The 286,927-nt window shown below is 52.0% G+C and overlaps 1 protein-coding gene across 8 annotated transcripts; it reads right to left on the reverse strand.

Annotated features, from left to right (window-relative positions):
* Positions 1 to 33,342: 33,342 nt before the first annotated feature.
* On the reverse strand, positions 33,343 to 238,245 carry COBL (cordon-bleu WH2 repeat protein). 8 transcript variants are annotated; one of them, XM_047754247.1, is made up of 17 exons: positions 238,020 to 238,034; positions 174,084 to 174,196; positions 162,572 to 162,775; positions 154,835 to 155,045; positions 151,655 to 151,883; positions 149,750 to 149,794; positions 145,211 to 145,308; positions 142,904 to 142,978; positions 121,666 to 121,848; positions 89,253 to 89,391; positions 86,197 to 86,367; positions 62,220 to 62,529; positions 48,996 to 49,093; positions 45,828 to 47,647; positions 44,874 to 44,993; positions 43,975 to 44,223; positions 33,343 to 34,585 (listed from the first exon to the last, which is right to left on the reverse strand). In XM_047754247.1, exons 3-17 carry the CDS (start codon positions 162,766 to 162,768, stop codon positions 34,568 to 34,570), a joined length of 3,963 nt encoding a protein of 1,320 aa, XP_047610203.1. In that variant the 5' UTR covers positions 162,769 to 162,775; positions 174,084 to 174,196; positions 238,020 to 238,034; the 3' UTR covers positions 33,343 to 34,567. The 8 variants fall into 8 exon arrangements, with proteins under 8 accessions (XP_047610203.1, XP_047610198.1, XP_047610202.1 ...); XM_047754242.1 differs by lacking the exon at positions 174,084 to 174,196 and having other exon boundaries at positions 238,020 to 238,244; XM_047754246.1 differs by lacking the exon at positions 238,020 to 238,034 and having other exon boundaries at positions 174,084 to 174,387.
* Positions 238,246 to 286,927: the final 48,682 nt, after the last annotated feature.

Raw genomic sequence — 286,927 nt, forward strand, 5'->3', positions numbered from 1 at the left:
TGCCGCCCTGTGCCAGCCTGTCTGTGGAAACAGGAAACGCCCTGAGGGACACCCCTTTAAGGTCTGCTCCCCACCAGAACCCGCCTGCTTCTGATCCACCTCCAGGGCCTCCAGGCCGATTCTTTTGTGTCCTGTCCGGAGCCAACTGTGGTCCCCTAGGAAGACGTTGTCCCTGGGGTCTTCCTCGGCTCTACGTAGGAAGGGGGCTCTGTCTGTATCTCCTAGTTTCTTGCCCATTGGATGCTGGGGTCGGCTGCTCTTTCTCTTAACTGCTGGAGCATCACCCGCTTTTGCTCACAGTGTGCTCTTTATTAGACTGTTTACAAATTAAGCTTCTCTCGTGCGTGGGTTTTTTTTTTTTTTTGTACTACATTTCTTTATTTCGAGTAGGAGACATTGTTCTTCTTTTCTTCCTGCTTACTTGCTTTTCAAAGATTTTGCTGTTGCGTTTCTCAGACGTCACTCATTCTCCCTAGAAGAAACCAGGTCTCATGCAGGCTTGGAGCTGGGTGTCCACGAGACTGCGGGTAACACACAGCAGCCGGGCTGCTGCGGTTCTGACGTGGGTGGACATCCCACTGGCCTCCAGACCCCCAGTTTGCTGTCCCCGCAGCATTCCAGTACCGAGCCTGCCTCTGGGCTCTGTCTCCAGGGAGGGCTGTCTTCTTTAGTACTCGACAGGCACCAAACTCTGGTCTTCACGGCCTGTGTTTGGGCTGCGTGCTCTCTCCTGCGTCGCTGCGGCCTCGTTTCTACCCCGCAGCCATTCTGTTTCTTTCCTTTACTTCTTTTCATGGCATATGGAGGTTCCTAGGCTAGAGGCTGAATTGGAGCTGCCACTGCCAGCCTCCACCACAGCCACAGCAACTCCCCATCTGAGCCGCATCTGCGACCTACACCACAACGTGAAGCAACACTGGATCCTTAACCCATAGAGCAAAGCCAGGGATCGAACCTGCCGTGGTTTCCAGGAAGACAAAGTAATCCCCGTCTTCAAGGAGTTTCTAGTGTATTGAGCGTATAAATGATCCTTGTGATTAATGTTGTAATTTTGGAAAGATGCACTTGAGTGGCACCAAGCAATGTTCAGGACTTTGTGCTACCTTTGTGTGTGTGTGTGTGTGTGTGTGTGTGCATGTGGTTGAAAATTTGTGTTTCCAAGCTGTCCTTACATCCCTTAAGCCATGCCAACAGGCTCAAGGATCCTTTGGTCTTGCCCTGGCAGTGCTCTGGCCAGAAGCCTTGCCCACTGTCCCTGTATCATCTCCTTGGTTAATTTGGATTTCCTCCTGCCCATTTTAACCCTTCTCAGCTGGAATATCTGAGTCCTCGACGGAGAAGTCAGATGCAGGAGGGAGGTAGAACCATCTTTGCTGTCATTTATTAGCAGCTTTACCATCAGCCCATCACTTTGTCCATCCCTTTCCTTTTCCTAAACTTCCCCGAAAACACCCATGCCCACGTGTCCTAAGTATATGTCTGAGCATCAGCTCCCCTTTGGCTTTAGAATTTCTATTCACGTTTCTCCATGCCTTTGCCCTTTAGAGGAGAAAGCGTGCTGGAATAGAGATGTCGGTCCTATTTCTGGCCATGCCATGTGTGGGTTGTGTACATGTGAACAATTCCTCAATGTTTTTGACCCTCCAGTTCCTCCTCTGTAAGGGGAGGGTCATAAGAATGAGGCTGGCGACTGGTGATGACAGCTGGAGGGTCACAACTAATGTGAAAACGTCCTTGGAAAACCTCAACCAAGTTCAAAATGGTTGCATGTTGTTTTAGTCAAATATTTACCATTATTTAAGGTTTTGTAACTTAAAATTGGCATTCGCAGCAGCGTGTCTGGTAAATGGAGGAGTTTGAATCTAATTAAAAGGCAGTGTTCCGCTACTTGGATTCCTCTGCCTTTAAAATCAGGAAGGCAGATGCCTCCATCAGCATCCTTGGTTGGCTGTGAGAGCTGTTTTTGTGCCATGCTTTGCCGGGGACCGTCTCGAAGCTAATATCATGGGAATTGAAGTGAATCACTGGAAAATGCAATGTTAGGAAAATAGGCAAGGACGTGTTTCCAGTTTTATTTGCTTCGTTTTTGCTCTTTTGACAAATGAATCGGAGATTAGTGGATATGAAGTTCACTGTCAGCCCACGTGGTTTATTTCAAAGGAACGTGGTACCAAAGACCATCACAGGTCCCATCTCCATGACAGTTAAGAGCGTCTCTCTTTTCATCCTCAGGGATGGGGGCCGGGGAAGTGCCGCCTGCATCCCCTCTTCCATCAGGAGGAGGGCACTGCCAGATAAGCAAGGCCACATCCTCCGTCCCCCGACCTGAACCAAGACCTGAACAGTGATCTCCGCGTTTCTATGCTTGATTCTCTTGCAACTTAAATTCCCAGCTGGTTCAGAGAGTTCCTTTGGTAGATCATCTGCACTTTTCCTGCTGAAGGCATCCTTATTGAGATAATCCCCGGGTCTCCTGCTGGCTTCATCTGTTCAATAATTCAATAACTCCTCGATCGTATTTCTAAAGACATTTCTAAAGATGTGGCTTTTCTTTATTTTGCTTTTCTTCTCTGCACAATAATCTGCTCCCCAGCAGCAAAGGCAAGTTAGCAAAAACCCAAGGGGGAGAGAATTTGCAACTGACATTCTTAAAAAACAGAGAAAAAAAGAGAGTCCATAAACATTAACTATGTTCACTAAAAGGACAGAATTCGGAAAAGGCTACAATGCGAGTTTGCATCGGAAATGAGTAACAGGCAGTTCTGTAAAATCACTTTCTCGCCACGCCTTACTTTCCACCATTGCTGCGAAGCCTGTCCCAGGAATTTCAGCGAGACGTTCGTCCCTATGTTCGATGATGGTATACGTGATAGGAGACGGCCTATGTGCGTGGTCCTGCATCAAAACGTTCAATACTTTTCAGGTGTTGTGAGTCAGAGGGCCCCTCTGGAGGCCTGGTGCTTGGATATGGGATGTGGGAATGGCCTTGGATGTTGGATGTGGGATGGCCCTGCGTGCTTTCCAGGGCTCTCTGCCTCGCTTTGCGGGTGCTTCTCAATTTCCACCTCCTGGAGATGACAGCACACCATCCTGTCCTGGCCAGTCCACCTGCTGCTGTGCTTCCTTGGCCCAGGGCTCAGAAGCCTTAGTTCTCTCATCAGCAAAGTGGAGGAAGTGACTGGGCGGGGCCCCTACGGGGGTTGGGGGTTCGGGGTTTGTTTCGAAGATCAAAGGGGATGATCTTGATGTGTTCCAGGACCTGGTCAGACTGTGAGGGTTGTGAATTCTTGTTCTTTTTTTTTTTTTAATAGAGATTTTTATTTTTCCATTAAGCTTATTTGCAGTGCTTTTGTTTAGTTTAGTTTAGTTTTGTTTTGTTTTAGGACTGCACCCATGGCATATGGAGGTTCCCAGGCTAGGAGTCGAATTGGAGCTGTAGCTGCAGGCCTACACCATAGCCACAGCAACCCCAGATCCGAGCCATGTCTGTAACATACACCACAGCTCATGGCACCTCAGGATCCTTAACCCACTGAGCAAGAGTGGGGATCGAGGAGTTCCTGTCGTGGCGCAGTGGTTAATGAATCGGATTAGGAATCATGAGGTTGCGGGTTCGATCCCTGGCCTTGCTCAGTGGGTTAAGGATCCAGCGTTGCCGTGAGCTGTGGTGTAGGCCGCAGATGAGGCTCTGATCCTGCGTTCTGTGGCTCTGGTGTAGGCTGACGGCTACAGCTCTGATTCGACCCCTAGCCTGGGAACCTCCATATGCCGCGGGAGTGGCCCAAGAAATGGCAAAAAGACAAAAAAAAAAAAAAAGAGCAGGGATTGAACTTGAATCCTCATGGATACTAGTTGGGTCCTTTACCCGCTGAGCCACAAGGGGAACTCCCATGTGAATTCTTGTTCTTAAGGAGCAGCCTGGTGTGTAGCATCAGCTCTGGAAATCGTCTCCTGCCCTCACCTCAGCCAGTTTCCTTGGCTATAGGAAAAACGCAGAGTCCGAGAGCCCTGTCGCCTTGCCTGCGTTTTCACTGGCCTCTTCCGAGCTCCTCTCTGACTCCTCTTCCCTGGGGCTCTGTCACTTTTGGCTCCTAACTCCAGGTTTCTTCGTAACTGTTCTGGAAAGAGTAGATCACTCTGTGGATATTGGGGCTGAAATTCTTGCGCTTATGAAAAAGTTGTACAGAAGCAGGTCCCTGTGCGATGGCATTTCTTGGAGAATTTGAGGTTTATTTTTTTTTTTTTGTCCTAAATAGGGTAAGATGCTTCCACGTGTGTGTGAGAGGGCACCTCCACTGTGCTGGCTTAGACAAGAGGGGTTTATTATTGCATCTGACAGGAGATGAGGAAGCAGGAGGGCCTTAAGTTTGGCTAATTTGGGGGCTTGTTGACATCACCAAGGACCCTGGATACAGGAGTGGCGCAGTGAGTTAATGATCTGGCATTTTCTTTGTGGTGGCACAGATTCGATCCCTGGCATGGTGGACTGGGGATCCCTTGTTGCTGCAGCTGTGGTGTAGGTTGCCGTTGCATCTTGGATTTGATCCCTGGCCGGGAAACTTCTATGCTGCAGGTGCAACTGAAAAAGAAAAGAAACAAACAAACAAGAGAAGGCCCTGGCTACAGTGCCATTTTCCCCAGGGAAATGACGTCTTGGGCTTTTAGGACACTCTGATCCCACCCTCAGGGGAGCTTTTGCTCGGACCCCAGACTGCATCTGGAGCCACATAGATGGATTGTCCAGTTGTTTACCTTTCTGGTTCCGTGGTGATGCTTCCGAGGTTGGACGCCATGTCCTGCTCAGACGTGAAATCACAAGTCCCTGCAAAATGCAAAGCACAGACTGAGCGCCCAGTGTGCCCTTTGCTGTGGGAAGAAAGGGAGGGAGGCAGCCGCGAGGACCTATTTCTGAGAACTGCTTCATAGCTGGGGTTGAATGCACGGCCCCTTGGAGAAGGTGCCCGGATTGGGGTCCCTGTGCAAACAGAAATGGCTGCACCAGAGCCCCTCTGTCTCTGAGGCCTCCCCTCCCTGCTGCAGACTGCACGCCTGTGCTTCAGATTCATCAGGGGAAACCCGCCCCCACCCCACCCCCGTGGTCTTGGGAGGGGAGACTTCTGGGCGGTGCTTAGTGTCCTTAGGGTGCCCTCTGCCCATGGCCCCACGTGAGGCCACAGAGAGGAGGCCATCTGTGAACCAGGATGGGGGCCTTGCCAGACGCTGGGTCTGCTGGAGCCTTGGCCCTGCACCTCCAGCCTCCGGAGCTCTGGGGAGCTCACTCCTGTCGTGTACGAGCCTCACAGTGCAGGTTCCAGGGCCTGGACTGATGCGGAGACTCCCTAAGGCCCTCCGGGGGGACTCCTGGCTGTTACCTGGGTCCCCAAGGCCCGGCTGGGCGTCCTGAGGCAGCAGGAAGCACCATCTGCGCTGGGTGTGTCCTTGGAGGCGCTGTGTCCCTGGGGAGTCCTGTCCCTTCAGGACCAGAATCTCCCTCTGAAAAGTGATGGGTTAAAGGAGCCCGATCTCCTTAGTGCTCATTGAGTTGTCCATGAAAATCACACCCTTTCCTCTGTGGGGGGCGAGTGGAAGGCCCTGGGGGTAAAGGCGGGCGGGCGTGTGTGTGGCACGACGGGTCGTCTCTGCAGCTCCACGTCTCGCCCAGCCCACGCGCGCCCACTCGGAGGTCGGGGCCGCCGCCAGTGACCCGTGGCGCCGGCACCCCTTGTGCCGTCCGTGACGTCGGTCCCCCGTTCCTGATGGGGGGGGGGCTGCCTTTCATGTAGGCCAGACTTTTTCTCTCCAGCCCTGAAGCCTCGATCCCCCCTTTAGCCCCCAGAATTGGCAGATCTGGTACCCACCTGGGGATGTCACAGGGACGGGGAGAGGGAGGCAAAACCACTGAAAGCTCCGGGGAAGGCACATCTCCACTTTCATCGCCCTTCGTGTGGTGGGAGAACCGCTCTGGAGAAACAGGAGCAGCCGAAGGTCAGGACTGCTGGGCGATGGGGGAGAGCTTTGCAAACACAGGAGCACAAAGGACCCTCTTTCTCTGCTCCCTGGGGGGCCCAGGGAGCCCTTCCCCACGGAAGAGCCATCGGTGGAGCACTGTGGCAGAGTGTGTTCACAGAGCGGGTCCCCGAGGCCAAGTCACAAATCTAAGGCCGTTTGCAGCACGTGGGGTGGGAAGGGCGAGCCAGGGTGGGGGCAACAGGACGTGCGGGGCCTCTGAGTACTGTCTGCTCAGTGGGGCCCAGGCTGGCAGAGGCTGGCTGACCCGCCATCAACCTGGGAGGGCGACAGGTGGTTCTCTGGGGACACTTAGGACTCGGGTGACCCTCGAAGGGCCCTGGGCTGGAGCCAGGCCTGCCTGAAAGGTCAGCATTGGGGGGCGGGGGGAGCCTGTGTCCTTTGATCAGTGGTTATGTGTGGCCTGGCGCTTTCCCAGCTGTCTCTTCATCTTACTGTGTACGGAGTTGAAAGCAAACTGGGAGGTGTGGTGGAGGAGCCAGCCTGGTCCAGGCTCCCAGTGACATTGGGCTGGCTCTCCTGGGAATGTTGGGACCTGCAAAGAACCTGCACGTGGCTGAACAGGACCTTTTGGGGCCCTGCCCCGCTGACCCTACCTGCATGAGCCAGTGGCCCCTTCCAGCATCCTCCTTGGGTCACTAAGGAGATGCTGTCACGGCCTGGCCTGAGGCGTGGTGACCTTCCATCCTCCCCACCCCCACCAGGTCCCCTAAGCCAGGGCTGGTGTCAGCGGTAACAGCTGCAGGTAAGCCCCCCCCCCCCACAGTTCTCTGGGGTTTGTACTTGCTGGACACTGTCTTCAATCACCTAACACAATTGTGTCCCTTCATCGTTACTCTCCCAAGAGAGTTACGCTCCCATTTTGCAGCTGAGAACACAGAGGCTGCAGGTCAGTCAATGGCCTAGCTTCCCAGGGGTGATCAAACCGTAGAGCCAGTCTGTCCACGGTAGTAGCATGTGACCCTGGCTGCCCACTCAGCTTGTCTGAGAAGAGGGTTTTGGTACCTGTGTCTGGTCCCCCTCGGACTCCGCAGGCCTTGATCTAGGTGAGAGGTGACTGTGGTGACCCGGGGTGGCCCAGCCTGCCTGGTGCCTGCCTGGTGCCTGGGCCCCTTCTCCTCGAAGCTCCATGGGCTTCTGGTGGCTTGTCTTCTGCTCTCAGAGTGGTCAGTGCCAAGGCCACAGGGGGGGTCAGCATCTCTGGCTACGTTTCTCTTTGGCTAGAAGAGTCTTTTCTTGGCAACTGCAGACGTTGGATGGGAAGAAAGACTTTCCCTATTTTTCTAAAGCATTTTTCACACCCATTGCAAGACTGGGCATGAAGTTGTCCCACTTGTTCGAGGGACAGGGTCTGTCTGCAGTCTCTCTGTGCGTCGCCCTTCACTCACCTTCAGCGTTTATCTACTCAAGACTTGGCTGACTGGTTCATGAAACAAAACATGTCTCGTTTGCCATTAAATATTAATGTGAGTATAATAGACCTGAACCATAAGAGTTTTTAATCATCTCACTTTTGATCATTAAATCCCATTTCAGTTCATTTATGATGTCAATAATATGAATTATGAAAGGTTCACTGCTCAGGTTTTAGCATCGCAGGAAAATTACATTTTGCCGTGATTTCATCTCATGATTTCTGTATGTGTTTACTCAGAGCATAAATAAATAGATCGGAGCGTGGGTTTTTAGACAAAATGCTATTATTAGAATGGACGGCGAGGCACCCTTGCAGCCTAGGACTGATTGGGAAGTGGAAGATTGGGCCCACGTTGACTGTGGAAACTCGAGATCACCTGCTCTGTTAACCCAGGATAGTTTCCCTCCGTGGGAGAAAGGAGTTGAAACATCCTGAGGTTTGTATTTTACAGGGCGTGTAGGACAGAACAACACAAACCAAAAGAGAACACGAAGGCCATTTTTGAAAAGCCATGTGGACTGATCCAGGGGAAGCCTATCTGGAGATTTAAACAGTCATTTCAAGGCAGATTTGACCTGCTCGGTCCTCTTACATGCAGATGTTTTTCCGTAAATAAAGTGCCTGCATTTGTATTTTACAGATCTTTAAATTAACTAAGCGTGCTCAATTAAAGATCACAATGGGGGCTCTGGTTACGGTTGTGGCATGAGTTTGATTCCTGGCAGGGGAATTTTGGGTGCTGCAATCGCAGCCCCTTCCCCCCGAAAAAGGAACTAAGGGTGAATCCCAATTCCACCCAAACGATTTCAGCTTCCTGCCTTTGGGTGAGTCATTTATCAATTCCTCGGTTTTTGAGGCAGAGGTAGCAATACTCAGAGTTCTACTTGTGTGGGGGTGGGCTCCCCAACCCCTGCATTGTTTGAGGGACAGCTGTGTAATTCCTGGGTTGGCTGGATAGAGCATTCTAGACAAATAATTTCTCTCGGAAGCTTAAATGTGCTTTGAAGTAATTATACAGCGAGGTCTAGTGAATATTGATTGTAGTGCTTGAGGATTATTTACAAAACATTCTCACTCCTGTGACCCTTGTCCAAATCACCACCTAGACTGTGCCCAGGACTCTGAATCCATCCTACTGTCCCCCCAAGTCATGGCCTAGGACGCGGTCAGGGGGACCCCAGTGGGTCTGGAACCTCAGACCTCTGACTTTGATCTTGCCCTGATGCCCATCACTGGACTGGCACCAGCTGGGAGGGGTGGTCTTAGCCTTCAGGGACGGGGGTGACCAGGTGTGAGAGGGGTCCTTCCCCTCCATCAGTCCAGCGTCTGAACCGAGCAGGTGAACCTGTGTGGCCTCAAGAGGCCTGGGACATGCTCTGGTGGCGACTCCACTATAGCTTGGGCAGGGAGCCCTCTCAACAGTTTTTATTTAAAAATTTTTTAATTGTTTACATTTTTAAATTTTTTGGCGTGCCTATGGCATGTGGAAGTTCCCCGGCCAGGGATCAAACCTGCACCATTATAGCAACCCGAATCACTGCAGTGGCAGTGCCAGATCCTTAACCGACTGTGCCACAAGGGAACTCCTCAACCATTTTTAAAATATTAAAAATATTTGAATGTACAGCCTTTTCTAGTGTATTAAATAGCGAGAGTATAATTAGACATTCCCCAGCTCCGTGTAGCTTCTCTCGTTTTGACAGTGTGTTCACCCTTCCATACAGGCTCAGGAACCTGAAAGACTCCGGCTTTCTCATTTCCTTCCTAATTATTGTGGAGGAAAATCATAATTTGACGGGAATATCTGATTTTATGCATCTCGTCTCTGACTGCTGCCCACAGTTTCTCGTTCACATTCAGCCGCATGAAATATCGATTTTGATAATACAGTCATTGTATTCCAATCACCTTAGGATTCATGGCACGGCTTGGGCCATGATTGGGTAGTAATTGTTCATATAAATCCACTTTGGAGATAGATGCAAGTACAAATCGCAGGCTGTCAGGGTGCACTTTCCTTCTGCAGGATTTTTTCAGCTGATATAAATCACGAAGGCTGCTGACGGTGCTTCAGCACATTCGGTTGCGTGTAGTCCAAGTCCCCACGGCTGTGGGTTTTAAAAGCTGTGTCGCCGGCTGTCTGCGGAGATTCCGAGGTGGCCGCCAGGCTTCGGGGAAGAGCCTTGTTCTGTTCTCTCTCCTTCCTCCGCTCTCCTTTCCACCCTCCTCCTCCTGCCCACTTGGCGAGCGAGTCCTCCCTTCCTTACCCAGGGCGCCGGGTGCCGGAGGGGGGAATGTCCCCCAGAGAACTGACCAACGAGATGTCAGAGGCCGCCCCGGTGCTGCCGGAGGGCACCTCACCCTGCAGGGCGGTCCCGAAGGCTTCCTGGGGGATCTGCCTGAGCCACCGGGGAGGGTCAGGTCTGCCTTTGCAGCACCTGCAGCTCAGATGAGACATCCTTCCAGGACCTCAGCACATCTGCAGATTGACGGTAGCCATCCTGAGCCTCCTGGGATGTAAATAAAACCAAAGATAAGGGAAACCAAATATCATTCAGTCTCTCTCACTTGTCTTTTCCCTATCTCTCTCACTCTAACTTGCAAAGAAATGAAGTCTGCCCTGTGATTCCAGCAATGCCCCTCACTATTCTCCTTTCCCCCCTAATTGCCACTTGCATTTCTCTACACTGCAAATATCCACTTACTCTTCCCATGGTCCCCTATTCATAACCAAGTATTAGGAATAGCTCTAGCTAACTAATTCTTACTCATGTGTAAATGACTGATAAGAACCAGTCACTCTGAAGGTATTTTTAGTGTCCAGAATCCCGAAGGCAGATAAAACGTGTCTTCTTCTGTGAGCGGTGGACCACAGGTTTGCAGAGTCTTTCCGGATGAGGGGAGAGAGGCTCCAGGAGAACATAGCCATGCCGAGCCCCCAGGTCCCCTGCACAGGTGTCAGAGGACCCCAGACTGCTGTTGGCTGTGAAGTTGATTTGAAGATGAACAACTGGCATTAAAGCAAAAATGTTCAGGGGCTGGAGTGGCGAAGTTTATGGTCCGAGGTTGGGCTCTACTAGAAATAAGGGGAGAGCCTGCCTTGAGGGAGGGCACGAAGGGAAGCCAGCCCAAAGGGGGCCCAGACCAAGCCTGGGTTCCAGCTTGTTTTCCACGCCTTTGTCACCTTGATTCATGTTTATTGTTTGTTCTAGTAACGCTGTGCACATGATCGTTTGATTACAAACAGCATCAGCAATTTTACTGACATCTTTTTCTTTTTCTTTTTCTTTTTTTTATTGGGGGGCTAACTCGATTTAAAAAAGTGAAAAAGTAAACGCTACCTCTAGGAACACGACTGAGAAGTGGTTTTGTTCTACAGGTTGGGATTTCGTTCATCCCCTTCTGAGGCACCTGCCTCATTGCTGTTCTTCTCTCCTGCTCTTTTGTCTTTTTAGGGCCGCACCCACGGCATACACAGGGTCCCGGGCTAGGGATCAAATCAGAGCTGCAGCTGCCGGCTACACCACAGCCACAGCAAAGCTGGATCTGAGCCTCAACTGTGACCTACACCACAGCACACCGCAACGCCGGATCCTTAACCCATTGGATGAGGCCAGGGATGGAACCTGTGTCCTCATGGAAACCAGTCAGGTTCTTAACCTGGTGAGCCACATGGGTTCATTTTTAAAGAAGTAACTGGCTGCCCCATTTCAGAAGGTGAAAATGGGTGTGAAGGACTGAGAAGTGGGATTGTCTTCCCACGGGTGGGGTCTGGCCATGGGAACCAGAAGGAGAAAGTTCACCATCAAGTTCGTATCACGTGTTTTAAACCCAAACTAGTTGTTTTAGAGAACAGGCTAGGATTTAATTACAAAAAACTCCGGGTCCTTAGGACTTCCATGTTTACAAAATGAGCCCCTGCATAGGGAGGGCCCCACGATTTGAAACTCCCCTCTTCCTGGGTCCACCCGAGGCCAGTGACTTTGTAAGTGTCCCCACAGGTCCGGGGTTGGCTGGGTTCTTCCCAGGAATGGGCAGAGGTCGTGTCCCAGCACTTGGAACGCGCCTGCATTCACGCCATAGGCATCGGTGTTTTAAGGCACTGGGGCTCATGTGTAATTGAAAATAGTTTCCCCGGCTGCCCGCCCACCGCTGAGTCCTGCAGACCAGCTGTTCTCCAAGAGCGCAGATGTGAAACCCGATTCTGCGTGGGGACGCGCCAGTCGGTCCCAGCAGCTGTAGAGCATCCTGGGTGCGTCTTGATCCTGGAGGCGGTCAAGGCCAAGGCAGCCCTGTTTAGAAGCCCGGCCGGACCGAGAGGCTGCATGGGGATGTCTGTCCTAGAGGCCAGTGTCTGTGGGGCCCCGTCTACAGATGTCCACCCTTGAGAGTGAGGTCAGGTGACAGGGGGCTGATACCCGGACAGCTCCCAGGGACACTTAAAAACATGTCATAAAGACGCCCGTTTTATCCAAACTGTTTCTTGCATGTAAACCACACTGTAATAGAGGAAAGAAGCCTCTTTCTTTCTTGATGAATTTGCCATTTTTAAAGAAAATCTGGGTGTTACAAAACCACCCTGGTCTCGCCCTCCATGGATGTGGGCCTGCTGTAGGCCGGGGTCACAGAGCACTGGGCGGGCCGAGCGGGAGTGCGACGGGAGTGCGAGGGCAAAGTCTCCTGTTTGCCCACTGCTTCTGGGTGATTTCTTTCTGCAGGTGCGCTTTGCGTGGGGAGCGATCGCTTTCCTAGCTTCTCTGAGACCGTCCCCCCCAGCGTGTAAATTGGGTGGGAGCAGGGAACGCACTGGGGACCCCAAAGTGGTGTGGGGGTGAGCCGCTGGGCGGGAGGGAGGCCTTGCTTGGGCCCCACGTGATAAAGGGCCCTTTCCTGGGGGAGAAGGTGGAAGTATAGCGCCCTCTGCTTCCAGCGGCTTCTCTGGGCTGCGTGGTAAGGAATCCTGTGGGCAGAAACCCTGCTGCTCCCTAGCTCCCCCTCCCCCGCCCCATGCCACTTTCTTTTGGGTTCTGTGGCTCTTTCCCCTGTTATTCTCCCGCCAGCCCGCCTCCAGACTAGTAACTATTTCAGGGAGCTCAGGTCCTGCTCTTGACAGAGAGAAGCTTTCAAGGCATTTGCAGCCTTGGAAATAGCAAAGGCACAAAATGCTCGGCTGTTGTTGCTTTATCTTCAGACTCAAGAATGTGGCCACGTGTTCAGCAGCTGTGAACTCCGGCACAGAGCGCGGGGGAGGAGGCGTGGACCGCCCGGGTCCGAGCTCCATCAATAAGGGGCTTCGGGGAGGCAGGCACAGGGCCGAGCCTTCTGGCTCTGTTAGGCGTGGAGTCTTAGGTTTTAAAAATATCTACTGCAGTCTTGGGCCCTCCACGGCCCTCTTCCTGGACTCAACATGGGGACCAGGAAGAGGGCGGTTGGACCAGGGAGAGGTCCAACGAGGCTGGACCACCGGAAGTTGCACCTGGCACCTTGAGGGTGAATCTCCATCTCAGGGCCCTTCCCTTCTTTTCTCAGCCTCGGGGGCCAGATGGCAGCACCGGAACCTTCCTTCTCTGCCAGGGGAAGAGAGAGCAGAATTCTAGCCAAAGCCTTTGCTCACAGTGGCAGAGAGCAATGCCAGGTAGGGTGGTGCAGAGCCTGGTCCCAGCTTTGCAAGACGCCGTTTCCCCTTGAGCAGGGGTAGGAGAGTGTAAGGTTTCAATGAGATAACGTGGGAGCTCCCGGTGGCTCAGCAGATTAAGGACCTGGCATTGTCACTGCAGTTGCTCAGGTCACTGCTGTGGCGCAGGTTGGATCCCTGGCCTGGAAATTTCGGTATGCTACAGGTGCCGCCAAAAGAGAGAAAAGTAATTAAAAAAATATGAAATAAAGCAAATGCGGACTCTTGGCCAAGTCACAGTGGCAGGTGGAGGTGTTAGCTGGCTGAGGGCTCATATGCATTCATTTATTCCGCAAACATGGAGTGCTCGTTCTGTGTCAGGCACCAGGAAAACAGCCACGAGCCAGACAGACCCCTTGGGAGGGCAGACAGCTAGGCCGGTGAGACAGCTGGGATAGCGAACAGTACACGGGCAGGCTGGTAGCAAGCAGGGCTGGATGCTGAGCACTAAAGGCGGGGAAGGCCCTGGGCTGAGTCCCCATTTGCACCCGCCTCTGACCCACAGAGGAGGCAGGAAGAGCTCTCTGTGCAGCACCCCCCGCCCCAAGGTAGAGCACTGAGCACGGCCCCCCCAAAGCTGGGTCCAGCGGCCCTTCAGGCTTCTATTGGGGGTCTCAGGGACCTGCCCATGCCTGGCCCACCCTCTGCAGCACCCCACAGGCTTCTGTCCCTTTATCCCTCCCCCTGACCGTCTACACGGAGACGTCTGCACCCCACTCGGGGGTAATTACAGAGGGAGGGCAGCTAAGAAGGCAGCTAAGAGCTGGGCCCATTCTGACTGCTCGACGGGAGAAATTATCCAGGACAGAATCCAGACAAGATACAAAGGTTCTGGACCGCCAGCTGGGGAGGGTCATTTGGCCAGGGCTCAGGAACTCCTGGAGGGGATTTGATCTTGGAGGGGGTGTGAAGGCCCAGAAGCAGAGTCAGGAACTGGGGGGAACCCCAGCTGCCCCCCACCCCCGAACACCTCCGGAGCTGCCCCCCACCCCCTGGCTTTGGCTCAAATTAGCCAGAGTTGTTGCCGTTTCCTTATTTTGGCAACTCAGAACATTAACCGATACAAAATGACTTTTAAAAGAGTCTTAAGGATAAAAGGGTCTAATGTCGAAAAATGTGGACACTGACATTGTTAGACAGTTTCAACAGGACAGGGGAGCCCAGGGTGGAGGAAAAGGGGGAGCTGGCGATATTTCTGTGTTGCTTGGGGGCTGGAGGAAATGACCAACTCTGGCTGATTCTCAATGTCGAGCAAAAGCCTTGGTCCTAAATAGGCTTTTTTAAATGTTGGAAGTAAACCCAAAACAGGAGGCAAGACTAACAAATTTGGTTTGAAAACACTCTAATCATCTTCTCTTATAAAATAAACACCCAAAGTAAGTTATCCAGAAAGGCTGAAAGGGGGATGATGGGCAAGGGCGTGAGAGCGAAGTTCAAACGAACAACGCCGCCAGAGTCACGTGACTATGAAAAGCAGGACGTCATCAAAAACCTTCCGGGAGACGACTGATAAAATCAGCGGCCCGCCAAATGCACGCAATTTTAATCCACTAGTACAATGGCATTGAAGTCTGTACAAGTCCGAAACCATGAGCTAAAAAACAGATGTGCGATATAAAATATTTACATCACATATATTTCCACACAGTGCAACAGAGAATACACCTGTGGGCTATCTATAAAAACCGAAGTCACGAAGGAAAGCTCCGTAAACTACAAAAAGCAGATATCAAATAGTTACATTCATTATCTGATGACATCGCAAAAAAAAAAAAAACCCTAAAAATTAAGAAACAAAAGGAAAACAAACAAAACCTATCCACTTGGAATTTTTAACAGCATGTTCTGAAATTTCTTGGAATAAAGAGGGAATAAAGTAGTGTCAAGACTGCTTAGCGAATCCAACTAGCATCCGTGAGGATGTGGGTTCGATCCCTGGCCTTGCTCAGTGAGTTAAGGATTGGTGTTGCTGTGAGCTGTGGTGTAGGTCAAAGATGAGGCTTGGATCCCACGTTGCTGTGGCTGTGGTGTAGGCTGGCAGCTCTGATTTGACCCGTAGCCTGGGAATGTCCATATGCCGTGGGCGTGGCCCTAAAAAGAAAATGAGGGAGAAGCCAGGGGCGAAGCCTCGATCCGTGTGTCACCAGTTGCCTTCCTCTCTGGAGCCCTCCGCAGCTCCCTTGGCTGTTGGCAAAATTCGAATCCAGTTTCCTGCAGTTGCAGAGCTGAGTCTGTCTCCATGGCTGGTGGCCGGGAGCGGTTCTCAGCTCCAGGAGGCTGCTGGCAGTTCCTTGTGGGCTCAGTATTTGATGGCTTAGCAATCCAAGGCCTGCAGGAGACTCTCCATGACAAAAATCCCCTCTCTATTGGCTGTCACCCATGGAAGCCTGTGGCCTCTGAGACAGCCTACACGTGCAACTCAACACCTGGTGAGACGGGACCCGGATTCCGTGAAACCGTTCCTATGCTGTGCCCCATTGTCGATTCTGACGCTGCTCTTAGGAGAGTCCTGGCTCTTGGAGTGTCTCGTGATATTTCCTGACCTTGTCACTTTGGCTGTCTGAGTTGGTCTTGGCATGTTCTCAACACTACGATAAAAGCCATTACCTTTTTTTTTTTTTTTTTAAATCTATCCAACAAATGTGATCTGCTATTATTTATGTGCTCATTCATTTTTATTCTGTGTCCATCACAGCTGCATACTTTTTCAGGTGACATGGGTCTAGGGGGATTTAGTATGGAATAGTCTGATAAAAACTTTAATGAGTTGGAATTGCTTAGAGTTACACACGAAGCTGCGACAGCCATGAGAACCCAAACTGTAAGTAAAACAAATGTTTTTAAAAAATAGCGGATGCAATAAAAGAATTTCCTTGCTATCTTGTCCAAGAGAAAAATGTGGCCCTTGATCTGGTGTCCTCACTGTCTAGAAACCCATGTGCTGCAACGTTTTCTGAAGTCCCTGCGGCTCCTCTGCCTTCTCCCGAATTCCGCCTGGTGAAGGTAGACAGACTCGGAGGCAGAGGGAGAACAACCTTTTCCAAGGCTCTCCTGTCTCACTTTGCAGAACAGCTACTAAAAAGAAAGCCTGCACGGCGGCCTTCTCAGGAAGAACGCGTGTTCCTGCGGGGACGGCTTAGCATCGCTGCCGCTACCGCAGCAAGCGCCTGTCCCCAGTTAGGAAATCAGTTCTGAAGGCAGCCAGTCCTTTTCTAGGAGAAAACACTCAACCTGGTGGGCCCGGGTGAGACTGCGCGCCGTGTCCTCCTGATGGAAACACAGGCTTTGGGGCTGGGTGGACCCGCTCGCTTCCAGCTTGGCTCTTCCTCAGGGGCGGGTGCAGGTGGGATTTGTGCCCTCAGTGGTTCCTGTCTGTGAAATGGAAACAGGGTCCGCCGGAAGTGAGGGTGAGGGGACCGAGCTGGGGCTCCTGAGCATCCTCCCCGCTGGAGCCTTGTGTGTGGCAGGCATTGAAGCCAGCCTTGCTGCTTGTCTCTCGAGCTCCTCCCCAACCTGTCTGCCAAGGACTCCCTCCCCCTGTGCCCGCGGCCAAGGGCCTGAGAAGCTACCAGCTGAGTAAAGCCCACAGCGCCCCTTCGCTGTCTCCTATCGTTTGTACTTTGATCATTTCCAGGCCCGGTGTAGACTTTCACTGTTAGGAAGGGCTCTGGGCATTCTTGCTGTGGCTCAGGGGCTTAAGAACCAGACTAGTATTCATGAGGATGCGGGTTCGATCCCTGGCCTTGCTCAGTGGGTTAAGGCTCCAGCGTTGCCGTGAACTGTGGTGTAGCTCACACACGTGGCTCGGATCCCGCGCTGCTGCGGCTGTGGTATAGGCCCACAGCTGCAGCTCCGATTCGACCCCCAGCCTGGGAACCTCTATATGCGGCTGGTGCAGCCCTAAAAAGACAAAAAACAAAAACTGGCTGTGGGTACTGGTGTCCAGGGTGCTGGTGCAGTCCGGGGTGCCTGTCCGGTGGAGGCAGAGCTGCCACCAGCTCCTGGTTGGGAAACTTTGTGGGGCCCCTTCCCCCCTTGGGGACGTTGTTTCTAAGAGGCACTGCCCCACCTTAGCTACCCCTGAGCTCAGCTGGCAGTGTGTCCTTTCTGGCAACAGGTGAGAGAAGCTTCCCGCCAAGTGGAGAGCAGATTGGGGTTTAATTTTCTGTGGCAAGAGCAGCTCTGCGGTGCCAGAGGGAGCGGCCTGCGGTTCCTGGGATGTGCCGTGTGGCACAGACGGGCATCTCCCCACGTGGCCCAGGCTGCGTGGTGAGACCCCAGGGTTTCTTCAGGGGCAACCAGGAAACTTTTATGGGGGGAGGGGTCGTTGGGGGTTGGACCCTCAGAGGAAGCCCCCGAGAAAGACCCCGGATTCCTCTGAATCCTTCTCCCAGGCTCAGTGGCAGAAGAGACAGGGGCCCCTCGCGTCCCCCACCCACTGCCCAGCTGGCGTGGCCTCCAGGGCAGCCAGGACTCCCGGCGTGGGTGAGCGCCTCGCCGCTTGCCTTGCCCGGATAGTGGACATCAAACCCTGTCCCACGCAGGCAGGCGCTGCTGGGGGGGTTCTTCTGGAACATTCAGGCCTCGATGCTCCGGTACCTTGTGTACCGTTGGGAGGTGGGGGCAGGGCCGGGCAGCCCAAGGGCAGTCAGGTTCCATCCCGCTGAGCCACGGCGGGAGCCCCCCTCCAGGGGCTCCTGCACCTTCAGGCGGTACCTTAGGCCGCTTGGTAGGAAAGAGCTCATCTGATGTGGGCCCGCGTCTCTCGTGGCCAGTGGATCTTGGTGAAGGGCTTGGCTCTGCAGCTGAGGGATGTCCAAGCCACGCACGTGTTGATGGCAGGGCTTTCGGGTGAAGTGAGAGAGGAAGGAGACAGACCGGGAAGGAATCCGTCAGGCAGAGGGAACGTCAGGGATTCCCGAGCCCCCAGAAGCTGGAAGAGACGAGAAAGGACCCTCCCTCCAGCCTCTGGACACCTGATTTTGGGTCTCCAGCCTCCAGACTGTGAGCGAATACCTTTCTGTGAGTTTGCAGCTGCTGAATTTGCGGTAATCCGTGTGACTCTGCCACAGGAAGATGACACTGTGTCTCTTAGTAGTTCAGGGACGTTTTCAGGCATTGTCTCTTTCACTATTAATCCAGCCTCCCCGGCGCTCTAATTGCACCCTGTCCCCTCCCTCTCCCCCACCCCAGAGGCTCCTGGAGCCCTTGTTTATCTGGTCTCCTGTACACTCTGAAAAGTTGCTCCCGCCCAGGTCGTCAGCTCCGTCTTTAGCTGTGTCTAATCCACTCTTAAAACTACCCATTGGGTTTCCGATCTTGGTTATTCTTCTGTTTCTAGAGTTCTGGGTTTGTTTTGCCCAGCTCTGCCCCAACCCTTCGTGACAGCCTCCTTTCCCTGCTCTCACCTCTGTAAGTCTGTCTTGAAGCTGTCAGCACAGTCAGCAGAAGCTTGCAGGGTCTGAGTCAGTCTTTGCCCCTGTTTCTGTCACACCGGCTCTTGCTTTTGCTCCCTCATGGAGTCCCGTCTCCACATCTGCTGGGTGAGCTTTGAGTGTTGCTCGTTGTGTTTGCAAAATTCATTGCAGACAGAAGCCATCTAAATAGTGAAAACTTGATCAACTGAGTTTCATCGGAATTTAAAACTTGGCTCTTCGACAGAGACAAGAGAATGAAAAGACAAGGCATAGATTAAGAAAAATATTTTCAAATCATCTATATGATAAGGGATTTGTATCCAGAATATGTAAATATATACATAACTCTCAAACTCTCTAATAAGAAAATTCAGTTAAAATTGAGGAAAAAAAAAAAAGAAAAGCCCTCGATATGTCACCAAAGATTATGCACAGGTGGCACACGGGCACTTAAAATACTCAATGTTATTAGCTATTAAGAAAAGGCAAATTAAAACCACAATGAAATACTACCTCATACCTACTTAATGGCTAGAATGCCAAAGGCTGAGATGACTCATCTTACGTGTTGATGTGTCTGGGTTATCTCACTCAGATCTGTGGGCAAACGTTATTCTGGACATTTCTGGGAGTGTTTTCAGGTGACACTAACGTAATAATTGGTGGACTTTGATGAATCCATTTAGTTGAAGGTCTAACTAGAACAAGAGACGGATTTCCTGAGCAAGAGGGGCTTCTGAGCCGATGCTTTTGACCTCGAGCTGCAGTATCAGCTCTTCCTGGGTCTCCAGTCTGAGGGCCCACCCCCAGATTTGGGACCTGCCAGGGTCCTTGATCTCATGAGCCAATTCCTTCCAATGGGTCTCTTCTTTCTACACACATCCTATTGGATCTGTTTCTTTGGAGAACCCTGGCTAATACAATAAGCATCATGTGTTGGCAAGGATCTGGAGCGGCTGGACCAGGAAATGCAAAACAGTGCCAGCCGCACTTTGGGGAACGGTCAGCTTCTTAAGAAGCAACATCGACATCTACCTTAAGATTGAGTCTTTCTACTCCGAGTCCTTACCCAAGAGGAAAGCAAGCACACACGCATTCAAAAATCATAGGAAAGTATTCACAGCACATTATCTGTTTATTAAAAAAAATTTTTTTGGTCTTTTTAGGGTTGAACCTGTGGCATATGGAAGTTGCCAGGCTAGGGGTGGCATCAGAGCTGCAGGTGCCAGCCTGCCCCACAGCCACAGCTACACAGGATCCGAGCCACATCTGCGCCACAGTTCATGGCAACGCTGGAGCCTTAACCCACTGAGTGGGGCCAGAGATCGAACCTGCATCCTCATGGAAACTAGTCGTGTTTGTTACTGCTGAGCTGCAACAGAAACTCCTTAGTTGTTTTTTTAAATGTCAGAGTACTTATTTTTTAATATTTTTTAAAGAAAATTATAGTTTAGGGATTTCCGTTGTGGTGCAGCAGAAACAAATCTGACTAGTAACCATGACATTGTGGGTTCGATCCCTGGCCTCGCTCAGTGGGTTAAGGATCCACCGTTGTGGATTATAAAGGGTATTAGCTGCTGTTAAAGATTAAATTGGTATATTAAAAAGAGGAAAGCCAATAGTTTAAGGAAAACATGAGACGCAGAATATAAACGGCATCTGGACTGAGTGAGGATCAATGACTTCGGACCGGGACAGAGTTCTGGAGCCACGAGTGAGGCTGCCTGGGCCCTCCAGCGGCCGGCTCCACCTTCCACCTCTGAAGGCACCTGTCCTGGCAGCGTGGTCTCCGTGAGGCTTTCTCCATCCTGCCGGTCAGCAGGGCCTGTCCCCACGTCTGGGCTCCCCACACCTCTTTTCTGTGCTGCTATTTCTAAAACAAAAGCAAAGCCCAAACTGACTCTGCTTTGTATCAGTCCTTCCCGTGCTCCCTTCTTCACCTAGACTACAAACAGAAAGGGTGCAGTCCAGCCCAGCATTTGGCAGAGGGAGGGGGCCTAATACATGTTGGTAGAATCAGTGAATAAGTGAAAAATGTATTTACTCTGGAGTTTCTCCTTCTTTAAAAGTGTACGTCTTTTTTAAAAAAAATCTATTGGGGTGTGTTTGATTTCCGACGCTGTACTAGCTTCGGGTACAGCAAAGGGAATCAGTTACACACATACACACGGGCGGTCCTGTTTTCCCATCTAGGTTATTATAGGACATGGAAGAGACCTCCCCGTGCCCCACGGTAGGTCCTCCTTAGTTATTCATTCTGTATGTAGCGGTGTGTGTGTGTCTGTGTTTCTCTTGGTAAACCCTTTCCACACCTGCATTCTCTGTGGAGCGAAGGATCCATTTGGGGGGTGGACTCCGATGCCCAAATCAGCCCACCTTCGTCGTGCCCCTGTCGCTCACCACTTTGGAGCGCTCGGGGACACAGAAATGACAATCCTGCCCATACAGAGTTTGGGGTCAAAGACGGGAAGAGCCGCATCCTAAAATGCAGACCTCAGTCCTTGTCCCTCTGCTGCTGCCCCCATGGAGGCGCCCCGCTGCCTGGCCTCCTAAGACCACCTCCCTTTTGCCAGTGGACCCCTCGGCCAGCCTGCCTTCTGCTCCCTCCCTCCCTCCCTCCCTCCAGGGGGACACCGACCTGTCCTTCACAGCCTTTCCTGGAGCCCAGCTTCTCTCTTTATCAGTAGAGAACACTTTTTTCCCAGGCTCCCCTGGCATCATCTTGGTTACGGTTGTTTTTCCTGTAGCCGGTGTTTACCTGGGGTGGGAATGCGCCCATCCAGAAGGCAGGAAAGGAGGCCTCTGTCCTTTAGAAGCTCCCATCCCTGCCTCCAGGGCAACTTGCTCTCAGTGGGGGGGAGGGGGGGGCTTGTGTGTCGGAAGGGGGGCGGGGGTGGGGGGCAGTGGTGGGGGTAGGGGAGCTTCAGGTGCTGTCTGCCCTCCAGGGCTTGGACTGGCCTCTGTGCTTTGCTCCTGTGAAGCAAAGCAGGTGCTCAGTCTGTTTGCTCAGTAAATAGATGACATAAAAATGAGCTGGGGACAGTGCCTGTGGTTAGGTTTTGGCAGCCCTTTAGGATTTATCACTATATCATAGACTTGTGATGGGGCTGTTGGCACAAGATTATGGGATGTGTTATGTAATTTTATCATTAAAATAAAATGTTGGACTGAGAAAGAGCTTTGCTGCACCCACAGCTCAGCCAAGATGGCATGTTCATCTCAACCCTGAGCGCTGGTTCCTCTATTTTAAGTCTCTGCTTGGTTTCTAGCAGACATCTTACAGCTTTTACTTTAAAATGCTGCATGACAGAGGAAGAAAATTTGCCAGAAAAAGAGAAATCTCATCGTTTTCCTCTAAGGGCACAAAAGGAAAACGCTATGGCAATATTGGAAGCAGATCTTACTTCATAAACAATTATATTTCCATTTTAATCATCCTCTTGATGTGGTTTCTCAGGTTGAAAATATATGTCATCCACGAGTGAATCCTTGGTGGCAGTCAACTTAAATGACATTTTAAATACAGTCAACATTTAGGCAATAAATACAGCCTGCCAGGTGTGCCCAGAATAATAGCAACATAAAAACAAAATTAACCAGTTTATTCATTCCCACCAAGTATCAATTCCTTAATTTTCACATTCAGGAAAAACTGTTTCTTAGTGTCAGTCTTCTAGTTCAGTTATTTTTAGCTGACTCAAAGGCATCCGTTGCTCCACTAAAAAAGAGGAATTTTCCTCATTTTTAAATTTAGAATCCACAGATGTAATTAGAGGTTTCAGATGAGATATTTTATACACCATCACCGTTGTTGACATGAGATCCAGCAGGGAAGGTTCTGGGTGAAATTCACATTTCTGCCACGCACGCCAAGGCAGAAGCCGCCAAGGCAGAAGCCTCATCTCGGGGAAGAATATACGATGCTGAGCTCTCCTCCCTGAGAACTCAGACACACGCTCTCGTGTCATCTTCCTCTAATCAAGTTACAGAGTTTTGTAAATGCGGTGCCGTAATTTAAAATAAGAAATATGTGTTTGGTCTTCATCCACTATTCCTGGCGCAGGGCTTCTAAAACCCTTGTAATTTCCCCTATAAGAGCATAGGGGGATCTTTGGTTAGAATGTTTAGTTTTGTTCCCAGTTCCTGAGAGAGCTTCGGAGTGTTAAAGATGAAATGGGTGTCTTTTGTTATTGCTGTAACAAGCCCCTTTCAACCACACCTTAGTTTATGTTAATGAGGTAACTCTGGAAAAGCCCAAAAGGATGGGGGATTTGTTGCCAGGCAACAAACCCAGGGATTAGAGGGCGGGAACCTTCAACCCTCTCCCCACCTCCAGGGAGGGGAGGGGAGAAGAGATTAATTGAGTTCAATCCTCAATGGCTAATAATTTATCCATCATGCCTGTGTAATGAAGCCTTATAAAAACACGAAAAGGATGGAGGTCCGAGAGCTTCTGGGTTTGAGGAAGGTGCGGAGGAGTTAGGAGGGGCGCAGCTGGAGAGCTCCATGCCCTTCCCCACACTTTGCCCTGAGCATCTCTTCCATCTGGCTGTTCCTGAGCTGTATCCTTTTATGATAGACTGGCGATCTAGCAAATAAAATGTTTCTTTGAATTCTGTGAGTTACTCTAGCAGATTAATCAAAACTGAGGCGGGGGTTGTGGGAACCTCCAAATCATAGCCGGTTAGTCAGAAGCACAGGTGACAACCTGGACTTGTGATTGGCATGCAGTCTTACAGGACCTGACTCTGTAATATCATAATTGAGTTAAATTATAGGACACCTGGCGTTCCCCTTGTGGCTCAGTGGTGAACGAATTCAACTAGGAGCCATGAGGCTGTGGGTTCTATCCCTGGCCTCGTTCAGTGGGTTAAGGATCCAGCGTTGCCATGAGGTGTGCTGTAGGTCACAGATGGGGCTTGGATCCTGTGTTGCTGTGGCTGTGGCATAGGCCGGCGGCCGGCGACAGCTCCGATTCGACCCCTAGCCTGGGAACCTCCATATGCTGCAGGTGTGCCCTAAAAAAGACAAAAAAAAAATTATAGGACACCCAGTTGGTGTCACAAATTTTATTGAACCCAGGTTGGGCTGCTCACTGTTCTTAAGCTAGTAATTCGAGAGGCAATTGTCAGTAGGAAAGAAAGTTGCCTTATTCAGAAAAGTTGGCAATCTGGGGAGAAGGTAGACTCGTTTCCAAAGAGGCTGCTCTGCCCTGACAGTTTTTAAAGGGAAAAACGGGGAAGGGAAGAATGCCAGTGACTCATGAAGGCAGGAGGGTGGGCTCTGCATCCTTTTCATTCAGATGTTGTCTTGCCCCAGTGATCTACCTGCAGGATTCTTTCCAGTGGGCCACTGGGGGTAGAGAGCCAGTCTTACTTATTTTTGCCTAGGAAAAGAAGCAGCAGGTTAGACAAGGCATGGTGTGTATTCAGGAGAACAAAAGTCAGGAGTTAGTTTCAATTGCTTATTGTGAACTCCTTCCTCTGATTAGGTTCTTGAATGTTAGAGGGACAGAGATGGGCAAACAGGCAAGGGCAAAAGAGCTGCTTTCTACAAAATCCTGAGGAATAAATTTGTGAATGAGTTTGAGATGATCAAGAAATCATTGAAGCATAAAGTTCTGAGCGCAAGTATTTGTTTAACTATAGACTAAGATTATGTAATAGTGAAAAGATTACAGGATCGTATTTAAATATCAGGCTTTCTCATTCAATAAACTGTGTAACGGCTGACAAAGAGGGGTTGAATGAGCGAGAGAATTTATAGAAATTAAAACAAGATTGCTGATAGCTGCATAGTGATAAACTGGGGGAAAATGTCTGCAGGTTCGATTAGACCCTGAGAGGGAAGAAAAGTAGAAAGCAATGAACTATTTATACAAGCTGCGTCACAGATGGGTATTGTCAAAAAAGACAACAGGCTCAAAATGGAGTCACTTTTGCTAAACCCGATGTCATGAAACTCAGTTACAGTTTCAGCTTCTCCCAGGAGCGGAGTCTTAAGCCAGTGAATCTGGAATTACCTGGTCAGCCCCGAGGAGATGATCTGAGGGACCCCGTCACCCGCTACAGGAAGGCCACAAACTCTCCATTGTTTGTGGTGTGACATCCTGGTCCTGTCCCTTTCTGTCTTAGAAAAGTCCTTCATTTTGTGCAAGTCCTCGGAGCTCCTTTTTATTTGCTAGATGAGATACTGCCTGATTCATGCATCATTAAAGCCAACAGGATCTTTAATATGTGCTCAGTCGATTTTTTTTTCTTTTTTTTTGTCTTTTTGCTATTTCTTGGGCCGCCCCTGCGGCATATGGAGGTTCCCAGGCCAGGGGTCGAATCGGAGCTGCAGCCACCGGCCTACGCCAGAGCCACAGCAACGCGGGATCCGAGCCGCGTCTGCAACCTACACCACAGCTCACGGCAACGCCGGATTGTTAACCCACTGAGCAAGGGCAGGGACCGAACCCGCAACCTCATGGTTCCCAGTCGGACTTGTTAACCACTGCGCCACGCCGGGAACTCCCTTTTTTTTTTTTTTTTAACAGTATTGGTGGCAGCAGTGGGATCTGGAGGTGATTTCTGACTGCTTTGGGGACAAAGAGAAATACAGGTATGGCACCTGAGACCTCTTTGCGTTTTCTATCCTTCTCACCATTACAAGGGCAATTTCCTCTTAGTTCTGAGTCCACTCTCTTTGCACAGAGCTCCAGACTGATTGGCTTTCCAGTAGAGGCCAGGCCTGCTTGAGCCAGCAGACACGTCCACCTGGAACCCCAGTTCCTAGCCCTTGGTTATTCCATAGCTGCTGAAACTGACAGCACCTATGGCTTGACCCTAGCCAGAAAGCAGACTGGTACTCGAACTCAGCCTAAACTCCAGTTGGGGCTTGAAGCCACGGTTTTTCAGTCACCTGGTGTTTGGACTTACTGAGGTCAGGTTCTTTGTGCCTCAGCACAGAAGGAATTCAGTGAGAGACAAAGTGATAGACAAGAGATAGATTTATTAAGGCAGGACACTTGTAGGAGAGGCAAGCAAGCAGGCAAGGAGGCTCTGCCATGAGGATTTAGTTTTATAATCCAAGGGGAGTAGGGGTGGGAAAAGACTGCCTATTCCTTTTCCTTGGAGTAGTAGCTCCTCCTTGGTACCTGGTCAGAGAGTAGTAAGAGAGTATTTGACCCTATAAGGTCAAACTAGGACTGTCACGGCACTTATTCAAATCAGCAGAAGGGTGGTCCTTAAACTCCTGCCCTTGGTCTGAACAGGAATGCAGGACTCAGTCCATCCCCCATCCAGTGACTCAAGGCATATCTAGCACTTGCACTCGTCAGGCACGCCTGCCTCCTTCCGATGGTCCTCTTGAGCAACCCTGAACTTACAGTGGTCTCCCGAAGTTCCCTACGTTTCCCTCTCTATCTGTGGTCCCTTGCTGGGACTTCCGCAAGGACCTCTGTGGCCATCCTGCTCCGTCCCTGTCACTCCCATTCGTCGATGTCTGAGTGTTCCACGTCAGGAACGCCGGGTGTGCGCCAAAGGCCTCTCTTTTGGGGCCAGCCTGCACTGGCATCTCTGGTTACGCTGGTGTCCACAGTCCTGTTTCGGTGGTTACTGTTGGTTTCTGTTAATGTGCACATGAGGTAAGGGCAGTTGCTAATGGGACTCTTGGAAGCCCAAAAGCCACAAAGTTAGCAGGCATGGACTAAGCACTTAAATCTATTACCGTAATCTCCACCAAAGTCTAAGACGCCTGTGTTACATAATTTGGCCACAGAATGAGTTGGGTTGACATGAGGTCACTGGCCAATCTCATCAACATTTTGGTTCAATGAGGTACACTGTAAAACCCCACAGAATCCCCAACTCAGTGGCCAGTCCTTCTTAGATATTAGTTTGACTCCAAGAGACCTAAGTCTTAACTAATCAAATGGAATTCTTAAGTTCCAAAGAGCTGAGCACACTGGAGTTCCTGTTGTGGTTCAGGGGGTTAAGAACCTGATATAGTGTCCTTGAGGGTGCAGGTTTGATCCCTGGCCTCCATCATTGGGTTAGGGATCCAGCATTGTCACAAGCTGTGGCACAGGCTGCAGATGTGGCTTGGATCTGGTGTTGCTGTGGCTGTGGTATAGACCTCGGCTGCAGCTCCGATTTGATCCCTAGCCTGGCAACTTCCATATTCTGTAGGTGCAGCCAGAAGAAGAAGGAGAAGGAGAAGGGGAAGGGGAAGGGGAAGGGGAAGGAGAAGAAGAAGAAGAAGAAGAAGAAGAGTAACAGGCCATTTGAAACAGCAGACTCTAGGAGTTCTTGATGTGGCTGAGTGGTTTAAGAATCTGATGTTGCTGGAGTTCCCGTCGTGGCGCAGTGGTTAACGAATCCGACTAGGAACCATGAGGTTGCGGGTTCGGTCCCTGCCCTTGCTCAGTGGGTTAATGATCCGGCGTTGCCGTGAGCTGTGGTGTAGGTTGCAGACGCAGCTCGGATCCCGCGTTGCTGTGGGTCTGGCGTAGGCCGGTGGCTACAGCTCCGATTCAACCCCTAGCCTGGGAACCTCCATATGCCGCGGGAGCGGCCCAAGAAATAGCAACAACGTCAACAACAACAACAAAAGACAAAAGACAAAAAAAAAAAAGAATCTGATGTTGCCACAGCTGTGGTATAGGTTGAAGCTGTGGCTCGGATTCAGCCCCTGGCCAAGGAACTTCCAAATGCCAAGGGTGCAGCCATGAAAGAAAATAAAAGAAAAGAAAGAGTAGACCAGGCCCCCAAACGAACTAAGGCACAACAAATCCAATCATAAATAATGCAATGGCTAAAATTTGTAAAGAAGATGGAAGAGTCGTGGATGCCTACACATTCCATACCAGAGCAATAACTTTCATAAAGCAGAAACTCTAGGAGAGAAAGAGCACAATATGGGGAGTTCCCATTGTGGCTCAGCAGAAACGAACCTACGAGTATTCGCGAGGATGCCGATTTGCTCCCTGGCCTCGCTCAGTGGGTTAAGGATCTGGCATTGCTGTGAGCTGTGGTATAGGTTGCAGGTGAGGCTCAGATCCCACATTGCTGTGGCTCTGGTGTAGGCCAGCAGCTGTAGCTCTGTTTCAACTTCTAGCCCGGGAACTTCCATATGCTACATGTGTGGTCCTAAAAAGCAAAAATAATAAAATAAATTAAAATACTTAAGACAGAATGAATAGATGCTGCCTTAAATACAATTTGTATAACTCAGGTCAGAAGACAGCTTCCTGTTTCCTGAGGGAAACTTAGAAGCATTTCCACCAAAAAAAAGTGAAGATGGGAGTTACCACTGTGGATCAGTGGGCTAAGAATCTGACTAGCATCCTTGAGGATGCAGGTTCGATCCCTGGCCTCACTCAGTGGGTTAACACTCGGTGTTGCTGTGAGCTGTGGCGTAGGTTGCAGATGTGGCTTGGATCCTGCATGGCTGTGGTTGTGTTCTAGGCCGGCGCCTACAGCTCCGATTAGACCCCTAGCCTGGGAACCTCCATATGCCGCAGGTGTGGCAGTAAAAAGGAAAAAAAAAAGAGGCAAAGAGCTTACTACCACCATTGCTGTTTCATGTGGTATTGAAGGCACGAAAGCAATGCAGTTAGAAGCACAGGAGTTGGAAAGTGGTTTCCAAGTGATGTCCTATACGTCTGCAAAAGTGAAAGAAGTGATGGAAACAGACTAGAATCCAGGCTCTTGTCTTTTCAGACCAACACTCTCTTCGGACCTTGGCATGCGTCAGACAGGATACTACAAGAACAAGTCATCATAGGTCAACAGCCTGATGAACGTAGATGCAAAAGTCTCAACAAAACATTAGCAAGCTTAATTCAACAATGTACTTAAAGGATCACACACCAAGATCAAGCAGGATGGATTCCAGGGATGCAGGGATGGTTCATTAGCTGCAAGTTAGTCAATGTGAGACATCACGTGAACAAAAGGAAGGATACCAATATTATAATCATCTCAATAGATGCAGAAAAATCTTTTGGTAGAATTCAACATCCACTTATGATAAAAACTCTCCGCAAAGTGGGTGTAGAGGGAACATATCTCCCAATAATTAAGGCCATATATGACAAACCCATAGCTAATGTCATACTCAGTGAGGAAAAGCTGAAGGTCTTCCCTCTAAGATCAAGAACAAGACAAGGATGCCCGCGCTTGCCACTTTCATCCAACGTGATATTAGAAGCCTTAGCCACAGACATTAGGTAGGAAAAGAAATAAAGTTAATCCAAATTGGAAAGGAAGAAATACAACTGTCGCTGTCTGCAGATGAGTGACACCACAAATAGAAAATACTAAATGCCATCAAAAACTGTTAGAACTAATAAAGGAGCTTCCTTGTTAATAAGGAGTATCATCATTACCATATTCGTTAGCTTTTACTGAGGCCTTCCTACATGCCGGGCTCTGTGCACAGCTCGCGTATTTCTCATCTTTAGCTCCTCAAAACTGCTTTTGCTGATGGTGTAGATTAGGAAACCCAGAGGCTAAATCTCTCATCCCCATGATGCGGCCTGGGGGACTGTGTGACAGAGCCAAGATTCATATCTCGGCCTCTGTGACTCCAGAGTCGCATCCTAGCCACCCTGTGACATGCCTCTTACCAGACCCTGGGTTGGATCTGAAACCAGAGCAATATCTAAGAAGTCAGGCCAAATGCCAAGAGGCTTAATCCAGAGGGCTGCTGGGAGGGCATGACTCATGCACAGGCAGGTGTGCAATTCCTACTGCTCGCACCATTCAGTGGTTCCTCAAAGTTGAAACATTGCTTTAATGGGTTAGATCATTCCAGAGAGGTTCACCTTCTCTGGCGGGAGCCCCAGAAAACAGGGGCCGGGGACTGACAGCCACAGCTGCTGTTGGAAAGTCACTGGAAGATGCCTGGGAGTGGCCCCCAAGGGTGGGGAGCCAAGCTGGAGTCCAGAGTCAGGACTGGGGAACTTCAGGGTCATGGGAACTAGGGGCCTGGGAAAAGTGGGAGCACTTGGACATGACCCAGCCAGGAGCCGTGTCAGGCAGGCTCAGAGTCATACAGCCACTGTCCACGCCTAATTTGGAAATGATCAAATTAGTACTGGCTTAACAAAGAAAACCTGGTAAAAGTGAGCAAGTGGAAAGGAGAAAATAAACTCTCCCAGCTCAGGAATATGTGCCCCAGGCGCCCATGGTCTGGGAAGGCTGTGTGTGGGGAGGTCCCAGACGGAACCCACCTGGGGTCCCCCGCTGCATCCCCTGCTGCTGCTGCCTGTGGGGCCCTGGGGACCTCACTCTACAGCACACACACACTCGCAGCTCTCAGTTCAGACGCTCTCTGACTGGCTCATCTCCGAAAAGGATGTCTTTTCTCTGCTCCACTTACCCCCTGTGTGCGAGGGTCATGATAAATCTGCCCGGTGGGTCTACCCTTTTATGATGCCCAGTCTCCCTACAGCTGCATGTCGTCTGGGCACCAGCCAGGCACCTGGGCTGCCCTCTCTTCTCATCCTCACCCCACATCCTTTCCTCAGGGAGCGAGTGCTCTGGCAACAGATGTGACCCCAGGACTGTAGACGGACACCCCCCACCCCCACGGGACACCCCAGCTCAGACAGGACCAGTGGAGTGTGGAGCCCCCCGCTGGAGTCAGGGGCCTGCCCCACCTTTCTGGTGAGTTCCCGAAGCTCCCTTTCTGTGGGGGCCCTCAGGGCTAGTCCTTGGTGCCGGGAAATGTTTGGATGAGGTCGTGGGTTGCTCTCCAGGAAATCGCACCTGCCCTTTCCGGTCCTCTGAGTGCTGCTCACTGCTCACAGGCTGCCCGGCGAAGCAGGAATGAGGAGCTCACTGCCGACCCCGAGCCGTCCCCGGCGGGCGCTGCATGTGCAGACACTGTGTGGGATGCCTCTCCTTCCACGGGACCCTGCTCCCAGCCTGCGGTCCTGGGGGTGAGGGAGGGACGTTTCCCTTCTGCGGTGACATTAACCCCTTGTGCCTCAGTCCCCTGAAGCAGAACCACGTCCTCCTTGCCCGCATCATCTGTTGGGGGACGAGGAGGCGGGAGTCAGCCTGGAGGCTTCTGCAGCAAGGGGCGAACCCAGCTCTGCGCACACGGGCCACGAGACCACGGGAAGCTCGCCAGACGTCTCAGCCGTGAAGCGGGGGCTTTCTGAGCACTGAGTCAGGAGTCTGGCGTTTGAGAGGGACTCGGGCTGAACCCTCTGAACTTCTAGGAAGCCCAGGGGTCCCGGCCTGCTGAGGCTGACTGCCGGGTGGCTTTGGTCTGCGGGAGACCAGAGCACGTGTCGGAGGAGAAAGGAGGTGGCCAGTCCACCGCCCCTTTGCCCCGGGAAAGGCTGGGGGGGTCTCATCACTCCGCAGAAAGCCAGCGGCCACCGCACAGCCCTCTGCTCCTTCCTGCTTCGCTCTTGCTCTGACAGCCATGGGCTTACCAGCCACGGGGACACGGGATGGAAAGTGCCACTCCATCCGCATGGCAACACGGGCGCGGACGCTCTGAGGATGAGGATGCAGACCGTCTGGGCCGGGCGCCTCACTGAGTCCCGGCCCCCGCCCGCCCGACCGCATGTCTCCTGCGGCCCCAGGAGCCCATGGGGGTGATGGAGGTGAGTGCCCAGCGCAGGGCGGCCAGCGGCTCTCAGCTCGCACAGCCTCGCTTCTGGGCTGCCCTCCTCCCGGGTCCCTTCTCAGCCGACTCCTGACCCCGGTGCTCCCCGCTCCTTGTCTCCTGCCCTCAGGCCCAGCCTGGCCAGCGCAGCCTCCTGCAGACCTGCCCCAGGGATGATCCCCTCCCCTCCCCGCCCGGCCTCCCCTTTGCTGCAAATCGGGCGGCTTTCCAGCCGCATTGAGGTTCCTTCCGTCCCCATCAGCCATTGCCTAAGCAGGTCCTTCTGGAATTTTCATTCTAGGGTGACCTGTTCCAGTGTTTCAAGCCTGAGCAGGGCAGAGGGAGGGCCATGGGCAGCAGGCTAGATCCAGAAATGCAGGCTCCACCTGGAACTGGCCAGAAGGATGAAAAACCCCCTCACTGTCGGTCCTGGGGACCCCCCCGCGTGACGGCCCAGCCTCTGCACCGCTGCTGACACCCTTCAAAGGGCGACTTCTCAGTAAGCAGGACGCTGCTCTAACATCAGGGACAGAACTGCCACTCCGCTGCCCTGGGCCTGCAGCTGGGTCAACTCCAGGCCCCGCCTGTGACCGCAGGTCAGGACCAGGCAGCTATTTCACTGGAGGCCCTTCTCGTAGCTCCTTCCGAGCCCCCGCTCAGCCTCCCGGAAGCGGGACCTTCCACCAGCTCGTCTCTGCGGAGGCAGTGAATGGGGAGAATGCCAGGAACTGGATCCCTCAGTCTCCAGGGCGTCCCAGTCCCTCCGAGCAACTCCTGAATCCTTCGTCTGGACCCGGCAGCCAGGTGAGCCTGGACTTGATTGTCTAAACTGGGGCACTTGGGGAGAAAGAGGTAACCACTGGTAGTTACGCTGGGGTAAGAGGGCAAGCGTTCTGGGCCCAGAAAGATCACACAGACCTGCTCCTGCACTCAGGCCAAGTGCTGCGGCCGAAAGGCAGGTGGGAGGCTGGCTGGAGGAGTGATACGTGGGGAAAAGCAGAGTTCGAAGCCAGTGGGGGGCTTGCAGGGCCGTGAGGAGGTTTGGCCACGGCGAGCACACGTGGGGAGCAGAGCTGAGAGCACTGGGCTGGGTTTCCCAGTTGATGGGGTGGGTAGTGGGGGGCCCAGTGTGTTTCTGGTGGGAAAATGAACGGGGCACGGGGGGGCAAGGGGCATATGCCACGTGCCTGGGATGCATCAGTGACTTGGTGGATCCACGCAGGCGGAGGAGATGGAGGAGGGCTGAGGTTGAGCCCTCCGAGGTGGCAAGGGGTCTTACAGGCTTAGGAGTTCAGATTTAATTCTGTAGGAATAGGGAATACTTTAATTAAAAAAACAAAACGAAACTGAAGAAAGAACAAGGATCAAGCTGCTTCACCGGTGGCTTCAGCTTCCTGGACTCAGTTTCTGCATCTGTACAAAGGTGCCTCACCACTGCTTAGGTTAAGAACCACCCAGCAGGGCTGGGAAGCGCGCTGCAAAAATGCAAAAGCCCAGTGCAGCAGGCTCCTCACGCTCCGCCCGCAGTCCAAAGCCAAGTCTTCAGCAGGGCGTTGGCGCGGGGGCGGAGGCGGGGGGGCAGAAATGGAACAGTTCGACAGAGTACACTCCCTCCCCGTGGGGAGCAGGAGTGAGGGGCGGGTGTGCACTGTGGGCGCCCACTTCTGCATCCCCAGCGTCTCCCACCGCACTGGCCTAGCGGGGAGCAAGGCTGCTCTGGGAGATGGGGCACCGAGCTGCATGTGAGGACCAGGTGGCCAGCCCCCGTACACGTGCACTAGCTTCCCTGTTCCTACAACACTCCAGGCGGGGTCGTGCCTCAGGACCTTTGCACCTGCTCTTTCCCCACCAGTGAGGCGCCCACGTGGCTTGCCCTCTCCTTTCCCCAGGTTTTCTCCCACATGTCACTACGACAAGAGACCTTTCTTCATCACCCTATTTTATGCTTCATCCCTTCTCATGTTTTTCTCCTAATCACAGCGACATGGGCTCACTGTCTTATTCTGCCTCTTCCACTAAGACACAAAGCCCCCGGAGGCAGGGGTCCATGTCTGCTGTCTTATCCGCTGGAACCCGGTGCCCAGCGGAGGGCAGCAGGCCATCCTACGTACTGACCGGATAAACAGCTCTCCTTTCTGTTTTGAGGATGGGGTATCCGCACAGACCTCGGGGTAGAGCCATGAAATCCACACAAGGGCTGCAATTTCACGTTCTTTTATTTGTGGCACAAACAGACGAACGGTGGAGGGTTGAACAGGGGCTGGCTGGACGCCCTCGCCGCCCGGGACGGTGAGGGCGTTTATTAGACCGGGCAGGGTGGGCGCCACTCCACAGGACGCCAGGATCCGGCATCGCTGAGACACATTCTCACCATACCAGCTGCTTCATCGAGAAAGAAACTTTATTTGGTCACTTCCTCTTGACTTCTTTTAAAGCGCGTCTTCTACGGCTGTTCTTGACAGACGCTACGATAAACACAGAGGACTGAGGGCCGGGTGATACGGAAAGGCTGCTGTGTGACTCACAGGGGCCACCCACCTGCTGGGCAAAGAAAGAAGCCCCCACTGCCAATCAGCAGCACGATTCTGACCTCCAGGTGACTCGCCACATCCCCACTCGGCCCCGCGTAGGGTTTCCGAGGCTCCCAGGGCAGCCTTAGGGCTGGGAGCTCAGCCCCAGTCAGGGAGGCCTGCTCTGTGTCACAGTCCCCTGGGGAGCAGCTGTCCACGGGGACACCGGCTGTGGGCGCCAACACCCTTCTGAGCTCAGCCACCGCCCTGAACTCAGACCTGCCTGGCCATGTATCTCGGGCGACTGTCGCTCTGGGCGGTCGTGTTGCTTTTCGATAGCCCAGCTCCTGATCTGCCATCCTCCGTGAGGTTCCCCCCAGATGTCTGAAGAATCAGGAAACAGATTCGCCTCCCTCAGCAAAGTCGCCCTAGAAAAGGCCTCCCGACTCTTCTTATGGGAGCATCGAGAAGCTTCCGATTGTTTCCCGATTTGCACATTTTCCTAGAATGCAAATGATTTTACACAACTAAACTGTCTTCACCATCCACGTGTGGAAAAAGTCTCAGAAGGTCCAATATCAGTCGAAGGCATGATTCTTTCCACTCCGTCCATCGATGCAATTAAGCAGCGGGGCTCCAGCTTCTCTAGTCCCACCCACCGGCCAACAAGCATGGAGTATTGGCAACTTTATAAACATTCAGAGACAAAACACAATTCCTTGGCACAAGCCACACGGGACGGCTTCCTTGTCCTCTGAAGCATGACGTGGGGCTGAAAGTCCACGCGGTGAGTTTTGGCCTGGAGACGGGGAGCCCGCCAGGTCCCGATGCCCCTGCCGCAGGGCGCTAGGGAGGGGTGGCCGAGGGCGTTCTGGAGGGGGAGTTTCTGCCACCGTCGCAGCTTGTCGCTGATTCACACAAGCAAGGGCACCTGCAGTGAAGAAAGCACCAGTGACACAGGGCCTGTGGGGAGCCACGGGCACAGATCCCCGGCACTAAGGAGCTGGGTCCCAAGCCCCCCTTGAGATATTTCCTCTTCTGTCACCCCGGGGTTTGCGCTCCTACCTACAGCCCCGAGGAGAAGGCTCTCAGGGACACAAACATGCCTGCTCTCAGTGACCTGTAACTGCATTCAGGAAGGACGGGCTGGGACGTGTCTGCAGGTCCCTGTGCTTCTGCCAGAGCTGCCCTCCAGCCCTGCTGTCTCGGCGTCCGTGGGGCTCCTTCCCCTTCCGGGCTGGCCCCGCATGTGGGGTTTCCATGTCGGGAAGGCCCTCCTGCTGGAAAAGGAGGGCGCCTTCTTCGAGAAGAGGCACTCAGCCCACCTCTCCGGAAAGGCATTCCCGCTGCAAGTCCTGGCAGGAAGAGGAGCCCCGCGAGGGGACTGGCGCCCAGCAGCCCCCTCGTGCTGCAGGTCACCGTCCCGCAGGCTGCCTCTCTCGCTCCAGAAGCGGGGCTCCGAGGCAGGCCCCACAGCATCCATCATTGCCCCTCCCTGGGCGCAGGAGGTGCTGGGTGCCAGGCGACAGCTGGGGACACAAAGGAGTGACTGCAGACCCACACCCTCCTGTCCCATTGGATTCAAAAGCTCACACCCTGCACCCTCCTAGCACCGTCCAACTAACCGCAGTTCTGCGATTGAAAAGCTTAGAGGGGAGGAGTTCCCGTTGTGGCTCAGTGGTTAACGAATCCTACTAGGAACCATGAGGTTGCGGGTTCGGTCCCTGCCCGTGCTCAGTGGGTTAACAATCCGGCGTTGCCGTGAGCTGTGCTATAGGTTGCAGACGCGGCTCGGATCCCGTGTTGCTGTGGCTCTGGCGTAGGCCGGTGGCTACAGCTCCGATTCGACCCCTAGCCTGGGAACCTCCATATGCCGCAGGGGCGGCCCAAGAAATAGCAAAAAGACAAAAAAAAAAAGAAAAGCTTAAAGGAGATATTTCCATGCCTCTAATGGCCAAGGTTAACAGCATTTGTAAGAAAAGACAGATTGATGCGAGCCGTGCCAAGGCAACACGGGTTTTCACCGTCATTTACCGAGCTCAGCACGTTCTGAGAGGAGCAGTGCTGTGAGCCGGGCTCCTTGTCCCGCTTTCCACTCTGTCATCAAATCGAAAATCCAAGGACCCGAGCAGAATTCTTTTCTTTCTTTTTTTGTCTTTTTAGGGCCGCACCCGGGGCATATGGAGGTTCCCAGGCTAGGGGTCTAATTGGAGCTACAGCTGCCGGCCTCCACCACAGCCACAGCATCGCCAGATCCAAGCCACATCTGCGACCTACACCACAGCTCACAGCAATGATGGATCCTTAATCCACTGAGTTAGGCCAGGGATCAAACCCGCAACCTCATGGTTCCTAGTGGGATTCATTTCCGCTGCACCATGATGGGAACTCCCTGAGCGGATTTCTTATAACGCCAACCACTGCCACCGCCACCGCCACAAATACTTCCTATGCGCTTAGTATGAGGCAGGCGCCGTTTTGAGCCCTGCACAAGACGTGTCTCATTGAAACCGGAGCTCAACCAAATCACTGATGCATTATTGTCATTGTCGTCACTGTGGGTACCGTCTCCAAAGCACAGGTGGGGAAGCTGGGGTGTCAGAGGGTGACTCAGGCCAGACCAAACACCACTGAGCAGCAACCCCCGGGGGGCTGGCCCGAGCAGCGATCACAGCCCCAGACCAGAACCTCGACCCCCGCAGCTCAACCCGTCAGTTCTTCCAAGGGCATGGCCCTGGCCTCCCAGCTCCGTCAGGGGCCTCTTGGTGGCAGGGGACTCCACATCAGCTGAGAACTGAAGCAGGATGGGCAGCGGAGTTTGGGGCATAGAGGGAGGGGACTGAACCTGCCGAGTTGGAGCCTTGGCACCTGCCCCGTGGATGTTAAGGAGGGAGGCTGAAGATTCAAATCCGTGGCGCAGGACAGCTTGGGATGGAGACAGGATTGGGGGTGGCATCTGGAGGATGAAGGGTCTGCCTGGGAGAGTGAGTAGATTTGAAAGAAAAGAGCTCTGCCTCCTGCGGTGAGTGCAGCCTCGGGTAAAGAGGAGGCACTCGAAGGGGCCTGAGCATGCGTGGCTGGAGAGGCGGGAGGAACGCGTGCTGTGCCTGCAGAGACTCGGGCAGAGCGCGGGGACGAGGCTGCCCACGGGCTGCACACAGCGCCACAGGATCCAGGGAGCCCCAGTGGTGGAACAGATAAGCTTCTTTGTGTTTTTTTCTGGTGGCACCCACGGGCATGTAGAAGCTCCTGGGCCAGGGATAGAACCCTCACCACAGTTGCAGCTATGCAGGATCCTTAACCCATCATGCCACAAGGGAACTTCCAAGATAAGCTTATTTTTACAGAGCATGCTAGGTACATTTTAAATAATTGGTTCAACGGTTTTTTTCTTTGAACCCTAGACACCTTTAGAGATGCAGTACTCTAACTTCAAAACAAGAGTTTAATTGTTAATTGAGAAAAGCACAATAAGTTTGCTACAGGATATCCAAGAATCAGGGGAAAGAGCGTGTGTGTTGGGTGTGTGTTGGGTGAGGAAAAACAGATGGAGCCTATTAGCTGAAAAATGCAGCCCGCATTCTGGTTTTGCTTGTGTGTTTATTTTTGCAGGATCTCACTGCTTATCCACTCCACACAGGGAAGTTTGCATCTACTAACCCCAAACTCCCCGTCCATCCCCCTCCCCCCTGACAACCACAAGTGTGTTCTCCATGTCCATGAGTTTGTTTATTTTCTAATAGATAGGTTAATTTGTGCCATGTATTAGATTCCAGATATGCTATATAAGTGATATCATATGGTGTTTGTCTTTCTCTTTCTGACTTACTTCGCTCAGTATGAGAACCCCTCTATGTTGCTGCAAATGGCATTATTTTGTTCTTTTTTATGGCACAGTAGTATTCCATTGTGTATATGTACCACATCTTCTTAATCCGTTCATCTGTCAATGGACATTTAGGTGGTTTCCATGTCTTGCTATTGTAAATAGTGCTGCAATGAACATGCGGGTTCATGTATTTTATTGAATGAAAGTTTTCTCCAGGTATATGCCGAGGAGTGAGATTGCTGGGTCATATGTAGTTTTATATTTAGTTTTCTGAGGTACCTCTATACTGTGTTCCATAGTGGTGGTACCAATTTACACTCCCACAAACAGTGTAGGAGGGTTCCCTTTTCTCCACACCCCCTCTAGCATTTGTCATTTGTGGACGTGTTAATGAGGGCTCTTCTGACTGGTGTGAGGTGGTGCATCTAGTTTTGATCTGCATGTCTCTAATAATCAGTGATGTTGAGCATTTCTTTCACATGCTTGTTGGCCATCTGTATGTCTTCTTTGGAGAAATGTCTGTTCGGGTCTTCTGCCCATTTTTCCATTGGGTTTTTTGTTGCTTTGCTCTTGAGTTGTATGAGTTATTTGTATATTTTAGAGATTAAGCCTTTGTCAGTTGCATCATTTGAAACTATTTTCTCTTATTCTATAGGTTGTCTTTTTTTTTAAATGCTTTCTTTTGCTGTGCAAAAGCTCATAAGTTTGATTAGCATGTTTTTATGTTTTAAGTTCTACATACAAGTGATAACATAGAGTATTTCTCTTTCTTTGTCCGACTTATTTCGCTGAGTGTAATACCCTTCTGGTCCATCCATGCTGTTGGCAGTAACGGCAGAATTTCGCTCTTTTTTATGGCTGGGGTAGCAGTCCAAGGTGTACACACACCACATCTTCTTTGTCCACCGTCTGTTGATGGACACTTAATTTTGCTTTCATATCTTGGCAATTGTAAATAATGCTGCTATAAACACTGAGGTGCGTGCGTGTAACTTTTCAAATTAGTTTTAATTTTCTCCAAATATTTACCCAAGAGAGGAATGCTGAATCATACGGTAATTCCACTTTCAGTGTTTCGGAGCAAGCTGCATGCTGTTTCCTGCAGCCGATGCACCAGTTCACTTTCCCACCAACAGTGTATAGACCCTCCACCTCCTTTTAATCCCTCCTGTCGTTCATCCTCACACCACCGACACCGCATCACGTAGATTAGCTTGTGTTCTCTAAAACTTTATAGAAATGGAGCACTCTGTTGTGAATTTTATTTTCAGTCTGGCTTCCTTCCCTCAGCATAATGATTTGGAAATTCATGTACACTGTCGCGTGTCCATCCTTCTTCTTGCTGTATGGACATACTGACTTAGCATCTGGGCTGCGTGAGTTCCCGGGAGTGCCCCCTCCTTCACTGATAAATGGGCTCATGGGACCTGCATTACAGACGGGCCCAGTGCAGCTTGCGAGGCACGTCACGGCACTGTCACCGTCACCACTGCCACTTCACCGAGCATCCCAGCTCTCGGATGAGATGACAACGAAAATGGAGCTTTGGGAGCGGGGTGGTTGACGTCCCACAGACCTCGGTCACCTAACGCCCGGCACCCCAGGAGAAGCCTCTTTCAGAAGGCGCTTCCAAGTCGCAAAGTAAATCTCCCAGGACACGAAAGGGCAAGTGGGCGTGTGGCCGACTGAGGCGGTTACAGGGCAGGCAAGCGAAGGGAGGAGGGCTGGACAGCATGTGCCCTCCAGGAGCAAGCCTGCGCCAGACCCGCCTGGCAGCCTAACTGTCACTGGTGCAGAAGCCCCGGGCTGGTGCGTGTCACCATCCACGGCCGACTGAAGGCCTCGAAACCACGCTCATCGCCACTGACAGCAAGGCGACGGCTGAATCCAGATTTTGAAAGCTCTCAGCAAACGAAGGAAATATTTAGGAAGGAACCAGAAAACTCCAAAGCTCTGGCATCAAGAAGCATAGCATTAAAAAGCTCTGGCTTGGACAATTCCATATCCGAGAGTTTGGTGAGAGAACTGGCTACGAGGTAGCATAAACCACGCTGACGGCCGTTGTGTCAACCCAAGCTCAAGCCACGCTGGTAGTGATGGCTCTTTAGGTTGTGACAAGGGGCTGTGCTGCCGTCCAGTGCAGGCTTACATGGCCAGTGGGACCAAATCAAGGTGAGCAAGGAGGACAGCAGCACCCCCCAGGGAGGAGGGTGCGGCAGGCCGCAGCTTGGGAGGAAAGCTTGAAGGTTTCCAGCTTCCTGAAAGATTCCTTCTTATTTTGGTTGGACATGAAGAAAATCAAAGAAAGGACAAAGCTTGCAGTTTGAGGCCAAGCCAGAAAGCTGTACAAATATCCAAGTTTCATGTTGCTTCCTTGCCTGCCAAGGAAAATGATGTTTCTAGGGAGAAAGGTAAAATGAACAGCGGTGACAGAGAGCTGGTGTCCAGGGATTAGGTTCACTATTTCAGCTCCAGCCTGGACGGATCAGTTCCCAGGGCGCCAATCAGCTCCTAAGGGAGCCGGCCAACAGCTGCCGGCCAGCTGTGCACGGTGGGAGCTGGACCACTGGCTGAAGACGGAGGTGCCTGGAACGCATTTTCCAGAGGAAAAGAAGGGGGTTCCTTCCAGCTTAAAGTGATTCTTGGCAAGTTTATGACGATTTTGAAATAAGTGAGTCCTGAGCACGCAGACTCCAAGTTGCACTCGGCCGCAGTCTGGAGAGCCAGGCGGTCCAGTGGCAAAGGGTGCAGAACCTTCGCCTCCTCCCACAAGTTACTGGGCACCCACTCTGTGCCGGGAGCTGTCCAGGGTTCTGGGACCTCCTGGCGCTCACGGTGTGGTGGTGGGGGGTGAGCTCAACACGGAGGTTATATGGACGGTGACAGAACTGAGGCTGTGATGTGACCATGATGGGAAATGAAGTGACGCTGTGACAGGGCCCCTCCCGCAGCCTGGGGGACAGGGAGAGACCCCCTGGGGACGGGGAGAGACCCCCGGGGCTTGAGATTAAGAAGGCGCATGCACGATGACTGGGATTAGCTGGTAAGACATGGGGAACAGCCTTCTGGGAATAGGGAACAGCCTCCATGAAGTCCCCAAGGGGTCACCACAGCAAGTGACCTCTTGACAGTCATCCCTGGGTTGCCCTTCCAGGTCACCTGGAATTCCAGCAAAGGGCAGGATGGCCACAGGGCAGCAAAGTCAGAAGTGACCTGTTTGTCTCTCTAGATATTCCACTAAAGGTCTATACGAACACCGCTGAGCCCAGCATGAGCATGGGACAGGGCTGCTGCTGATGGCTTTCCTGTCTCAGTCCCTGGTCACAGACCTGGGCTTCTCTTGCCACCAGCAAAGAGGCTCAGGCTTAGGAGGACGGGCGTTCGCTGCAGCTGCTCTTCTGTCCTGGCTCGGGGCCTCCTGGGAGTCGATGGTGATAGTGTCACATGTCTAATCACGTCGCATGGGCTCTGCCACCAAGGCCAAGCGCCAGGACACGTGTGTGGTCTGAGTCAGTTCATTTCCGCGGTGGGAAAAAACGCATCTGGGAGGGCCCGGCAGCTCAGGGACCCTGGGGCTTAATGAGGCTTCTCCCAGGGCAGGCCGCCCGCCAGGCTGATCCCGAGTCTGGCTGGGCAGCGGAGGTGACCTAGTTACAGCCTGGGACAAGTCACGTCTGTGCCCCCCTTTCCCATCTGTGGCATGGAAGCTGCAGCCTTTAAGTCCAGGAGGGTGGCGGTGGAGGTGCCCACTCTGTGCCTTCCTTGGGGGAAACTGAGGTCACGCAGGGAAAGATCCTGGGTTTGCCAGGTCTCTAGCTCTGTGAGTCGCCCCCAGGCCAAGGACAAGCCTACACCCCCTCTTTCTCTCCTTCTGGCTCAGAGCCCCTGGGGACAGACAATGCCTCATTCATTTTTTCTTCATGAGCAGCTACTAACGTCCCTGCATCCTGGTTCTCAGCAAACACTTGAGGAATGAACGGCTGGGCAGTGGATGTTTTAACTATAAACTCGGACTAAAAGGGCACTTGCATTTAATCCATTCCAGGCCCTCTGAAATCACGCATGTAAAACAGACTGACTGTGGCTGTCAGCGGCACAGAGTTACCCCAGTACTGTGAGCACAGGTAGACTGGAAGGCAGAAGCCCCTGCGCGTCTAAGCCCCGCATTCAGGTGGGGCAGGTGATGCCCACTGCGGAAGGAGCAGCCGACGGAGCAGAGCCGCGGACGCCGTCACCTGGGCCTGGAGGGAAGACACGGCATGGGCAACGCCCTGCTGACCACAAACCCAGAGGCAGGAGACTGAATTCCCGCTGTGGAGGACGGCAAGTGGACTTGTGACCGCCTTGAAAAATGGCAAACTCACTTTTAAGGTGATTCCTCCTACATCCAATGAACCCCCCCTTTGTTTTTTTATCATAAGCAGCATCGTCGCCAAATGCAAAATGCATGTTAAAGGCAGGGGGAGTCACTGCGCTCATTTCAGCAGTGAGGGTCTGGCTTCCTGGAGAGCCCACCCAGGATGGCTGGGTGCCCTGCTTGTCCCGGAGGAAGGGACCAGGGGGACCCATGCACTTCAGCCCCACACAGCACCCAGGAATGCCCGGAACAGCCCTCAGATGCAGGACGTCCTCCTGGCCGCACACGTGGCAGACCCCCACTGAACGCCCAGTGTGGACAGGGGAGCCGCTGCTGGTCCTGAGTGATGATGGACCACGCAACCCGCGCCGGACTCTGGAGCCTACATTTACCGCAACTTTCAAAGCCCAAAAGGTGAGAGAAAGCTAAAGCGGCAAAGCTCAAGTGATTTGAGGTGTAAGTGCTGTCACACACACGGGGGCATTTGCTGCAAAGTCACCGAAGCCTCCACGGCCCATGCCCTGCAGACAAGTGCCACCTAACCCGGCTTTGCAGAAGAAGACACAGTGGGCCCTTGCTGCCTGAACCATACGTGTGTTCCCTGGTGCCACAGGTCTGCTCTGCACCCAGAGGGAGGGCAAGCTACCAGAAAACAGGGTCAGGTGCCTCCAGGAGGATAATCACTGGTTCCTGGGGAGGCCGGCTCCCCCTGCCACACCTGGGTGTCCTTGATGGAGGCTGACCTGGGGCTGCTGGGCGGGTGGACCGTCCAGGTCCTGGCTTCCTTTGTCACATGTCCTTCAGCAGCTTCTATGTGATCCTGAGACACAGAGGGCAAGCGGAGAGGGGTCTGGTCGGTGTGCAGAGCAGTGTCACTGTCCTGTCCAGCAGCCCTGAGGCCTCCGGCTAAGATGCAGTGCCCTGGGTAGGGGCATTGCCTCCTGTGTCACACTGGCCCTGCTCCCTGGGGCCCAGCTTTCAGCCCAAGGGCATCTCCTAGGCTGTTCCGGGCATCAAAACCTCGGCTAAATACTCACTGCCCCAACCTTTCTGGGTGGCATAAGGCAAGAACCGACACTTAGATTGATCCAAGAAACGATCAAAACACGGGCTTCTGACCGCCACGTGAAGCTGCTGCAGTGAACGCCGAGACGGAGGAACTCACAGACGGCTCCTGGTTGGTGACATCGCAGGGTCAGCCTGGGTCAGCGAGGGATGCCCTCAGGCCATGCTGCCTGAGGGAGCGTCCCCCCTCCACACACACCCCCGCCCCCCGCCTCTCTGGACCACCAGCTCCTGCATGGGACATCTTTGCAGCAGTGCCTGCAGATCTGGGTGGAGGCCGCCCACCTGTCTCGTGGGCCACCTGCTCTCCTACAAGGCAGTGCGGGGCGGTTATTCTGTGCCAGATGGACCCTGTCTGGGTCCTGCCCCACGTGGCCAAGGTCAAGTTCCCATTCACTCTCAATGAGGATAACTTTCATATTCACTGTTTCAGATACACGTGAAAACCTACACTTAGGATCTGAAATAACCGCTCAGAAAATCATACCTGTCACCGGCCTCCCTACTTTTAGCCTCAGCTCCCAACCCCCTAAAAATGGGCAGAGAACGAGGCCCAGTCCACTCAGAATCACTCTGGAGTCAAAGCAGATCTCACACCCCGTCTGGCCCGAAGCCCCTTGTGATTTGGGAAGCCCCCTTCGGAGGCCACACATGCTTTCAGGGACCTGGCGGCTAATAGCCGCGCAGCCCAGCCTAAGACCAGATAGAGCAGAAACTATGGCAAATCCAGAAATGTGTGCTCTGCCCAGGGGATCTCAAACTCAATACTTTTCAAACCTTGTCCTGGGGGAAAAAATAGAAATAAAGAAGGCAAGCAAGAAAGACGAACCAAGTATGAGCCCGGCGTGGCCCTGCGGGTACCGCACACACAGCCGTTCAGCCCGTCCTGCACCGGAGGAGCCCGGCGCGGCGGACATGCGCCCAAGGCTTAGGAGCGAGAAGGAGCCCTCGGCATCCCAGGAGCAGCTCTGGCCGCGACTCCCCACCCGGCTGAGGGCGGAGGGGCATCGTCGGCCTGGAGCCGCCCTCTCACCCACGGGAACGCGCATGCGCCCGCCGGCATCCTCACCTTTCTCAGCCGCGCGGCGCCTGAGCCTGAGCGAATGGCATCCATCAAAGCCTGCCGGGCATCCGCCGTGTTGCTGGGGGGGCCCGAGCTGGACCTGGACACCGGCCGGGACGCTGTGGGGGCGTGGGTGGCCAGAAGGGGCAGGGGCGGCGGGGCCGGCGGGCCTTCAAAGCCCGGGGGTTCCGACCCGTGCGCAGACAGTGCGGCCTGGCGAAGGCTCTGGAGCTCTTCAGAGGCAGAGGATGTCACCTAGCAACGAGACAGTCAGTGACAGTGTCCCAAAGGTCCTTTCCAAGAGGCAGTGCAGGTACCTGGCCCTGTAACGAGCCCAGGGGTGGTGTCTGCTCGCTGTCCCTGGGGCCCTGCTTTGGGCGAGTGACCCAAGGCTTGGGAGCAAGGCTGACATCCTGCCCTTCTGAAGACCCGGCCCTCCTGCCTCCTGGTGGCTGTTTGGACAGACCTGGGGTCGCGTGCATCAGTGACCTTACTCCAAACGTGACGGGGAGGCTCCTCCTGCTTTCCCTGGATGCTGACCGTGGAAGCTGGGGGCCCCTCCGTCCCTGAGCCCCAGCGGGGTTGGTCCTGGGCCTGGGCCAGGCCAGCTGGAGCAGGCAGCAGCTCCGCTCCCACATGATCTAAGCCTGAAGCCAGGCCAGTGTCCCTGGAACTCCGGGAAGTGCACAGAGCTGGGTGTGCACAGAGGCCCTACACGTCCAGGAAAGGGAGGGAGAGTTTCTGCGCTGGGGGAGGGGGGCTGCCCCCATCGCCTCTCCCGGGATTGGGTCAGCTGCTCCAACGATGACTTAGCATCGTTTAGAAAGTCAGAGGCTTGCCCTGGTTTTTGCAGCATCCCCGGGTGACTGGGTGATGGGGGGAGTGTGTGGGGAAGGCCCTCTTACCTTCCGCAGGCTGCAGGTGCCACTGTGCCCGCGGATGGCTGCCAGCAGGGCTGAGCGCTCGCTGTCCCCTTCCATGTAGGATGGTTTCCCGGGCCCTCCCTCTGAGCGGGGTTCTGGAGTCTAGAATATTCATCAACAATGTCAGCGCATTTCACTCAGGACATGGGGAAATGCTAACTGTGAGGCAGGGCCAAGGAGAACCCATGTTTATCCATTCACGCCTCCAGGATCAGCTTCGCGGGCTGTCACTCAGAAGGCAGAATTAGCAAATTCAGGTTTTGATTGGCCGTACACGATAGAACAATGGAAGGCGATGTATCTGGGGAAGCAGGGACGTCACCCCTTGATGTCACATCACTCCTGTTATCCCCCTCCTCTCCAGAGCTGCCGTGGGCTCCTGCGTCACCCTGGATGAGGGGCCTGGGGCCCCACTAGCAGGCAGTGTGGCCCTCGGTTTCCTCACCTGGGGAGTGGAGGACACGGCTCCTGATCCCACTGCTGCCGTAGCGCTTACTTAGCATCGGCAGGGTGACCAGTGCCCAGACGAGGCGGGAAGTGTCATGCGGTTGTCCCCAGCTTACTGCAGGGTGACCGTCCTCCACCACTGAAAACGGGGGGAGCGGGAGCAGTGGCCTGGCCTGAGTCTCCAGCTACCCACTGGTTCAGGGGCCAGGTATGGAGGGTCCACACCCCCGTCCAAGTAAAGGCTATTTGTTGGCAACGTCTTTCCCCAGGGCAGTCTGGGCCGAAAAGGCAGTGTGGACAAGCCCAAAGCCTTGACCAAGCTTGGGTCTCCTTAACGGCTCTAGTCGAACAATTCTGCAGGCAGTGAGACAGAAATCTAGGGTAAGGTGAAGCCTCTTCCTTTAGCCGCATTCCCAGCCTGGCCCTCCCCGCCTCTGGTGCCACCTAAGGTCTGGATCTGAGCGTGGGTGGGGGGCCCCATGACTTCACCTTGCGAAGCCTGTCCTTCCCTCCTGCCGAGTGGATGGCCTCCATCAGGGCACTGTGCAGGGATGTGTCTTTCGGGGCTGGCCTCTGGACCACAGGTCTGAATTTCTTCTTTGGCCCAAAGATGCTGGCTGGCAGTGTACCATCGGCTTCAAGGACCCCTGTGCTTAGCAGACTGGGCTTTTCCTCCGGTGTGCGGGGCTCCCGACCGGGGTGGCTATGTGTGACAGACACTCTTGGAGGGTGAGGAGGCTCACTGTGGAGGGGGACCCACCGGGAGCCATTCACCAGGGCCCGGCCGGAAGTCTGCTCAGCCCCTGAGCAAGGTGGCAGGGGCTTTGTCTCTCCCGGTGTGCACGTGGGGTCGGATGCAGAGCTGGATCTGTGGTTCCTGGTGCTTTGCTTTCCGCTGAGATCACAGCTCTGTGCTACAGAGACCTGCTCCCTCTGGGAAGCCGTGCCCAGAGGTGCGTGGGAACCTCGGTGGGTGCCGGCGGGACAGTCTCGAGTAGACGACTTTCCGTGAGGGCAGCTGCCTTGCCTTCCGGGAGGGGCTCCTGCTGCTGAATCCCCTTCGTCAGGCCCGTCCGGGCACAGGCTGTGGGAGGGACCATCTAGCCACGGGGAGAGCGGTCCAGTTCGCTCTGGGGCTCGGCCTTCCCACGTCTTCTGGGCATTATCACGCTTCCTCCCCACGTCGGGGTGGACTTTTGGGGTCCCTATCCGCTTGGCAATGGCAGAGGCCACGTACTGACTGGACGTTCTCCTCTGAGGCTTGAGAAAGGGGACGTCTGCAGTGTTAGCTGCTGGCACTTTCACGGGACAAGGGGCTGCCTGGGGTGGCCTGCTTCTCCCCTCGTCTGGAGGTCTCCCATCTTCCGGATGGGTGGCCTGGGGCCGGGGCACTGTCACTTTGGGGTCTGGGGAGGTGGGCTCTGATCTGAGTCTGCTTTCCTGAGGTTGCGGTTTCGTGGGCGTCGGGGGGGTGGGGGTCCCCGTGGCCGAGCGCTCTGTGGGCCAGCCAGAGTGTTTTTCTATAGAGCTGGACCTCCAGAATTCTTTGACTTTTCCAATGGGTGGGGTTTCTGCTTCCACGGTGGGCGAGGCGGGGACGATGGTCCTGCCCGTGCTTGCGTGGGGGTTCACCAGGTTCCCCAGCTCGTCGATCTTAATGGCACCGGTCGACAAGGAAGCTCCCCGGTCATAACATCTCATTTCTGATTTTGGGGGGACAATTTTATATGTTGTGAGGCCATATTTCAGCCCATAACTCCCCCTGGGGTGCTGGCCTCTTTGATACCAGGACAGTGGTGTCAAGGTCCCGTTTTTATCTTCGCCGTCCCTCTCCCTTTGGAGCTGCGAGTCCTCCCCCCGGGCAGCCGGCATCCTCCCACCGCAGGTAGCGCGGGGCCCGGTGTCTTTCTGCTTCCCGTTCAGGTTGTGTGTGGGAAGCGCCGACGCCGAAGCTGCTTCGGGCCCCATTTTTGGGGGATCCCCATCCTGCCGGCTGTTGGGTGAGGCTGCTCTGATTTCTCTCCCACGGTCCTGGGAAGGGGCAGAGGAGCCGGGCCCTGCTTCTCGGCTCAGGGGCAGCTGGGCCTTCCTGCCGGCCGCGCTCCCCATGTCAAAGGAGCCGGCGTTGTTGTTTCTGTTGGAAAATGACCCCGAGTCCACGGGATCTTCTAGAACCTCCCCAATGAACGTCACCGGGATTGCCTCAGCATCGCCGTTGGGGCTGGCGGCATCTTGTGGGCAGCGACTGGACACACCGGGTACAGAGCTGGTGAGGGAGCTCGAGTCGGTGTCATAACTCTCTTCCATTTCTGCAAGAAGCACAGCACAGGTCACAGGCGGGCACTGCTCCCGTCTCCCCCTCCAGTGAGACCACACCCTGGGACTTTGATTTCCCGGAGGTTCCTTTGGGGTAAGCTATTTAAGGTGTCTTTTGGGGTTGTCATCTCCACTCGTGGGACTCAACAGAGAAACTGTCTGCAGATCCAAGGTGCCTGGAGGTGAGGTTCTAAGTGCCAACATCTTTCACTTAACAAACTGACCTCTAGGTCCAGGCCCCCGGTAAATGCTGCCCCAGGACAGGGCAGGAAGGCGGACTGGGGGTTTTTACTGCAGCTTGCGCTTGTTCACCAGAAGCACCACACAATCTATGGGACAACTTGCTCTCGCTTTGCTTTTTTTTAAAGGCTGCAGCTGCAGCATATCGAAGTTCCCGGGCCAGCGACAGAATCTAAAATGCAGATGCAACCTATGCCACAGCTGCCACAATGCTGGATCCTTAACCTATGACACAGGGCCGGGGATAGAAACGGCACCTCGGCAGTGACTGGGGCTGCTGCGCTCAGATTCTTAACACACCGCACCACGGCGGGAGGTCCTTGCTTTGCTTCTTCAGAGGCAGAGGACCAAACCTCGAGCACATCAGAATTAGCCCTGAAGGATGCAGTGGGTCGTGTGCGGAGCCTGAGGGATGCAGTAAGGCTGATTAAGACGTCTCAGCTCCGTCAACTACATGTGAGGAGAGAAAACTGAAAAGCGAGTCAGACCAAACTGTGGGTCCGCTCAGAGCCTGTCTCCTTCTTCCTGCTTTGCTTTAAGGTGTGGCCACTGCCTACTTGCCAGTTTATTTTCACTGTGTGCCTTTGTTTGAAAGACTTGTACACGGATCTGATCTGTGTCTGCTTGGGTCTATAACCTCGTGTCCCCAAGACACGCATGGAACGGCCCGGCTGTGAGATGCTCTCCTCTAGGGGTCGCTGTCAAGATGCTCTGGGCCGCGCGTGTTTCCCTTTGAAAGATGTGCGGGGTATGAGCAAGTTGGGGGGTGCAGGAGGCTGAATAAAGAGCCCTCTGCGTGTCCCCATTGTCCCCCTTACTCCTTTGAGGACTGGAAAACGTTTCTTCATGTGCGTCGAGTACTTTTTAATGTATAAAATCAGTATTATCCCGAGCAGGTTTTAAGCAGCTGTGCAGACCTTTGGGCAGGGCTGCTTGGCAGCGCAGATGCAGAGGCCCCTGCAGGGAGCTGGCGCCCCAGGCCGGCTCTCCCCGCCCCAAGCCGCGCTCCCTCTGCGGCGCTCTCTTCACGCGGTTGCTCGGAGTCGGTCAGGGCCACAGCCTACGGTGCAGGCGGCCGCCGGGACAGCGGCCAGGGCTCACCTTCCAGCTCACCATCCGGTTCTGCGAGGGGTTCCTGGAACCGTGCAGCCGTAAACAGGTCTTCGCCCTCGTCTGAGGCTGGTGCAGCTTCTCCACTTCTAGGGAAGAGCGAGGAGGAAGGGAGAGTGTTCATTTAGCCTGCTATTTATTTAATGTACTCTTTTCTGAAATACCTGAGGAAGGACTCATCAGACTCATGCAGCTCCACAGGTACTGGACCACTGTTGTCCTTGGAACTAGGAGACGAGACATAGGTAGTGTGTGTGTGTGTGTGTTGTATGTGCTGTGGTGTGTGATATGTGTGTATGTGTGTGATGCATGTCTGTATACATGTAGGGTGTGTGTGTGTATGGGTGTGGTTTGAGTGTGTATATATGCGTGGTATGTGTTTGGTGTGCGTATCTACGTGGTGTGTGCGTGTGTTTGGTACGTGCATGTGTGTGTGTGGCATGTGTGTATGTGTGGTGTGTAGTGTGTGTGGCGAGTGTGTGGTGTGTGCGTGTGTGGTGTGTGTGTGTGTGTGTGTGTGGTGTGTGCGTGCAGTACACAGCGATGAGCGCCACGACAGCAAACCTCCCGGCAGCAGTGACAGTGGTGACCGCCCCCTGGCCCCGTGTGCTCCCCCAGGGTCCCTCTGGGCTGTGACTGGACAGGAGGATGCGCCCAGAGCGGGGTCCACGCAGCGCCCTCTGTGCCAGGCGCAGACTTACACGCCGGGCCCCACACGAGGCTCTTGCGCAGAGTCACCCTGTGTCAAACCCCGGGAGCGGTTCCTAAGTCAGGTAGCGTCCCTGTCGCTGCTCTCACAGAGGCTGCCGAGAGGCTGAGGGTGGAGCCCTGCCCCCCCCCCCCCGACCTTCCTTATCTGTGTCCCTGGGACCGCAGCACCCAGGAAACAGTCTGACAGCTGCCTTTGCAAGGCCTCCGGTCTCTCTCTGCTCGCTGTGCCGGGAACAGACACACGCAGGACGACTGGCTCTCCAGTCGTCCTCTCCTCTCTGCTGATCGTTGACACGGAGGACCAATTGCCATCGTTACGCGTCAGCCCAGACGATGCGGCGTGAACTAGGCTGTGTACTGCCCTCACTGACGCAGCAAAGTTTGCGTTCCAGTGAACGCGTCCTTCGTACTTGGCGACTGTGTCCCTTCGGAGTTAGGAAGTGGTTCCCAGATGCGTCTCGGCTAATGTCCTCCGACAAGTCAGGCCAAGAGGGTTGGTTGAGACCTATTTTAACAACGACCACAGGAGACGCGAGGCTGCCTTTCCTGTGGCAATGATTATAGTTGTGTTCTTCTTTTCCTTGGAATGTGATGGTTTAAATATATTTAGTTCAAATATTCAGAAAACTATATGGCAGAAAAAATGGAAAGTGCTTTATTTTATAGAGTATTGGAAATGGGAAATTGCACTTTTCAAATGCTGGCTCTTAGATTAAAACACAAAAAGCTCAGCGAAACAAAATTATGTATGCATACACTGTTCTGTCAAAGTATTTGCCTTTCTTTCAGAGTATGCTAAGTCACCTGTTCTGTGGGAACAGAATATTAATGAGAATTAAAAATAATTAAAAATCCCGCTGATACTATTGTTTTATAAATATTAAACTAGAGAAAGAAAATCTTCTCAAGCTCAACAGGTCTGAGACGCTCATGCTTGTTGCTGCTGGTTTTAACTGGAAAGCAATGTGTACGTGTGTATCGAGAAGCAAAAACATAGCTTGAACGTTGTAGGAACTCTGGTTCATTAGCCTCTCTTTTGATTATTTGCCTTAAGAAAATAATTCTGTGGAAGAAAAAATATAAACAGCACCACGTTCCATCCTCCTCCTGGGGAGGTCTCGACAGCTTCTGGCCGTCCGTCGCGGTATCAGTACGATGAGTATGACGTCTGGATGGAAACGGATCCGTGCCCGAGCCCGCATGTCACGTGGAGAAATCAAGACATACGGATACGGAGTTCCCATTGTGGCTCAGCAGGTTAAGAACCGGACATTGTGTCGGTGAGGACGCAGGCTCATTCCCTGCCTCGCTCAGTGGGTTAAGGATCTGGCGTTGCCACAAGCTGCAGTGTAGGTCACAGACGAGGCTCAGATCTGGCGTTGCTGTGGCTGTGGTGTAGGCTGGCAGCTGCAGCTCCTGTTCAGCCCCCAGCCTGGGAACTTCCATTTGCTGCAGGTGTCGGTGTAAAAAGAAAAAAACAGAAAAGAAACAGATTCCTCGAGGAACTCCTGGTGATCTAAACGGAGCTCGTGTTAAGGGACAAGGACAGGGCGGAGAGCAAGACACCACTGCCAACCAGGGCGACGTGTTGAAAGGGACGCATCACGGCAAATAACTCATCCTTTTTCTTTCAGAGGACGCTCATTTTGGTACAAAGCAGCTTGGGTGATTAGGTGATTTTTTTTTTTAATGGGCAACATTTAAAATGATGCTTTGGTTCTGTAATGAACACTAATTCTTTTTTGAAGAGTAGTTCACTTCAAAAAAAACCTTATGGTTACCAAAGGGGAAACGTGGTGGGGTGTATCTACACTTAGGAGTTTGGGATTAACCGAGAGACCTTCCGCATATGAAATAATCAACAAGGACCCGGAGCGAGGAGAGCACGGGGAGCGCTCTCCTCAGCGTTCTGTGATAACCTGTGTGGGAAGGACGGAACCTGGAAAGAGTGATGCATGTCCACGTGTAACTGGATCGCTTTGCTCTATACCGGAAGCTAATACAACGTTGCAAATCCACGATATGCCAACATAAAGTAAAGGTTAAATTTAAAAAAAGAAAAGTCGTTTACACGTTGGCGACACCACGCCCAATATGCAGGGCATACTGTGTTCACAGTTGTATTTTCTGACCTGGTTCCCAGCAACCCCTGGGATCTCCTAAGCCGGCCGTGACAACCTAAATGAGCACCAGCTCAGGGCCCGAGTCTGCCCTTCGCCTCCCGGCCCCTGCCCTCCGCTCCAGCCTTCGTCACCAGGTCCGAGCATCCGTGGCCCAGCCCCAGGCTCCGGGCTCTGGCTCAGCCTCCTCCTGCATCTCGCCTCCTGTCCAGGCCCTCGTGCCCAGGTCCGGGCTTCCCTTGCTGAGTCCTCTGCCCTGTAGCTCAGCTTTCCGACCCAGCCCTTTCCTCCGCCTGCCTCCTGTACGCATCATGGATTTGCCCCAGATGCTCAGCCCACCCTCTGTGGACACCCCCCCCCCCCCCCGCCTCCCGCCGACCTGGCCTTGCTCCTGATGCCCAACGTGGGCCTGGTTCTTGGGGCCTGGCCCAGGGGCAGGGGTGGGGCAGGAGTGGACATGACATGACAGAAGCTAGTGGCTTTGGGAGTGCGTGGAGGGAGGGCAGGCCTGCCCACCGCGGCCCTGGTCCTCTGCTGGTGCTTCTTCCAAAGCTGCCGAGCATCTCTGGGGAGGGGCAAGGCGAGGCCTGTGACCACTTGGCTTCTGCAGCGGCTCCTCTCCTGACACAGGGCAGGGCCGCCACGCTCTGGGTTCTGGGTTCTGCGCTAATGGCTTACCTGGCAAAAGCCAAAACTAGTGGTGATGTGTCTCTTTTGCTTTCCAATGTCCAGCTTCAGGAGGCGAGGATTTAGCAGAATTTGCCTTTCTTTCCTCACTGACCCCGTCGACTTCCCCTCAAAGGGCGGCTAACGGGTTACAACTATGCCTCTCTGCCTCTAACAGCCAGTTTGCAGCTCTTGGTCTCTGGGCTTGGAGGGCATAATCCTGGCTCAGCGGGAAAGGCCTCAGGGTGTGTCTCTGAAGAGCCTCAGTTGGCAAGAAGCACGACCTTCCAGCTTCTAGTAAACAGGTGCTGATGCTTCGCTCCCAGGCACCATTCCTCACGCCCAACACACGCCCCCCCGGTCGAAGATATGTTTCTTACTGACACTTTGCTTTGGCTGAAGACCAAGAAAATGAAGGGCAAACAGTGCAGACATCCTGATACAGCTGCGAGGAGGAATGGACACCACCAGCAGCTTCCCTTACCCCGAGGGGGGCTCCCACGGCCGCCTGGCCCAGGGATAAAGGAAGCCTCCGGGCGAGGGGGGGCAGGGCAGCAGGGCGGGTGCCCTCGGTGGGTGGGGGCCGGCGATGGCCTCGACACCACGACCGTGGGAGAACGACCGAAGTCACATCAAATTGGCCCCCGGGAAGATGGGTGCGCTTTTTTTTTTTTTTTTTTTTTCATTTTTTGAGAAGGAAAAAAGGCCATGGGCTGATTCTGTGCCGTTCCAGCACGTGAAGTCGTTTTCCCTTTTGATGTGGCTCGGGAAAATTTCTTTAAGTACTTTATCCCATGGCAGGAAAAAAAAAAGTCTCAGAGGAAAAAGATGGCCCTTTCAGGTAGCAATTCAATTGCTGAGGACAACCAAACCCACCCATGTGATTGTAAAACCATCACTTGATAAACTAAAGGCAAGAAGCATTGGAAATTACACAGTCGATGACATACATGCCCTAACACCCTCGTTCCATTTACAAACGGTCCTTTACGCACAAAGCGTCTGAGTTCTAGAACAATGGTGTCCAACCAAAAAGGTCATATGAGCTACGTATGTAATTTAAAATCTTCTTGTAGTCACAATAAAAAAGGCAAAAAGTAATAAGCAAGCTTACTTTTCATTAAATACTTTAATTTTACTTAATTTTAATTAGTATACTCTGGCCCCACATCTAACCCAAATTATTATCAGAATTTCTGCAAGTAGTTACTGTAAAAAGATGCATTTTTTTATACTAAATTAGGTGAATATATCACACAGCACACCTCGGTCTGGGCTAGCCGCTCAGGAGCCAAAGGTGGCTGGTGGCCACTATACCCAACGGCATAGTTCTCCAAGGTCTCAAGTGTTTTAAAATGCCCCTTTGTTAGCAAAACTGCAAAGTTTCAAGTCTTAAATGTTTCTAAATGCTCTTGTGAGCATAACATTCCTGAAGGTACAAAATTGCAGGGTTCTAGAAGGCATGAAATATTTCCAAATATTTCTGTGGTCACAAAGTTACAACGTTTTAGGTTCTAGAATATATTATAAAATGGTTCTACATGCTCCTAGGGTTATAAAGTTCCCATAATTAAAAGTTTCAGGCTCTAGAATATACAAAATGTTTCTAAAGGCTGCTGCAGTCAGGGAGTTCCTTCCCATGGCTACAAAGTTGCAGAGTTCTAGAAGGTCTAAAACAACTCTAAATAGGCCCAGGCCATAGACTTCTTCTAGGTCCAAAGTTCCGTGGCTGCCAAGCCAGAACCGAGCCTCTTTCCCGTTGCCCCCCTCCCCAGGCCCTGTGCTTTCTCTGTCCCGTCAGTGTCTGGAAAGCACCCGCCCTGCAGATAACAGCGCAGTTTCTCACTTGCACAGTCCGACAGCCCTCACCTCCGCCACGCATGGACCAGTGGGGCAGAGAAGGCGCTCGGGGATTGCCAGGTGAAGGCTGGACGCCAGTAGACAGTACAGGGAGACCCCCTTCCCCTGGAGAAGCTGCAGTTTCTGTCTTTTGAGGCTCTGCACATGATTTTAGTGCGATCCTACGTTAAAAAAACCCACTTATGCAATCTGATTTACTTTTTTTTTGTCTTTTTTTGTCTTTTTGTTCTTGTTGTTGTTGTTGCTATTTCTTGGGCCGCTCCCTCGGCATATGGAAGTTCCCAGGCTAGGGGTCTAATTGGAGCTGTAGCCACCGGCCTACGCCAGAGCCACAGCAACGCGGGATCCGAGCCGCGTCTGCGACCTACACCACAGCTCACGGCAACGCCGGATCGTCAACCCACTGAGCAAGGGCAGGGACCGAACCCGCAACCTCATGGTTCCTAGTCGGACTTGTTAACCACTGCGCCACGACGGGAACTCCTGATTTACTTCTAATCGCATTCCTGTGGAACAAATGGTCCCCAAAGGGACCGCAGGATGGAGACTTTCCCAGTATTGATGCACAGGTAGATAAGTTGCTCAATTAGAGGACCGGCGCCTTCAGGATTAAGAGTGCAGAAGTAACGCCAGGTCCACTGTGACACCCCCCTGAGGAGGCAGAGGCGGCGACAGCCCTCTGCCTCTTCTTCCATCTCCCTCTCTGCATGAAAACACGTGTCTGCGTGTGTGCGTGGTTTCTTCTCGAGTGAAGATGCTGTAAGGAGTTTAATGGGGCAGCTGATCGGAGCTTAGATGCAGCATATAAGGACCCCCCCCAAATCGAGTTTCCATCCTCAGGCAGCTGTCAGTAAACAATAGCAACAACAGTAACAGTACCAGCTCTCAGTTTTCGAAGGCTGGCAACATGTCAGGCCCTAGTCTAAGCTGTGCTGCTGCAGATCTCGGCTGCACTGGCAAGAAACTGGAAGGGAGAGGTCACATCACGGCCAAGGGCATCGTTACCAGTGATGGGCTGATATGATGCCCGGCCGTCTGACCATGGATTTTTTAGCCTTCACACTGAGTGGCTCTTTAAGTATTAGGAGTGTTGGCCTGGGCCCTCCATGAAGGAAAGAGGCATCTGGAAAGAGACCTCTCAGGAAAGGTAGGCAGGGGTGACCCCCTCCTGCCCAGGGCAGGGCTGTGCAGAGGCTGTGTGCCGGCGCCTAGGACGACAGGTCACCAGCGCACGGCCGAATTCTTCCCGAAAGGAGATTATTTACTTGTACTAAGTGCAGGTGAAGACTCTGGGCATTGCTGACCCACTTACAGGGTCCAGTGTGAATTGAGGGCGTAGACTTCCTTTGGGATGAAAAATTACAACTGCATCCAGTCCAATGACTTGATGGAAAGCATGTATCGTTTTGGGGTCACAGCACCCAAAGCATATACTCCAGTCATTCCCCCCATCTTTTTTTGTGTGGGGTACATATTTATGTTTTGCTTTTATTATTTTCTTAGGTTGTATTGAAGTACAGTGGATTTGCCAGGCTGTGATAAGGCCTGTACAACAAAGTGTTTCAGTTAGACATGTACACACATCCAGTCTTGTTCAGATTCTTTACCCACAAGGATTATCACAGAATATTGGGGAGAATGCCCTGTTTTCTAGAGCAGGTCCCCTCTGGCCAGTCATTCCACGCACGTCCGTGCGCGCATGCCGGTCCCCGACCCCAGCCCATCCCTCCCCAGCCTGTCCCTTTGGCAACCGTACGTTTGTTTGCAACGTCTGTGAGTCTGTTTCTCGTCTCCAGATGAGTCCATTTGTATCCTCTTTTAAGATTCCACATATAAATCCGTCCATATGATGTTTGTCTTTCACTGTCTAGCTTCACTTAGTATGGGAATTTCTAGGTCCCTCCATGTTGCTGCAAATGCTATTATTTCATTGCTATTATTTTTATGGCTGAGTCATATTCCACTACCCAGGCACTACTGACAGTCGCCTGAACAAGGAGAGAAACTTGATTTGTTGGGAATCCTCACGAGCTGTGGAATACACCACATTTTTATCCGCTCCTCGGTCGATGGACACTTAGGTGGCTTCCACGCCGTGGCTATTGTAAATAGTGCTGCAGTGAACACTGGGGTGCAAACATCGTTTTGAATCATGGTTTTCTGCTGACAGATGCCCAGGAGTGGGGTTGCTGGATCATGTGGTAGCTCTATTTTTGGTTTTCTGAGGCTCCTCCACACCGTTTTCCTTAGTGGTTTCACCAATTTCCCTTCCCACTAACAGCGTGGGAGTTCCCTTTCTCCCCACCCTCCCCAGCAGACCAGTGTTTATACTTGAGACTTTTCCATGCACGATCTTGGCTGCCAGGACGGTAGCTGGAGCCCAGCCAAGGCTGCCCCTGAGGAAATGGTAGCCATGGCAGCAGGGATCAGGGCCTTCTAATTCAGTGTGTGAACAGGAGCCGTGCCCTTTGCCGCTGGACATGACAGTTTAAGAAAAATGCTTTCAGCCGAGGCCAACCCGACAGGCTCTCCTTGGACGGGTGGCAGGAGCTCTGGAGCAAGCTGTGCTTGTCTCCAATTTGTCAAAGGGGTACCCCAGGCAATGCCAGCCAAAGAAGTCTGGAAGACTTGGCAATCCTTGAGATAGCAGGCGGCAGAGAAAGAGAAACAGCCAAGCAAGCTCGGACTTTACAGACCTTATAAACTAGGGTCTTCGCAGGTCACAAAAGGGGCCTGCACTGTCCCCTCCAGTCCTTAATGAACCCCGGAGGAGCAGAGGGGCGGCAACAAGATAGGGCATCCTGGCAAGGCTGAAAGCCACACACACACACACATACTCTCTCTCCTTCTATTCGCTGGGGACTGGCCCCCTGGTGGAGAGTCTGCAAGCTGAGGGCGTCTGAGACGGTCGGGACGGCTTCCTTATTCATCCGAACCCACATCCCACGTGGAGAGACGCCACCTCGCTGGTCACGGCAGAGGGTCAGCTCTGCTTCCTGAGCCTCTGAAGTAGGGCATTCTGAGAATGGAGAGGCCTCGCTGTCACAGCCAGGCCCCAATCATCCCAGGAAAAACACCCCTTGTAGGGACACAGATGTCACCTGAGAATCGGCTGCAGAAACCAGGGGTCAGAACTGCACTGGGCAGAGCCAGGAGGCTGGATGCAGGGCCCAGCGGCAGACACCGCGATCGGGGTTCTGTCCTCTTCAGGTGGCCTGCCCTCCTGAAGGTGGCAGGGCGAGCCCACCGCCCACCTCTGTCGGTCTCCCCTGGGAGTGGGGGTGGGGGTGGGGGGCAGAAACCTCATCTTGTGTGTTACTGTGTCAGTCGCCGCTGCTCTTCACCGAACTCCTGTGCTCCCAGGCGGGGCTCCCATCTCTGGGGCCCCTGCCCAGGGGGCCAAGGTCAAGGCCACACCTCTGCGAACAGCGGAAGCTCTGATCACGTACCATTTCAGCTCCATCCTGGGCTGCCAGTCCCCCAGCAAGGTCCTCATCTCCCCGAACGTGACCCCTGGCCACCCTAGACACCTGAAACGGTCTGCTCCATCTCGGATCACGCTGCGGTCTCTGTCCCAGGACCCTGCCCCCCGCAGCCTTCACTGCCTCTTTGCTGGCCAGGCTCTCAAGGCCCCGCTCTGCACAGAGCACATCAGTCAGATGGCCTTCATTCATCAAGCCCAGGATAGTCTCTCGGATCCGAGGTGTGTGTGTGTAGATGCCTCGGGGGGGATACTGCAGGGGGTGAGCCATAGGATAGCATCTCCCAGACGACCCCTCGGGGGAACACTCATTCTAAAGGACATTGAAAGAAGAAAGAAGGCATGGTACATATATACGATGGAATACGACTCAGCCGTACAAAGAACAAGATAATGCCATTTGCAGCAACATGGATGGACCTAGAGGTGATCATACGAAGTGAACTAAGTCCGAGAAAGACCAATACGGTATGATATCACTTACATGTGGAACCTAAAAATATGATACAAATGAACTTATTTCCAAAACAGAAAGAGACCCACATAGAAAACAAACTTACGGCTGCCAACGGGGAAGGAAGGAGGGTAAATTAGGAGGTTGTGATGAACAGAAACACACGGCTCTTATAGGAAACAGGTAACCGACAAAGATGTGCCACACAGCACAGGGGACCCTACTCGATATTTTGTAATAACCTATAACGGAAAAGAGTCTGAAAAATAATATACATATGTACAGACACACACACACACACATTGGAATTACTGTGCTATACACCTAAAACTAACATGATATTGCAGGTCAACTGCACTTGAATAGAATTTAAAAAAGCTGGCAATGCAGAGGAGAAAATTTAGACAGGCTGCTTTGCTGAGAATCCGTAAGAGACTCTGTATCCTCCTCTTACAAGAGAGGAGTACAGCCCTTCCCAAGTTTGTTGTGAAGAGATGTTTTTCAAGAAAGACATCGCAGTAAATCCCAGAGTAGCTGCAGCAACCCTCCCAGGTTGGCAGGCGAGTGCGAGTGTGCCAGAGGAAGGCCAAGGCCTCCAGCCTGCAGTAGAGTGCGCGTCTGGAGCAGGCTCGCCCAGCATGCAGGTGTGTTTCGTTTGGCCTCAATGTTTGACTTGGTTGCCAAGATTTACAGTTTGGGAGACCTCACATGAAATTCTAGATTTCTGGCTTCTCCTCAAAACCCGGCCGCACCAGGCCTGTAAGCCCCCGGGCAGCAGCTGGAAGGGGGCAGGAGGCGTGGGATGCTCTTTAAAGAAAACGTGTGCTCCCCACCGCTCTCTGTGGCCTCTGAGTTTGGAACCCCAGCTTTACACCGTAGGGAATGCTTTTAAATAATGTTGTGATTGATTAAAACTACGCATTTGGACACTAAGATGGGGTTCGCCATGCTCAAGTCTCTGAGTATGTCTAATTTGTCTCTGGGGATAAGCCTTGTTTTTTTTTTTTTTTTTAAATAAAACAACACAGGAGTTCCAGATGCAGCTTAATGGTTAAGAACCTTATGTTGTCTCTGTGAGGATGTGGGTTTGACTGCTGGTCCTGCACAGGGGGTTAAGGATCCCATGTTGCTGAGGCTGTGGTGCAGGCCTGAAGCTGCAACTCCAATTCGAACCCTGGCCCAGGACCTTCCAGATGCCACAGGTGCAGCTGTAGAAACAAAATAAAAACAACAAAAACCCCCCAAACAACTACAGTCATTCTATGCAAATAATGGGCTGAGGGTTGATCCCAACTCTGGGACAAACAACAGCACAGACAGGGCTGAGGCTCAGAAATCATCTTCGCCTTCATTTGACGCTGGACCCCAGAGGGGGCCAGTGAACGGCCGCAAAGTCGTGGCGCTCAGGCTCCTGCGTGAGCCGTGGTGACTCTGACGCTGGGTCCCACCCACCGCTACATAACAGGTACGGAGCGTGTGCAGGGCGCTGGGTAGCTCCCACACCTAAGACAGGTAGGGGGCACTACCTGCATGTGGGTAAGCTCGACTTGAGGCTCAGCAACATCAAAAGGACTCCTTCAGGCCCAGCAACTCGTCAGTGGCCGTGGGATCCCATGTGGGCCTGTCAGGGTCCAGAGCGCCCTCCCCGCACCGTCCGTGCTGCTCTCAGCTTCAGTGGCATCCCAGACACCAGGGCAGGAAAACACACCTGGCTCCCTGTTTGGATAAAGCATCAGCTTCCAAAGACCCCATGGTTATCCTGGTCGTGGCCATTGATGTATTTGAGCAGAAATCGGCAAGATTTTCCATCCAGGTCAGGACCAGCGAAGTCCACTAGGCACCTCATCTGAATGTCGGTGGGCACCGAGGTGACAGGTCCGATCGGTTTCAGACATCGAGCTCGGTGTGTGCCAGCCCGGAGCCCTAACCACCTGAACAGATCTGAGAATAAGCGTAAAGCCCTCTCCTTATTTCCAACGGGCGGTGCAGGAAAAGCTGTGGTTCCCTCTCAATCAGTCCAGGCCACCCCAGCTCAAGGCATTCCACGTGGGGCAGACACAAAGTGCGCCAACCACCAGCTTCGCAATTTCCTGTCTAATAAAATCCCAGCTTGGCCTTGGGACGGTCCTTGCGATGACGTTATCCTTCACCGTTACTAGAGGGTGGGTACAGCCACCTGGGAAATGCTCATGATGAGCCGTCAGGTAAAAATAAACCAAAGTAGAAGATCACTGACACATGGTGACATTAACCGGACAAAGACGACTAAGCGCGAGTGAACAAAGCTGAAACTAAACACGAGAAACACGAAGGCATTCATTCATTTTGGGGATTGACTTATGCTTTAAAAAATGATTCTATTTTACTTCTGTTATGGTTCTAAAACATGATGTGGCTGGTTCTTAAAATTATCTAAAAGATTAAAAAAAAAAAAAAAAAGGATGGACTGGGGAGAATTAGCCTGCCTTTCTGCACAAGGATAAAGAAAGGAGTGATGACAGCATAGAGATAAACAAAGACTGGGGAAAGACGTCAAGAGACAGACAGGTGTGTGTATAGGAACCTGATACATGACCAACGTGGAAGTAGGACTCTGTGGGAAAAAGAGATGCCTCCTTCACGCCACACCTGAAAATGAGCTCCAAGAGCCCAAATGTGAGAAAGCAACACAACGTTTTATAAGAAATTCAGGGAAACTTTGGTCCTCTGGAGTATGAGTAGGATCTCTTAAATATTCAAATATCATATACATTCAGGAGAAAAAGGACTGATTTGACAATATTCAAGTCAAAGAATTTTTTTTTTTTCTTTTTGGCCACCTTGCAGCATATGGAATTCCTGCGTCAGCCACAGCTGCAACAACACAGGATCCTTAACCCACTGTGCTGGGCCAGGAAGCGAACCTGCATCCCAAAGCTGTAGAGACACCACAGATGCCACTGTACCACAGTGGGAACTCCAATTTTTATAGAACAAAACAAAACAAATTTTTTCAACAAAAACTGAATTGAAAGTTATATTCAAGCCACAGTCTTAGGGACCTTGTATAAATAACCAACTGAGGAGAAAATAATCATTAAAAAGAGAAGTAATATTCCATTTAAGAAAAAACAAAGGAGTTCCCTGGTGGCTCAGGGGGTTAAGGATCAAGCATTGTCACTGTTGCAGCTCGGGTCGCTCTGTAGCAAGGGTTTGGCTCCTGTTCCGGGAACGTCCACAAACTGTGGGCATGGCCAAAAAAGCTCTGAAAAGACAATTCATGGAAGAGGAAATGGAATTGCTGATGCACATGTTCCAAGACGCTCAGCCTGACTAACCCGAGGGTTGCATTGTAAAGCCACACGAAATGCCATTTGGCGCCTCCCTACCTGACTACAGTCCTTAAGATGCCTGCCCATCCCATGTATTGGTGTGGCTGTGCAGTGGCCGGCTGGAGGGCACGCACACCAGATTTTGGAGAGCAATTTGCCAATATTCCAAAGAGTTGAAGATGAGTTTTTTTTTTTTTTTCTTCCTGAAGGTCTAATAATTTCTCTTTTAGGAAACTCCGTATAAATGGAGACATAGGTACAACTTGCTCATTGGTGCCAGCGGTGAAAAACCAGAACCACCAAGGTGTCTGTTAATTAAAAAATGGATACATAAGTGAACTAACAGCACGTCCATCCTCATGGATAAAGCTGAGACACGCGAGGTTGAGTGGAGAGGTACACTCAGCATGTGGAGCCATTTATAAAAGGCGTAAAAACAAACGAGCCAAGACTAGGTGTTATTTACAAATATCCGTGTACGTAGAAGCGGCTGGAAGCCTAGGATGACCAGACCCCGGTCAGGGTATGTGACCTTGCTGAGGGCGCCTGGCTCCCGGCTGGCCCGCCTGGCGCTGCTGGCACAGGCCCCCTCCCGGCCGCCCCGGGACTCACCTGGGAGGCCAGGTCTCAGAACTGCTTCTGTCCCACGAGGGGCTCCGAGGGGGGCCCAGGCCCGGGGTTCCCACCAGGTCCTGGTCGCTGCAGTCTTCCTGGTCCGGGGCCCACTTCTCTTTGGACTTGGCGCTGTCATGCTGGGAGTCCAGAGAGATGATGTCCGATGGGGAGCTGATGACGCCGGAGTCCTCCGTGGTGTCCTCGGACGCCAAGCAGCTGCCGACGGACACGGTCTCTTCCGCCTCCGGTGGCATGGGCGGGACCCCGCCCACACCTCGGGGGCTGTCGGGCGCCAGGGGCAGGCTCCCTGGACGAGACACGGCAAGAGCAGGTCAGCCAGCGCCCAGGGGCTCCCCGCCACCAGACTCGGGTGCAGTCCGGGCTTGGGGCGCCAGGGAGGGTCCGCTCAGACACAGCAGCTGCCAGGCAGCACTTTGACTGGGAAGAACCCCCAAGCGGACGTGACTGAGAGCAACAGACCCCCTCAAAAATCAGTGTATTTTGAATTGATCTTGTGAATTTTTATCCTGTATGTGACTACGGGCCAACATTAAAAAGTTCAGACAATGTCACGACAAAATGAGGAAAGACACACTTAATTTGTCTAGTCTGACCCTTGGTTTAAAAGAAGTTTTGTTTTGGGGGGTTTTTTGGGCCACATTTCATGGCGTGGGGAAGTTCCCGGACCAGCGATTGAACCCAAGCCACAGCGGTGACCCGATTCACTTCAGCGACAACATCAGATCCTTAACCCACTGTGTCACAGGGGAACTCCTAACAGAAGTTGTTCTCAAGTGAGTTGTTTGGGGGGAAAAAAGGAGTTTAAAAACTCTAAACAAACCTAGAAATGATTAATCTTGTTTGGGAACTTCTCGCAAATATTCCTCAGGAATGTTTGTAATTTTGCTGAAAACATTAACGACAGTCTCCATCAGCGTCCGGCTCTCCCTTTATTGTCGCCCGTGAGGCAGTTAGGTCTGGTTTAAATAAGCGATGATCGTAGGAGAGAACCCACAAGCAAAACTGAAAAGAGTCAGGACAGGGGCTTCCCTGGGGGTGCAGAGGGTTGAGAACCCAGCGTTGTTACCGCAGTGGTTTGGGTCCCTGTTGTGGCTCGGGTTTGATCGCTGGCCTGGGAAATTGCACATGTGGCAGGTGTGGCCAAAAAAAAAAATAATAATAATAAATAAAAGAATCAGGACAAAACATCCGTGGCGGAGGTTACGAGGCCCTGAGCACTAATGTGGTTTGCGGCAGAAGCAGTAAGGTGCAGAGCTGTCACTCACCGTGGAGGCCCACGTTCCACTGAAGTCTAGCAGTGGTGATGGGGGCTTTTAGGCACCTGGCTCGTCCATCCAGCTCTCCTAAGAAGGATCTGCCTACAGTATTGAGGTGTAAGGACAGGAGTCCAGAATGCTGGACCAATTGTGGACCAGAGGGTTTTTTTTAAGGTCTGCACCTGTGGCATATGGAAGCTCCCCTGCTAGGGACTGAATCTGAGTTGCAGCTGCAGGGCTATGCCACAGCCACAGCAAGGCCAGCTATGAGCTGTGTCTGCACCTTACACCACAGCTCTCAGCAGGGCTGGATCCTTAACTCACTGGGCAAGGCCAGGGATCGAACCCATATCCTCATGGATACTAGTTGGGTTCTTAACCCACTGAACCACAAGGAAACTCCCGCAGATTTTTTTTTTTTAATTGAACACAGAAGTAGATTTTAAACTTTAAGACACCTCAAGACGTGATCTAAGCGCTGTTTATAGTCATCCAGGACGGAGGGGTTGTGTTGTGCTGTGGTTTCAGTGTGTTTGGTTTTAAAACCGCTCCTTCAACGAGCACTCGCTAAAATGAATAAAGACCACACACACGCTGAGTGCCAAGTCCGCAGAACTGTGCCTGGACAGTCGAGTGACCTCATAATCACATTTGGCATCGCTCACATTTTAACTAGAGCAGAGCAGAGACACAGAATTAGCAAAGCCGAGAGAGCACCAAGGAGAAAACTCCTCCGGGTGTTGGCTTATCTGAGATCCCAAACAATGAAACAAACACAGAAACGAGCGAGATTTAAAAAAAAAAAAAAAAAAAGGCACTCGCGAGAGCTTCCGAGTAAAGATCAGAAACAAGGGAGGGACTGTTTAGCGAAGCAAAGGCACAAGGCGACGTATCCGACGCAGTGAATGCTCGTTAACAACAGGCCCTTTCTTCCAGCTCCCTTCCTGGCTTTTGTGGGGCAAGACTCTTAATTAGAGGGCAAACGCGCAGGAGGAACACTGCCGCTGCGTTAATACAACCAAAGCCTTTTCTGCCATGGGTGATGCTGTCACACCTCGGACGGGGTGTGCCGGCTGCTGTGTCCGCGGGGCCGGGGACTCCGCCAGGGACCCTCCTGCCCGCTCTGCTCAGAGAGGCCCCCCTGCACAGCCTCAGGGCGGCCCGACGACCGAGCAGACTCTTGTTTCCTGTCTCCCTTTTGTCGCCATCGCTGAACAAGTAGGTCAGTTAACCTAACATGACGTTTCCTTCCTCCTGGTGCAGAAACGGCCCGGCCAGGGGAGCGGCGCCCAGGTTTCAGGCCGCAGAGACCTGGGTTTAAGTCCCAGAGAGCACTTCACTGGCTGCCCGGGCAGGTCCCTGGACCCTCTGTCTCCATTTCCTCTGGGAGGTGGGGCCATACACTGTCGCAGGACTAGAAGCGATGCCAGCCCCCAGCGCGGTGCCCTGGCCTGACTCCACTGTGGAGGGTGTTCCTGGAGGGGACGGGCCTGTGACTGGACCTGGAGGCACAGGTCTCCAATCCGAGCGTCTCCGAAACCTGGGGACTCACGGTTTGTGAGAGGACAGACACAAAGACCGACAATGCCAGGGAGTAAAGCCAAGTCCGGGTGTGTTGGCACAGGTAGAGGGGGTGGGCTGGGCAGCGGGAGGTCTTAGCACAGGGCAGGTATGAATGAGTCTGGCCCTGCCCCCTCCCCACGCCAGCAGGCATCCCTCAAGTGTGAAGTGACCTCAAGAAACCTGCTCCCCAAAGGAGGACTCTCATCCGGCCCCTCCCAACGACTAGGACCACAGGTTTCCTGACACTCGTGTGCCCTGGGCACTCAGAAGGCATCCACCGGGGGGTGGGGTAGGGAGGACCCCGAGCTGCCCCTTTCTATCCAGTTGTAAGATGGAGATGGCTCATCTGGGCTTGTTTTATGTCCGTCAGAAGTTTTGAAGCAAACGGAGTTGTGAGCTACTGTTCTAAATTCAGCCAACGGCAAACGCTTCATCACCAAGAGGTGAGAAGGCTCTACCCACTGCGTGTGTGTTAAGCCACCCAAAAGTGCACAGCGGAGACTGAGTGCCAGGTGGGCCCTCTGTTTCTGGCAGATAACCTCTCCCGGGCCCAGGCTGCTCCGTCCTTGAACCTGATGAGGGACAGGTGCTCGGGAGGGCCCTGAGGCGGTGCTGGGCAGCGGGCGCGGGAGGCCCTGCTCTCAGGCAGCCTGCAGCCACACGGGATTGGGAGCGCCTGGGGGATGGGTGCCATGCCTTCTGCAACTGTACGCATGGGAAGGGCCAGGGAGGGTTGGGGCAGAGGGTGGAAGGGTGCTCAGGGCACAGGGTGGGTCTGCAAGCCAGGGCGCGACCTGCTGGGGCACAGGTACAGGTGGGCTCCGTGGACTCTGCTGGGTGAGCTGCCAAAGACGGCAGATTTGAAGAAGGAATCCGCGTCCCTGTGAGGTTCTGAACCTGGGTCGGGGTGTTCAGTTCTTTCTGCAGTCGGCTGTCAGCCTGAGAACCTCCCGCTTGGAACCAGACCCTCCCCTGCCCCCCATCTTTCTCCTTTTGGCTCATTCCTGTTACTATAACCTCATGAGCTGTAACATGTTTTGACAACTTCTGTCTGAGATGATGGAGCAGGAGGCTGTTCTGCCTTTGCTGATTCCAAACGGAAGCCTAAAACACAAGAGGAAGGCTTGGAGCTGCTGGGCCCAGGTCCTGCCCCCCAGATCCTTCCGCAAACCTCGCCTTCCACCCGCCCGTAGCCCCGAGGGTTTCCACCGAGCAGTGGTCCAGGGACCCAGCCCGAACCCCACGTTCTGGTCAGACTGCTGCTCAGAACTTTGAACAACCCTTTCTCCTCTGTGAAACACACAAGGGGATGCCGATGAGCATAAAATCCCTGCTAGATCTAGAATCCTACCCTTCTCTGGAATTCCAAATCACAAGAGAGCAGCTAAACATTCTTTCGGTGGGTGACTGGCCCCGAATTAGGACTCTTAACAGAACCGTGGCGTGGACTTGATCCTCTCACCAGTTTCTGTTGGCCCTGAGAGTTAAGCAGTTCTTTTTGAGTCGATGAATGGATTGGCGAGTTTGCTCTCCTCTTAAGGCGTGAATGACTTTCTTGAACTAAAAAGTTATTATTGCAGGATTTTTCTGCAAATGTGGAAAAACACGCTTAACTTGTCTTTAGCAGATGCCAAACACACATTCGTGATTAAATTCTCTTCCTCATAAGTGGCCACGGGGCCCAGGTCAGGCCTATTAATGCCCGCATCATCCTCCACCCGAATGAATAACCCCGTGAGTCGACTGCCGATACAGCTAAATGAAGAGCTTTGGGAAATCGTCTGGCTCGGGGGTAGAGCAGCAAATCCTAACTTAGGGCTCCCAAGTCCTCATTTGCAGTTTGGCACTAATTCTAGTGAGTTCTTCTTTTACAAACTCACCGAAGAAAATTTCAAACACCAAACGTAAATATCTCCTAAGCGCTTTTGTCATGGGTTCATTTTTATGATTTGATTAAATGCAAATGAAAGATCTTCTATCTTCTGATTTAGCTTCCGACGCGCTCCCTTGCTGGTCATTACAAAAGGAGATTTCTCGAGTCTGTTTCGCCAGGTCCACACGCCCGTATCAGTAGCAGACTAATCGCATCCCCATGTGGTGCTGATGTCTGCGGTTCCCCGTGCACCTTTCACAAGCCGACAGGCCTCCATCTCAACCTACCTGGGTGTAGTTCCTTTTGGTCTGTGCACTGGGGATAAAGCGGAAAAGAAGGGAGCTGCAGGTAAGGTGAGCCCATGGTGCCACCTGACATGATGCACATCCACGGCTTTTGGCAGACACACCCCTAAATAACGTGCACAGCCACGCACCCTGCTGACATTTTAACTCACATCTGCAAGGTTCCATCGCAATTGCAACTAATTACAACAGATGTACTTTCACTGCAACTGTTAATATTTAAAAAGCAAGCCTGTTTCAGGAGTTCCCGTCATGGCTCAGTGGTTAACGAGCCTGACTAGAAACCATGAGGTTGTGGGTTCGATCCCTGGTCTCGCTCAGTGGGTTAAGGATCCGGCGTTGCTGTGACCTGTGGTGTAGGTCGCAGATGTGGCTCGGATCCCGAGTGGCTGTGGCTCTGGTGTAGGCCGGCGGCGACAGCTCTGACTGGACCCCTAGCCTGGGAACCTCCATATGCCGCGGGTGCGGCCCTAGAAAAGGCAAAAAGACAAAAAAAGTAAACCTGTTTCATCATTTTACAGGATGGAGTAAAAGGAATCTGAACATGATAGTATAGTGACGCCCAGAACCCTGCCTATAAAAGTTCTCCTTTTTTGTTTTGTTTTGGCAGTGCCTGCAGCATACACAGAAGTTCCTGGGCCAGGGACCGAGGCCGAGCCACAGCAGCGACCATGCCAGATCCTTAACCCGCTGAGCCACCAGCGAACCCCTAGAAGCGCTCCGTTTAGAGGCTGTGTGCTGGGGCACTGCTTTCCTTTCCTGAACTTATTTCCCTGCCCCCACCTCAGAATCTCGTCTCGTCCCTCTCATGACTGAATGTCCTTTGTGCTTGAGAGCCTTTCTGATTGATTAAATCTCGTAATATAAAATATGTATATAAATTAAGACTTTATTTCCTCTCACAATAACAGGGTAGTACTATTTTTGTCTGTATTGAGTACTTATCATTATGATTAATGGGAAAGAGCCAATAAAATTGCACAGATATTTTAGAAGCGTTGGCATTTCCTAAGGAGGTACAATGTCCCTAGAAAGGCATCTCTCATGACTCAGATGAGGCTCCTTGCGGATCGTTCCTTAAAAATCCCTGGATTACGTATCGCTAGAAGGAGGCAGGGCTCGGCCTTCCCGCACTTCCCGGGTTTCCTTCTGACGCTACTAAGCAACCGGGAGGCTCTCCTCGCGTGAGGAAGTCGAGGTGAACTGCGGGTTTTGCCACGGGAACATCATTCTACTCCGTTTTTAAACCTTCTCCCTGTGACCCACCTCTCGACGGACCTGTCACCGAATTTATGCTTAAGGATGTTTCAGCTCCGTGAGAGCCTCTGTCAGTGCGGTTGCAAAGAAAACCTGGAAACCGCCTGGTGTGCAAAAGGACTTTTGTGTCTGCTCAGGTGTCTCCCAGGAGTTCCACGCGGGCTGTGCTTCGGCTCCAGGAGGCCTGCCCGCCTCGGGGCACTGCCTCCAAGGTCAGATTCCTGAGGGCTGAGAGCGCGCCTGTCTCCTCCTGCAGGAGGCAGACGGGCATTCATCAAGGTGGAGCTGGACGGCCCCCTGCCCTGAGGCTGCCCAGGCGAGCCCTCGGGTCCCTGGGTTTGAGGAAAGAATATGTGTGGACGCGTCACATCTGGAAATAGCTTCCCTTGGAACGTCCCGGTGGCCGCCGGGGGAGCACACGGCTGGGCTGAGCCCAGCAACACACACCGTCCCGGGCAGTGGCCTTACCAGCAGGCGGGGGCTGGGGACCCTGCCGCAGGGTGATGGACGTGGGGCCGTCCCTCCTACCCAAAGGAAACAGAAACCAACCTTGAAACGAGCACGGCTGGGACAGGTGGAGGACAGTCAGATCCAGCGAGAGGCAAGAGAACAGCCACACGGGCTGAACGGGAAACATCACCCACCGCCGAGGGGCCGAGACGTCCACGACCGCACCAGCGTGCGCACACGTGTGCCAGGGGCAGGAGGAGGAGGGCGGAGCGGCTGGGTTCAGACCTGCCCTTCGGGACACGCTCTGTCCCATGCATCGAAGGGTCCCGCCCTGATGGTGGCCCAGTCTCGGCGACCTTCTCCTTCGACCGCGTCCTCAGTCACCGTCTCCTCAAAGTGACGTTTACAACGTCATTGCTCTGCACAATGACAGTCCCTCTAGCTGATGGCCACTATTTAGCATTTTGTGTTCAGGTTTTTGTCCAAAAGCCCCATGGACTTGGGACCTTCCGAGTTGCTGCCCGGGGACGGTGACCCCGCCGCCAGGTCACTGCGCAGCGCTGCGCACACATACAGAGATTTTAATGTTTCAGGAAGGCAGGGTAGCAAGACTTTGAAAGCATGTGTGTGTCTAAAATAGCACTCAAGTCTTTGAGAAACCAAGTAACTCTTGGTCTCAGTCAAGCTGCGTTTCTCCAAAGCCTGAACCATCCCTCTAGCCCCAGAACCCGAACAGATGCCTGTTAGAAGAACCCCAGCCGTCCCCATTGTAAGGCAGGGCTACTCTCCAATTGCCGGCCTTCGAAAACTCTGGAGGACACAGCTGCTGCTCCAGTCTGTCTGCCCGGCTCCTCCCTGCTCGTGCCACAGGAACGCCTCCTTCCCGTCGCTGACTGATCTCCCAACACCTGGACCAGACTACCTGTCCCCTCCTGAGAACAGGATACATTTTGGTTCCATTTACTCAGAGACTTCAATATATTCTACAGCAGTTTTGAGAAAAACATTCAGTCCTTTCTGACTACATTTCTGGGGCCTCACCTCTGGGGACTGGGGTGCTGTCGAGAACAAAGCCGATGCTTTAATGTTCATCATTGAAACAGAAGCACCGTCTCCAGGTCGTCTGTGTAGGAAAACATGCGAATCGCGTGTGATCAATGCAGCTCAGAAAAGCTGACCTTCAGAGACGTGCCGAGCAGCGGAGCTGAACTGACTGCGATTGATTCGGGTCTGGCGTGACGCGAAGGGGAGTCGCCTGGCTCCTGAGACAGGAATCTAAGAGAAATGCTGTCTGCTTCCTCTGCTAGTTTCTTCCGGGTTCCATCCTGTTATCAGCAGAACTCTTGAGAACAAAAGAGGTGGCCTGCTTTGGCTTGGTTTTCCATGATGCACTGTTCAGTCAATGCTACTGATGCAAAGGGACATGAAAATGACCAAAGGAAGGACATCTGTGCACCTGTCACGGCACTTGGTTTCTTGTAGAAACACAACCCCTTGAACTTGTCCTGAAAGGTAGATCTTCCCTTTCCCGCCGTTTTAACCAATGTCCTCTCTCCTCCTTTTTGCTTAGGTGTCTGGGACGGTCTGAGTCAAAGTCGGTTTTTATGATGACTTTTGAATGGCTTCTCCCTTCCTCCCAATCGTTTTTTCTGGCTGTGCCCGTGGCATGAGGAGATTCCTGGGCCAGGGATTGAACCCATGCCACAGCAGTGACAATGCTGGATCCCTAACCCACTGAGCCACCAGGGAACTTCCTCATCCCACCCTTCCCATCGCGTCTCTCTCTAAGCTCTCTTAGTGTTTATTTCAACCACTTTAGGAAATAACAGTTTTTAAAATAGCGTGTGTGTATATATATAGAGACATACATACATACGATATGTACACATATCATCATATAGCATAAAATATACAACGTGTATTGTTTTCTTTTCACGGCCACACCCTCGGCACGTGGACGTGTCCGGGCTAGGGGTCGAGTTGGAGCTGCAGCTGCTGGCCTACACCGCAGCCACAGCAACGCAGGATCCGAGCCGCGTCTGTGACCCACACCGCAGCTCACTCTCACAATACAACACCGTTTGACATTGACAGAAGTCGTCGCTCAGATCTGCATTTATGACACTGACGTCATGAGCAACTTTTAGAAGGTGGCACCCATTCAGTCCTTCCTGGCAGGCAGCACACACACAGACAGCAAGAGGGATGTGCTGAGTTTACCAAGAATTATCTGCAAAGCCCTGAAGTTTCTGAGGTGGTCAAGAGACAAGACAGGTTTAGTGTGTGTGAGTGTGTGTGAGAGCAGGTGTGCACATTCACAAATGTGTGCAGGATCTGGGCAAGGGCAAGGATGGGGGGAGGAGGAGGAATAGCTGTCTGCCCCCCCCGGGGGGGGGGCGGCTGTGCAGAAACCTGCGGGCACAGCCCTTGCATGGTGGGTATTTCTCCCGGACCCCGGCCCAGCCGCTGTGCTCATGCTCAGGAGCAAGGGCGGGAGGCTGATCAGAGCTGCAGATACTCTGACCTGCGGGGCGTGGAATCCAGAGTCAGGGCAAAGCCAGGACACACATGCAAAGTGGCATCGGGACAGGGGACAGGAGCGGGCACAGCCAGCTCAGGGCAAATCCGCTCAGCTGGAGAGGGAGGCGGCAGGGCCCAGCCTGGAGTCAGAGCCTGGCACTTCCCCTGCGGGCCTCATACTGGCCCTGCAGTCCCTGTGGCCCCATCAGGAAACTGGGGTAAGAAACACCAGCTGTAGGAGTTCCTGTCATGGCTCAGTGGTTAATGAACCTGACGAGCATCCATGAGGAAATGGGTTCAATCTCTGGCTTTGCTCAGTGGGTCAAGGATCCAGCGTTGCTGTGAGCTGTGGTGCGACTGCAGCTCCGATCAGACCCTTAGCCTGAGAACCTCCATATGCCACAGGTGCGGCCCTAAAAAAGACCAAAAAAAAAAAAGAAAAAAAGAAAAAAAAGAAACACCAGCTATTATGGGGCTGAGTGGTAACCCTTGAAATTCACACGTTGGAGTCCTGACCCCTTCGCACCTTGGAGTGACTGTATTTGGAGAAAGTCTTTAAAGATTCGATTAAGTTACAGGGAGGCCATTGGACCTGTCTCAGCTCAACGTGACTGGTGTGCGTCTAGGAAGAGAAAGACACACCAGGATGGGCGAACAGAGGAAAGACCACGTGAGAAGACAGAGCAGGTGGCCGTGGGCAAAGCTGAGGAGGCCGCCTCGGAGAAGCCAGCCCTGCAGACACCCGGGTCTCAGGCTTGTTGCCCCAGGATGGGCAAGGGGGACATCTCACATTGCACTGGGGCCCCGCAGGCTGGGGGGTCTGGGGCCGCCTGAGCTGCCTGACGCAAGGGCGCCCTCCTGCTGGGAAGAAACGCAGGAGCGAGGCACGTCCAGGGCCGTCTCTGGACCACTGACGTGCGGCCACCGTCTGCTCTGGCCTCCCGTCTCCCTCTGGATCTTGTGCAGCGCCACCCATGCTCTCACCTGAGGTTTTAGCTCTGAACTGCGAGCCCTTTGGGCTGGGCTTCTATAAAGAGAGAAGACCACTCCCCGGGGCAAACAGCAGGTCCTGCGGCCTCTGTGGACACGCAGCCCTGACCATGAGGCTCGAGTTCTGCCCCAATATCAACTCGCTCTCGCCTTTGGCCTCCGACAAGTCTTCCCTCTGTGCCTGGGGTTTCTTACAGAAGATGAGGATGGCAGCGCAGCTCTGACCTCACAGAGGGCGGGGGGGCTGAGAGGGTTCCTCCACAGACCGTGCAGGGGCACTTCAGACTGTCCCCTCCTTCGGGGTGGGGGGAGGTCCGTGAAGGTGGAGCCCCTGTCGGGCAGCTCCTTCTGCAGCAGCGCCCTTGGCGGAGCCGGCCTGCTCTGCAGCCTGACGCTGCTGCTCCCTGGAGCCGTTCTGTGGGAATGGCTGCATTTCAACAACGAATTGCCCACGTTCCCCTTCACTGTGAGCCACGACGGGCCCCGAGCAAGGGGCCTGACGATCATTTCTGGGAGGGCTAGCGGTCCAGTTCACCGCCCTGGCGGAGCATGCCAGGGGCCCAGGCTCAGGGATCCACTGTGTGAGCGTGTGGACCCACCTGCAGGGTGGCCACTGTCACTGCAGACGGTTCCAACCTCAGACCTGCAGATGCCAGCCAGCAAGATGGACAGAGAGACAGACGGGTGTAGGTACCCAACTCTAGAGAGGTACTGATCTATAGCCACACACACACACACACACACACACACACACGCCTCCTGCATCCGTTCCCTCGTTTAGATCCAGGCCACACCAGCAACACTGGACGGAGACTCTGCCATCGTAGTGCAGGCCTCCTCAGCTGTGTGAGCGCAGGCCGGTCCCCGGGCTTTTCTGGCCTCACTGTCCCCTCTTGGTAAACAGAGGGGCTCGACCCCGCAGATGCAGGCACTCCAGCCAGCTGTTTGTGTGGCTGGATGCAACCTAACAGTGGTATGAACTCAAAGCCCTGGTGTCGAGTTTTGGTATCTGTTTCCAAACCCCTGGAGACGGTCCATCAGTGGGACAATCAGGGCTCCCTCCCTGGTGGCCAAAGGGAGCAGGGAGTGGGGGAGGCACTTCTTGTCCAGGAACCTTCCGCTGTCTTGAGCTGCTGCCAACGCAGCTTGGACGGGAGGCAAGCGGGCACTGCCCTGGTGCCCAGACCTACTTCCCCAGGTGGCACCCAGGCTCCTGGCTGGAGCTGCCCCGAGCTAGTGAGGGCTGAGGGTGCGGCTGACCTCCTTTCAGTGACTTTCTGCACACGCTCACGCACTTTGGCAGGAGAAAATGATGCAGGAGAGAACAATCTTCCTTTTTTCACGCAAAGCATAGAGGAGAGGCGGCCCAGTGGGTCGGGCGCGCAGAGGCACGTGTGTCATTGCATTTCACCCCTAACGTGTCAAAGCCACGGCTCTGGCTGCAGATGTTGGGACCGGATTTCCCTCCCTGCACACCAATGTTCAACTTTCCCATAAAGTCATCAATTTTAACACTTCCTTAATGAGTGGCAACTGCACTTTACTTCTCAATTCATTTGGAATTTTGGTTATTAAAAATTATGTTTTGGAGTTCCCGGGTGCTGCAGTGGGTTAAGGATCTGGATTTGTCACCGCTGTGGCTCCGGAAGCTGGTGGGTCCCTGGCCCCAGAATGTCTGCATGCTGTGGGTGTGGCCAAAAAGTTATGTTCTGCCAGGTGTCCCTGTTGGATGTGCAGTGGGGAGGGGCAGGGACACACTTCAGAGGATACGGTACGTCAAGGCCAATCCGACCTCACACTGGCAACCGTACCTGGTAAAGAGGACACACCCGGGGGCCAGGCGTGGCAATGTGCCATCTGCTTTACGATTTGTGCTCCTGGAACGTCTTTAGGTTTCTTAGCATCACCGCTTATTCAGACGAAATGTACGAGAATCTATTTCCTCTTTACCCCCAGTTCCTTCCACGCCAAAGAGAAAAATACAATACCCACTGGCTCCTGTGTTCTGGCTGAGGTCCTACGTTTCGTTCCTTTTCCCTCACTTTCCTCCCTGAAAACTGGAGGAGAGATTTATTACCCTGGAAACAACGAGAACAATAGTTCTCATCTCTTTGGTTTGTTATTTTTTTGTTATTTTAATGTTTTTCTTTCCCAGAGGACATTTTTTTTTTCTTTGCTAAAGGCAGATACAGCCTGCTGCTTTCACACGGCTTCAGTCAGGGTAGTAAAAATTTATTATTTTCTGAAGAAGAAGAGGAAGGGTTATATAAGGCATTTAAGGGCAGCATAAACACAGAAAGCGATAAGTTTAATCTCACGGTTTGCTGTGAGGGTTTCAACAGAGGGCTTCCCAGTTCTGTGTTGCTACCGGTGACTAATGAGTGTGGGAATTCAACCCCCAGGTAATTCCAAAGCCTCTGCACTTCCGACACGCACCTTCGCGTTCACCCACGTGTTTCAAGTTCACTAGTTGTTATTTTACTATGGCAACTAAGAAGAAATAAACTATTTTGAGTTTTCTTCCTGCACCATATTCCTTGGGTATGAATGATGAAACAGTTAAAACATACGCGTATGCACACACACACACACACACACTGCAGGGGGGAGAAGAAGTGTTTGCTGAGTGGATGAATTCCCAGACGATTTATCACTGGCTGTACCGGCCCGAGACACCTTCCGTCCTGCCTGGAGGTTTGGAGGGAAAGTGTGTTTTGCTGTGGAAAGTGTCCATCTGCACAGGAACGTGTTTCGGCTCAGACCGCACGGGTCGGGAGGGTTGTGAACAAACAGCATCACGCGGGGGGCCCCCATGCACGTGGCGACTGTGCACAGGAGCCGCGGCCGAGCATCGAGCACACCCGCGGATGTCACAAGGGAGAGGTCAGAAGTGGCGACGGCCCACATTCTCACTCAGACGGGGCTGCACTTCAGCCATCACAGCCCGTCCCATTGCCTCCTGCTGATGTGCCTCTGGGGTGGAAATGAGCGCGTCTAAGCCGATGACAGTAGAAGAATAACGTAAAGCGAAGCTTGGCTTTGCTCCCGCACTTGCTGTCGGGCCGGTCCTCGACCTCGCGTGGCGAGGCAGGGCTCGTTACCAGGGTGGCTTGATTCGTGTCTCTTGGGCTAGAAAATGCGAACCGCCACAGATTTCTCCCAGCGTGACTCTTGGTGGCACGGAGAGATGAGGCGAGGAGTTCTCCTGTCGGCTGGTGAGCAGAATCGGGGCCCACGAGGATGGATGGATTTGGGGGTGAGCTGGAAATACAGACCTCTCTGAGAAGCAAGTGCCTCGAGAAATTTTTTTTTTGTCTTTTGGCTTTTTCTAGGGCCGCTCCCGCGGCATATGGAGGTTCCCAGGCTAGGGGTCGAATCGGAGCTACAGCCGCCGGCCTACACCACAGCCACAGTGACTCGGGATCCGAGCCGTGTCTGTGACCTACACCATAGCTCATGGCAACGCCGGATCCTTAACCCACTGAGCAAGGTCAGGGATTGAACCCAAAACCTCATGGTTCCTAGTTGGCTTCATTAACCACTGTGCCACGACAGGAACTCCGAGAAAAAAATCCTTAAGCAGGTAATGTGTCTGGTTCCTAGACTACTCGGATGCTGGTTAAGCATGGCGTTGGGATGCACGTAGATTCCTAAAACCCGTTCATCGAATTGCCCTGAATTTCACCCACTGTGTGTGAGACCGCCTTGGTGACAGAGATGTGTCTTCGGCTACCCATGTGACCCAGGAATCGGGGTGCCGCGGTCAAACCCAATTCATGATGTAAACCAGTCTTTTTCCATTGACTGTGTGTGCTCCCATCCCCAAGCCTGTGTCTTTCCATTTTTCATAGATTTGACGCACTTTTCGCACTGTAGTTTCTGTTCCCCTAACCAATAACCCTGTGAGCAGATGGGCTTTCCCCCGTTCCTGTCGTAGCTTTTTGCCTTCAGATTTCCTACCATCTTTCTTCGGCGTGATAGCTACTTGTCATACAAGTGTTTACTGCTGTAATTATATACACTCTTCTGCAATCTTTCACGTCTGGCTCATAAATCCTGATGCTTTCTGCAACATTCAGGTAAACATTACCTTTTCTTGTTTCGACTTTCCCCCCTTAATGGTTTGAGGTCAAATGACTGCTACTTATCCGACAAAAGGTCTTTATTTCAATGCAAAAAAGAGAGAGCGCTTTCTAACTTGTTCTGTTTCCTGTGAGTACTTTCTGCAACTTTCTGTTGTTTTTTCACCAACGCATGGCACTAGATTGACTCTATATATAGCTGTGGCTATATATTTCTATAAACTCTAGCTTATATTTCTTTATTGTCAATATCAATATCAGCTGTGATAATTCCTCCCGCAGTTATTGCTGCCATTTTCATTGTGATCAAGCAGACAACAGTCGTACAAGTGAAAAACACTGACGTTTTTCTTACCCTGAACAACAGCATTGAAAATAGCTTTTGGAGAGAAACATGACTAGCCTCTCCAATTCGAATGCATCTTTTGGGCAAAGAATAAAAAAGGAGCAAAGCAGCAAGTCTCTTTTCCTAAAAATCCCGGAATCATCACGGGAGTATCTTCACCTGCTCTGTCTGCCTTGCGACGGCTCAGGTGACCCGTTCTCAGCAACCACATGGGTTTTCTCGTGATGGGAGAGGGACCTCAGTCTCTAGAAGGAGCAGGCAACACCCTTTCGTGGTGCAGTAACTACACCCTTGGGCATTTTTCCCACCGTGCAAACCTCCAGCCTAGCATTTATCACATGGAACCATCACTGCTGGTCTCACGGGAGCCATGCTAAGGCAGAATCGTGGGCAGAGGCTAAGAGCCCCCCAAGCTCTGTACTTCAAGCAAGTACCCCATGTTTGATGAACCAGTTGGGGGGGTGACTGAATCCCTGCTGCACAGACCAAGTGAGACAGAGGCCCGCTTCCTCTGCTTCCCTTTCAGAAGTCCCCTAAATGGCAGGAGACACAGTCAGAGGGAAACTCGGAGAACTTCTACACCAAAACGTTGGGTCTACGTATCCTGAATGGATATAGCAATAGGTCAGGAGCCCTGAGTTCCTACAGGTTGTATTTATAGTCCGCGGGCTTAGGCACTTAAGTTTTACCAGAAAGATAGACTACTGCAGGTCTACCCACACTGACCTCATTAGGCGATTTAAAGACATCGTCTAGTTCAGGAAAACGGAGAAGAAATTCTGCATCCGGATGTCAAACAAGAAAACTATCAATGGGTAAGGAATTAAATAAAGCAAGGTTCTTAATAAAAACATATCCATAGATCAAGGAAAGAGGCATTTCAGACAGATCCATGGTATCAACCTAGACTTTACGTATCAAATCTTTACCTCCTACAAGGAAATATGAACATCAGTCAAGCGCATCTCTGCTATTCATGCCTTTCTCTGCAAATTCTAAAGAAAGGTGCACTTCTCTGCAAATTCTAAAGGAAGGGAGCTGTGGATGTATGAAGGCACCCTGCTATGCTGACAGGGGGAAGATGGACAGGAGAAGCAGAGTCAGGACAGCGGGGTACAGGGACAGTCAGAGGCTTGGAGCTCCAGGGAGGACCATCCGTCAGAAGCGCTTGGCATGGGTAGGGAACGACGCGCAGCAATAAACTGTTGGAGGAAATAAATGGCAAAGTGTGAACACAGACCCTGGCAGACACACGCCACCCTCCACAGCATTGTCAAGGCCCTGGGGACGGAGCTCCGGCCAGAGAGCGAGGTGGCGGCCGCATCATCAGGTTCGGCCATTGCTTCGCCACTTCCCTCCTTTAAGAACATTAATTTCTCATTTCTTGCCTCTTTCCCTTATGAAAGTATAGGTGATTTAGAACGTGGCACCAATTTCTGCTGTATAGCATGGTGACCCAGTCACACACAGGTATACAGGCTTTTTCTCACACTGTCTTCCACCACAGTCTGTCCCAAGAGACTGGACAGAGTTCCCTGTGCCGTGTGGTAGGAGCTCACGGCTTATCCATTTAAATGCCAAGAGTTTGTGTCTACCAACCCCAGACTCCCCGCCCATCCCACTCCCTCCCCATCCTGGCAACCACACGTCTGTTCTCTATGTCTGCGTCTGCTTGTAGACAGGTTTATTTGTGCCATATAACAATGTCTCGAAGTGTAGCTGATTTATAATGTTGATTTATCATGTGTTAGTTTCAAGTGTTCAGCAAAGTGATTCACATATATCTATATCACATATATCACATATATACTTTTCCAAATTCTTTCTCTTACAGTTTATTACCAAATACTGAGCAGAGGACACATGTTGGCTTGTTCTTCGATCACATGAATTACCTTGCTGAATGGAATAATGGTTTTTGAAAAATGGAAGAAGCATCCTTCAGCTCTTTTGGGAGCCTCCTCACAACGCACTGGGTGCTGATGAGCTTTCATAATTGATGTAATTAATAATATTTCATTCTTAGCATTTTCAGTGTTACATCTTGTCTTTGGACAATTGACTGACTACATCCAGCCCGGATTTGCAGCCTTTGCCCATGTCCGGGGTGTGAATACAGCTTCTGCTTCCAGCTGTCATCGGCCACTGCACGTGGCATTGGGAAGCGGTGTGTGGGGTGGACTTCTCACTCTTCTATGTTGTTGAATCACACTGATTCCAAGTACATAGCCTCAAGGATATAGAAGCAGTGACATGTAGTTAAGTAATTGGAAAGTGGCCTTTTTAATATCTGTTATCTTTGTTTTTACGATCATTGAATGGTTAGTTTACCTGTTTTTCTTTTGAGGGATGGTCCTATTTAGTAATTGGCTTGCGGAATTCCTAAAGTTTAGGAATTCCTAAAGTTTCCAGTTCCTAAGGTTTCAATAATCTGCTCTCTCCAGCTACTGAGAGCCCCATCCGGGGCTCCCCTCCTCCCCTGAGCTGTTCCCAAGTTTTACAATTTTCCCTCAAGTCAGGGACATAATAGCTTATAAATAAAGGGCTAAAACATCCTAGCAAAAGGAAGGAGGCTCCTGGGGTTTTTAAAATACTGTATGTAGTGCCGTCATGATTCTCATTGCTTTGTTTCCAAGTAGTATTCCACCTTGAGTTCATTAGGGGTAGAATGAATGGTTTTCAAGGTGCAATAATAAAGGCTAAGCTTTCAGTTCCCTTTTTTAAACATGGACTTCTGAGCAGGGATGAGCTCTGCTCTCCCAGCGCCGCGTCTCCTTCCACTTTATGAGCGGGCCCTTTGCTCACTGTCCCTTTCATGGCCTCCTGGATGCCGCGCCCTTTCCCACGGCAGCAGGAGCAGCTGCTGGGCCGGTCCTCTTGCCACGGAAAGGAAATTGGCAAGGAAATCCAACACAGGGGCAAGGGTGAGTCCCTGGGCTTGCTCCGAAGTCCACACACCACACACATAGGGTTTCTAGGGTGTTTCCATGACAAATACGCCTCCCAGAGCTGTAGCTGTGTCACAGCTGTCGGATGAGCCGCTTTGTTTTAAACAGGCAGGGCTGGGTGTTGGTCTCTCCGTTTCAGAGTAAGACTTTGGTGACTGCAGGGAGGGACTGGTCCTGGTATGGGGGCCCCGGCACGTTCCTGTCCTGTCTCCTCCACCCTGAGCGTGCTGCTCAGGCCAGCGCACGGCTCCTCTCTGGGCCAGAGGCTTAAGTGAGGGGCCAGTCGAGGAAGCTGGGGTCTGATGAGAGTCACTTTGCTAGTAAGCCACGGAGCTGGGCCCCAAATATTTCTAGATACTCTGAGTCACCCGGCCTGACATGCCAATTGCTGTTGATATTATTATTACTAATTTTATCTTGCGCAAACTCAAATTTAATTTAACTAATTCTAACTGAAAATAGTTTACTTCTCTCTTTTGATTTCCCTAATTTAGAATTTCCATAAAGCTCTTTAGCAGGGACACTTGTCCACAAGCTGAAAGCCAATCAGCTAGAAACATCGCAGTGGTCACAGCACAGTGGTGCCAGAACCCGACGGACGACTGAGAACAGGAGACAGAGGCCCACTCCCCGCGCTGCCTCTGACACCCTTTGCCAGTTCCCTTCCAAAGTCATGTGCCCGAGGCAAGGCTGATTTCCTCGAGCCTGCTGTGGGGAAACATACAAGAAAATGAACGCCACTGGGCACTTTAGTTTAAAAAATATGAAACAAATAGACGACCTATAATTTGAGCTCTCCAGGCATTGATTTTTTTCAATCCCCAGGGTCTTGTCAATGAAATAAGTAGCTGGTAAGTTGTTAATAACAACCATAAACAGTGCTGCAAACTGTAAACAAACAATTCAGGGCCACGAACCGGACGGCGTCCAGTTCCATGATTCCCAGTGAGGTTCAACGAAAACTGAAATCCCAGCACGAGCTGACGAGCAAGTTACAGGGAATCCACTGCACAGTTAGGCTGGTTTAGACATGCATACGAAGCAGCTACCTATGTGATTAGACAGCCTACAGCTGACATAAAGGCGTATTAAAAACAAACCAAAAGGGTGAAGAGCACACACCAGGGAACTCCTGGGCACGGCTGTCACCATCACGCAAGAAAAGCTCAAACGCGTCACCAGAGGCCCGATCACGGTGACCTCTGTGCCGTGGGCGGCTGCGAGGCTGAATCAGTCTTCTCCCCCTTCCGCATCAAGTATCTGCCCCTCCGATTCCACAGGCTGGCCTGGTCGTGGGCCAGGGAGAGGGTGGCAGCCAGAGCGACCTCAGTTCCCTACCAGGTGGTGCAGAGGCCAAGTCCACACCGCTTCGTCCTTGCCCTGACCTGGAAGGGGCTGCCTTTTACCTATACCATAAGCGAAGCTCACCATGGAAGAGAGAAAATGATGCTTCTTAGGGCATTCTATTTAAAATTTTTTTTTTCTTTCTACAGCAGCACCCGCAGCACATGGAATTTCCTGGGCCGGGGTGGAATGGGGCTGCAATGTGGCCTACACCACAGCCACAGCAGCACCGGACTGAAGTCGCATCTGCAACCTACAATGCAGCTCGTGGCCACACCAGATCCTTAACCCACGAAGCGAGGTCACGAATCCAACCTGCATCCTCAAAGAGACAACGCTGTGTCCTTAACCTGCTGAGCCACGGAGGGAACTCCCCAAGAAGTCATTTTAAAAGAAAGACAGGATTCCATAGATCCGTGGCGTGAACACACAACTTCGCCAACCCTATTCAGTTCTCCTCTTGGCCCCCAGGATGATGGAGACAGGGGACCCTTTGGTCTCTGGTTCGAACGTGAGGAGCGTTTCTAGCAGTTCCTTTGGTGTTGCAAAAATCAATGAAAAATGCAGCTGGGGGCCAGGCCTGAAGCGGCCCATCCTGCACTGAGACGGCCCCGGGAGGAGGATGGCGCCCCGAGATGTCAGCTCTCAGGTCTGTGCCCCTCGGCTCTGAGTCACGCCCCTAGCCTTCGCCACCTGCCTAGAACGCTCCTTGGCACCTACGCAGACCACGTCTCATGTTCTCCGGGTGCAAGACGGATGCCGAAGGCAGCGCCCTGTGCATCGTGAGCCCGCTGGCCGTCGTCATCGTTGTCAGTGTGCACCCCACCCTTCCTGAGGGGCAGAGCTGGTTGCTGACCAGCCACACCCACACGCCCTGGGGAAGCCAACCTGGTTCCTGTCTGTCAGGATGGGCCTGACTCATCTCGGAGGGCTCCGTCCTCACCAGGGGCTGGTCCAGGAGGCTGCTGTCGGGCATATTTCTGGGAAGGGTTTCCTTTTCCTGCGAGGCTCCCGGGAAAGACAGTCTCTCTCCATCCTGCGAGAATTCCAGTGTCTGGATGGGGTGCAGGGAACAGCCTGCGTGCCCTGGACACCAGCCTGAGGAGGAAGCCAGCCCCGAAGGTGAACCAGGAAAGAGTCCTCGATGGTGACTCGAGGTCTCAGATTCGGCCGACACACCAGGTGTTCCCATGGGGTTCCTGTTCCCTGAGAGAAGAGGCCCCCTGTCTGCGGAGGTCTAAGATGGGGTTCTGCAGCTTGTACTTGTTACCTAGTGCCACAAATCAAATTATCTCAAAACTCAGAGGCTGGAAGCCTTAAGAATTTGTTCAACAGTGTGTGTGGGTCTGGAACCCAGGCACAGCCCAGCTGAGGGCCTCGGGTTCAAGGCCTCTCACGGGCTGTGACTGAGGTCTTGGCCAGGGCTGTGGTCTCAGCTGCAGGCTCGACTGGGGAGCCTCTGCTTCTAGGATCGGTCAGCAGCTGCGGCAGGACAGCTCTCATGGGCAGTGGACTCAGGGCCTCGGTTCCTCACTGGCCGCTGGCTGGAGGCCCTCTCTGTCCTTGCCGTGTGGCCTCTCCATAGGGCAGATGTCACCGTGGCAGCCGGCTTTCCTCGGGGCAAGTGGGTGAGAGGGGCCCCAGAGGGAAGCCACAGACCGTTTAAGCCCGATCTCAAGGGCGACAAGGAGCGCCCACTTCTGCTGCCCATCCCCCCGGGGGACATGAGTCCCTGCTCACGGGGAGGGGCTACCCAGGAGGTAGGGGGCGGAGGGCTACCATGAGCTCCGCATCTTTCTTCAGGGGTGACTGCTAAGGCTCCTGAGGCGGTGCTGCCTCTGCGGAGGGCATCCCGCAGACAGACCTCAGTGTAGGGTCAGGTGCTCCCCAGGACGGCTCCTGCCTCTGAGCAGCTTGAACAGTGAAGAAGCACATACAGGCCTGAGCACCCAGAGCCGGGAGAAGAGGATGAGCGCCCAGAGGATAACAGGAAGGAGGGGTAGGTACGCCACGGACGGGCTCCCCGAAATGGGGAGGCACAGAGAGCCTGCCCCCGCCCCCCTGATGGGATGCTGATTGTGCACACTGATCTGAGCTCCAAGCTGGGCCCCCCCAGGGGCTGGAGAAGCAGCCAGTTCCGGCTGTCCCCTAGAGCCAAGGAGATGCACCCGGAAACAGTTCTCTTGCTTCTTGTGACCGTAAACCGTACGTTGGTTAAAAAGCTGGGAGTCCCGGATGAACGTGGCTCTGACCTAGCAGCCCAGGCCTCCTCCGGTTTGCCTCCATTCCTGGTCAGTGTGGTCTAAGGACCATGATTCGAGTACTGCGAACACTTTCAGCATAAAACGGGGCAGGAGGGCTTGTCCTCGGGTCAGGGCCTGGGGCCCGGCTGGTTCTCAGGTCGGCTGGCAGAGGGCCCGTGGCTTGTCAGCCATGACAGGTGCACCAGCACGGCTATGAGGGTGGGACCTGCACCAAGACCCTCCAGAGGCGGGGGGTACGGAGACCGGGAGCCAGCGAGGGTGCAGATGGAGGACTTATTTCACGTCTTCTGTCCCACCTTCTCACATCTGCGCGCCAATCCACTGCTGCGACCAGCTGCTTAATGCTTTGTCTTTTACCTTTGGCTGTGCTGACTTTTTCTCAGAAAAAGGCATGTCACCTCCCTGTGACAGCCTGGGTGGAACACACCACCTACAGTACAAATCCCCGAAAATGCGCAGCGCCAACCGGGTGCAGTGGGACAGGAGCTGGGTGACAGGCGGGCGAAGGCTGAGGGTCAAAGACACCATGGTGGCACGTCCCGGTGCGCCCGCTCCATGGTGGCGCTGTGCCCAGCGATGTGGCTGCTTCTGGCTCTGTGTCCGTCCGGCAGGACCTCCCCCACTGCGGGTACTGGGTGGGGGGGGTGGCCTGCCCCCGAACATGCTGCTTCTTTTACGGGGAGCACAGGTCTAACATGGGACCCAGGAGGAGACACAGGGGTGCTGGTGGCTGGCATGCAGGTGACCCTGCTGAGCTCCAGTGGTGACAACAGGGACAGATTCCATCGGGGCAGGAATCACACCCAACACTTGAGGTGCTGACACCCTCCAGCCCCTGGAGGTACAGAGAGTGGTACGCAGGTTCCCACACGATGTCGATAAAAGTAAAACAAATGACCACAAAGGGTCCGTCTTCCCTAATTTTTTAAAGACCTGAATCAAAGCAGGCGGATTGGTGAGCCCGGTTTTTCATGCTGTAAACGGTGGCGTGGACAGTTTTGCTAATTAGATAAATACCAGCTCTGAGCTGGGTGCCTTAATCCCCGGGGACACGGACCCAGAGGTGGGGGAGGAGGGGGCCATGCAGCTGCAGGGGAGGGGGCACAAAGAGGGAGAAAGATCTGATGAGCCCCCGGGTCCTGGTGCAGACATAGTAACACTCACGGGCCCGCCCCTGTCCCCTGTGCCTCTGCGCCCTCCCCGAAGGGTCTCTGCCGGCACCAGTGAGGGACCAGAGGGGCGACAAAGATGGCAGGTGAGTCAGGACGTTCACAGGGGAGATGAGGGCGTGGAGAGGATGCGCTGGGGCAGGAGAAGCAGACGGGAGCCTGGAGGCAAAAGAAAGCGAGCCTCGTTTGCTGTCTGTGCGGAAAGTCTCCTGGGCAGGGCTGGGGCGGGGGGGGGGCAGGGGCTGGCTCCCCATCCTGCGCAGACACCGCAGCTCCCACTGCCAAGGGCCACCCTTCCCACTCAGCCCTTCCTCTCCCGCTGGTTCCCCAGGAAGGAGCATCTGTGCCGGGGACGCCAGCCTCAGGAGTGGCCGCTGAACGCTGACTGCCTTGGCGTGTGGGGCTTAAAACCCACTCTCTCTGGAGGTGAAATGGCTCCGGAGTTGTCTAGACCTCCGCTGTCATCTTTCCGCCTAATCTGTCTAATCCACAGTGTTTGAATCCCTGATAAAGTGCATTTGCATTTGGAAGCATGTCCAGCATCGGGGTGATCAACCATATTTTAAGGATGGAAAAGAAGTCTTTTTTTTTAAAAAAAAAGAAAGAAAATGATAAAATGCATCGGGATCATTCTGCCTAGAGAAAGCTGGCACGTAGTCCAACAGTTATCTTCTTGACCCAGAGCGAGTCGCCATTTCCCGAGAAGACAGAGAAAGGTCAGATGGCCAAAAGCGTGAGCTTCCTCACCAGAAGGCTGCATATCTCAGTGGGCACCAGCCGCTCCCTGGGCTGGACGGGGAGTGACATCCCGCTGCTGGGAAAGTGCCGCCCTGAGTGGTACCCACTTCACAAGGGAGCATCCTCGCCCGGCCCCAGCATCTGAAGGGGAGATGCAGGCATGCGTGACATACGGTGGTGTCCTCTGCATGTATATGCGCATACAGTTAAATATGTAAAACTGCCACCTGTCTGGAGACCAGGGTGCCGTACACGGTGTTAGTTAAAATCCAAAAGGAACCCCTAGAACCAATGAAGGGAGCCTGACCTCAGACGGGGTGTGACAAGAAATAGAAACAAATGAGCCTTGAGTTCTGGCTGTTGCTAGGTTCAGATCAAGCTGTTCCCCCTTCTGCAGAACTAATGGTTCAAAGATTCTAATCCCAAGTCCTGTATGTTTGGAGCCGGCCCACGATTTACCGGCACAGCCAGCACCACCTGTCATCGCTGCGCTGCACAGAGCCGGCTGTGACCACCACCAGGCGTTCTGAGGACAGTTCTCCTCGGGGGAGTGTTTGCTCCTGGCTGATGTCTCCACCCACTTGGTATGGTTTCAGCTGAAATGGAGGTGCGATACAAGTGGCTCATGGGTTAGACCACAGCAGGAATGGTTTGGGGGTTAAATTGGTTTTCACAGGCAGCTGCCTGGCACTCAGAGAGCATTCACTGTTAACCGGACACGCCGCATTGAGCCAGAGCGAGAGGCGCATGCATCCAAAGACAAGAGCGGAAAGTCTGGAAACCAGTCCTGCCACCAGAGACGGGAGAGAGGAGGGCTGGCGCAGAGCGCCGCCCAACAGAGCACGTACGTGTGGGTCTCGGGTCGGAGGCCTCGCAGGCAGCGCCATCCCCAGGGGAGTCCAGGGGCTCTGCTGCATCTGTGTCGGGAGGTGGGTAGGGCGGGGGCGGGGGGAGCACTAACTGGGGGGGGCCCCGAGCCACGCCCCTGGGAGGCTTTTGTGGTACCTGCCGTCCAACACCTGCACGGAATCAACAGGGATACTTCAGACGGTCGAGCCCAGAGAGTCTGCCTCCAACAGGAAGACACATCACCATCACTCACCAGAGGCAGGCAACCTGGTACCAAACCAAACCACACCTGGCACCAAATCCATCCTCACCCCACACCAAATCAACTGCACCCCACACCAAATCCAACCACACTCAGCACCAAATCCAACCTCACCAGGCACCAAATCCAGCCTCATTCAGGACCAAATCCAGCCTCATTCAGCACCAAATCCAAGCTCTCTAGTGCTTGACACCTTATGTGCATAGGTCCCATCCTTGGGCTGATTTGAAAACACCTGCGCAGTTGCCATTTGTTTCTGGGAGGCACAGCTATTTTTTTTAAATGCTGGGCCCGAAACTGTGGCTAAAGCCCCCGAACCTCTCTGTCAAGTTCAAGGAACCTTTTCTTCAGGTGAGTCTTTTCCAGGTGCACCGGCTTGACTCTTAGCTCATTCTTGTTGCTTCCACCTGTTACCTCTCACGGATCCAGTAACCACCAACTTTGTTTGCTTCTCTAAGCCCTAGATACCATCACCTCTTGTCCGTTGTTTGGGGCGATGTTTTCCAACTTTGTTTCGAAGAGGATCCTGAGCCGCAGAAAGCGTGAGGGTGGAACCCCCGCTCCTGTCTGCTTCTCAGACCATCCATCGGAGCTGCCCCCTCTGATCTGTTCACACCTTGGGGGCCCATTTTCAATGTGCTACGAAATGCTTTTCTTTTGCTAATAAAATTGTTGAAAGTCAATGACTTAATATAACAAATAGTAGGAGTTACAGATGTCATAAGGAGTTTCTTTTAGAAACACTTTCTTCGAGCTCTAACTAATGGTCTATGCTTCACGCCATCACCATCACTAAAAACACTGAGACTTCATTTCTCCATCCAGAGATACATCTATTTATTCCTTCTCTTGGTTATAGCTCTGTAGACGTGGAAAATGTGAATTTCCTCATATCTATATATCGTCTCCTCCTTAAAGCGAGGATAAACCAAGGCAGGTGTGAATGAGTGTGCAGTGGTGGCGTGGCTCAGGGAAGTGCCTGGCAGAGGAAGGCCATGCCAAGGCAGAACCACTAGAAAAGCAGGCCTTCTCCTTGAAGCCGCATTCTTTTTTACCAAGAAATCTGGGTCAAGACTCAAGCCCAGACAGCTACACTATTACTTTAGTGCAAGTTAAAAAATAAATAAATAATTTTTTTTTTATCTCTAAATGTCCGAATACGGAAAGAAGCTCCGTGTATTTTTTGGCGGCTAGGGGCTACTTTAAAACATTTCCAAGACTCCAGTTAAAAGTCGTGCTTGCGGTGACATGGTATTTTTAATTCCTGGGGATTTCTGATGGGGATGGAAGGCAGAAGTCTGCCTTGAAATGGCCACCCAGACCCCCGACCCCAAAAATATTCAGTTATTTTCGGGAGGAAGGGAACTCCTTGCCTCCTCTTCAAGCTTCACAAACAAAAATCTGTGGATGAGAAGGAGACTTGGAGGGGTTACCACCACCCAGGCCTCCTCTTTGAAGTGGGAGCTGTCCCTACGCTTTCACTTGAAAACATGCAGTGCCCTTCTCCTGCCACCCCTGTGGCCACCAAGTGCCCATCTGCAGGCCAGGGTCTCAAGCTCGTGGGACAGGCCCCGGCCCTTGAAGGCTGAGTCCAGAGGTCCCTCCTGGGCTGGGAAGGGACTGCTGGCCTCAAGCACATTCTCACTACCGCTTCGCATGGATGCTTCGTGGAGTTTCGGTGAGGAACTTGAACTCTGAGTGGGGGGAGCCTCAGAAGGCAGAATGGGGGCAGGGGCGGCTTTCATGGGACGAAAGAGAAAAGCAGGTTTTACTCGAATAAGCTACTGCTTCTGTTTCCTTTCTCCTTTGGGAAAGAAGATGCATTGACATGACATATAGGCTTTGGCTCCTTAGGAAGATCGATTCCCAGGCTGCGAGATGCTAAGACCGTCAGAGCGAGGTACTGGCCAGGGGAAACATGCCGACAAACAGCCAAGTCGCTCTTGTGACAGTTTTAGGTGCTGACGGTGTGATGTGACCACGTATCCTTGGGTGTCTTTTCCCTTTGGAGGCTGCAGGCCTGAGGTCAAAGGCAAAAGATGACGGTGCCAGGAGACTGGCTCAGGGCATGGCTTCTGACGCCCCGGTCATGAGGGCTGAAGCACTCGCCAAGGGCTTATCCCGGACAATCCCTGTTTGTCAAGGGCAACTCCTGTGCCTACGCAATTGAAGTAGCAAACACCGAAGGCTTTTAAGATAAAGTGGGGCCTCCCTGGCCGGTGGACCCGAGACCTCGCCTCTCCTGCCTGCTTCCTTGCTCAGCCCGAGGGGCTAGGATGTCGGGATCCAACAGCCGTCTGCTCACAGGTATCGCGACAGCATCTTCTCTACTGTGGTTCCCTTTTTCTCAATACAAAGGCCATGTAGGCGGAGATCCATCTCAAACAGGGTGCTCAAAAGGTGGCTGCGCTGGTGCCCCCTGACCTGGAAACCCTGGGGTCAACCCACCTTTCACACCAGCAGCAGTAGGTAGGCACCGTCCCAAAGCTGGCTTCTTCCATCAAGGAGACACATCCCCAGCCTCGCTCCCCGGCTCCCCGGCCTCGGTCGGTCGTGCTCTCCGGGCGCCTCCATCGCCCTCGCTCCCCCACCAGCCCCCCGTCTGAAAGCCCCCTCGCTCACGCCCAGAAAGCCTGCCTGAGGCTACGACGCACGACTGTTTATTTCCAGACTTTCCTTCTCTAGCCTGAGTGCTTTGGGGTTAATGCCGTCGTGGGGGCGGCCGCTGCAGGGGTGGCAGCCGTGGCAGTGCAGGCCAGACACCCAGGGCATGCAGGTGTCCCTGTCACTCACCCGTCCGGGACCTCCTGTTCTCCTCCTGGTCCTCCGTGCGGGCGGGCACCAGCGGGCTGGCCGGCGGGGGCTGGGGTGCCGGGGGGGCCGGCGCCCGCCTCTTCTTCTTCTGTAAGTCCGTCTGGGACCCCAGCGAGAGCTGCGGAGCGCAAAGGGGACAGGCAGTCAGTGTGCGGGCCACGCTGCGCGGGGAGAAGCTGGCTGGTGTGACCAGCAGTGGAGATGGCTGGCAGGTCGCCGGTCCCCTTGCTGGGGCCCCTGGGCAGGCAGCAGAGGCGGGGCTGTGTGGGCCGCTGTGCTACCTGCGAGGGCCCAGAGGGGGTCCAGGGACACTCAGAGATGCCCTCAAGACCCCTGGGTGGTGGGGTTCCTAGGGGCTCCGGGCGAAGCAGAAGACTTGGAAATCCCCCCTCAGATGACAAAGGGGATCCCTAGCTCTTACTTAACTGCGACAACCCACTATTCCTTCTGGAAGCTTCCCCATGACGTGCTCCTGCAGAGGAGGAACAGGGGTGGCTCCGGTCCCTTCCTGGCCTGGCTTCCCCTGGTCCTCCCGCCTCTGCAGGTTCCCAAGCAGCCGGCACCCACAGGGTCCGCAGGCCCAGACCCCACGCCCAGAACCGCAGGGAACTCGCCAGCGCGCGGGACGTGAGCAGGTGGGCCACCCAGGTCCCACCCAGCGTGGGGACCCAGCTCCTCTGGAAGTTTAACAAGGGCCAGTGTGAAGCTTCGAAGGGCCGCTTGGCGGGGTCGGCTGCTCCCAGTGTAGAGAGTGAAACCCGCTTCCCGTCCGGCTGTGCTCACTGATGAGATGCCGGCGAGGGGGCATTTGTGCACAGAGGACAGGCAAGGACGGCGACAAGGCGCCCACGCTAGGCTCCTGCCCTCCTGCCCCGGGGCCTGCAGCAGCCTGGGGCCCCCAAGCCCAAGGAGGCCCTCATTGTTCAAGGGCTCAGCCTGGGGGGGCGCACGGCTGGCACCACCCGCCAGGCCTCAGTCCTGCTCCTGGGGCTCCTGGGTTATGAACTCGGGCTCACAGCCGCTGGAGGCCAAGGTACCACCTCCTGGGGGGGCACGTCCTCTTCTGGGCCGGACCTGGTGTTTCATTGAGAGAGAGAGAGTGTGTGTGTGTGTGTGTGTAAAGACTCTCCCCTTACAATTTCATCAGTAAAACATATGTCTACTGCAAACTTTTTTTTTTTTTTTTTTTTGCTATTTCTAGGGCCGCTCCCACGGCATATGGATGTTCCCAGGCTAGGGGTCTAATTGGAGCTGTAGCCACCGGCCTACGCCAGAGCCACAGCAACGCGGGATCTGAGCCGCGTCTGCAACCCACACCACAGCTCACGGCAACAGCGGATCGTTAACCCACTGAGCAAGGGCAGGGACCGAACCCGCAACCTCATGGTTCCTAGTCGGATTCATTAACCACTGTGCCACGACGGGAACTCCTGCAAACTTTTTTTTCAGTGATAAAAGAAGAAGGTAACTTCTGGAGATCTTGGAAACCTAACGCTGCTTGTGAGCCCCAGAGCAGAGCAGTCAGCACTGTCCACCGGAAACCCGTCTCTCCGGACACTCAGCCTCGCCCCCACCCCCAGCCTGCAGTGGGGACGCCTTTGCCTTGACCTCAGCCCGGCTGTCCGGCTCCCACCTGCGGCTGCCTTCCTGCTTCATCACCCTCTCCCTCCCTGAGCCCCGGACCGTCCCGAGGCAGCGCAGGGTGGGGCTGCTGCCCCCTTCTGCTGGGGCTCCAGGGAGCCCAGCCTTCCATACATCCTGTGAGTCCAGGGACGGTCTCGTGCGGGTCCTTGAAGAGGTTTTGCTGTTGTTGTTAACCGTCTTATTGAGGCCGAGTTTACACACCACACAGTTCACCCATAAAGTGTACAACTCCGGGCTTTTGGGACCTTCGAAGAGTGTACAAACATCACCGTAACCCTAGGACATTTCTGTGACCTCCAAAAGAAACCCACACTCTTTTTAAAAAAAGCGTTTTCCATTAGACTTGATTTACAATGTCTGTCAATTTCTGCTGTACAGCAAAGTGACCCAGTTAGAAAAATACACACACATTCCTTTTGTCATATTATTCTCCACCACGCTCCATCACAAGTGACCAGATATAGTTCCCTGTGCTCTACAGCAGGATCTCATTGCTCATCCATTCCAAAGGCAATAATCTGCATCTATTATAACCCCGAACTCCCAGTCCATCCCACTCCTTCCTCCTCCCCCTTGGCAACCACAAGTCTCCTCTCCAAGTCCGTGAATTTCTTTCTGTGGAAGGTTCAACTGGACCCCATATCAGATTCCAGATATAAGTGACATCATATGGTATTTGTCTTTCTCTTTCCGACTTACTTCACTCAGTATGAGAGTCTCTAGTTCCATCCATGTGGCTGCAAATGCAAATTTCATTCTAAATTCTTATGGCTGAGCAGAATTCCATTGTGTACATGTACCACAGCTTCTTAATCCATTCATCTGTCGATGGACATTTAGGTGGTTTCATGTCTTGGCTATTGCGGATAGTGCTGCAGTGAACATGGGTGTGCATGTATCTTTTTGAATGAAAGTTTTGTCTGGCGATATACCCAAGATTGGGACTCCTGGGTCATATGGCAGTTCTATATTGAGTTTTCTGAGGTACCTCCATACTGTTTTCCACAGTGGTTGTACCAATTTACATTCCCACCAACAGTGTAGGAGGGTTCCCTTTTCTCCACACCCTCTCCAGCATTTGTTATTTGGCCTTTTTGACTGGTGTGAGGTGTTACCTTGCAGCAGTTTTGATTTGCATGTCTCTAATTAATCATCAGTGATGTGGAGCCTTTTTTCCTGTGCCTGTTGGCCATCTGTATATCTTCTTTGGAGAAATGTCAGGTGTGTTCAGGTCCTTTGCCCATTTTTCAGTTGGGTTGTCTGCTTTTTTGCTGTTGAGCTCAAAAGAGTTTTTCTTCCCTCTCTTTTTTCTTTCTGGGCTCCAATTTGAACATTGAGTGTTCTAAGTCCCTGTTCCTTCTAAATCCCATTTTCCTTGAATATGCTTTTTTGACTACTTAAAAATTTCCCCCGTTTCTTAGAAGTTTCCTTTATTTCATTGTTCAACTCTTCTGGCTTTTAAATTTTCTGTTACCATATTTTTAATTCCCAAGAGCTCTTTCTTCTTATGTCTTTTCAAGACAGCTTCACATCTGGTTTCCTGGATACAGTATCTTCTCTTTTCTCTCTGAGGTTATTAATCGCTATCTTTAAAAACATGTCTTTAGGAGTTCCCGTCGTGGCGCAGTGGTTAACGAATCCGACTAGGAACCATGAGGTTGCGGGTCCGGTCCCTGCCCTTGCTCAGCGGGTTAACGATCCGGCGTTGCCGTGAGCTGTGGTGTAGGTTGCAGATGCGGCTCGGATCCTGCGTTGCTGTGGCTCTGGCGTAGGCCGGTGGCTACAGCTCTGATTGGACCCCTAGCCTGGGAACCTCCATGTGCAGCAGGAGCAGCCCAAGAGATAGCAAAAAGACAAAAAAAACACAAAAAACAAAAAACCAAAAACCAAAAAAAAAACCATGTCTTTATGGGAGTTCCCGTCATGGCTCAGTGGTGAACAAATCTGACTAGGAACCATGAGGTTGCGGGTTCGATCCCTGGCCTTGCTCAGTGGGTTAAGGATCTGGCGTTGCAGTGAGCTGTGGTGTGGACGGCAGACACGGCTTGGATCCCTTGTTGCTGTGGCTCTGGTGTAGGCCGGTGGCTACAGCTCTGATTGGACCCCTAGCCTGGGAACCTCCATGTGCCGCAGGGAGGCCCCAAAAAGACAAAAGACAAAAAAACAAACAAACAAAAAAAACCCCCCAAAAAACCCAAATCCAAAAAACCCCCCAAACCATGACTTTATTTTCATTTTCTTCTGTTTTTACACACGGTCTTTTTCTCCAAGTTCCTCTTTTTTCCATTTGTCATGGCCTCTCGTCTGTCACATCTTGGTCTTGCCTCAATTTCTGATGATCCTTGGCTGACTACTCCTAATTAAGTGCGTTTCTGTGGACACTCAGAGGATTGCCTGTGGGCGCCTGGCAGAAGTCTGGTGGGCTCACAGGGAGATCGCCAGTGTCCACATGCTGCAGGTTCTCTCTTGAAGCCTCCGAGCTGGCCTTGCTGAGGGGGTCCAGCAGGAAGGCCCAGTAAGCTGAATGTCCTGGACTCGGAGTGTGAGGGCAGACCTGGGGCTGGGCCTGGAGGACTTGCCCAAGCATCACAGCCAGCCTGTCCTTGGTCAGCAGCTCCTCTGCCCGCAGCCGTGCAGAGTGAGCCCACCATCCTGAGTCTTGCGGAGGCCCGGCCTCCCCAACCCAGCCTCTCCACCTGGCCTGTAGCTCTCAGCTCCTCCTGCTTGGCTGGATATTTAGCCCATCAACACACCGCAGTTCTAAGAGTCTCCTGACAACCGCCCCTGCTCCTTCTCCCCACATCTCTCGGCCCTCCTGGACCAGGGCCTTGTCTGCATTTCAGTGGGGTTTCAGGAGAGAGGCAGGCCAGGTCCTCTCACCAGCACGTTTTCCTCTATTTTTTTTCAGGCTGCCCAGGACTCCATGGACCCCCCAGTCACAGTTAACCCAGGTCATCCCCTTTGTCTTTGGCGGAATGCTGTGACCGTGGCTTTGGCGTTGACGAGTGAAACTTGCCGGAACTCCTTTATCTTTCCCGTGTGTCATCTTCTGTCTTTCCTTTTCCTTTTATTTTTTTTAGTTTTCAACACCTTCCTTCACTGTAACCTGCGAGGTAAGTGGTAAGTATGACTGGAGGGAAATTAGATTCAAAAACTGTTTCCCAGTTTTGAAGAATCCTTGTCATGCGGCAGCTTGGGATAAAGTCACCAAGACTCAAATAAATGGCATTGGTGGAGCGCCTAGTGTGGCTCAGAGGGTGAAGGACCTGAGGTTGACTCTGTGGGGACGTGGGTTTAATCCCTGGCCTCGCTCAGTGGGTTAAGGATCTGGAGTTGCTGTGGCTGTGGTGTAGGCTGCAGCTGCAGCTCCGATGAGACCCCAGGCCGGGGAACTTCCATAAGCCACAGGGGCAGCCGTGAAAAGAAAAAAACAGGGATTGGTGTGTTCACACTGCGGTATATGGAATGACTGGCCAATGGGAGCCTGCTGGGTAACAGAGAACTCTGCCCAATGTTCTGCGGGAAAAGCGTCTGAAAAAGAATGGGTGTGTGTACAGGTGTAACTGAATCACTTTGTTGTACAGCAGAAACACTGTAAATCAACTCGGCTTCAATAAAACTTTAAAAAAATGAAAAAAACAAATGAATAAAAAATAATCAGAAAGAAAAAAAGAGAAGAAAAAACTGGCTATCGAAGCATTCCACTTTTCTGTTCGCGTGGTGCATGGTTCTCTGCGCGGGCTCAGACGGCAGGGTGCGTGAGCTGGCAGGTGCAGCCTGGTCCGGGTGCGATGCCTGCTCCCAGCACCTGCACTGTCAGACTCCTGCCTCTCCCTCCCCCCCGGCTGGGGATGGATGCTGCTGAAAGGCATAAAGCCTCGCCTCTGGTACCTGGGTTTCTTCCTTCATGGTTGACATCTGCACATTAATTAATCACCATGATTCAAGCACTATGGATTTGCCTGTGTGTATTGCTTTCTAGACCGCATTTCTCAATCTCTTCTTAAAGGTGTCACGAGACTTTGTTCGGGGTCATTGGTTCGTTTCTCTTCCCGTTAATCAACAAGCCATGGCCCTTTCCTCATCCTGTGATGGGAACGGTGGGTTCAAAGATACATAAAGCTGCAGACCTCACACTGATGCCCACCATCCAATGAAGGAGAGGTGATTCTATGACCTCGCGGGAGCCTCTAAGCTGGGCACATTGCCAAGAGCGGTCCTTTGGGGCTGACGTGGGGACATGGTTTCTTCTGTGAAGTCACGCCGGTTAATCCGAGCCCTCTAAGCTCCGCCTGACATCTGTGCCATAATGCCAAGTTCCAGATTCTGCTGAGTGCCAACATCAAGTGGGAGATCATTAGAAGAGAGGCTCAGGGAAGCAGTTCTGGCTCACCAGCCTGGAAAAGCAATTTTAACCGTTGAAAGAAAGTTCTGGCTCCCTCCTTATTACCGGATTTGGAGAAGCATCAACCTCCCCAAGCCTCTGCCAGGACGGCCCCGCTTTGCCTCCGGCTGCCTTTCTCCGAGAGACAATCACAGCACTTCATAAACAACAGCTAAAGACCGTGTATTTTCCGGGCGCACTGATAAATTAAAGTAATGGGTTTGAAGAGTGTTTGGCAAAGTCTGAAACTCCAATCAAGACAAGATCTAATGGGCAGAAGCATTTTTTTTCCCCTGGGGTTTTTGTTAGCTTAAAGTGTTTAAACGAGAGCGTTCTAGTAGGAGTTCCCATTGTGGCTCTGCAGGTTAAGGACCTGATATTGTCTCTGCGTGGATTTGGGGATCCAGCCCTGGCCTTGCTCAGTGGGTTAAGGATCCGGCGTTGCCATAGGCCGTGGTGTAGGTCACAGACGAGGCTCAGATCCAGAGTTGCTGTGGCTGTGGTGGAGGCCAGCTGCTGCAGCTCCGATTCGACCCCTAGCCTGGGAACCTTCTTATGCCACAGGTGTGGCCCTAAAAAGGAAAATAAAACCCTCTGTCAGGGAGTTCCCATGTGGCCCAGCCGGTTAAGGATGGGGCATTGTCATTGCAGTGGCTCAGGTTTGTGCTGAGGTGGGGGTTCTGTCCCTGGTCGGGGAACTCCACACACCATGGACATGGCCAAAAAACAACATCAACAAAACCCAACCCTGGCAGACGTAGCTGGAAAAGAGTGGACAGGAAGTTCTGGTGAAAAAGAATTTCTGCTGTAAATCCTGCTGTAGAGCCAACCTGCTGGTTCACGTGGACCAGGCAGCACCCGGGGATGCCAACCTGGCAGCCAGGTGGTGGACAGTAGAGCTTTCCAATGGCTGTGATGGCCCAGCTTTGTCCTTCTGGGCACCTGCAGAGATCGTGCAGGAAGACGGACAGGCAGTGACACCCTGGCCATGGTACAGTGCCTTCCAGGGAGGAAGGAGAGGTGGCAGCCAAGGAGAAGGCAGAGTCCCAAGTGTGGGGCTTTGGGCCACAGAGAATGGGAGGGCTCACTTCAAGGGCATGCTCCCCTTGGGGTTTGCTTGTTTCTGTTTATTTACTTCTTTATTTAGCTCTGCTTTTCTCAAGGATACTTCCCTTCCACTGCACTCTGAGGACAGAGCCCTCAGATCTAGCCTGCTTGCTGATCGGCCCTCCGGGGTGGGGGTGGGGCTGAAACACCTGCTCACTAGACCCCCACCCCCAGGTATGAGAGGTCTCGGGAAGCAGCACTCAGGTATTTGTACTAACGTGTGACTCTCCTTCTGCGGATTTGGGGAGGGGCCATGTCAAGGCCAGGGTGAACATCACATCTGATCTTACAGGAAGATTCTGGGAGCACCTATGCCTTGCAGGGGTCCCTGAAAGCCACCGTAAAGAATACATCCACCCCTGTCACCAGTGACATAAAATGTGGGGTCTCTGAATCTCAGTCTTAATTTCAAAAGTCAAATCTTTGGGAGTTTGGGGTCAGTGGATGCAAACTACTACATTTAGATATGCAATGAGGTCCTGCTGTGCAGCACAGGGAACTCTATCCAATCACTTGTGATGGAACATGATAGAAGATAATAGGAGAAAAAGAATGTAGATACATATGCATGACTGGGTCACTTTGCTGTACAGCAGAAATTGACAGAACATGGTAAATCAACTATACTTTAATTAAAAAACTAAAAAAAGACTTTAATGTGATGTTGATACTTCCTCGGGAGCAACTGGATAAGGAGATAGAATATTACACGGTCCTGAAAAAGAACCCAGGCAAGCAGGCTGCCAGATGGCTGGTTCTGGCAACACATTCTTTTATTAATTTGAAACATTCAGGAGTTCCTGTTCTGGTTCAGTGGTTCCGAATCTGAACTAGCATCCATGAGGATGCAGGTTTGATCCCTGGCCTTGCTCAGTGGGTTAAGGATCCGGCATTGCTGTGAGCTGTGGTGTAGGTCACAGACGAGGCTTGCATCCCATGTTACTGTGGCTGTGATGCAGGCCGGCAGCTGTAGCTCCAGTTAGACCCCTAGCCTGGGAGCCTCCATATGCCACAGGTGAGGCCCTAAAAAGACCAAAAAAAAAAAAAAAAAAAAAAAAAACGCAGTGCAAACATCTTAGTTTGCAGCTGGACAGATTTCACAGTAGAATCTTTGTTCCCCTTCTCCATCTTTATTGAGGTCTAACTGACCAAACGGTAATATACATCCTTTTTAAATCCTGCTGTCAGAGGATATGCTGGCCTCTTTGGCGTCACTGTAAATAAAGCAGCACTGATCCTGCTGAGCCAACATCAAACCTGATGAAAGCGGCATCCTGGCCGGCTGTGATCCAGGCAGATGGCTGGAGGAGATTCTAAACTGAACTGAGGAAGTTTCCACGCACCGCAGCAGGTCAGGGATCTGTGGCGCAGATCACCACAGCGGCGCAGGTTCAATCCCTGCCGGGGGACTTCCATATGCCAAAAAAATAAATAAATAAACGTAACCATCTCACTCCTAAAATGAAAAAAAAAAAAGAGAGAGAGAGTTCTTCCAGGAACTGCAAACCACACATTGCAGACCTGCACCCAAGGTGCTGAGATTTTTATCAGTTCTTTGCTGCTGTCAGGTGGCAGTGCAATTCCAGTGTCATCAGCTGCTCAGGGCTCTGCTTCATTCTTAGGCTCCTGAGAAATGCTGACAAGACTCCCGTCAAACTCTGATGCCTCAGATCAACGAAATGACCCCCTTTGGTTGTTTATATGCCATCTGCAAATTAAAGCCCTCTTTGCAAGTGGGAGCAGCCTCTGTCACGGACGTCTTTGGTAATTCCAGAAAGAAAAGCACTGGCCATGCGGCATGGAAGTTATGGAAAGAAACAAGAGGTGCAAAGTCAGAGCTTTCTCGCTCCTTCACTTGGAACAAGATGCCCTAAAACAGGATACTGATTATGTGCGTTTGGTTCTTAAATAGAGATTTTAACACGGAATCCTCAAGTCCAATCTCCCTTCAACCCTCACACCCCCTCAATGGATATTTTTGAACGGTTATTTTTTTTTCTGCTAAAATTGCATTAGCTAGGAATCTGGACATAGAAAGTTATCTATAGGTTTAAATCTCTATGTTTAAAGTAACGGCAAAAAATTCCTTCTTTTAAAATGTCACCCCCAGGGCATGTAGGCAGGCTGCCAGCCATTGGCATCCACACACCAGAGGCAACCTCCTCCCCTGCAAATGCTTCCTGTGTCCACAGCAGAGTTCAGGGCTCTGGCAGAGGGACAGGAGAGGGGGACACCCTGCCCCCCCATGGGACAGGAGAGGGACTTAGGATGGAGAGTGGAGCACAGGCAGGTGATACAGGATGCAGACCCAGCAGGGGCAGAGCCGCCCATTCCCCTTGAGCAGCTTCAGTGGGCATCCATTTCCCTTCTCCCCAAGTACTTCCCCTCTGACGCATACTTGCATAGGTCTGGACACGGTTTAAGTAGACTGCGAAAGCATTAGGGAGAAAGGGATGATAGAATATGCCATAGGGTCGGTTTAAACGGTGTGTTCTGGAAAAAATGCCACAAATATAATCAGTTCATCTGTAACAGAGGAGCAAAAGCAACAGAATGGAGAAAATCAGGTCTTTTTAACAAACGGGGCTGCAAAAAAGTGGATCTACACACAACCTCACATCCTTCACCAAAAGTAACTCAAAGTGCATCGCAGACCAAAAACATAAGCTGAAAAACTCCTAGAAGACAACACTGGAGAAAATCTAAATGACCTTGGGTTTGACAATGACTTCGGACGACACAGACATGCTCCATGAAACAAATAACTCATCAGTCAAACTTCATTAAAATTAAAAATTTCTGTTCTGCAAGTGACACTATCGAAAAACGACAAGATCTGGCACAGACTGGGAGAAAATATCTCCAAAAGACACATCTGATAAAGGACTTTATCCAAAACAGAAAAAGAACGCGTAAAACTCAACAACGAGAAAAGCACCCTGGAGGTCCTGCTGTGGTGCAGAGTTCACAATCCCACTGCACTGGCTTGGGTCAATGGGAGATGCGGATTCGAAGCCTAGCCCAGGAACTTCCACATGCTGTGGGTGGGGCCCTTAAAAAAGAAAGAAAGAAAAAGAAAAGAAAAGAACCTGATTGAAAATGGCCAAAACTTTAACAGACGCCTCACCGAAGACAATGTACAGAGACACTTAAGCACATGGGAAGATGCCCGCATACATCACTAGGGAAATACAAATTACAGTAACAATGGCACACCCAGGCTCATCTATCAGAGCAGCTCGAGTCTGGAACAGCGACACCACCAAACGCTGGTGAGCACGTGGAGGAACAGGAACCACTCTCATCACGGCTGGAGGGGATGCAGAATGGAGCAGCCGCTTCGGAAGACAGCTTGGCAGTGTCTCACAAAGCTCATTCTCACCACAGGATGCAGCAATGCACTCGTTGGAATTTACCCAAAGGAGCTGAGGAACCTGCACAGAGGTGTGTACCGACGCTTTATTCATAATCGCCCAAACTTGGAGGCAACCACAATGTCCTTCGGGAGGTGAGAGAAGGAACTGGGCTACATCCAGACAATGGTTTTATTCAGCACAGTAAACAACTAAGTTATCCAGCTGTGAAAAGGAAACTTAAGTGCCCACTCCTAAGGGAAACACCAGTCTGAAAAGGCTAGGTCCAAGTATATGCCGTTCTGGAAAAGGCCAAACTAAGGAGTCAGGAAAAGGACCAGAGGCTTTTGCCGGAGGGAGAGGGAGGAGGGATCAGCAGGCAGCGGAGGTTTTCCGGGCAGGACACTGTGATGACAGGCAGGTGTCATCAAACATATAAATATATAAAGCCAAGAGTGAATCATACTTTAACCTATAGACTTTGGATGACAATTACCCGTCAGCGTAGGGTTATCAGCTGTAAGAAATATACCGCTTGTGGGGACGCTGGTCTGCTGATAGCAGTGGGGGCTGTGCAGGGGGGGGGCAGTGGGTATAAAGGGAACTCTCAGTAGCTTCCACTCAATTTTGCTATGAAATGAAAACTGCTCAAAAAAAAAGTAAAAATAAATAATTTTTTATGTATTAATATGTATTTTTAAAATATATAAAACATGAAGTATATATATGTACACAATTCTGTATGCAGAGTAATTGTTATGTATAAGAATTTCTATTCCAAGTTGTCATTGATGGAATTTGAATTGCTTTCCTGAAAGTTCTGTGGATTTTGTTTTTGCCCCTCAAGTTGGAAGTTCCTAACATGCAAGCCACTAAAATGATGTAGTTTTTTATTAACGTATAACATAAGAATTACTTATAAATATGAAATCACCTCCCGAGGCAGGGGACAAGCAGGCAGCTCTTGGAGCTCACAGGACGCCCCGTCAACATCGGGGTCTCCCTGGAGAGGCATCCGTTACAAGTGTCAGATCTATCCTGCCAACGTCCACACACCAGGTCTTTCGGGGCATCTCCTTAGGCTGCTTGTCTGAGCATCAGGATGTGAGCAGGGCCTGTGACCCTCCCTCACCTGGGTCGTGGGCAGGGACCACTTTCCATGCATTTTTCTGAGGCGCCCTTGCGGGTGGACACGTGCACCCGGGCCCAGTACCCACCGCAGGCACTGAGGCACCATCAGCCTGGTCCTGAACAAGCCCCCACGGGCTCCAGTTGCCCTCCGCCAATTCCTCTCCGTGCCAAGAGCTGCAGACACCCCTGGACACACCCTCCCAGCATCACGGCCCTCCCACTGCATGGCCCGTGATCAAAACCTAAAGCAAGGTTCTTATTTTTCTTTCTTCTTTTTTGGCTGCCCACGACATATGGAATTCCCAGGCCAGGGGTCAGATCTGAGCTGTTTAGTTGTGACCTACGCTGAAGCTGCAGCAATGCTGGATCCTTAACCCACTGTGCCAGGATGGGGACGGAACCTGCATCCCAGGCCTCCCGAGAGGCCCCTGATCCCATCATACCACAGCGAGAACTCCAGAAACAAGGTTCTTAAAGTGAGTCTTCGTGAGCCATGGGGGACTCAGGCCCCCAAGTTGTCCCTGGCGAGGACGCTGACCCTGGGCCAGGTGAGGGTGTGGGCTGCTCTGTTCTGTGCCGACTCAGCCCGGGGGAGGACTCGTTCCTGCTCCTGCAGGGAACATACTTTCACTGCTGGTGAAGGCTTGTCTGCGAGTCTATGCTTCACCACGACTTTGGTTCATCTTAGGACCAAGATTCCAGCAGTAGTTTTTTTTTTTGTTTGTTTTTGGGCTGCGTCCATGGCACACAGAAGTTCCCACGGCTAGGGATCAAACCTGTGCCACAGCAGCGACAAGGCCGAGTCCTTAACTGCCAGGGAACTCCCGTCCAGCAGTATTATCAAATTGCAAGCAAGTGCACCAAGTGCCAACCAATACTCAGCACATGCGACAGAAATAAAGCAGAAAGCACGTACTTAGAACGGTCAGGCTTTATTGCTCTGTCGGCTCTGACAGCTCCTGAACAGAAAGTGGGGCTCTGATGAACCACCACTGCTGGGGGGCAGGGCGTTCCCTGCAGGAAGCCACAGCCCCTGTGCTCTCTGCTCCCCCCAATGAGGTCCTGTCTCCTCCTACAAAACCTTCTTTGTTAAGAAGGTCTCAGTGACTGGAAGAGTTGACTGTCCTCACCGCCCAGGATTAAGAGGACTGCGAGGTTCTACCCCTTCTTTGGCAAACACGGAAAGCTCCACAGAAACACACGAAGCCCAGCACAAAGAACAGTGTGCTTCTCTTGTGGCAATTATCTCCCAAAACAATAGATTCCGAAAAAAATTACCCAACGTGTTCTATGGTTCAATGAATCCTTTATATAGAAATCAGTCTTTCAATAGTACTTAAAGTCATTTCTCTTCCATTACCAGAAATGTGTTATTTGTTGCTCTCAGCACTTGAGCATATTATTTTGGTAAAACTATGCAACAAACGTGAACTTGGTGGAATTAAGTGTGGGTGTGTTTCTATAACCTAAGATTGCCTATTCGCCTGCTGTCTGAAGATAATCTTTAACTGGGTCGAAACACTTTCACGTGACCTCAATCTACACACACGCGTCACTCTTTCCCTTCCTGGCCACTAGGCACATCTTCTGGTTGTTCTGTCCCCTCCTCCCAGCTCTGCAATTAGGTGGATTCAGGGTGTGGCCACCCTGCTGGGAAACTGTTGTCCAGACCTGGACAGCAGGTCCCTGTAGGACACTGCCACCTTGCCATCCAAGGGGAGCTCCTTGGGAGAACTGAAGCACTTCTAGGTTAACCACGTGCTGTGACCATGGCGAGCCCGGTCAGCACCGCTGTGCTCAGGACAGTCACGGGGACGCCGGGCACACAATGGCAACATCCACGGGGCCAGCCTTCCTCAGCATGAGCTGGCTCCCATCACCACGTGGTCGCCCTCTTCTCACCAGTAGGTACAGTTAAGGCCCAACCATGGTTCCTGTGTACTCTAAGTGTAGAAAGAAGACGTGTTTTGTTGTGAGCCACACAGGAAGTCCAAGAAGAAGTGTTTTGAATTGGACATTCAGCATTTAAAAGCTTCATAGCGTCACTATTTACAATAGCCAAGACATAGAAGCCACCCAAGTGTTCATCGACAGAGGAATGGATGAAGAAGAGGTGGTACCTATATACAATGGAATATTACTCAGCCAGAAAAAAAGAATGAAATAATGCCATTTGCAGTAATATGGATGGCTCTAGAGATGATCATACTGAATGAAGTCAGAGAGAGATGGATGTTTTATGACACTGCTTAAACGTATAATCTAAAAAATAATACAAATGAACTTATTTACAAAACAGAAATAAATAGACATAGAAAATAAACTTACGGTTACCAAAGTGGAAAGAGGGGGAGAGGGATAAATTAGGAGTATGGGATTAATATATATATATTATTCTACATACAATAGATAACCAACATGGACCTACTTACAGTGCAGGGAACTCTACTCAAAATGTTGTAATAATCTACAATGGAAAAGAATATGAAAAAGAAGACATATATATGTGTGTGTGTGTATATATACATATGCTTATATTTGAATCACTTGGCTGTATACCTAAACCTAACACAACATGGTAAGTCAACTTTATTTCAATACAAACTTAAGAAAATTCCAAAATAAAAATCCTGCTCTCAGGAGAAACCCTTAAATATTCAAAGAAGTCACAGTTAGCCAGAGCCCCCTGCTAATACTGCTTCTTCAAAGCTGGTGAATCTGGACCGTGAGGCACACAGCATTCTCTGAAGTACCATGAGGCTCTGTACATTGTTTGCACCAATACAGCACAACCCCCTGCCCAGAAGTTCTTCTGCAGAGACCCTGAGCACACAGAGAGGGCTCTTTAGTTTTAATACATTTTCCTACTTGAAGGAAATCAATACAGCCAAGAGTGCGATGGACCATGGCATAACCTGTCCATCTCCTTAAATAACAAATCCCGGAACCGTGTCTGTACAGATACAATCATGTCATTTGCAAAAAGATAATTTTGCATCTTCCTTTCTGATTTGGACGCTTTTATTTCTTTTTCTTATTCAATTGCTTTGGCAAGGACTTGTTTGTTAAACAGAAGTAGTGAAATTGAGCATCTTTCCTTTGAGCTGGATCTTAGAGAAGAAGAGTTCAGAGTTTCCATGTTGACTCTGATGGTAACTGTGGGCTTTTCACATGTGGCCGTTGTTTTGTGGACTTAAGTTCCTTCCTCACCTATTTTGCTGAGAGTTTTAATCAGGAACTTTGTTGAACTTTGTCAAATGCCTTTTATCCACCTATAGAGATAATCCTGTGCTTATTTCCCCCTTCCATTTTGTTAATTGATTGGGATAGGTTGAACTATCCTTGCACCCCAAGGACCAATTCCAGTTGGATATGGTTTATAGATGTTTTAATGCACTGTTGAGTTCTACTTGCTACTTTTTATTGAGGAATTTTGCATCTGCATTCATCAGGGATATTGGCCTGCAGTTTTCTCTTCTGTAGTGTATTTGTCTGGCTTTGGTATCAGGATGATGCTAGCCTCAGAAAATAAGTCTGAAAGTGTTCTCTTTTCTTCCACAGTAGTTATAAATTTTTTAAAAATTTTAAAAAATAAAAACAAAGAAAGATTATTTCTAGAGTTAAAGATATATATTTCATAATGAAAAAGAAGTCAATGGATCAGGAAGATTTAAGAGTCATGTATGTCTATGTATGACTGTTAAATAACAGAGCTTCAAAATGCAAGAAGCAAAAATCAACAGAATTAGAGGGAGAAACAGATAAATCCACAATTATATTGGAGAACAATGCACCCCAGATTTGGGTGGGGGGATTTATCCATTGGCTTTTTAGCTGTATTCTTTGCATTATTTGTTTTTAATGGCTGCCCTGAGATTTAAAATAGGTACCCTTAACTTTTATAGTCCATTTAGATTACGTATTCTAATACTTTACATAAAATGAGGACACTTTGCAATCATATAGGTCCATTTTATGCTATACTTGTCATATGTATTTTTTTTTTTGTCTTTTTGCCTTTTCTAGGGCTGCTTCCCTCAGCATATGGAGATTCTCAGGCCAGGGGTCTAATCAGAGCTGTAGCCGCCAGCCTACACCACAGCCACAGCAATGCGGGATCCTTAACCTACTGAACAAGGTCAGGGATCGAACCCGCAACCTCGTGGTTCCTAGTAGAATTCATTAACCACTGCACCACGACGGGAACTCCATAAGTATTCTTTTATCTATGTTATACATCCCAATGACAGTATTATATTTTTTATTTTAAGTAATCACGTAAATTTTGAAGAAATTAGGAGCAAATCCAGTCCTTTATATTTGCTCAAATATTTACAATTTCCTTTCCAAGATTCCAGGTTTCCACTGGTGTTCCTTCCTTTCAGTCTGAAAATATCCTTTAATGTTTCCGTTGTGAGGTTTGATGACAATAATTCTTTTATTTTTTATCAGAAAATATATTTCTCTTGCCCTCATTCCTAAAGGATACAGACTTCTGAGTTGGCAGTCTTCATGTCTCTCAGCACTTTAAAGACGTTGCTCCATTGTTACTTGGCTTCCATTTTTGTTTGGTTTTTGTTTTTGGCCACACCTGCAGCTTGTGGAAGTTCCTGGGCCAGGGCTTGAACCCATGGCACAGCAACCTGAGCCACAGCAATGACAATGCTGGATCCTAACACTACTGAACCACATAGGAACTTCACAGCTTCCATTGCTTTTGATGATAAACCACTAAGTAGTTTTCAAAACATTGTTACCCTGTGTAACATATGTTATTGTTCTCTAGTGTTTATAAGATTTTTCTCATCAAGTCTGTTTTGAAATAATTTCACCATAATGTTCTTAGGATAGTTTTCTTTTTACTTATTTTGGTTTGGATTCACTGGACTTTTTAATTTTTCTCTTCTTTTTAGGGCTGTACCTGTGGCATAGGGAAGTTCCTGGGCTAGGGGGTGAATTGGAGCTTCAGCTGCCAGCCTACGCCACAGCCACCAGCCTATGCCACAGCCACAGCAACCAGATCCAAATGCATCTGAGACATACACTGCAGCTCATGGTAATGCCAGATCCTTTAACCCACATTTTCATGGATACTATTTGGGTTTCTCACCTGCTGAGCCACAGTGGGAACTCCTGGATTCACTGAACTTTTAAAATCTGCAAATGTATGTCTTTTACAAAATTTGGGAAAACCTTTGGGCCTTGTTTCTTAAATTTTTTTTTCTCTTTTCTTCTGAGATTCTATTGATACACATCAGGCATTTTTGTAGAGTTGTACAAAAATTTAAGCTCTATTTATATTTCAAAATTTTCCCTCTCTTTTACTGAAATTGGATAATTTCTACTGATCTGTCTTCAACTGCCCTTTTCTTTTGTTACTTTCATTGTGTTGTTAAGCCTACCCAGCGGAAGTTTTATTTACGATATTGTTTTTCCATTTTAGAATTTCCATTTAGTTCATTTTTATATTTCTTATTAATCTTTTGAGATTTTTAATTTTTCACTTACTATAAGCACATTTTCACTGTCATCAAGCACTAATTCCAAAGTCCAGGTCATCCCCAGGTTGGTGCCTGCTGAAGCCTTTTTTTCTTGGGAGCAGGTCTTAGATTCCTGGTTCATCACATGTTGAATAATTTTGGCTTGTATCCTGGACATAAGGAATGTTTTGCTTACGAGAGGCTGGATTTTCTTACAGTCTTATAAAGAGTATTCATTCTTTTAAGAGGCAGTAAGTAAGCTGAATGAACTCACAATGAAAATTCTGAAAATGTGCAATTCAAGTTCTTTTACCCTGAGCTAGGCTCCTTGCTCCCTATCTCTTGCATGCATGATTCCATCAACCAGAGATGAGGGCAGAATTTATGGCTCTTTGGCTTTCTCCTTTCTGGTATTCGTCCCTCAGTTTCTAGAGATTGATGGCTGTCCTGAATTTTGGTCCTAGTTTTTCAGGCCAGGAAGACTGCATTAAATTAACCTAGACTTAGTCATTTAAAAACACATATGTGTGTTATCTCACAGTTTCTGTGGGTTAGCAGTCTGGGCACAGCTATGCTCAGGGTCTCACAAGGTGTCCTTAGGCTGTGCTCCCATCTGGAATATCTACTTGCAAGCTCGGGTGACCAGGGGCGGGGGGGCGGGGGGGGAGCACATTGGAAGGGTTCCCTCCCTTGCAGCGTGATGCCTGAGGGACCCGGCTGCTTCCTATGGACTGGGGGCCATCCTCAGGTCCTAGAGGCCACCTGCACTTCCATGTCATGTGGTCCTCTTCAAAGGCAGCTCATGCCATCAGTGTTTGCTCTGTGAGGCCAGCAGATCCGTCCCTCTGTCTATTCTGCTAAGATGGACTCTCATCTAAGAAAATGTATTCAAGGGAGAGACATTCCATCACCTTTATCATATAATGTATCTAATCAAAGAAGTGAGAACCGCAGTCTGTGGGTCAGAAGCAAGTTGCAGGTCCCAGGGCACAAAGAGAGGGGGTCACCCAAGGATCTGAATGACTGGGAAACACTGGGGGTGCTGGCCACCAGGACCATACCAAACGTATGTTTTACAATCTGGGGTCCCGGGAGGTAAAAGAACGTCTCCAAAGTTGCAAAGGTCAGTGTTGGTAGAGCCTCGGATTCAAATCCAGGCAAAGCCTGCATCCTCCTGGTAAAAGCATATATATCCATCCCAACAAGGAAGCCTATATGCTCTGCCCTGTGGGAGCAGAGTCTGGGCTCAGCGCCAGAGACCCAGCCTACGAGAAACACACCATCTGCAAAAGCAATGCTGTCCTACTGTTGACTAAAAAATATGCACAACCTAAAAGTTGGGAGTTATGTTTTATTCAGCAGACAAAACTGAGGACTTCAGCCTGGGAGGCAGCATCTCGAGCAACCCTGAGAGAACTGCTCTGAGGAGGTGAGTGGGGAGCCAGGATCTATAGGAGTTTTGCAACAAAGGGCTGGCAGCAGGAACAAAAGGTTAATAACAGAAAACTAGAGAGAGTTCCCTTTGTGGCCAGTGGAAATGAATCCAAATAATATTCATGAGAATGAGGGTTCAATCCCTGGCCTCGCTCAGTGGGTTAAGGATCCAGCATTGCCGTGAGCTGTGGTGTAGGTTGCAGACGTGGCTCGAATCTGGTGTTGCTGTGGCTGTGGCTGTGGTCGGTGGCTACGGCTCTGATTTGACCCCTAGCCTGGGAACTTACCTATGCTGCAAAAAAGCAAAACAAAAGAAAAGAAAAACGAAAACAAACAAAACCCCCCACAAAAACGTAGAAAAGTAGATATGTCAGATTAAGGAATTTAGCGCTTCTCTATGTCTGGGAAGAAACAAGATTCTGGAAAGGTTCCTTTCCAGGCACCTCAGCTCCCATCCTGCCTCCCCTCAGGGCTCACCCTTGGAGGTGGCTGCCATTGCTGATGACTGTGACATCCTCTGTTTATGGACAGGGCAGGCAGTATTTTATGTCTCACTATCCTTCTGGAAACACGTGAAATCTCAGCCATACCTGCAACTCAGAACTCCCCAACACAAAATTAGCTTCCTCAATCCCAGAGTTGCTTGAGGGTGTTTTATCTCCTCATCTGCAATTAAAGCCACCGAGATTACATCACACCAGAAGGTCCAACAGATGACGCAGTTTAATTCGGAGAAGCCACCATGTTAAAACACTCCCTTCACAATTATAGGAACCTTATCAGGCAAATCCAGATTCTCTTGGTTTGGTTATCAGCTAAGGTTCTCAGGTGCTTTTACTGCCTCTCTCCCGTTACCATGATATTCAGGCTCTGTAATCCTAGATCTACTGTAATTCTAGTAATACGTTTGGTAACAGTTTCTAAGAGTTGATGTCAAAAAGTAGCTCATAAGTAACCATTGTAAAAGCATCAACTGAAAACCAGGAGGAGGAAGTTCTTTTAGAGAAACTGAAACTCCTCAGCTGGCTGGTGTCTGCAAGCCCATTAACAAGTCCAAGCCCTTCTTTATCATGTAAGAGGAAGGAGCCTAAGCTGTGTTCTTGACCTGCAAGGTCCTTTGACCTCTAAATTTACAACGTGCACCTCAAGCCTCTTTACTTAGTGCGGAAACTGAAAACTAAGAAAAGTTTCTGGAGTTCCCTGGTGGCTCAGTAGGTTAAAGATGGTGCAGCCCCCACAACAGTTTCCAAGGGAACAAAATGAGATTTTGTATCACAAATATAGGTCAACTCTGTGTTGGGTTAAAGTCTTGCAATAAACCCGTGTGACCACCACTTAAACAGAGGTAATGGCAACAGTTGGGTTCTACTTAGATGTTTCCCAAATTATTCCATTAGTAAGATTCTTCACTGCAAGACAATATCCATCTACATAGAGCTTTCAAGATCTGAAAGTTGAGAATCATGGACTTGGAGAATAGACTTGTGGTTGCCAACCGGGAGAGGGAGGTAGTGGGATGGATTGGGGAGCTTGGGGCTCATAGATGCAAACTATTGCCTTTGGAATGGATTAGCAATGAGATCCTGCTGTGTAGCACTGGGAACTCTGTCTAGTCACTTATGATGGAGCATGAGAATGGGAGAAAAATGAATGTATACATGTGTGTGACTGGGTCACCTTGCTGTACAGTAGAAAACTGACAGAACACTGTAAACCAGCTATAATGGAAAAAATAAAAATCATTATATATGTACAAAAAAGAAAAACCCAATTAAAAAAAACCCTGGAAATTCTTGCTAATCTTGTGAGCACTCCTGCAGGTCCTACTGCATGTCAGCCTCTTTCAAAACGGCCTCGAGTGTGCAGACATGAAGACACAGGCACAGGTATCATTCTCACTTTACTTCTGAGCAAACAGAAGTCACAAAGGTTGATCAGCAAGTCCTTCTGAGTGCCTTGCCCAGAGCTGTACAGAGTGTAAACAGATGAGAAAGACCACAACGTCTCTAAGTGCCTCGGATCTCACCTAAGGACAAGCTGTCACTGCTCACCACTTTTTTTTTAATGGCCACGCCCCCAGCATATGGGGCTTCTCGGGCCAGGGACCAAATCAGGAAGTAAATACTGTAAATAAGTATCCTACGAAGAAGAAAGCGAAAAGCACAGAGCCCTTTAGAACTCCAGCCCGAGGGGCTCGGAGGGACACGATCTCATCTTGAGAAGGGTGCAACACGAAGGACAGAGAGAATGCGTGCGTGGGCGGGTGAATGAAGGATTAAAGCCTGAGGTATTTCACTGTGGAATGAATCTACCCATTAAAAATGCTGAAGGCATCATGGACTTTCTTAGGGTCACTAAAAACATTTCACTCCAAAATATGCTAACAAGCAAGGCATCTGGGGAAAGTATATTTTCCATACTTAAGTAAAAAGACTTCACTTAAGATCTTACCCTTTATTTTTTTATTTTTTTAATTAATTACTTTATTTTTGTCTTTTTGCCATTTCTTGGGCTGCTCCCGCGGCATATGGAGGTTCCCAGGCTAGGGGTCGAATCGGAGCTGTAGCTGCCAGCCTACGGCAGAGCCACAGCAACGTGGGATCCGAGCCGCGTCTGCAACCTACACCACAGCTCACGGCAACGCCAGATCCTTTAACCCACTGAGCAAGGGCAGGGACCGAACCCGCAACCTCAAGGTTCCTAGTCGGATTCGTTAACCACTGCGCCACGATGGGAACTCCTAAGATCTTACTTTTAAAGGAAATGGTGAAGCCACTTATTCATCATGCATTAGTAAGTGGTGGGTCATTATTCTTATTTGCAATAAAATCCACATAACATAAAATGTAACTGTTTTCACCATTTTTAAGTCTATCATTCAGGAGTAAGCACAATTAGTTGTACACCCAATCTCCAGAACTCTTTTCATTTTGCAGAACTGAATGTCTACACCCCTTAAACAACAACTTCCCCCCCCCCGCAGCCCCCAATGGTTTTAGGTATTTTTTTCCCACCCTAGGAATCTTTGCCACAAACAGTTTGGCTGTACAACAAACTGGCCATAACACAGTTTTGCCATGAAACATAAAGTAACAAAATAGAAATTGAAATAAGAAAATAAATTTAAAAAGGACATAATGGGGGAGTTCCTGCTGTGGCACAGTGGGTTAGGGATCCAGTGTTGCTGCAGCTGTGGCACAGGCGGCAGCTGTGACTCAGATTCAATCCCTGGCCTGGGAACTTCCATATGCCACAGGTGTGGCCAAAAAAGAAAAAGGGGGAAAAAGTACCTAACGGAACATGAACATGAAGAGTAAAGATTTAAGAGCTATTACTGTGAAAATGAAAATACAAGAAAACCTCAATACATTCAAAAGGTGTGTAGATTCGCTTTATAGCTGTATGCAGGCGTATCCCAGAGAACGCAGCAAGCCCTTTTCAAAGCTGGCGATTAAGGATTCAGAGTCGAATGTTGGACATAAGTTATTCACAGTATAGAAAAAAAGCAAAAACAACTTGCTCTGTCTTTTTCTGTTTCCCCGGAAATAAAACCAACGGATGAGAGAGGCTGCGACTTCTTGTCACTACATGGAACGCACACGCCTGGGCTACGTTTAAGTGTTAGATTCCGTGCCAAGTACCCACTTCTGTCTGCATCTTGTTTTCTGCCATCAAACAGCAAAGAAGTCACCATATTCAAGAAGCACATGCTCATCAGGAACCGCGTAACCATTTTGGGGGGGTAGGAAGAGCCTGATTCTTCTTTTGCTTCCCACTTCTAACATTACGTAATAAAGTTGATAAAAACGGCACAAGGGAACAAGCTGTTGTGTCAAATTAGCCAAAGAATCGGTCATTAATGCTTTTGAAGACTGTTGTGAATTACGAGTGTTTTATCTCTTATGGCAAGACTGCCTCACAGCCAATTCATTGTGGAGTGAAACGGCTTGGCGTGAAGATGTTTCTGGCAAAATCGCCAAGAGGGCCCCTACACCCACGGCTCCACTTTCCATCTCTATGAGTCTGATGGCCCCGTACACCTCTTGCAGGTGGAGTCACGCAGGGTCTTTTTGTTATGGGAATAATGGCCACCCTTTTGTTACGGGAATAAGGTTCATCTATGTCACAGCCTGTGTCAGGATGTCCTTCCTTTTTGAAGGCTGTTAATATTCCATTGTTTCATAGGCCACGTTTTGTTATCCAGTTATCCACTGATGGATGCGCGGGCGACTTCCGCCTCTTGGCTCTTGGAAATAACCCGGCCAAGACACAGCTTTGCAGATTTCTCCAGCGAAGGCTGCCAGTTCCTTTGGCGATACACCTGCAAGTGGAATCGCCGGATCATACGGTAATTCTACTTGGAACTTTTTCAGCAACTGCCCTCCTGTTTTCCACAGTGGCTGCACCAGCGTACATCCCACCAAACAGTGCTGGTTCCCGTCTCTGCACATCCTTGACCACACTGGCCATTGCCTGGGTCTGGCTGTCACTGCTGTTGTCTGGAGAGGTGGCATCTCATTTGGGGTTTGAGTCACGTGTTTCCCTGATGCTCAGGGTGTGTGTGGAACGTCTTTTCATGAGCGAGTTGGCCTTGGTCTGTTTTCTTTGGGGAACTCTCTCACGTCTGCTCAAGTCCTTGGCCCATTTTAAGTTCGGTTGTTTTGCTGTTGTTGAGTCATAGGAGCTCTTTATCTACTCAGAATACTGACCCTTTAGCGGATGTATGATCTGCACATACGTTCTCCCTTCTGATAGGATGGGAGATAAAAGCTTCTCAGAGACTCAGCTGTGAACTTGGCTGGGCGGTAAATCAAGTGTTTCTAAACATGAAGGTCAGCTACCCACAGTGAACCCAGGTCAGGTGAGGCAGAGTTGGGAATGGAATTTCAAGATAAGATGGGCTCGAGCAGAGGCCTGCACCAGCTTAAGACTCTGAAGGCTGAACGATGCCCCAAGAAAGGAATTACGGTCTTTTACACTTTATTTTATTATTATTTTTTCTTTTTACAGTCCCACCTGCAGCATAGGGAAGTTCCCAGGCTAGGGGTCAAGGCCCACGCCACAGCCAGGGCAACACCAGATCCTTGACCCACTGACCAAGGCCAGAGATTGAACCTGCATCCTCACAGAGAAAATGTTGGGTCCTTAATCTACTGAGCTGCAATAGGACTGCCATCTTTCACATTTTAAATGTAAAATATTGATTTATTTTCTGAAATCCACTTTTCTTTCTTTCTTTTTTTTTTGGTCTTTTTAGGGCCGCACCCACGTCATATGGAGGTTCATAGGCTAGGGGTCGAATCGGAGCTGCAGCCACCGGCCTACGCCAGAGCCACAGCAACGCGGGATCCGAGCCGCGTCTGCAACCCACACCACAGCTCAGGGCAACGGCGGATCGTTAACCCACTGAGCAAGGCCAGGGATTGAACCTGCAACCTCATGGTTCCTAGTCGGATTCGTTAACCACCAAGACACGATGGGGACTCCTGAAACCCACTTTTCTGATTGTTGGTTCACCAAAGTGGTTGGAAGAATCATGAAAATACTTGGTTATAAAGAAGCAAAATATAAAGGTTAAAAAAAAAAAAGAGCAAAATCACAATTTTACCAAATTCCCTTTGTAATGAGAAATACACTACTGACTGCTGATGATTGACAGGCAACATCAAAGTAGCAAAAGGAAAAGGATGGGGTGAGCACAACATATTTAAACAGTGGATATTTAGACAGTGTGAGCCTGGAGAACGAAGCCTCGCTTCTAATTTCCTGTGTCACTAAAATGTGCAGAATCACCCGAGCTCAGTTTTCATTTTGATTTTATCAAAGATGCCTCCGAAACAGGTCACAGTCTCATGGCAGCTAAAAATACATAGGAATCTAACCTTCAAACAAACACTGGCTTCTTTAGCTGGAAGTGTCAGGGAGGAAACGATGCACAGCACAAGGCAGATATGAAGGCCCTGAAATAGCTCCCGTTTCCTCTCCCCATAAACTCTGTCACGGGGGCCCGGTCCTCTCTGCTGAGGGACACTCTTTCCTGGGCAGCTCGGCTGTTTCCCAGGCTCTGCAGCGGGGACCCCCAGCCTCACAGGGATGTTTGCTTTGGAGAAAGACCTTGGCCTCCTCTGAACACCTGCAGCCCCCAGCTTTGCCACCTCTGGGGGAGGGGGGCCATCCCAGCCCCAGAATAGGCATTTCCACATCCCCCACTATTTCTAAACAGAGTGTATCATTCTGTAACCTAATGCGTTTTCTGTTTGCTTTTCCATATTTGAGGATAAAAAGCAAACAAAAAACTATACTTGGCTGTTTAACCCACAAGAGTTAGTGCAAATCCATCATTTCGTCTTGCCCTCGTTCTGTTTATGCGCTAAACAGGCAAACATGCTTCGCATGCGGAGCATCTGAAGGATACATGAACGTTATTTTTTAAAACATAAGCTCGAAGGCACTTGGGCTGGGCCCCAGAGAACGTTATTCAGTCCCTTTGTTTGAGTCGTCATTCTCGTCAAGCTTTTAGAAGTCCCGTGACATTGTGTGAGCAGAAAAACAGATTTTTGTTCCGATGGGACAGGGGAGCCAAAAAAATAGAGGAGGCCTCTCAAAGTCAGCAGAGCTCCTCAGGCACTTGTCAGTGAAGTTTCAGGGTTTGGCTACGTCTACAGCCAAGGCTCCCAACGTCCTCTTTCGTGCTGAGTTTAATAGGGGGTCAGACTTGGCAGGTTTCTGTATTTCTGACACTGGCGAGTCAGGTGAGCTTAAGTCCGTCCGAAAAGGCTCACCCAGGAAAGGAGCCCAGCCTTCCCGTCAGCAGCCCGCCAGGTCCCCTAAACTTCCTGGACGCAGGGCGCGTGGGCAGGTGAACTGATCCCACTGCGCTTCCGCCAGCGCATCCCTTCCGTGTCCCTCCCACCTGCAGCAGAACCGGCGGCTGGGAGCGCTCGCATCCCCCTCGCGGACACACCCTGGGGGGCAGCGCACCCAGAGCGTGAGCACCTGCTTCCTGCCAGAAGGTTTTTAGAATAAATTTTCACTTTGGAGGTGCAATCCTCCAAGAACGAACGCACGACTTCCCTGCCCATGATGAGTAAATAAGTGAGCTCTTCTGTATCACACATGCCACCCCTTTGAGACTCTCTCCACCAGAGGTGATCCCGTAGAAGGGGCTCGAAGATGCCTGGCAGAAGCCACCCCGCCCCTCCCCCGCACCGGCTCCTGCAGAGCCCGCACTGCCCACTCCGCCCCCTGAGGGTCGCAGGTTCCCCCGGCCCCAATCAGCACCCTTACGGGCGAGCTCCCTGCAGGAAAGATGCCCCAGGCCCTGGCCCTCACTTCCCCTTGGTGAACCTCCGTGTGCTCGCCGGTCCAGGGAAGACGGAGCAGCGTTGAGTTCAGGAGGACCTTGTAAAGACAGAGAGAAGCAGGACCACGTCCCAACGCGCGGGCGATGAGCCGAGCTGCTCATCAGAGCCGCCGGTGCGGACCTGGGGCCGGCGGGCCGAGGACCAGGTGAAGTGCCTCCTTCGCCCAGGGACCACAGAGAGGCTCTGCGCTGGCGAGTGTGCCACACAGCCTCTCATCCTCAAGAGGTTTACAGTTAAACCCCACTGGCCAGGCCGGATCATCTCTCTCCACTGGGACTTCGTCCATGACTCGATTACCCGCTGCCAGGAAGGAGTGTAGAAGTGCCGCCTCTGTCCAGTCTCGTCTCTGGCCCCTGATCAAATCAACCCCGACCATCTCCCTTGGGCTGGGGGGCAGGTGGAGTCATAAAAAGCAGGAGTGTGCAAGGAGCTTCCATGGGATTGCTGCCGCTGGGTTGGGCCCATAAACCCCATTCCATCCAGACCAGGGCCTGTCTCTGCGATTAGGGGCGGCACAAAGTTTCTGCAGCGATTAAATAGGGGGAGCTTTTGAAGGACGGTCTTATTTGTCCTCGTCCTTTCTTCTGGCCAAGAAAGCTGCTCTGCGCATAAATGGAAACTCATCTCCCGCTGGAATGAAATCTGTCCCCACGAAACACACAGGTTGAAGTTCTAACCCTCAGGACCTTGGTATGTGACTGGATTTGGAGATAAGGTCTTTAAAGAGGTGGTCGGGGTAAAAGGAGGCCATTAGGTGGTTCCTAATCCAGCACGACTGGTGTCCTTATAGAAGAGGAAGGAAGATGAGGAACACACACACACACACACACAGCAAGAAGACGGCCGTCTCCACATCAAGACAGAGGCCTCAGCAGAAACCAGGCCTGTTGACACCTTGACCTCAGAATTTGAGCTTCCACGAGAAACCAATGTCTGGTGTCTAAGCCCCATTGGGGCACTTTGCCATGGCAGCCTGAGCAGACTAGTCGCCTGTTAACTTAGCTGGTCGGCAGTCACTATTCCTGGAGTCCAGGGACGCTGTCCTCTGACAGTGCTCTAGCCTCGCTCTTCACTTAATTCCCTGCCGTGACCCTGAGCAAGTCACTCGGCCTTCGTGTGGCTCCATCCATCAGCTACAGCGTGAGACCCCAGCCCTGCAATGGCAGGTCCGATAACACCCAAGCCCATGCCCGCTGTGCCTTCCACTAAATTCCTAAGATTCACAATGTATCCTAATGACATACACGGGATGAAACACTGTGTTTTTACGTGAACTCTGGACAGAGACGTTACAACAATGCTCATCCTTTCATGTTTGCAAGGCCTTGCCCATAGCAGTTGTCCAACAGATACATATTGAATACGCAGCAGAGTTCACAGAAAGTTCCATGTGGAATTGTATTAGTAACCGATCAGAACACAAGTCCCCACATCATCTCTCATTTTAAGAGCCAACATCACTAGTTATTTTAGGCTCAATGCACCAAACTCGAGATAATATAGAAATGCCTGTCACATCAGAATTTTATGGAGCTGAACACAATGAACACAACAATTTAAATAATATAGAAAAAAGGAAGCCAGAATAACTGAAATATTTCTTTTACTTACAATAAGAAAAGATGCACAGTTGTTACTGGCACGAGAGCAGGTGTATAATAACTGTACATAGACTGAATACATGAATGATGAGCTGTTTATTCCATGTTTGTGGGTGATGACAGCCAAAATCAGACCTGGCTTTGTCTAGCAGACTTCCGTAACTCACTTTTAATCAGCAGACAGGGGTAAAAACTGAAATAGGCAGCTCCTTAACCCCCCAGGGGTCACACAAGTGAAGATGGCAAATGTGTTTTCTGGGATCATTTCCGTCTTATCAGGTCAGCTGGGTCACCTGGGTCAGGGTGACTGGACAGAATTCTAGTCTCTTCTTCTCAAGCAGAGACTCCAAAGGTGAGTGACTCCCTCCCCCAGAATCCTTTGAAGGTGTGGACTGCTCTGTGGTTTGTGCCCAGAGGGGAAACGCCACCAGGTGAAGCAGGTGCAGGTGAACAGAAGGAGCCTGTTCCAGGGGCTTGGCAACTTTTTACTATACATTTGGTGTTTCTAGCAATAAAGTGTGATTTTAATTTATTTATTTATTTTTATTTTTGCTCTTTAGGGCTGCACCTGCGGCATATGGAGGTTCCCAAGCTAGGGGTCTAATCAGAGCTACAGCTGCCAGCCTACACCACAGCCAAAGCAATGCATAATCTGAGCTGCCTCTGTGACCTACACCAGAGCTCATGGCAAGGCTGGATCCTTAACCCACTGTGTGAGGACAGGGATTGAACCTGCATCCTCATGGATACTAGCTGGATTCGTTTCTGCTGTGCCATAATGGGAACTCCTTAAGCGTGATTTTTAAATACAATTTGCCCTTGGTTAAGGCAGGACTCCTGGCTAAGGCTAGAGCACCTTCACCCCCAGAGCACCGGCACCCTGGCTTCTCCACTCCCCAGCGCACTCCCCAGAGCATGGGGGCTGGCCTCCCCCCCCCACCGCCCGCTGATACACCTAAGAAAAGGAGGCTCAGAAGTGGGGTAACTTGCCAAGATCATGTTGCCAGGAACAACAGGGCTGGGGTCTGAACCCAGGAAGCAGCTCCCAGCTCCCTGCTCGGACCTCTGCCCTATCGTCCATGGTTCCCATTGTGCAGAGGCGGAAACTGAGGACCAGAGCTGGAACGAGGGAGGCCTGTCCACCCGGGCCTCTGCGGCCACAGCCCTACTCGAGACCTGAACGCCGACCCATGCTGATCCAAGCCCAGGGCGAGAAACGAGGGCCAGTGACCAGAAGGCACATCCCCTGGGGTCGGCGGCTAAGGCTCGGTGTATGAAGGGTGCTGCGCGCAGGCACAGGTGCAGCAAGAACTCCAGCCTGTGCAGCTGCGGGGCCAAGGCAGGGGTGGACTCCGCGTGGGGTGCGGCAGGGGGAGAACAGGGGGAGACTCCGAGGATGAGAGGCGGGGAAGGTCGCATCCGGGTCCAGGGCGCCAGTGAGACCCACAAGATGTTTCTCCTAATCTGTAACTTTAGGTCCCAGGTAACGGTGCTTGATTATGGTAACGTTTTTGCTGTGGAGCGTCTCCAGCTCGGTTAAAAATATTTATACTGAGTAGACCCACGCTCACATCTGATTCGTCCAAGTTCTGGGCGGAGGGATCCGCGAGGTAGGGGGCTGTGGAGCAGTGATTCTCAGAGTGGGGTCTGCCTAGAAACCCGTGGAACCTCAGCTTCTCAGGCCCCGCCCCAGACCTCCCGAATCACAAACCCTCAGGGTGGAGCATGGAAAACGCGTTTTAACAAGCCCTTTGAGTGGGGCATCCTGGTGTTCACTCAAGTTTGAAAAATACTGTCTTAGCAAATGGGCCCTAACTAGAGCTCATTCCTGTCTGGATGCGCCACATGATTAAAATGTGATTCCAGGTACTGGGGAGAGAGAGGAAGGTGAGAGGCACTGAGCAGCTCCGCCTCCTCCTGCAAATGACACGTGGCCTCAGCCGGCTCACGGAGGCCGAGCGACTCCTACAAGGGGGCCATCCATGTCTCTCCTGGCTCACCCGCCTCTGGGACAACTTGACACATGCTTTTCGAAATGTCAAGTGCCCAAGTCATGCATATACAACCGGGGAACAAATTCTGAGACAAAGATGACATGTTTGAAAAGTTTCAGACGACCTGGAGGATGGCTGAAATTAGTCCACCCTTAAGACCTGGGGAAGTAAATACAGTGGTCCCTCAGCGGGGGACTGCTTCTGGGAACCCCCAGACCCCAACTCCTTGGATGCTCAAGTCTTTGATGGGAATTGGTGCAGTATTTGCACATAACCTGTGCACATTCTCCCGCGCACTGTAAACCATCTCTAGACGGCGTACAGCCCCTGATGCAATGGAAGTGCTACAAAAATTGCTGCCGGAAGCCGCAGATTCAAGGTTTGCTTTCTGAAACATGCTGGACTGTTTTTTTCTGGATATTTTTGACCCACAATTGATTGAATCTGCAGATGGGGGTCCCATAGATATGAAGGGGTGACTGCACTGAAATTTTAATACCATTTGATAAGGAAAAAACCCTTTAACATATGAAAACCTGAGCATTCTCATTTTCTTAGGAACTAGTCCTGTCCTTGAAAACGATCCCCCCCCCCATTCAGGATATTCGTGTTAGTAACAGTCGCATATAAATAAGTCGGCCAAATAAACATCTTATCTTTCTATGGAAGGAAGTTGAGGAAGAAGGAATTGACGCTCTTCCCCAGCAACGATGACAATACCTTTTTGGGTTCCTTTCCCAGAAATCAGTAAAAAACCAAATACCTTTCATTTAAAAAGAAAAAAAAAGCATGGTCATAGAAAATGCTTAAATCTGATCTATATGCCACTCAGATGCTTAAAAAAGATGGTTGCTGTGAGCCAATTTCTCCACTCATTCTGTGCCAAAGAAAACGGATTTCAGTTAAAAAAAAAAAAAAAAGCTTTTATTGCCTCAGAGTGGGCTCTACTCATTCTGTAGGGTATCGCATATGACTCATTTTTCATTCATCATATTCTCGATTTGCTACTTAACATACATTTTCTCACTCAGGCTGACGTTAGCCACTCTGGATAAGCACGTTCAAGTCTGGAAAACATAACACCTTCTCTGGATGGAAGCAATTTTTAAAATGTTGATGCAGCTTAGTATCCACATGTTATAACTTCAGGCAAATGCAATTCTTATTGAAAAAAAGCTTGAATTCTAGCTACAGGAACTTGCACTTTTTATCGCTAAAGTTCCCCTCCTTATCAAAGGCAACAAGACAACCCCAGAGGTAGGCAGTTGAAAAGCCCTAAATGCTCTGTGTGTCATGAAAAAGTTCGAGATCTAAACTCCTGAAAACTAAGGGCTTCACTGCCCATCCTCCTCTGAAGCAGTTCCATGTTCATGAATCTGCACTTCATTTAACTGGGCAATAAAATGCCCAACAAATGTGCCTACATTTCTTTTATCACAGCTATGGAGTTCCCCGGTGGCCTAGCAGGTTAAGGATCTGGAACTGTCACTGCTGTGGCTCAGGTCACTGCTGGGACACGGGTTCTATCCCTGGCCCAGGAACTTCCTCATGACACAGGCATGGCCAAGAAAAAAAAAAAAAAAAAGACAGCTAAAGTAAGATGGAAAACTTGAAATGAATTAGTAGTATTAGAAAATGTTTAAGAAACATAAAAATCAAAATATTTCTAACGTGTTGCATAACAGGCTTTTCAGGCAGAATGTGAGGGTTGTGCGTGGATAGGGCTGTAGCTGGGAGCTGGAGGCTCTCTGAGGTCGGGATAAAAACACCCCTGAAGGACTTCGAAAGGTGACCAGAGGAAAGGCAGACTGATTCACAGACAGACAGACAACCAGCTGGAAGGCAATGAAGTGAGAGTCAGGACGCTGCCACGGAGCCCACGACACAGCAGCCAAGCCTCCCCTCTGGGCGGAGTAAACGTGGTTTCTAATTTACTGTCAGGAAAGTCAGCTTTGAATAAGCCCGGAGGGCCCGGGTCTGCGACCCACACGGCGTGTGCTCTGGGCCGTTATAAAGCAGGGACATCACAGCATCAGGAAGAACACGCTCCTGCCGGAGAAGAGGCCATGTGAACGGGTCCCACAGATGTGTTCCTGCTGGTGGGGTGTGGTCGGCCCAGGATGCTCGAGGCGAGTGGCTGGGAAAAACATCTCAGCCCAGGGAGGACTCAGCTTCCTTCTCTACGCTGCAGGCCGACCTGCACCACAGTCTGTGCAGGCAGGAGAGCCCAGTTAAAGGAGCCCTGAGCACGTCTACACCGGCCACCCTTGAGGGTTGTCCCTTCCACACCCGAATAATTCCTTTCGGTGTCCCATGTGAAGTCAGGAAACCTGTCACAGAGCCCTGGCCCCTGGAAAGGCAGGCGGATATTTCAAACAGTGTTTGGCCATCAGCAGGTGGATGCTGAGGACACAGGCTCGGCCCCACCAACATGGACCGGTGGCGTGAGAAGGTGCTACACCGCCCGGAAAATGAACTTCCACAGGATGCCCTCAGCAGACGCTCTGCCACACGGAGAGCAACTCGGGGTGCCAGCACATCTCGGCTTGCCCGGGAGTGCCAATATCTGTGCTCCTCTGTTATGTGTCGTTTCTCCCTTAGACACACACCGGATTTTAATGGCGCCTGCAATGTTCTCATCAAGCAATCATGCCCCAAGTGCCAGCGCTAAAGATAAAATAGATGCTCATCAACGGGTATCAGCCTTCAAGGACCAAAGGCACAGAAATAGTTCCCGACCCGCCCTAATCGAGGCAGCAAGGCACCTCCCCTTTACTTCCCAATCAAGCTTAAATATCCAGCCTCCACAGTCTCATTGCTAAAGCCACACAGCTGAAGGAGGACCGTGCACCTGACACTTCCAGGGCATTCCCGGGTCCCGAGAAGTGCCCTCTCCCTACCTTTACTGATGCTTTGTCCTGCACGGGGGGCGCAGTTCCAGGCAGGGTTGGAGGAGGGGGAGCCCGGCGCTTCTTCAGGTCCGACTTGACAGATACCCCTGAGATGTTGCTGAGCGAGAGGGACGGACCCAGTGGGACGGAACGAGGATTCACGCTCGGGGAGTTTGGGGTTGTCGAGCAGCCCTGTCGGGGGAAGAGACAGACATGAAATCACATCGCGCCGGAAGCTTCTCGGTGTGTGATGCCCGAGCATCATGCAAACCCAGCCCCCGCCCCCACCCGAGCTTCTCCTGCCACTTTCACGGCCCAGCTGGCATGGCTCCGGCAACACCGGATTTTCACTCTCCTGGGAAACGTATCCCAGGAGCCCCTGCATGACAGGTTCCCGGTGTGAGGCTTATTTTCCTAATCGCGAAGGAAACGGCAGGCCTGTTACACCTCCAAGCCAGAGTTGGGGCAGATTCCTGCTCAGCCTGCACTTCTGACGTGGCCTCCTTAAGTGTTTACCCTGCTGTCAGAGGGAGCTCTTCGATGGTGACAAGAGCAAGGACAGATGGAGACGAAGCTTTCTCCTGGAGAAGCTGGCTTTGCCGTCTTGCGAAGTATTTTGCCCACTGCCAGGAAGGGGCTTAGGTTTCCCCTAACTCAGATTTTTTGAACAGTTGACAGGGTGGCATGAAAGGCTGGGAAGGCTTTACGTGGCCATTGGGGGCAGTGCTGCAGGAGGGCCCCCAACCAGCTGGAAGGACATTCGACCCGCCGTCTACACTGGAGGAGCAGACCCAAGCCACGTAGGTTTTTCTCGGATTCCTCCTCCCTACGTTCTGCTTAGTAGAAGCAGATGAGGGTCCTACAGGAAGAGCATTTAGAGAGGAGCATTCTACCTCCAAGCGAACAAGGACACGGAGCCCAGCCCCTGCCCTGCATCCGCTCCCCCCAGCCCTGGGCCCGGGCCCCACGCATTCCACACCCAGGCCGGTGCCAGGGAGACGTCAGTCCACAGCGGGTGTGGACACACTGCCCAGACTCGGTTCCTGGCTCTGCCAGCAGATAAGCCGTGTGACCTTGGACAGGCTTTATCTCCCCTAAAGCGGGGGCAGCTACCAGGACCTACATCACAAAGCGATGGTGAGAACGACACGGGTTCCTGCAGGTGAGAGGGCCTGAGAGAGTTCTGGGCGCCGTAAGTGCCCGCCGTGTGCTGCCTGTGACAGCTACCGTGTGTTTGCTTCTTTTTGCTCCCCCGTTAAAACACGGGCCTCACAAAGAGCGATGGCTCCCCACCTGCACCCATGACTGTGTCCGGCTCCCAGCAGCTCCCAGTACTGGCAGGTGGCCCTGCCCTCCTGTCTCTCACAAGGAACTTGCGGGAAGCTTTCCTCTGAACCGTATGTGACATAAATATATACAGGAAACATCGCACTCAGCAAAGGCCCTGTATTCTGTTCTGCCAATTATATTCTCGTTCAGTTTCCTGAGAGGATATATTTGAGGCTCTGATTTTCTTGTCCTTGAATATTGAAGTCAAAGGAAAAGCCAGTCCCTCCAGGTTGCTTTTTAGGCCGATTCGTGCTTCCTTGTGAGACACTGACCATTAGCTGCCCTGCTCCCCGGATGCAGAGCCCCGCCGGGAGCAGGGATGGACAGGAGACAGGGTCCCACTCAGAAAACGTCTCTGTGCCCCCTGGGAGCCCACGCGAAAGCTAAAGAAAACCCATCCGTGTCTCTCCCAGTCCTCGACCTCCACAGCTACTGGACTGGATCCCAAGCAAACAGGCCAATGCAAACGAACTCGCTTAAATAGCTTCTCCTGCCTTGCAGCCTCCTGCACACAGCAAAGCAAAGGGACCAAAGATTTGCTCACCTATCAGGGACCCGACAATAGAGTCAGCAAATGAAACCAGCCAGAGCCGGGGCTGGCTGGTCCGAGGCTGGGGCTGGGGAGGTGTTTTGCCTGATGGCCAGCTTGCTCGAGTGCCCCCCGCCCCCCAAGGGGCTTTTATAAACTCATGCTGTGGAGGTTTTGCTGAAGCTTGTAACATGCAGTGCAGGACTCGAGTCACCGCCGGCATCGTGTCTCTGGGGTATGCGCAGCTCCCTTCGACCTCCCTAAACCCGACGTTTGTGACAGCTCATTCCACACCCTCATACTAACTGTTTTTCTTCCCTCCACTCTGTCCAGACCAGGCGCTTCCAATCCCACTTGTCCCCAGGGGGCACCACAACTATGCATGCCTGACCTGATGGCACCCTCTGGGTTCACTGTGGTCCCTGAACCCCAGCTCTTTGCAGCTCATCCATTTTTAGCCATTTTTAGCCGAATTCCCCCACCTCCACCCCCACCCCCAGGGTCAGGGGCCATGAACTCTTGGTCCACCTGCGCCTCTCCTGAATTCTGAAACACGGCAGTGTTTCTCCACCTTCAACCGATGGGCAGCAAACCCTCAGAGCATGTTGTGGTTTGACTCCTATTCCCTTCTTTTCCTCCTCCGAGATTCATGCACAGAGTGTAGAAAAAAATCCACAGAATAATTTAGAGAGAAAGACTGTTAATTATCAGATGTCCTTTAAGATGCTAATTCGCATCAACATAAAATAACATGGTCCACGTGGCGTGGGGTCTAGACACGTCCCCATCCTCCTATTCTAGTTCCATGGTTTTCTCCTGCTACGAAGTGGCCAGATTCCACGGAACAGACCATGACACGCCTGTAAGAGGGATCTGGTTTCCTGTTCCTGTTCAAATAGGTCAATAACATTTAAAAAAAACCATCAAGCCCTTTTCTGGTAGGGGTGGGGTAAGTGATGCCTTTTTGCAAAGCTTGGTAACAAAATCACAGATTCTGGCTCTCACAGTCACACCAGATCTCCTCAGGAGTTCTCCTGTGGGTGAAGCCTAACAAATCATTAAGAAAGAGGAATGAAGGAATTCCCAGTGTGGCTCAGTGGTAACAAATCCAATTAGTATCCATGAAGATGCAGGTTCGATCCCTGGCCTCGCTCAGTGAGTTGAGGATCCAGCATCTGGTGTAGGCCATAAGCTATAGCTCCTATTCAACCCCTAGCCTGGGAACGTCCATATGCTGCAGGTGTGGCCCTAAAGAGACCCCCCCCCCACCAAAAAAAAAAAAGCAATGAAGTCTACAAATAACAAATGCTGGAGAGGGTATGGAGAAAAGGGAACCCCTCTGCACTGTTGGTGGGAATGTAAACTAGTACAACCACTATGGAGAACAAACAGTATGGAAACGCCTCAGAGAACTGAATATGGAACAACCATATGATCCAGCAATCCCACTCCTGGCACATATTTGGACACAACTACAATTCAAAAAGATCCATGCACCCCTATGTTCATTGCAGCACTATTCACAATAGCTGAGACATGGAAACAACCTCAATGTCCATAGATCGATGACTGGATTAAGAAGATGTGGTACATATACACAATGGAATACCACTCAGCTCTAAAAAAGAATGAAATAATGCCATTTGCAACAACACTAATGCAACCAGAGATTCTCATATTCAGTGAAGTAAGTCTAAAAAAGAAAGACAAATACCATGTGATACCACTTATACGCTGAATCTGAAACATGGCACAAACGAACCTGTCTACAAAACAGAAACAGACTCACAGATATGGAGAACAGACTTGTGGTTGCCAAGGGGGGAGAGGGGAAGAAGTGGGACAGACAGGGAGTTTGGGGTCAGCTGGTGCAAACCATTCCATTTAGATTTGGCTAAGCAGTGAGGTTCTGCTCTACTGCGCAGGGAACTGTGTCCGGTCTCTTGGAATAAGACATTACGGGGATGACATGAGATACATGGATGACTGGGTCACTTTGCTGCACAGCAGAAGCTGGCACACCACTATAAGTCAGCTATACACACCTTAGTTTAAAAAAAGGCAAAAGAGAATGCAGTGGATGATGAAGGAAACAGGGAAAAAGGCAAATCCAGCCATGAGGTCCCAGGGCTTGTGGGACTTCAGCGTGAGAGGCAGACACCTCCCTCTAGACATGGGCCACCCAGAGGCCTCGTCAGAGGGGGAACCATTCTAAACTCATCACCACCCACAGCCCATGGGTTTATCACATTCAGTATAAAATGGTAACCTGACCCCATCTCACGCGCACAGCTGGGAGTGGAGGGCCAGCAAACAACTTCGGCTTATGCGTGTCAGCTCAAAAGACACCATCTTCATCTTGATTTTGCCATAGATATTTAGCCTTTTTTTTTTTTTTTTTTGTCTTTTTAGAGTCACACCCTCGGCATATGGAGGTTCCCAGGCTAGGCATCAAATCGGAGCTGTAGCTGCTGGCCTACACCACAGGCACAGCAACGCGGGATCCGAACCTTGTCTGCGACCTACACCACGGATCACAGCAGTCCTGGATCCTTAACCCACTGATCGGGGCCAGGGATTGAACCCGCACCCTCGTGGATACTAGTCGGGTTCGTTAACCGATGAACCATGACGGGAATTCCTCTAGCCTTACATTTGAGAGATATAAAATTGATGTTTCTGCTTGAAAGGTGCGCATTATCTCAGTGAGTCTGAATCTCCTCCGGCTGTGGGAGGCACACCACGGGCCGGGACACAGTTCTGAACACGCTCCAAACGTCGACGGAAAGGAGTTCCTGCTATGGCCAGTGGGTTAAGAATCTGACTGCAGCACTTCGGGTTTGATCCCTGGCCCAGGCACGTCCGTATGCCATGGGTGTGGCCATTAAAAAAAGGTCAGTGGAAAAATAGTGCACAGCCTAAAAGTGGAAAGTTCTGTTTCATGTGATGCAGGAAACTGAGGGCTTGAGGGGCACAGCCTCTCGGGCGGTTCTGCGGGACGGCTCTAAAGAGGGCAGGAGGAGCCAGATACACAGGGGTTTGTGCGACAAAACATTGACAGATCACTGTTAGTTAAAGAAAACCAGACAACTCACGCTAATGCATTTGGCATTTTCCTGTGCACAGGACGATGCAAGGCTCCGGGCTCACTGGAATCGTCCCTTTGACTTGCACCTCAGCTGTCTGGGGCCAGCATCCGGTGCTCTCATCCTGGGGCCCTCAGGGCCTTTCTGGGGGTGGGGCTGCAGCTGCTGACCGCTCGGTGGCAGCCACCTGGTCCCATCCTGTGTCCTCTCAGGGCTCACTGGGGTACAGGGGGTGGCTTCCCGGGATGGCTGGATGGCTGCAGCCTCCTCTGTTTCCTGATACGTCAGCAGCATTTTTTCTTTGACACAAATGCCTGGAGCATTTCTGCGGGGAGATGCAAGGACCCGGAGGGCTTCCCAAGGAGCTGATCCCAGGAGGCCCTGAGCGCCCGTGGTGGCTGGATGGCTGCGAGCTCTGCCCTCAGAGCTGTCAGGAGCACCATGGCAGGCATGCGGGCTCGCTGGGCAGGACTCAAGGCAGAGGGCACTGCCGGGATGGGCGAGAGCTCGAGGTACCCCCAGAGGCTCTGGGAGCGCGGAGTCCCCCTAGAATGACTTTGGGGTTCATGGGCACTGCAGAGAGTGGGTTTCTCTCTTACCCTACACCTGATCACAGATCGGTACCAGGCAGGACACTGAATACCTCCCGGGGGGCACGGCTCTTTCCACTCAGCGCAAACTGACACATCTTCTTGTTTTGCTCAAGTTCCTGATGTGGTCTGCACCCGGCAGCAGCCGCTCCTCTAAACAGGAAGGGGGGGCGACCTCCAGCTGGAAGACGCTTCTGCAGACAAAGGGTCAAGGCTGTGCTTGAAACCTTTGTTTAAATCACCTTGTTAAAAAAAAGTGCAGACGAAGGGTCATTTTGTTTCCATTTCCCCAAACGGTTCTTTCAGGCGCTTAAGACTATTTGTCCTGTGAGAACCAACCATGTCATCAAGTGGACCTTTTGACACGGCTGCCGTTCAGACAGAGAGTTTCGTCTAAATATTGCGGAAAATATTTTGGTATGGTAAGCACAGTCTAAAATAGCCACGGACAGCCCGTTCAGCAGCAGACGCTTGTAAATTCCACCAGACACAGTGGGGATGGGGTGCTTTTAGAGCTGTGATGGTGAGAAGAACTGAAGCCTAAGGAAAGGAACTCCTCAGACTGGCTGAGCCTCCTGGGGATGGGATTCAGCTGGTCAGGTCCCGAGGGGGCACTGCAGCCCCCTCCCCTTACCCTGAGCGGCCCCCTCTCCAAAGGACTTTCTCTGGGTCTTCTGCTTTCTCTTCCTTTCTCTTGTCTTCCTTCCTCTGTTCTCTCTTTCTCTCCCTCCCTCCCTTCCCTCCTTTTTCTTTCTCTCTTTTCTCTTTTTTTCTGTTACTGTCTCTTTCTTTCTTTCTTCCTTGTCAAAGAGCCAGGTGGGAGTGAAGCTGCAGTCAGACCTGTTCCCCACTCGCCTTCCCCTTGGACACGGGTTGGGCAAGGACTCAAGGCAGAACATACACCCGAAGCCAGCCAGGCAGAGACTCCGCTGTCCTGCCCACACGTACGGGATCCGCTGGGCAGAGCAGCCCAGGGCTATCAAAGCTCCTGGCACCCTCGGGTGTGAAAGCAGAGAGCTTCACTTCCCACGCCGCGGCTGCCGGCCCCATCCTGGATGCAGGGTCAGGCCGAGTTCCCTTCCCAGGACGGCGCGCCCTGCCTGCTGGTCCTTATCCTCAGACGCAGCCTTCCTGATGGGCGTGCCCTTGCTGCATCCTTGCCCCGACGGCGAGCTGTCTTCTGTCTGCCTGGACATCTGGCATCAATTCAGAGTGAAGGGCAAGTCGAGTGGCATGAAGCGCGCCAGCTTCGTAAGGATGAATCTCCGTGACGGGCCGAGACACGGAGCTTGGGAATCAGGTCGTTCCTACGCGATATGAGTGGGAAATGACCATTCCTGGGCCAGGCCCCTCCGTGGGAACGCCTGAGGGATGGCGTTTCTCTGGAAGACGAGTGGGAGAAGCTGTGTGGCCAAGAAAATACTGTGCCACACAAGCTCTCGGATGGTTACAAGCATCAGAACGATTTCGGATCGTGTCTCTCCTGCTGGGATTTCTCCTTTCAGCTCACGGGGAGCCCGGGTCTCGAACCAGACGCAGCGAGGGCACTGCAGGTGGAGGACACTCTGCGGCCTCTGCTGTAGGACCCTCTCAAAACCCAAACCTGCTAGCAAACACGTTTGGGATTTGCGGGTCATCCGTAACTGGTGACGTTCATCAGGGACCCTTAGAGAGGCAGGGATTTCTGCAAGGCTTGTGAAGGGAAAGGAAAGACGCCCCCGTTAATTCAAAGATGGAGAGCACGCTGGCGCCCGGCCTCAGGCAGAGCGCGCTGGGCCCCTCGGGGCAGGTGGCCTGGACGGTGGGGTGGAGGAGGGGACAGCAGGCTGGCGTGAGGGAGGGGCGGAGAGGCTGGATGAGGGGGCCGGATGGGCAGAGAGCTAAGGAAAACACCCGAAGTGCACAACCTGGGTGTGTGTGTGTGTGTGTGTGTGTGTGAGATGGTTCGCTGTGGTCCTATGTGAGATTTCAACAGAAGCAAACTCACTTAGGCACAATTAGGGAGGGAGAAGGTTCTAATTCACACAAACAATAAAACCCTCAAAACAAAGGTTTCCCTTTTACACGGACACAATGTCCTCAAGTTTACACAGCAGTGGGCTTTGACGACTGACCCCAGGTTGTGGTTTTTACGAAAACTCATCAGGCGTGAGATTTCCTGCGTGGCCACACTTGAGATAAATGGGTTTCTCCAGCAGCTCCCGCTCTGGGGCGGTGGGTTAAGAATCCGACCGAAGCGACCCGAATTGCTGCGGAGGCTGGGGCTCCATCCCCGGGCTGGTGCTGGGGATGAGAGGATCCTGGCTGGGAACGTCCATCTGCAGTGGGTGCAGCCATCAACAAAGTGGGTCCCTCTAAACCCTGGGGACCTCGCAGGCTCATGGCTCCTGGGGGCTCCCTGATCCTCTGGCTGGAGGAGGAAAGGACAGGGGGGCCCGGCTGTCATCTGCCACTGGCTGGGTCTGAGGGCCGACTCAAAAGATGCCTCATCCCCATATAGAAACAAAACGCAAATGAGAACCGGTCTCTCTGAAAGAAGTCAGATTATTTCCAGTATTTGCATCGACCAGGAAGGGCTACTCAGGGACTTCAGGCAGGTCACAGGGGCCACTGGGGAGGAAATCAAGCCAACTGGATTTCTCTTCCAGCAAATTTATCTTCAGGAAAAGCAGGAGGGTTTTTGAGAAGCAGGAAGCATGGCTACAGTTAAACCGCCCAGCCTGGTCCAAACACCCCCGCTCTCACTTGCAAAGACATCCGTCACCCTGTGCCACCCATCGTGCTGGGGAAGCGTGACCACAAAATTCATTTTCACGTAGCCCAGGGAAAAGGCCCACCTGGAAAGCACTGGGGCAGCAGCATTTTGAAGAGTGTCCTGTCCCACCCCAGGCCCGGCCGAAGCCAGAGACCCCGTGGGGCACGAAGTTTCCTCACACCTCCCCACTTTACCTGCGTGACAGCCGACTTGTCATCACCTGGACCCCTTTCAGAGGGAAGAGGCGGAGGCCCAGAAAGTGACCGTCCCTGAGCCTCACACCAGTGAGGGGCAGAGTGGGTGGCCCGGCAATGGCGCGGATGTTCTGGAACGCGGCTGCACATCAGAACCCACCCCTAGAGCTTTCCTAGATGGGAAAGCCTGGGCCACAAGCAAGACCAGCTTCAGCAGAAGCTCCGCGATGGGACCAGGCATCGGCTGTTTTTCTTTTTAACAAATTATGGCTCATTTCACTCAGTATGAGATTCTCTAGTTCTATCCATGTTGCTGCAAATGGCATTATGTCATTCTTTTTTATGGCTGAATAGTATTCCATTGTGTGTACAGAACAAAGGGTGGGGAAAAAAATGTAATTGTAATGTATATATGTAAGGATAACTTGATCCCCTTGCTGTACAGTGGGAAAATAAAATAAAAACAAAAAAACCCAACAACAAAAAAAAACAAATTATGACGTCAAAACACATGTAGCATAAAATTGACCCTTTTAAAGTGTACGCTTCAGTGGTGTGACATGCATCCCAAGGTCGTCCCGCCCTCATCACCAGTTAGTTCCAGAACGTCTCATCCCCTAAAAGGGAGCCCTGTACCCATTTAGCAGCCACTGCCCCCCAACCTCCCCCGGCCCTGGCCGCCTCACGGCTGCTTCCTGATGCTGCAGACAGATCCACTTTCCTGACTGCTGCTCAAAAACGCAATCGGACAACACGTGGCTTGGGGGCCTGGCTTCTTTCTTCCTCTCTCCCTCCCTCCTTCCTTTCAGGGGCCACACCCACGGCACATGGAAGTTCCAGCATATGAATCTGAGCTGCAGCTGCAACCGACACCACAGCTGCAGCACATGCCAGAGCCTTTAACCCATTGTGCTGGGCTGGGGATGGAACCTGCATCTCCTCAGTCGGGTTCTTAACCCACTGCACCACAGTGGGAACTCCTGGGCCTGGCTTCTCTCCCTCGGTGTGGTGATTTCCAGCCTCCTCTGCAGGGCAGCCTGGGTCGGAGCTTCCTCTCTCCACGGCTGTGGCGCACGCACGTCCTGTCTGCCTCATCTGGGGACAGGTGTCTGAGCTGTGCCCGCCTTTGGGCTCTGAGCCCAGAGCCGCCATGAACCCCTGTACCGGTGTTTGCCTGAATCTCCGCCATCCGCTCCTGAGGATCTGGGAGCAGAGGCACGGGGTCTCCGCTTCACTGCCCGAGGGACCGGCCGCTGCCACACGGCTGCCCAGCAGCCGTGGGACCTTCCTGCCAGCAGCAGGAGAGCTTCCGGCATCTCCACACCCTGGCCAGCCCTTGTTAGCCATGCGTTCCATCTCGGTGGGTTGGTTTGGGGTTGCAGCCCCTGTTCGCCGTGGCCCCAGGCACCCTTGCTGGCTGTTAGACGTGTGCTTCCTGAGAGGCAAGGCTAAGAACCACTGAGGCCGAGGCCTCCCCTGTGACCACGACACCACGCTGCCCAGGGCACAGGTGGCTGGTTCTTCCTTCCCCCTCAGGGCGAAGCCTTAGAGCATGGGCACAGGAGCTGCCTGCCTGTCCCTGAGACGTCCCTCTGAAAGCCTCAGAAAGGGAATGACACCGTTTTCCCAAGGGACCCTTGAACAGGGCACCACAACGGTCACCACACACAGAGAAAACAAAATACCAATCACTTCCGCGGAGGCCGCGGACACTGGAAGAGCGGGGGGAGCCAAGTCTCGCTCAGGTGCAGGAGGGGTCACGCCTGGGCCCAGCCGAGTGCTCTCTTATTTCCAGGGCAAAACTACAGGGTCTTGGGGGTGGATGGTAAACCTTCCACCCAGATGCAAGTCCATGTGTAAACTTCCCGATGCTCAGTCAGCTTCTGCCTCAAAAACAGAGCCTCTCACCCCAAGCCCGGAATTGTGGCCTCCGGCAACTGCTCCCAGTTTTGGCTTGATGGTCACACAGCAAACCAGAATGAGCGGGTGGGACAGAGCGACGCGCAGCTCTCAGACTGCTGACTTTGCAGCCAACTACAATCTTCAGCTCTTTCTACCCGAACGACGAGAGAATCTGGTCTCGCCTAGGCCGTGGTACGTAAGCCAGATTTTCAGCCTCAATCATCCAGGTTGAAGGTCGGCAGCCTTGCGCGACGGACAACAGAGACCTGCGTGAATTTCACTGTCCCACGCGATCTGCGGCGCCACAGTCTGCAAGGTCTTCCTCTGAGAGGCCAGGAAGTGTGTGGCCAGGAAGTTCCTGGCCCTGGGCTGCTGTGGACACCTCTTCTGCAGACACTAAGGGTCAGAACCCACTGCCCAACAGGGGACGGCTGTCACCTGCCGGGCTGCACCTGCCCTTCTCAGAGTCTCCCTAGGATACTGACAAGTGACTGGTGTGGCTGGAAAAGGAGACACACATGAGAAATAAGTGTGACGATTTTTTTTCTTCTTAAGCCGCACCTGCAGCCCATGGATGTTCCTGGGCTAGGGGTCGAATCAGAGCTGCAGTAGCCGGCCTGCACCACAGCCACAGCAACGCCAGATCCGAGCCACATCTGTGACCTATGCCACAGTCTGTAGCAGCACCACATCCTGAACCCACTCAGCGAGGCCAGGGATCGAATCTGCCTCCTCAAGGACACCATGTCGGGTTCTTAACCCCTGAACCACAAGCAGACACCGGTCTTTCCCGTCGATCGCTGATTTGAGAAAGCACTGAAGAGCAGGGGAGCGCGTCAACTATAAGTTCCAATAAAGAGCAGACACGTGGCCTTGCCAGGAAAGCCTTGTACCTGCAGCTGGTTGCAGAGCGCTGACTCCCACCCCATTATCATGACACCTGGTACCTGTCCCATGGAGCTGGGGCCCCACCTCACTCTGATGCCTGCCCCTGGGGCCACACAAAACCCGCACACATGCCCCTGCCACATTCACATTGAGGGGCTCTCTGCATCCTTAAAGAAATGATTTGGGCCCAACCTCTCTCGTCAGCACATTTATGGGACCAAACACAAGAGGAAAAACTTGGAATAACCCTCTATTAAATATCTGCTAATATTCATTATTGCCTAAGGTTTCCAGGTCGTCCCTTCCCTCAGGGAAATCTGTCACCACAAGCACTGTCACAGGGCTCTCCCAGGGAGCGCTGGCAAAGGCAGGTATTACTCCAAAAGCAAAGGCAGCTCCTACACACAGTAACGGGAGCTCCACGTCTGCTTGGAGACAGCGATTTTGTCATGAGAACCTTTAACGTCTGCTCTCTTAGCAACTTCTGAATATGCAAAACAGTATCATTACCTAGAGTCCCCATGCTGTCCATTACATCCCCATGGCTTATTTTATAACTTTTAAAACCATTGCTGCATCCTTTTTCACTCCCTTCACCCTTTTTATCTACTTCCCAGCGTGCTGCCTCTGGCAACCACCAATCTGTCCCCTGCATCTGTGAACCTGTTTGTGTGTTATTTACTTATTTAGGAAGTGAGATCAGATGGTACTTGTCTTTCTTTGTCTGATGTATGTCACTTAGCATAACCCCCTCAAGGTCCACCATCCATGTTGTTGCAAATGCCAAGGTTTCATTCTTTTTAATGGCTGAATAATGTTCCACTGTGTACGTGTACCACGGCTTCTTTATCCATGTATCCACTAGGAACGCTTAGGTTGTTTCCATATTTTGGTTATTGCAAGCAGTACTGAAATGAACATAGAGGTGTAAATATCTTTTCAAGATAGTATTTTCATTTTCTTTGGGTAAATACCCGAGGTGGGATTGCTGGGTCATATAATTCTGCTTTTACTTTTTGGGGACCCTGCATACTCTTTTCCACAGCGGCTGTACCAGTTCACATCCCAGCAACAGTGTAGGCGGGTTCCCGTCTCTCCACACCTTCTCCAGCTCTTGTTATCTCTTGTGTCTTCTTGATGAAGGCCCTCCTGCGATGCGATGTGGTATCTCATGGTGGTTTGGGTTTGCATTTACCCTGATGATTAGTGATGCGGAGCATCTTTTCCTGTGTCTGTTGGCCAAGTCTACGTCTTTTTTAGAGGAATGTCTCTTCAGATCCTGGGCCCACTTTTTAATGGAAGTGTTTGTGTTTTTTTGCCATTGAGCTCCATGGTTTCAGGTCTTACATTCATGTTTTAAACCCATTTTGAGCTCATTTTTACGTATGGTGTCAGACGGTGGTTCCATTTCATTCTTTCGCATGCGTCTGTCCAGTTTTCCACCGAGGAGACTCTTCTCTCCCCATTGTACAGCTGGACTCCTTTGCCGCAAATCAACTGCACACACGCATGTGGGTTTATCTCTGGGCGCTCTATATTGCTCTGTTTTCTGTGTGTCTGGTTTTATGCCAATTCCATGGTGTTTTGATGACTATGGCTTTATGATAGAGTTTGAAATCATGGAACGTGATGCTTTCAGCTTTGCCCTTCTTTCTCGGGGTTGCTTTGGCTGTTTGTGGTCTTTTGTGGTTACATTCATCTTTTAGATTACTTGTTCCATTTCTGTCAAAAATGCCAATGGAATTCTGACAGGGATTACCATGAATCCGCGGATTGCTTTGGAGAATATGGACATTTTAACAATATTAATTCTTCCAATCCATGAACAGGGGATATCTTTGTATTTATTTTGTCTTCTTCAATTTCTTTCATCATGTCTTACAGTTTGCAGTGTGCAAGTCTTTCATCTCCTTGGTTAAATTTATTCATAGGTATTTTATTTGTTATCATGCAACTGTAAATGGGTTTTCTTAATTTCTCTTCCTTAGAGTTTGCTATTAGTGTATAGGAATGCATATTTCTGTATATTGCTTTTGTATTCTGCACCTTTATTGAATTCATTTGTTAGTCCTAACTTTTTTGGTGGAGTCTTTATAGTTTTCTATATACAGTATAACATCATCTGAAAATAGTGATGGTTTTACCTCTTCCTTTTCAATATGGGTGCCTTTTATTTCCTTTTCTTGCTCTGACTAGGACTTCCAATAATATGTTAAGTAAAATAGTGCAGGGGTGGGGAGTTCCCATCGTGGCTCAGTGGAAATGAATCTGACTAGTATCCATGAGGATGCAAATTTAATCCCTGGCCTCCATCAGTGGGTTAAGGACCCGGCATTGCTGTGAGCTGTGGGGTCGGTCACAGACATGGCTCAGATCTGGCATTGCAGTGGCTGTGGTGTAGGCCAGCAGCTATAGCTCAAATTTGACCACTAGCCTGGGAACCTCCATATGGAGGTGTGGCCCTAAAAAGACAAAATTTAAAAAAAGTAGTGAGGGGGCAATCTTTGTCTTGTCCCTGATCTTGGAAGAAAAGCTTTCAGCTTTACTCTTGGGTGTAATGACAGCTGTAGGTTCATCACAGAAGGCCTTTTTTACGCTGAGGTACAGTCCCTCTATACCCACTTTGTAAAGAGCTTTTACCACATGGATGCTGAATTTTGTCCAATGCCTTTTCTGCATCTACTAAGAGGATCATGGGTTTATCTTTCATCTCGCTAATGAGGTCTCTATCGCACGGATTGATTTGCTGATGTTGCACCATTCTTCATTCCCTGGGATAAATCCCACTCGATCATGGCATGTGATCCTTCCAATGTATTACTGCTGCTGCTGTTGCTAACACTTTGGTGAGGATTTTTGCATCTGTGCCCATCAGTGCTATGGGCCTGTAATTTTCTTCTCTTGTGACACTTTTGTCTGAATTTGGTATCACGGTAATGCTGGCCGTGTTAAATGAGCCCTCTTTTATTTTTTGGAACAATTTGAGGAGGATTGCTATAATTCTTCTTTGAATGTTTGAGAGAATTCCCCAGTCGGGCTGTCTGACCATTTGTTGGATTCCCTACCGTTGTAAATAGTAGCCTTACATAGAAAACCTGAGAAGGTGACTGGTGGGTCTCACAGTGCAGAAGAGGTTCAAACCAGCGGGTGAAGCCCCACACTGGAACCACCTGCTCCTCTATGGGAGTGACCACAGCTAGCCTTTCAGGCATCCTTGACCCCTGGTCATGATCTGCCCCCCACAGTCAGCTCTAAGGTGGCTCTCTAGCTTTACTCTGCTGTGAACCAAGGCTCTAGCCTCAGCCTACCTCAGCTCACCTGACTCACTGGTCCTGCTGAACTTGCAACATCCAGAGCGGGATCTCCAAGTATTATCTGACAGCAAATCGATATATGTGAAATTTGCGTCTTCTCATCCTTCATCACGGCACTCTAACTTCCATGGTCAGTGTCTCAAGAGCCAAGTAAATCCCCTGTACTATTTCTGGCTCACTCCTCAGACGGCAGCCTGGGTGGAGCCTGACACACTCAGGACAGTGGGGATGCCAGCTCTGCTCCTTGCGGAAGTCCCAGCACAGCGTTCGAGGGCAGTGGAAATCTTCCCTCAGCTCTGAGGACCCGCAGGGGCTACCACTGCTCCTTGGGTAGCAGCAGGGAGGACCGAGATGTACAGGGGCTTTGAGAGCATCAGGGGACAAGTACCACACCGCCAGCATCATCCACAGTCCTGGTGGAGCCGGCCATACTCTGTAGAAGGCGGCAGAACCTCAGCACAACGCGGTCAAATCAGACAATCGTGTTCACTGTGACTCATTAAGAACATGAAAAAGAAGCTTCTCTCTCACCCTCTGCCCCAGTAACACACAAAGGCTCTGGTGCGTGTCCCTCTTCCGTGACCGAGCCCTTGTCCTAGAACAGGCTGGGCTGGAGGGTGGCCCTCGTACCTGGTCGGCATTCAGAAAGGTGGCCACTGGCCCACCTCGCAGGTCCTCCTAACCCCTCCCCTACGTGGGTGGGGCCAGCAGATCAAGGAGAGGAGAGGGTGGCAAGGATTTCCCACCGCGGTGCCCAGAGGTGGGCATGGACATCCTCTCTCACTTGGAAATCCTCTCTCCTCACCCTCTAATGCTTCTGAGGGAGGGGTTACTTAAATCTCTGCCTAAAAACTTAGAGTGCCACACAATTGGGATAGATGCTTCAGCACTAGTAACTTTCTTTTTCCGTGTATAATCTGACTTTGCTTATGCTAAACACTTGTCTCGAGCAACAACTTGAGCCGTCAATCCATCTTCACTGGCTGTACTTCTGACCGTGCCATCATGCATGCAGTGGGCACAAAGGAAGGAGCTCCCTCCTCTTGGTTCCAGGCACCACGCTGGCAGCTAGAGGCAGAGGCATGGAAATGTGATGATGACTCTTGCCCTCACTGAGCTTATGGTCCTTTCCCCTTTCTGCTACCGACTGGCTCCAAGGTTTCAGCAAAACCAGGCTGTGGTGGCTGTTGAGGTCGGAAGGCACCCTCTAAAGAGCAATGCAGCGGTGACGGAGAGGATCCCGACACAGTCCAATCGACCCAGACGGCTGGAAAGAGGCGTCAGAGTCGTAAACGTGTGTATCATGTTTATGACAAAACAAAGAGCCTGACGCGGCTCCTGTGTATTCTCGGCTTCACGGGCGCAGATTTCAACCCCCTCCCCGATAAAGGAGGGAAAACCCAGAAGCCAGATGCCAAAGGTGCAGGGTGTGCTGAGCAGAGCAGCCTCCAAGTCAGCACCTGTTTGACTTGATGGACCCCAATGGAGGAACAATCCATGCATTTAACTGCATTGTAGCTACACTCTGGGCGTTGTTCAGAATCTGTCCTAGGTCCCATCATCATGATTTATACGGAGGGGGGCCGTGTCATCAGCAATGAAACTGCTAACGCTCCCTCGAGCCAACCTCCACGCAGTCACACAGCACTCCCCTCACCCCAGGCAGAGCTGGCAAGGAAATTCAGATGCAAGTGAAAATCCTATCTTTTCCTCTATAGGTCACTGTATTTTCAAAGAAATAAGCTTCAAAACCATCTGCATTTATGGCTTGCGCGTATTTTTTGCTACAAAGCTGGAAAAGCATCCAGACAATATGAGATGGAAATCTAGCATTCTAAAAGGAAACGAGTATCAAAGACAAACCACCTAGGAAATATCTCTAAATATTTACTCTTACAGTTTAACCAAAATACCTTGATCAAATATCTATATTTATCTATGTCACAGATTCTGTCAAGCTACAGAGGCAAAACATTCCTTTCTCTCCCTTTTTTATAATGATTTTTATTGTTTCCATTATAGCTGGCTTACAGCTTTCGGTCCATTTTCTACTGTACGGCAAGGGGACCCAGTCACATACATGTACACGTTCTTTGTTGGCACGTGATCATGCTGCGTCATACGTGACTCAACCTAGTCCCCAGTGCCACACAGCAGGGTCCCTTTGCTTATCCATTCCAAAGGCAAGAGTCTGCGTCTATGAACCCCAAGCGCCCCGTCCGTCCCACTCCCTCCCCCTCCCCCTTGGCAACCACAAGTCTGTTCTCCAAGCCCATGACAAAACATTCCTTTCTTGCTTTCCTATTTTTCTTGGTTTTTCTCCTTTTTAAAAATCTCAGACTTTCCAGGCAGTGGTTACTGTCCAAGTTTACCAAGTTATCTCAGTCTGGAGCCTGGTGCCAAAATTCTGACCCGTGCCTCCCAAGAGCTGGTGTCAGTGTCTCTCCTCCAAGGGGAGACACCAGGCTCTCCAGGGTCACGCAGGAAACCTCTCGAGTCAACAGGAGGCTTTACGGGTGGCTGTCCTTCCAAAGAGCTACGCTTCCCTCATAATTACAGCCCCACAGTCTATCACGGGGCAGCGCACAACCTCCGCCAGCGAAACATGGGCCTCGTTCTGACCTCGAGATGAAAGGGATGCCAACGTCAACGTCAGGCCGCCTCCCTGTCCCCTGCTCCCTGTCCCCTGCTCCAGGACTCTCTCAAGACCTCCAAACGCCCCTGCGGCTGGACTCCAGCATCGCTGGGCAGGGCTCCTGGGGTGTGTTTCTTCTGGAGGTCGCGCTTGGCCTGGCTTCCCCTCGGAGTCCCAGGTGCCCTCCGGAGCCCAAGCTTGGGTGAGGCCACCCGCCGTGAGGACAGGGCCAGGAGGGCAAGGCGGGGCCATCGTCTGCTTCTCCGTGCTGCCGGGTTCCAGAAGCAGCTTGCATGCCACTCACCCCGCCTACCTGCGAGCAGGACTGACTTTCTGCAGTTCTGTGTTTGTCCGTCCAAGAGCAGAGGAAGGCCACAGAAGGCGAGCAGGTGTTAGGAAAAAACAGACACTCGTGTTCCAAGGGAAATAAGGAAAATCAGGATCTTGAAAGGGACTTTTTTTTTCTGCCTCTCATCCCTAAGGTGAAATTCTCAGCCATGAGGTTAAAAATCTCCATTTCCTCTTCTCACTCTGAGAACAAGCTGTTGGCAAGAGGCACTTCAGTCAACTCTCCAGGCTCTAGTGAGAGCCGTTTATTCCCATTCTAAGAATTCAGTGCTTTGGTAAAAATTTGTCACGGCTTTAAAAACTAGGCCTTCCTGAGGCATATGGAGTGATTGGCCAACGGGGACCTGCTGTCCAGCACAGAGAACTCTACCCAGTATCCCGCGATCACCCACGTGGGGAAAGAATCGGCGAGAGAGTGGACGTGAGCGCATGTGTGACAGGTCACTCTGCTGTGCAGCAGAAATGGTCGCAGCCTCGTAAATCAACTCTACGCCAATAAATCTTAAAACGAAATACAAAATAGCGTAAAAACAAGACCTTCCCCTGAGAGTTTCCAGATTCTCATTGGAGAGCATATGTCACATGAAATCTTTCAAAAATGATTTTTCACGGGCTAACAGGTGTACAAAGAACCTGCGGATCATTTTTCTAAGTGACATCTTAGGGTTTGTGAACCCTCCACGGTTTGATAGAAGGTTCACGTCGGAGTCGCTGGAGCTACAGCGTATGGGAGAAACAGCGAATCGAGGGCTTATCAGCTCCGGTATCTGCTGCTGGGGGTGCACTTGAAGGAAGCACCAGGGTAACATAAACTGCCCGGAAAGCCATAACACCGTCTCACCCTCTGAGTTTTTAAAACCTTTGCAAGCCTCTTTTATAAGGAAAGTCCCCCAAATGAAAACAGGCTCCGGGGACAGAGGTGGCCCTCGCGTTCTTCATAACAGTAGGGAAAAGAGGCAACCCGTAACCAAGTCACAGGGCAGGGTGCGGCAGCTTAGCAGGTGCAGCTTCCAGTGCCTCCCTGGGCCTGGTGCCCGTGCAGCCTCACTTAACCCCTCAGGAGCCTTGGGGGGAATGCCTGCAAGTCCACAGCACAGCCGGGGAAGCTGGGGCTCTAAGAAAGCCAGCCTCCACGTCCAAGCAAACAGAAACCAAAGCCACGCTTCCCCCTCTTCCTGGAAGATCGCAGAACCTTTAAACAACTATTGAGACCACATCGTACCAGAGCAAACTGTACACGACATGAGGCCCCATGAAACAAGTGTGGATCTGTTGGCCGTTGGGATAAGAAAGGCTCAGGGGACCACAGAGTGAGCGGAAGCTGCGCGGACTGCGGGGCTTCCTGTGCGACCCCCCACTCCACCTGTAAATCTCCCACGAGCTGTTCATCCCACCATCGTGAACACAGAGCCCGGGAGAAGGCGACCAGCTGCAAAAATCCTTCTTCAAAATACATTTGTAGCACAAACCAGTGCGGCCTCCCAAGCAGAGCTCAGCCCCTCGGGACGCGTTTTTCTGCTGTGGGTTTGGGCAGGCTCAGAAACCCTGCGAAGCTTAGCCTTTCCAGTTTCAGCGGCGTCGGCTGTGCTGTGGCAACACGGACCCCTTGTGGCAGGTTTTGGGGGGGCACGCTCTTCATCGCTTCATCACCCACGTGAGACGTGACTCTCACCAGGCGGGGCAGAGACGCCGGCTCTCCGATGAGCACGGGGCTCCCGGCGCCAAATTATGGATTTGGCTTTAAAACCTGGCTTTTAGTGAATTTTTCTGAAAGTGTCCCATTACTGATGGGCATCCCTCTAGACGCGGGCTGGGCTCCGGTATGGCCTCCACCTTCAGCAGGGCCACAACCTGGACTCTGAACGCTTATTCAGGTTTTAGAAAGAGAATCCCCTCGGAACACAGTGAGCAACTCCTAGCAAGATGGAATATTCCAGACTTGCCTCAACAGGGGGGAAATGGCACCAGATGATTTTTATTATATTGAGGCAACACTTTTAAAACCATTCCCCAGAAGACCTTTTAACTAAGAAGCGATACAATGGTATCTGATGGGGCTTTTTTTTTTTTTTTTTTTTTTTAATGACTGCACCCACGGCTCATGGAAGTTTCCGGGTCAGGATATTGAATCTGAGGGAGAGCTGCAACCTATGCCACAGCCAGATCCTTAATCCACTGAGCAGGGCTGGGGATTGACCCCGCACCTCTGCAGCGACCTGAGCTGCTACCACCAGATTCTTAACCCACTGCACCACGGTGGGAATGCCTGGATAATTTTTTTAAAGCAAATCTCTTTTTTCTGACTCCTCAGGTTACGGGGTCGGGAACCAGGTACGCTTTCTCGAGGAAAACAAACAACAGTGTCTGGACGGCTTCTAGCAGTGCTCTGACCCAGCCACTCCCCGCCTCGGAAGCCTCCCGAAGGGCCGGCGGAGCTCGGCAGCTGCGCGTCATTAAGAGGATGCTGCAGACGAGGGCTGCTATGCCCACGACACACACGAGAGAGGTCCCCTCTGCCGCCTGGGGATGCAAGCTCAGCTCCACCCCGAGGGGCAGACGCGGGCCCTCGGCGAGGGGTCGGTGGCACGAGGAGATTTAGGAAGACGGGAGTGGTGTCTGAGCCCCAACACGCTCGATGGAGAAGAATATGCCATCGAATATTAACAAGACCTTTCGGACACAAAGAAATATAAACATGGACACGAGACACGTGGATAAACCTTAATAGATGGATGGGAACAGCCGCTTGGCCTCTGGAAGCTGGAAGTTCCGTGTCTGTACGAAGGGCTGCTCTCCCTTTGCAGTGTTGTGGGGGGACCCGCGAGGCCATGTGACGAAGCACCAGCCTGACACGGGCGGGCAGGTGGTGGCAGCCGTGGCCGTCGCCCTCTTGGGCCGTCGTCATTTCATTGGTGCTGTCCTGCCTCAAACCCAGGAAACGCTCACTTCCAGACCAGTAATCAATCTACCTCACTGCAGAATCATTTACTGACGTGGCTGTGCAGTGAAAGTCACCCACTATTTCCGCTCCATGTCACCATAAAATGCTCTTTCTCGTCCCTTTAAACTGCTCTCTGGCAGTCCCTTTACTTAGCTCTACGATGAAGCCTGATGACAAATGAAATTGAGTCTTCGCACCTGAGAATGTGGCCTTTCTTTCTACTTACACGCCTCTTTTTTGTGTGTATTTGTAGAATTTTATAATTTTCTTCATAAATACTTTGGATATTTCCTATGAACTTTTTGCCTGGGTTTTATCTATCCATCCATCTATCCATCTGTCTGTCTACCCATCCATCCCTCTCTTTCTCTCTACCTGTCTTGTCATGAATGTGTTATGTTGCATAAATAAGAAAAAATGTCACACAAACTGGCAATGCCCACGGCAGCCTTTATGCTCCCACCCATTGGCTGTAGGAGAAGTTATAATATGGGCCCATCGTCATGACCAGAGCGGTGTGAGAGGTCAAGGCCCTCACATGACCACCGCCCCCTTCCACGTGCAGCAATGAAAAAGGAGCCACAGGAAGCTTGGAGCATCTATCTGCCTAGACTGAAAAACCCCAGAAACAAAACCCATCCAAACAAATCCATAACTTCCTTTTCTGGAAGGTCATGCGAAGCTGCTAGAAGCCCCGCCGGTCGGCCGGCAGCCCCCCGTGGGCATCAGTACTCACGCTGGAGCCCCTGCCGCGCGTGGACGTGGCGGCGTCCTCCTCGCCGTCGGCCCCGGGCTGCCTGCTCTGCTCGGCCTGCAACGAGAGCGCAGCCCCGGGTGAGAGCGGCTTCGTGGGCACGGCGGTCCCCAGCGATTTGAAAGCGAAGCAGCCACAGCCCGCGGCCCCACGGCTGCAGCACCTGCACAAACAGCCCTGCTCGCCGCCACCCCCTCGGCTGGGGAACTGGACCACGGTTCCGAATGGACCCGACGTCACGATTTTGAAATTCACGAGTCACGAGTTCGCTTCTTGGCTTTTCCCCCACGCCTCTCTCTGGCTTAGAAAATAAGTAACATGAAAACAGGAGAGGACTGAGACGATGAACTGGCTCAGAAAACCAACAACGTAAGTCGGGGTGGAGAGTTGTGCGGTTTCGATTCAGCTTTTGCCCCTGCACTGCATGCTCGGTGGCTGCGTAGCCACCGAAATAATTCACCGGGCATCTGCCCTTCTGCTCCTGAGAGGTGAGCAATCATGACTTCCCGCTTCTTTGTTTAAGAGAGGGCTTTGCTGGATGGTGTGGCAACCTCCAGCGAGAGGGTCCCTGGGGTGCACTGGAAATCACAGCTCCGGGGCCCCACCTTGCCCCCCCAAAATGAGCAAGTGCGGGGTCATGAGCCAAGGATCCAACCGTGACACTGGACCTGAAGGTGATTCTAAGGTATTTTTCACAACTGCTGAGTTAGGAGAATAAATGATTGTCAAAGAAATAATGCCCACATGGTCTCACGTTTACGAAAAGCTCCACATACCGAAGTTTTAAAACAAGGAAAGAGAGCAGCCCTCCTTGACTTTGGCCAGAGTGGTACCCTTTGAAGTATATTCTCTGGTGAGATTTTATACACAGATATGCATATTTTTTGCCCTTCAAGGAGGTAGGTAAAGATTCATTTTAGGAGCTCCTCTTGTGGCTCAGAGGGTTAAGAACCTGACTAGTATCCATGAGGCCACAGGTTTGATCCCTGGCCTCGCTCAGTGGCTTAAGGATCCAGTGTTGCTGTAGCTGTGGTGTAGGCCAGTGGCTACAGCTCTGATTCAACCACTAGCCTGGGACCCCCCATATGCTGTGGGTGCGGCCCTAAAAAAAAAAAAAGGAAAAAAGAAACAGACCCTCGAGGCCAAGAGGACAGCAGTGCACGCGGTCCAGCCACCTGACCTCAGAGGTGTCGGGAACCAGGACTCCCCGTCGCGGCTCAGCTGGTTAAGAAGCAGACTAGAATCCACAGGGGTGGATCCCTGGCCTCGCTCAGTGGGTTAAGGATCTGGCGTTGCCGCAAGACGCAGCCAAATGGCAGACGTGGCTCGGGTCTGGCGTGGCTGTGGCTGTGGTGTAGGCCTGCAGCTGCAGCGCTGATTGGACCCCTGGCCTGGGACACTCCATGTGCCGCAGGTGCGGCCCTAAAAAGCCAAAAAAAAAAAAAAGAAAAAAAAGATGTCAGGAACCAGGAACCCAACACGTACTGCGTGACAGGAAATTCTCCCGTGAAAGCCTGGATCTGTCATTTCTGGTACTTCTGGCGAGAAAGGAGAGCGCTGGCGAGGAGGAAAGGCCAGGCAGACGGGAGGGGACGGGCTCCGAAGGCCCTAAACGGGGACACGCAGAGCAGAGGTTTGCAAAGGACACACGGAGACATGCGGAACACCCGCCTCGTCTGTGATCAGGCGCCGGCAGAGAGGGCTCAAGACTTCCCATTAGGTCTGTGAATAAGACCCATCACTGGGGAGTTCCCATGATGGCTCAGGGGTTAAGAACCTGACTAGTCTCTGGGAGGATGCTGGTTTGATCCCCGGCCTTGCTCAGCGGGTCCCGTGTGGCTGTGGCTGTGGGGTAGGCCCAAGGCTGTAGCTCTGATTTGACCTCTAGCCTGGGAATCTGCATATGCTTCAGGTGCAGCCCTAAAAATGAAAACAAAAAACATCATCACTGGAAGTTTGTGATGCAGCGGCTTAAAGATTCGGCAACGTCACTGCAGCGGTCTGGGTGGCTGCAGTGGCGCGGACTCAATCCCCAGCTCAGGAACGTCTACGTGGCCGGGTGCAGCCAAAGCAAAGAGGAACCACCGTCACCCAGGACAACTGCCTTGGTGGTGGAGGTGTGACGACGAGTCTGGCCCCGCGGTTCACACTGACCCGGCAGGCTCTCCTTCCCCGAAGGAAGTAACCACTGCCACACATATTTAGAAAAATGCCAAGCTACGCCCAGAACAGATGCCCACGAAGCTGTGTGTGCAGAAGGCAGAGTCATGTGCGTAGTTAATCACTTACCTTACTGTTGCTTCTTTTATTAACTCTGAAAAATCCCAGAAATTTTTTCTTCTCTTTATCTGTTTCATCATTGTCAAGGGATGATTTTCTAAAAGTTTCTGGAAAAAAAAAAAAAGGAGTAAGTTATTTTTCAGCATCTGAAATGGGCAATCTTTAAAAAAAAAATCTCAACCAATGTTTCCTTACTCTACCCTATGGGGCTTGACTCTAGTTCTTATGAGACAGTAAACCCAGCAACCCTTTCTCTCAAAGCCTGTTGAGGCACCGCAAAGCCTCCCCCCTGGGTTCATGATATCACTCAAGGTTCTTCCAAAGGTTCTTACGATCTGCTGTATGGTTAAAAAATCCCAGAGTTCTAGATCTGAACCGAGCATCAGGAAAATAGAGTGACTCTACGTGTGAGTTTACATTCTCTAGCGGCTGCGTCAAAAAGAACCAGGTGAAATTTGTTTTAATAATATGTTGTATTCAATCCAGTGTATCTAAAGTATCTTCGTTCCATCGCACAATCCGTATAAAATTATTCATGAGATGTTCCTGGGTTTCGTACTAAGCCTTGAAAATGCGGCGCCCTTAAGACAGCCCGTCTCGGCTTGGACCAGCCCTGAGCCAGGCGCCCGCAGCAGCCACACCTGGTCTGTCGCCGCCAGGCTGACGGCGCAGCGCCCAGGACTGTGAAACTCCTGCTGTAAGGATTACGAGGCAGGAACAAACACAAACTAGACAAAATTCAGCCACGGCTTCCCTGCTTGAAGCAACCACTCCCTCCAGAGGGCGGCGTGACTGTGGTGGTTTCCCAGCTGGGACCAGAACTAAGCACGTCGGCGCTTCCAGGACCCGCGTCCCCAGGTTTTCCTTCCTCTGCCTTGACCGGAGGGATTTCCTTCTCAACCACATTCTCCAGGGGGCCCCCTGTTTCCTTTCATTGTTTTTATTTTTGAGTTCTAAATCCACAGCCTGCTTGCCCTCCTGGGTTTTCTCCATCAGGCTAGGATGGGCGCCCTCGGGCAGCTGACCACGCAGCCCAGGTCTGCTGTCTCCAGGATGGCATCCCTGGGAGCTTGCCCCCCCCCACCCCCAGAGCCCTAACTGGGAGACTCGGGGGTGGGTCCAGGCCGCCCTCTCAGGATGCCTAAGCAGCGGGGACCACACTTGAGAGCCTGAGAGCTGGTGGAGCAAAGGCCCGGGGGCACCGTGGTAGGGGCAGACCTGGGGACGACTCAGATGACCGTGGTGCACCCTCAGTGCCACCACAACCACTGGCTACCATCCTGCTGACACCCCAGAGGCCACTCCAGACCTCTGTCCTCAGTTTATCCCTTTCTCCTCTTCCAAGGCGCACAGATGGGGCCAGAGGAGAAAAGCTGTAGCTGTTGCTATAAGATCAAAAGATAGCTTTGCCCACCACTACCCACTGCTGGAGAGCCAGACTGCCAACCCGCTGGTGGACAAAAGTGGATGGCGATTTCACAAACTCCTCCACCAACATACCCACCCGAGCCAGGAAGGCATCAGGGAGCGTCTCCTGTTCCAGTCAGAGCAGGCGGACGCGGGCGTCGGTGCCTTCGGACCTGTACTTACACTGCTGCTGTCCTCCCAGCGAAGCAAACTCAGCTCCTGTGCTATCAGTGGCAAAGGCTCCAGCTTTAGCCCCGAGGGCGAGGCCTCCCCGTTTCACCCGGGGGCTCCAGCCGAGGCCCTCGGTAGCGGCGAGGCATATGCACGCACCCCGCCACACACGCGGCAGGCGGGCTTCGCGGTGAATCCCATCCAAACCCTCTGCCAGGCCAGAGCCTGTGTCCAGCGCACGGTACCACAAAGGGAAGCCGCCCACGGGCAGCAGCACACACTCGCAGTGTCCTGTACTTCCGATGGGTCTAGAATTGACTGCGTGTGACACGGACGTAGGAAGTGCAGGATGTGATGGTGCCTGGGGGATGAGGCGGTGAACAAGGAAGCAACATCTCTGGCCACAGGCTGCTACACCAAACCACACAAACCGAGAGACTGGGCCAGAGATCCAGGGTCTTGTTTCTCTCCCTGAACAGGGGCGCTGGCTGGTCACCATCCCCAGGACTCAGGCTCGGGGCAGCCCTGGCTCAGAGCCGCTCTGCGCTGACTCAGAAGCCTCAGCTGCGCTGTCCAGCTCCAAGCTGGCCTGACCTCAGAGGTGAGGCTTTGGCCACTCTGGGTGGGGCCTCCTGTGAGGTTTGGGACCACCAGGCGCCCGGAAGGATGGCCTGGAAAGCAGAGCAAGAACCCTTGGCTTCCTGAGCGTTTCCATCAGGCAAGACTCCATGCAGCGAGCGGCCCGGTGCACAGCTAGGCCTCAAGAAACGACTCAGGAGCCGGACTCCACGGTTCTAAACAGATGACAAATTGAGGGTGGCGTCTACTTTTTTTTCATTTCTGCTCATTTACTAAGACTTAAATATGAATAAAAGTGTAGGAGAGGTTGTGCTTCATCCTTAAGCACAGACTGGAAGCATCAGAATGATTTGGGAGGTGACACAGAGGAGCTGAGAGGTGCAAAGGGATGGAGAATGCTGGACCTGCCCCAGAGGACCAGCTCATCCCACGCCCACGCTTCCAGAAGAGGAAACAGACAAGCCGCCGGGGACAAGAACATGGTCACCAAGCTCATCGAGGCAAGAGGGCAACCGCGTCTGCATCGCACGGAGCTGTGCCTGTTTGCAAGTGCCCGTCGCCCGCAGATGGGGCCGTGGCACCCGGTGAGAGAAGAACCACTGTGATGAGTCTCCTTCTCTGCTGCTCTCAGCCTGCCGGTATCCCCACGTCAGATCACTCAGAACCATCATATATATTGACTTTTCCACTCAAAACAACTATGTATCCATGGTGCTTCTTTTCCTATCGAAGTCTAGTTAATTGACAATGTTGTGTTAGTTTCAGGTGTACAGCCCTGTGGCTCCGTTATACGAGGACACACATGCGTATGTCTCTACGTAAAACTTTCTCATCCTCTTGCTGTTATGGGCCACAATGGGATATCGGGAAGAGTTTTCTGTGCCATACGTAGGACCGTGTTGGTTCTCTACTTCGTAGACCGTAGCGCATACGTGTTCATCCCAAACCAATTTACCCCTCCCCCTCTGTTGCCCCCGTTGGTAATCAAGTTTGTTTTCTCTGTCTGTGAGGCTGTTTGTTTTGTAAATAAGCTCATTTGTATCATTTTTAAGATCCTACACATAAGAAGTCCTATGATATTTGTCTTTCTCTCTCTGACTGACTGCACTTCGTATGAAATCCTCTAGGTCCGTCTGTGTTGCTGCAAAGGGCATGATCTCATTCTTTTGATGGCCGAGTGATCTTTCATTGTATAAACACCCCACATCGTTTCCACTCGTCTGGTGATAGACAGTTAGGTTGCTTCCAAGTCTTGGCAAATGTAAGCAGGGCTGCTAGGAACATAAGGGTGCATTTATCTTTTGGAATTCAGCTTTTTCTCTGGCTATATGCCCAGAAGTGGGACTGCTGCATCATATGACAGCTCTGCTTTTAGTTTTGTAAGGGAACCTCCATTCCCGCCAACAGTGTAGGAGGGTTCCCTTTTCTCCACGTCCTCTCCAGAATTTCTTATTTGCAGACTTTTTGATGCTGGCCATTCTGACGGGGGTGAGGTGATGCTTCAGTGTAGTTTTGGCTTGCATTTCTCTAATAATTAGCAATATGGAGGATCTTTGCATGTGCCTATTGGCCAGCTGTCTGTCTTCTTTGGAGAAATGTCTCTAGGTCTTCTGCCCATTTTTTGATTGAGTTGTTTGTTTTTTGGATATTGAGCTGCATGAGCTGTTTGTATATTCTGGAGATTACTCCCCTGCATTTTTTTTTTTCTAGAAACAAAGTCTATTCTTAAACACTTTAACAAACATGGACAGAAATTTTTGTAAAATACAAACACTCATTGTGATTTCAAGGACCCCCTTAGAGTGTGTGTGTGTGTGTGTGTGGTGCAAAAGGTTTATATAAATCCCAATATATATGTGTGAACATACATACTTATGTAAATATGTGCATGCATATGTGTATGTGTATGCATTATGTAATTTATAAGAAATAAAAGCAAAATCTGGACTGATCATTGACATGCTTGTTTATGACATAAAAGGTCAGATTTCACCACCATCCACACTGCCCCAAATCCTATAGCAGGCAGGACAGAGCTGGGGGCAGGTCAGGACAGGGTTGCGCAGGCAGCAGGAAGGAAAGGGCTCCTTTCCTGCATGTACCACCTCCCCGCTGCCCTCAAGTTCTATGTTCATAAAGGCCCTGTTTTCCACAGCAACCCGCTTCCTTTCTCACCCATCAGGGCCACACAGCAAATCTTCACACAAGGGACATTCCTGGTTTAGCCAACCAGGGGTTCAGGGAATCAAGCCACAACCTCATTTCAGCCTGGCAAGACATCCCCCCACCCCGGAGGTGCCACCCCACATGCCCTGAGGTCACTCCGTGCATGGCCGCAGCCCAGAGCCATGCAGAGGGCAGCCTGGCGGGGCAGCGCGGGGCTCACGGTACCTCGGCAGCTCAGGGAGGGCTCCGATTGCGTTTTGGTCAGAAGAACTGGAAAAGGCAGGCGACAGAGAGTGAGGACGGGCTTCTCGACCCGCGGTGGCAGAAAGCCTCCAGCCCTGCATCAACTTGTGCCAGGGGTCGCGGGGGGCGGGGGTGGGGCGGTTCCCTGGGGGGCCCAGCACGCGAAGGCCCGCGTTGTCGGCCGCATCCCCTCAAGGCCTGCAGGGGCCGGGCTGCTAGGCGCCGTCCCGGCGGCAGGTGGCAGCAAAGCCCGCTGCGTCTCACGCTGCCGCCGCCGCCGGGGCCTCTGCCTTCCGCGCCTCCGGCCCGCCTGTGCGCAGGGGACAGGGCGTGAGCTGGGGCCGTGGAGGGCTCCTCAGGATCGGGGACAGAAATGGTCTCCACTCAAGTGTCTGAGTGTCAGGAGGAGGGGACAGAGGCATTTGGCGGCGATGTCACAGCCCGCACGGCGCACTATGGGCCGAATGAAGGGATGCTGGTCCCGGCAGAGTGGGTCCCCATCACACCAGGCGTTGTCCCTCCTTTGCGGGGGAGGCTGCCAGGTCCGGGGGGGGGCGTGCCCAAGGCAGCGAGGAGGGGGCTGGGGGGGGATCAGAAAAGGGAGCTCCGGCCCCGGAGAGTTTCCCTTAACGGAGAGATGCTGTTAGCGCTGCTACAGGGCTTTCCCGGGTAACAGGTTTGCACAACAACGTTTCAAGATACAGTGAGTGATTAGCACGTAACAGACATACTTGCAGAGTCTCTTCCCCTCACAGGCTTAGATGGGGGCAGTTTTTCCTTTCCTGTCTTTCCCTCTTTTTTCCCTATCTTGCCAAAGGAAAGCTCTGTTTCCAGAGTCCCAGAAACCAAATCTAAACAGGGCCACCACAACCAGTCCGACACACACGACACCCGGGCCCCTGAAGCAGGTGCTGAGAATAATCTTGTCCATGTTTTAAAAAGATATTGGGTCAAACGTGAGGTGCACTACTCTCAAATGTGGGAACATTTTGTTTTTTTTTTTTTAGGGAATAAATGGTCTATGTTCTTATATGTGACTGAGCTGAAGCCTTTTCTAGAACGTCAGTGAGACCTGGGTCCAGAACTTCTGGCAGGTTCTGAAATCACCGATTTCATACACACAAAACGGTAATAAGAATATGCAGGGGTTTTTTTAAATGGGAATTTTTTTAAGCTGAAGAAACATATGAAAACTTGAACACTAATATTTTTAAAAGCCCAACCTGGTCAATATTTGTGGAATAAATAAAAAGGCAACAGATATCGAGTGACCTCATTAAAATGGACAATTTGGTGAGGTCCATTTTAATAATCCTAAAGTAAGCAACACTGACATTTATTTTTGGTCGGACAGTTGTTGAAATAGCCTGGGTCACCTGGGGACAACCGCTTATACAGCGTGGTCTTGGTGCCAGCATGGGCCTCAAGCTGCCTCTCAAGCCAGGGGGTCTAACTGGGCGACCTCAGGCGGGTGCCAAACTCACGGGAGGAGAAAGCACATTTGGGGAGGAGCCACTTGTGCCACTGGTTTCAACTGCTAACAACGTGCGAGACTTGGGAGGGTTTAATAGCAACCGCAAAGGAAATCCAAGCCAATACGGTTCACAGGCGGTGTCTGTTCTTTCAGAGCGAGAGCCCCAGTATTCGCACTTTCCCCCCGTTTAAGCATCTCGTGGACACTCACAGGAGAGGGGGGGGTCGGGGCCGTGCGGACCACCGGGGGGAAAGAGGAGTCACTGCCGTGCCCTCTGCCGTTCGGGGTTCTGCGCCCCCGCCCGCGCTGCTTTGCACGAATCCGAGATGCGGGGACACAGGCACGTGCCCGGCTGCTGGGCGGCGCATGCGCGCACAGCCGTCCGCGGCCCGGGGGACGCAGGGGGGCCTCACCTCGCTGGTTGTCCCAGGCGTAGAGCTCCTTTATCCCCAGCTCGCTCAGGGACTTGGAGAGCTCCAGCTCCTCGCCGGCCACGTTGTCCCTGAGGAGCACCACGTGCTCCGGGCTGACGTCGCACTTGGCGCAGATGAGCGGCAGGAGGTTCTGCAGAGGCACCTCGGGGCTCACGCGCACCACCGCCTTCTGCGTGCGCAGGTAGTTGACGACCAGGCGCACGGTCTTCTGCAAAACACAGCGGGCACGACCCCGTAAGCACGTCTTCCCACAGCGGGGTTTATGCCAGGGCGGAGCGGGGCCAGACTCTGAGTGGAGCCAGGCTTGCTTCCCAAATTCAGCGGGTCGTGGGTGAAGAGGACATACTGAGTAGGGAAAAATAAATGCCTGGGACCCTGCGTGTACTTTAGGGATTTTGTTTTGTTTTATTTTGTTTTGTTTTGTTTTGTTTTGTTTGTTTGGCCATGCTGCCGGAATGTGGAAGTTCCTGGGTGGGCCACGGAGCTCACGCCACAGCAGCGACCAGAGCCACAGCAGGGACAACACCGGATCCCTAAGCTAGGCCATCAGGGAACTCCAGAAAACTGTGATGGTGGAACAGGTCGCTTTAGAGGGGGCTGTCCAAAATCCAGTCATAAACATCCACGGACCTGGAGAATCAGTTAACTCCATTTAGTGGATGACTTTGACAAAAATGGAGTACTTTTAAAAAACATGATGGCAGGTTTCAAACATACAGAGAACTTATGTGTGTGTGTGTGTGTTTTGGCTTTTTGATTGTTTTATGGGTAAAGCCCACCTGCTCTCTGTGCATTTGCAAAGTCTTCCACCTGCACTGCTGACTCAGAGCCGGGCTGACTTGCCCCTGGCCATCCTCTCGTTATCCTTCCCGACCAAACCAACAGTGGTCCCCTAAGAGCACTGAACTTCCTGCCCTCCTTCAGCTGCCCGGGTTGTCTTCAAGGCGACTTAGAACAGCTACCAAAGCGATGCTTCAGCTGAAGCTGCCGGCTAGGTCAACAACGCGTTTGGCTGCAGCTGTGTTCCTTCTGGCTCATCCTGCCTGGTTCCTTCACAGCTATGTCCTTCTTAACCCACGGAGCCAGTGGGGGGCTCCGCTCGAATCTCCTCTGCTAAGGAACAACCGGCTAACGATGTGGGGAAAGGAAAGAAAGATCTTAAGGAATAGACTGTCTTTCAGGGATTCCGGACAGACTAACCACAAGGCGCTTAAAACATTTTCTAAAGAAAAATAGTGTGAAACTATCGTGAACAATCCAATTTAAAGGAAAAAAACCCCACAAAACATCAAAATTTTGTTTAAGAAGCCAAAATAGTCACCTGAATATATTCACATCTATAGAAATACATAGAGTATGTATATGCTACACATAGATTCATAGAAATACACCACACATATGTATTTTAAGCTAGAAAACTATATTAGACCTATAAATAATAGGCATAAAATAATCAGAAAGTAAATCAATTAGACTAAAGCTGATTGTAAATGTCTACAGGTACAAAAAGTGTAACAGAAGTTCCCATTTGGCTCAGCAGGTTAAGGACCTGATGTTGTCTCCATGAGGATGCAGGTTCGATCCCTGGCCTCACTCAGCGGGTTAAGGATCCAGTGTTGCTACAACCTATAGTATAGGTCGCAGATGCAGCTGGGATCTAGTGTTGCCGTGGCTGTGGTGTAGGCTGGCAACTGCGGCTCTGATTTGACCCTTAGGCCGGGAACTTCCAATGCCACACGTGTGGCCCTAAAAACAAAGACAAAAGTGTGGTATGCTGAAGTTTCACGCAGCCAGCTTCTGTTTGGTCTTAGCTGATCACCCATATGGTTTTAAGATCCTGGGAGTGGACACAGAGTGCACTGAATAAAAAACTGACCGAGATGCATCCCACACTCCCTTCCAGCCTGAGGGCCAGGGTTTGATGAACTTCAGCAGGAAAGAGGAAACCATGGATCTTCTTCATGCTTCTCAAGCTGAAGTCATGTATAACCCTGGGCTCACCTGCCCCTGGGGCTCAGGAAGACGAGAAAAGCCACAGAATATTAAAAAAAGGTTTCATTTCCTTGAACATGGATTTACTTGAAAAACCAGGGAGAACTCAAGGGTACAGTTGGCCCCAAGTACAAGGGATTAACTGCCCAAGCCTGGAGAACATGAACCATTTTTAAAAGCAGAGAAATTTAGCAGATATTCCAGTTATCTGAAAGAATAAAATAGCCTTTGATTTTTTTTTTCTTTCTAGGGCTGCACCTGTAGCATATGGAATTTCCCAGGCTAGGGGCTGAATTGGAGCTGCAGCTAAAGCAACACCGGATCCGAGCCACATCTGCCACACAGCTTGCGGCAATTCTGGATTCTTAACCCACTGAGCTAGGCTAGGGATAGAACCCGCATCCTCATGGATGCTAGGGGGGCTCTGAACCCGCTGAGCCACAGTGGGGACACAAGCACTGCTTTCAATTGGAGAGAAAGATCCAGAGCAAAGCTTTCCTAAAAAGTACAATACACATCTGAAATTAACTTACTTAATAATCAAAAGCCTGAAATCTACACATAAAATGCTCTCCAACTGCAATGACTATTTCTGACAGTTTTTCAAAAAAGCCCCTTTTGTTCCCTCTCTCCAGGAGGATGTCCGAATCTTCTACACACCCTCGCCGCTGCCAGGGGCAGGAAGGCCTCCAGGACCCGACCAGAACCTTCGGAACCCATCCAAGAGGGTAGACACTGGCTACGTGTGTTATTTCAATTTGAATTAAGAAAATGAAAGGCCCAGTTTTTCGAGCACACTCGCTGCATTGCCCTGCTCGGTAGCTACATGGGATCGGTGGCTCTCGCCCTGCCCCGGGCAGAATTCTGGACCGCTCCCGTCTTTGCAGAGAGTTCCGATGGATGGCTGAAGACCAGTAACTCTTCTTTGGTACCTGAAGGGACCATACAGCACAACGAACTTTATGCAATGCTGTAGACCTATGTCTCCTGAAATGAACTCACTTCAGTACCTAACTTTGCCCAGTACGGAAGTGGGACTCTCAGCCAGAGCTGTTTGCACGGGTTACTCAGATAAGGGGTTCCTCCGGCGCCTCGCGCCACCAGCATCTTTGGCCACAGATAACTGCACACGTCCTCATGTGACAAAGGGGTCCCCGTGCTACTGACCTCAGGCATCTTCGGGGGGCCAGCCTTAACTTTCGCTTCAGGAACTTTTTCTTTCAGAAACACGGTGTGGACATTCAAGGTTCCAACTAAAGTGTTTGGCTTAAAATTCAAAGGCTGTTGGGTTTCTGAAGAGCGGACCTCCAGGGCGTGGTTGGACGGATTCAGGTGGTTCTGAAGGCAGAGTTCGACCAGGAGGTCCATCATGGCATGGCTGCAAGAGAGAAACAAGCCACGGTCATGGGCGATGTCCGCACTCGCCCTTCTGCCAGCTGAGCGTGGGCAGCACGATTGGACCAGCGGGCGAAGGTGCACACTGGCTATGCTCTCAGAGAAGGAGAAGAGCCTCTAGTGGCTTCCTCACACGTGACCGTGCAGCAGTATCTTCACAAGTTCACTCCTAACAAACACCACCACCGAATGGACCATCGGAGCCGGGAGAGCTGGGGCAACAGTTACATTCCAGTGAAACCCACGAATCCTGCTAGATCAGCACAGACGATGTTCACTTACGCGTACGAGGCACGGAATTTTCAGTCCTTCGTGAATATAGTGTATTTTATTTGTTTATCTATTTTTGGCTGTGCCTGTGGCATGAAGATGTTCCCAGGCCAGGCACTGAACCTGCGCCCTGGCAGAGACCTGAGCCACAGCAGTGACAATGCTGGATCCTTAACCCACTGAGCCATCAGGGAACCCCAACATAGCATATTTTAAAAACCCACATTTTATTTATTTATTTGGACACACTTGGGGCCTATGGAAGTTCCTGGGCCAGGGGTTGAATCCAAGCTGCAGCTGCGGCAACACTGGATCCTTTAACCCACTGTGCCAGGCCAGGGATTGAACCTGCACCTTTGCAGAGACCTGACCTGCTGCAGTCCTCTGCAGGCAGATTCTTAACCCACTGGACCATGGTGGGGCCTCCTAAAAACTGAAATTTTAGGTTGAAGACAACAGCTTTCTTTTCATCTAAGAGTCTGCTTTTTGAAAAAGAAATGAGGAAAATTCCCTTATTTGAATGTCAAAAAATTTTATAACATCTCCCATTGCAGATAATTATTTATTAAGGGAGCGGAATAACAATTTGGATTGTCCCAAAGAATGGACAATTCCATTTGCATCATTTATTTTCACCTGGTGGAATGTTTTTATATTTAACACTGACTTCTCTCTTCCTACGCATTTCCTGAGCAGTGGAGGGTAAATCTCTCTCAAAAGCATAAGCCTTTTCCTCGCATCTATTTCTTAATCAGAAACTAGCACGGCAGTCATTTCAAGTCATAATGATGCTTGCTAGGTGTCCAGGGTGCAGGTGTGTGCAGATCTGGGCCTTACGGTGCATCTGTAAAGACAGAAGTGCCAGCCACCGGCCACCGGCCATTCCTCACTCACCGCGAGGGCTGTGAGTGGCGGGCGCGGACCCTGACCAGTGAAAGCCCAGCAAAGCTCCCAAGTGCCCCGACTCCGATTCAATCACTGAAAAGAATCGGTAATGCTCTAATTGATACACATCTCCTCGAAGCCATCTCCATGACGATCTGACTCCCCTCGCTCTCCAGGAGGAAATTAGGTGACAGCATATGTCTTAACCAGGGGACACTGGAATCATGCGGGACATCCTGGGTGGCTCAGGGCTCCCTCCTCTGAAAGGGCAGCGCCCCCCCTCACAAGGGTTGCACCGGCAGGCGAATGATGCTTCAGCTCTGGGATGAAAGTCGTCATTATCTCAACAACGAGCTTAGTGCATCAGAACAGGAAGCGACATTCACCAAAGACTCCAGGACATGAAACTCCCTGGAAGAGCCTCAGCATAGAAAACAGACTTCTAAGGATCCTGAAGCAACAATGCAGCATTTGTGACTCTGCTCCCTCATGGTCCAGGGTTGTGCTGGCCACAGCAGGTCACATGGTTCCCTCTCACCCTCACCGAGCCTGGGGGGGGGGCCTGCTAGCCCTTGGTCCCCCTGAGGGGGTGGGGCTGGGTTGGGACCCTGGTCCCCTAGGAGGCTCTCACCTCCCTCTCTCATCTCCACCCACAGTCTACTGCCACCGCCGAGGAAACCAAGATGATAAATTCTCAAAGATGACAATTAATCATAGAACATAAACCACAAAGAACACAAAGCTACGAATGGAACCCTCTGTTTTTTTTAGCACCAAATCCAAAATAACACCAGTGCTGTAGCTACTGCATCGTGGCTTCGGTGAAGAACCTGCTCTCCTTTCACAGGAGAAGCAGCGGGTTATAATCTATGGTCAGCCCCTTAACCACGTTCTTTCCTTGTAGGAGGGAGTGGGATGAGCTGGGCGTTTGGGGTTGGTAGATACAAACTCGCCATTTAGAATGGATAAGCAATGGGGTCCCGCTGTACCGCACAGGGAACTCTGTCCAGTCTCTTGGGAGAGACTGTGATGGAAGATACAGCGTGAGAAAAGGATGTGTATATGCTGACCGGGTCACTATGCTGTACGGCAGAAATTGGCACAAGGCTGTAAATCGCTATACTTTAATTAAAAACAAACTTGAAAAAAAAGATTCTCATGAAGAAACCCAGTGTAGTAACTGGTGGCTGTTGACGACAATCCACAGACAACAGTGATTTTTTTTTTAGCTTCTCTTAGATTTTGCCCAAACCCACCAACAAAGCTTTCACACGGCAGAAACATTCGGGAGGTACTCTCTAGCAAGAGTGAGTTAAGACCAGAATCATCAGATGTGTTACCTATTCAGGGAGATTCACTTCCAGCTAAGGGGACCAGGGTGGGCTCCGTGTCCCCAGGAATGTCCCGGCAGGATTTGCAAGGCAGTGAGAACACTTTGCACGATACTTTAATGATGCATACACGTCACTGTGCACTTGTGCCAACTCCTAGACTCTGCAGACCCAGAGGGAGCCGTCACGGAAGCCGCGGACTCTGGGCGATGGTGTGTGTAGGCCCATCGGTTCTAACAGGTGCAGCACCCAGAGGGGGAGGGGTGGGGGAAGGGCAAGGAGTAGGTGGGAAAGACCACGGTTTTCTCTCAATTTCTCTGTGAACCTAAAACTGCTCGGAAAAATAAGGTCTTTTAAAATACAATAAAAAAGTGAACATGTACACCAAACCAAACCGCACCTGACAGTGAGCCTGTTCTTTAGAGGACAGTCTTCTTCCAGCAGGTGTCCCCGCATCCAAACCGCCCTCTCCAGCTCCGCCCCTCAGGCACCAGCGCTGGAGCGGGGGCAGCTCCCGCACCCCCGGGGCTTGGAGCGCACAGGCCTAGAGAGCTTGCTGAAGCTACAGGCCAATCGCACACCTGCTTTCTCGGCGAGGGCCGTGGCCACCACTTTGATGGGCAGGGGACAGAGGTGCGATCAGGGCTGGACTCCCTCCCTCCCTCCTTCCCTTTCATCTCAGAACAGGTGAGCTCTCTCCAGAGGGGCCATGCGGGCCATACCTCTGCCAGGAGAGCCCTGAGCTGTGTCTTGAGGTGTAGGACCTGCAAGGCCAGGCACAGCTGTCAACTTGGCTGTTGTAAAGGGGATGTGGCCGCCACAGAGGCAGAATCGCAGGACCGAATGTTGAGAGATGCCCTCGCTTTCGTGAAGGAAACGCTTGCTCTCCCCTGTCCTGGGCCCACTGGACGTGTGTGCCAACTGGATGCGAGTTAATTGACCACATCAGAATGATGCAGCCCTGACGCCGGAACGCCTGACACGGCTTCTGGAGGGCCCCAATTAGAGTGATGGGATCAGTGGCCTCCTTCCAGCGCCCTGGGCAGGGCCGGCTGCACCCTTCCTTAAGAGAGTCCCAGTCTCTCGAGGCAACAGAAACCAAAGCAAAATACACAGATGGGTCCTAAGCAAACTCACAAGCCTGTGTACAGCAAAGGAAACCATAAACCAAACGAAAAGACAACCTGCGGAGCTGGGAGAAGGTCTTTGCAAACGATGGTCCCAGCAAGGGCTTAACGTCCAAGATATGCAAACAGTCCTTCCAACCCAATAACCCAAAACCCCCAAACAGCCCAGTTAAAAAATGGGCGGAAAACCTAAGTAGACATTTCTCCCAAGAAGGCATCTATATGAACAACAGGCACATGAAAAATGCTTAACCTCGCTAATCATTACAGAAAAAAAAGGTAAATCGAAACCACAAGGACGTACCACCTCACACCGGTCAGGGGCCATCATTACCAAGTTCGAAAATAACCAACTCTAGAGAGGGTGTGGAGAAAAGGGAGCCCTCCTACACTGTGGCTGGGAGTGTACACTGATGCAGCCTATGGAAGACAGAGTGGAGGTTCCTTAAAAAACTGAAAATAGAACTACCACATGATCCTGCCATCCCACTCCTGGCATCTATCTGGACAAAACTCTAATTTGAAAAGATACGTGGACCCAGTGTTCACAGCAGCACGGTTCACAGTAGTCACGACGTGGGCACAACGTAAATGTCCATCGACAGATGAAGGGATGAGGACGGTGTGGAATGTAGACAACGAACAAGCACTCGGCCATGAAGGACAAAAGAATGCCATTGGCAGCCACACGGATGGACCTAGAGACCTGCATCCTAAGTGAGGTCAGACAGAGACAAATGTCGTATCACTTAAATGTGGAATCTGAAACGCGGCACAGATGTACTAAACAGAAACAGACTCACGGGCATAGAGCACAGGATTGCGGCTGCCGGGGAGGTGGGGGTGGGTTGGGAGCTTGGGATCAGCAGGTGCAAGCTAGTATGTACGGGATGGACAAACGACAAGGTCCTACTGTGCACAGCGAACCATGAGCCGTCTCTTCTGAGATGAACCACAGCGGAAAAGAACGTGAGAAATGCACGTATGTCTGAGTCCCTTTGCTGAAGAGCAGAAATGAATACAACACTGTAAATCAACTATATTTTAATAAAATACATTTAAAAATAAACAAAGTCCTAGGACCCATGCCCCCATGTCTCATCCCCCTAAGAAGAGACGGGGATTTTACCTATGTTTCTAAACCTATAGTGAACTTAAGAGAGAAAGCGTGAGAGAAAGCACCTCACTGTCATACGGAGCGTGGGCTCATCAGACTCCAGGTACTAGTGTGTTTTCTTTGTAAGAATCTTCCCTGTTTGGCAGTCACGTAGTTAAGGGGCTGACTGTAAATTATAAACGACTTGCGTATCCTGAGAAAAGCTGGGGATGCTCTCTAGTAAGTGGGAGAGAGAAGTCGTGTTGGTGAACGATGAGCAGATCCAGTTTCAGCGACGGCGAGGAGGGTGACTTTGGGCTGCTCTTCTATTATTAAAGCGCAGGACATATAAAACCAATTCCCAAAGCAAGAAGCTGCAGTGTCAGCAAGTTAGCATACGGCGTGCCGCTGAGGGAGCCCACAGGCTGAGGCAGGAAACCCTGGGGGAGGGATTTGTATTTCTACTGAGAAAAGAGTAAAGTATTTTAATACTTCATCTCTACAGCTGTAGCTATAGCTGCCTTACAGACTGGCACAGTGCTAGCTTCTCCTTTGGGAGAAAAAAAAAAAAAACCTTAAAGATACATTTGGAAGAATGTGTTCAGTATGAAAACGTTTCTCAAAGTAATATTTTTAATTTTCAAGCTGGCATTTTCTCTCTCCTCATGCCTTTGTTTTTTCCTATTTGGCTGTGCGCACCACGTGTGGAAGTTCCCGGGCTTGGGATCGAGCCTGAGCCACAGCAGCAACCAGAGGCACAGCAGTGACAATGCTGGATCCTCAACTTGCTGGGTTACAAGGGAACTCCTCTCCTCATGCAACTGTAGGGGGTGAGTTTTGCTTTTTGCTTTTTTTTTTAGGGCCGCACCCGTGGCATATGGAGGTTCCCAGGCTAGGGGTCTAATTGGAGCTGTAGCCGCCAGCCTACACCACAGCCACAGTAACACCAGATCCGAGCTGTGTCCGCAACCTACACCACAGCGCATGGCAATGCCGGATCCTTAACCCACTGAGCATGGGCAGGGATCAAACCTGTAACCTCATGGTTCCTAGTCGGATTCGTTTCTGCTGCACCACGATGGGAACTCCTCCTCACGCAAAGGTAAAAGCAGACTTTCATGTTATTTAAGACATGACCCATACGACCACCTTCTTAAAAACCAGGTGACTAGTGGACAGACGTCATTGTTTCCCAGCGTACACTTACAAACTCAAGTTGTATGTTAAACATGACCATTTTTATGTGTTATCCACCCCTCAATGAAGTGGGTTTTTTTTAAAATGTAGACATTGAGCTAAAAATATAAGAATAGTGAGTGAACCATAATACATTCACTGATAAAATTACATGCACCTATTGAAGTAGCTTGTAAACCTATGACAACATGGCGTGTTTCTCAGTTCAGGTGGGAGAAGCATCCTTAGAAGGAAGACCGCTCTGTAAAACAAGGAAACACAGACACTCCGGGAACCTGAATGTCTTTGCTGTGATCCCTCCCACAGGAGCTACGGGCTTCCATGGAAGCCTTAGCAGGGATCCAATGTCAGGCTCAACTTCTGGCTTTGAGCCCTTCTGCTGGGGGGGGGGGGGGGGCTGCTGCACGGAGGCCCCCACGGAGGAGCCAGCTGGATGTTTCCTGTGGCACCACTTTGGGAAAAGCTGTTTGGCATCGTCTCATACAGCTGAAGATGTGGCATTCCATGACTCCACAGCGCCCATCCTAGGCAAATACTGAGGCCTGGAGCAATGGTCCTCAAATCCTTGTTCACGGAGCCCATACAGTTATTTTATTTTATTTGTCTTGTTTTGTTTTTAGGGCCGCACCCACGGCATATGGAAGTTCCCAGGCTAGGGGGTGAATCTGAGCTGCAGCTGCTGGCCTGCACCACAGCCACAGCCACGCAGGGATCTGAGCCCCATTTGCGACCTACGCCGCAGCTTGGCCCACACTGGATCCTTAATCCACTGAGCGAGGCCAGGGGTTGAATCCGCGTCCTCATGGACACTGTGTTGGATTCTTAACCCACTGAGTCATGACGGAAACTCCTGGCCATAAAATAATTTTAAAAACCAATGTATTGCTTTGCCCAGTAAATCATTACCTGGAATTTTCATGTTAAAATTTAAATCATTGCAAAGGATGTAATTTCAGGTAGACTCAGAATACCAGTATTTTAACATTATATGGTTATAGCATTGTTTTCAATGTATCCATGAGAAAAAAACCCCCAGAATGACGTGATTTGCACTATTATCACTATTATCATCTGTTTTCAACATACTCTCCGGTTTTGAAGATTTAAATATTTTATCTCATTTTTTATCTTCCTTGATTTCCTAGAAATACGACTCTCATTCACTTCTGCCTCAGAATTAAGCAAAAATATTTTTATGCTTGAATGTTTTTACAATTGATCACATATCATATTCTCTACGATATAATGTGTAAGCGTTTAAAATTGTTTCCTATGATTTTGTTAAATATTTATATTATAGATTGAGTAAGGAACAGCAGGATAAAACTGATCAAACAATATAATTATGATACATTGTGAGAAATAGCGAACGTAAACATTAGAAACTATCGCCCCGACTCTGGTGGCCATCCACACGGAGCTGCCTGTGAGCCCGAGACCCCCAGACCCCTTCCTTCTGAGCCCACCTGCGGCAGGAGCGAGCGGTGCCCCCCCCGGCTGAGGCTGACCAGGGCGGCGCGGCCAGCAGGCAGCAGGCCTGGTGGGACATCCCAGGCTGGCACGCGGTCTCACCCACCCCTGGGTTCTCCGTGGATCTGCCCACCTGCCGTTGACCACGCTCCTCTTCTCCAGCCCGCTGGGCAGCACCACGGTGATGGCCAGCACCCCGCCGCCCAGGGCCTCCTTCACGGCGAGCAGGCTCTGCGGGGGCCCGGGCGACGCGTCGCGGTGAGGTCTCCGGCCGCTGTGCGCGGTCGGGGTGGCGGGCTTTCCAGGGGGCGGGGGGGCGCGAGCCTTCATCTTCCTCCTTGAAAGTGACAACAGAAGAACTGAGAGAGGTGACAACGCCCCTGCCCACACCCGGCAGCTTCTCAGGCCGGTCCCCCAGTCGTCCAGCCTCACGAGGGCTCATTTCGGACGTTTTAACACATTTTAAGGTTTTATTTTTTTTCTTTTTACGGCCACACCTGTGGCATATGGAAGTGCCCAGATTAGGGATCAAATCAGAGCTGCATCGGCCGGCCTGCCCCACAGCGATAGCAACACTGCATCCGAGCCGCATCTGTGACCTGTGCTGCAGCTGTGGCAACACCAGAGCCTCAGCTTAGGATCCACTGAGCAAAGCCAGGGATCAAACCCTCATCCTCACGGTGACAACGTCAAGTCCTTAACTCTCTAAACCACAAAGGGAATCCTGCAGGAGCTTTCATTTTATTTAAAAAAATTTTTTAATTAATTTTTTAAAAATCTTTTTAGGGCTGCCCTTGTAGCATATGGAGGTTCCCAGGCCAGGGCTCAAATCAGAGCTGCAGCCACAGGCCTACACTGCAGCCACAGTGACACCAGATTTGAGCCGTGTCTGTGATCTACACCAAAGCTCGAGGCAACACCGGATCCTTAACCCCAGGGATTGAACCTGTGTCCTCATGGATACTAGTCAGATTCATTTCTGCGCAGCCACGAAGGGAGCTCCTTGTACGAACTTTTAAAAATCAACAAATCACCACAGGGAACTACTGTAGAGCACAGGGGACAATGTCTCGTAATAGCCTGTGACGGGGAAGAATCTGAAGAATTCACACACACACACACACACACACAATTGAGTCGCTTTGCTAAACGCCCGAAACGAACACAACATTGTGCATTGACTGTACTTCAGTACAAAGCACCCACATGTGGGAGCTCTTCAACACTAAGAGAAAAGGGACAACTAAGACAAGGGGAGGGCGGAGTTTTGAAAACAAGGGTCTGTGCAAACAGCAGCCTAAAATGTGTTCCACGCCGGGAAGTGGCTGGTGAAGCAGAACTGGCTGAGACCCGTCCTTTCTGAGTCATCGGGTCGGTTGCAAATCACAGCCAATTAAAGAAAGGCCCCCGCTGGCCGAGGATGGGTCCAGGGCCAGCTGAGGACCTGCAGTCCCCTGTCGACGGTGCTGAGGCTGTGCTGGGCCTACGTCAAACGTCCTGAACTGGCCAGTGAGTCCGTCAGACCAGCACCCACAGACACGGGCACTGTGGAGGGGGGTGGCCATCGGGTGGTGTGAAAAGCTCCAGGACACACTGAGTGGAAAAGAAGGCAGCTACTGATGGACTGGTTCCTGCAGCCAGCGCTGCAGCGGGGGCAAGAGGCGAGGAGGGGGGCAGAAGAGATGCCCTCCCCTGAGACTTCCTCTAATAAACCGTGTCCTCAACTAGCCAGCGTCAGCCGGGGGTGCTGTTTCCACCTGCCGCTGCCTCCCCCTGCCGCCTGCCGCCACCCAGACCCTCTTCGCAAAAGCATCTGCACCAAGCGGGCTCTTCCTGCAACGCAGCCTCCTGCTGCCCAGTGCTGCGGAGACTCCTGCACTCCGCCGACACGTGCGGCCACGGGGCCGTGCATCTCACGCCTCACTCCGCCGACACGTGCGGCCACGGGGCCGTGCATCTCACGCCTCACTCCGCAGACACGTGCGGCCACGGGGCCGTGCGTCTCACGCCTCACTCCGCACACGTGTGACCACAGGGCCGTGCGTCTCACGCTTCACTCTGCACACAGCACCTCCGACCACACGGCCGCAGGGCTGCTGCCTGTGGACTGCATGGACACGCACTGGGCGCATGCATAAGTGTGTACACTGCCTGTGTGAGGTAGCTGACACCGAAACAACTGGGACCCTTCACGCTAACAAAATGAATTTCTGGCTCTTTTTGAAAAAAATAAAAGTGAAAGATCTGATTGGACCCTGAACACCTTCACAGCAAAATCCAGCTGTGCGCATCCATCCAGACCCCCTGACTCAAGGCCATCACGCCTCTGTCCCCCTTTGAGCTGTCACGACACCCAGCTCAAAGCACAGCACGGGGGGCCTGACAAGCAGGACTCTCCACCGGCCTCAGTCCCGACTCCTCTGCGCTCGCCCCCACCTGGCTGGTGGCAGGACACGGGCCTCTGATCCTCGAATCCCACGAACCACGGCCCTTGCCTTTGCCTCAGCATCTGCCTTGGAGGCTCTGCGCCCTTGAAGACACAGCTCAAAACCATGTCTCCTGAGAATCTTCTAGGGGCTCCTGACCTCCACGCATACGGCTGAGCTCGGCTCCCTCCTGGCAGGCAGAAGCACCGGGGAAGCTTAAAAAGTGTTCATGTCCCACCACGAACCCAACCACCTCGAGTCTCTGAGAGCTGGTGTGTTATACCACCAAGCTCAACATCTCTTTAGAAAGCGGCTCCATTAAAATGCCATGTGGTTTTAGCTCTGATTTTGTATCACTGGATGAAAGTAACTGCTAGAAAAACATACAGTTAATATACATGTTAATAACTTGGTATGTTTTTATTTTACAGAATAACGAGTGCACATGGAAAATGCTCACGGCAAAGGTGATGCCTTGGGTGCCTATGGATTCAAGGACCCCCCCCCCCCAGAAGCTCTCTCTGTGTGTGTCCACGTGAGCAGGGACCACAGCCGGGGAGGCTGCTTGATGCCAGCCACCAGCCTGAGAGCCGGACGCAGATGTCCCACCTCCGCTGTGACTGACCGCCCACGTATTTCACAGCCCCAGAAGGCGGCAGGTGCAGCGGGAGGGGCGTCTGGACTCTTGCATTCAGCAGCACACTGCTCTTCAGAGTTGTAGGTGCTTAAACACACTTATTGATGATGCCGGCAGTGGTGACATTACAAACAGTTTGGCCACAAGGAACAGAGCAGCCTTAACAAATCTCGCGATGACAATGGAAGAAGGCTGCACGGACTGCGGCTCTGGGGTGTCCACCTCCAGAGGAGGCCTTGAGCCGTCCTCAGGTGGTAGGTTTTAGTAGGTGTGGGGGGGGGAGGGAGGAAAAAAATACGTAACGCACATCGTTGATGAAGACGTAAACCGGAATTTACGGGCTGACAGTATGGCCAGACAGGGCGGCAGGTGCTGTGGCTTTTCCACACACGCTTGGTCTCATTTGAGCCTCATCATCTAAGGGATAAAATCTGTTGCTCTCATTTTGCAGCTGAGGGAATGGTGCCCAGATGGGTTCTCGATAAATACGTATCCCACAAATATTTGGGGAGTGTCTAAATGATTTTTTTCAAGGTCATCGAGAAAGAGGACAGGACCAGAGGGGGTTTTCGTGTCCGATTTGTGGGCAGGAGGGGCCCAGCTGGGAGAAGGCCCGAGTGGGGACCCTGACAAGGGGCTGGATGATCCCACAGCCTGGGGGGGTCTCTGAGGACAAGTGAGACAATGGGGGCGGCATCTGGGGAAATGTCAGCTGGAGAAGGGAGGCTGGGGGCACAGAAACAGCTCCAGGTCCCCAGGGCGAGGGGAGAGTGGATGCCCGGACAGAGATGCCTTGGTGGAGACTGAGGGTCTTGGGGTGGGAGGACACTGATGTCACTTGACTCTAGCATGAGGCTCCATGAAGGCCAACAGAGGACACGTCCCTGGCGACACCCACCAATTGGCTGTCACTGGGTCAAGTGTGGGTTGAGTTTGACATGACGGTGACACTCCTGGTGCAAGCGGAGTGAGTGTGGGCAGAGGGAAAGGAGCAACTGGACAGAGGGACAGAAGGCATCTCTCAGGATGCCCTGAAAGCCTGGCTTTCCGACCAGGCGCCTCTGTGGTCCTGGGGAGTGCTGTGACCATGTGGTCTCAGGAGTGATGGGCTGAGCGCACTGGTGGGGACAGGGTGAACCTGGTTCTGGCCCAAACCTGCCGGTGGGACTGGGGCAGCCACTAACAGAAACAGTATAGAGGAGTCTCACAAAATTAAAAGCAGAATTAACGTATGATGCAGCAATTCCACTTCTGGGTATATATCCAAAGGAGTTGAGAGCAAAGACTTGAAAAGATATTTTTACACCCATGTTCAGAGCAGCATTATTCACGACTGGCAAAAGGTAGAAGCAACTCCAGTTTATCAACAGGTGCAACGAGAGATTCTCACACCAAGTGAAGTAAGCCAGACAAAGACAAGTATCATAGGATATCACTTATAGGTGGAATCTAAAATGGGGCACAAATGAACCTGTCTACGAGACAGAAACAGACTCACAGACACAGAAAACAGACTTGTGGTTGCCGAGGGGGAGGGGGAGGACCGGGTTGGCCGGGGAGTCTGGGGTTGGTAGATGCAAACTATGACATTTAGAATGGATGGGCAATGAGGTCCTGCTGTACGGCACAGGGCACTGTGTAGGGTCTCTTGGGATAGACTGTGCTGGAAGATAGTGTGAGAAAAAGAATGTATATACACACACACGTGTGTGTGTGTGTGTGTGTGTGTGTATGTGTGTCTGGGTGGCTATGCTGTACGGCAGAAATTGACACGACACTGTAAATGAACCATAATTTAAAAAATGTAAAAAAAGAGTCTTATCAACAGATGAAGAGGTGAGCTGTGGCGAATACACATCGTGGGCTATTATTCAGCTCAGAAAGGAAGGGGATTCTGACACAGGCTGAAAGGGGACGGGCCTCGAGGGCTGCCTGTTTAGTGAATAAACCGGTTGTGGAAGGACACAGACCAACCGATTCCACCCACGTGAGGCACAGGGGCGGGGCAGCCAGCGTCACCGAGACAGAAAACAGCAGGGCGGCTGCCAGGGGCTGGGGAGGCGGGTGACGGGTAGTTTGCGGAACAGGTGTAACAGAGATTTTGCTTAACAGAATCGCAGTTTGGTGAGCGGTTCCAGATGGAAAGCGCTCTGGAGGGACTGCGGGCCGTCGACAATGCTCTTAACACCAGGGAGCTGTGCCCTCCACAACGGTTCAGAGGTTAAATTTCATGTCCTGCGATGTTGATTGCGATGTCACCATAATCACTGCGTCCTCACACAATTACACTTTCATCCTAGCGCTTTGACCAGCTCACACTTAGGAGTCTTACTGTCTGAGCTCCCTCCTCCTCTGGGGCTCCTTGGCCTCTGCCTCTCATGCCCCCCGCCCCCCGCCCACCGCGAGAAGTTTCTGTGGCTGAGCATCCTGGGGGACGTGGACCTGATGGGGGGTGCAGGACCTGATGGGGGCGGCTGACGACCCCTTAGGGAGAGGGAGGAGGTGAGAGAGCAGCCCTCAGGGGAGGGAGCCCAGGGGGCGCGGGTGGGCAGAGGGCCTTGAGGGAGGGGAGAATTACCAGGCCCCTCCACTGAACCCCCCTTGAGTTCCCCTCCCATCCAAGGAGCGCCCACAATACTTCAGGTGGGCTTGTGTTTTCAAGGGTATGACCGTGAGCCAGTTCAAGGGCAGAAGCTGCTCAGGTGCATGAACTGCCCCCCACCTCCAACCTGGAGGGCCCGCTGCTGACCCCTCCTCTCCCCCTCCCCAAGGCCCGTGCAGGGCCTGGGCGCCCGGGCTGCAGGGAGTCTAGGAGGGCCCCGCAGAACGAGGCCACTTTCTGCCCAAGTCTGAGGACCTGAGAGGCTCGTGGGGAAAAGGGTATGAGGACCTGAATAATCAACTCGCCTTTCCTCTGCTCCTCCAGGAAAGGAGCTGGGAGCGTCCTGGCAGAAAGGGCTCAGCAGATGAAAACAAATCATAACAAAAACATTTCTGGCATCTCCGAGCTCATCAATCTTTAAGCCATCGTGGGAAACATCTCCGGCATCTCAGAGGCCGCAAATCAGAGCTCCCCATGGCCCTGTCCTGAGACCAGCGCACCGTGACCGCGTACATTTCAGGGCCATGCCTGCCAGCTCCCACATCAGCCCATCGGTGGGACGCTGCCAGCCGGTTTTCATGCCCACGGCCCTTCAAGGTGGGGCGGGATGCAGAGATCTGCTCAGATGAGCCAAGAAGACGTGGGCTGCCTGGGCTCCGCGAGCGCAAATCCCAGGGCGGGGTCCATGCGGTGGATCCAACCCCAGCCCCCCAGGCCAGGGCGGCCCCCAGCAGACAGGAGGACCCGCCAAGAGGAGAGGAGAAAGGCTCCATGTCCCTCAGGTTCCCTGCACAGGGTCCACAGGGTGCTCGGCTCTCTGGGTTACTGTCCAGGACCAGTGGACGCAGGAGCCGCTGGTTATGCTGACGCCAGCTTCCTCCAACGACAGGCCTGCAGAATCCCTGCCCAAGTGCCAGGCGGCGCCAGGCAGGAAGCAGGGGAAAGCAGCTCCTGAACGGGAACTTCAGAGAGAAACCCGCGCCCCACTCCTCAGTCCTGCCCCGCCTGCCCTCGAGGCAGCTCCGGCTAAATGGGTCCGTCGATGCTGCAGGCAGAAGGGAGTCACCGTCTCTCCCAAGAGGCTTCCCAAGCAGGACGTTTGCTTACTTCTGGAAGAGCCAGAAAGTTGCACACCGGCTGCCCTGGTTCTCAGGGCGACGTCACCCCCAGTGTCACTTCTCCTGCCAGCAGCTGGACGAGGCCTCTGCCCGGTCCCTGGGGAGGGAGCAACCTGCAAGTGGCCAGGCCCTTCGGGTGAAAGTCAGCACAGGCGGCCGGACGGCGGGGCAAGTGCCCTGGCACGGGCCTCCCGGATCGGCCTCGGCCTGTGTGACTGCTGTCAGCCTCGCCTCCTCTGGAACCCACCTTGAGATTTAGAGTCGGAGAGGGGCCTGGATTGCGCCTGGGCACAAGCCTTGAAGAGGGCGGCCCCAACCACAACCACTGAGCGGTTCTCTTCTGCAAGCGTGTCTCGGCTACAGAGGAGAGGCTCCTTTTCCAAGACACATTCGCCTCTTTTCTCGGGAAATTCAATAGAAGTTTAAACACGTCCCAGGCCTGCGTGTGTGGAGCCCAGGTGAGCTCAGGGCATCAGAAGAAGCCAGGCCTTCTGCGGGCACCGACAATGCCCTTCTGTACAACCCTTTCAGAGAAAATGAAATTCCAGGAGAAAGCAGAACTGGACATCAGACCCCAAGGCCGACACCAAAACTTGACCAAGTGTTAGAAATGACCGGGAAAATAGCATGGAAGCAGTCGGGGTGTGAAAGAAGGTTTCACCACAATAGCTGAAGCAACCGTGTCCCCCAGGGGCAGGGGGCACACTGCCAGTGAGACTTGCCTTTCAGCTGGGACACAGAAAGAGCTGTTCCACAGCAAAAAACAAACAACCCAATCGAAATCTGGGCAGAAGACTTAAATACCCATTTGTCCAAAGAAGACACATGGAGGGCCAACAGGCACATGAAAAAATGCTCAACATCGCTAATTCTTAGAGAAATGCACATCAAAACTACAATGAGGCACCACCTCACACCAGTCAGAATGGCCATCATTAATAAGTCCACAAATAACCAGTGCTGGAGGGGCTGTGGAGAGAAGGGAACCCTCTTGCACTGTTGGTGGGAATGTAAGCTGGTACAGCCACTATGGAGAACAGTATGGAGGTACCTCAGAAAACTAAACATAGAACTACCATGAGACCCAGCAATCCTGCTCCTGGACATACAGCCAGACAAAACTTTCATTCAAAAAGATACATGCACCCCTATGTTCATTGCAGCACTATTCACAATAGCCAAGACATGGAAACAACCTCAATGTCCACTGACATTTGAATGGATTAAGAAGATGTGGTACACATACACAATGGAATACTACTCAGCCGTAAAAAAGAACAAAATAATGCCATTTGCAGCAACATGGATGCAACTAGAGATTTTCATACTAAGTGAAATAAGTCAGAAAGGGAAAGACAAATACTGTATGATATCACTTATATGTGGAATCTAAGATATGGCACAGATGAGCCTGTCTACAAAACGGAAACAGCCTCACAGACACGGAGAAGAGACTTCTGATTGCCATGCCAGTGGGGGCAGGGAGGGAGTGGGATGGACAGGGAGTTTGGGGTTAGTAGATGCAAACTATTATATTTAGAATGGAGAAGCAATGAGGTCCCGCTGTACAGGGAACTCTATCCAATCACTTGTGATAAAATATGCTAGAAGATAATACAGGAAAAAGAATGTATATATATATGTATGACTGGGTCACTTTGCTGTACAGCAGAAATTGACACAACATTGTAAATCAACTCCATTTTAATCAAGGGATTTTTAAAAACTAAAGAGCTGTTGCACAAGGTTCAGGTGTCGGGATGGAAACCCACTTAGGCAAAATCCCCTTCAACCGCATGGTTCCCATGAGCCCCCTCCCACCCCTCACCCCTCTGCCTCTGCCAGATTCTGCACTCAAGCCAAGATCTAAAATCACAGTTAGTGCCACATGCCCACTTATCTCCCCGGGACCTCCCTTTGTAGTTGTCGGTGTGTCCCTGAGGATGCTCACCTCAAGTCCTGCCAGCTTTGGCCCCACCACTCACCCTGCACGTGCCCTCCACGTGCCTTCCTCTGATACCTTGGGTCGGCAAGCTCTCTTTCATTAAGGACTTTGCACATTCTGTTCCTTGCAGGAAATGCTGTTCCCTGTCCTCCCGACTCCCTTCCACCCCCATGACTCACACTGGAAGGCGTGCTCCTCAGAATGAACGGCCTTTCCCTTCATCCCTAAGGCAGGCCCATAGAATGTTCTCCAACAGAGCATCTCAGCACTTGTTCTCCCAATCCATACCCACAGGGCTTTGACCAGACCATGGAGGACCAGGCACGACTCCACCAGGTCAGGGACCAAGTCTCCCTTCCTCCCGCCAGAGAAGGTAGCTCAGCAACGACTTGCTCTGCAAGCGAGTGAGTGGGCCCCTCTGCTGGGATTCAGTGGCAGGGTGGCTGCCCATCTGCCTGAGCATCTATGAGCAGGTGAACGTCCAGAAACACAGGCCAAACACCCAAGGATTCAGAGCACTGCTGAGGTCAGCCTCATGACCTGGTACGTGCAGGTGACTCTCCCCACTGAACAGACGGGATGACTGAGGAGCCAGCAGGTGCGGATCACACTGCCCAGAGGTCCTCCTGGCCCCTTAGGCTCCCTCTGCTGAAAACAAGGAAACTCAGGTTATCTGAGCAGCGATGCTGAACTTTCCAGGCTCTTTGCCGGGTGCTGGAGGATGGGCATTTTGCCGGGGGCAGCCGGGAGGAGATGGGGTGGGTCAGGAGGACCCTCTGGTGAAGGTTCCTGGCACAGTCTGCTCAGATGTGGGGTCTGGACAAGCCTGGTTTCTAAAAACATTAGAGCCCCCAGGAGCGTCAGCCAGTGCTCACGACCCCTCAGAGTTCACACGAATCAACACCCTCGTGAAACAGAGGGGGAGGCAGAGTCCCAGGGTGATAGGAGGCTTGTCCTCGGGCTGAAGGCCGGGAGGTGGCTGAGCTGGGCCTGGGTCGGGGCCAGTCCCCGGGGCCCTCAGAGCCCTCAGGGTCAGGGGGCCTTGGATGAAGCCCACGATTTTCTGCAGACCACGCGAGTGCGCGGCGCCCGGAGGGAACCTCTGTGATGCTGTCTCAGAGCCCAGCACCTCCCACGATCAGGGCACCAGTCCTCCTGAGGCAAGGCTCCCTTCTAATCCAGGAGGAATGCGGATGCCCCTCTCCCCGCCCCTGGCCCATGCTTTTCTTATCGTCTCTGCCTTTAAAAACAAAACTCAGAACAAGAGAAACCATCAAGGGACGATCCAGATACACGAGTCCAGGAAACTCTCAAATGTAAAGGCCGTCTTCAAGCAGGGGCTTGAAGGAGAAACAGCATAAACACAGGAACACCAGTGACCCGGGATCCAGGGGAAATGCACTTCCCATAGGAACCCTGATTTCAGGGCAACGCAGAGACACCATCTTTCGGATGATGAAACAACACCATTTCAGGGCTGCAAAGCATCTGCCAGCCCCGGACACACACTCGAGTCAGAAAGAAGTGAGTTCAGATCCGGCAAAGATATTGCCAGCTGTGTGCCCTCCAGCGGGTGACTCCACCTGGGCAAGTGCTAGAATTTGTCAGCCTCATTTCCCCAAGACCGAAGGCAGAATGATTCTGGGCTTGGGTGAAGATTGAATGAGATGAGCCATGAAGTTTCTTGCAAGGCACTGGCACACTGGTGGCAGGCAGTGACCGTAGCTGTTACAGTGGCTTGGACCACAATTAGCAGGTTTACACTTTGGGGCCAAAAGAAAGAAAAAAAAAAAAGGCTCCTGTCTCTGCGAGGAAAAGCCAGCTCCTCCAGGCACCCAAAGAAAGCTCATGTGTGCCACGCATTCAAAACCAACGTCCTACTCGCTACAGAATTTCACCCTTGTGACCCGGAGCTGGAGAAGCTTTCGGTAATTCAACATGAAAAGATTAGCTTTCTCCATAGGGTTTTCCCAAAGTCGTACCAACAAAAGCACATCCATAATTCTCAGCCAACTCTAAACGCGGTGCTGTGTCTATGGGGACACTGATCGCTGAGCACACATCAAGTCAATACTCAAAGAGCAACATTTGAGAGCCGGATCCCATGGCTATTACCCAAGTCCCAGGAAGTTAAGAGCCTGTGTGTGTGGCTCACTTAGCCCCGGGCAAAGGCTCAGCGAGGAAGCTGAGCAGAGCAGCTCCAGCTCCACAGATCACACAAAACCAAGAGTTCCACTGCTGGCTTTGACACTGCTGCATTATTGGACATGACAGAAAAAGGACCTCTCCCACCAAAAACAGGCAGCGTTGACCTTTCTTATCAAGTGAAGGGAAAGAGATCAGAGGAGGAAACTTACTGGTTCCCAAACCATCTGGCGCTGTTTGCACGCATCCCAAGCGCTGCCTGCCCTGCCTGGAGCGCTGGCTTTGCCCCCTGACAAGGAGCAGGGGGCTCCCTATCTTGCGGCTGGTGCAGTCCTGGGAGCTCAAGACAAGAGCCTGTCCCTGGAGTTTCCCTGGACGGGAAGGAGCTCGCAGGTGAAGCTGAGCTGTGAGAACACACCCAGCCTGTGACTTATTAATAAAGGTGCCACCCGATGCAAGCCCGCGGTGGCACCGCGCCTGCGGGGCTGAGACGCTCCCTGCTGTCTGCCCCACCAGGAAAATCACGATTCACCGAGGCTCACCTGCTCCAAGTCTCAAAGCTTCTAATCTGGAAAATGAACTTCGAGAAGGAAGCGCTCTCTGGGAGGAAGAGCAGAGCTTGCCTTTAGCCACCCGCTTTTTTCTGACAAAGAGCACCCACCACCCACGGTGTGGACCTCGCGCCCCTTCAAGCAGGAGACACGTCAGACCCTCCCAAGCATTAGCTGAATTTGCCTAAAGCCACGCCTGCTGTCTCCCAGGCACAGTTTACCTTCTGCTTTTTGCTGGCGAGGGTTTTCTTTTCTTCCTGCCCGGGGCTGTGTGATCAGAAGCTCACTGTTTTCCTCTCTGCCGTCATGTGGTCGTGAAGGCCGTATTCGGTTCCTACCAAATATCACCGTCCCAGGGTGACAAACATGCTGCAAACAGGTAACCTGGGGGGCAGACACGCCCACAACCCCGCAGAGCCCTCTGGGCTCAGCCAAGCCAAGGGCCCGAGGGTCCCAGGGAGGGTGCAGCAGGCCTGACATGAAGGCACTGGGCTTCCAGGACAACAGCCCTCCCTTCCGGACCCTACATGAGCAGCAGCGTCACCTGAGCTTCCGGCTCCTCGGCCCAGGGCCTCAGGAGTTCTGGTTGACCTCCCCCTCCCCTGGGGAGGCATGGCCAGTCCAGCAGAGCCCCAGGGAGGCCAGGCGTGTGCTGCCCCCAGCGGCCACCAGTGTCCTGCACGCTTCCTCACGCCCGGCTACCAGCTCCCTCCCACCACCTCCCGGACTGTAAGTCTGCTGGTTTCTAGACCATTACCGCCAATAGGGAGCTCCTCTGGGCAGCACTGCCTTTGCTGTCCGTCCTTTTGGGTCCGGGCTTCACTGCTTTCTTCCGCATTGTCGCTGCCTCCCCCACCTCCTCCTCCTCCACCTCCTCCTCCAACGGCTGTGCCAAGGTCTAGTCCAGATTCCACCTGTCTCCGCCTTGCCACCTCCCCTGCTCTGCCTGCTCTGCCGTTGTCCCCTCCGGGGACTCTCACCAGAGACTCCGAGGCGTGACCTGCCCTGCCCCCTCTTGGGTCCCATCTGCACAGGCTGAGACGAACCTTCCTCGGGACCTCAGCACCCAATCATCCCCCTGCTGCAAACACCTCCGGGGTGCCCACTGCCCACCGGGTTAATCCCAGGCTTTCCACCTGCGAAGCCTCCACCCCAGCGCTGTTTCCATGGCGGCCCCTGTCACCCACACTGGGGTTCCCTGCGCGTGGTGCTGGGGACACAGGCTGAGCTCTCCCCCGGGCAGGCCCAGCTGTGAGGCCCTCACTGGTGAGTGGGCGAGGGCACGAAGGACAGTCCTGAGACCGGCTGGGGGAGCTGGGCTGTGGCGGGGGTGGGAGCTAAAGGGGTAAGTGGGAGGGAGAGCCCGGAGGAGTGACAGGGACAGGGGGCAACACCACCCAGCTTCACGTCTCAGCATCATCGCTCACCAGAGAGAGACCTTAGATGCCAAATCCAGCCTCCTCGTAGCCACCGTTTCCTCCTCCCCGTAGCAGGAGAACAGGATCGGGCACAGGTGCAGCGACCCTAATCTCAGACCCAGGCACGGCCCCTGGCTCAGCGAGGGACCATCCAAACAGCGCGGCATGGACCATCTCCTCCTTAGCCCTTGCACAACCGCGATGCCGCGTGCTGAGACAAGGTTCCACCCTCTGGATGCTGGGCGCCCCCTGCAGGTCCACACACAGTGGAGCCCCCACCCCCCGCTGCCCACCCTCATCCAGCACGTGGAGGAGAGCAGAGGACACAGGAAAGGGAGGTCCCCATGGCCAGCAAGCCAGGAGGAAGGATGTCACTGAACCCCACCTGGCGCCTGGCCGTCCTCCCCAGACCTCAGAACCACACACGGGGCCAGCTGGGTTGGAGGCCGGCACACATGGAGCTGGGGACGGGGCACTGCCCGGGGCTGGGCAAGTTCAGGAACGACAACCATGCCTGTTTGCTGCTCACCAGGCTGGAGCTGAGGTCAGCAGGCAGCAGAGGGGCTCCGCGCTGGGCAAACCTTCAGGCCCACTGGTTGGAGCCCTTGAAATCCCCATTCTTTCCTTTTCTTTATTTTTTCTTTTGCTTTTTAGGGCCACATCTGAGGCATATGGAGGCTCCCAGGCTAGGGGTCAAAGCAGAGCTGCAGCTGCCGGCCTGCACCACAGCCACAGCAACGTGGGATCCGAGCCCCATCTGTGACCTACAGCACAGCTCACGGCAACGGCTGGATCCTTACCCACTGAACAAGGCCAATGCATCGAACCCGCATCCTCGTGGATACTAGTCAGGTTTGTTAACCACTGAGCCACTACGGGACTCCCAAACTGCCTGTTCTAGAGGCAGGTGGATGCTGAAAGCCTGGCCGCCCAGAGGCCTTGGACAAACCTGTCTGTGAAAGCTGACTGGCCAGGCTGGAAAAGGCTGAGGGACACACACACAGGAGCCGAGGGGCCGAAGTCCCTGGACGCTCGCAGACGACCCCCACGGGAGGACATGGCATCAGGGTGCCGACTGCACCCAAGGGCACCTGACTGGGCAGTGAGGGAAAGGCACAGAGCACCCACAAGGGCCAAGTGCTGGCTGGCTCCTTCCTTTTCTGTCCGCCCCCACCCCCTGTGGCCATGGAGCAGCACCTGGGGCCCAAGGAGGAGGCCAACAGAGGACGGGGCAGCGGCCCCTGGGTGCCCTGGGGCGTGGGGAGGTTGGGTGGCAAGGGCGTGCAGAATTGAACTTCCTAACACCTGAGAAGGGAGGCCATTCTGGTGACTGACAAGGATGACAGGCTCGGGACCTGCCCCAGACAGGACGGCAGAGCCATGACAGCCACCGACGGAGAGCTGCAGTGTGACATCTGCAGCATCCAACCCACTCCACCAGCAGGTGCACAGCCTCGTCCAAATCATCGTTTTCTTCCTAGAAAGTGGAAACGTCCCCAAAATGAGGAGGAGAGAGAGCAGTGAAGAAAGAAAAGCAAGACACCACCACGAAGTAGCAGCGTCTTCCTCGCCCTTCTCAGACCAGCGCAAGGTGGGCGGCAGGACTTGAAACCCCAACACCCACCTGGCTCTGGTTCTGGAAGGGCCGGGAGCAGCCCAGTGGCAAGCCGGCCCTGCCCAGCGCGTCCCCAGACGGAGGGTTGAGAGCACAGCTGCTCTTATTTCCCAAAGAAAATAACCACCGGAGAGTTTTATGACTTTCTCCTGAATATTCCTCAAATTTCTTCCTGGACTGTTTGGCCATGAGGAACCAGATCCCGTGAAACCGCCAGACAGGTTGTGTGCGAATTGACTGATCAAGGTGATAGGTAACCAGATAATTACAGAGATGAGTGGCGTAAATTACACAACCCATCACTATGGAAACTACAAACAGTCTGTTACACAAGAGGCATCCAAGAAAATGCACGCAAACAGCAATTCAGGTACTGAAGATGCAGAATGAAGGTTTACAAACATTAATTAAGCCAAAAGTATTGATGGTTTAGGCATATTTTGGGGGCATAACAAGCATCTAATTAGCTGTAAAACCCTCTGTGTCACGTTAGCCTGGGGAGACACACTGGCCAAATTAGCATAGATATCAGCTCAAAAGACCTGCGGCAAAATCTAGTTTTCCTTTTGATTCACTAATGGAGCTGGCAAAAGGGGCAAGAAATAGCAACCACAGCCCATCACAGGCAGGCAGTGACTGGCTTTCCTCCAGCCACGCAATATGTTTTATTTCCTTCAGTGGGAAAACCAGGAGCGGGCTGGTATTCAGTCCCTCCCAGCCAAGTGTGAAACCAAAAGAAAACTGGTGGGGCCTCCTGAGATAAAATCTGCAGAGCAAGAAGTTCTCTGGGGACCGCCCCCCCCCAAATCCACGTGCATCCTGCAGCTGCCTGATAAGGCTGCTCCATTTCAATTCACTTTTGTAAATCACTGAAAAGCCCTGAAATCCGACGAGCCCCCTTTCAGCGCAGCCGGGAACTGATCGGGGCAGAACAGAGATCTCAGAATTTCTCAGGAGAACGAACCCAGCTCCCTTCACCGGAGGCCACAAAGTCACCAAATCATGCTTTGGGTGCCCCTTGCCCGAAGTCTCCCAGAGGACGACGGATTTCTGGGCCTGAGGCTTCACCGCTTCGCTATAATCAGGAGGTTCCTGTAGACAGACTGCAGATTGGCTCGAGAACCCGCTGAAGCCAGTAGCCACTGGGTCACACGTCGGCACTACACAGCCTCACGTCTGCCTCTGTCACAGGGAGAAGGTTCACTGTCCCCAATAAAGGAAGTGGCATTTACTTAGGGGGACATTATTTCATTTTCAAAGATGCCTTCAGTAAGAATCACAGACAAGACAGTGGGGCGCAGGCAGAAGGAGAGACCAAGGGTCCGTCTGTTTCCATGTGGCCCTTTCAGGGCTCCGAGCTCACTGCCGGGGCCTTTAATTCTCCAGTGAAAATATGACACTTGATAACCTCCTAGTGAGCTGTTTCTCAAAATAGGGCCCAGCCCTGCAGCAGATGCCTGGGCTGGCGAAACCCGAGCTGGGCGGCTTCCTCGCTCCGCTCTGCTGGAGCAGCCCCGCCTGGCCCTCACGCCGTCCCCTTGTCACTTACAGATCCCCGCCACCTGCCCACCGGCCCAGAGCTTCCCCAGCCCCACTGACACCCAGACTTCAAATCAGAAAACAGGGGAAAATGCCACGCCGGTTAAATCTCGGATAAGTGATCCATCCACCCAGCGCTGGACGGGGGTCACCAGGCCTGTCACCTCGTGGAAAGGGAAGGGTGGGGGAAGTTCCTCTCTTGTGTCACTGAACTCGTACACCCCCTGTGCCTCTCCTGCCTCTGAGGGTGTCTGTCTTGGCCTTGCCTGTAGCCCCCATCCACCCCAAACACCAGCGAGCTGGGGCAGACCCCAGAATTCGTACCACAAGTCTGCGATTTCCAGGGAGCAACCACATCCCCTCAACCCAAAGCCAAGTGCTTGAAAGGAAGGCTTTGGCATTGGACATGGCCAAGCTGTCCTTGTGTCCCCCGCTCAGGATTATTCCCAGGCTCCCAAACCCCCTGCTTCAGGGACACAGTCAGGTTGGAGGGGCCAGAGTCTGGGGGCCCCCTCTTAAGATAGAGACCTGAGAGCATATGCTGCCAAAGTAGGTCATGGCCAGCCCCGATGGGCCAGCCCCAGCAGCCTGCAGGGGTGAGGCAGGCCAGCCATCCTGGCCCAGCTACCCCGCTGCCTCTGCGCTGAGCTCTCCTGGCTGCCGTTCTCCACCTGGCCCCACCTGGCCTCACCCCCAAAGCCAGAACACTTTAGCCTGGCTGAACACGAAGCCTTTGACTTCCAAAGCATCACGTGAAAAATGTATGCAGAAACTCAGATGTCTCCCTCCAGTGGGGACTGCCCTTTCCAGCAGGAGGTTTCAAAGTCCTGTCTCTCTCATGTAAGCAGGACCTAGTCTGCTGGGTTTGTCTTCCAAGAGCACAAAAGCGACGCTTACTGAAATCCCAAATGCCAATGTGCCAGGCTGTCCAGGGCAACCAAGTTGGGACTCACCCTCCTGCACGGTGGGGTGCAGAGGCCAAACACGGGGTGTGGGAAGATATAAAAGTGAGAAAACCCAGGTGCTGTTCACGAGTGACTCAAATGCAATGAGAGGAGTTCTGGCTGTGGCACACCGGGTTAAGAAACTGACGGTAGCGACTCAGGCCACAGTAGAGGCATGGGTTTGATCCCCAGGCCAGCATAGTGAATTACAGGATCCTGTGTTGCCACACTGTGCAACCACAATAAAACAAAAATATGATGGGGGATACAAACATGAAGGAATTATAGTGCAGCAGACGCTGAAGAGCGAAAGCAGCATCTTCGGAGGCACGCAGGGCAAGAGACGATTAATTTTTCCAGCAGAGAGAGCCCTGGCCAGTGGGTGGATTTGGCAAGCCGACGGGGAGAGGGCAGCCTCCAGGGAGGGCGCAGGGGTGCCATGGGGGCTGGCACAGGTACCCACGCTGCCTTCCTGATAACCAGGAGTTGAAGGAATGTAGGGACTGGTCTCCTTCTGAATAAAGCAGCTTTCAATGGGCAACTGACGCCTGCTGTAGTGGCGTGCCAGCGCGCAGCAGATGCAAGCTCACAGCCCCTTAGGTGAGCCTCAGTTTGGTGTAATGCGGAAAGGAGTGTGGGGGCGGGGCTGGGCTGGGGGCCTCCTGGTCCCAGGTCAGCTCCACACCACCTGTCCCTCTGCAGCTCACGTGTCTCTCCCGGGAAGAGGGACAGGTCCCTCCTCCCAGGGAGGAGCAGAGCACACACAATAAAATGACCAAGGCATCTGGCACACGGATGCTTTCAGGAAACAAGCCCACCTCACACCGGTCTCATCCTCCAGCCTCGTGGGCAGCCCGCGCCTCACGCCCCCTCCCCAGCGTGGAGTCACTTCTGGACTCGGGGCAGCAGCTGGTTCCCTCCCAGGGACATGCTGGGCTGGGTCCACCTCGCTCTGTCCCGTGCACTGGGCGGGCACCAACGCTTTGTCTGGCTCCTCACCTGGCCTGCACCTGGCTGTCCCGAGCTGGCCTAGGGTGCGTCCCCTTCCCTCAATCTGAAAACTACCACTCCTTGACCACCTTCTCCTTTCACGTCAAAACAGAAATGATGGAGCAAAAGGCCCAGCTCAGGGCCTGGCACCTGAGTCCTTTACAAAGTCAAGCTCAGTGGAGCTCGCCTTGCCTCCCAACCAGAATCGGCCTTCCAGTCCCTGCAGCCTCGCCCACGTATACCCAGCTCTCAGCAAAGCGACATGGAACTTTTTAACGGCTCTTCAAAGTGAAAACATAACATGTTTTTCAGCTTAATTGTAACCTATCAGTAAGACAAAGATTTTGAGCAAATCAAGCTGCACACGTCTCTCCACCCTTATAACGATTTGTCCATCGGCAGCGTTTGCTCACTATGTTCAACAGAAAATTACACTGAAAATTTACAAAAACCATGTAAAAATGCAACTAGCGGAGTTCTGTTGTGACTCAGTGGTTTAAGGACTCAGTGTTGTCTCCATGAGGAAGTGGGTTCGATCTTGGCCTTTCTCTCTGCCTTAAGGGTCTGGTGTTACTGGACTGTGGCATAGGCCTCAGCAGCAGCTCCGATGTGACCCCCTGCCTGGGACCGTCCACATGCTGCAGGTACAGCCGTAAAAAGAAAAAAAAATTGCAACCAGTAATAATGTGGGAAACGAAGTAAGATGTGCCAGCAGAAGTCACAGCCGGGTTTGCTCAATTCCCATCAAGGGTACCGAGACAGGGCAAGTCCTTTCACCATTTTTTAAAATTACAGAATAGAAAAAGCTATAGTAACAAATTATGCCACACATCTGCTCAATTCTGTCACTAGAGTTTGAAATCTGAACTTAGCCTCACCCCAAAACATAGAATTGCTCTTGCATTTGTCCATTCTCGAACTCTTGGGGGAAAGAAAAACTTTCAAGGGGGATATTTGAAGAGCTCAAGTTATCTCAGCAACATGAACATGATAGTAAAGCAAAACAAATATATTGGACTAGAGCATATTTACATGGTGTTTTAGATAAGACCAGGTCCCCAAAGAGGTTTATGTGCTTGAAGCTTCCAAGGTCATCTCTCTTTCCAAGCTGTGTGTGGTCTGCCGGCACCTGGACACACAGCCCAGGACGGGACGGCCGATGTCACAGGTGCCTTTGTTGACACCTCAGCCTGCCAGGCGGTACCTACCCAGTGGCCCCTCCAAGCCCTGTTCCCTGCCCAGCTCAGGGGTCAGCCATCGCCACGCAGGCAGAGTCCACACAGTCACGACCGGCCAGCTCGGAGGGTGTCCCGCGGCATCCCCGAAGCCCTCGCAGCACTGGTCTGGGTGTCTGGAGTAGGTCTGATCGCCTAATGTTCACGCACTTGAAAGCTCTCTGACTGATGATCTCGGGTGGTAAGCTTGGGGCGGCGAGGGCCCTTTTCTCTGGAGCAGGGACAGCTGGCTCCCTCCACGGTCCTTCCTCTCTAGCAGCCCCCCACCCCCCGCCCCAGGCTCATCAGACAAGGCCCGGCCAGTGCTGGCTTCCTCTAGGATGCCCTCAGCAAATGCACCTTCCCAGGAAAGCTGCTCTAACCAGAGGGGGCACGTTTCTCGTTTTCCCTTGAAAAGCCCCTTTTCAGTTTCAAAGCAGAATCCACGGCAGACGAACTGTAACCTACACACCTTCACAGAGTCCTTCTTTGCCCGCCAGCACTGATAAAAACACAGACATCCAATTCAGCTTTCCGAGAGCTTTCCTCTCCTTGCGGGGGAAACGCTTGGTTCCTTCTAATTTCCATGAGAGTAGGACACCTGCAAATGCTGGAAGTTGGCGGGCCGACCTGGCCGGTGGATAAGAATCCATCAGCCCTGCCCCTTGGCTGCAGAGACAGCACCTGCCAGGTGTCACACGTGTGTGCGCCATCTCTCTTTGCAAACTGGAATGCTGTGTTAGTTAAATTAAAGCCAAGCAAATGAACACCCAGCTTTAAATACATGCATCGGACAGTCTTTCTGTGTCTTCTCCTCAGGGCTCCCGTTTGGGTGCAGCAGCAGTAGCCCAGCCGCTCCCCGCCGTGCTCGAGGTCAGGACCTTGAACCGTGGTGCCTTCGCTCACCACCCCGACACTCCCCCCACCTCTGCAGACAAGTCTCCCCTCTTGCTCCCCAGCATTGCTGCTGTATCCCTAAAAACCCACCTCAGCAAATACGTCGTCCAGGAAGCAGTCCCAGGCAGAGGGGGCCACCTCCTTTCTGGGGGCGCCCCTGCCCAGGGGTGCCCTGGAGCAGCCATCAACTGTCAAGGTTTTAGAAACATGTTCTTTATTAAAAATTAAATTATATTAACTTATGATTAAATAAACTATCTTAAAAACAAGGGCAATAAACCCTCAGCGCTTATCTGTTATCTATGCTCTCAAGGTTGTTCACAGAATGAAATACCAGGTCGGTGGGTGGCTGCCGCTGCTCTCCCGGCTCTGTGTTCAGACCCCTGTGGGTGCCTGGAAACGCTGCCATGGAAACGGGCAAACGCTACAAATCAGGGCGCATTCTGTTGCTCTGTGGATGGTCCAGGTCAGGGATCAACAAACATCTTCCACGAGCAGCCAGATCGCAAATGACTGGGCCTGGTGGGCCCTGTGGGCTCCGTTGCGATCACTCAGCTGCCGTCCCAGGTGACAACCGCACGGAAGCGAATCCCGCGTGTTCCCCCCGCATCCTGCGCCCCGCGGCCCGTGCGCTGCCGCAGGGCTGCTCCCTTTTGGACAGCAACGTCCCGGCTCCCTGTCCCCCGAGGGGCCGCCGGGGTGCTCACCCTTCCGGCCAGAGGCAGCCCAAGGTCAGGCGAGCCTGGGTTCTCGTCAAACACCCTCCATCTCCCAGGGAGGGCGGCCGCGACACCAAGTGAAACGCCACCGAAACATGCCACTGACGTCGTCTTAACGGGTGACACCACTGAACACAGCAAACTGCAATCCACCGTCTGCAGCAAATGTACAGGAGGAAGAGGCCTCAACTGCATGAATGCACGTGCTGAGAAAATTGGACCCAAAACACAAGGAGCTTGGGTTTTGATGTGGCATAAGGGCCGTCATGGAGGGGAGAGAAAATGCCTAAGACATAAGGTCAGTACGTAAGAGCTGTGGAAATTCGCCACCAACAGGTCCAAAATCTCCTCTCCTGTGTGTGGTCCTCCCTGGGCTCACTCTGGGGACCCCCCCGCCCCCCCCGCACTTCTCCTGGGTCCCATGCCAGCCGGCAGCCTCACCCTGTCCTGCTGCTTCTCATGGGTGTGGGGCAGGCTCCTCCCACACCTGCCCCCCCAGGTTCTGGTCAAGTCAGGGTCACCTGCCAGTCTGGAGCCCTCCATCCACAGGGCCCCTAGGGGAGCCCACCCTCAGCTCCCATCTCTGTCTCCTCAGGGCTGGGCAACCCCCGCCCCCAACACACGGACAGGTGCACACACACACACACGCACACACACACCTTCTCACCTTCATCTCCCTGCCCTGCCTCCCTGTCACTGGCTGGGATGGCCCTTTCCCTCTTCCCACACCTCCTGCCACAGCAAAGGGCAATGTCCCCAGAGAGCAGCGGGACACTCGCTGCCCCAGCGTCCTTACTCCCTCCCCCACCTCCAAAGCCAGCATCTGGCCCAGGTCCAGCAGTGCCCTTCCCTGGGGCCCCTCCCCCCCCTGTTGCTCCCACAACGCCCTGCTGCACCCCTGCAGGGCCTGTGGCCCAGGATCCTCTGCCTGCAAGGCCTTCAAAGCCCAAGAGACGCCTCAGCCCCACCCCCGCCCCTGCCAAACGCTGCATTCCTGCGGCCTCTAAATTCTGTTGCCAGCTCGGGGGCTCACTCTCCCCCCACAGCCACGTGTGCTGGTCACACCCCGTCCCTGGAATGCGAGCTCTGTCCTCTGACCAACTCCGGAACCTCCAGGAGCTGCCAGACTTTGCTGAAAACGGGAGCTCAATGAACCAGATCAAGTGAGTGGATGACTCCCGACATCCGCAGGAGGAACGACACACAAAGAACCTCAAATTCTAAATAAAACATCAGACCTCGAGTACGCAGGTGTCAGGGGCTTGCCGTACAGAGAGACATTTTCTGGGTGGCCCATGACGTAAATCATCCTGAAATTTATGGCCCCAGATCTCGAGAAGCTCATGGTCTATTAGAGGCCATAAGATAAACACCTAATTAATGTACAGTAAATGAAAGCCTGTGATGAAGTGATACGAAATATGCAAAACCATATTTCCTACTATGTAAAACCCCCAAACACATATTTCATAAACATGTAAACCATAAAGCCCTATGTTGCTATTTTAACTGTTGTTGTTGATATTATTAAATTATGAAAACAAAGTTAGAGACAAACCCTGCCTACAGATTACAATTGTGTAAGGAAATTATTACAGTAAAAGCACATTATTCAAAGACTTGATTTTCTTCTCTTCTTCTGTTTCTTTTTTTTAAATGGCCGAACCTGCAGCGTCTGGAAGTTCCTGGGCCAGGGTCTGAAGCTGAGCCGTAGCTGCAACCTATGCCACAGATCCCACACCAGGTCCTTAACCCCTTGCACTGGGTCAGGGATCAAACCCATGCCTCTGCAGCGATCCGAGCTGCTGCAGTCAGATTCTTAACCGACTTCCCCACGGTGGGAACACCAAGACTTGATTTTCAATCTGACGTCGGAGAAGGACGCCACGTGCCATGTACGTGTCATTTATTCGTAAGCAAAAAAGACTAAATACCTGGTAGCACTTAAGAAATAGTTCACATTTCTTTCCATCATTCCATGACTTTAAAACTAAAAACGTAAACAATGAGACATCTTAATGAAGATACACCAGCTTAAGCACCTCAATTTTCTGCTTCAGATAAAAGGCCCATGTTACTATGCTTGGAACTGGGAAGATAAACGGCCACAGCCTGTCTCTCCAGGAAGCAGCTCCATCAGCAGGGCCACCCTCCTCTTTGTCCCTGGGCACCCACTGTAAATGTGGCCCATTGGCAGCAGGACACCTGTACCAAAGAGCTCCCCACCCATCCCCACTTCTGTCTGTCACCACGCTTCCTGCCAATGCTTCCACGGCCCTGTGTAGGTCACTCCCTGAAGCTCCAGGGATGAACCTTGCCCCTGGCACACAGCCCAGCCCTGGCTGCCGGCTGCCAGCCCCGGGAGGGCAGAAGAGCCGTGCACCACCCAGCCCGGCACAGGGGTGCGGCTTTAGATCTTGGTCAGAGAAGGTCTCGAGCGCCCTAGTAAAATGCATCCACTGCTGACGGCTGGAGCCATCAAATGCTCATGAAGGAAAAGGCCACCTTCCGACAGCTGCCAAACCCCGACATCCTCGACCTGATCTCCCTCCCATCACCTCGAAACAGACCTCCTCACTGGCAGACGTCTTCCAGGGCATGCGACAAACCAGTGGGCTTCTATCTGCAGGTGGCTTGTCTTTTGATCATTCTGAAATCACTTGAGAAATGGAGGACGACACTGCGGAACTGTTTAAAAAAAAATGGGAGTGGGAGTTCCTGCTGTGGCCCAGCGGGTGAGGAATCTGACTGTAGCAGCCTGGGTTGCTGTGGGGGAGTGAGTTCGATCCCCAGCCCGGCACAGTGGGTTAAGGATCTGGTGCTGCAGCTGTGGCACAGGTCACAGCTGTGGCTTGGATTCAGTCCCTGGCCTTGGAACTCCCATAGGCCACGGGTGCAGCCGTTAAAAAAATTAAAGTAAAAAAAGGGAGTGTACGCCCCAAAGAGCTGGCAGGCAGAGAAGGCGGCTTTGGGATCACTAAGGTTTTCATGTCATAAAACGTGAACGAAGGGCACCAAGATCCCTGGGCCCCGGGCCATGGAGGCGGGCAGGGCTGGGCTGTGACTCAGGCTCCACGCCCACACTGACTCCATGCCCAAGGTATTCGAAGCTCTTCCTTCTGGTCGTTGCGTTAATCCTCCCACGAGGACTGCGAGTGGGTACCGGGGACGGCAGATTCAGCCGAGCTAAGAACCTGTCCCAGCATTCCACCAACGGACCACATCAGGCAGCCTTCCGGACCATGGGAGCAAGGGCAGTGCTTCTGGGCTGGAGAGCAGGTACAGTCCCTGAACCAGTGTCACGGGGCCAATGAGCATCGTTGGTCCCCGGAGAAGAGTCCAAAAAGCCACCTCCTCCCATGGGAACACTCCACTGAGACCCTCGAAAACAGCCAGGAGGCACTTCCTGCAGACAGGCTGGTTGGTCCACTGCACAGGAATTTGTCTTCGCATCAAGGAAAAAGCGCCTTCTTTGCTCCCCCGTCCTTCCCATCCATTTATCCTCAGTGCTGGACCACATCCACCAGAGGCCCCCGGTGCAGCCTGGGTACCGCCACTCCCATTTGCGCAGGGAACGAATCGTTCACTTCAAATGCGGCCCAGACAGAGGCAAGCTGGCCACAGAGACGAAAGCATGGTCTGGGGCTTCAGGAGGGCGGCGGGGGGGTGGGGTGGGGGGCGGTGCTCCTGGGGGCCCGAGGCTCAGGCTCACATCCCAGCCCCCGACTGCCAGTGCCATCTGAGTGCTTGAGGTTCTGGGTACGAACCCCACGGTGATGATAAGACACGGCAAGGACCCTGCCAGGCATGTAGTGCCGGCCCGCCCCCTGCCCCGCCGATGGGTACCAGCTGTCACTAGTACCGGGCACAAGACTGTCAGCTTCTTTAAAGGTCGTTTTGCTTGTTGGGGCTGCTCCCGCGGCATTTAGAAATTGCCAGGCTAGGGGCTGGATCAGAGCTACAGCTGCTGGCCTGCCTCACAGCCACAGCCACAGCCACAGAAACACCTGTCTAGTGAGAGGCACGGGGGCCTGCAAACCAAAAAGCAGATTTAGCAGTGTCTCAGGAAACAGTCTTTGACAGGGAAGGGAGAGAGGTGAAAACAGCAAACCAGAAACTGTGGCTCTACCTTAAGCATGAGGTGGTTCTGGAAATCCCGCAGCACACGTCTCCTGGGACAGACACCTGCGAAGCCAAGCGTCGATGGATGCGATTTGACACAAAGAATCACGCCTTAAAGGAAGGTGGAGCGAGGGATCCTGAGATGAAGATTTCCTAAACCCCCCAACGACGGATCACCTGAGTTCTATGGTGAAAGAGTCCACTGTCGCTCCCTTTAAACTGTTTTTCTGCAGTAATAAAGCTGGCGACTCTCTGCTGAAAGCAGAGCGCACACCTCCTCACCGCCCTCTTCACTCCCACGGGCCCCTCCTAAAGCCTGACGTTTGCCCTTGGCTCTTCAATGCGTTGTCTCAGCATCGCCTCCCTAAGTTCCTTCAGGCATCTGCATGCCCACCAGGGGCTCCAAGGTGACACTGCATGGTCACCGGCTGCACCCTGCCTTTGCCAGAGAGCAGCGGCCAGGAGAGGAACACCCCATCAGGTAAAAGGCAGACCTGCTGCCAAGACTGTAGCTCCCAAACATTCCCATCACAAGAAAAAGAAGATAACTAAGTGCCGTGATGGTTGGTAACTAGACTCATAACTGTGATTGTCTCGCAACATGTACAGCTATCTCCATTCCTTCCCCGACACACGGAAAACTAACACAAAGTTACATGTCGGGGACAGCTCAAATAATAAGATATAACAGAAAGATACGACGTAGGGATATAAAATAAATAATAAGATATAAAATAAAGCAAGCAAATCCTTACATCAAATTTTAAGTTAAAATAGTAAATACGTTAAGCAACATAAAATAAAATGATGCTTGCAATACAATATGACACAATACAATGCAGAGTGGACACTCCCTTCATCAGCCTCCAGGAACCAGCAGGTGGATGGGCAAAGCTCTCCACTCTCCAAAGACCAAGGTCCGTGTCTGCCCTGCACCAGAAGTGCTTGGCAGTTGCCAGCGGACAGGCTGAGAGCTATTCAGAGAACTTCTCCCCCCGGCAGGTAGCTTTTACTATGACCAGAGCAAAGCAGGTTTTGGCTACAAATGTACTGCTGCTTGTTGTCCCTTTTACCGTAATTAAGTTCATTTAAATAAATGGTAGGTACACTTGTGAAATTTAAGTTTGGCAATAAAAACAGCAGCTGTTTCCATGCAAACTTTGCAAAATACTGTGGACTAATTGCATAAAAGCTGTTATCTTTATTTTACAAATAATCACAAATGAGGAGTGGGCAAGAAAACTGTGAAAGAGTCGGAGGAATGGCCCAAGCTTAAAGGGCAGTACTACTCAGATTTCCATGCAAGCGTCTTTATACTGTCCCTGCACCTTAGGGACAGTAATAGGGATTTAGACTGAATCCCTGTTACATTTAGAAAGGATAAGCAACGAGGTCCTGCTGTACGGCACAAACTACAGCCAGGCTCTCGGGGTAGACCGGACGGAAGATAATATCAGAAAAATATATACACACGTAACTGGGTCACTTTGCTGTACACTAGAAATTGGCACAACAATGTAAATCAACTTTAAAAATAAACTGAATCCAAGAGTTGCAGTGTGCACAATCATGAAATGGTTCACAGAGAAGGTTCTGAATTTTCCAAAGTGGGAGGTATGGTTTGGCAGGGCAGACAGGCCGTGCTACAGCCACACAGTCATCCTGGCAGGTGTCCTGGTGCTGGGTACCACGGCAAGCCACCGCCTCGATTCTGCCCACAGCCAATGGAGGGACACAGAGCCCCATCAAAGATTTGGCCAATACGCTTCTTCACATGTTTTAGTTTAAATAAATAATGAAAACATGTTTGTGTCATATTTCATGATTCCTTGCTTAAAAAGACTTTGTAAAATACCTGGGGGATTAACGGTCAGACCTGTGATGAGACAATTTTTACAGGGCTCTTAAATATAAAATGATAATTATATTCATCAAGAGACAGAGTATGCTCTTTCAACGTCTTGAGCAGTGACTGGTAAAGGTCCCCCGGGTGGCAGAGGACCTAGCTGCACCTGCCAAATTGGCCTTATAAAATATACCAAGGAGTCCCCTGGTGACTCAGCAGGTTGAGGATTCAGCAGTACCACTGCTGTGGCTCAGGTCACTGCTGCGGTGCAGGTTCGAGCCCTGGCTGGAGAACTTCCACATGCTGCGTGCATGGCCAATAAAAAAAGAAAGATGGACCCCAGGAGAATCCACATGACATGCCAGGTACCCTGCTTCCCTGAACACCACCTGGCATGCCAGGAGCTCCAAGATCTAAAGAGGCCCAGTGCTTACTAGCTCATGATGTTCCGGGGTGATGGGCAAATGCTAACATTTTGGTGTTCACTCATTTCAGGATGCCGCTAGCTACTTAAGGCCATGCCAGCTTAAGCCACCCATGCAGGACAATTCTTGAATGACTTACATCAAGGGATGTAAGCAAAACTACCACAGGCTTAAAACAGACTAGAGTCACTTAGCATTTATTTTTCACAGTAGTTATCAAGATTTTGACATATCTACACCAAGCTCTTTGAAGGTAGGGATCAGATCTCTACAGAAGCTAAGTTCTCCGACTTCAAAAAGTATCCCGTGGCATGGGCTGCACACTGTACCTTCCTGACTGCGGACATGGATTCCAGGGCCAGACACAGCAGGTACTCAGCAGTGTCCACACGACTGAACAGAAACCATGTGAAATTTAAAATCTGAAAATCTAAATTTCAAACCTACAGAAATGTTGAAAGATTAATACAGTGACCATCTGTGTTCCCTCCAACCAGACGCCAAGACCCATTTTCTCTGTGCACACTTGTGGGTATAGACACCTGCAGGCGCACACGTGCACACACACACACACACACACACACACACACACACACACACACACACACACACACACCTCTTCAAAGAATCCTTCGGAAGTAAGTTGCTGAATAAATGACACTACACCCCAAAGCCTTCATCAAGCAACTCCTGAGAATGAGGATCTTCTCCTACAGAACCTCAGAATCTTCATCACAGCGAAGAAACTATCACCCAATAGCCAGTCCAAATTCGAATTTCCTCGACGGTAACAAAATCACCTTTGAGAGCTGTACTTTTCAATCAAGGATACAATCAAGGGTCACACATTGCCTTTCATCATTAGATTGCTTTAAAACCTGAACACCCTGTCTCTTTCTGGTTTTGTTTTGGTGTTCCTGGCGTTGACTTTTTAAAAATAGCTTTATTGATACATAGTTCACACACCTTATTCTTCACTCTTGTTTTCAAGTCAATGCTTTTTGGCACATCCACAGAGCAGTGCCACCACCACCACAATCAATTTCAGAATGTTTCTGTCTCCCCAAAGAGGCACCCAACCTACTGGCACTCACTTCCTTTCCCCTCCAATCTCTCCAGCCCTGGGCAACCACTGATCCGTCTCTGTGGACTTGCCTATTCTGGACGTTGCAAAAGTGGATCACACAATGTGTTTTTTGGTGACTGGCTTCTTTCACCAGTCACAGTGTTTTCAAGTTTCATCCACGATGTAGCATGTATGAGTACTGCACTCCTTTTTACTGCTATGTAATAGTCCGCCGTATGAATATAACATATTTTACGTACCCATTCGGAAGTTGATGATGACCTTTCTGGTCATTTACACCTTTCGGTGATGATACATAATGCTGCTGTGAACATTTCTGTACGTTTTTGGTGTGGACATGGGCTTTCCTATGCTCCCCCTAGAATGTCCATACTGTCCATTTATGTTTAACCTTTTGAAGAGCTGCCAAAACATTTTTCAACCGGGCTGCGGCATTTCACCCGGACCAGCAACATCTGGAGGCTCTGATTTCTTCATATCCTTAGCACTTGCTATCTTCTGTCTTTGTTATCACAGGCATCTGGGCACAGGTGAAGTGGTACCTCATTGTGGTTCTGATTTGCTTTTTCCTAACAGCATCTTTTCATGTGCCTACTGGCCATCTGGATGTTCTTTTGGAGGAAATGTCTGTAGCTATTTGGCCATTTTTCATCTTTTTTGTCAGGGAGTTGAAAGAGTTCTTCGTATATTCTGAACTCAAGTCCTTATCAAACATACAATTTGCAAACATTGTCCCCTCTTCTGTGGGTTGTCATTTCATATCTTGATGGTATTCCTGAAATACGAAAGTGTTCACTTTGTATGAAATCGAAATCATCCAAGCTTCTTTTGTCCCATGTACTTTTGATGTCATTTCCAAAAAGGTTTTGCGTACTCCAAGACCAGTAAGGGTTTGCGCCCATGTTTTCTTCTAAGAGCTTTATAGTTTTAGCTCTTATATTTTACCATATGATCCATTTAGAGTTAATTTTTGTTTGTGGTGTAAGTAAGGGATCCAACCTTGTTCCTTTGCATGTGAATCTCCAGTTATTCTAATACCATTTGTTGAAAAGATGATTCTTTCCTCATCAAATGGACTTCGCACACCTGCCAGGCTGGGGATCGAACCCGGGTCCCATCTCTCCAGAGAGGCTGCCGATCCTGTTGCACCATGGCGGGCACCCAGTGATTTTAGCATTCCCTTCGTGATCCTTATCTATTTCAAGGTGGCAAAACAGAGATGTTTAAAACAGAGATGCGTCGCTTCTTCTGAATTCATTTGGCAGACACTTCTCCCTTCTTTCTCCTTCCTCTGAGTTACACTAGGAACTGACGGATTTTTAAAATGGAATACACCGTAATCTATGAATACTCTTGTCAGCAGAAGGTCCTTCAAGCCCACGCTGGGGTCTCTCTGACTTAGCGTTATTCATCTTTGACCACGTTCTTGCTTCCTGGCACAGTATGAACTTGGTTGATACCTGTAATAAGCTATTTCTCCAAAGGATAGGTACAGTTAGTGTAACTGTTAGGAAAGTTACATATGCGTGTGTGTGTGACATATGTATGTAAAACCAGTGATATGTACATGTGTAGGTTTATATATTCCCCCTAGACACACAGAGAGGATGTTCACATCACCTGTAGCCCCTCCCCAGGTACAACTTCAACGCCCAACGGTATCAGTGCACTTGATCCTTTTGTGCTACCTTGCAACTCCCACAAAATCATTTCAGAGTTACACACGTAAGACTGCTGTCAACTCCAACTGAACTAGGAAGAGCTTCACTGAGTTCTCAGGCATCTGTCACCCAGACAGACAGAGCCATCTCTGCGACCCTGTTCCAATCACAACCATCCAAGCCACCATCTGACCTCGTTGTGGGCGGGGGGAGGTGAAAATACCAACCAACCCTTGGGAGGCTGACCCCGGTTTGTTCCTAAGACCCCCTCAGACCTCGGTAAGTGGGGTGGGTCCAGGGCTTTCTCTGCCCTGGGGTGATATTTGGAAGCGCTATAACCGAATTTCAAATGTATTTCAATCTCTATGTATGCCTCCCCCCACTGAATTAAAAAGTACTCTGTGGACAGTTCAAGCTCTTAGCCACACACATATTTCTTAAAACGAATGACGAGTCATGAAAGCACTGCCTCCACGTGAAGCCTGGATCAGTCTGAACGCTTTATCCTATTTCCAACCCTGTTATTTCAAACATGGCAGATTCCTTTGACTAGAAAATAAATGTTTAAGGTGAACACGGTGATAAACAGAAGGCTGACCCTAGCTACCTCGCAGAGCAGTCGTGAAGGCCTGGGAAGCAGGGTCTCTAAGGCTGCCCGGGACCCTGCTGCGCGTATAGAAAACATGCAGCCAAGGCGGGTGGATCTTCACATTGTATTCATGTGTACATTAAGGCATGGACTCCATCCATCCAGCCATCCACACACACTCTGGGGAAACTGCCAAACAGCCGTCCTGCGGCCTTTACTGGGTCTCCTCTTCACCAGGCGATACAGGCCAGGCAGACACCAGGAATAGTCACAAGTGACGCCATCCAGGGCCTCATTCTTTGGGGGGTGGACCAGCTGCCTTTCATCCTCGGGCTGCGTTGAGCCCCGTGGAGGGTGGAGAGTCACATGGGCAGAGCTGTGGGACCTGGGCTCCGCCAGGGAAGGGCACTGATGAGCCTCTCCTGGGGGCAGCGGTGGCAGGCCCAGGGCAACCTTCCTGCTGTGAGGACAGAGGGCCCTCAGGCCCTGGGGTGGAGAGCAGGGTTCATGGTGACTTGGGAGTGACACGGCCTGGGAAGTTACCTCACTCGGCCAGGGTCACCCCGCAGACCCACCCTGACTGCAGCCCAGGCCCGGCTCTGTCCCCATGCTGTGTAGACACTGTGGCATCAGGATGGCAGCTGGTGGCCTGGACCCCGGGGGTGGCACGTAGCCGTCTCTCCACCCAGGGTCTGGTGGCTATTTTTACTCCTCGCTGTGACATACCCACAGTGGCAAGGATTTCTGAAATGCCCTCTGCGAAGCTGCACTGAGACCCCGGGATTTTATGTCGCATGTCCTGGCTGCCATCCAGTGGGTCCGAGCACAGGGGCAGGCATGTTCCCTGGCAGCGCGCCCAGGGCTCCAGGGTTCTGGTGACTCTGGCTCCGCGGCCCGGGGGCTGCTCCCCAGGCCTGGGAACAAGCAAGCACTCTCTCTCTGCACCACGATGAAAGCCTGGAGCAGGGGCACAAAGCTGTACCCTGAAGTCCCCGCGGGAGGCCCTGCAGCCCTGCTTTCTCGGGACTTCTGAAAGCCAACTCCCAGTGCCACCAGCAAGGCTTCGTGTGTCAGTAAACCCGCTCCCTGGGCCTTTCAGTACACACACTGGCTCGCAAGCAGGCACCAGTTTTAGGACATGATGGAAAGGCAGCGACAGCACCAACACGGTGCTGTGTGTTTATTGAGAAGCGAGAATCTGCAGCATTGGACTCACCTTAATCACCCCAGGAAGCCCTTGTGGGTGCACCCTTTCTGGCACACCCTAGCTTCCAGTGTGTTCTGTGCTTACGACACGGTCCCAGGAGGCGGGGGGACCACTCCCACGGATGAGCAGGGACGGGAAAGCGCCGAGGCACTAGGAGACCTGAGGAAGGTCCCCAACCGGTAAAATGACAACGGTGAACTAATGGACAGGGGCACATGACGCCGCTGCCTTGTTTCACTCGAAAGTATTTCCTGCCTGACCTGCTGCTTCTCCAGGTTACTGTCTAAAGTGTAAGGATCATTGCTTTGCACAGACCTGGGACTCCGCATATAGGTCCAGAGCTGAGGTGAGGTTCCCGCCACTGACCCCACGGGTTCATTTGTTATACTCTATGGAATATGCACGGGATTTGAAGAGCAGATGAGGAAGTTCAGAAGAACAGAACTTAAACTTAAAAGGGATGTCATACCCCTTTCAGCACTCTCCAGTAGCTGGCCAAAGCTCTGAGCTTCCCAGCGGGCAGAGGAAAGATGAGAAGCAGAGCCAGATTCAAAGTTCCCACGGCCCAAGATAAGAGAAGTCAGTGCCCTGGAGGACCACATTTCTGCAGACCCTCGTGGTAAGAATAGAGTGTTCAAAGTGACTTCAGCCACAGTTGCTCAGGGGAGACCGATGGCAAGGCGCCCCAAGGAGGGGCGACCACTGAGGGGGAAGGGAACACAGAGTCAAGAGGGAGTTCTCACAAGGGCCAGACGGTGGGGGTTCTGTCCCTGGCACCTGGAGGGACACCGTCAGGGACACAGCATATCAGGGGAGGACATCAGGATGGGAAGAGATGCTGGGGCAGAGGAAGGCCAGGCGGAAGGGTGGGTGACGGAGAAGGCGCTCTCCAAAGGGCTCAGAGCAGGAACAGAAGCGAGGCCGTGAAACTTGCAGAGCCCTGGGCCCTGGCGGCCAGAGAGGACGTTGCAGGAAGGGATGGTCCTCAGTCGTGCTGAGCACAGAGCGGGTGGAAGGGGAGTGGGGGGACGGGCGGCGTCCCCACTGGGCCGGGGCCTCTGAGTCACCACCACGCGAGGGCACAATAACCGAAGCACAGATGTGCTGCACACGCACTTGTGTTAACTTGCTCACGAGTGATGGGGAGCCGGCCCTCGCTTAGGAAGGACAGGCGCTGGGCAGGCCGGCTGGGCCTGGGCTGCTGCTGTCGTGGAGACACTTGTGGAAACAGGAGGGCGAGGGATCAGAGCGGAATAGCAAGTGCTATTTTTGGCAGCAGCATGGCGGGTGGATGAGAAAAGCCTGAGGCTCAAGCAAGGCCGGGGCTGAGCTGTCCAGGGCCTGAACCAGAGGAGAGCTGCAAGAGAGGTGGCGAGGCCCGTGGCCATGCAGGGACCACGGGGCACGTCCACACTGCCTCCAGAAGCTGTCAGGGTGGAGGGCGAGGGGTTGGGAGGGCATCTGAGGGCTCTCTCTAACCATCAACTCCTGCCCTGCCCAGCACCACCTGGCACCAGGCTGCCCTGCAGGCTGGGCCACATTCATGGTTCATGAGGTCACTCTTGCACAGGGCCATGGAAGGAGGGGCAGAGGTGATCTCACGCCCGCGCCCCAGAGGCTGGATTCTCGCAGCCCACACAGTAGGGCGGGCCCGCCCCCCCCGAGAGGCCCGCGACGGCCACTCCAAGCTGGATCTCAAACTAGTCAGGCAGCCAAGACTTCACCACGTTGACCGGTGAGGTCTGGAGGTTTAAGGATTCAGAGGGATGAGAGCTGATGCCAGAAATGAGCTGGTAAAAATTGTTCGTAACAGCAAGAAGAAACAACTCTTTTTTTTTTTTTTTGGAGGCAAACTGATCTACTTGCCTTCCCTCACAGCAGCTGGAGGCCCCCACTTTCCTGTTAAATTGTGCTCTCTCAGTTGAACCCGCAGGACCTGTGGGGGCAGAAGGATCCCCACGTGTGGCTCCCAGGCCTGGCCTCCAAAGAACTGGCTGGACTGGTTTGGCTGGATGGCAGTGCTGCTGGTGACAGGATTCTAATGTCACTGGACACCTTTCTGGCAAGTACCAGACCTTTTGGAAAGATGCCCGACAGGAGAGCAGGGACCCGGGCACAGGTCCCCGTCCCAGACAAGAGGGGAGACAATGGCGTCCAGAGGCCGCTCCAGGGCCCTGTGCACACGTCCTCGCCAGCGCTGCCTTCGGGTCTGAGAATCTGAGAGCCTGGGAAGGTGGAATTTGGACCTGGAAAGCATCCAGCATGGTCAGGCTCAGGCACCCTTGGGTGGCAGCCTCGGCTTCCTCCCTTCCTCGTCAGGATGTCGCTGGACGGGTGGTTAACCTTGCCTCATCTTTAAAGCAGGAGGCCCTGTGGGCTGCTGTGAGGATGAAGGGAGCTCAGTGTTCCAAGGGCCACACTGGGGCAGGGTCACAGTGACAGCAGGAGCAGCTCAGCGTCCAGCCCTAGGAGGCTGCTTAAATAAACTCCGAGGGGCCACACAGTGAATGACTGCGGCTGGACGGAGAAGGAGGATGCTGTGTAGAGGGAGCTGTTTCCCGTAATCGCTAAACAAAGTGCAGGTTTACGAGAGGCAAAATCCTTAAAGCCTGAAGCAAAACGGACCAAGTGCTTGTAGCTGTACATTCAATAGGAGGCATCGACACGCTGCCGTTGGAGGGCACGGAGCAAGGGCTGAGCAGAATGTGCTTCGCCGAGGCGGGTGCAGAGGGTGTGTCTCTGAGAGACACAGGTCGATGGGCGATCGATGGACAGGGACAGGCAGACACGGATAGATGATAGATGCGTCTTAGGAAGAAAGATACATGACAGATAATAGACAGACAGATAGATGATAGACAGAGAGACAATCAAACAGGCAGACAGACTGACAGTAAGATGACAGAAAGATAGACAGACAGACAGACTCAGCTGACGGATCAAAAGATAGATGGATAGAGCGATGGACAGGTAGACGGAGAGACGGCCGACGTGCTGGTTCTCAGGTGCGGGCTGGAAAGGCCTGGGGGCTCCCGCCCCATCTCCTTCCGGGCCGGGCTGCACGGAAGGGCTCTCAGTCACTGGCAGGTCAGTCCCAGGTTTGCATGTAACTGGAAGGGCCCTGAAAGGGCAGTGCCAAGTGGCCCATGCCCTGCCGACTCGGGCAGCCCTTGTAACGCCCCCTCGGGACCTGCAGGGGTCTGAGAGCTTGTTCGTCTTGTTCGTCGGCAACAAGCCCCTCAGGAGAGCATCTCACTCCCTCTTCGCTTTCTCAGAGCTGACACCCGCCCCCTCCCGGGCACAAGGGGCCAAAGCTTAAGCAGCTCTGTGAAGCCAGGCGAGACCTAAGGAGCAGAGCCGCTCCCCCAGCCCCCTCGGCAGGGCACAGGGCCGCCGGGAGGGGAGAGGGGGCAGGAGGACCACCAGGCGGCAGCTGGATGGCAAGGGAAGGAAGGTTGCTTTCCAGCCCTGGAACAGAACTCATGTCAGTCCAAAGAACCACAATGCATGCGCAGAACACCGGCAATCCCTGGGGTGCCTGGGAAGGGAGGAGGGTGCGGGGCTCCCTGCCAGCTGGTGGTGCCAGGCAGCCTGTCTGTGACTCTCCCTCCGTGGCTGTGGCTCCCTGCTTGCAACCAGGAATTCAGAGCCACGTGGGGCAACTGCCAGTAGATTGGCAGGTGTGTGAGCATCACGTCCAGCAACACGTCCCAAAGAAGGCGTCCTGCCGTGACGTGCTCGCCTCTGAGGACACGCCCTGAACTCACACCAAGACTCAGGGCAGCAAGTGACTCAGAGCCTGGGTGTTTCCAGCTTTTTATCTGACTCACAATCCCCTTTCACAGTCACGTGCAACCTGACAAGTCCTATAAAACCATACTTAACAAATATGCATTAAAGATAAATCTTGGCTTTTTATGTCTCTAGTGGTGCACAGGGTTCATGTCTTAACGTGATGAGAAACAACGCGTATGTGGGGAAATTAACCACAAAGTGATACAGTATTTCATTCTCTGTCTGGAGACCAGATGTACAGGAAAATGCAGGTGGAAACGGAACAATGTAGGGTACCCAAAGCTGCTCTTATGAGCTGGAGGCTTTTGATATTTTTCTTTTTTTTTCTTCACCAGCAACTACCTTTTTTTTTTTCATTTTTATTAAAGTATAGTTGATTTACAATGTTCCTTCAATTTCTACGGTAGAGCAAAGGGACCCAGCCATGGATATATATGTATATACATTCTTTTACTTTCTCATGCTATTTTCCATCATGTTCTAACACAAGAGATTGGACACAGTTCTCTGTGCTGTGCGGCAGGACCCCATTGTCTATCTACTCCAAATGAAAGAGTTTTCAACTGGCAACCCCCAACTCTCCCACTCCCACCTCCCTCCCTCCTCCCCGGCAACCACAAGTCTGCTCTCCACATCTTGATCTGGTTCTATTCTGTAGACAGGATCATGTGCCATATTTTAGATTCCACATAGAAGGGATATCATCTGAGCCTAATCTCCAAAATAGACGAACGACTTACACACAGTTCGACCATACCACCACCGCAAACAACACAATCGAAAAGTGGGCAGAAGCCCTAAACAGATATTTCTCCAAAGAAGACATGTGGTTACCCAGAAGGCACATGAAGAAATGCTCAGCATTACTAGTTTTTAGAGAAATGCAAATCAAAACTACAATGAGGCACCACCCCACCCCAGTCCGAATGGCCATCATTAATAAATTCTACAAATAACAAGTGCTGGAGGGGGTGTGGAGAAAAGGAACCCTCCTGCACTGTTGGCGGGAATGTAAATTGGTACAACTACTATGGCAAGCAGGATGGAGGTGCCTCGGAAAACTAAAAATAGGAGTTCCCGTCATGGCTCAGTGGTTTATGAATCCGACTAGGAACCATGAGGTTTTGGGTTCAATCCCTGGCCTCGCTCAGTGGGTTAAGGATCTGGCCTTGCCATGAGCTGTGGTGTAGGTCACAGATGCGGCTTGGATCCCACGTTGCTGTGGCTCTGGCATAGGCCGGCGGCTACAGCTCCAATTGGACCCCTAGCCTGCGAACCTCCATATGGAACCTCCATATGCCGTGGGAGCGGCCCTAGAAAAGGCAAAAAGACAAATAAATAAATAAATAAAATAATAGAGAAAACTAAAAATGGAACCACCATATGACCCAGCAATCCCACTCCTGGGCGTGTATCCAACTGGGTCTTATTTTCAATGACAAAGGGAGAAATGGCTTTTTGGCTACCACTTGCAAGTCCTTTTTCACACCTAGCACAGCTCGGGTAGGGACGGTCCCCACTCCCCACAGAAAGAAAAAAGAAGGGAGTCTAGGACAGCGACGCCCATCCGTATGCATTTCCTAACCGGCAGCACTATGGACACTGAGAGAGTAAGAGACAGGCCATTTTTATTTGGCTGCTCACCGCCGCTGACTTGGAAGCATGTTCTGCATAAGGCAAATTTGCAGAATGAGACCCTTTTTTATCTTCCTATCAATTTACATCTCAACATCAACGCCCCTTCTGCTTCTTACTTTTCACCTGCGGTTGAGGATGGAGCTGAGCCGAGTAACACACGACCACAAATAAAAACCCTCAAAATCACATTTACAGTCACCTGGCGGGGGAGGGTAAATCAGGAGGCTGGGATTAGCAGACACCCAGGAACGCACAGGTAACAAGGACGCAGCGTACAGCACAAGGACCTGGATTCGATGCCCTGTGAGAACCTACACGGGAAAAGAATCCGAAAGTACGTGCATGTGTGACTGAATCACCTCGCTGTACACCTGAAACTAACACAACATCGTAAATCAACTATCCTCCGAGAAAACTCTTAAAAAACACAAACGTGCACAGTGGCCATCAAGATTTCCTTAGGGGCTTACAGCCCAAAAGGTTGCCAGGACCCCTTCCTACATTTAAAACCCCCCCCTCGGGCCCCTCTTTCTTCCTTCACATGAAACTGGGTGGGTCCAATCCCTTTGTCCAGATGAGGAATTAAGAACACGGAGTGTCTCAGTCAGGGTCCCCCCAAACAGAGCTTGAGTTTAGGTGCTGCAATCCCGAGGGGGCAAGAGTGAGGAGACGGGGTGCGGGGTGGGGGGGGCACGGCAGGAGGGGCTGGCTGCCTACCTTCGGCTGTGTGATGAGCTAGGTTCTGTGTCACTTCAGGCTGGTCCTCTGAAGCCACGGTGTCTCCGAGCAACCCAGGGGCAGGAGGAAGGAAATTTGATCCTCTTTGCAAGCGGGTCCTCTGTTGTGTCACACATCAGGGACCCCCAGGAAAGGAGGGGGGCCAGGGCTTGTCACGCCCTCGTGACATGGGAGCAAGATGTAGCCACTACTTGGGGGCCCTCGTCTGAGCAGTCAGGCCACGAAGCGAAGCAGGCGTGTGGATCTGGAGGGCTCAGGACCTGCCCAGGCTGCTCGCCCACTCAGGGTAGGGGGAGTTCAGGGTCAGAGCACTGGACAGCCCTTCCCCAGAGCTCCATGCTTCTCCGTTTTGGGGTTTCCTCCAGGGGAGCACCCAAGGCTGCGCTTAAAGCAAAAGCAACTGTGACTCTGTCTCGCCATAATAACCCCTCATTCTGTGAAAGCCGGGCTCAGATAGGAAAGAATATTTTCTGGTTTTCCATAGCATTGTCTATTAGCTTATTTAGAGGCTCCGTTAGAAGATAGATGCTCAGTTACACCAGCCTCCCCATCAAGAAACAAGGTATGCTCCATCGCCCGGGAATGAAGATGTGGCAGGAAAAATCTCCAAACAAAACACTGAGCTAGCTGCCAGCTGTTCTCACACAGGACAGAAGGGGTTCCTTAGAAGCCCCCTGGGTGTGCGTCTTCTCTTTTCCTCCATCTGGATTTAGTCAAGTCAACAAATGAGGAAAACAGAGAGGAACCACAGTATCTCCAATACACACCCTCTGTCTGAAGTCTATTTATAAAAACTTAGGTTCTGAAGCACCTGTGTGGTTCTAGAAACACTTTGGCCAAAGCATAACCTGTGGACAGTAGCTGACCCTAGACACCCGTCTGAGCACATGGAGAAAAAGCAAGTGCACCTTTGAAGGGGAGAGGAAGAGAAAACCTTTCCTCTAGCAAGGCTTCTTTATGCAGCTTCACTGCAGCGAAGCTCGCAGCCAGCCCTGGCCCCGAACTGGTGAGCAGCCGTAGTTCTGTTCCAAAAAGACTTCAAAACAAGATCTCCTCCAGAGATGCAGGTTCTTTAGTAGAGTCCTGAACTCCCTCAATGTGCTCAGGCATTTTCACATCTCTTATGCACCTACTATGTGCTGGCACTGCTCTCTGGAGTCTTCTGTGGAGGAGAGGGCCAGGGAACCTGGCGCCTTTTGCCAGCAGACAGAAACATCTGGCTTGCTTACCCTTGGCTTGTTTTTAAAACAGACCGTGCTTTTCTTTGGATAAACAGAGATAATGCCAACACAGCTAGTCCCAGGAGAAATAAGATACTGATGGAAAGCTGATAACCGTGGTCAGATCCCGTCTTAAGACCAGAGTTTACTAGGAGAGTATTTCTAGAGAAAATAGGACACAGAACTGGAAAAAAAAAAAAAAAGAGAGAGAGAGAGAAACGAAGGACTCACAAACAGAGGCCTGAGACCCAAAGGTCTTCCTTCCTCAGCATTGACTCGATGGTAATTTACTCAGTATTGACTGTGTGCCTACAGTGCATTTTATTGTTCAACATTAAAAAAAAAAAAACACAGAAGAATATCAGGTTTGTGAAATCTGTGAGCGCATACGTGTACGTTTCCAAGAAGTGGAACTTTGGTCATATTAATTTTCTGCAAAGCGGAATTATTTCAGCAGAGGTACCATGGGAGTTAATTAGCTAAGGGGTGTGCACGGGCCTCCTCGGCATCGACCTAAGTCCTCCTTACCTCTCGAGGCTCGTGGGAAGTCCTACTCCAAGGAGTCCTCGTGGATGACACGTCCCATCTGGTTCATGGCCGTGCTGGGGGCTCAGCCCATCTGGCCACAAGCTTTGGGGTATAAATTACGAACCACCCAGCAGGCTTCTGATAAATGTGGATTCCCCGAGTAGATTCCTGAATATTTAAAAAAGCGTCCTGGTTGATGCCGAGCAGATTTTGAGACCCACATCCGTGAGCCAACAACTGCCGAGCAGATGCCAAGCAGACGGCAGGGCAGCGCTGTACCAGGACCTGATGGACGTCACTAACCACAGGCTGCCCTCCGCGGTGCTTCAATCCAGCCCTGAAGAGGATGGACTAAAACGAGGACATCCAGGAGCGAGAACCCTAACCCAGGGCAGGCAGTGCCTTGACCTTGCTTCCTCGGCTGCAGATGCCGAGGACCCCGCCTATCGCAGGGGGCGGCAAATTCCCGTCTGCTGGGTTGTCCGACAGCCGGCAAGCAGACTGCATTTTTCCTTGTTTCGATTTTTAAATGGTTGAGGGTAAAAAGCAAAAGAAGAGTCATATCTCTTGGCATCTGAAGCTGCATGAAATTCAAATTTCAGGGTCCACCATTCATCCCACAATAAAGCTTTATGGGCTCCCAGCCACACCCGCTCACCGACATGCCAAGGCCTTGGCCACATGGCCCCAGAGCCAGAGCCGAGTGGTCCCCCTGGAGACGCACAGCATGAAGACCCCAAGCTTTTGCTCTCCAGCCCTTTACAGAAAAGCGTGCCAACTCCAGTAGGTGAGATACAGTCCCAAAGTCCTCTGGGGGCACACAGCCCTCCGGGACCTGCGGCACCTTTTCGGCTTCTCTCTCTTGACAGCTGCAGTCTCCTCCACCCCCCTCTGCCACACACGACTGTCCTGGGAGCTGGGGGGCTGCCCTCCGGCCAGAGGCTCCACGGTTCTGCCAGCCTGGGGACTGTCCACCCAAGGGGCGATTCTGTTGGCCCCACACTGCTTGTACCAGCAGCACCTGCCTGTTCTGATCATGTTATTTAGATAAAATGTACAGAAGCCAACGGGTGGAAGAGAAAGAATATGATTACATTCGTGTAACCTAAGGTAAATGCTTAAGGAAGGCAAAGTAGGTTGCTCTGGATGAATGAATGAATGAATGGATGGATGTAGTTTACTTAGGAGGCAGAGAGCCACCTAAAAAGGATGCAGGTTCAATCCCTGGCCTTGCTCAGTGGGTTAAACATCCAGCGTTGCTGTGAGCTGTGGTGTAGGTTGCAGATACAGCTCAGATCCCAGATTGCTGTGGCTGTGGCATAGGCTGGCAGCTGAAGCTCCGATAGGACCCTAGCCTGGGAACCACCATATGACGTGGGTTCAGCCTTAAAGAGCAAAACGAAAAAGGTGTTGGGAGCAATACAGCGGGCACCATGATTTTAAAATCTCCCCCTTTACCAAGAAATAAGCCCATGTCTGCAGGGACAGTCCTGAGAAGACCGTGCTAGAGAGCAGGTAACCAGGTAACTGAGGCTGACTTACCTTCTGACACTCGCTTGTGTTGTAGAAGGGAAATTATCACTCTGCCCCAAAGGCAGCTCTTGCCTCCTGAGCAAATGGGCAGCTACATTAACGGAGTATTTATAGTGAATGGAATAATCCAGCATTTAAAGTCAAGATGAATTAAAATGAATTAAAAGCTTCACCGGAGAGACAAGCTAACACGACCTGTTTGAAAACCATTCCCTTGCCTAATTCAACAATCAAATCCACGGCAAGAAGCTCCAGTACGCCCGCAGGCCTCCCCCACTGCAGGAAAGGCCCGGCCGGACACCAGGGAGATGCAAGAACCAGTCGCATTTGTGTCCATCTGTGAGGTGGAAATCTCCTCGAGCCCCTGTGTGTGTCTCTCTCTGCAGTCACGCCGCGTGAAGCTGAAGCAGTTCTCAGGGACGAGGTTCAGAATCCCCTTCTCGCAATAAGAACCTGCAGATTGCTGGGGAACCCGCACTTCCAGATGGATCTGATGAGGCCACAGCCAACAGGGCTGAACTGTGCCTCAGTGTTGGCCCCTGGGGTTCCCAGCCCATTGCCTCCCCTGTCCCCAGAGCAGATACGGGGGGCGGGAGGGCTGGGGCGTGAAGCCCCAGCAAAGACAAGGAGTCGCGCCTGCAAATCGGTGTCTCCACCATCACCATCTGGCAGCAGATGGGCAGGCAGAGGCCTGGGAGACGCTGGAGCCCCCTGGGATCATGTGGGAAATTGCAGAATTACAGGCGCCCGGGCTGCTGGGACCTGAGTCACTGGGGGAGGGGAGACTGATGCAGCAACAGCAGCTGCATCAGCTGGAAGCATCCCCTGCGCCCCCCACCCCCCCAAGTGAGTTTAGAACAATCCAAGACCTAGAGAACAGACTAGTGGTTGCCAAGGAGGAGGGAGTGGGATGGACGGGGAGTTTGGGGTTGGTGGGTGTCAACTCTCATGTTTAGGAAGGATAAGCAACGAGATCCTGCTCTGCGGTGGGTGGAAGATAATACGAGAAAGGGAAAGGACACGCGTGTGACGGGGTCCCTGTGCTGGGCTGCAGAAGTGACACAACACGGCAGATCAACGACACTGCCGTTAAGAATGATGCATATTTAAAAAATCACCCAGGGGTTAGAAGTTCCAGCTGTCACCTCACAGTGGAAAATAAAGGCAATGATCTCTTTTTTTTTTTTTTCTTTTTTTTTTCCAGCCAGAGTGTCTGGGGAGCCTGATGACATTCTGGAGCCGCCAGTTCCCCCCTTTCTTCTCCGACCTGCCCTGGGAGGGTTTGGGGGGGTTCCCCGTGTTAGCAAAGCCGCCCTCATCATCTTACTTAATCTTCATTGGCACTGAGCTTCCTTCTTTTTCCTGGGAAACGTCCTCTGGGGTAGATGCGGGAGGCTGTAGAAAGGACCCCTGAACCACAGGAGGGTGGGGGCGCTGTTTTCTGTGTGCTGCTTCAGCCAGCAGGAGAGCCAGCACCCCTCCTATCTGAGAGTGCGTACCCCATCCCCTCCCCCGCAGCGGGCCTCTTGGCCCCTGGTTTTCCGTCCCTGCTGCTCTTTCTCCAGCCCCTTCTGCTCCCTCTTCCTACCTTCCGAAGGCTGACTCCTTTCCTCCTTCCTGCCCCATTCCCACCTACCCAGTCCAGAACCCAACTCCAAAAGGAGAGGCTATCTTTAATTTTTTAGATGTGTAAGATAGACAACTTCACAAAGAATCCGAGAAACTGTATTTGAAATAACTTGTTAGTTTTTTCCCCAATTACAGTCATAGTCACTTTTTTTTAATTTTAGAAATATAATGAGTTTAAAAAGCTATTTAAAATTTTTTCTTTCAGATAAAGTGTCATTTATTTTTACTCTATATGCAATCTTTTACTCCCACATACAAGTCAGTCACATCCTTAATTGGGAAAAAATTGTGATCTTGATTTGCCTCAGTGACCTACGTGTGTACAACTGATAACAAACAACAGATGGACAGATAGTCGGTGGCCAGGTGGATGGACAGCTGGACACAGAGAGGACGCCTCGCTCTCGCTCCACTGCGCTTCCCATGCTGTCAAATGCAGGTGACAACAGGGTCCCCCTTCCAGGCTGCTACGAGAACCCACTACCGGGGCATCCTGCGGACACACTGGGCACCGAGCTGACCCAAGGCGTCAGGAAGGACCGGGATGGGCGCCCACCTCCCTTCTCTGCATGCTTTCTGAACATCCCAGAGCTGCCTGTGGGGACCTCGTGAAGGGAGAGAGGGTGGTTGGTCCACACCCCAGAACGGATCCGTTTTGTGTCTTTACCTATCTCTCTGTGCCTACAGGCAGCCAACGAGACAAGAAGTGCGGCCCCTGGGGACGCCGAAAGGACAATCCTATCTCCGGACCAAAACCACAGTGGCCAACCTGGGTGCCAGCGCCGCAACACCAGGATGTCAGTACTCGTATCAAATGATACATAAATTTAGAAGCCCCACATTCACAGAAACTCCCACGCACACGCGCAGCAAACAGGGCGAACCTGATCCCGAGATGAGCTGAATTGAGAACCAGCCCCAGGGAGGGCGCTCCCATTTATGGCCACCGATCCCCTCCTTCGGCCACACGGGAGACAAGGGCGCTATATTTAGACGGATCGTGATTCTGGCTCCAGAGCCAGGAGCGCAGAGCAGCCTCTGCCGGGCGCTCCTCCAAAAGCAAAACGCCGGCAGACACAACAAAATAAAACGGCAGCTACCAGCTGTAGACCCGGGATGGGGGCCCCTCCGCAGGGGACGTGTTTTCCTTGCGGATTTCAGCCTGGAGACCACTGGGCCCCCTCTGCGGGGCCAGGCTGCCGCGCACGCGCACACCGCCTCTCCCGAGCCTGTGAGCAACCCTACAGCTGTCGTCATTCTCCTGTTACCAGCAGGCCCCACCCTGCCACCAGCTCAGCACCGAGAGCCTAATGATCACAGAACTTGGTTTTTGAAAACCTCGGTGATTTACTGAGAGGCCACACTGCAAACTTCCAGGAAAGGCATTGCATGCATTTTAAATACTAAGCTAAATCGTGAAGTTTCAACATTTTCTAAAATGATCTGCCAAGACGCAGGTCATTCTAATAAGGATCCAGAAAATATACAGAGGACGCTAGCGGGCAGCCACGCTCTCACTACAAACCAAATGCATGAAAGGACTCTATTTCCAGAGGTGCACTATTTTTTCTTTGACAGTTTTATTTCCTGTTTTCGAATAAACTGCCTGAAATTTTCAACTGTATTTACTAAGCCCCACAATTATTATTTTCATATGAGATGCTTTGACACGTCTTTTTAACATAAGGCTTTAGGAATTCATGTCGTGGCACAGAGGTTAACGAATCCGACTAGGCACCACGAGGTTTTGGGTTCGATCCCTGGCCTCGCTCAGTGGGTTAAGAATCTGGCATTGCCGTGAGCTGTGGTGTAGGTCACAGAGGCGGCTCGTATCCTGCATTGCTGTGGCTCTGGTGTAGGGCTGTGGCTGCAGCTCTGATTAGACCCCTAGCCTGGGAACCTCCACATGCCACGGGTGTGGCCCTAGAAAAGGCAAAAAGACAAATAAATAAATAAATAAAATAAGACTTTATTTTTTAGAGCAGCTTTTTTTTTTTTTTTCCTGTTTTTGGCCACCCTGTGGCATGTGGAATGCTTCCGCCAGGGATCAGATCCGAACCACAGTGGCCACCTAACGCCGCATCTGCGGTAACTCTGGTTCCTTTTAAGTCACTGTGCCCAGTCTGGGATTGAACCTGTGTCCTGGCACTGCAGAGACACTGCTGATCCTGTTGAGCCACAGCGGAAACTCCTGGCGCAGTTTTAAATTTACAGCAAAAATCAGCAGAAGCACAGTAATTTCTCAAAGAAGCCCCTGTCCTCCCCCCCACAGCCTCTGCCGCCAGCACCGCCTGCAGCACAGTGGTGCCTTTGTTGGAACTGATCAGCCTGCATTAGCATCATTATCACCCTGAAACCCCGGCCTGCATGAGGCTCCACTGTTGGGGTTACAGGTTCTATGGGTTTAGACAAATATACAAGGATACATCCACTGTGACAGTGTCGTACGGAGTAGTGACACCTATTAGATGACACTTAGTCCCCCATGTCATCCTTCCTCTTCTCCCTAACTCCTTAACCAGGCAGCCACTCTTCTTTTTACTGTCTCTGTAGTTTTGTCTTTTCCAGAAAGTCATATATTAAGAGTCCCAGGAGTTCCCGAGGTGGCTCAGTGGTTAACGAATCCGACTAGGAACCATGAGGTTGTGGGTTCGATCCCTGGCCTCATTCAGTGGGTTAAGGACCCGGCGTTGCCGTGGGCTGTGGTGTAGGTCGCAGACACGGCTCGGATCCTGCATTGCTGTGCCTCTGGCATAGGCTGGCAGCTACAGCTCTGATTGGACCCCTGGCCTAGGAACGTCCATATGCCGCTGGAGCGGCCCAAGAAAAATGGCAAAAAGACAAAAAAAAAAAAAAAGAGTCCTAGTGTGTGGTCTTTTCAGATGAACGTCTTTTACTTAGTAATGCTTTTAAGGTTCTTCATGTCTTTCTTGGCCTCGTAGCTCACTTCCTTTTGCTGTCAAATAATATTCTGCTGTCTGGATGTAGCAGGCACATGGATGTTAGAGGAAAAAGCCAGTGGCTCTGAGGGAATAAGCGCACTACGTCCTGTCCCTGGGACTCAGCGCAGTGATAGAGCCTGGCCAGAGGCACAGAGCAGTGACCTGGGAACTCGGAGAAATAAACAGTAACTGGTGAATTGGGGATGAAGCCTGGAATTATCAGTGCCACCAAACAAGTGCTTGGTTTGCTTTTTTCCAGTCCTGGACTTGATGCAGCTGGAAGTCTGCAGAGGGCAAAGGCAGGGACAGAGTATGGCTGGGAGAAACTCTCTCAGGCCTGCTCCAGGAGCAAGAGCGGGTTCCCCAGTGCTCAGAGAGAGTGAGGAATACTCCTGAATGCTCAGCTCCCACCCCAAGCAGCCCCGTGGAGGCAGAGGTGCTGGCAGCAAAAGTAGGGTGGGGCCCAAAGGACCCAGATGCTGTAAGAGAGAGGAGCTGTGGTTCCAAGAGGGTGGAGTAAACCCCACTGCTTTTCCCCTCTCTGTCCTTCTGCTGCTTTGCCCTCAAAGTGGGCAGGCACAGGATGTGCACCTCAGAGCATGGTAAATGGATCCCTGGTTTTCTGGCTGGAGGACCCAGACAGAGAGCCTAGAGAAGCAGACAGCCCTGGGAGACCGTGGGGAAGGAGGAGCTCAGAAAACTCCATGAGGTCTATCACTGCATCAACTCCCAGAAGCATCTCCAAAGTGCACATATGTGGACCTGACTCTTAGTAGCAACCATGTGCTTCGAGTACTGGACTATGAGACAAACGACCTGCCAGGTCCCAGACTTTCCAAACATGGGAAAGAGCTGAAAGCTTTGTAAGCAGAAATGACACAGAAACAGTAACCATGGAAAGCATGGCAGAAATTTTAGGCTGAGCTCAATTGAGTCAATTGCTTGATAAAACAAAAGGAGCAATATTCCCATAAGATTTAAATAAAAGTCAGAATAGCACAACATAATATTCAAGGGGTCTAGGAAACAATCCAAATTTGCTCATTTCAATTCATAAGGGGAAAAGACAACCTCTAGATGCCATACTGAGATGACCCATTGATTGGAATTGTCTGTTGGAGACTTTTGAGCAACTGCTATAAATGCTCTCCAACAAGTAAGAGCTAATGAAAGGAGTGGCAACACAGGAAGTCACAGCAAAGAAACAGAAGCCCAAAAGAAAAACCAAAAGGAAATTTAAGATTTGAAAATACGATCACTGAAATTAAAAATTCATTAGGTAGGTTCAAGAGCAGATGCGTTGATTTCACGTATATGTCAACATAAACTCTCCAATTTGAATAATCTAAACAGAAATGACTGACAAAAATGAACAGACTCGAGAACCCATCAGACAACACTAAAAGGTTTAATATGCATGTCGACAGAGTCCCAGAAAGAGAGGAGAAGAAACGTGTTGCAGAAAAAAATATGTCAAGAAACAATGATGGAAAACGCTCCATACTGAATGAAAGACATAAGCCTACAGAGCCACGAAGTTCAATAAACCACATATGAGACAAAAAAATAACCCCCCACAAGTATGTTATACTCAAACTACCTAAAAATAAAGGCCAGGAAAAAATCATGAGGAAAAGCCAGATAAATCCACATTTCTTGTATGAGAATGATATGAATGACTACAGAAACTAAAAGAGCTAGAAGGAAGTGGAAAAGGAGCTTGAAAGTACAGAAAGAAAAGAACTATAAGCCCAGATATTTATATCTAGTGAATATCTTTCTCATATGAAGGTGAAATAAAGACCTTCTCAAATGAAGGCAAAGAGAATTCATAGCCAGCAGAACTGGTCTTAAAAAATCGCTAAAGTACGTTCTTCAGATTGAATGAAAACAATATGAGAAGGAAACTTAGAACATGAGGGGCACTTATCATTTCCCAGAAATGATAATTATCTAGGAAAACATAATAAACTATTCCTCTCTTAATTCTTTAAAATATAGATATAACACATAACCATAGAGAATATCCATATTCCACCTGAAATGATAAAGTATTGACTCTAAGGAGACTATGAAATGTTTGTATATTTCGATTCATAGAGAACCCATGAAATTAAACAAAGGATATACTTCAAAACCATAGCAGAAAAATGTAAATGGGATAGTAAAATTTTTCAAATAACTCAAAAGAAGTCAGGAAAGGGAAAATAAGAATACAGAGCAGGCAAGAAAAAAATAACTAAAATGTTAACCTACATTTAAGAATATCAATAAAAACTACAGGTCAGTATTCTTCATTCATATAAATTATTTAATGGAATACAATGGTTTGATATTGTGACTGATATTATGATATTGCGAATGGTCCAAACACTTCAACAAGGAGACGGATATTCAAATACATAATATTTTTAAGAAACTCATTTTAAATATAATGAAATAAGTACTTAAAGGAAAATTATGGGAAAAAATGCCATGCAAGTATTAACTGAAAGAATGCTGGAAGGTCTATATTAATATCAGAGAGAAAATGTCAGACAGATTTAAGAAAATTACCAAGGACAAAAAGGGATATTATATGATAATAAAAGGATCAATTCATCAAGAAGACATAATAATCCTAAACTTCAATGCATCAAACAAAGAAGCTTTGAAATATATGAAACAGATGCTGACAGATTTCATCTGAGAAACAGACAAATCTACAATTAACTTTTGAGACAACAGTCCTCTCTTGGTAATCAGTATAACTAATACGTAATCAATAGGATATGGACCTGAACAACACTATCAACCAACCAGATTTAATTGCCATTTCTACAACTCCATCCAACTATCGCAGAAAACACATTGCTGTCTAGTGCACACAGGACATTCACCAAGATAAAACATCTTGTCGGCCACCAAAAAAACCTTACCAGATGTAAAAATAGTTGAAGGCACATAAAGTGTGTTCTCTAACCATATTGGAATCAGACTAGAAATCAATAACAGAAAGCTAACCATAATATTTCTAAGCACTTGGAAAATGCTTGTATTATAACTAATATGCTTCTAAACAATCCATCAGATAAAGAGTAAGTTTCAAGGACTTGACCATAAATGAATAAATAAGTTAAAATTGGTGGGATGATACTAAGGAGGTGCTTGGAAGAAAATGCATAGCATCAAATGCTTATTTTTAGAAAAGAAATGTCTCAAATCAGTAATCTGAGTTCTGCTGAATAAATTAAAAAAGAATAAAATAAACTAAATCATTCAAGAGGCAGGCAACAATAAAGATAAGGGCAGAGAAAACAAAGAGAAATAGAGAAAATGACAACAAAAGTTGGTTCTTTGTAAATATCAATAATAGTGATAAATATATCACAAGAAGGACAAAAAAAGAGAGAAGATACCAATAAGTAATGTGAAGAATGATAGAGAAAATATCACTACAGAGAACACAGACATCGAAAGAACAGTGAGGGGATGACCTGCACAGATTGGTGAACATGACTAAACAACTTACCTGAAATAGACCAGTTCCTCAAAATCACTGACCTCCAAAACCTCATGAAAATGAAACAGGTATTCCCAAATATACTTAAAAAAAATTTTTTTTGAATTTATAGTTAAGAACATGTGAAAGGAATCTGCCCATATTGTTTCACTGGCAGATTCTACTAAACATTTAAGGGAAAAAAAGGTATACCAATTCTACTTAACGTTTTCCAGAAACTGGAAGCAGAGGGGACACTTCTCAAATTGTTACATGAGACCAATAGTACACTGATGCCAAAACCAGACAAATACATCACAAGAAAAGAAAAGTTAAATATCCCTTATGAACACAGATGCAAAAATCCTCAGAAAATATGAGCAAACAGAATCTGTGATATCTAAAAAGAAGAATACTCTACTACCAAGTGGATTTTATCTCAGGAATGCAAGGCTGGTTCAATATTTGAAAATAAATAAATGTAATTCACATTGACCATCCACAGAAGAAACATCACTTGAACATACTAATTAAAGCAAAGAAAAGCATTTGGCCTATTTCAACATCAACAGCTCTCAGCAAACTAGGACTAGAAGGGAACGTCCTACACAAGAAGCCTGCAGTTGGTATTAGACTAAGTGGTACTAAAGGGTAAGTGCTTTCTTCCCAAGACCAGGAGCCAGGCAAGGACGTAGACGCTCGTTCTCCTCTACGACCTCAAGCCGGAAGCCCACACTGTGCAATAAGAAAAGAAAAAGAAATAAAAGCCACGAGGATTGGAAAGAAAGAAATAAAAACATATTTTCTAGGCATACATAGACAATCCTGAAGAATCTGAAAAAACAAAACAAAACAAAACAATGAAACCAACCAAAAAACAAACAGAAACCCAAATAAAAACTCATACAAACAATGAGTGAGTTTAGCAAGGTCACAGGTGACAGGGTCATCACAAATCAACTCTACTTCTACACAACACCAATGAACAACTAGAAACTTGAAATTTCAAGTTCCACTTATGATGACTCTAAAAAATGTAAAATATTTAGGTATTAAAATGTCTTACGGATTTAAGAGAATTTCAGGTATGATTTTTTTTTTTGCAGATATAAATAAACTGATTCCAAAATGTTTACGGAAAGGCAAAGAAATGAGAATAGCCCAGACAATTTTGAAAAAGAAGAAGGTTGAAGGAATCTACCCTGAATAGAGAGAAATGAGCAAAAACAATTTGATAGACAAATAAGAGTCTTCTCAACAGCAGTGTTAGAACCACTGGACACCCTGTTCCAGAGGAAAAGACAGCAAAAAAGAGAGGAGGAAGACTCTGAGATAAAATCTAGCACCTTAGATGGAAATTAGTGCAAAAGGAATCATAAAGCTACACGTAAAAGTAAAAGCATGAGAGGAACGCTTTATGGTCTGGGTTAAGCAGCAGTTCCCATGCATGGCACCCAAAGCATGAAGTGCAAAAATGATGGGCTTCCTCACACTTAAACACTTCTCACCTCCTTAAAGAGTGTAAAAAGAGGAAAAAGGACAAGCTACAGACTGAGAGAAAAATACTTGCAAATCACATATTCAATGAGGGATCTGTATCGCCTTAAATGAAGGATCTTTGAACTACAACATAAGAAATGATCCAATCAAAAACTAGACAAAAGACTGGAACATAGATTTCACTAAAGGAGATGGATGGATGGTAAACAGCCCCATGGCAAATGCCCAACCCCATTAGCCATAGGCAAATGGGAGTTAGAACCACAGCACACCTACGAGAATGGCCCCAAGGAAGTCTTGGAAACACCAAATGCAGGTGAGAACACGAAGCCATTGGAAGTCCCATCCGTTCCTGGTGGGAACGCAAAATGGTACAGCCAGCCTGGAAAACAGTTTGGCAGTTTCTACAAAGCGAAACACACACCCTCTGAGTCTGTTGGTATGTGCCACTCCTGAGCACTTACCCTAGAGAAAGGGACATTTAAGTTCACAGAAACACCAGGCCAGGAACATTTACTGCAGCTCAAAACACAATCACAAGACAGAGGAAACAACCCCGGTGTCCTTCACTGGCTGGAGGCTCACAACGGAGCACTACTCCCCAAAAAGATAAATGAGCCGATAATGCAAGAAGCTGAATCTCAGGGGTGGCTGCCGAGTGAAAGTTCTTCTCCAAAGGACACTTCGCGCATGACGACATGTGCGTGGCGTCCTCGGAAGGCAGAATGGTAGCGCTGGAGAACAGACCAGGGGTCACCAGGGAGACCACGCGGGAGGCATGTGAGAGTCCCAACCGCAGGGCTGTCTGTACAGATCCAAGAGTGTGGTTGAAATTCACAGAACCGGACCCCAAAGAGGTCATGCTGACTCTTCCTTAATGTAAAAAAGGAAATTTAGAAAACAAGAAAAAAAAAAAAAAACTGGATTCAAGTACCAGTCTGCAGATAGACATCATGGAAAAATCCTTCCTCACCCGCTAACTGTATGCAAGGATGAATTGTGGCTGCCTTTTTTTCCCCTCTTTCTCTTTTTTTAGGGCTGCGCCTGTGGCATGTGGAAGTTCCCAGGCTAGGGGTCACAGTAGGGGAGCTACAGCTGCCTGCCTACACCACAGCCACAGCCACACCGGATCTGTGACCTACGCTGCAGCTTGCGTCAATGCTGGATCCTTCACCCACTGAGTGAGGCCAGGGATCGAACCCACATCCTCAGGGTCCTTAACTTGCTGAGCCACAACGGGAACTCCTTGGTTGTCTCTTCAAAGAATAATCTGAAATAATTATTAGAGGTCAAAGCTCACTGAGTTCACTTGTGAGCAGCAATGGCACAGAAACAGGTGGGCAAGAAAGAGGGCAGAGAATGTCGGCGTTGGGATCAACTCTCCCAGCCCACCCGCCGCAGCTGGGGTCCAGGGGAGGACATTTCCACGAGCAGCGGGTAGCAAACGACTATGACCGGGTCCGCTGCTTTCCGTTTTCGCTGATTCTCTGTCCCAAACAACAAAGGAGTCTGTCACTGGGTCGTTTTGCAAGGTGCCCCTCACCCTTGCCACCAGGGACCTTTAGGACAATCAGTACCCACCTGCCTCTCACTGCCTGCTCGCCAAACCCACCTCGCCAGCTGAGTCGCAGCGCGCCCCTGCCAGCCCTCCAAGGACCCACTCCTATGCCATCTGGCTCCAGGCTTCCCCTCACCCCCATCTCAGTCCTTTGCTGCCAGAATCTTCCAGACACCGGTGCTCCCTGTGCCCCCCCTTCACACACACACACACACACACACACACACACACACACTCTCTCTCTCTCTCTCTCTCTCTCTCTCTCTCTCTCTCAGGGCTGTGATGACAGTGGCACCAATCAATTGGTCCGGTTTTCCAGACTGGGATCTTGGTTCTCTGAAGCTGGTGGATAACAGAGGGAAGAGCCAGCTGCCCATCACATGGGAGCATCGGATAAACAGTGATGGTGTGAGACATACTTACATGGAAGCTCACCGGTCGTTTATCTGAAATTCACCTAGCAGGTGTCCCTAGGATTGGCCATCCTGGATGGAGGGAGCGTTCCTGGTCCACCCAGGCCATGGCATCTTTGGTGGACCGAAACGAAGAGCTCAGCCCCACAGGATGCCCTCCTGCCATGGGCGCTAGGTGGCCACCCCGCCAGATCAGAGCCCGAGGCTCTATCGCCCCACCGTCACACCCCGCCCCAAGTAAGAGCGGGAGCTCTGCACCTGCTCCAGAGGCATGGCTCCCTCCAGGCTCCAGATATTGCTTTGCCCGCACCCAGGGCTCCCAGTCAGTGACCTGAGGTTGGCATGGCCACTTTCAGCTGCGTGACTGTGAACACGTCTCTGCCTCACCCTGAGCCACCGCAAAGGAGGCTGATGACCTGTCCTGCCCTCCCCATGGGACTCTGTGGACCATGGAACCTCTGGGCCATCCCCAGGGATTGGCAGAGCCCCCCTCAAATGTCAGCTGCTCTCATCGTCACTGTCCACAGGCCATACTGCCTTTTCTCTCTTCATGCTGCACCTGCAACTGGTCACCAGTCCATCCATTCCATCTCTGTCACACGTCACAAGTTCCTCCTCTGAGTTCCCGTTGTGGCTTAGTGGGTTAAAAACCCTACCGGTATTCATGAGGATGCAGGTTTGATCCTTGGCCTCGCTCAGTGGGCGAAGGATCCCATCTTGCCACAAGATGTGGCTCTGATCTACCATGGGTCACAGCTGCAGCTCCAATTCAACCCTAGTCCAGGAACTTCCATATGCCGTGCAGGTGCACCCATAAGAAGAAAGAAAAAAGGCATATTCCTCCTCTTTCCTTCCTCACCCCCAGCCTCCTGCGGAGAGGAACCCCTCAGAATGGGGCACCCACAGAGTGGAACCCACAGGGACCTGGCCACATGACAGGCTCCTTCTGCTCTGTCAGCCACAGCCGTCACCCCGCCGCCCCCCCCCCCAGTAGGTGCGCTGACAATGTCTGTCAGAAGTGAGCATCTCCAGGAAGCCATGCGAGGCAGGTGGCAGCGGGGAGCAGAAGCAAGCACTGCGCATACTCAGTGACCTCGGCGCTAGGGCGCGAGGCCTCCTCTGGGAGCAGAGCCTGTCCCACTTTCCGGGATGAGAACTACGGAATCAGCGTTTCCCTTTCCGCCCAGCTTGTCAGACACACAAAGGCAAAGCTGATGTCCCCTCACGGCATGTAGACTTGTTTCACGGCTGACACATCCCCTCCCTCTGTGTCCCCGGCCCAGCTGGCTCTCTGTTCCTATACTGGCCTGGTACCCAGGCTGCAACACAACTGATGAGACCCAGGGAGATGTGAGTGCCTGGGCAGCAGGGTCGGGGCACCACAGACAGGGCGGGGAAGGGACCCTCTCGAGCCGCCAGGATCTCGGACGGGCCGCATGTGGGAGCCTATCTGGAGGGGCAGTGTTCTTGCAAGGCCAACTCTGCATGCGAGCAAACACAAGGGGCTCATACAGGGCCTCGCAGGGCCACGATGGGACACCCTGATCCAAGTCACCCCAGGACCCCAAGGGCCACCAGCACATCTCACTGGGTCTTCCTTGTTTTCTTCTTTTTTTGTCTTTTTAGGGCCGCACCTGCGGCATATGGACCTTCCTGGGCCAGGGATCGAATCAGAGCTGCAGCTGCGATCTGCACCACAGCCACAGGATGCAGGATCCAAGCTGCATCGAGACCTACACCACAGCTCGCGGCAATGTTGGGTCCTTAGCCCGCTGAGTGAGGCCGGGGATTGAACCCGCAACCTCATGGAGACAACACAAGGTCCTTAACCTGCTAAGCCGCAGTGGGAACTCCTTTCCTCGACTATTCACCGATGGTGAACCTGGGTTCTGAGGTGACAGGCGAAGCAGACGGGATGACGGCAGAGGTCCCTCCCTGCCGTGAGACGTGAGCGGGTCCAGCTCAGGGGTCGGCCGGAGGAGCCCATGCGTGGTCCCAGATGGCCTGTGCTCGGCCTCCCTGACCTGTCCCAGCCCAGCAGCCAGTGCACCTCAAATGCAGACACAGAGGGAGGGGTGTGGAAGGATGGGCATGGCCTTTTACAAAACTCAGAGGCGACAGGTCAGATGTCACACCCTGGTCACCAGACCCCCTTCCTCCCTCACCACCTCAGGCTCCCCCATCTCCGAGCTGCAGTGGCTCTGGTTAAAATGATAACACCAAACACAAAATCACCCCTCCCCACTGATGTCCGCGGGCTCCTTGTTCAGCCACCCGCTCATGGACATCCCGCCGCCCCCAAGCGCCCTGGAGTGCGTGCTCCATCACGCTGCGGGGCCTCGGCTGGGCCGGGTCCCTCCCCTGCACACGTGGCGCACAGCTTGTGCCCTGTGATGACGGCTGCCAGGAGGATACCCTGACACTCACCGGGGAGCTGGAGTGACAAGAAGAGGCCGGAAGAAAGGAGGACAGAGACAAGGGACGGGGGAGAGAGGCGGCTGCAGCCAAACGCGTTGTTGACCTAGCCGGCAGCTTCAGCTGAAGCATCGCTTTGGTAGCTGTTCTAAGTCGCCTTGAAGACAACCCGGGCAGCTGAAGGAGGGCAGGAAGTTCAGTGCTCTTAGGGGACCACTGTTGGTTTGGTCGGGAAGGATAACGAGAGGATGGCCAGGGGCAAGTCAGCCCGGCTCTGTCAGCAGTGCAGGTGGAAGACTTTGCAAATGCACGGAGAGCATGTGGGCTTTACCCATAAAACAATCAAAAAGCCACACACATACATACACGCACACGAGTTTTCTGTATGTTTGAAACCTGCCGTCATAGTTTTTAAAAGGAGAAAAGACTCCATTTTTTAAAGTCAGAGTCATCCACTGAATAGAATTAAGTGGGTCTTCACATCAAAGGCTGTTCATTGCCGAGGTCAGGGCCGTCCCCTGAAAAGTGATCTATTCCAAGACTATCTTTTTCTGGAGTTCCCTGGTGGCACAGCAGTAAAGGATCTGGTGTTGTCACTGCTGTGGTGCAGGTCGCTGCTGTGGCTTGGGTTTGATCCCTGGCCAGGGAATGTCCACATGCCCCGGGCGTGACCAAGACGACAAGGACAAAATTATCTCTGAGTTTTTTTAAGGTGGGGACTATTTAAAAATGAATGATGATCATGTTCAAAAAACGGCCGAATCAGAAAGGTAGGAAAGTTTCTCTCAGTTCCCTCCTGGGGCCCTGGGGCTCGCTCAGAGCCAGCTAGTGCACAGCCTGCAAGGCCCCCCAGTAAAGAGGGCCTGGACCTTGCAGCGGCGCCTCACGCCCCAGGTCTGGGCACATTCAGGAGGCCCCCCTGCAGCCCAGGCTACAGTTCCTGGCTGGCTGGGTCCCACTTCTCGAAGTTAAGACAGATATTCAAACTCCTGAAGCTACCAGACACATTTGAGGGCCCCGGTAAATAATTTACATTTAAAATTCAATAAGCTTCACACACGAGAACATGGTGAAACCTGAAGGCAGACGGGGCACCTGAAATTTGCCTCTGCGTCTGGTCTGAAAGGCAGTTCCTCGGCCTGGAAAAGAGCCGGGAGGTTCTTAAAGGGTAACCGTACACCGACCATGCGACGCAGCCATTCCGCCCAAGAGGCGAGGGATCGGCGTCCACCCCGAGGCAAGAGTGCACGCTCACAGCTGCTTTCTGCCTGAGGCCCGAGCCTGGAAACAACCCAAAGGCCCATCGACCGCAGGACGGACACGCAGGCTGTTGTAAATTAGTGAGTGGGACCCTCCTGTGAACAAAATGAACTACAGACACATCCTGACCCAAACGGTCACCAAAACCTTTACGCGGAGGGAAAGAACTAGAGGGAGGAAAGTAGAGACTACTCGGCGCCACTCAGAGAAGATTCTAGACCAGGCGCAACTCGCCTCCCGTGACAGAAAGCAGATCGGCGGTGAGTGGCAAAGAGAGAGGACACTTTTGAAAGGGACGGAAAGTGGATGACGGGGATGGTTCCCGGGGCGAAAACACACGTGCGCAACGTCGTGCAACCCCGTGCTTTAACAACGACGCGCAGGTGCTTGGCCCTGAATCTGCTCACCATCGGGACCTCTTCCCAAACGCACAGAGGAAAAAGAACACAGTCCAGAAAAAGAACCTGGGCTTCAAATCAGCCCGGCCAGCGAGAGCGAGCGCATCCGCACCGGGCCCAGCAGCCCTGCTTCTCCTGCGGGCCAGGGGGTCGGGCCAGGGCGGGGCAACCTGCACCCAAAGGACAGCGCCTCCAGCCGGAGCCACGCGCCTAGGCTCTGCATCAGCCAAGAACTACCTTCAGTCTAACTGGGTCGGAATAAAGTTTGCCAGCTTTCTGTGTCCGATCTTACCAGCCCCGGTATGTGCCTAATTCTGTCTCTCCTGCAGACCCGGTGCTGTCCTTGAATGTGGACTGTGCTCAGTCGCTGGAGAATTAAGTTTGCCTTTATCATGTATTCAATTAAAATCATCCAAATTGTTTCTTAAAAACAAAAGCTTCCCGAGTAAATGGAACTCAAAGAAATACCCTGGCGAGTGCCCGGGCTTGCAGACAGCACCTGTCCCATCCCCACATCCCTGAGGAGGTTTCCGGGCAAAGCCAAAGTGACATCCTGGGGACAGGGCGCCTGCACACCCCCGAGTCCTCAGACAGCGCTCCTTCTTAGCTGAGAGGTGCCACTTGCTCCCTGAGGGGCCCTGGGAGGCCGCGCCCACGACCTGCCCCCAGAGAACCCGCAGTACAGCCAGAGCCCCTCAACTGTCCTGTTCACTTTTCTGCAAACTGTCCAGTCCAGACGACCTCACGGGTGTCTGCACTTCTTTATTCTCCTTTTTAATCATGAGAAACAGAAAAATCCCCATTGGACACACCTCGAGGTGTCTATTTACGGGAGCTAGGCTTGCTGTGATATTTACAGCTCCTCCCGCAGGAGCAGCTGGCGGCCGCGGCGTCTGGAAGGGGCGTGATATTTAAGAACTGCTTCAGCAGAACCATTTTCTGAGAAGGCCTTTCACAAAAATAACCTGACTTATCCCCGCCCCGCCCTGCAAGCAGGACTAATTGCTCCTTTTCTGGGTGTCCCTACAGAACACCCTTTTACAGCATTTGTCATCATTATGCGTTTACAGATCTGTTCTTCCTTCTACACTGAGCTTTGTCAGGTCAGGGACAAACCGTCCACATACAAGAGGCCAGCACATGGGTGAATTTTAATTATTATTCTTAAAAAAAAAAATCGTAGCTGATTATGGAGTTCCCGCTGTGGCACAGTGGGTTAAGGATCAGGTGTTAAGGATCTGGGTGGGTTAAGGATCTGGCTCAAATTGATCCCTGGCCCAGGAACTTCATATGCCGCAGGTGCGGCCAAAAAAGAAAAAAAAAATCACAGCTGATTAAATTAATAAATTTGTAAGTGATCCTATATTAGCAAAAAATAGATCACTTTTAAACATCCATAATATGGAAGGAAATATAACACAACGTGAACACGGAGTAGATCAAACATATGATTTTAATTCAGAGGGTGGATGGGGAGCCTTGCCTGGCATGCCAGGGAACAAAGAATGCCACCTGCCACTCCAGTTCCACAGGGATCAGGCCATTTGCCACCACGGCTGGAGCCCCCACCCCCAATGGCACACCCTGAGGGGATTCAGGACAGAGCGGAACCAGATAACTGGCCCTGGATAGTTAAGATGAAAATCTAAAGAATAATTTCAATGAGCCCAGACTCTTGCATCGCACCATACCTAAAAAAGCACTAAGATCCTTGAGATGTCTAAGTTTTTTGTGATTAGCAGTAATTGTTTGATGTCTACCTGTTTTTTTTTGTTTGTTTGTTTGTTTTGTTTTTTTTTCCTAGCAAAAACTCCCGTATATCCTGGTTCCTCCCTTACCTCTTTGGAGCAGTTCCTGGAAGCTGAGAGGCTGTAGGCTGGGTTACACTTCTCAGCAAGATCCCCCCAATAAATTTAGCTCACAATGTTTAGGTTGTACTTTTTCTTCAGTTAACAAGAGTTTGTCCTAAGATGCTGGAAGATGTTTGCTTAAAAAGAGGCTTGGTGGAAAAATAAAAAACGAATCCTGTCTTTACCTGGTTACTGCTTTTGTACAAAAGGACCATTTCACGCAGGTTAAACATTTCCTGTCTTCGTTGATCAACGATTTCTTTTTCAGACAAGCTATTCTGCAGGAAAGTAACAAAATAAATGACCCACAAGTGTTTTACAGAGCCTTTTGTTTCTTGGTGGCTGCTTGGGAAGAGGCTCTATAAGCTTTATAACCATTTTGAAGTTGCCCATCACTCCCAGCTCAGTGCGGAGTACAGCCTGAGGGCTTTGCCAGCAACCTGGGGAGGGGGGAACCGGCTTTTTCCAAAGCAACTTGGTTAAACCATGTGTACACAGGAAGCCCTCTGAAGAAGAAATTTTGCAACAAAATTGTGCCCTGTGTCTGTGGTTCTCCCAGACTAAACAGAACTTGAGCTCCTTGAAAGCGTGAAACAAGGTCTTTGTTCACACAATTCACTTAAGGACCAGTTGGTCCGTGGAATGGATGAAGGGATGGATAATCTTTATTCAGGACTGGACCCTGAATCACTTGGCAGGTGCCTTCAAAGGACTGCTTCAGCCAGGAGCCTGGCTGCTTGGGAGGGACAGGACTTGCAGTTCAGAAAGCACCGTGTTCCAGAAAAACGTTTGCAAATCCCTAGCTCTGATACTGCTGGGAACAGGAAAGACATAAATCAGTGGGGACTGCAGACATTCAGATTCGGCTTATCTTCTCCCGTCTGCCTTCCTAAGATCACAACCCTGCCCACCCCACCGCCCCCCACACCTGGTGCTCATAGGCCCAGGTCAGCAGCATGCCTGGAACCTCTCAGATCCAGCTGGAGGGGTCCAGGGAGGACCAGCACGGGGGCCGGGGCCCTACTGGTGGTGCGGCAATGGGGTGGGGAGAGTAGGGGCTGGCAGTCCTGCTCCAAGAATGAAGGAACACACCAACCACTGAAAGTGCACAGGGAGGGGCACTGCACTGCTTCCCGACACCCGCTTGGGGGTCTGGAACCCTGAGCAGGTGGGTTGACCTCTCTGGGGTTTAGTACCCTCATCCCCGAACAGTAACAGTACCCAGTGGGAGGAGAGATGCCTCCTGCTTTACCAGCAAGCAAAGGATGCTGCCGCCATGGAAGCCATCCCAGCACAGCCCCACCCCACTGGTCCCCCCTGAGGGGACTCAGGATGGAGAGAGCAGGACCCTGGCCCCAGATGGCGGGGCGCACATCCAAGGAAGGATTTCGGGGACCCCAGAAGTTGCATCTTCCCAGACATAGAAACGTGCTAAATTCCTTAACCTGAGGTGTCTGGTTTGCAGTCATCTTTCTATGTTCCTGCTGCCTGGTGTGTGTTGCAAAAGCTCCCCTCTATCCTGGCCCCTCCTCACCACTTCCGAGCCGTCCCTCAGAGCCATCCTCCAGGCTCGAGTCCTCAGAAAGTCCGCCAAATAAAGCACAATTCTTAAATAAACTCACAGGAAGCATTTGGAACAGGGCCCGGCATTCTATAAGCCCCGTATAAACAGTGATGGCAAAGATTCCTTTCCGTAAATGACAGTGTCCCCAGGATCGGAAGTGGCGGTTTAATCGTAAAACGTGTTGACCATCTCAACTCCCTTTTGAAAAACAGTTTTAGGAGTTATGAGTCCCATACAGCAAACTGCATGCAGTCACCGTGTAAAATTTGAAAGCTCTGACACATGTGTCCCCATAAATCCATCACCACCATGAAAACAAAGTTTCCCTTGTACTCTCCCAAGTCACCCCTTCCCGCCTCACCCCCTCGCAACCACTACTGACGTTGTCACTACAGGTGAGCCTGCATTTTCTAGAAGCTTGGGAGCGGAGCCATCAGCATGCGCTCGTTTGGGGTCTGGCTCCTTTGCACACTGTGTCAACAACCTCGAGACTCACTTCTCTCGGCGGCTCCTCCGTTTTCATCAGGGAGTCCTGCTTCATGGCAGTTTATTCACTCACCCGTTGATACACATTTTGTTGTTGTGTCTAACTTGCAGCTGTCGCAAATAAAGCTGCTATAATCATTTTTAAAAACACATAATGGGAGTTCCCGTCGTGGCGCAGTGGTTAACGAATCCGACTAGGAACCATGAGGTGGCGGGTTCGGTCCCTGCCCTTGCTCAGTGGGTTAACGATCCGGCGTTGCCGTGAGCTGTGGTGTAGGTGGCAGACGCGGCTCGGATCCCGCGTTGCTGTGGCTCTGGCGTAGGCCGGAGGCTACGGCTCCGATTCAACCCCTAGCCTGGGAACCTCCATATGCCGCGGGAGCGGCCCAAGAAATAGCAACAACAACAACAACAAAAAGACAAAAGACAAAAAAAAAAAACACATAATGTGTGTGGTTTTCAGTTGGCATCAGGTACAGGTCTGCTGAGGGAGACAAACTGCCCCAGAAGCCACAGGCAGCTCCCCACCAGGTCCACAGAGCAAAGGCGCCTATACCCTGTCCAGCCAGGCCACTTCGCTGACGTCCTGGCAACGCCCAACTTCGACAAGAGCTTCCGGATTCCATCTCGGCGGCATAGACAGGTCCACGGACCACACTCTAAGTAGCACTGGCCTCAGGCCTGCTGCAAACACAGCTTGTGCATCTCTTCCTCCCCCAGTCTGATTTGCTGGCCTTGCGTCTTTCTTCCCTTTTTTAAAAAACATATCTTTTTTAAAGTCTAGTTGACTGACAATGTCATGCCAATTTCTGCTGTACCGCAGAGTGACCCAGTCATGCATGATACGCATCCCCTTCCTATGTCATCTGCCATCAGGGTCCATCCCAAGAGACTGGACAGAGTTTCTCGAGTCTTCTTCCTTTATTATTACAAGTGTTTATGTTTGCCTTCCATTCGGACTCAGAATCCTGGATACCAAAGCACGGAGGGCTGACGCGCCTGGCTGCCAGGGTCCCAACCGACTGGGTCCTGATGCTGAGTGAGACGGAACAGCGGGCGCTTTGTGGGGCTGGGCCTGAATCCCAGCATCCCGTTAGCACCCCCTGGGTGGTGTGGGCTCGGGCTGGGGCCTCCGCCTCCAGGATGGTGTGGTGCTCGCCTTCTCCTGGGGAAGCCCTCTGGGCTCAGCCCGCCCGGCTCCAGCTTTCCCAAAGCTCCTGCTTCTTCTTGGTCCTTGACTGCGCCCCTGTGGCTCACACCTCCTAGAAAACCTCCCCCACATCTTCCTCTTAGATCTAGAATGTTCTTCAGGGCTCACAGAGACCTTTCCCCAGACATCTGAAGAGCACTCTGCCGGGTGAAGAGCAGGGCCCAGCCCTGCATCCCTGGGTTCAGACCTGGGCTCAGACCTGGGCTCACCTTGTCACCTAGTTGACCTTCCTGTGCCATCATCCTCATTAAAATGGGCAAAGAGTGGCCCCACTTCCAGGTGCTGTAAGGCTGCAGTGAAGTGACCCACGGCAGAGCTTTCAACACGCCTGGTCAGCAGACGCTGTGCTGGGCAGCGGGCAGAGCGGAGCTGACCTTGCCCTGTGCCGCCCTCCCCTCCCCCTGCCTCCTGCCTGATTCCAGCATCTTCAGGATGGAGGCTGAGCCCCCCTGCAGCCCCTCCTGCAGTCAGCGTTAGCACCGGCGTAAGTGAGAGACTCCTCCCAGCCCCGCCCCAGCCGCCTATCTCCCAGGCCCCCAGACTTGGGGGTTCGGAGCCCCGCCACCCCCTGCCCGAGATGCTAAGACTGGGCCTTCCTTTCCACCCCCAGGCTGGAGGCTCAAGCCCAGTCCCTCGGCAGGTTCCCTGAGGCTCCTTCCCTCTCTGGCTTTCCCCATCCTGGCCCCCAGTCGAATCTTCTAAGAACACGCTTCGTCCACGGGGATGGGCCTCTCCTGCCCGAAACCCTTGGACCAGTCCCTTAGCTCTTCAAGATAAAGCCCTGCAGACCACGGCTGTGGGTCCAAGCCTGGGACTCTGGCATCTCAACATGCCGTCTTCAGGGTCACCTTTGGTCCTGCTGGTCAGCCCCACAGGGGTGGGAATGGACCCCCTCACTCACTCCTGCTGCCCCCCGGCCCCCACCTTTCCACCCAGACATGCTGCATCCACCTCCAGGCAGCTCCGAATCTGCCAAGCTTTCGCTCCTCTCCCAGCTTCAAGGAGGAGCCGTCCTCCAGGCAGGGCTGCGGGACCTTGCTTTCTGTGGGCTGTCCCTGGGCTCCAGTTCTTGGCTTTGCCCGGTCCCCTCGGAGGTCTCAGCCCTACACTCAGAGGCACTTGTGAAACAACTGTGGGTGCTCTGCTGCTAAGAGGGTGAGGTTGGGAGCTCCCAGCATGGCTCAACTCGTATCCATGAGGACGCAGGTTCGATCTCTGCTCTTGCTCAGTGGGTTAAGGATCCTGAGGTGCCATGAGCTGTGGTGTAGGTCACAGATGTGGCTCGGATCCCGCGTTGCTGTGGCTGCGGTGCAGGCTGGCAGCTGCAGCTCCGATTGGACCCCTAGCCTGGGAACCTCCATATGCTGTGGGTGTGGCCCTACAAAGACCCAAAAAAAAAAAAAAAAGACAAGAAAGGCCAAATCTGGCCTCACCCCCGGCACAGTAAACACTGCAGGGGGCTCATAGAAACAAAGCCTGGATGCCGTTGGTCCTACTGCTATCAGCACAAACTGAGAAGATCATTCACTTTTTCCTGAGCAGCTGCAGCTCTGGTGAGGACATTGCTTTCAGTGCAGGAAGTTAAGCGAGTTCACGTCCACGCCCTGGTCAGGAAGCGCCACCACGGTTTTAAAAGAAGACCTGACACCAGACCCAACCCAGCCCGGCTGTCAGCGTGTCCCAGACAGCTGAGGCGGGCCTGGTGACTCACTCCCTGGCTTGTGCTGAATCCCTGGCTCCGTGTTCCCAGCGCGATGCTGAAACTATGACAACAGGACACCCTCAGAAGGCTGCGTCCTAGAAACAAGTGACTGTTTCCACGGCTGGGCCAAAACCTGGGCTTTTCAAACTTTCAAAACACAGTGTATGGGTTGATGTTTTTGCAGGCCTCGTGACAAAGTTAATACAATGGACTGAACTTTAAGGGTTGCTCTCCCACATTCACTCGCAGTGAGCAGAGGTGTAAAAACCTTTCATTATGCCCTTTTATGAAATCTGGAGGTGGCAGGCACGGCTGAATGCGGGACCCCCTCCTGCAAATCCAGTGACGAGGCCACATGCACAGTGGCTTCTGTGTAAACAGAGAGGATGGGTGGGTGGTGGGACCTTGGGGCGGGGTGGGGGGCGATGCCACCGCCTCCCCCAGGCCAAGGAACAGCTGACACTGAGCAGCCCAACCGCCCCATCATCATCACTCTCCCGAAGCCAAAATCCATCAGGAGGAAGTTTGTCCGAGCAACGACCATGAACAAACGCCTTCCTACCTCAGGGTGACGAGCTGGGGATAGAGGACTGTCCAGCCTCTCGGATGCTGCCCAGGACAGACAGACTCAGCAAAACCCAGACTGTCCATGGATCTGACTCTGCCCGGGAAGGCTGAGGCCCTCGGGGCACTTGTGTTGCTTCAGCAGCGTGTCTCCTTTCTCGCCCCTGCCCCCGTGGATCTGCAGACCTGCTCCGTGTCTTTGATCTAATTCCCAAACACGCGCGGTGAGGACATCATCCAAAGGCGAAATATTGCAGCGCCAACCCTCCGCGCAGCCGACAGAACGCACGGGCGAGGTCACCGGATCCCGGACCGTGTTGCACACCGAACCCGATCGTTCCTCCAGATTCTCTTTAGCGGCTCAAGGGCATCATGCAACGGGGTCGCCGACAGCCCAGGGTCGCCGACAGCCCAGGGTCTCCACAACCCTCCCCGGCCCAGCAGCACCAACCCAACAGCAGGCTGCCCCGCCGTCGACATCTCATCACGAGGGGACCAGGGATGGAGGGGCGCCCGGCTCCAAGCGGCGGAGGGGGTACCCGAAGGCCTTGTCTTCCCACCTGACACCTTTACATTGCCCCCCCCCCCCCGCCCCTGCGGACCCTTCTGCAGAGCCAGGGATGGTCCCTACTTCTCATTAGCGAAGGAAAAGGACACAGGTGAAACCTAGCAGGAATCTTTCTCCCCAGTGAACTGGTCCTCATCACTTTTTACTTCTCAGAATGTGATAAAAGTCACCCAGCCTCGTTCAGGTCACGCTCTTCATCTGCCGATGGCGGCGCGAAAACCAAGCGAAGCCGTCTGAGCAGCGGTGGGGTGACATGAGGGGGGCAAGCCTCAAAGACCCGCAGCTTCATGACCCCAGGAGCCCTTTCTTAGTGTCTCTTACGCAGTATAGTTGGGGCACGACGCTGCGTTAGTTGCTGCTGGGCAGCAGCATGACTCAGGCACACACGTGCCCACGCATTTCCCTGTATGGTTTTTCCCAGGACACTGAGTACAGCTCCTGTGCGGTACAGCAGGGACTTGCTGTTGATCCCAGGAACGCTTTTCCGTTTTTTATTTTATTTTACTTTTGCTTTTTAGGGCCACACCTGCGGCACATGGAGATTCCCAGGCTAGGGGTCTAATCGGAGCTATAGCCGCTGGCCCACACCCCAGCCACAGCAACCCTGGATCCGAGCACGTCTGTGACCTGCACCACAGCTCAAGGCAACGCCGGATCCTTAACCACTGAGCGAGGCCAGGGATCGAACTTGAATCCTCATGGACACTGGTCAGATTTGTTTCTGCTGTGCCATGATGGGAACTCCCCCAGGAACACTTTTGAAATCCCGCTGGGTGGTGTGGGGCTGCTGGCAGGTCTGAAGCCCACGCTTCCTGTGTGAGACACGTGAGGATACTGTCGCCACTACGGCAGAAGAACTGGTTTAGATGCACAGTCAGGGGAAGAACGTTTCCACCTGAAACCCTGTGATCATTACAGGCGGAGGGACGGATGGGCAGGTGGGCACACAGAGGAGGGGTCTTGGCAAGAGCCCCTCTCCTCCCTCTGCTGCCACAGGTCTGGATTCTGGCTGCGGTGAATTGGTCTCTTTCCAACCTAACGGTCTATTCACTGAACATTAGTGATGCTGCTCTGAATTAATAGGGTTCCAGCCAACAAAACTCTAAGTCTGAAGAATTAGCCGCAGGACAGTGTCTCCGCCCGATCAGTCCCACTTGAGCTATTTTTAAATTCAACTCCCTAAACATGGGGTTTGCAACAACTGCCAGAATGATTTAGGGAAGCTGCTGCTTTGCCGAGGGCTGGGAGTGAGCTGAAACTCCACGTCACCCCCACATCACACACGCACGTACACTCAGCCCACTTCTCCCAGTCTCCTCGCCATGTCCACTGCTGTGGGGCCGGCACACCTGGCCCTCGCCCAGATCCCAAGGCCGCATAGAGCAGAGACCCTGAGACCGAGGCTTTGCAGGGGCTCCTCACCTTGTGGCCAGCGTGCGCCCCAACCTGCTGGGAACCCTGACCCCCCCGCTGTGGCCACCCCTGGGCCCAGGCTGTGAAATCCTCCTCCCCACCCTCTCGGCGGGGGAGGGGGGGGGGCATTCTGAAGAGGCCAAAGTGGGCAGGGCACGGGTGACAAGAAGGAGACAGGGTTAAAAAAAATAAAACCTCAGCACCCTGATTAGTTCCAGACAAAGGTCCCCCAGGTTGGCGCCAGCCTCGTTTCCTGGGCGCTCCTGGATGGCACCAGGGAGGTGTCATCGCCTTCCAGAGATGCCAGCTGCCCGCAGGTGCTGTCACAAGCCCACAGCCACATCCTGGGGGCAGCCCTCTCCCGATTCCGAGTTGTGCTCAGAGCAGGTTGAGGATGTGTATTCAGAAGAGGCCCTGGAGCTGCTGGGGCCCTGGAGATCCCAGAGGAGCAGGGCCCCTGTCCCGTCTGCCCACTTTCACCAAAGCTCCTCCAGTCCCCACCGAGAGTTAGAGACACAAGCCTGGAAGGTCTCTGGTCCCTGGTCCTTCCTCCTCCAGGTCTGCAGACCGAGCGGGGTGGAGGAAGACGACGCGGGGGCGAGGGAGACGTGGGAGACGCGGCACCCCCCCCCCCGCCCCCGCACCGCTGGTGGGAACAAGAAGGGCCAAGGCTGCTGTGGAAAGCGACCTGGTGACTCCTGGCCGGTTAAACAGGCCACGGCCACAGGCCCAGCAAGCCCAGTCCCAGGGGATTCCGGGCGGGGCGGGTGTCCCTGCTCCCCTGCTCATGGAGCCTCATTCACGGAGGGGACTGCCACAGACCGTGGACAAACCAAAGTGGCGGATACACGGTCCGCCCTGAAAAGGAAGGGCGTTCTCACATCTGCTTCGACGCGATGCACCTGAGGACATCACGTTCAAGGTCATCAGCCAGTTACAGACAGACAGACCCGGTAGGTGCCTCCTCTCTGGGGTCCGTGGAGGAGGCAAGTCCTGGAGACAGAGAGGAGATGGAGGCCCTGGAGCTGGGGGAGGGGGCGTGAGCGCTTAAGGGGTACAGAGGTTCAGTTCGGGTGACCCCCACAACAACGCCAGAGCACTTAATGCCCCGGACCGTGCGAGAGATAAGCCCAGGTTATGCCAATTTCACGACGACAAGCGAAGACGGGGTCAATGGACACAAGCAAAGGGAGGTTCGCAGCTGGAGGGCCAGGCCCTGAAGGAAAAGGGGACGTCCCCTTCCTGCCCCTCCTCAGGCCAGGCTGTGACGGGGGCCACTCGCTGGACCCTGCAGAACAGGCCAGGGAGATGCAAATCCCCTGTGACCTGGCACCCGGTCTTCTGAACCTGCTCGGGCTGCTTTTACAAAATACCAGAGACCGGGTAGTTGATAAGCAACAGACCAGCCCTGCACACAATTCTGGGCTGGGATGCCAAGGTCAGTGCCTGTGTGGACCAGGGGAGAAAGGGACCACAGACGGCTCGGGTCACTTCACTCTTGGGCAAGGGCGGGGGAGCCCTGGTGTGTCCCTTATCAGGGCACCAATCCCCGTCCCCAGGGCTGCACCCTCACGACCTGGTCCCCTCCCCTGGGCCCGCCTCCCAACACCATCAACATGTTCCTCTGGGAAGACAGCGCTGGGACCACAGCGCCTCAGACCCTCCCCCGTTCCCCAGAGCCAGACGTGAGCACCTCCCACCCGCCCGCGGCAAGCGCATCTTTGGGCGGTCTGGCCATAACGAGATGAAGCAGCAAGCTTTTAAAAAGCTGACTTTTGAAAAAGAGGGATCTAGAATTTCTGGGAACACTTCTGATCCCACAACTTATTTTTTTTTTTACTTCAGGGCTAGATGGCTGTTTTAATATTTTTTTTTTTTTTAAATGAGAGTAAATGACAATAGCAATAGCTTGCAGTGAAAAAAAATCGCAAGATCCTATCAATTGATGCAGAAAAAGCACTGGACAGAATTCAACACTCGGTTATGGCAGAAGCCTTCAGAGAGCTAAGAATAGGGAAACTTCCTTCACTCAATGAAGAACACCAAGGAACCCTTAGCGAACAACAAACATCTTTTTTTTTTTCCCCTTTTGGGCTTTGCACACAGCACATGGAAGTTCCTGGGCCAGGGATCAAACCCCCTTGCAGCAGCAGTGACAACACCGGATCCTTAACCTGCTGAACCACCAGGGAACTCATCTGGGGTCTTGGGCACCAACAAACATCATTCTTTTTTTTTTTTTTTTTTTTAATGGCCAAACCCACTGCCTATGAAGTTCCTGGGCCAGGGGTTCAACCCTTGCCACTGCAAAGACAATGCCGTGATTCTGTGATTTTAGAGGTGACGTGAGTCTTAGCTCATCCCATCCAACACCCTCCACTGACAAAGGGGAAGCGGGCCCTCTTACCAAATTCTAGCTGCATATCACATCCTGTGCTGTGAAGTTATGACACAAATAATCACAAGTAGGACCCCTGCCTCCCAGGAGCCTGGAATTCAGAGGGTGGGAGATAGTAAGTGGAGAAGCCTAATCCCACACGAGGGTTTGAACAGGGGACTCGGCGAGGCCTCGAGAGATGAGGACCCCCGCTCATCATCTGAAACCAGAGCAGGAGTCTCAGAAGGCCTCGGATGGAGCCTCAGCTGCCGCTGGACGAAGCAGCAGGAGCCATCTGGGAAAAGGGAGGAAAAGCCCCAGGGCCGAGGAGAGAGAGTCGAGGGAAGCCGTGTGCACGCTGGTTCAGGAAGGACCAGGGGACAGCGACAAAAGGAGGGACAGGAAACGCGGGCCCTTACGGAGCCACTGGTCTCACTGGGCTGTTGACACTCGAATTGATGACAGTGACAGACAGTGGAGAATTCAGCTCCACATTTCAAGCGCTCGGCAGCGCCTGTTCTGGACACAGACACAGGACATTCTCGTTCTTGTGGAGTCTGGAGGGACAGCGCTGGGCCCAGGAGCAGGCAGGACCCCCGTCAGGATGGGCCTGCGGGCTCTGCTGAGAAAGCCGGTTTAAGCCTGTGCAGCTGACACAGGGACCCAGTCTTATTCCCGAGCCTGTAGTCTTCCTGCCAAGCCTGCCTGCCTGCCTGCCTGTGACAGGAGAAAATCAAATGGGATTCACGTCCAATCGCAGGTCATCTGGATTAGGGAGTGACAGCCGCCTGGCCCCTGGGGGGGTGCGAGCACGTCCCCGTGTGTCCCCGTGTGTCCAGAGAGAAGGGCTGCCTGCTACCCTCCATCTGGAGGCGGCGAGCATCCTCCAGCCAAGGGCGCTTCATCTGGGGTCTCGGGCACTACAGTCAGAGGAACCATGGAAAGCCACCAACTCCGGCTTTTCTGGCTCATCTTTGGGAATTGGTGTCAGTTTCCGGTTTTTGTTTTTAAAGGATAAGGACTTCATTGATCTTTCAAAAGCAAAGTCTCTTAAAGAGGTATCACTTGGTTTGGCAGAGGCGGGGATGGGATCCACAAAAGTGTTTTTTCCTTTTCTTTTTTTGGCTGCACCTGCAGCATATGGACGTTCCCAGGACAGGGACTGAATCTGGGCCAACGCTGTGACCTACGCCACACTCCACCACAGCCGCGGAAACCCTGGATCCTTTAACTCATTGTGCCCGGTGGGGGATCCGAACCTGAGCCCCCGAAGTGACCAAGTCACTGCAGTCAGATTCTTAACCCACTGTGCCGTGGGGGGAACTCCAGCTTTCCCCCTTTTCAAATGGAAATATCTTGGGCTATGGAATTCATTCCAATTGAACTGACCTGTAGTAGAACAGGGTCCTGGCAAAGCAACTGCTCGGCACCCCATTTCGGAAACCAGCTGGAAGCATGTAACCACCCTCGAGGCTGCAGTGTAACCCAGCTGGGAAGCCCGCATCCTCGCCCTTGAGGCAGGAGGAAACCACGATGTCGCTTGATACCCACAGCTGGGCGCGCGCGGCGGCATCGGATCTAGGATGCACGCGGTTAGGTCTTGAAAACAAGCATCATCATGAGCTTTGCAGAAAAGCAAACGAAACCGTGTAAAGTATAAGTGAGAAAAAAGCTGAACTGTATAACTGGAAGAGACAGGGGACAGCTGAGAACTACGGACACACGAAGGAAAAGGGATTAAGGACAGTGCCGTCGGCCCGGGAGCTGAGAGCCAGCAGGCCGTCCTGGACAAGGAGCATTCCCTGCCAAGACGAAGGGAGGTGCAAAAACACAAAACAGAGGAGGGGCGACAGTTAAAATCCCCTTCCACAAAAATAATAAAGGAGTAAAAGGGCAGGGAGTTCTCATCGTGGCTCAGTGGTTAATGAATCCAACTAGGAGCCACGAGGTTTTGGGTTCGATCCCTGGCCTCGCTCAGCGGGTTGAGGATCTGGCGTTGCCGTGAGCTGTGGTGCAGGTCACAGACGTGGCTCAGATCATGCATTGCTGTGGCTGTGGTGGAGGCTGGCGGCTACAGCTCCGATTCGACCCCAAGCTTGGGAACCTCCGTAGGCCGCAGGTGCGGCCCTAGAAAAGGCAAAAAGAATAAAAATTTTAAAAAAAGAGTAAAAACGCACATTATCAATATAACAATAATATAAATCAATATTAAATAGTTTCATTAGAGAAAAAGCACAAAGATGAAGATACATAAAAGCCTTCGGGGATCATGAATATCAAATCTATGTTCTCTTATAATATAGAGTTACTAAAAAAAAGTACACCTAAAATTACCCTGCACATAAAATCCAGAGACCCCATAATCAAGCGTGGGCGGAGAGCGAATCAAGGGATGTAGGAAACACGTAATAAATGCGCACGTCTCCACCGCATGTTTTTATCTAGTCCGGGTCAAATCAGAACCGAGTGTTCTGCGTTTTAAATGTGCATGTCTGCAACCCAATCCTCCTTTGTGTCAAATCCTTCTGCTCACTTTCCTAAAACTTATCACCATTACAAATTTAAATTTGATGATACATTTAACAACAAAGCCCCAAAGGTCTAGAAGCCCAAACTACTCACTGGTGTGTAGACAGCCTGTCATTCTGTTCTTAATAGCTGTGGGCGGCCTCTCAGGTGCTCACAAATTCTTCTTTCACTTCCCAGGTCCCCAAGTTACAGAGGCCACGGGACTCTGGCCACTCAGGCCTGCCTGCTGGTAGGAGGGTCCCTCACCTGGGCCTCCCCAGGAATAATCCACTCTGCCTGGGCACGGGAATGTCGGGCAGAGGGGAACAGAGAAGGGGCTGTGGGCTGCAGTCCCAAAGGCAGGAAAACCCAGCCTTGCACAAAGGTCTTTATACCAAATTCAATCCTATGTTAGCCTCATCTACATTCCACGACCACTGAGAAATATTTACCAGGCTGTAAGATTATTTGCCGTGGTACCAGGGAAATGTCCAGCTCCTCTAATGTACAAAGGAAAGATGAAGAAAAACTATGACTACAACAGAATAAAATTCCTAGCCTTACTTTCCATTCTATGTCAAACAGTATCTAGCTTTTACTTTCTTAAATGAACTGCCAACATAAAGAAGGGCTCAAAAGTAACATTAAAAAAAAAAATATATATATATATAGCTCAAGTGAAATGGTTAACGTGGAGCTCCTGCTGTGGTGCAGCGAAACAAATCCAACCAGGAACCACGAGGATGCAGGTTCGATCCCTGGCTCTGCTCAGTGAGTTAAGGATCTGGTGTTGCTGTGGCTGTGGTGTAGGCCGGCAGCTATAGCTCTGATTGGACCCGCAGACTGGGAACCTCCATATGCCATGTGGGTGAGGCCCTAAAACGTCCCCCCCCAAAAGGTGGGGGGGAATGTTACATGTAACAAATAATTACGCACGCTGTCATTTTTAAGGATATAAATACATTCTCTAACATGTTAGCCAAAAGCCTAGAAACCTTAAAAAAAGGCCTAGAAGTCTAAATTTGTTATTGTCATGTACACCCGTTAATGGTTCCTTGTATCTGAAGTCTTCCGGGCGATGCGGTGGGAAATGCCAAGAGCCCCGCACGCAGGAAGGAGCCGGCCTCCTGCGGGTAACCTTGCCTTGCAGTGGATGTCGACAGGGACAGACGAGCTCGAGTTACACCCTTCAATGAATGTTTTAAAAATTATTTCTTGTTTGAATAACTTGCTTAAATAAAGACAAATTATGCAAAGAATGAATACCAGCTATGTCTCCCTGGAGCACACATGTCAATGAAACCGGCCAGCAAGTTTCCACTGATTTTTACACAAACGCACGCAGCCTAAATGCAGCCAGTGATCAAATGCACCAGCTGTTTAGACATCTCTTGTCACTGGGGACTACTTTATTCTACAGAAATAAGTGTTTCTGTCATGGAAAAAAAATAATCCATATCCTGCTAACGCCCCCACATTCTGTCCTTTCCGCCTATGAGGGCCGGTGGGGATGACACGTTCCATCAGCAATAACCCACTATTGGCGTGAGTCTCACAAATACGCAGGCAGATAACCAAGAGTCAGTCGCCCAACGGTGTCATAAATAGACTGAAGTTTTAAAACTTCCCCCAAAGGTAATTCACCTTTATCTGCATTCTAGAATATTCCTTCAGTTATCATCCACTGAAGCCTGAAACTGCTGAACATGTGAGTTGTTGCATAAGCTCTCCTTCCTTTATTTTTAATTTATTGTTTGATTAGGGTAGAGTTGCTTTACAGTGTCGTGTCCATTTCGGCTGTGCGGCAACGTGACCCCGTCACACACACGCACACACCCCCTTTCTTACATCATCTTCCGCCACGCTCTACCCCGACACTGAGCCGAGGGCCCTGTGCTGGGCGGCGGGGCCTCACTGATGACCCATGTTCTGCAGGTGATGGTTTGCATGGACCAAGCCCACTCTCCCCGCCCATCCCACTCCCTCCCCTCCCCGGGGCAACCCTGAGCCTGCTCTCTCCTCTGTGAATCTGTTTCGGTTTTGTAGGTAGGCTCATTTATGCCATATTTTAGATTCCACGTGTAAATGATCTCATGTGGTATGTGTCTTTCTCCTTCTGACTGACTTCACTTAGTATGAGAATCCATAGCTGTGTGTATCCAGGTTGCGGCAAGTGGCATTGTTTGGTCTTTCCCAGTTTTAAGTTAACCCTGTTATCATTGTAATGAAATTACAAGTAAAATACACAATTTCAACCCAACTGAAATGCATCCTTGGGTTCTCAGCAAAGATAACCAATAACTATGCTTAATCATCCAGTCAGACGTACGACGGGTGAGTTTCCATTCGCTAACTCAGCCACCATCGGGAAGCGCTGCTGTACATGAAAGCAGGTCCATGTCCATGTAAAACATGGGCTCTCCTCCGCCCATGCCCCCCCACCCCCCGGGCCATTGCCACATAAGACAGAACAAGGGCCCGTCCCAGTGAGGGGCCACGCGTGCATCACATCAGTTGCCCTCTGTCCTGGGGAAGAGGGACAGCTTCCCCAGACGGAGCAGGTCAGAGAAAAAACACATTCCGGGAGCACGTGGCCAGCAGGGCCTCACCCTCCAGCAACCCTGGAACAGCTCAGGAGACTGACTTCAGGGGCGGACCCACAGAGCCCCACGGCCACCGATAACCCCCTTCCTTCCTGGGAGGCAAGCAACACCCCTACATCGCAGGAAACATCCGAGAGCCCCAAGAGCATTTCTTTTCCGCGGATTTTGAGCAGAGGGACATTTTCTTGATGCTTCTTCCCTGAAAGGCACTAAAACAAATCACAAATGGAATTGGGAGCAACGGAACTCAAAGCAACTCGTCTCCATTTCTCAGGCAAACAAGCAGACGGGGTTCCCTGGATGTGAGTGTGGGAAAGAAATCAAATGCACCAGGGATAGCAATCTCGGTGTGTCATCCCATCCACAGCAGCACTGGGTCCCCCCGGGCCCTCAGACGTGGGGGCCAAACAGCTCTGCAAAGCACTGTGAACCAGACCCGGGCCCTGTCCCTCTTGCTCGCTTGGTGCCACATTGGAAAGACTGCCCCAGCCTTGGGGCTTCCTGTTTCACGTCTACAATCAGATTCCTTTAAAGGACCTTATTACGTATACTTTCTGGATACAGTTTTGCTGGCCTCTGAATGTTCTCTTCTTCAAATATATTTATAAGGTGGAAGAACCAAAATCAATCTCTCTCCCTAAATAGACTCATTGAATAGGCTCCCACAGCCAGAGATGGAGAGATAATTCGGTTTCACCTCTCTCGAGGGCACTCTCCCACGCCCATGACCATGAAGGAGGACGTCCTCCGTGTATTTTCTTTTGGGGAGATGTGTTTGCTCAAAGGGAATTACACAACCACCACTACGGGCACTGCCGGAAGAGAAAAGTTCTTTTTAACATTCCTCCCTTTCAGGGTTATTTGATTTGCTAACCTGGCTCACTCTTTCCTGGCCTTAAAGGGAGAGTTGTTGTTGTTGCTGTTTTTCAAGCCAGTTTTGACAACCTTTTGCAGACTTGGGCAGCGCCGCGGCCTAGGGACACACACTGGTGGATGAGTCAGTGGGACATAATCGCAAAGAAAAGAGATTAGTTGTCCCCAAACTGTCTTGGTCAAGACCAGTTGCTGCATCGGAAAGTGGGCCCCTTCGCTCAGCAGGTGCTAGGGCCCACCCCAGGCACTCATTCCATTTGCAGGACTCATAACCCATTTGCTCTCGGGCCAGCGGGGCACTTCGCAGATCCTGGGCGCGCAGATGCACCGCGGCCTCAAGCAGAGCGCGAGCCCGCAGCGGGGCAGCCACCAGGCCCCGGCGGGGTTGTGCACCGTTCAAACTCCGGCTCAGCGTCCGGTTAAAGGGCAGTCTTGTTTTTCCAGTGTTGGGGAAGGTACTCTTTCGGAGAGGAACGTGTGAACGTGCCATGTAATCCCCGCAAGCGAGGGGTGCGGACGGAAAACAGACACCGCGGCGGTGCGGGCAGAGGCAGGGATGGGAGCCCCGACTTTCGCCCCAGGCTGGGGTCTCTGCCTCGGGCCTCGGTCTGCCCTTCCTGTGCACCCCCCAAAGCAAGCCGGAGACGGGGAGCAATGGTCAGGGAAACCTCCAGGGCCGGGCCCTCCATACAGCCCTCCCCAGACCTCAGGCCCCAGGCGCCTTCGGGGTCCCTGCACCTGGTCCCCTTCATTTTGCGGGGAAGGAAGCGAGACTCTGGGGTACTCCGCCGGGTGCGACGGGGCTGAGGGCCGGACGCGGTCTCCCGCCGCCTTCCCGCCCCCCAGGGGGAACCGTCGCCGGTGGCAGAGGAAGGCTTGGGCTTGGAGGGGCTCTGCCCGCGGGGACCCCCCGAAGGGAGCCGCACCCCAGCACACCCTTGCACCAAGCGCTGGGGCCTCCTCCTGACACTGTTACCTGGCAACGACCCGGGCACCCGGAGCACACAACCCCCTTCCCGGCAGGGCGCCGGCCGCGGACCGCAGAGGGGACGCCCCCGCCCCGAGAGCGCGGCGCGCGGGCGCCGGGGGCCCAGTCGCGCGAGCCCGGGGCCGCTTACCCGGTGGGGGGCTTGGCCGCCGAGGCGCGCGGCGCGTCCATGGAGCCGGCGGGCGGGGGGCGCGGGCGGCGCTCGGGCCCCGCGAGTCAGGCGCTCGCCGCGGCCGCCGCCGCCCTCATTCACTTTTTCCGCGCTGACCCATCGTCCTCCCTCGCGCGCCGGCGGAGGACAGCGGCGGGGCCGCGAGGACGGAAGGGGCTGGCACCGACCCGGGCGGGCCGCGCGGGGAGGGGCCGGCGCGGGGCGGGGGCGCCGGGAGCAAGGTGCACCGCGCCCCCGCGAGCGCCGCCCCCGCCGCCCGGCGTCGCCCGAGCGCCCGGCCTGGCCCGCGGCGCGCGTCCCGGAAAGGGCCGGGCGACACCCGGGCCCGGGGGCGCTCCCGCCCGCCCGCCCGCCCGCGTCCCCGGGGCCCGCCGCTCCAGGCGCGGACGGAGCATGCCCTTCCCCGCGCGGGTCGGGGGCCCGGCGGCTCGGAGCTGCGGAGCGGGACCACCTGGCCGCCGCCGGGCAGGGCAGGGCAGGGCCGGGCCGCGCCGGGCGGAGGAGGGCGGGCCGGCGGGAGCGAGGCTGGAAACTGGGGTCGCGAGAGCCGCGCGGCGCCTGCTGTCCCGGGACCCGACAGACCTTCAGCGCCGCTCCAGGGCGGTGGGTCTCGGAGGGTCCCTGACCTGCAGCACCTGCGCCCTGGTTCCAAGCCCGGATTCGGGCTGCACCCCGACCTCCGGGCCGGAGCCGGCCCAGCAGCGCTGCGGGAGCTCCGGCTGGAAGCCCCTCGAGTTTGCCGAGCTGCTGCAAGGGCCCCGCGGCCGCGTAGCCCCGCGAGGGATTCCGGGCGGCCGGCGGGCAGAAACGCCAGCCGAGGCAGCCCACGCGCGGGCCCGGGGCGAGCCAGCCCGAGGCCCATCTGCCGAACTTGGCCCCCACGCTCCCCCACCCCACACCAGAGCAACTCCTGATTTGGCGTAGAGCGAACGTCTGACTTACAAAAACGACTCCTTCACGCGGTTCCAGCGACCAGAATAAAAGGCGAATAAAGGCGCCTGCGGTGGTCGGTGCTGGAGGAGGTGCTGCTCCTGATCTTAAACTGGGATGAGGTTCCCCCGAGGCCAGTCTGAGCCTTCCTCTCGCTGCCCTCGCCTTTCGCCTTAACAAAGGGGAGAGGCCAGACCAGATACGCACGCAGGGTGCCTGCCCAGCCAGAAGCTGGTTCCCACCTGCGCGCATGGCCGGCGGCTGCCTGCCTCCCACCTCTCTGCCTGGGGTGCCCTCCCACTGGGATTTCCCCCAGCTCCGGGCCACCCGGTGGTCCCTATCCAAGTGGCAGCTCCCTGGGGAAGCCGTCCAGAGTTCCCTGTGTGAAAACTCAGCCTTTCAGGCTTTTTTTTTTCTTTTTTCTTTTTAGATCAGCACCTGCAGCATATGGAGGTTCCCAAGCTAAGGGCCAAATCGGAGTTACACCTGCCTCCTAGGCCACAGCCACCACAACAACACATCCCAGCTGAGTCTGCGATCTACACCACAGCTCACTGCAAAGTGGGATCCTTAACCCACTGAGCAAGGCCAGGGATGGAACCTGCCTCCTTGTGGAGAGTAGTCAGATTCGTTTCCGCTGAGCCAGGACGGAAACTCCAAACTCAGACTTCTTATTCTGCTTTTCCTGTCCATTGTTGGTATATAGAATATTTTTTAACATGTATTTGTTGTTGTTTGAATGTGTTTAAACGTCTGTTTATAAAGAAATGTTTCTATTTATGTTTGCATTTACAAATATACAAAATGTTGCTTTTATATACACATTTTGTTTATATTCCTATAACTGTAAGTAGTCATGGATGCCTACCTTATAAATCCCTGGAATATGGACATATGAATACATCTCACATGCCATACCTTTTGTCCACATCTTGTCATCTGCCTCCTCCCCTAGAATGTGATCTCCAGTGAGTGCTGGGACTTTGTTGGGTTTTTTTTTTTTTTTTTTTGGCCATGCCAGTGTTCCTGAGGTTCCCTGACCAGGGATCGAACCTGTGCTTCAGCAGTGACAATGCTGGATTCTTAGAACCCTGCACCACCAGGGAACTCCAGGCCTTGGTCTCTTTGATGTCTCCCTGGACCCCAGCGTTCAGGACAAGTGCCTGGCGGGTGGAGTGGGGCTCCAGGAATAAAGAGTGCACTGAACGGAGGCAACTGTACCACACTTCCCTCTAGGTTTTGGCATCTGGTGTTTCCCCAGCATCTCAGGAGCCCCTCCTTGCTCTGGACGTCCCATGGCCAAAGGCAGCCTGGGAGGGACCAGAGCCCAGCAGGAGACTGAGGCCTGCCCCTGCTGAGGGCTCCTGGTCCCTGGTACCTGAGGGCCTGGGAAGGGGGAGGAAGAAGGGAATCTGGATGGAGGTGGGGGGAGGTGGCCCGGAGTAGCCCGGCCTTCCCAACCGAGGGCGTCAGAGCAGGTAGCTGTTTCTCAAGGAGAAAGTCACCATCCGAGAAAAGCGATTCAAAGGTGGCCCCTCCAGGCTAAGGTTCGAGTTGCCCTCCTAGGCTGAAGGCCCTGAAGGACCTCCAGTTCCAGGAAGGCCGCCAGGCCTCTCAGACCTGAAACCCAACAGGCACCTCTGTCCAGGAATGGGGTAAGGGTGAGGGTGTCGCGGTGAGGCAGAGGGCAGGACCAGACTCAGCACCCCCAGGGTGGGCTGAGCGCCCTGGGCCCGCAGGGGAGAGCTCCAGTGCACGGGCCTGGCAGTGCGCTGGGCTGGCCGTGGAGGAGGGCACAGGGCCTGGGAGGCAGGGAACCAGTTCCTCTACTTGCAGCCTAAACTTCCCTAACTGGGAGGGTCCCTGTAGACCCAGCCACGTAGAGGGGTCCAAGGCTGTGCAGCTCAGGGGTCACGCCCCAGTATCTGCCACGTGCCAGCCACCGTGTGCAGAGCGGAGACCGCTTACCGCCTGGCAGATGGAGCCAGACACGGGGGCGACAGCCCTGACAGGCAGCGGCTTAGGCTTTCTAGACGGAGGGTGAGAGATAGCAAGAGGTGTGTCCTGAGATGCTGGGGGCTCGGGCTCTGCCCCGTGGCGCCCTGACCAAGGTTCTGCCCTCGGTTGGCTGACCTTCCTACAGTCTTTGACCTTGTGCAGCAAATGGCAGGATTGCGTGCAGGGGCCTGAGTTCCAGGGGCAAGGAGCTTGCTTGCTCCTCCCCCCTCTGCACTCTTTTTAGTTTCTCTGACTAAGCTGGCACCTTCTCAGATATGAAGTGTCATTACATGTCCTCTTTGGGAAGTTGCAAATATGTAGAGATATCCTGATAAATCATTTAAAATGGCGCGCACACACACAGCTCCAGTGTGCAGTGTATGTCAATTTTTGCAATATGAGTGAGATCACCTAGCCTGTCTCAAGCCACCATCACGAGGGCAGCCACCTACCTCACCTTACCTGCGTGAAAGCTGACTCTTTGCCTCTCTCCTGTATGGAGCGTGGCTGAGCACCTGCTGTGTGTCCGGGGTACCATGCTTGATGTCTCTGTGCTGCCTGTCACTGGCCAGCCCCAGCTACCTGGTCATGTGGCAGCCCTGGACCCAAGGCGTGGGTGCTGTCGCTGCGGCTCTGCTGCTGGGAACGGGGGTGGGAGGCCTCCTCGGGGGCTCCCTTCCCTTGCCCTGAGCCCACTTCCCCATTTGGCTGCTGACGCTCCTCCCAGACCGCACCCTTCCCCTGAGCAGCAAAGGCTCGCAGTGCACTCAGCCCCCTTCCCCCTCCAGGCCAGGGGCCTGCAATGCCTGGAGTCCCTCCAGCCCCCAAGCTTGCATCCTAGGGAAAGGAGGGCAGGAATGCACATGAAAGCGCCCTCCCGTGAGAAAGTTCAGCCGAGAGTAGGGCTTCCCAACTTGACCACACACAAGACACTTTTGGGCAGCTTTGTTCAAAGGCAGCTTCTGGTCCAATGACATTTTCTAATAAGCTGCCGGGGAGGCAGGGACGCTAGAGTTTAGGGTCAAACTTATGAACTAGCCTCAAGCCAGATCCTTCACCAACTGGCAGAAGTACTAAGAGCCAGTTGTTTCTCCCTTCTAAGTGTTAGTTTCCTCCTCTGAAATACAAGAAGCATCCGAGGCAAATCCAGGTTTTGCAAGGCCTGATTGTGCAATTTTAATTACCTGGGAAAAAAAGCATACTGTCACAAGGAACTATATTCAATATCTTATAATAATCTATAATGGAAAAGAATCTGAAAAAGAACACACACACACATGCACACGCACATACATACCATGTGTATAAAATGTATCACTGAATCACTTTAGTATACACTTGAAACTCAGCAAATCAACTATATTTCAATAAAAATTATACAAACTTACAATTAAATAAATTACTTTAAAAGTAAGGAGTGGAGTTCCGGCAATGGTGGAGCAGGTTGAGGATCTGGTGTTGTCTCTGAAGTGAATTGGGTTGCTGCTGAGGCATGAGTTTGATCCCTGGCCTGGTCCAGTGGGTTAAGGATGCCATGTTGCCACAGCTGTGGTGTAGGTCACAGCTATGGCTCAGACTCATTCTCTGGCCCAGGAACTTCCATATACCTCAGGTGCGGCCAGAACATTAAATAAGTAAATAAATAATAAAAACTAAGAAAGAAAGAAAGAGAGAGAGAGAAAGGGCATACCATATGATCAATACAAATTTAGCTACCAAAGTGAATATTTATTTTCAGTGTGCTATGGACAGAATTTGGTCCCCCACAAAATTCATAGGTTGAAGACTTAACCCCTCCCAGGACTGTATTTGGAAATGAGGCCTTTGGAAGGTGAGGCCATAGGGGTGGGGCCCTAATTCTATGGGACCGGTTTTCTAGCAGGCACCAGAACTCTTTCCACAGGCTCACAGGGTTGCATCAGGCTAGGATTTAATACCTTTTTTTTTTTAAGGATGGAAAGTTACTGAAACAATGCAAGATCATTACCTGACAATAGTTAGTTAAAAAAGCTTTTAATGGGGCATTCTTATGGTATGACTGGTGCCTTTTCAAGCGCACAGATGAGGGTTCACACAGGTCTTGCATTCACAGAGCAGCACAGCCACCACCACCACTTTTAGAGCGTTTTTATCTCCCCCCACAAACCCTGTGTCCGTTAGCATTTTCTTCCTGCCCCTCCCCCCTCAAAGTCACTCATCTGAGTGTCTTTATGGATTCGCTCAGTCGGGACATTTCACAGAAACTCACACACACAATAATACGGACTTTTGGGTCTGGCTTCTTTGACTTAAAATGTTTTCAAGCCTATGGCAGGACTTCATTCCTTTTTATGGCCAAATGACATTCCCCTGCATGGATGGACCACTTTTTGTTTATAGATTTATCAGCTGATGAACCCTAAGTGGTTTTCACTTTTTCTCTATTATGAATAAATCTGCTGAGAACATTCCCATGCAGTTGACCTTCGAAGGCACACGGTGCAGGGCTTCGAAGCAGCATCTCTCCTCGCTGTGGACAATCTGAGTACAAGCGACAGGTGACCGCCACACACCAGGTCCCTCTGTATCCAAGTGTCCCCATCCATGCATTCGACCAGCTGTGGATGCTGTCCTACCCAAAGAGTTCAGATCCGTGTTGTTCAAGGGTCAACTGCACACGTTTTTGTGTGGACCTGATTCCATTTCTGATTCATCATAGCCAAGGGTGGACCTGCTGGGTCATGTGGTAACTCCGTTCAACCCCATGAGAAGCTGCAGAGCTGTTTGTGTACAGCGGTTGTACCATTTTCCAGCACCACCTGTGACGTACGAAGGTTCTAGTTCCTCCACATCCTGGGCAACACCTGCTGATGCCCGTCTTTGCCGGTGGGATCCTAGCAGGTGGGAAGTGGTATCTTCTTGTGGCTTTGATTTATGTTTCCCTAATGACATATGTTGAACAACTTTTCCTGTGCTCTTTGGCTATTTGCAGATCTTCTTTGGAGAAACGTGATTCAAGTTCTCAGCCTATTTTGAAGATGAGGTTGTTTGTCTTTATATTTTCGAGTTGAGACTACGCTCTGGGTAGTCTGCATACGAATCGCATCATGTATATGACTTGCAAGTATTTTCTCCTTTTGTGGGTTAGCCTTTCCCATTCTTTTTTTAATGTTTAATTTTTCTTTTTAAACCTTTTTATATTATTTTACATCATGATCTATCCCAGGAGACTGAATATAATTCCCTGTGCTATACAGCGGGACCTGATTGCTTATCCATTCTAAATGTAAGTTATCATCTACGAACTCCAGACTCCCGGTCCATCCATCTCTCTCCCATTCTTTTTTTTCACATTGAAGTATAGTCGATTTATGATGATGTGTTCATTTCTGTTGTACAGCAAAGTGACTCAGTTATACACATATATCCTTTTTCCTATTCTTTTTGATTTTGGTTTATTACAGGAAATGAAATATATTTCCCTGTGCTACAAAGTAGGACTTTGTTGTTTGTCTATTTACATACGGTAGTTTGTATTTGCTAATCCCATCCCTGGTTTATCCCATCCCTTTTGGTAACCATAAGTTTACCAATAATTTTCTGTGTCTCTTCTTTCAAACACTTGAGGGTCTCTTTTGAAGCACAAACTTTTTTTTTTTGTTGTTTTTCTTCTAGGGCTGCATCCATGGCAAATGGAAGTTCCCAGGCTAGGGGCTGTATCTGAGCTGTGCCTGCCTCCCTACACCACAGCCATAGCAATGCAGGATTCAGTCTGCATCTATGACCTACACCAGAGCTCAGGGCAACTCTAGATCCTTAACCCACTGAGCAAGGTCAGGGACTGAACCTGGATATTCATGGATACTAATTGGTTTCGTTACTGCTGAGCCACAACAGGAACTCTGCAAAGTTTGTTCTTGATGAAGTTCAATTAATTTATGTTTTCTCTCATTGCTGGTGCCATGTCTAGGAAACCACTGCCTAATCAAAGTTCTGTGCGTAGAGTAGTAATTCTCCTCTTTTTCTAAGTTGCTGCATATTTTCCTCAAAGGCATCACTTGTGGGTTAGGCCGAGCACAGGGAACATTGGGACACAGCTTCTGCCCGTCTTCTGAGACTCCTGCCCGCTCCTTCTGCACCCTGTTCTTTAGGGAAGAGAGCTTCAAACCTAATTAGCAGAGTAGCCTAATCTGCTGCTCCTTGTCAGGGCTCATTCCATGTGAAGAGCTACTGGACTCTTCGTGGCGTGGACTCCTCGGAGCGGGTGTCAGGGACTGGCTTCTGACCCCCGGGAACCCTGAAACCCCTGTCAAGGGGTGGGAGGGGCGTGGGGCTCATATGGCCCCCGAACTCAAGAGTCCCTGGGTGGAATAGGAGCCAGAAGAGGAACCGAACTGAGAAAGATGGGAGGGGACCACGGGCGGTCATGCCTGAGCCGGTTGGTTCTGGACTCTTCCTGGTGGAGGCCCCAGGAGGCCTCAGACATGCTGAGTCTCAGAGTCAGAGGTCTGTGACCCGAAGCAGCCCCTGCCCATCCCTGGTTTGTTTCTCTTGGACCAGCCTCCAGCACGCACCAGAGGACACACACCACTTCATCTCCTGTCTCTGCTGATAATAATTAGACCACAAGTCTGTACTGGTTGAATTATTAACCACATGCATAGTTAACATGTAAAGACAGTTACTAGGGGCAAAGCACTATGTTAAATTCATTAACAACATTAATTACTGTTTTAAACTGACCTGAAAGAGAGGTGCTACTTTTTTCTTCTTTCTTTTTTTTTTTTTTTTCATCTTTTTAGGGCTGCACCCACAACATATGGAAGTTCCTAGACTGGGGGTCGAGTGGGAGCTGCTCCTGCCAGCCTACACCACAGCCACAGCAATGCCAGATCTGAGCTGCGTCTTCAACCTACACCACAGCTTGTGGCAACACAGGATCCTTAACGCACTGAGCAAGGATTGATTTCATTGAGATTTGATTCAGGGATCAAACCCGAATCCTCACAGATACTAGTTGGGTTTTTGACCTGTTGAGCCACAATGGGAACTCCAGGAGAGGTACTATTGGTTTCCTTCTTTTAGGGATGAAAAAACAAAGACTTTGGGAAATGAACTGAGTTGCTTTGGTGGCACAGAGCAAGGATCTGAGCCTAGGAAATTTACCCAAGAGCCTATATTCTTCACCCTTATCTGAAGTCACTTGCTTTAATCTCTGCCCAACACCCAACACCCAAGTGCCCTGTGAACCAGTCAACACAGAAGCAGTTGCTGTCTTTCGGATTTGTCAGCAAACGTGTGCAGAATTCACTGCCCAGCGGCCCATGGAGAGATTGTGTAGGTCCGGCTTATCCTGCCGCTTTGTCATGAGGTTTTGTCTGTGCTCCAGCTGTCGTAATTTTTTCTCCTGGTGAGATCATACCGAGAGCCGTGCTTCTGCCTTGTGTGCTGTCAGGAGGACATGCCTCTGAGGCTCTCGGCCGAGATGTTCAGCCCCTGAGTTTCTGTAACGTTTGCACCTACACTCGCACCCCACACAAGGATTGTGCAATTGGGTTTAGGATTCCTCGTGGTGGTGTTTTCTGGAAATACGAGCCTCTTCAGGACATGCATCCTTGGAATTTTGACTAGGGAGGCTTTTCTGACGCAGGCCCATGTCTGTTCTGTCTTGATGTGTGATTTTGCCTTTGAGTACTTGCCAGGTTTTAAGTCAGCTGACTGTTCAGAACACAGCAGTTTACAAGTAAGACTGTCTCCTTCCTGCTTATTCGGGATCATTCCATTCTGACGTCATTCCCAACCAAAGCATTTACAGCATTCCATATTCTTTCAGACTTTCCTGTGTATTAAAAACTCCGGGAGTTCCCTGGTGGCTCAGAGGGTTAAGGATCTGGTGTTGTCACTTTGGTTGCACAAGTTCAATCCCTGGCCTGGGAACTTCTGTAGGTAGGGTTAAAAAAAAAAAAAAAAAAGCGAAACACCATGAAACAGAAACAAAGAAACAAAAACTCTGTTATCTTAATAGTTCAAGAGTGTAGGCATCCAGCCAATGAAATATAATGACATTTCTAAATTTCTGATTTATGGTTTTGGATATTAGTGGTTTGGTGTACCAACCCACGGCCTCCTTCGCAAAGTGATAATTTCATCTTTTATGGGTGTCTGTGGGCTGCGTTTATCAAGGAGAAGAAAGAGGAAGGGTGAGTTCTGTACTCTTGTGTCCCTAACATTTACCACTGAGGAGGGCTCCCCACGGGGCACCTGGGCTCAGCATCAGGCCAGTCTGGATACGGGATGGACAGGGTCGCCGCTGGGGGTCCCATCTCACCAGGATGAGCCTCCTAGAGGCTCCAGCCCCAGGGTGGAGGGGAAGCAGCAGAGGGGGAGTCCAGAAGTCCACTGCCAGCAGCCTGGGGGATTCTGAGCCTCACGGCATCAAGGTAAAGGCTCAGACCTTGGGGACATTTGTGACTCTAGTAGGTTTAAGAGGCAGCAGTGCTTTGTGGTACAGGGAGGTCCTGGCAGTGGGGTGACTGTCCACCAGTGCCGAGGAGGGGCAGAACTGCAGGAGAGGCTCTGGGGGCTGCGGGGGAGGGGGCACCTCACCTGCAGAACCAATCTGAACAGCCTGTCTGAGAACACTCAAGGGAGGGCCCCCGAGCTACAGAGGCTTGGAGGTTTTAGGTGCAAAGGGATGTAGGCAGGCTGCTTCTCACTTGCCGCTCTACTTGGGCGGCATTACTGCTTCCCCAGGTTTCGTGAGATGCAATTGATCCATGACATTGTGTGAGTTTACGGTGTGCAAGGCAACGACCTGACACATGGACATATTGCAAAACCACGACCACAGCGAGGCTATGGAACACATCCATCACCTTGTCACCATCGTGTGCCTTTTTCCTTTTAGAGCCTCACCTGTCCTTCGGCCTGTGGAAGTTCCCAGGCTCGGGATCGAATTGGAGCTGCAGCTGAGACCTACACCACGCCATGGCAACACTTGATCTGAGCCGCATCTAGGACCTATGCCACAGCTAGTGGCAATGCCAGATCCTTAATCCACTGAGTGAGGCCAGGGATTGAACCTGCGTCCTCATGGATACTATATCAGGTTCTTCTTCTTTTTTTTTTTTGGTCTTTTTAGGGCCACACCCACGGCAGATGGAAGTTCCCAGGTTAGGGGTCGAATTGGAGCTGTATCTGCCACTGTATCTGCACCACAGCCACAGCAACTCAGGATCTGAGCCGTGTCTGCGACCAATGCCACAGCTCACGGCAACGCCGGATCCTTAACTCACTGAGCAAGGCCAGCAATCAAACCTGTGTCCTCATGGATGCCAGTTAGTTTTGTTTCTGCTGAGCCATGACAGGACCTCCCCTCCAATTTTTAAGTATCCGAATTATTTAGCTATTTTAAATCACGGTGCGGACTGTACCAAACATACTGGCAGGACAAATACAGCACAGAGAGATGGCCAGTGTTCAGCCAGCAGAGGAGCATATGCTGGAGGTAACGATATCACCCTCAACTGCCTTCTAACCACGAGTGCCAAAGACAGCACTTCCCCCAACGTGCTTTCCAAGTGGACATGAGATATTTATCAAAACCAAAAATATTCTGGATCATAAAAGAAGTCTCAAAAAACAAAAGATTTTAATCATGCAAAGTATAGTCCTTGAATAAACGGAAGTAAGTTGAAAATCAATGCACTGAGGTCCTGCTGTGCAGCACGGGGAAATACACCCAGTCCCTTGGGAGGGACCGCGGTGCAAGATGGCATGAGAACAAGAACATACACATAAGCAGGACTGGGTCACTAGGCTGCACAGCAGAAAACTGACACAACGCAGTAAATCAACTGTACTCTAATAATAATAATAATAATAAAGAAATCAATGACGAAGTCAATATCTGGGAAATCTCAAATTTGGGGAATAAAATGCCACACATCTAAATAAACCAAATCAGAAGTCAAAAGAGAAATGAGAACATATTTTGAATTGAATGAGACTAAAGATACGCGGTATAAATTCTGAAGGACGCTGTTAAATCAGTCTTGAGGACAGTCTGCAGCCGAAAAGTCCTGAGTCAGAAAAGAAGCAAAGTCTCAAAACAATGACCTCAGTTTCCACCTTACGAAACCGGGAAAAGGAAAGCAAATGAAACCCAAAGCAGGGAGTCGAAATACTAAAGATCAACGTAGAAAGGAAGAAAAGAGAACTCAGATGAAACCAGAGGGAAAATCAATGAAACCAAACGCTGGTTCTGTGAGGTCAGTAAAGTTGGTCAACCCTAGACAGACCAATCAGGAAAAAAAAAGACACAAATTACTGATATCAGGAGTGGGAGTGGTCACATCACTACAGATTCTACAGATTCGACGAGATACGAAAGCACAGCTTTCCACTAACAGAAGTGACAGCAGATAAAGGGGCCACATTTCACAAAAGACGCGTAGGGCCAAAGCACACTCAGAAAGAAACAGCCTGACACTCCCAATGTCTATTAAAGACCCCCCATTATAGCTAACAATTTTCCCACAAAGAAAATTCCAGGCTCAGATGGCTTCACAAAACATTTAAGCAAGAAAGAATTTCAATTCTACAGAAACTCCTTTGGAGAGCTGAAGAGGGCAGGGGGGAGAGTGAACGGGTGATTTGGGATGGAAAGGTTCCAAAATTAGGTTGTGATGAGGGTTGTACAAGTATAAATATAATAAAATTCATTGAATTATTTAAAAAATAAACTGAAGAGGAGGGAATATTTCCCAATTCATTAACTGAGGCTGGCATAAGACTCAAACTAGAAAAAAAAATACTGCAAGGGAGTGAAAAAAAAAACCCCAAAGAAAACTACAACCAATTCCCCTCATGAACATAGATGTAGAAAGTCATTCCAAAATTTCAGCAATTGCATTCAATAATATGTAACAAAAATATGTAATATGGTAAAACATAGCCACCAAAGAGATCTGTCCTAGGAATGAAAAGTTGGGTTAATTCAAAAAAGTTAATCGGGAGTTCCCGTCGTGGCGCAGTGGTTAACGAATCCGACTAGGAACCATGAGGTTGCGGGTTCGGTCCCTGCCCTTGCTCAGTGGGTTAAGGATCCGGCGTTGCTGTGAGCTGTGGTGTAGGTTGCAGGCGCGGCTCGGATCCCGCGTGGCTGTGGCTCTGGCGTAGGCCGGTGGCTACAGCTCCCGATTAGACCCCTAGCCTGGGAACCTCCACATGCTGCGGGAGCGGCCCAAGAAATAGCAACAACAACAACAAAAAAAGACAAAAAGACAAAAAAAAAGTTAATCGGTGTATTTCACCAGATTAACAAAATAAAAAATAAAATCCATATAATCATCTCAATTAATATAGAAAAAGCATGTGGTCACATTCAAACATCCATTCATGTATAGATTAAAAAAAACCTAAAACAAAACTACAGAGTTCCTGTCATGGCTCAGCAATTAACAAACCCAACTGGTACCCATGGGGATGCTGGTTCGATCCTTGGCCTTGCTCAGTGGGTTAAGGATATGGTGTTGCTGTGAGCTGTGGTATAGGTCGAAGACGAGGCTCGGATCCCACGTTGCTGTGGGTGCAGTGTAGACCACCAGCTGCAGCTCCGATTTGACTCCTAGCGTGGCAACCTCCATATGCTGTGGGTGCAGCCCTAAAAAGACCAACCAACCAACCAATAAACAAAACCCCAAAACCAAACAAACAAAAAAACTCCTCAGCAAATCAGGATTAGAGATGAACTTTACTTGATAAAGGGATAAAGGGCATCTATGAAAAACCTACACATGACACTACACTGAAAGGTGAAATAATGCATAATTTCCCCCTAATATCATGAGCGAGACAAGAATATATGCCCTAATAACCTCCATTCAACAGGCTACTGGAGATGAGAACAGTCTAATAAGGTAGAAAAGAAAAAAAAAATACAAGCTATCCAGATTGAAAAGGAAAAAAGAAAACTGTCTTTATTCACAGATACGACTACGCAAAAAAATAGAATGGCCTCTATAAGAAAAGTTACTAGGAAAGTGGTCTTAGCAAGATTGCAGAATATTAGATTTACATAAAAATTAAATGCATTGCTATATTCTGGCAACAGACAATATAAAAATTGAAATTAGTGAAACAGCATAATTTTAAATAATATAAAATAAGAAATACTTAGAGATAAATCTGACAAAAGAGGTACAAGACCTGAAACTAAAATCAAAAAAAAAAAAGAGAGAGAGAGAGAGAATTTAAGAAAGAACTAAATCAATGGACTTCTCTGCCATGGCTAAGGGGCATCGACTACTGTGTTAAGACGTCAATTTCCCCCAATGTGCTCTAGAGAGTCAGTGGAATCCCAATGAAAGTCCCAATGGCTTTTCCATAGGATTTGACCAGCTGATTCTAAAATTGGTCTGGGAATGTCCAGAACCCAGTACAGTCAAAACAGCTTTGAAAAATAAGAACAAAGTTGAGAACTAGTATTATCTGATTTCTAAACTTATAAAGGTGTAATCATGAAGACATTATGGTTGACAAACAGCTGAACATCCTCATTAGTACAAAGTTAGACAAAGGGATCAGGGGAACTCAGAACCATACTCACATCTAAGGACAGCTGATCTTCAACAATTTGGTAATTCAGTAGAGACAGGCTAGACTTGTTAACACACGTCTTGGAACAAATGGCTATAAACATGAGAAAGGATTGGCTTTGATTCTAATGTGTGCAATACATAAAAATTAACTCAAAAGAGATCATAGGCCTAACATTGTAAACTTCTAAAAGAAAACATAGAAAAAAAATCTTTGTGACCTTAAGTTAGACAAAGACTTCAGAGATAGGATATCAAAGACACAATCCTTATAGAAGAAAAATATATAAATTGGACTTTTAAAAAAAACTTCTGCTGGAGTTCCAGCCATGGCACAGTGGGTTAAGAATCTGACTGTAGCAGCTTGAGTCGCTCCAGAGGCATGGGTTCAATCCCCAGCCCAGTGTAGTTTAAGCTTAAATTCAATCCCTGGCCTGGGAACGTCCATAAACCACTGGTATGGTCATTAAACAACAACAACAGCAACAAAATAAACTTCCGCTTATTCGAATTCATCGGAGAATAAAATCATGAGCCACAGGGAGTTCCCGTCGTGGGTCAGCGGTTAACCACTAGGAACCATGGGGTGGCGGGTTCGATCCCTGGCCTCGCTCAGTGGGTTAAGGATCCAGCGTTGCTGTGAGCTGTGGTGTAGGTCACAGATGTGGCTTGGATCCTGCGTGGCTGTGGCTCTAGTGTAGGCTGGCAGCTACAGCTCTGATTAGCCCCCTAACCTGAGACCCTCCATATGCTGTGAGTGTGGCCCTAGAAAAGGCAAAAAGACAAAGGGAAAAAAAATTGTAAGCCGCAGACTGAGACAGAATATTAGTAATGCACATATCTGATAAAAACGTGCATGTGTAGCATACGTATGTATGTGTGTATACCTATATAATCTCAGAATACATTAATAAGTCACCAAGTCACCTGAACATAGAAGAAGATTTGAGTAGACGTTTCACAAAGGAAGATCTATGGCTTGACAATAAACAATGAAAAGATGCTCAAAATCCCTGCGAATCATTAGAACCACCATGCCGATTAAAAGCACCATGAGACACCATGACACGCCTACTCGAACAGCACACCTTAACACCACGTGCTGGAGGAGACGTGGAGAAACCTGAGCTCTCACCCACTTCCTGTGGGCATGTGACATGGCACAGCGACCAGCAAGGCAGCCTGGAAGTGACTCACACGGACGGTGCAGCCCGTCCACTCCTAGGTCTCATTTCCACCCAAGAGACATGAAAGCATGTGCCCCACAAAGACTTAAAGACCACGGACGTTCCCTGGTGGTGCGATGTGTTGAGAATCCACATTTTCACCACTGTGGCCTGGGTCACTGCTGTGGCATGGGTTTGATCCCTGCCCTGAGAATGTCCGCACGTGGTGGGTACGGCCAAAATAAAACCCCAAAAAAACAAGACAGAGACTTAGAGACCAGTGTTTAAAGTTGTCATATGTAATATCCCCAACCCAAGTGCACCATGGATAAATGGAAAAACAGAGTACAGTATATCCACACAATAGAGTACTACTTATTAATGAGAAGGAATTTACTATTTATAAGTGCAACGACATGGACCACTCTCAATGTAATTACGCTGTGTGAAGGAAGCCAGACACCCCCCCCCAAAAAAGTATACACTGAACGATCCCATTGATATAGAACGCGAGAAAATGCAGATTCATTTCCACTGATGGAAAACAGCACGGTAGCCTGGTCATGGCAGGTGGGGGCAGAGGTGGCAGGGGGGGTGGGGCCAGAAGGAGCCTCCAGAGGCGAAGGGCTTGAGCCTCACCTTGATCACAGGGATGGTTCAGAACGTGTCAGAGGGCACACGAGACGCATGCAGCTGACTGCGTGTCAGTGGCACTCCCGCAAAGCTGTCTGAGGAAGCATTCTACAGACTAGACCAAACACACCCACAAGCCAGAGATCACCCAGTCCTTCACCTCTGAGACAGCAGGATGCTGGAGACAACAGCTGCCCTCTGGAGGTGCCTCTGACCACACCTCGGTCACGTGCAAGGACACGGCCCCAGTGAAAGAGCAGCAGGAAGCCAGGCCCTGAGCAAACGTGCCCCCCCCAGGCCAGTTCTGAGCAAGCGTCCCTTTCTGTAAAGGGCTGATTTCTGGCTAATTATAAATGTAATTCTAAAACAAAACCTGCTGTCACCAAGGAAGGAGAAAGGAGATTCTGATCCAAGTCCAGATAGCGCCTGTCAGCCCGCACAGCTCCCGCGACCTTAAAGACTCCCTGTCCTTATCTCTGAGTTGGCACCTTTGATGGTTCACATGCCCTTGATTCAGCACAGCCCCTGCTCTTCACCAGACTAAGAGCAGCCAGGCTTGGGACTCCACGTGGGTGTCTTGGTGGCCCTGAGCCTCAGGCTCCTGGTGAGGACAAGAATGCGCAGCACACAGAATGTGACCTTGGGTGGGGGCAGGGTGGCTGCGGGGGGGTGGGGGGGTGTCTGCGTCAGAGGACACGTCTAAAAGTTCCTTCTGAATTCGACGGCAGAGGACAGAGGAAAGTAAGCTTCTGTCTCATCTCCCTAAGCAAAGGAAGATGCTGGGGCAAAGCTGGGTTCTGGAGGGCCCTGGGGGAGCTGCGAGGTGGACCTGGGGTGGGTGGTGATAGGGGTGGGGAGAGGAGTCAGGGGAGTGGGGAAGTCACTCAGCTCATGGACCCCAAGGAGCTGCCGGTGGAGCCAAGAAAAGGATCTGGAAGCTGGTTTCTGGAGGAAACAAGCCCAGCAGTGCTGTAAACCTGCGGAAGATGGAATGGCGAGGTCAAGGAGGTAGCTGAGCAGGAGGCTCAAACTGCCGGAGATGAGGGAGCCAGAAAACCACAACTCCAGAGCCCAGGCTGAGGTGGGAGAGCCGACCCGAAGCCTGGGGCTGCGAACGAAGAGGCAGGAGCAGGGCGCACTGGCCTCCCCACCTCCATCCCTGAGGCCCCCCGGGTGTTTCGGGGCTCCATCCACCTGTCTCCCCGCTGCTCTGCCACGCCCGGTATGGGATGCGCGGGTAACTCACATTCAGGAGCAGGAGCGGGTGGGGTGGATCTCGCACTAGGTGTCTGCGATTCAAAAGTAAGGAGCCCGCCCCGCCCCAGGCCGTGCACTCGAAACCCTGGAGACCCTGGTGAGCCTCCCCTTCGTGCTCGGGCCTTGGCGCCCATCTCCGAGGAGGGCCCTGCTCTGTGCCCCGTGGCTCAGGAAACGGCCGGGGGCTGGAGAAAGGGCTCCCCAGGCAGACCGGGGACCCTTGAATTGAGGGCCACGCGCCTCGAGCGAGCTGTGGGCCTGTGCGGTGATGCTCCGCCTGCTGGATTCGCGGGCCTCCCTCCATGGACCCTGCTACCTGCTTCTGAACGTCCTGCTTTGAATGCTCCTCGACTCCCAAACCCCTGCCACTCCCCAGCTCAGGAGGAAGTCAGAAAAGCCTTTTCCCCTCCCCCAGTCTCTCCATCCCCTGAGGCCTCTGTACAATGAGCCTGCTTTTACCTTGGGGTCAGAGGCCCACCTCTCTCCTGCCCCAGGCTTGCGCCCCCTTCCTCCACTTTCCCTGCGCATTTTCTCTGGGCACCTCATCCTTCCCGGTGCGCAGGCCTGCAGGCCTAAGCCCCATGCCTGTCCTGCCTCTGTGCTTTCCCGCTGCTCTCCCTGGGGCCACCCTCCTTGGAAGGGCTGTCCACGCGGCTGCCCACACCCTCGCCTCTCTTCTCCAGGCGGCTCTCAGACTCCTATACAGCTGCCACAGTGGCCTGCTCCTGGGCAAAGCAAACTTAGCCCCTGGGCCTCACCTCCCAGGCTGCCCCGTCCAACATACTGTGTTTAAAAGGATGCCAATGTAAGGAAGTCCTTCAGACAGTAAGGGTGAATGATTTACACTAAAAAACGCAGATTTTTGGAACAGAAGGGAACTTTAAGATTATTTTATATTGAAAAATAATATTTTGAAATGTTTGCAAATAGTTTTAGACTTATAAGTACATTGCAAAAATAGCACAGAGCGTTTTATGTAGGTAACCTCTTATATAACAATAGGACGATTATCAAAACTGGGAAACTGACGCTGGCACAATCTATTAGCTAAACTACAGATTTTAGCTGAAATTCACCTTCTTCCACTGATGTTCTTTTTCTGTCTCAGGTGCAATCCAGGGTCCCACACTGTATCTATTTGCTATGTCACCGTGGCCTCCTCCACTGTGACAGCTCCTCGGTATTGCTATAATTTTTTGGTTTGGTAAAATGTCCCTTAAATCAGATTTGTCTGATTTTTTCTCATGACTGGGTGAAGGTGTTTTTGGCAAGAATACCATACACTTCTAGAATTTTTTGTTTTTGGCTGCACCCATGGCATGTGGAAGTTCCCAGGCCAGGGATTGAACCTGCACCTCAGCAGTGACCCTAGCCACTGCAGTGACAGCGCCAGATCCTTACCTCACTGAACCAAAGGAACTCCGTTACTTCTAGAACCTTTCAGCTGACTGATAACTATGTGACAGCTGACATTCTAAGCATTTTTCAAAACGCATGAACTTAGTCAACACGCTCACAATCCGTATTTGAAGTAATGATTTACCGCTGTTTTACCAAATAGAAACGGGGCTCTTGAATCATTGTCAGAGTTCACAGGGAGCAGGGACACAGCTGGGACCTGAGCCCACACCTGGCTCAGCCAGCAGCCGGGAGGGCCCTCAGGCAGGGCCGCGAGGGTGGGGGAGATGGCTCCGCTTGTGGGCTCTTCCACGAGGAGGGCGCCTGTGCAACATGTGAGTGCCTTGGCAGAGACCTCCAGGAGAGGGTGGAATGAGCCCCTGGCCGATCTCATCCTACAGTGAGACTAAGAGTCAACCCTGGAGTGAAACCCACACTCGAGCCCACATTGTTTAGCCATGCTCGTTCTCAGGCCGCACGCACTCTCTCCAGTCCAGTCTGGTGTGCTATGGGCATCTAGTTTAAGGTGGGAGTTATAAGCCAGAAAAAGGCCCCTGAGCCGAGTCTGAGCCATGACCTGCTCAATGGAGAGCAGTGCCAGCCACACGGACGGCTGTCAAGTGAGGGGTCTGGGAAGGAACACTGCTGATCCTGTTACACCGGGGGTGTTGCAAACAGTCACGACGCCTGGGATTGTTTATAAGTGGAGAGGAAAGCCTAGGCTCTTTGACACTCTGCCCTCGTCCAGCAATTAATGGCCTTATTTTCCCTTACGTGCAAGAACCGTGAATAAAAACTCATCGTTCTTTTCTTCTCCCTGGCAAATGATTTAACGTTCCGTTGAATATTGACCTGATCACAATTGTGCTTGCAGCTCACTTCTGAAGCATCTTGAACGAGCAGTTCTTTCAACAGGCATGCTGGGTTGCAAGGGGAAAAGGCATTGCAAGCATCACAGTGTGACTGGCTGGGGTGTGCCCACAGTGGCTGTCAATCGATCCGTGATGCCTGGAGCGAGGGAACAGGTGTTCTTCAGGGGCTGGGCCTGGGGCCCAGGATTGCTTAACATCTTTATCAATGACCTGGGTGACATGGAATGGCAAGCACACTTTGTACCCGTGTAGCTGATACAGAGCTCGGGGAGACAGACAGGGCCCCGGAATGGAGAGCTATAATTTAGATTGACCTTGGCTGATTGTGGCCCCTACATACGTTGATTAGATTCCATGGATAGAGAAGAGTCTTAGAGGGAGAAAGAACTACAAAGAAAGGGGAACATCGCATCTGCTGTTCAGCAGACTGGGGCAGAGGTGAGAGCACAGCACAGACGGGAGGCCAGGAGGGCTGGTGGTGTCTCCCCTGCACCCCCCAAGTGATGTTCTTCCCAGCTGAGCCTTGGGCCTCCGACGTTGGGACGTGATGGGGCTGAAACGAGGCGGATGGGACAGGTGTGGGTGACTTGACAGAAGCCTACACGCCTCTGGAGCTTAGTCTGCGAGGAGTAAAGCCTGAGCCGTCCCTCTTGTGACGGAGACACACCTGAGAGGTGGTGAACGAGAGGCTCGGTTGGTAACACTGAAGCCAAGCAGGACCCTGCGAGGCCCTCCCCGGGAGGAAAGCCTTTCCCTGTCCTGTTTCTCATCTGCGGGAAAGAGGCTTCAGCCTCCCAGTCCCTCCCTGAGTTCCAAGGGCAGATTCAAACCTCCCCTAACCCGGGAAGGGAGGAGGGCAAGAAGCCAAAGAAAGGCAGGGGAGACAGCAGGGCGGTGATTGGTTAAAGCAGGGGAAACAGCAGGGCGGTGATTGGTTAAAGCAAGAGGGACAGCAGGGCGGTGATTGGAGCAGGGTCCTGGGTCCCTCTCAGGGCACACGCAGAACAAGAGCCCTGCGCTCCTTTACAGGCCCCAGACCCCCACCAAAGGGAGGAGGTTAACTGCCAGGGGACCTTGAGCTCTAGCCCCCAGATCTATTGGAACCTGGGATTGGAGATGTTCATCCTGTGATCGCCGCCGCCTCCACCCTCCTCCCTCCCTGTCCTTTAAAAATGCCTCCAGAGGCCCACCCTCCAGGGTGTTTTGAGCACCGGCTGCCCCTACTCCTTGCTCAGTGCCCTACAGTAAATGCTGCACTTTCCTTCATCGCAACCCTGTGCCAGGAGACTGGCTTCGCTGGAGTTGGCGAGTGGGCCCGAGTCTGGCTGGGTAACAACAGGACCACGGAAAATAAGTACCAGAAGCCAGCAAGATACACCAATGACTTCCTTAGGGTCACAGAAAGTGCCTATATAGATAGAAAGTGAATTATAGGAGTTCCCGTTGTGGCTCAGCAGGTTAAGGACCAATTGTTGTCTCCATGAGGATGCAGGTTCAATCCCTGGCCTCTCTCAGTGGGTGAAGGATTCTGTGTTGCTGTGAGCTGGGGCCAAGGTTGCAGAGGTGGCTCAGATCCTGCATGGCTGTGGCTGTGGTGTAGGCCGGCAGCTGCAGCTCCAACTCGATCCCCAGCCCAGGAACTTCCATATGCTGCAAGTGGGGCCATGAAACAAAATGAATTATAAATATAGAACATGCAGAACCCAGGGTAAGTAGAGAGAGATGGGAATTGCGACTCCTAAGAGAACTGAAGTCGTGACAGGGCTGCGAAGCCGCCTTTAGATATTTTCATTGGCTTTCCTCTGAAAGGCAAACAAGCTAGAAATCAAAGGTGTGAGTAAACACATACATGATACAAATAAGATGTGTGGAGGGGTTTCTTCTGCCCTTCTCTGTGGTGTTGATTCATGCAGCATGAGGGTTACCCTTTTATAGTCTTTCTTAGCCGATGGAGAGACCAAAGCACTTAGCCTATGACTGAGGCAGCAGAAAACCACCAAAAAGAATTAACACACTGGGTTTGGTTATGCTGGAGAGCAGCAAAGCTTCGACCCAGAACACAATGGAGCATTTTCACTGGGGAACCACAGATTTCCTAACTGTGAAGGTGGCTGGAGCCAGGAGTGGCGTGGCCCCCGTGCAGACGTTTGAAATGATGGTTGCTTCTGATCTGTCCGGCAAGGCAGACATGTGGTCTTAACACGGCGATAAGATGACACCCTGAGATCTTTGGCTTTCATGCACGTGTTACGTGGTCCTGGTGTCTGTCAGTTCTCTCAAGTTTATGTTGAAATGTGTAAACTCAGGGAAGAATCCAGAAGCAGGAAGACAAAGTCATTATATTTGGGCCCAGGTAGGGTGTAAATATCTTCTCAGACCCTGACAGAATACCCAGATCAACAGCAGAGTGTTTCTTCTGTCCGGAACGGCAAGGCTGGATGTCGGAGTTAGCCGCTGTGATCGTGAAACCAGCTGGTCTGATGTGGTGAGAAGCTAAACATCACCGCCCCCCGCCCCCCACCGCCCCTCCGCTGCCAGCAGGTGAGAGGAGCTGCCGGCCACGGTCTCATAGAGCCTTCCCTTAGTCTCCTAGAGCCTCTGTCCTGGGCTTGCCATCTGGGGTCCTGGAGACACTGCCTTCACGCCTTGAAAAGAGCCCCTCTGCTGTGTGGTAGGGTTACATTTGACTATCCTCTTTTCTTGCGCCTTATGCAGGGGAACCGCGGAACGGGGATGGCAGCTGGGCAGCATGGCCCCCGGGGTGCCAGCCCATCCACAAAAGCCACGTGTTGACAGGTGCCTGCCAGCCGACAGGTGTGATGGCCCAGGGACTCCAGACCTGCAGGCTGGTGAGGGCCACAGAGATGGGACGGGAAGGGTGCTGTCTCCTGGGAGCCACGCAGCAGCTGGGGAGCGGGGCTGGGACCACGGGCTCCGGCAGCTGTCCCCGTGCTGCTCCCCGAGGTGGTCTGTTTCACACCTAAAGTCCATCCCCCAAGTTCCCATCTTCCTAGATGGAAGAAGATGAAGGTGCCAACTCGCATTAGGTGGACCAGTGAGCCGTCCGCCGTTTTTTAAAGACGTATTCGATTGAAGGATATACTTGGTTTACAGCCAAGTGACTCAGTTACACCCACACATGCGATGTGCATTCTCCTCACTGCATGGCACGCATTGGCCCTCCCTTCCCCTTGTCCCGACCTCCTGGGTTGAGAGAATTCGAGCAAAACCGAGCCAAGTTCCCCATCCATATAGATTCCACTGAAAAGAGTGGAAATTAATAAAAATCAAAACAATCTCCCACTCCCAATAAAAGTGGAGAAAAACTAGAAAAAGGAGTCAGGAGGCCTTGTAGAGGATTTAGGCTGCTTCTACAAAAGGTTCTTGGGTTTTTTTGGCTGCACCCATGGCATGCGAAAGTTCCCAGGCCAGGGATTGAATCTGGCCACATCAGGGACCACGCTGGATCCTTAACCCAGTGAGCTACCGGGAAATCTACTTTTAAAATCTACTTCTGCTTTTAAAAGAAAGCTGTTCTTGCTATGACATATCAGTATTGATGAGACAAAGCATCTTTGGAGCCTGCTGTAGACCTTTCAAAAGTAATCTCGAGTATTTTAAACTCACCAATAGTAGTCGGTTATGCTATTTGGACTTTTGTAAAGAATATTAGGTTATTCCTTTTGGTTTAACGTCTGTAGTTTGATACATATTTAACATCCAATGTAACTCTTTTCTTTGGGCTGCACCCTTGGCGAATGGAGTTCCGGGGCCGGGGGTCAAATGCAAGCTGCAGCTGTGACCTACACCACGGCCGCTGCAACCCTGGATCCTCTGATCCACAGCTCTGGGCTGGGCTAGGGATCGAATCCCAGCCTCAGTAGCGACCTGGGCCACTGCAGAGAGAGCGCTGGATCCTTAACCTGCTGTGCCACAGTGGGAACTTCTCCAGCGTAACTTCTAAACGACTTCTATAAGCATTCTGACCTTTGCAGTAGGTTCCCATTAGAGAATTGGCACATACCATTAGAATGCAAGGGAAAGAGTATGTTAGCATCAAAATATGGTCACTGCCTAGGGGTTCTGGACATTTAAAAGGGCATTTTGCATACAGAGTTCCTTCACTGAATTCTTTTCATGATATCATATCTACCACACCCTCTAATAACTTGGAAGGACATGAATCTTGTCTGCATAATTTATATATACATTTACCTACCTATATACATATGTGTGTGTGTGTATATACATATGTGTGTGTGTATGTGTGTGTATGTGTATGACACACACACTTAAACACACACATTCAGACTGAAAAGAGTTAATGTCACTCTCATGAACCCACGGTAGGAATCACATAAATGTATCATCTTGATGATTGTTTGTAAATTAAGCAACCAGCAATAAAAGACACAGAAAAGTCCTTGTTTTATGCTAAATATATCAGAGACATATAATATATCAGAGAGATTCTGGCTCACTTCATGTAGCTTGTCAATCAGATGCAGACTCTGGATGGCCAGCATAATTTGAAACATAAAGTAATACTAGAAACTTGGTTAGCATATTTGTAGTCTTTGTATTGCTACACAAGAATTGCTATGTAAATAAAATATTTTCCTAAGAAATTAATAACCGAGGAGTTCCCTGGTGGCTGAGTGGTTAAGGACCCAGCACTGTCACTGCTGCGGATCAGGTCGCTACTGTGGTTTGATCCTCAGGCTGCAGGTTTGATCCCTGGCCCGGGAACTTCCACATGCTGCAGGCTTGGCCAAAAGAAAGGAAAGAAATTAGTAACTGAAAAAATATTTTGATTTTGGAAATGAAAAGTAAAAAGAAAAAATCGTATAGGTGACAGTCCTTGATTTCCATCCAGTCTCCCAGCTTCTGTCCTCAGCTCCTTCCTGATGCGGGAGGAACATCTGACCTCAACCCCAGGGGCTGCAGACGAGGGCAGGCACTCCTATTACATAATAACTTATATGCTGGCGTTGTTGCTGATGGGATCTTACGGTTGCGTATTCTCTTCAAATCTATAGTTTTAAGGAAATGTGTGTTTCTGGTGGTCATTTCACTAAAAGGATGCTCCATCCAGAACCTTTCATGCAGTTTTTATTTCAGACACATAGTTGGGAATGGGTGGGCCGGCTCTACGTTGTCTCTCTCTTCCTTTCGGGGAAGGGAGTTGGACTGGGTGGGGAGGGGGCGACATAAGATCTCCAGCGTCTCTGCTCCAAGATCTGGTAACTAAACTCCATTCCTCTCACGCGTGTGCCCTTAGGCGCATCTCCAGAGAAAAGAAGAATGGATTTGATTGGATGGCAGAGGTTAGTAGTTAGCCGGCTGGTGGACATGGATGTCAAGAGGAGAAAGAGCACAACATGCCTGCCCGCCTCCTGATTCAGCCCTTGCCGCTGGGAGCCCTTCCTGCTCCGCCTCCCTGCGGCCCTAAGTGTGGACTTGGGGGCTCCACCAGGTCACAGCCCCCCCGCCCAGAGATTCCCGAGGAGCCTGGGAACGGCAGGCGCACGGCATCTGAGTGTCTCTTTCTGGATCCAATGTTCCCATGACACATGATACAGCCTGCCCCGCGGAGCTGCTCACGTTTCCGTCTGAGCTGCGATAGCTCAGGAAGGAGGAGAAGGGCCGCGGGGTGCCGGTGGCGAGACAGGCTTTGGGTTTCAATCCACGAGGAGGAGCAGATGGGACCCCTGGTGTCAGCTTGGCCTGGGCGTCCTTGTCTTTCCGGAAACTTGGGAAACGCGGAGATCCGGGTGCTGGTTCCTTATTCCAGGAGCAAATCCCTCCTGAGGACCGGGCAGGTCTACCCTGGGGTCCCGCACGCAAAATGTGCGCTAAACTGCTTTTTGTATCTTTTGGCGTTTAAATCGTGCTTGTTGTACGTGTAATATGATTTAAGGCAGGCTGATGCCTGAATGCATCGGGCTGCAATGCCTGTAAATGGAGGTCCTGCTGCACAGCACAGGGAACGCTATCCAATTTCTTGGGATAGAACTCGATGGAAGAAAATCTAAGAAAAGGAATGTATGTATATATATGTTTTATATATATATATATATACATATACAGGAATGTATGTGTATATACACACACACACACACACACACACACACGACTGGGTCACTTTCCTGTACAGCAGAAATTGCCACAACACTGTGAATCAACTGTATTTTAAAAACTAAATTAAAACATAAATACGTCATGCTTGTGGTACATGTAATAGGGTTTTTTAAAATTTCATTTCTTCTTTAAGGCTGCACCTGCGGCACATGGAAGCTCCCAGGCTAGGAGGTCAAATCAGAGCTGCAGCTGCAGGACTACACCCAGCCATAGCAACACAGGATCCGAGCCGCATCTGCCACCTACACTACAGCCTGTGGCAACACCAGATCCTTAACCCACTGAGCAAGGCCAAGGTTCGAGCCCACATCCTCATGGACACTAAGCGCATCTCCAAACAGAATTCCCGTTACAATTTAAGGCAGACAGACTGAATCAGGCTGCATCACCGGTAGATTGTAAATAGGCAAACAGAACTTAAGGGCACCTGCTCTGTTTACCAGGCAAAACCCTGGCCTTGAAGTTTGAATTCTCCTGGTTTCATACACAGCTTGTAATTATCAGAGAAACGAGGCGCACCCCTCCAACCTCTGAGGTGCCTTCCCCCCGAGCCTATGAAATGGCAAGAAATAATAAGTACCTTAGATAACTGTGGGGAGGCAGTAGAGTTTTGCAAAGTCTAGTTTGAATTAGGGTAGTGCACTGCCAAACTGCTCGAAGGGGCTGCTGTAAGAGGAACTGAGCCCTGAGCTGAGTCTGAGCAGGACACTCACAGGGAAGTGTCTCAAGAAGAGGACCGGCCGCCATTCCTGCATCTCTGTGCTGACTTAAGCTCCGTGGCAGCCAGATGCTCGAGTTTTAGGCTCCTTTCTTCTTGAAATCATCAGAAGTCAGTCAAGAAAACAATGTATCTGAATCCGCCCTATATGCTCAAATTTTATAGATTCCACAACTTTGGTCCAACGAAGGCGAATCAACTTGGCCAAGGTCACGTAGCCGGTCGGTGTCAGCCTAACCCAGAAAGAGTGGGCAGTAAAGAGGGTGCCGCTCGCAAGATGCTTCTGAGAACGCGTCCTGCCCGGCAGGCTCAGGATTCCAGAACACATGGTGGGCTTGGGCCAGGTCAGCTCCGTGGCCTTTGCTCACAGACCCATCAACTGCCCCGACTCTATCTTTCTGGATATGATTTGTTTTGCGTGGAGAATTTCCAACAGGAGCAAAGACACCTCATTGTTTAAGGAGTCACTTCCTGAAGCAAATCAGTTTTGGGTATGCGTGCGCCCGCACACACACACACACACACACACACACACACACACGCACACACACACACACGCACACGCACACACACACACATGCACACACTTCCAGTGGAAAGACGATAAGAAGACCCTGAACTGAGATGAGTCTAGGAGGGGGAACGAACCTGGGGAGGGCTCACGCAATGCTCCCCCCCACCTCCTTTGTCAGAACCACGACACTCCGCAAGTCCAGTCTGGTCCTTTTTGCACGACCAGGGACACCGGAGGTGGCGCCCTTACCCCACTGCTCCTGTGGGCAGCAGCTGCCCCCACCCGGCTCTGCACTGAGCCTGGGTGCGGCCCCTCGAGGCAGCCACCAATGGGAAGCCCGTGCTTCTCCCAGGGCTGGTCCCGTGAGACGAGACCCGTTGCTATAACCCTGCCATGGATGAGCCTTGTGGCCTGGAGAGGTGTGCTCGCTGGGCTTTTACCACTGGAATCTGAAGCCAGAGACGGTTGAGAAACAGAAGATAAAGCTTAGGCGGCTTTTGTGTGTGGCAGGGCCGTAGTTCGGTCCATGAAGCCCTCATCACAGCCTACTGGATGGCACTGCCCCGGGTGAGATGATGCCTTTTCTCCAGGCAGCAGCTCGTGGGAACCTCATGCTGGCATGTGCTCCACCCTTCCTGGGTTCGAGAACCCGTTTGTGAAACAGCCTCTGCGACTGGCGACGCGCCCGCCCCTGCCATCCCAGGTTCCACACTTTACCTGCCAGGCAGGTTTCTCGAGGTGGAGAGCTGACAAAGCGGCCTTTGTGCGTCAGCTCCTGCGGCTTCAGTTTCCCCGTGTTCATTTCGCTCCGGCCGGTTTCGTTTCGCTGAAATCGTCCTTGATCAAATCGGTACCGGGCTCACAGAAGCAGCTGAATTTCTGCTTGAAAAGCTGAGGCTCAGCCCCTGCCTGAGGACGCGCAGCAGGCGGGGCGGGCGTGGCACCTGCTTTTCCAGAGCAAGGCTTGGCCCTCATCCGTCTCTCCTCCGAGCTCCGCTCCTGTTTCGCCCGCATCTTCTGTCCGTGGTCCCGCGTTAGGGACGCCTGTCTCCGTGCATCTTTTCCTCCTCCAGGCCTCCCTACTGGGTAGCTCCCTCTGTTCTACGGAGAAGCCGCACATGAAACAAACACTGAGGTGCCATGTGGCCTGTGGGCTTTTGTTTCCAGTTCTCAGCGTCCGTCACCTCCCTGGTCATCGCGCAGTGATGCCACTCGTGGCCATGAGCTCCCCCTGCCCATCCCCGGAACCAGGTCCCCTCTCCCGGCTCTCGCCCACCCCACCCCGCCCTTCATTCCCCGAGGGCCGCGGATTCGCTGCTTGTTCTGACCCAGGACCGTGGGGCTGTCTTTGGCTCTGCTGACTCCACACACAGATACTCAAGTTCAGCAATCTCGTGTGGGCCAAGGATCCCCAAATCCGTGCTCCCGCTTACACCCAGGAGATTCCTGAAAGCAGCCCCCCTTGTGCTACAAGGGGTAACTTCTCTCATGTGATCTAAGCATGTCATGTACTGTCATCTGCCTGTGGCAGGCTGGAGGTTCCCGCTGGTAGGAGGGGTGCTTCAGGTTCCATCAAGGCTGGAGGGTTTTCGCGAGGTCCTGAACCCGAGGCTGAGTGACGGTGAGACCAGAGGTGTATTAGAGGCACACCCCCAGGGTCCAGGGGGCGGCTCACATCCTTCTGGGGCCTGAGGGAACCCCAGTCCCTCTTATCAGAGCCCCCACGCAGCTCTAATGCTTGGCTGTGAAGCATGGACACTTTCCTAGCTTCCACCGTGGTTCCTTCTGACCATTCTCTCACCATTGTGGCTGAACTCTACGTGGGTCCCCGTTTCTCTCCTGAGTGCCCACTGCCGCCCCGTCTCTGCGCTGTGGGCTCAGTGCCAAGCCTCTCCCTCCACCAGCCCCTCAGCCCCGCTGATTCCCTCTTTTCCTCTTGGTGTTGGCTCCCTGGGTTCGCTTGCCCTTGGTCCCTTGAGACAGCTTCCAAGATGCAGGTTCTTTCCTGCATCCCTGGATGACTGGTCCAGCCCAGCCCCGGGACCTCCCTCCTCCTTTGCTCTGGTTTTGTCCCATTCGTGACCTCTCGCCGGGGCTGATGTGTCTAAATAAACAGGAGAGCACTTAGGGAGACAGCAGAGTGGCCGGGCAACATGGTGGCCAGCCTGGTCCAGGGACCAAGAGTTTGGATCCTGTCCTGAGAGGGTTGGAGCTCTGAAGACATCTGGGTGAGGGAGATCCTGCATAGGGATCACTTCTCGGGAGCATGAACGGGGAAGCAGGCAGGACGCCCAGAGCGAGGGGTCGTGAGACTGTCATGAGGAGTTGCAGGAGGGCAGGCAGGCCGATGCTGCTGGGGAGCGAATGGATCGAGAAAGAAGAATGGGTTATTCCTTTATGCCCTTAGTGACGGGTACTCGGCACAGAGCTGAGGCATCTGGGTGGAGGTCCTGGCTGTGACATAGAGTCCTGACATCCTCGTCTCCTCAGGGAAGTAGAACCCCTCTCGCTTCGCCCCGGGCTCTGACGGTTTGGACTATGAAATACTATATACGATGTTCAAGATTAAATGTAATTTTCACAAAACTGCGCGGGAGTTCCTGCTGTGGTGCAATAGGATCAGTGGTGTCTCTGCAGCACCAGGATGCAGGTTTGATCCCCAGCCCCTCTCAGTGGGTCAAAAGATCCAGTGTTGCCTCAGCTGCAGTGTAGGCCGTAACTGTGGCTTGGATCTGATTTCTGGCCAGGGAACTTCCACATGCTTTGTGGCAGCCAAAAAAGAAAAAAAAAAAAACCTACAAGGACATTAAGTATATTTGTTTTCTAGCCAAAACATACATGTGTGTGTGTAAGGGGAGAAAAGTCTGCAAGCTGGAGCCTCTGTGACAGCCAGGTGGTGGGAGGAGGAGGGCTCGGTGACAACCAGCTGAGCAGAGGGGCTCGGTCCCCTGCCTGCACCTGTCCAAGCAGCATCTCCTTCTGTGAATCATACACTGGGGTTCTGAGGCAAAATTTCACCAACAATGATAGGTCCTTAACCCACTGAGCCATGAGGGAGCTCCAAAGACTTCGTTTGCAAATATATTCTTTCGCTGCCAAAACAAAGTTTTAAACAATTAGGCTAGTTTGTTATTACACAAATGGTAAACCCTAGAACAATGAATAATATGCCTTTCCACGTCTGTCCTTCTGCACAGATACTACCTCCGCTCCTCTTAAAAGGTTCTATTTGCCACAGTCTGTACCTTTCTCGATACTGAGAACAAAACGTTCAAGCACACACACAACAAAATATTCAAGTGTTGTTTCTTCCAGAACACAACGGAAACATCTGTTTCTTTGATCCCTTGTAAAAAGCAAAGAAACAAAACCTGTGTTTGTCTAAAGTATCGCTAGGACCGTTCAAGGATTTGTGAACAAGGAAGACGCGGATTTTCTCTCCACAGAAATGTGTGTCTGTGCTTCACCGTGAGCATTTTCTATCAGGAACATGACCAACCTCTCAGTGTGGGCACAGGACAGAGCCCCCGCCCACGATGGGACAGGAGGCGGCACCACCGGCTTTTCTTCCTTGCTCCCTGCGAACACCCTTCCCAGGTCACCGAGGGGTGTGCTGGCATCTGAGCAGCTGGGAGAACGGATCCAACATCCCCCTGGTTGCCAGGGCGCTCCCAAGGCACCAGCAGGCGTGGGGTCGCCTGCAGCGGGAGGCAGTGGGGCCTGTCTTTTGGGGTCTTTCTCTCCCCACGACCCTGCCCTTCGCCCTGGATCTGGGCTGAATCAGCCTCACCATTTTATTCCCCTGTCCTCCTTCTGTCACTTTTCCCTGTGGCTGCAGCCGTGGCGTAGGGAAGTTTGGGGACTGAATCTGAGCCACAGCTGCGGCCACGCTGGATCCTCACCCACCGCATCAGTCCAGGGATCGAACCTGCTGCTCCCAAGGGACAGAGCCGTGGCAGTGGGATTCCTTGCCCAGGGGACCGCAGTGGGCCTCGGCCGCCTCTCCTTCCTCATGTAACTCACTTATTTGTTAGCAGGCAGAGCTGACTGACAACAGCGGGTTACCTTCGGGCCGCGCCGTACAGCGACTCGGGCCTTTGGCGGGTTACACTCTGTTAACACGAGATAATGGCCAGGACCCCCGTGCGGTACAGGGAGTCCTTGTGGCTTCTCTGCGTCACAGCTCGTAGTCTGCGTCTGCTGACCCCGTCCCTGAAGTCCCCAATTTGGTCCTGTGCCACCTGCTTAGTCATTGCTCCCCAGTGGCCTCTGAGCTGAGAGCTCTGCTGGGAGAAGCGTCACCTCTCTGGCCCTCCTGTCCTTTGCAGAACCCTGTCACCAGGTGGGTAGCACTCCAAAGGGGAGTTAGGGCCCCGGGAACACCAGGGCCCCGTCCCGCCCTGTGTCGAGGACACAGGGCCCCTGTTTGCCTCGCCCTCCTTGGCATTTACAGACGAGCACAGGAACTCGCGCAGACGCGGGGCCTGAGTTCCTCACCATTCAGGCAGACACGGTGAGTAAACAGGGGGTCTGACTCAAGGCAGGACCCTTCCTCTCACTCTGAACGTGTCAGTTCAAACCTCCCTCCTCGTGGTGGCGGGACTTCGGTGACCCCATGATGGGGGGGCCCCCGTCACCCTGCAGGCTTCCTGAGAGTGAAGGCCTTCTGTCCTAGAGCACCCGACTCTCCAGCTGAAAATTCATGCATCAAATGTGCTTTCCTAGGAAAACGCTGCTTTCTACTGCCCCCTCGTGATGGGTGGGTGCAAACACCTCACCATCAGAAGTGTGTCTGGATTTTAATTTATTTTCCAAGTCCCACTGTTTTATTCTGCATATAAAGGCAATGCATGCTTGAGAGAGAAATCGAGCGTCTAGGGACCTCCCTTCTGAAATTCGGGGGTATTTATCCACACGCCTGCTCGTGGGTTTCCACGCCCACCTCACACTTCCCGTCACCCCAGGAGCCTGCTCCTCTCCGGCGCAGTCCTGTTTCCTCCTGCTGCGACGCCAAGTCACCGGGGCTCCTCTCTTTGTCCATGCCCTGCACCGCCATGCCTGCGGGTGCCCCTGCGGTCTAAACGAGCCTCCTGGAGTCTGGCCTCTTGTCCGCGGCCCCATCGCTCCATGGCTCATCCAGACGCCCTCATCTCGCATGCGTGTGGCACCTGCCTCTGGCGGGTCTGTCTGCTTCCAGGCTTGTGCACCCGAATCCTGTCTCCCCTGCGGCTGCAGAGCTATCCTTTTAAAACAAAAGCCCGGCCATGACCCCTTTGCCCGCAAGTCCGCCCCAAACCCTCCCTCTCACGCAGAATAAAAGCAAACGGCCTTGCAGTGGCTTTGCAGCCTGGGCACCTGCTCCCTCTTTCTCCGGCCTCATCTCTCACCAGGCTCGTCTCACGTATCTTCCCATCATGGCCGGTTTCAAGCTACAAGGTGACGTCGAGCTGCACACACAATTCCCAAAACATTGGCTAACGGGCTCCCGCTGGCCCTGCAAGCAGACCCCACCCCAGGCACTCGGCTCAGCCCCCAGCCTCTGCCGCCCCCTGCCTTTGCGTCTGAGTCACTTTCCTGTACGTCCGAAGCCAACACAACACTGCAAGTCAACTCTGCTTCAGAACCTTTTTAAAAAATAGTGAAAAGAGAGGAGGGGGAAGGAGCGCTGAGGAGAGAGGGAGTGATGGGAGAAGGGAGCAGGGAGGGGGAGAAGAGCGCCCCCTCCAGGTCAGACCCTGCTGGGCCAACTCCACCCTTGGGGCAACGGCCGTTGTAGGGTTCCTGGACCAAAGGCCCAGCGTCCCAGCCTGACACCCCGGGGTCCCCGTGGGGTGGGCGCAGCCTCATGCGTGGGTGTCATCGGTTCAGTGAAGGTTTTCATTGTCCCGTCCTGAGCCGAGATGCAGATTTCAAGGAGGAAACTTCAGACTATCTGGAGTCTGGATTCAGTTTCCTGTGGTCACGACAACCGTCACGAAAACCAGGCTTCTTCAGAGGGAGAGAAAAGGAGTTCCTGCTGTGGCGCGACAGGATGGGAGGCGTCTCTGGAGCGCAGGGGCGCAGTTCCATCCCTGACCCAGCACAGTGGGTTAAGGGGCCAGCGCAGCTGCAGCTGTGGCCTAGGTCACCGCTGTGGCTTGGATCCGATCCCTGACCTGGGAACGCTATACGCTACAGGGTGGCCAAAAAAGAAAAAAAAAAGTGAGAGAATAATTTCTTGGCCCCAGGAAAGCTTGAGAGTTCTCCCCGTGGCCGGTCACTGAATCTGTGCTGCTGACTTTAGCCAAGGCTTCCTGGGGGGGAGGAGCCCTTCCGGGTCACGGGTGGACACTGCCGTCTGAGCAGGGGGGCTCCATCCCTGTGCCTCCTTCTTGGAGTCTCTTGCCCAGTACCAGCCAATGAAGCCACGTCTCTGGGAATGGGTATGGCTCAGATCAGAGGTGGAGAGCCGTGGACTGGCAGCTCTGACCTCGGTCTCGGGCAGAGGCCACAAACTGAAACTCGGTGTGTGACAGGCCAGGAGGCGGCTCTTTGTAGAAACTCCCCTGGTTTCCCCTGTTTGCTGGACCAGACAGCATTTGCGACTGTGCTCACCTCATCATCTCTAAACAGATGGAGCCTGGCCCAGCTCTGGCCCCATGTTGGAAAGATGAGCCCATCTCTGGCCCCGTGTTGGCCCCATGTTGGAAGGATGAGCCCATTCGTGACCTTCATATTCTGGATAAGACAGGGTCCAGAACACTCTGAGGGGTCACGCCTGCTCCCTCCCTCTGCCATCACGAACCCTACAGCAAGGGGCGCCCTGCGGCAGTTCAGTCATTTTCACTCCAGCCCCTTGATGCCTCCCTCCATGTGTGGGGACTGCACAGATCACACAAGGATGCCTTCCTGGGGTATCAGAGCATCAGACCTGGCCTTGGCACTGCTTGCATGTGCATCCAAGGGCCCAGCTGGGGTTGGTGGGAGTGGGGCAGTGAGGTGTCTTCCAGGCCTGGGGGCTGAATTATGGAGTGGTCCCTCTGGACCGCGTGAGTTATTTTTACCTTGAGTGATTTCTGAAAAGACAAGCAACTATTCTGGTCTAGCTAGAAAAAATGAGGTTATTAAACCAAAGGGGTACAACATGAACGTGGCATTGGGACTGTCCGTGTTGGAAGCAGGTCGCCCCTGACACCTGGGACTGAGGAAGCCCTGGCGAGGGGCCAACGTGTCCACGCGACGACAGGTGCTCACAGGAGGGTGGACCTGGTGTGGACAAAAATATCAGATGCAACACCTCCACTGGGCCCTCGAAAAGTTCACCCATCGTGATGGCAGAATCCGAGCACCTCCCTCCGCCTCTCGGAGCTCAGCGGTCACCAGCTGCAGCACTAGCTCCACCCACTCGTTCTACCCAGCACACCGTGCGGAGCAGTGACGGCTTCCACACCTGTCACCTGTCACTTTCCCGCATCTTTTCATCCTGATTAGGAGCCCGAGCCAGTTACTGAGCCCACAGAAGCTCCTCTTGGGCATTCACCGGGGACCAGGGTCCAGGTGGAAAGGCGAGTTCTTGTGAGGGTCAAGTGATTTCAACATCTGAGACACGTAAAACAGGGCCTGATATATGCTAACTGTTCAGTATCACACCGCTGTCACCACCGTGATAATCACCCCCATCGCCCCCATCGCCACCCCCCCCACCACTACCACGATTATAACCACCCCCCCACCATCGCCCCATCGCCACCGCCCCCATCGTCGCCATCGCCCCATCGCCACCCCCCCTCCACCGTCGTCACCATCAGCCCCACCACCTCCACCAGGGTCACCGTCATCCCGAAGCCACAGGACGGCACTTCTCGAAAGGGATGTTGTGAGGCTCTCCTCCTCATGTTCAGAGGGACCAGGTCCTTCAGACAAGGTCTGACAAGGTCCTTCAGACCCGCAGGCATAAACACGCCAGCCTTTTGTTTCCCGCCGACGACCTTTATAAAACCCATCGGCCTCTTGCCTCCTCTCCTTGACTTGACCTTCGGAGACTCCACCTTCTCACCAGGCTTCGGCACGCAGCCTGCCCCGACTGCGAAGGGTGGGTCGGGGGGCAAGTCCAAACAGGACAGGCGGGCAGGGCTCTGGCCCGCTCCCAACAGTCCCCTGGGAAGAGAGAGGACCTGCCCGGTGGCGGGGGTGGTGGTGGTGGGACCGCCGCAGGGTGAGCCCCGGTGGTGGCCACGGGGCGTCAGCGTCCACGCTCCCTGCTCCCACCACGGCAGGAACTGGGGAGACGGGGCTGTGAAAACACCTCGTGTCCGCTTGGTAGACTGGTCTCCGAGCCTCCGTCCTCGGGCTCCCGGGACGCCGGCTGCCCTCCGCCTCCCATCACGGGGCGTGCAGACAACGTGCCTACCTCTGCGGGTGCCCGCGGGCTGGCCCGTCTGCGAAGGCGGAGTCCGGCCTCGTCCTCCTCTTCCGGGCGCCTCCCCCGAGGACGTCGAGCCCACCTTGGCGCGAGGTGCGCTGCCTGCCTCACCTCCGCCTCCACTCCCGCTCCCCAGGCCCCAGCAGCTCAGCAGCCACAGGGTTCTGTAAGCAGTTTGCGGGCAGACATCCCTTTCTGCCGGCGAGGCGGGGACCCCAGGCTCTGCGCCAGCTGTGGAGACCCGTGTTGTGTTTTCTCGGCCTCACACCCTTTGGGGACTTGCAGTGTCTATGAAATACACGGAGGCACATTTCTATTTTTAGTTTTTAGTGTGTAAGACTTAGGAGGCAATTAAGCATGGCTGGGTCTGGTCCGTACCCTCTAACGCCTCCTATCGTCACGAGAGAAGAGAACAAGAGAGCTCTACGACTTTCTCTATTTTTGTACCTGTTCAGAAATGTCCACATTAAAAGTAACCCCCCCACACAGGGGCTGTCACGAAGGGGGCAGATGAATTGCGCGCGAGCCTTGGCCCTCCCGCCTGGTTGAGGCCAGTGAGGCTGCCCCGCGCGGCCCGCGGCGGACGCTCAGGAAGGAAGGCGCCTGCTTAGCGCGCAGGGTCGGCAGCCCTGGAAGCCGCTGCCATCTAGTGGTCACTCCGGCGAACTGCAGGTCTGGGGACCACAGCGCTCTCCAAGGGGGACCAGGACAAGGACGAGCTCCCAGGCTCTCCCCGGGGTTAGCGGTCTTCCTGGTCAAGGGCCCAGCGAGGGAGGACGCAGCATCCGGGCATGAAAGCACTCGGTTCCCTCTTGGGAGCAGAAGCTGGTGGCTCTGGGCCCAGGGAGAGTCAGGCATCTATGGTTCCCAGGATCCTGGAGGCACGTTCATCACAGGTGGACTCACAGGTAAGCGGTAGACACGCAGGGACACGGAGACAGAGTGGATTAGGCAATAAGCGAACCGTAAATACTACAACTAAACCTATTTAATACGGTGACTAGTCTTCACCTCGGAGTCCTTCCTGACTCTGCAAACACGAGGTCCCCTTTGGTCAGGAGGATGTTTGAGGAGCTTGCGTGTCTGAGTAGAAGTCATTCTGCCACTTTGGTATCAATGGGGGGGAAATTCCTAAATGCCTTCAGATTACTTCTCACCCCCTTTCCCACTCCTGCCTTAGGGGCTGCGGCTCCCGCCCAGTGAGGCCACCCTCAGCCACGGTCAGGGCAACCCCACAGCTCCCTGCACCCACCACAGGGCTGGGCTGTGGCCAGGGCCTCTTTATCACTGATAAGAACATCTGTTTCCTGCTGTCTCTTCTCTTCTCTTTTTTCCTTTCTTTTTTTTTTTTTTAAGGATTTAGGTCTATGTCTTTTTAATTTTATTTTATTAATTTGAATATAGTTGATTTACAATGTTATATTAATTTCAAGTGTATGGCAAAGTGATTCAGTTATACATATATTTTTTTCAGATGATTTTACATTATAGGATGTTACCAGGTATTGAATACAGTCCCCTGTGCTCTACAGCAAATCCTTGTTGTGTATCTATTTTATACGCAGTGGTGTGTGTTTGTTAATGCCAAACTCCTGATTTTTTTTTTTTTTTATTTTATGGCTGCCCCTGTGGCACGTGGAAGTTCCTGGGCCAGGGATTGAATCCGAGCCACAGCTGCAGAAATGCTGGATCCTTCCACCCGCTGTGCAGGGCCAGGTATCCAACCTGCACCTCTGCAGTGACCCGAATGGCGGCAGTTGGAGTCTTAACCTACTGCACCTCGGCAGGAACGCCCCCAAACTCCTAATTTATCCCCCCGTCCCCCTTTGGTGACCATAAGTTTGTTTTCTATGTGCATAAGTCTGCTTCTGTTTTGAAAATAAGTTCATTTGTATCACTTTTCAAGATTCCACAAATAAGTGATATTATAAGATATTCCCTTCTCTTTTCTTAATTTCCTAGTTTCCAATCTCCCCAAACTAGCCCCCTCCCCAATTATCCCCACAAGGGCCATTTTGCAGCCACTGTAGCCTCAAGCATCCAGATACCTGGATCCTACTCCTAACAAAACAAGGCTGGTTTGACTCCGGGAGCATCTGTTTTCTGCGGCTCTGGTATGGCAGGGAATCAGACCGTGTGGGCAGGCTGGAAACAGACCTATTAATGCTGCAAATGAATGAGGTAATATACGTACTATGGCTGAATGGTATGGTATGGTACGAAATAAGTGTTTTGGAAACTCGATCCCTCTAAGAAGTGGGGTGTTTCGGCTCATGTGGGCTGGGGTGACACTGGCCTGATTGGAAGGGGTGATGAAACTGTATGATCTTTTGTGGTAGCTTGGACATCCTGAGCCTGGCCATCCCGCCTTCCTCCTCACTCCTAAAATGTGGAGCAGTCTGCTTTTGTTTCTTTGCTTGCTTATTTTTGTTGCTGCTCTTGTTGCTAAGTCTTTAGTTTGAGTTACATTGGAAGCTCCTTGAAGTATAAAACTCCTAAAAGAAACACATGAGCCCCTCATGAAACCTATGGTGAACTAGGGTTGGATAATGCTTTCTTAGATACAAGATGAAAAACACAAGACAACAAAAGAAAATGTGGAAAGCTTGCACTTATAAAAATTAAAAACTTTTGCGCTTCAAAAAGCACTATCGAGAAAGTGAAAAGACTGCACACTGACTAGGAGAAAGTATTTCCAAAACATGTATGTATGTGATAACTTATCTATGTCCAGAATACATAAAGAACCCTGAATGTGCAATAAAAAAATTACCTGGGTAAACATTGGGTAGAGAATTGGAACAGACATTTCTCCAAAGAAGCTATTCGAGTGGCCAGTAAGCACATGAAAAGATGACCAACAACATTAGTCATTTGGGAAACGCAAACCCAAAATAAAACGATGGCACTTCACATGCACTAGGGTGGCTAAAATATAAGAGACAGATAACAGCAAGTGTTGACAAGGATGTGAAGGACTTGGACATTTAGTGTGTTGCTGATGGGAATATAAAACGGTGCAGCTACTTCGGAAAATAGGCAGCTCCTCAAGATGTTAATAGTCCATGACCCAGCAATTCCACCCGAGGTAAAGACTCAAAAGAAATTAAAACATGTGTCTGCAGAAAAAGCTTGGGCGTGAATGACAATAGCAGTGTTCTTTATAACAGCCCAAAGGTGCAGCAAGTTAAGTGTTACCAGCTGACACATGGACAAACAAAGTCTATGCACACGACGGAGTTTGATCTGGCAATACACAGACGGAAGGGGTGTAGCATTCGTGATTATTGAGAACATTATAAAAAATCATATAAAACCTTGTGCTAAGGATGCCAGTCCCAGAAGACAACATATTATGTGGTTCTCCTTACACAGAAAGTCTAGAAGAGCCAAGTCTATAGACAGAAAGTCGCTGGAGGGTTTCCGAGGGGGTGGGGCGGGGATGCGGGATGGGCAGGAGGGGGATTGTGCTTGGGCTGCTGTGACAAGTTGGTTGTCTCACACTTCTGGAGGCTAGATGGTGTTGGCAGAGTGGCTTCCTTCTGAGGCTGTGAGGGAGAATCTGTTTCATGCCCTCGGCCCTGCTGCTGGGGGTTGGCGGGCGTCTTTGGTATGCCCTGCGTGTGGAAGCATCACCCAGCCCTGCCTTCATCTTCACGTGGTGTTCTGTGTGTGTGTGCGTGCGCGCGTGTACCCGTGTGTGTCAGAGTTTCCCCTTTGCATAAGAAGACCAGTCATATTGCATGAGGGCTTATCCTAATGACTTCATCTTAAGTGAATTAATTATAATTGCAAAGACCGTCTTTCCAAATAAAGTCACATTCTGAAGTACTGGGGCTTAGGGTTTCCACATATGACTTTTTTTCTTTTACGCCCGCACCTGCAACATGTGGAAGTTCCCAGGCTGGGGGTCGAATAGGAGCTGCAGGCCTATGCCACAGCCATAGCAATGCCATATCCTCAAGTCAAATCTGTGACTTTCAGCGCAGCTTCTGGCAATGCCAGATCCTTGACCCACTGAGCGAGGCCGGGGATTGAACCTGTGACCTCATGGAGGCTATGCTGGGTTCTTAACCTGCTGAGCACAATGGGAACTCCCACATATGATTGGGGGGGGGGGGACACAGTCCAACGTATAACAGGAAGTTAATGCTAATGGGGTCCTTTGGGGGCAAAGGAAATGTTCTAAATTCAGATTTGTGGGGACGGTTGCACAGCTGAGTGGATGCACCAAAGACCACTGAACTCGACACTTGCAATGGGGACGTTTATGCCGTGTGAATTATGGATCCACTAAGCTGTTAACAATTATTTTTATTAGTGCCCCAGGGTGCTTTTACTTCTGTCGTGGAATGAAAAACTCAAGAAGGCTTTTAAAGATGGCCAGGTTCTGTGTCAGCGGGGAGTGTTGGACTTTCCTGGACACGAGCACAGCTTCCTTGTACTAAAGGCGCTGCTACACCGCTTTTGAGCTTGGATATAAACACAAAAGACAGCACTTGGAATGAGTCATTTCTTTTTCCAGAACCAGCTTTGAAGACCAATCTTGGCGTTCTGATTTCTAAGACTCTGTGATGCTGTCTTAATTCTAAGAATGTTCTACAAGCCAGAACAAAGTATCAAGGTGAGTCAGCGGTTTAAACACAAGGGGGTAAACTCCATGTCAAAATGAAAGCAATGCATCGATTCTGAATATGATATAGCGCTATCAACTTTATACCGTTTATACAAGAATATAATGTGCATTAAAAGTGTTTTTGTTGTTTGTTCACCAGCAGGACTGATGACGGGCGTGCACATCTGGGCTGTTGCTGGGAACCTCCGTATACCATGGGTGCGGCCCTGGAAAAGGCAAAAAGACAAAAAAAGCAAAAACAAAAACAAAAAAGCAGAACGGACCCATGTTGTGGGTGTCACCCTTACAGAGTATGTGTCTAGGTGCCTCCGGAAATCATCTCTCTTTACACCAGAACCGTGGTGCCAGCCCCAGGCGTGATGGGTCCCACACGTGGCAGAGCTCAGGTCTGTCGCACGGATGCTCCTCCTTGATGCTGTCTCCCCGCCGGGGCCGTCTTGCTGCGCACCTGAATCTCTTGGGGGAAGGCAGGAGGCCGGCGGAACGGACGGAGCTGCGCCTCCCACGGGGGACTGCCTGGGACCCTTGGCCAGTCCTGTCCATCCGAGCCAGCCCCAGCCGCTCTAGCTCTTCTAGCCTGTTCCTCTGTGGTCACGCAGTACCTACTGATGTGACCTGTTCTTGGCTTCTGAAACGTTGCAATTTCGCTTAAAAAATGCATGAGTGCTTCCCTGGCCTTAAGACCCTTCTCCAACCTCCCTCCCAGCTGTTCTCCTTATTATTTGTGTGTGTGTGTGTGTGCGTGTGTGTGTGTTTCTGTGCGTTTACCTGTTCTAGAAACTTCATATAAATGGAATCATATAACATGTGGCTTTATTTGTTTATTCATCTATTTATTTTAAGGTAGACGGAGCACTTACCTTTATGTCTTTTCATAACTAAAAAACCTTTCTTTTTTCTTTCTCTTTAGGGCTATACCCATGGTATAGGGAAATTCCCAGGCTAGGGGTCTAAAAGGAGCTGCAGCTGCTGGTCTACACCACAGCCACAGCAAAGCAGAATCCGTGCCACATCTTCCACCTACACCACAGCTTGCAGAAACCTCCAATCCTTAACCCACTGAGGGAGGCCAGGCATCAAACCGACATCCTCAGGGACACTATGTCAGGTTCTTAACCTGCTGAGCCACAACAGGAACTCCCCAACACTTTTTAAGCTAAAATATAGTTGATTCGCAGTGCCATGTCTATCGGCTGCACGAAATTATGCTTCAGGGCTTTTTGGAGACGGATGGGGCCAGTCGGGCTCTCCAGCACAGCTGCAGGTTTCTCAGCCCTCCCCCACCCCCGTGGTCACTCCAGTTGAGAATCTGAGAGCCAGGGTGAAGGCATGGGGTGCAGGCCACCCTCACACCCGAGCCTGGCACTTAGTTTCAAAGCTTCGGGGAAGAATCTCTTTCATCCCAGTTAAACATTGCTGCCTTCTGGGAACCGGCTCTGTCACCGGAGATCTGTGGTCAGTGCTCAGATCTGAGCCAGTGGCGGCTTAGGGCATCACATGTCAGCCCCGCGGGAAGCTGACCAGAGACCCCGAGGGTGACCAGAGGCCTGGCCTCAGTGGTGGCTCCGTGTGACTCAGCCTACTTGTGACTTTTCAGTTCCACCTAATGCACCTGTTCAGAAACGTTATCCCCCAGTCCAGGTGCTATATTCATCACGGTCCGCCTCTGGTTCTAGAAGAAGTGTGCTTTGTGAGCCGGGACTGGAAACCGGCGGATGGCGGTGGGCGATGCTGCGCCACGGGGCGAGCCTCTGCTGCCAGCTGCTGGTGGGGGTTCTCACAGCCGTTCCAAAGGGTTCTTGGGGTGATGGCTTCAACTGCGTTTTTCCTTTGGTTGATGCGACACTTCTTAGAAACCGAGATGCATCCAATAAGGAAAAGGGCATAGATTTGGGGCTAGAACTGTTGGTTAGTACATAAAGTCCCCTGGAGATGGGATCTCCAGTCCTGTGACACAGGCACTGGGTCCCCTGGTTCAGCTTTTGTTGGGAGCAAGACTGCGTATGATTAAAGACATGAGAACAGCAGGTGTCTCTTGGAGGTGGGTCAGGAATTTACTGGAGTGCACCATGAGGGAATTTTCTGGGGTGATGGAGATACACACACACACATGCACATATACATACGTATACATACATAATTTTTTCTTTGGCTGCACCCATGGCGTATGGGATTTCCCAGGCTAGGCATGGAACTGAAGTTGCACTTGTCGCCTGCAGCACAGCTGCAGCCACACCAGATCCTCAAAGCATCGTGCCGCGGAGGGAACTTGTAACAGTCCACATCATGACTAGGCTTGGGTTCAGAGGGAAGGATTTCTAAAACACATCGAATGGTGTTCTTAGGATCTGGGCATTTCATTGTATGTGAACTTCACCTCCAAAGAATAAAATAGAACCACAACTGCGGAGCTCTAATAAATGGCATTTGGCAATGAACTGGTGTCTGCTTCTTTTAAATGCATCAAAAACCACTCTGATGGGTTGAGAGTGGGCAGGGGGACGGTGGGCAGCGAGGTGAGTGATAAAACAGGTACGGAGGAAAGTTCATCACAGGCGCTAGATGGTGACAGTGGGGTGTTCGCTGTGAAACGCTTTCAACTTTTCCACGTGTTCAGACAGTCTTCTAATAAAATGTCAGAGTAGAAATACTTCTGTATGAAGAGCCAGGCACTTTAAATTTGCTTATGTCATTAGCTGGGGCGTCCTTCTCTGAGGTAAGTATTATTGTTACCTGTTTTGTTTTTGTTTTTCTTTTTCTTTTATGGCCACACATGTGGCACATGGAAGTTCCTGGGCCAGGAATTGAATCCAAGCTGCAACTGTGGCAACATGGGATCCTTTAACCCCATGCACTGGGCCAAGGAGCAAACCCTCACCTCTGCTGGGACCTGAGCCGCAGGTTCTCAAGCCACCGTGCCACAGCAGGAACTCCGCATTATTGCTATTTTAAGATACATGTTCAGAAACTGGATTTCAGAAAGTTTGAGGAAGTTGGTTAAACTTACACAATGAATAGGCAACAGAACTCCCATTCACACCACGTTATGGGGTCGAGGTTTCATGGTTTTCCACGGCAATGGCTTGTCCTTTACAGATGGAAACCCTGGCCACCTTTGGAGGGTTAACGGCAGGGGTGTGGGCGGCACAGCCGTCCTGGGCTGGCACAGACCCCCTGGGCCTGACCCCTAGGTTCTCATCTGGTGATGGTGGCCTTGGACCATTTCCAGAGCAAGCTTGGCTTTTGCCCCAAACCTAAGTTTGGGGCAAAACTTCAGCGCCGTCTCTTCAGCAGAGGAATAAACCGTTCCCGTCTCTTGATTGTGTCTCTGTCTAGTGGCGATTTATAGGTAGGACGGTGCTAATTCTCAGCATCAAGTATTTGAATATTAGTTTAAAATCCCGTAAAGACGGAAGCTGTGTGTACATCTGCCCATGCCCTCCTGCACAGTCCCTCAAGTTCACGGCCCTGGTTGGAGGTCACGGAGAAAAGCTGCTGGCCCAGGAGCCCCGAGCTTCTGTACCAGCTACAGAGCCATGGGCTGACGGGCCGTGCGTGTCCTGTGACCTCTCTTTGCCGTGGTGACAGCTGATGTTTGGTCTAGCCTTCACGGCCTGCCATGGTCCCCTCCACACCCGGTTCCCAGGCCTCCTTCCTATGGCCCCATGTTCCCTGGATCTCACCGGGGCGTTGGGCCTGGAACGGGATGGGCCAAGCCTGGGCTGGCGTCACCAGGCCGCAGTGTCCCTATGCCCATCCCACATGGTGGCCCATCCTGCCTTTGTCATCTTCTTTTCTGGGGAGTCTTTCTCAACGGGTCCTCGCCCTGGTCCCCTTCACTAATGTGGGATAAAGGAGATGCCTGCAGCCTGCAAGGGCCTCTCGGCACTGGGTGTCACTGTTGCACCACAGAAATCTCGAAAAAGCATCCCCAAACCTGGACACAGCATAATCACGTTTTCAAAAAGTGTTTCACTTGGAAATACTTAATCCCTGGTTCAACAAAAATGTCTCTTCCTAAACCACACGGATCGAGAGTCAGATTGCGTGAAGGATGCTCTGGCTGGATGTGCATGCGTCCCCGGCTGTGCCGTGCGTCCGTACACGGAGGCGGTGATTCAGACATAACCTTCCCCGGGATTCGTATTTTCCTTGCTTCCCTTCGGGGTGGGCAAATAGACGTAGGATTAGAGCGACTCCTGCCTCTACTTTCAGGCTCACTCTCTTCGTAGACATCCTGCTGGAACTTCTTAGCTCTGAGGGCTAGAAAGTCAATGTATTTCAGCAGCAAAAACTAAAGGAAAATGATTCTCGGTGAAACCTACTAATAATCATTAGTTCCTCCAATTATTTATTATCCGTTCCTGGGAGCCTGCTCTGTGCATCACCGCTCCATTCCCGGAGTGGACTGTGTGCACTGCAATACCGGGCCTGAGTTACCCCGAAGGAAGAGTGTCCGCAATCAGAGAGGAGGACGCAGCCGCGGACCTGCCAGGCCGGCTCCGGGAAGAGGCTGCTTAAATAAAGATCCACCCATGCAGACATCACATTTAGCAAGCAGGTTCTTAGAGCGTGTGTTTCATTGTTTTTTCCAGACAGTGTTTTCTCCTGAAAGAATGTAGGAGAAAGACGCCCACGTGCATTCCAAAAAGGAGAATGTCTTTCGGATAAAGCAGAAATCCCAAAAACCTTCTCATCAAAAGCCCAGAGCAACTGCTGCCTAACTTCTGCCCGTGGGCTCCCCCTGAAAAGATAAGGTCCGGGAAGCACATTTGGAAAAATCTACCCTCAGGTTAAAACCTGTAATTTTATCAGAAGAGGTGGAGGGAGTGATGCAGGGCCCAGAGAAAGCAAATCCACTTGTTTTATTTATTTTTATTTTTTTATTTTTTTGTCTTTTTGCTTTTTCTAGGGTTGCTCTGGCGGCATGTGGAGGTTCCCAGGCTAGGGGTCTAATCGGAGCTGTAGCCACCCGCCTACGCCACAGCCACAGCAACGCAGAATCCGAGCCTCGTCTGTGACCCACACCACAGCTCACAGCAATGCTGGATCCTTAACCCACTGAGCAAGGGCAGGGATCGAATCTGCAACCTCATGGTTCCTAGTCAGTTTCGATAACCACCGCGCCACGACAGGAACTCCTACTCGTTTTATGATGCTCATTGTAATGTTTCAGATAAGCAAGTGCAAGCGTGTCCATCCCTCACTGGGCAGTGAATGGACTGGAGGCCGGAGACATGGATGAGAGTCACGGGCACTTTCAGGAAAGCCCGCGGGGACATTCCCCCCGGGGCTGCTGTCAGCACCAGTCACCTTTCCTCTGAAGACCCTGGGGGTCCTGCCACGGCTGCCCTTCTCTCGTGGAGGAGAAGCACTGGACATCTGCAGAACGCAGGGAACAGGGAGCTGGGTGCTCCCAGCCTCAGGGGCTGCCGTGCATGCAGCGGCGGGCAGTGGTCCGGGCTCCGGCTTCGGCCTGATTTCTAGCCTAGGCTTTCTCGTTTATCCGGGGAAGCCCTGCCCAACCCCAGAGGAGGCGTATAAACGAGGGACATGAGGAGTGCATGGTCAGCGGTGCCGAGTGATGCACAAACGCCAAAAGTTTGGGGAGAGGCTGGTTTGCCGAGGGTGGAGGGGTTTGTGGAGGGAGGGCCGGACAGCCTCCGAGTGATGGTGGTTTGACCTGAAGCCCGAGCAGAGAGCAGAATGTGACTGGGGGAGAAGGAGAGAAGGCACACCACGGCTGTGGCTTGGGGCCTCAGACATCAGCCGAGAACATGCTCGAATCGAAAATGGGAGGCTGGGATAGACACACACACTCACACACTGGTATGTGTAAAACCTATAAGAAACCAGGAGCCCCTGTACAGCACTTCGGAGGCTACTCAACGCTCTGTAATAACCTAGACGGGAGAGGATCTGAAAAGGGATATGGATACACGTAAAACTGACGCATGTTGCTGCACACCTGAAACTAACACAGCATTGCAAATCAACTACACTCCAATAAAATTTAATTAAAAAAGAGACTTAAATAAAAAAAGATTTCGGGGCCCAGCCCCTGGGCTTCTGATTCTGGTGATGGGGGTGGGGCCTTGGAACCGGAGTTGTGACAATTTCCAGGTGATGCCGAGGAGGGGGTTCGGGGAGTGAGGGGCAGGGTAGGACCCAGGGGATCTGGACAGAGGGAGGGGCCGTGCGTGGCTCTGGGGAGGGGGCCGCTTCCATGACACCTCAGCTTCCAGCTGAAACGCACCTGGACCCGGTCAGAGGATGCTGACCTCACGGTTCCCCAGGTGGCTCACGCCTGGACCCTGGAGACCACAGCACTCAGGAGATCGGGCGTGGGGACAGCTGGCCAGGAGAAAGCCACCTCCAGAGAGGCAAAGGGGCTACATCCCATTGAACCAGCAGGAAACAGCCCGAACGGCCCCAGGGCAACACAAAAATATCTTGAAAAAATCCCGAGCAGTCGGGGTCTTCCTGAGGAGGCCAGGCTCTGTTCCCAGCTTTCTGCACCCTCATGTGACCTTTATTTAGGCTCAAGGTCACCTTTGTTTTCTGCACACACAAGGCACAGCCAGAGCCTGGAACGTTCCTGGTGTCAGTGACAGCAGATTCTAGAAAAATGTGTATGTGAGCACATGCCGCCCCCCACAAGATTGCACACACAGCCAGGGGTCTCAGGCTCCCAGAGGCTCTTTGATGGGTCTGCCTGAGGTCCACCTGCCGTAGGACCAGTGCTCCTGTTGGACACGGCTGGGCCTGTGGAGATAGGGGTCACCTTAGGTTGTTTTATTTTTCTTTATTTCCTCTTCTCCTCTTTGATGTTTAGAAAGAAAAGTAATTTTATTTGTTTATTTTTAAAAATTTAATTTTTTTACAGTGGTTTTTTTTTTTTTTTGGTCTTTCTTTTTAGGGCCGCCCTGCGGTATATGGACGTTCCCGGGGGCTGGGGGTTGAAATGGAGCTGCGGCTGCTGGTCTACACCACAATCTCAACAATACTGGATCCAAGCCACATCTGTGATCTCCACCGTAGCAACACTGGATCCTTAACCCACTGAGTGAGGCCAGGGATCCAACCCGCATCCTCAGGGTGACTATTTCAGGCTCCTAACCTGCTGAGCCACACTGGGAACTCCAAATTTTATGTTCTTATTCGAGTATAATTGACTTACAATGTTGCGTCCACTTCTGCTGTACAGCACAGAGACCCAGTCATGCGCACACACACATTCTTTCCCTCGTATTACCTGCCATCGTGGGCTCTCCCAAGAGGCTGTGTTTGGTTCCCTGGGCTGCGCAGTGGGACCTCGATACTTCTCATTTCTCAATTCAATAGTTTGGAGCTACTGACCCCAAACTCCCAGTCCACCCCCGCCCCGCCCCCTTGGCAACCACAGTCTGTTCTCTCTGTGAGTCTGCTTCTGTGTTTTGCAGGCATGTTCATCTGTGCCATACGGTAGATCCCACACATAAGTGATATCACATGGTGACCGCCTCTGTCTGACTTCGCTTGTGCGAGGGTCTCTCTATCTACTCACTGACGCAGCAGTGGAATCGGCCTTTTCCCCAGTGGTGTGTCTGTCTCCACCATGGATGGTGACAGTGAGGACAGCCGGAGAGGGCCACTGGGGCGCCGTCCGAGCATGTCGGGCTCCCAGACGGGACGGCTGAGCGATGCAGAGGAAACAGAAATGACGCAGGCTGCTCTGGCCGCAGAGGGCACAGTGAGGGGCTGCTGGAGGAAAGGATGGCATCACCGTGAAGCCCACACGGACACTTCCCAGGAGGTGTCCCCAAGCAGCGCGTGGGGTGAAGGTTCACCGTGATTGACTCTGAAAGGCGTCCCGCATCAGCCCCCTTGGAACCTGGGCTCTGCAAGAGAAGCATCTTCTGATACCTGCTGAATCGTGCCCAACGCCAAGCCCCTACCCCACCCCACCCCCCGCTGGCTCTCCCTGTGTCCTCTTGTCTCCTGTTTTGCTCCCCTGTGCGTTGGGCAGATCAGAGCAAGGAGAGGAGGAGAGCACGCGGTGATGAGGGGGAGGAGGGCAGCCCCGCTTCTTGGGGGCCTTCTGACCCTGGAGGGCAAAGCTGTAAGGGGGCTCAGCCTCGAAATGCTCTTGAGGAAGATGCAGGCTTCCAAGGAAGAGGATGTACAGTTACTGTGGGCGGCAGCACGGCCCCAAGGCTGTGTGTGTGTTTACAAAGACCAAACTCACACTTCTTGGTCCCTAATTTTCGGGCAGGTGCAGAATGTAAACGTGGGTTCTGCTCAAAAGGAAGCAGAAAGTGTGTCGAATGCACAGGCGTGCAAGCCGCTCCTTCTCCCTTGGCTCTCCTCCGCTTATGCACATATTTCAACCCCCCAGCAGATTCCGATGACCAAAAAACAAGTTCAAAGGCAAAATTATTAAATTTTGAGATGGTGCCAGCAGAGCATCAAACAGAGCGTGGGGCCGCCCTGATCGGCGGCCAGGAGACTGTCCTGGCCGAATGAATGGATGAAGGAGGAAACTGATGACCCTCAGAGGTGGGTGGAGCCAGGCAGGGGTGGGGGTGGGGGGCGCAGTTGGCAAAAGGGAACCCAGAGGGCTGGTCTGCTCTGCGTCTGGGCTGAAGGACGGTCTGCAGGGCTACTGCTGCCCGCCTGACCATGTGGGGTGGACCGTTCTTGAGGTGGGGCTGGCGGCTCCATCTGGCTTTGGACACTGTGGGGATGGGGGTTCCGTGCCCTTTGCATTTCAGTAGTGGAACCCAGTGGATCAGAAGTTGGTAGTCAGGAAGGTCCCACTGTGGCGCAACGGGATCAAAGGCGTCTGGGGAGCCCTGGAACCCAGGTTTGATTCCCAGCCCAGCAAGTGGGTTAAGGATCCAGCGTTGCTGCAGCTGTGGCTTAGGTGGAGGCTGGCTCAGATCTGATCCATGTGCTGTGGGGCAGCCAAAAATAGGAAAAAAAAAAAAAAAAGACTGGTAGTGAGCAGCTGAGCTGGGGCCAGCTTGGTTCTATCCAGGGGGCGGAGCTCAAGGGCAGAGCCCATCCGGGACGCTGAGGCTGACTGAGAGCCGGTGACAGTGTGGCAGGTGACACAGCCTCGCCAGTGGAGCCTGCTCTCCTGTCCCACAGCACCTAAGGGTGGGCCCACAGGTCCCTTTACCAACGTCTGATTCTAGAACCAGAGACCCTGATGTAGGCTGAGCCTGCCAGCTGGGCGTCCCGACTCGGCTGGCAGACTCTTCCCTCTGCCCCAGCCTGAACCCCCAGGGACCAGAAAAGGAATTGGAAGAGTTGAGAGTATTTACAAGTTTGGAGACTTCCTGCAGTAACCCGACATCCCTCCTCTTTGGCTTTCTCAAAAATGGGCAGATCCGACCACACCGGGCGGGATCTGGAGGCACAGCTTTGTTTTGTAATCCGGAGGCGGGAACTTGAGACCAGGCTGGTCTGAAGTCACAGCCAGCTGTCTCGGCTGGGCCAGGGCTCGGGCTCAGGCAGGTCCCCTCTCTCCTGGCCCCTTCACTACCCGGTCTCTGACGGGGCGGTCCAGGCACCCATCTCCTGGCTCCCTGCCAATAAGATGTCAATGAGAATAACAACCTTTTAAATCAGGAGCCTACAG

This window comes from Phacochoerus africanus, chromosome 11 (assembly GCF_016906955.1).
Source record: "Phacochoerus africanus isolate WHEZ1 chromosome 11, ROS_Pafr_v1, whole genome shotgun sequence".
Classification (NCBI taxonomy): domain Eukaryota; kingdom Metazoa; phylum Chordata; class Mammalia; order Artiodactyla; family Suidae; genus Phacochoerus; species Phacochoerus africanus.

Bases quoted from the DNA above. Each gene is read 5' to 3' on its own strand.
- COBL (XM_047754242.1), bottom strand. From the start codon at position 238,060: ATGGACGCGCCGCGCGCCTCGGCGGCCAAGCCCCCCACCGG. The intron at 162,776-238,019 runs GTAAGCGGCCCC...GTCACTTTCAAG, and splicing joins GCGGCCAAGCCCCCCACCGG to GAGGAAGATGAAGGCTCGCG. The intron at 44,224-44,873 runs GTAAGAGGGCCT...TCTCGTTGCTAG, and splicing joins GCACCTGCAGCCTGCGGAAG to GTGACATCCTCTGCCTCTGA.